The following is a 282,247-nucleotide window of genomic DNA, read 5'->3' on the forward strand; positions in this document are numbered from 1 at the left end:
TAGACAACATCATGAGGATGCAGTGAAGTCGGCAGGGGGCTCAGGAACTGACGGGACCAACGTGTTTCATTAAAGAGAGATCTGTAGGTCAGCCCCACGTTGCACTCTGAGACTACAGTCAATGCCGTGCTAAACGCTTTCATATTCCTTTACTGTCTTCTTTCCTTCTTCCCTAGTTTTCCTTTTCATTATCTGAACTATTCTGCCTTCTCTCACGTTACACCAGAAACTTAACATATTTGCTGATTGACCCACATAAAGCAGACTATAAGGAAGATGGTACATGCGTTTTGTACGTTTTAACAAATACAAATCTGAAAAACGCGCTTTGTATTGGTATCCATCCCCTCTTTACTCTGATACCCTTTGATGTAGCTGTTCTCATAAAGGCAGACAGATCAAGAATAAAGCCGAGGCTGGGTTTATAACAAGATTAGGCTGCAAAAACAATCCTTCAACAGAAAACTGTTCAATCCACCAGCTCAAACGGTAGAAAGAGGATGGAACAACCGAAAAGCTACCAAGACTTGCTCACCATGCTGGAAATTAGAGGCAATGGTAATCCTGGAGTAGTTATAGAGATCCACAGTTCAGGTAGAAGAAGCTAGAACCAAACGTCTCGCTTTAGTGCACTCCACAAGTCAGGTCGTCATGGAGGACTGGAAGGAAGAATCTTTGTTGGACTAATTCAGAATTTGCAACAAGTAATGTATGGAGGAGACATACATTACTTGTATGTATGTCGGCATACATACATACAAGTATGTATGTATGTATGTCGGCATACATACATACAAGTATGTATGACTTGTATGCATACAAGTCTGCATACTTGTATGCATACATACAAGCATACTTGTATGTGTGCTTGTACAAAGCTTCATTTTGCTGTCCGATGACAACAAAATGAAGCCTTTCTTCAGGAGGTAGCCTGGTTAGCAGTGATCGAAAGAGGGGGAGGGAGCAAGCTGTTTCAGGAGAATCCTCGAACAAAACCATTTAAAAGGTACGAAAGACTTTACATCCCAGCAGGTCAAAGCAAAAACAATCATAAAGCCAAAGGTGAAATGAATTGATTTAGATAAAAGCCTGTCGATTTGTGTCGTGAATGGGAAAGACAAAGTGCAGATCTAAACCCAATTAAAAACCTAAAAATTACGATCACATCCCAGTCCCGTTGGACTGAGTCTGAGTTGCTTTGCAAAGAAGCAAATAGGCAAGAATGTCAGTATTTACATCAGTAAAGCTGATAGAGACAACAACCCTGTAATCTTGTTTTTCCACCTCTCAGCTAAGCACTTCTGTCCTGGTCCGTTCCTATAAAGTCACAATTGAATGCATTGAAATTTGTGACACTTCAAAGGCAACAACTAAGCAACAATCATCTGCTCTCATGACTTGTAGTCGTGTGAGGACTTGACGAGTTGCCCAAGGCAGGCTTCATTTTTGTCTGAGTATTTATGGAAGCTGAAAGAGTTTTCAAAAGCGAGCTATGGAGGGCTGCGGATTCTGCAAGCCTTTATTCTCCTTAAAACAAACGATTCCACTAATCAGGCTTTGATTGAACCAATTCGGGAGGCTCAGAGGGTGCGATAATCAGGTCTGTCAAGTGGTTTAGTCGGCGCAGCAATCCAAAACTCAGAAATAAGCAGCAATCCAAAACTCAGAAATAAGACAAATCAGGAGAATCATCGCTTTTGATTTTGACCAATCAGTCGAACGGCGCGCTGAATCAACTGCAGATGAGACACCTGCAGCCAATCAAGGCGGTGGAATAAACTGTATAATTAGAGAGGAGAGAAAGGTCACTTGTTGGGATGGAATGCTAATTGCTTCTGCGGTGACTGCCCAGGAATGGGTGACATAGTTTTGGTTTTTTTGGTTGTTTTTTTTTTTTAAAGCTGCGTGAGACAAAAAGTTTGAACATTTCACAAAAGCTGACGTGATGACATTGTTCAAGAGATGTAACAGCAAAACATCACACAGGTGCTCACAATGTAATATGAACTCTGTAAATAGAGTTATTAGACATTTCAGATTTTAAAGTGAATACATCACCCAGGAAATAATCAAATCTTCACTGAACACTAAACGTTTAATGGATAATTTTATCATGTTACTGCTAAGGGTAAGACATCCGATGGTTTGATACTTTTCAGTATTAAAACGTCAGAATATTTTGTCACAAAGGTTCTGCGGTTGATATAGCAAGCAACTTCATATGACGAAACAACTAAACTTTTCTTAAGAAGCTGAGAGCTCTGGTGGCTTAATGTTCAGTCTCAAACATTAAACCTCTGATTTTGATGAAATAAGAAAAGTAGTAGTCGATTTTAGGATGTTTTATTGACAAAATTAAATTCTCTTTTGAACTAACTGACACCACCAAAAAAGCACTGAGGAACTCTGTGTTTGAAATAGCATCCAAGACAGAAACAGACAACATACAAAGAGTTTCTAAACTCAGACAGAACGTGTTGCTAACGCTTCGCTGTATTATATCCAGGGGTGGAAGCCTTTATTCTCCCCTAAAAGATTTAGAGGGTGTACGCAGTACCTGCAAGAGAGGGGAGCGTCTGTCTGCTGTAAAGAATCAACGGGTTCACTGTGCAGCCGTGAGTTCACCCACTAATCAGCCGTGACTGATTAGTTTTTCCAAGAACAATCTAAAACAAGACAATCGGTTAATAAATAACTTTATATATTGTCATAGTACCCCCAAGAATTTAAAACTACTTTCACCCCTGACTATATCACTGCTCCAAACATTACAAACTAGTGAAATCTTGATATTATTGCACAGATTATATGTCATTTTAAACAGTTTGTGGTTTGTGAAAGTTTCGCACTATTTGTGACAAGTAGGAACGCTTTCTTTTCTCCCCCAAGAATATTGTAAACATCCCATCTCATTCTTGTGAAGTCAATATCATGTATCATCTCGTTTCATGAGTGAGTCAGAAATCCTTGTTGCAGCTTCTTTGGTTTGCCCTTTTGTTGAAATTTACCCGAACCTAATGGAAGTGGAAGTCAGTGTGATGCCTCTGAAGTACTCACAAGCTAGCCAAAGCTAGCCAAAGCTAGCTGGCGAGAATGATGTGCGTAAAAAAAAGAAAACTGAGTTAGAAATAGAACCTGCAGCAATAACCCAAAATCTGTCAAAAAATCCACCAAAAAACTGACTGAGAATTAAAACATGGAAAGTAATGGAAAAAAATATTGTCATTTCATTGAGATGCTTTGGGCTAACGGGTTGAACATGGGAGAAAATTCCCAAACAGATGTAACATTAACATTAGAAGGCTCATTTTTGGTGTTGACCTGTAATTACATCTATTTCATTTCCAGAGATCAACAAAAAACAAATTACACACCGACATGTGAACATTAAAAAAAAGAGAAACATGAGAGGCTTTTATTACCTGACCGTAACTTAAGAGTTGCCGTCTAAGATAAGACACCTATACTAGTGTTTAGCTACTCTTAGGAGAACTTGAGAACTTCCTTAGATAAATTGAAATGCAAAATTAATTTGGTACTTAAATTGCAGAAGCAGAAATGCATAAAAGATGAAAAAAAGCCACTTTCCCTTAATTCACAGTTTATTAAATTCCCAAAGAGAGGTAAGTATCTATAAAACCTCCATCTCTCTCAGGCAGAACCAAGTACTGACATATTCCATTTTAGTGCATAATAGAAATGAAATACAGATTTTTGTGCCTGTGTGTGTGTGTGTGTGTGTGGACACACACACGCACACAGTTTCTTTCAAATGAGTTGTTCACTGGGACAGGCTTGCCAACAGGTTTCTCTGTAACTACACCACTGTTTTGCACAACAAGCGTCTGCCAGAGGCCACATGTATAATTGAACGGTTGGCTTGTCCATTGTCGAGAGAAGAGCTACCACATGACGAACCCATTTACAAATGTTAAATACAGGGTGCTGCTTTTATTCCAGCTCAGTTGATCGATTTCTAATCTACAATACATACATATAGTCCCGACAGTGCTCCATTTGAACACCTAAATTCTTTTATTTTTTCCAAACCCTTGTTTTTTTTTTGTTTTTTTTAAATCTCATAGTCTCTTTCAGCAGTATTATTCAGTGGTATTTACATTTAAAATGATCTTACATACAGTCAAACAACGTATATATTTTTAATCGACATCTTATAAAACAAGTGTTATCTTTGAACTTTGTTCATGATCTGTTGCTGAACATCGTACAGTAGAAAAGTGCATTCCAGCTGAAAACTCAAACTCATTTGCATCATGACCTTTGATGACGACACGACGGCCTACGGCGGGAGTCTCTGTGCTGACGCACCCCTACTGTTTAACTAAGAGGCTTGTGGAAAGTTTTTCATTTAGGCAGTACAAGTGTTCAAAGAAGGAAGTGATCGGCACTGATTACCCCTCCCCCACTTGTTGTGGTCAGAAGTCATGCATACCGAGTCCTCCAGGTGCGTACAGTGAGACCATGTAGGGCGGCTTTAGAGGTACACAGAAAATAGAAAGGAAAACAGAAAACGGCAGACTTCACAGGTGAAACTGTTCTGTAAGTGAATGTCTAACATTCTAAAATGTGAGTTGAATACTTGTACAGTGCTTTGAAAAAGTATTTCTAACCCTTGAACTTTTTCCACATTTTGTCAAATCGCAACCACAAACCTCAGCGATTTTATGGTAAATGATAAAATGATGGCCTGAGTTTTTTGTTTTTTTTTTGCCTACATCATCTTTTGGCATTAAACAGGTGTTGATTTTTCTTTGCAAAACAATCACTTTTGAAAAGCAAAATAGACTTAGGTAATTATTTTAGTGGGACTTAAATGACTTTGTTGTGACGCCACTTGGTTATATTCTGTGTTTTGTCTTTGTCCTGAATGTATCCATTTAAATTTGTACCCTTTTTTTGTTCTTTGTGTTTTTTGTTCTCATGTCTAATTAATTATTTTGCAGGTCAATACTTCTGTTCACGAGTCTGCAATGTTTGTTTCGCCTGAACGAATCGGTAAAGTAAAAAGAAAAACAGACACAGTAGTGCATAGTTGTAAAGCTGAAAGAATGGGGATTTTTCTTTGTTTATTTTATTTCTTTTTACAATTAAAAATCAGAACAATTTGGCTTCAGTTTATTCAACCCCTATAACTGGACACCCCTAAATAAAATCAAGTGGATTGACTTCATAAGCCACATATAGTCGATGTCAAATTTAATATCAGTAGGCTTACACACAAGTAAGCAAACACACACTGTATTAATTAAATAAAACCACTACAGAATTTGCACCATTCCTACTGTTGAACATGGTAGTGGCTGCATCATGCTGTGGAGATGCTTCTCCCAGCAAGCTTGTCAGAGTTAATGGGAGCATGGAAAACATTTTAAATCCTTCCACTTCGTCGGTACGCACTAGTTTGTGTTGCCGTATCTTAAAGTTTTCTTGGGTTACAAGGTTGCCGTGTGACAAAATGTAAAAAATTCAAGAGAGAAAAAAATACTTTTGAAGGTACTGTGGACCACCTTGCTGTAGTACAATCAATGCTTTACTGTATTCAGTCCGTTTTGTTGGGACGTGTCAGCGTGTAAAATCTCTGTAAACATATCAACCCTCGACTACAAAAGGTTGGGGGCGTGAGGCGGGGCGGCGGTGGGAGACAACATCCCTAAACGGCTTAAATTTTTCACAATGTCTGTTTTACTCGTGGGGCTCAGAGGAGGTTTGGAATCTTTTGGCGGGACTTAAATGATTCATCATTTTCATTTGGAATGGAGAAGCAAGCTGAATTATTCACTTTTCTGCCCCGGCAGAAGGAATAAAAAGTAATAGTTCGCTGTACAATCGCTTCACTTGTGAGATCATTTCTGACGCTATACATTCCCGCCATCCCGGTCCCTCTTCGTCCCAGAAACCCTTCCAGCCATTTTGTGTGTTTTTCCACTTTCCGACTCCGTCTGCGCATCGTTCCAAATACCAACAACGTCGCCTGTGCAGCACTACTTCTTTTTCTTCTCTTTAAATTGTCCCTGGGTATTTTGATTTCTACTCCTCATCTCTCTCTTTTTTATCTTTATTTAATTCTTCACACTTAAGCTCACGAAGACTGGTGTGTCTGAATAATGCACTTGTTCCTACATAGCCAGACTTTCTCTCTCACGCAAACACACACACACACACACACACACAAGTAGCATCTTTCTTTCTCCTTGTTTTCCTGCTAATTCTCATTCCATACGTGCAGGCTGAATTAAATCGAGTCTGGGATGTTTGGGTTGTTTTTCTTTGTCCAGAGCGTTTAACAAATTGTTGCTGCCCCGAGCCCATGCAGCCTCCGCATTGTCTCAGTATCTGTGCTCAACCATATCAGAGTTTCAACACTTATTGCTTTAAATTACATCAATCACTCCCTCTCCTGCCCTCACATTCTCCATCCTCCCGTGGCTCATTTTTCTCTGTCTCTTTTTATTACTTTGCCTCTTCATCTTTCTCTCCTTTAACTTCTCTTCACATTATTCTACCTCTAGTTGCCTTTTCATCACCTACCCTTCCTTACTGCCTCCTTTGCCCTCACTGATTTCCCGTTTTTTTTCAGTCTTTCCCTTCATCTCTTGCTTCCTCCACCTCCCTCTTCTCTGTTTTGTCAGACTCTTCCTTCTGCTCTCTCTCTTTTTTGACAACATCTTCAACTTTTTCTTGATCTTCTCTAGCTTTCTCTCTGTTTTTAAAAAGCTGTGCTAGTTTCTGGAACTGAGGGCCCCAGTCTTCGAGCCCCACGCCCCAATCCTCCTTCTCGCCGTCGCTCTCCAGTGAGCTGAGGGACCCGGCTCTGGATCCTGTCCCCTCCAGGCCGTACACCTGCACAGAGTCGTACGGCGGCTGAGACGGGTCGAAAGTGACCTGGGCGAGACGCAGGCGTAGGAACTCACCCACCCTGAGTGCCAAGGAGGGACCGCCGGGCCCCTGTGGCCCTCTCGTTGCCTCCATCCCAGGAACCCAGCTAGGCCCATAGCCCATCACTCCGCCTAGCGTTCCCCTCGGCTGCCCCGGGAACGGTAAAAGCTGGGGGCTCATGTCCCTCCTGCCCAAAACGTACCCCCCTAAACCCATCTGCTCTCGCCAGTCCCCGATAAATCCAGCTGCCTCTGAGAAGACAGACGGCGTTCCGGTCAGCGGGATCCCTCCGTTCTCCCTGTCCTGTCTCGCCACCACAAAGTTGCTTCCCATTTCCAGTCCCCCTCTCCCCAGGCTGCTGGTGTAGTCCCTCTTTCCAGGCACCTCCCCCTGGAGGACAGTGACGTAGTTGCGTCCGCCGACTGATTGTCCATCTCTGGAAGCATTCCCGTTCCCGACTCCTCGACCCCGCTCCCCTACTCCTCCCCCTTCGCTTCCTCCTCCCTCCCCGCTGGGGTCGTGTTCGGGCAGGCCGGGACCGGTGCGCTTCGGGGACGGGCCGGAGCGGGAGGGCCTGCGCCCGGCCATGGGGAGGGTCGCCGAATCGCAAACCCAGCCTCCGACGGCGTGACCCTGACCCATCAAAGAGCCGGAGCGGGTCATAACGAGGCTGTGCTCCCTGGGCAACGTCTCTGACTGCACCTGGGGGAAACATGGGTGAGCATGAGTAATAAAATCAGTTTTGTTATCCAAAATAGGAGGAAATATTTAACAGAAGAGACATTTGAGTGGTGACACAAAGTTCAGATGATGGTTCCTACACAGTTTTTAATAGAAGTCTAAACTTTTCCAGACTCAAACAATCCTCTTTAGCATATTTTCATTTTTAAAGTTTAAACAGAGAAAGTGTTTGGTAGCTATTAGGGATACAAACAATTAATCAATCTACTTTTTGATTGGATTATTAGATTCAAATTAGTTTGAACCAATTAACTAATAACGTCCACTTGGCCCTTCTTTTAGCAATGCCTTCATTCAGTAGAGGGCGCCACTTGTCATACTTAAAATAGAGTCAGCTGATACAGGAATAAAGATGGCGGGGACGTTCCAGAACAGGAAAGAGAAACGCTCCAAAAAGAGTGCGATGTGGGACACAAAATGCACTTTATGCAGTTTTGTTTTGAAATAATTCTCAACCACAAATTATTGATTATTGATTATTACAAGGTTTAATAATGTTTAATAATGTGAAAAAACTACCATTTTCTGTTTAATCAGACAGTATTTAAATACAGCCGACACAAAATATATATCTATATTTTTTAATTCAGTGTATTTTGGAAAATTTTAGCCCTTTATGTTTTATGAAAGACGGCCGGCCATCTTGACTCAAGAAAAATCTCAAAATTTTAAGAAAATGGCTGCTTATCAATAATCATGACGAATCAATTAACTCATTAATCAATAACTTGTATCCCTTGTCGCTATTTCTAAATAGGACTAAAAGAACAGGAAAATAAAAAAATGAAAGAGATGGAAGAACGAAAGAACAACAGAAGCATGAAAGAAAAGAAGGAAGGAGGGAAACATGCAAAAGATGAAGGAGAAATAGAAACTGACTGATAAATTAATGCAAGCAGCTTTCAGATAATAGAACAGGGAATTAAAAAAAAGTAAAAATATGGAAACACATCATTCTCCAAACTCATCCAGAATTGGGGAAAAAAAAGCAGCATTCAGTTTCTACGCACCACAGATTTGGAACAAACTTCCAGAAAACTGGAAAACAGCTGAAACACTGGGTGCCTTTAAATCTCAACTTAAAACTCACCTGTTTAGAGTTGCTTATGGCTAAATTAGGGTTAGAGTGCGGGTTTTGATGTCTTCCATGTTTTTATGTCTTTAATGTTTTTAATTTTTTCTTCTTTCTTTTCGACGTTTTAATGATGTAATGTTTTGTTTTTTTTTTAAATCTCTTTCTCACTGATTATTTCTGTTTTTATTTTAATTATGTAAAGCACTTTGAAATGCCTTGCTGCTGAAATGTGCTATACAAATAAAATTTGATTGATTGATTGATTGATTCTATCCTCTTTCAGAATTTTGCTCCCTGCTTGAGAAAACAATGATAGAAAGGGCCTGACACGATCGAGAGAGAAACTGAACTGCAGTGAAGGGAGTAGAAGAGGAGCCGTACGAAGTCATAGATATTAATTGAGAAGCAGAATGAGCCAACAGTGAAAGGCAGATGAATCGGGAAGTGAAACAGAGATAGAATATTTGAAAATTAAATAAAGCAGCGGAGAGCCTAGCTACGACTTAATAAATAAAAGACGACACAAAAATGTACAATGGGGTATAAATGTGCCGATATATCTGCACCATCAACTTCTCCCGCCAATGTCCTGCTCAGTTCTGCTGATTTACAGACACTAAAACGCTTTAGTGTGGGAGGACTGCAATTATCTACCGTATTATGTTAAATGGAAACTTAACAATTCCTTTATATTTGCTTAATTACTTTCTAACATATTATTTGCTCATACAATAGAATAATTAAGTCACTCATTCAACTTTAATTCCAATTCCGATGCAGCCATCTATCATTAGCCCATGAAATTATTTAAATTTATTTTATGATTTAGCGCAACATCTACCTTTGCTTTTTTTCCTTCCTTCTCATGATGTCTAGCTCACCATCTGTTCACAAATTTCGCTGCTTTTGCAGAGCAGAACGCCAGTTTTCACACCAAATGCTCATGGATGAATGATTTGCACGACGAACATGAAAGGATAATTAGACGGACTGTTTCAGTCCATCCTGCAAATCACAACCAAAATATGTTTCGTAAACAGGGCACTTCCTTTCAACTCTTCAAAAAGTTCATTTATAATCCAAGATTAATTGAATTAACTTCCAAATCACTCCCAACACTTGCAAAAGAATTCACTTCATTCTATTTTTAGCTACATAGGCACAAACTTTAATGTGAGAATGAAAATGGAATGAAAGAGAGTCGATACTTAAAGTCCAGACCCAAATCCAACAAGGGATTAACTGAGTATTTGCAACACATGAACATGCTTTGAGCACATGTGTTGAACCTTATGTGGCCCTCGGGAACAGAGGGCCACATAAATCAAGCTATTCGGCAATAGTTGTATGTTTAAATATTACTTCATTAGTCAATTCAAGTCAGTTTTCGTTTGTATAAGACCAAATTACATTGGTGTGAAAAATTTTTACATTTTAAGAAGTGCTAATCAAACGCAGAGAAAACTATAAAATGTAACAGTTTGTTAATACTTTCAATACTTTCTGCCACTATCTGCCCTTTGAGGACATTCATGCGTAGAAGATGAACCTACAGTCTTTTTTAGGTTTCTCTTTCAGAAATGTACAATATTTAGCTCCATCTTGGGTTGTAGATACTTCTGCAGGGTAATGCTCATTTTCCTAGTGATCCTTTCCGTTTAATCCTTACCCAGTCCAGATCCTGATTGTGATTGCTTTTGTCCTCGTTACTTCCGTCCATGCAGCTGCTTCCCGGTCCCGTCCCGCCTCCTCTCTCCTGGCTGTCGCTGGTCCTCGGAGTCCCTCCGTCCGACGTGCTCACTCCGCTTTGCGGCGCTGTCCCGTCGCGGCTGCCGGTGCGACTGCCCGTTCGGCTCCCTGTGCTGAGGTCCGTGGGCGCTACGTACACCGCCCCCGACTCCATCGGCCCGACCATGGCGCCTTGGTTCTGGATGACCAGGGAGTGGTCCGGCTGGGCTCCGGGAATGCGGTACGCCAGCTCTGCCAGGCTCGGGTCGAAGGCTCCACCTGGTGTACGGCGGAGAACCGGGAGGGTGTGGCTGCTGTAGCAGAGGCGGCCGTAAAGGGGTCCTCCTGGTGCCGAGTAGCCGTGGTCCACACCTGGATTCTGGGGCCAGGCGTAGTTGCGACCTTTGTCTTGACCTTGCTGGGTATAACGCCTGGAAAACAAACAAAATGTTCAAAACTAGATCCTTTTACAGCTAGACAATAAATCCATAAACAATATATATCGTGATAGCGGCGTGATCAATATCAACAGATAATACGTCTGATAGAATATCTAATAATTTTACAGAAGTCTGATCCAGAACCGCACGGCATTCTGGGGGATGTAGGCAGAGGAAAGGCTTTAGCCATTTAACCTCTCATAACCAGCTAAGCAACCAGCTCACTCACTATTGGGTTACCTAGCAACAATTTGTTGAGTATATTGCGCAACAGCAGTTTCAAGTTTTGCCACAATAACTTAAAAATAAAAAAACAACCGCATACAGTGAAAACTGGGCAATAAAACTGGGGAAGTTTTATCCCCAGTTCTCAGTTTGTCTTTACCAGTTTGCCTTTTTGTTTTCAGATATTAAAAACAAAAAGCAATGCAATAATTATAAATTTTGACTGATAATGCTTATATGTTTTTCAGCCAATTCATCCTGCCCTAGATCATTTTTTATGCTTTCTTTTTTAGTAATGTGCTATCTGATTTACACTAAACAGGGATATTTTGATCTTTCAACTGTCCTGCTTGCAAACTACCAATCTGATATAATATAATCTTGTACAAGATCAGCCACTATGAGAGCAAGTGACTTAAAATACAAATGAGCTTGCAAACGTTTGTTCAAATATGCTAATGCTAATATAGGGCAATAAATTAACTGCTTTGCAAAAACAATCAATCATAATTTGGGTAAAAACGCAAAGCGCGGCTTCACATTCACAAAGTTTAATTTAATAACTTCTCAGACGGCCTGCATCAACAACAATAAAACCTAAAATGGAATTGTTGCAGTGATGTTGCACTGTATTGCACTAGATTTTTTTTCTTTCTAAATGTTGTTGTGTCCACGTCTTATGAAGTGTGAAAAAAAAAGAAGCAATTTTCGATAAACTGCAGGCACTCTTTGTACTTGTTTATGGCCTCTCCATATGGGCCGCATGAATTCGGGAACTAATTATTAGTCCAAAGGCAATAACAACGTTTCACAGAAGCATCAAAGTGGGTGCAAACGGCCCTCTGATGTAGCGGGACACAAACGAGCTTTAACAAAAACGGACAGAACAAAGTGGTCTCCCGGGATCGCCGCGCTTGATAGCCTTCTGTTTCGGCATTTTGATCGGGGGATTGATTATGACCCGGGAGCTGCGGCCCGACTGCTTGCTTAAGTGGATCGGTTGAGTCCTGAGTGCGGCGGGAGCCTTTTCTACAGCGGGAGGGACGGACGGGCGCTGAGGAGGTGATGTTTACCTCTTGTGCTCCCCTTTGGCGTGTAATGTGAGACCAGCTTTGAGGTTTTGATGAAACCGAACTCATACGCGCGTTATGTAAACAACCCCTCAGCCTACTTACACATTCCTGCTGTCGAGCGTGCGATAGCCTCGAGAGCGGGAGCTGTGCGGCGCGCTCTGGAGCGCGGCGATATCAAAGGCTGCCGTGTCGGCCTCGCCGCCGCCCTCGTCGTCGTAGGTTATGATGTTCTCGCGCACGTCGTCCTCTTCCAGCGGCGACAGGGAGTCCCTCTTCTGACGGCGCAGCGACAGCGACAGGGCGCTCACTGCTGCGGAGGGGACGGGCGTCGATGATATTCAAGTAGAAAAAGGAAAAGGAAAAAGAGAGAGAGAGAGAATGATGAACAATGGAGGAGAAGGTGCATCATAAGTCACAGGGGAAATAAAGGAAAGCAGGTGGAGGACGGAGTGAGTGAGTGAGATTCATACGGACAAAGAGGTGAAATTCTCAAAGACAAAGAGAACGCAGGAGAGGCCTTAGGTTAGAGGGCCGGTATATCATATCAGCAGACTGCATGCCTCCACTCTGTAATTGACTTTGAGCTCTAACTGGGCAAACGGACACCTTACTCTCTCATGACTCCATGACTCTTGTTCTATATTCTCCAAGCAAGGAGCCGCATTTGACCCTGAGCTGTGGCAATGAGCAAAGCGATGGAAGCTCATTAGCAGGGATACCTGTGGCCACGTTCAACCATTGTGCGTGGTTTCATAATTTACAATGGAATCATAATTACCTTACTAACTGGGGAAAATGTTACTATGCGTGTAACTGTAGGGCAACAACCAGATTGAAGAAAAAAAAAAACTCAACAATGAATAGTTTCAATGTGCTTTGGTGTCAGGGGGGAATAAAAAAAAAACTCTTTCCAAATGGAATGCAAATGCCTTGGCATGAAACTTTAAACTATTTTGAACTTGGATTTAAACTAATTCAGAGCTATTACTGAAACTTATTTTTATATTGAAACTTGTTTAAACAGGCAGTATTGTGTGTTTTCCAGCCATATGCCGTTTTGTAGCGCATAATACCTTCAGTTGTTATAAAAATGCTATATATACATCAAATATGACTGAAAAGAAATTTAATTTCATAATTTAACATCTTGAAATTGGGCCCCTGACTCTTTAAGAAAGGTTTTTTGAAACTCCGCCTTCGGGAAGTCATCACAACATGACTCCTCTATTAACCCTTTAACAAAGTTTTTTTTACCAGTGCTGCACTGAGACGCAGCTTGCATGATGAGCTCAGCTGATGCGCAGTTTCACTAGGTGTTTGCTAATTGTTGCTGGCTAGTCTGATGGAGCTGAGTGTGTGTACGGCTGCTCTGCAATGCAGAAGTTCAAAGGCTTGGAAAGTTCAGCTTTGTCCTCGAAGGCTGCGCTCGGTCCTCCCAGAGGTTTTGCATAGTTGTGTGGTTGCTACGGGAGACTAAAGGATTTCTCACTCCAGGTATGTTTTTGATGAGGGAATTACATTACAATGACGTAAACCTTAAAAAAGTCAATTTTACACAATACTGCCCCTTTAACATATTATAATTATGATCATTTTGTAGAAAAACTGATAAAAGTGATGTGGGGCACATTGGCACCACATCATGTTCTGACTCACCTCCAGTAGAGTGGAGGTGGGTCTGAACATGAGCATCCTGGTAATAAAATATGTCAATCTGTCAGCTGAGGCCAGTTTTCTAATACTTCCATGAATGTGCTGTCAACAGGAAGTAGGCTCCCCCCTGTGCTGCGTCTCCTACTTGCTGCTGAGAAGAGCGAAACTGGGTTATGTGCTCTCCACAAGTCCGCACTGAATATTATCCTAGTCCTGAATATCAGATCATTTCTTCCTTTTTGACTGGTTAGAAAGTAAGTAAAATGTCTCCCACTGATGAGAGAAGTACCATTGGAAAATATCCAATGAAAAGACAAAAATATCTTTTCTACACGGAAGATACAAACACAAATCATCTGTAGATTGAAGCCATAAATAAAACCAGTTTAACAGAAACAAAATATCACACTTTCACAAACACTCCCAAAATCTGAAATCTTTCATGAAAACTAATAAACGCTCTGAAACTCGCTTTTCAACAACTGGCCTAGATTTGGGCACAGAAACGATGTAATATATTAATAGCATACTTGTTCATTTAAAAGCCACGTATAAGGAGAGCGTAACGAGGTTCTGCAGAAATTTGAAATCGAGCCTCATATCCAGTGCAATACTGTGCAGAACTACACAAGCCAAAAACGATGTCGCAAATATTCTGTGTATCTGGTGGAGGTGATATGTGATCAAAACTTAATCACATAATTTATACAACATTTTAAAGAAACTAGCCAATCAAAAATCCTGAGCTCAGTAACTGCTGTCCAAAACTATTTTAATTATCTGTTATCTACAGTGGAGTCAAAAAAGTATTTTCTCCCTGCTAGCCTTGTATTTAATTGTCATTTTCATGAAAACTTTATGTCAAACCAAGATCATTTAGCAATAAAACCATCAGTACGCAGAAACATGGTTTGATTGTCAGAGTCTGCTTCCACGTTCAAGGGAAACAAAGAGGTTGACCGTCTCCTATTGTCCTGTTATAATTTGGAAAATGGTACAAACTAATGAGCTTTATTTCCACTACCGCACCACCAGCAGACACTGAGAAACTTAACAACAAAATCCAAGACCTGGCGTTGGATCTGAGCATGTTTTATGCTCAGATCCCATTTAAGCGGATCCCAAAACTGGCATTAAAAAGACCGTACTCCAATGTTTCTGCTACACAAACAAAATAGCAAATAAAATAGCACACGGCGACCCGTGACGTACCGCTTTAGTGAAATTGAGGCATAACAGTGCGTCTTTGTTACGACTGATTGATCAGTTAACCAGACGTGCTGAATAAATATGAGAATTTTATACGGTTAAAACATTAATTTCTTGTTTTGTTGCAATTGTTTACAATGAGGCAATAGAAGCTTAGGGGAAGGGGCTTAGCAAGGAGAGAACGATAGCATCATTGCGTGTCCACATACGCTTATATCTTCTTGTGGGTGTCATGTAGGCGGCTAAGCTGCTGCATTAAGTTAATCTGCTGCCGCGATATTGTCAGAACTTGCTTTATTTATTTTCTATGGATAAAATCCACTGATCCATGTGCAAAAAATATTATAAACCTCCATGATAATATGCGGGCTCATTTCCACAGCCTACTGCACATATTTTCTCACTAACAGAGAGCTCTCAGAAGTCGTTAATGCAGGCCCAGTTTCTTTTTAATCACCAGACTCGATCCTCATGGAGCCATTGTCAAAGTCTCTGTGAGGACTTTCGGCATTTCGTGTAAGTTCCGGTTTTGTTATATCTTTATCGCACAAAAAACAAACAAAAAAAAAAACACCCTGTTATAGACTGGCACATTCCACAACACAGTTCAGGCGTTTACCTATTGTGGTTCATTCCTCAGCTCCGTCAAAGCCGCCCTCACTCACACCGCGTTACATTAGTGTTGTGATTGAACCGGCCAATCCCAGAATAATAACAACTGCATCAAATGCGGCGTCAGTGGCGATCCAGCTGGCTGAATGGAACCGACAACGATGCTGGCCGCCAGCCAAGGCCTTCTCTGAGACTCAGCATTATGAGGCGGAGCAGTGACATTTGGTTACGCTGCTACAGAAAAAAAAAACAAAAAACGAAACGGAGAACCCAGATAATCACTCGGTAATGCTACGTTAGCGCTGATCTGAGCTGACCTTGCCAAAAGAAATAAGTGGGCTAAACCAGAAAGAAAAGAAGCAAACCAGGCTATTTGAGTGGCTGTGACTCAAAGAAATATTTACACTGCTGCTTTTATTGTTTCCATATGCAGATTAGGCTGCGGTAGCGGTAGTGTAGTGGTAAAAATACAGCACTAAAACACTAATTACTCAGCAGTTTTTATTAGATAAGCATTAAAATGAAAATTATATCTCTTTGCTGTATATATAACAATGAGTACTGGAGTATAATCCTCAATGAGGTTATATAAGAAAAGGTTTTTTTTTTTATTGGGAAATGATTAATGATACTGTTTAGCGTTCAGCACTGCAGCTATTTTAGTTAAAGGGATCTCATATAGAGTGCAGTAATATGCTTAAATCCACAAATACTTTTAATGTGAAAGGACACAAAATCTCTTTTTTATCTCACTGTTGGACTTTAAATTAGTCTTTTTTTCTACTTTGGGTCAATAAGGGTTAGCAACATTTGTATTTGAAAAGTCATACGATTGTTTTTTCTATGTATAACCTTTTTTCATTTTTTAAATGGGATTTTTGTGTCCACATAATTTGGGAATGTCCAGATGGCGTCATAGTTTGAGGCACAGCTGTTGATGTATTTTAAGGAAACAACTCAAACAGATTCCTTGTGTGACATGATGTGTAAATAAAATAAAATAAACAAGCATTTTGGACCTCAACTTTGGCCGATCTCTGTGTTTAACATCTAGAGGTCAAAAAGTGTTGTTTTCATCTGCAGCTGCCAGGGTTATGAAAGAGTCACAGAGAGAGCATCACACTTTCCTGAAGACAGCCATCCAAAAACAGAAATTCAATAATTTTACTGAATCGCACAGCATTCTGGGAAATATAGAAAGAAGAAAGGCTTTAGCTGCTTAACCTCTCATCACCAGCAAAGCAAGGTGAGCGGCATCAACTAACTTGCCTGCTCACGGGTTACCTAGCAACGACCTGTTGCGTAGGTTGTGCAGCAGCAGTTTCAGGTTTCACCACCATGCCTCATAACTGTTGAAAGCAAAAAATTTGGATGAAACAGGAAAGGTCACGTTACCAGTTTGGCAGTATTTCAGATATTGAAAACCAAAAACTAATCATTAATTATCAATATGGACTGATACGAAACCCTTATGTCGTGGTCTGGTTCTCTGCCGTATCGTCCAACTCCAGGAGATCCAAAGAAAGTTTCTGGGATTGAGTGAAAAAGCTGTTCAACTAAAACCTGATTGAGCCTGATGGGACGAATTTCCAGCAAACCGCAGCAAATACACACATTGCAGTTTCCGTCTGATTTAATGTGTATTTTTGGGGTGTGTAGGTATCCGGTTTCAACTGCATATTTTATGCAACAAAATATTTACCCAGTAGTGTAGCAACGCAAGCCAGGATAGCCAGCAGGGCGGCAGTGCTGAGCCCCGGGGAGGGCAGCATGGACTGCTGAGGCAGACACACTGCCTCTCTCTCCCAGTCTGAATCTCCCTCCATCTGCTTGTCCTTCTCCTCGGCGCGGGCTCCCCCCCTCAGGCAGGGGCAGACAGATACAGTGACCGTCCCCGTGCTGGTGAGGCCCGACGTCCCGTCCCTGAGGACGAGTGGGACGTATAGCGTCAAGGTGGAGGATGGGGAGCGGGACAACGGCTGGAGCTGGGACAGCAGCACCAGGCTGGCTGTGGGGCCTGCCGGGGAAAATCAGACAAAAAGGAAGACGTGTTATTAATCAGCGGTTAACTGCCTCTTAGGATTCTCCGTTTTCTGTGCTAAACCATGGCAGGAGGTGGCATTCTGAAAACGGCGACCCAAAATCCCGGCTTTCAACTTCGCAAATCTGTGACTCGTGTCAGTTGCTGATTGATTTATACCTCTTGCAGGAATAAAGCCTTTGAAAATTTCAAACTTTTCTTTAGTTTTTTTTTTTTTTTTTTACATTTTACACAACTTGAGGAATTTAAGTGACAGACTAGCATTGCTTGCAACAAGAATGACTGTTATATAAGATAATGATATGGCACTGCAGCATCAAAATCCCACTTGAAAAGTCATGACAGGTAAAGATGTTTAAGAGATGTGAACATGTCAAAACGCCGAGCTGCATCAATATATCTTAGTTGCCTTTCAATAGAGATGCTCTATTGAAAGGCAACTAAGTAAAAAAAGTACAAAAGACTAAATGTCATGCAGAATGAAACAATCCAAAGCATCAAATTCACAAATATTCTGTTTGATTTCAGCAGGTGCAGCCCAACAGCTCTGCCAGTTTTGTGGACACCAACACAGGCCTATTACTAGATTAGCGAGCCATTAAAGGAACCATTATTCTTGACTTCTGATCCTTAACAAAGCAATATTAATCATCCATCGAGACGGACTGCCACACACATAAATAATGTCTTGTAAACCCACCCATTGTAGCTCTGGGTGTAAAACCTTTGTCCTGCTGGAAGGGAAACCTCTGCATTATCCTCAAGTCCGACACTCCAGCCATCAACTCTGAATTGTTTCACTTTCTCTTGTTCACCATAAAAATCTCAGCTGCTTTGCTGATTAATGTCTGCCTTGCCCAGCCTGTTAGTATTGGTTAGCGGTCACGTCTAGGTTGATTTGAAGTTGTACTCGGTTGGATTTCATTTTGGAGTATCCAAGAAAAGGGGGGTACTATTTAGAAATAGTAACCATGCTTCCAAATTCATTTTTTTTTCTATCGATTTGTCTTCCACTTCACAATGGTGCACCACTTTTTGTTCAGCAACATTAAATTCCAGTGAAATACACTGAAGTTTGTCTGTGGGGGGCAAAAAATAAAATAATGCCAAGGGATATGAAAACCTTTGTAAGAGGCTGAAGTTTCTGAAAGTACAAACGCGACAAAATCTGACATGTTAAAGTGTTGGACAATATCTTGTATGCAAGATATTGAGAATCTTGTATGCGATGTTTTTGCGATTGAAATGTCTCTTCTAACCTCCAACAAATAGATTTGTCTATGTGCATGGAAAATGTTTTTATTTTTTTCAGATATTTCTATATCAAATAACGGAGACTAAAAAAAAACTAAAAAAAAACAGAATGCCGTGAGATAAAAGAAGGCATGGATATTCTTTTATCAACATGAATGTCACTGCAAAGTTCCACCAACATGACAAGGGTGATTATCCTGAATCTTCTCTGTTGATTGAAATCACTGATCAGATCATTCTCTTTGGTAAAGCAAATAATGAGGCACGTTTTTGTGACAAGCTGTCCATATGGGAACAGAACATGATCTTATTGTTCCTCTGTTCTGCTGCTGGATGACACATCAAAGAGGACTTTGAAGCCACACGTCAGTGGATTTATCCTCCTGATCCGTGATCCATCACTGTGTTCTAATCAAGGGACAAAAAGCTGTTCAAAAAAGTTCCGGGCTTTGTATCGCAGAGACCCGGATGTCCCTGCGTGCCACTGACACTTAAATGAAACACGAGTTTAAGCCTTCGAATTTCAGAGATAAAATTGTTGCTGTGTTATATTATCTGGAAGCATGTGAAAAATGGAAGTGATGATTTTAGACTCGTTCCTCTGTGTAGCTAAAATAGACACTTTCATCCAGAGTTGTGAGGGTGCAGTTGGACGCATGAGACAACACACAGACTATGTGTGTTGTCTCTGCCATGCATACAGAACTACAGGCAATGTAGAGAGACCAATTCACCTAAAACCCATGTTTTTGAACGATAGATGGAAGCAGGAGTACCTGCAGAGAATCTAGGTGTGAACCCTGGCCGGGATTCAAACACAGAACCAAGGCAACGCTGCCAGCATCTGCTCCACTGTGCAGCCAAGAAATGTACACTTGTGGATGAAACGGTGTGTTTCTACAGAACAGCTCTTGGATTTTCCTATTTGATTATAAAAGTTAATGTAAATATGGCTGGACGCTTTTATTCAGCTGAAAAATAACACAAACTTCAACCAAGACCAGATTTTTCTTTTCTCTGTTGGACGTCTCACTTTTTACTACATGTGCTACTACAGCCAGAAGCACGGATGTTGTATGTGATCAACCATTTTGAATGGTTGAGACCCATCTATACATGGAGGAAGTGGGACACAGAGTTTTGAAGTCTGACAAAGGAGCAACGCCTAGCCGTTAAGTCCAGTTAACTAATTTCAAAATCCGGCATTAATCATTGCTTTTTTAGAATCTACCTGTGATGCATGTGGCTAGAGTCAGCGTAAAGTCCTGACTGAATGAAAATCATTATAACCTACTTATGTCACGTTAACGAAGAACAGCTGAAAACTTACCGGGTTTATCAACTGCAGTAGCAATTTGGCTCCAACTCCTCCCCTTGTCATTTCGATATTCTTTGCACAAAATGTTGAATAAACATTAATGATACCACATATCATCTCCAATGTCCGCTGGACTTTGTGTTGCGCTGTGTCAGCTGTTTGGGATTCCCCTCGAAATTTCCCTTCAGAAAGCACGGAGGAGAATCCGCGCTTTCTGATTGGCTGCCCGTCACATTCAACAGGCTGCCTTAAGCTCCCAGACGGGGAAAACCCACCACACACTGCAGGATGATCGATTAGATCAGCCAATGATCTAAGATTGTCATAAGGGGAAAATGGGGGCAAAAATGGTGTAGTATGAACTACTGCATTAGGGAGTCGGATGTGCCCGTTTTCTCTATTTAAATCTAGTGATTACTGAGGGGCAATATAGTATACAGACTTCATAATCTGCACTCTTTTGGTTGAATGCAGTATTTATTTCTACTTTGACTTTTTGTTGTTTAGTTTTTATTCAAGTAAGTTTTTTATTAATGGAGACTGAGAATCCATTTTATTTTTGTTTTTGGCTGTTTTGTTTCAGTTCCAGTGTTATGTGTTCTTTTGAAAACAAGGTATATCTACCAGGAATTTGATGCATTAGTCATTTCCATTAAATCAGTGTCAAAAGGTCTTGAAACAATATTATCGTTTATCGCAATAATCTTTTAGACAATTAATCGTCCAGCAAAATTTGTTATCGTGACAGGCCTAAACGTAGCTACCATTTTTAGACTGTCTGGTGATGACTGATAAAGATGGAAGTCTTACCAGTGAAACACACACACGCACGCACGCACGCACGCACGCACGCACGCACGCACGCACGCACGCACGCACGCACGCACGCACGCACACACACAGGGATTGCCACCTACGTTTTGAATCTCACCACCCACTGGAGCATAAACTACATCTACTGCTCATCAGAATCCCACAAGGGCAGAAGCAAAGGACCACAGACGCATTGGGAAGGCACAGATAACTTGTGGATAATTCTATGTTAAGACATACAGAATTCAGATAATCAGTCAAACCACTGCAGGAGATGAGAAAAAAAAGCAAAAGGACATCATCATTCAATATGTGCTGCGGAGTGTCCAAGAACCTAATGGGGTCGACATGGGGTGAGCAAAGAATGAAGTCGAAATGTGAACGTTTTCTGTCACATTGGGGGAACCCAACACACGGGACGTGGTAACAACAACAGCAACAAAAGTTGTATATTTCTCAACTTTCTTGTGTTGCTGGCCTACATGTGAATTTCCCCAGTCGCTTAGCTGTAGGAGGGCAAGTGATCATATTCTCATTATGTTAGTTCAATAGAAAATGAATGGAGAGAGAGTAACGTTGCCTCCCGTGTGTTGAACACTTAAGGATATTTTCCAAGCATCATCTTGGGGTGCAGTTTAAACCCCAGTGTTGGGTTTACAGAGTGTTTACAGAGTGTTCATTGCAAGGCCAAAATCACGAAGCAAAAGGAAGGCAGATGGTTTCTATAGTCCAGAGTTAAAAGGAACATTAAGATCGCTAAACTGGAGAAGCTAAGCAGCAGCTAGGCAAACGCTTAGCGCAACACAGAAGAGCAAGAGACTAAGAAAGGCTAATAGAAAAAGGACTAATTCCTAATGCCTATTGAGATGAACTCAATTAAATTAATCCGTTTGGTCTTTTCACAAGCATTTTACAAAAACAGCAAGTAAATGTGACAGTGCTGGGAAGACGAATGCAAGGGAGAAATAGGACGGCAAACCAGTGGATTAAACTCAGAAGGAAGATGAATAATAAGGCAGAACAAAGGGACCGTCAGAGTTGGTTGACGGATTGATGAAGATTCAGCGACAGAAAATGAGGAGAGAGAGTTTGAGAGAAGCAGACAGATAAAAGTACAAGAAAGAAGGATATCTGAATAAACGGCGATAGGAAAGAGAATGTCTGGGGGGAAAAAGGAAAAACATTTGGGATTTAGGGTCTTACAAAGTGCAGAAAAGCTGTCTGTCTGCCAGAAAGATGGGGGAAGAAAAAAAGAAATAAAGAGAGAGCACCTGGGAGGTAAAGATTAAATACCTACCACCACTGTCTCTGACGCTGAAGTTGAGGGCAACACCGGATTCTGGAGGGATGCTGAAATACACGGTGCTGTCGTTCCCTCCCTCATCTCTATCAATCGCCCGCAACACCTGCACCACCTGAAACAAAGCGATAGAGCGCGGACGAGATTGAGTAAGGGGCGGGAATGAATAAGTGCATGTGCATGTGTGAGAAGAAGGAATACATGGAAGAAGGAATACATGGAAGAAGAAAAAGAAGAAGAAGAAGAAAAAAAAAGCAATGGAAAAACACTTCACAGAGAGTGCTTTTAGCGATGAACCATTAGCTGATGTCGGCAGGAATCATAACAAGCCAATTAGTGTGAAGACACAAGCGAGCAGTGTCTGATACACCAAATAAATAACAGCATCTGATGTGAATCAGCTTTCACAAATACAGTGAAGTGTGGCTTTCAATTTAGGAAGAGCATCTTCACTGGAAATGGTAACAAAATTAATCTAAAAGATATCTCCCGCAGCCCACGCGTGACTGGTAATTTCTTTTTAATGAAAAACTCTGCTTGTCATTATGCAATATGTTTTTTTTTCAGGAATGCGTTTGAGTTCAAGGCGGGAAAAGCAGGACTGAATGGCGCCGGATGCCCTCTGAGTCAGTCAGCGACTCCAGACCTTCAGAGGACTCGCTGCGCCGAGTCCCGCTACGTTGTCGGCTTCTGGTGTGAATATTCAGAGGCGTTTTGTCTAATGACTTGTCAAGCCGAGACGTGAACACGCAACTTTAACGGAGTGAAAGACATCATAATCTTCTTGCGTCGTCTCCCACTCGCTCAAACAACAACATACGCAGACACAAAACAACGAGGATCGCACATAAATCAACGGCGTTGCCACAGAATCACAGATTTAGTGGCGAAATGACAAAGACTCAAGCAGAGCAATAAAAACAGCAGCCAAAACAACAGATGGGCCAAGACACCAAATTATAGTGACGGAGCCAGCGTGGAATACAGAAGATGGAGGAGAGAACATAAAAACAGTGAGAGCAAAAGGCTGGCTTCCGCGGCGAGACTGAGGAGGGAAGACAAGATTTCTATAATTGAGATGGGATCAAATACGGGAAACCGTGATGCGGAAAAACAGACAGGAAGACAAATAAAGCATGAAGGATAGTGGGATGGAGGGAGACAGTCTGGGAGAAGGCTGGAGTTTAATTACACCGGGAATTGCTGCTGCATTTGGATAACAGGCCAAGGAGGACTCACCTTCCTCTACGTACAACTTTGTTTCACCAAACTTTGTGCGCTTTTAGAATTATTTCCGGTTGAAACCAGATACTTATATACGCTAAATAAACTCCCCTAAAGATCATTCAAGCACGTTTTGTTTTAGATCAGTTAGAATCTCCAAAATGCAAGGATGGTTTAGAGTAGTTTTGGGAAATTGATATACTATATAAATTAAATTTTTTGGAAGAAATAACTCTTAAGATGTAATGTTAACATTTTGGGCATCCTTCCACACTGTTCAGTAGTTTTCTGGAGTGTTGGCCAATTCCTCTTGACAGAACGGGTGTAATCGAATCTGGTCTGTTGGCACTTTCCTGACAAACACCTCTTCATCTCTGCCCACAAATTTAAAATGGGATTAAAATCAATGACTATTGCCTCTCCAAAACATTGACCGTCCTGTCCTTAAGCCGCTGTGTAACCATTTCAGCATTACGATTAGGGTCATTGTCCAATGGGAACACATATTTTGCTCAAGGTGAAAATGCCTTGGGCACAAATTAACTTCCTGGCTCTAATGTTTTAAGGTGTGGCCTCATTATTCCCATGTAATGTTCTGTCTTTTTCTGTACAGTCCTTCAATTTGTTTTAGATTTGCAAGATTCCCACTTCAATTCTCCAAATGTAATGATGCACGTCAATACAGCATATTTACATGGTCAAAGACTTCAATTTTAGCTCAATTAGACCAAAATAAAGGTCTTTGTGCCTGCATGGATATGCTAAATGTAATCTGGCTTCTACATCTCTGAGTGACCTATCAGCCCAGGTCAGAGCAGGACTTGTTTCAGTGTAGATTCTGTTCTGAGATGTCAAAGTTTAGCACCAAAGCATGTTAACCCGTCTCCTTCCTGAGCTTTCTAATGGGGTTTGTTACCATTCACAATTTGCAAATTGTATTTTCAAGCATGGATGCAAGCTTAATGCTACCATGTTTTACTTTTAGCCTGCAGGACGACGGGAAAAGTCAGGTTTGGTCATCCTATTTGATCAATTACAGTCGCCTTTTGACCACGTTCATATACACTTGGACATCTTTGTATCCTATTTTTTACTTTTCAACAAGAGTTTCATGTTATTTAGACAGAAAACATTGTCATAGTTTTCACTTAAGAATTTCTTTTCGCTACTCTTGTGTCCTGTCTTGGCATTACAGGCTTTCCATAGAGACAAGATGGTTGCCTACAGTAAATTGGGGCAGATTTACTCGACAAAAGATGTCTGAAGAGCGAATTGCACTTGCTTTCTGCCCTAGTGACTTCCAAAATAAAAATAGGTCTGGGAAAATGTGAGCCCAGGTGAGGAGATGGACAGGGTCAGCAGCGGGTACCTTCTCACTAAGTGTGAGCATCAACATAAAGGGGAAAACACATTTAAATTGCCTTGGAAAGCCGAAATTTGCTGGGTCAACAAAATAATGTGCATGTAATCCAGTTTTGAAACTGACTAATACAGTCTGGGAGAAGGTTGGAGTTTAATTACACCGGGAATAGCTGCTGCATTTAGATACCCAGCCAAGCAGAATTCATTTTCCTCTACATTCAGCGCCGCCGTATCACCAAACCCTATATGCTTCTAAACTTGGCTACAGACGAGCACAGAGCACTTCCACGTTTGATACAAAGCTGTTTTGACATACTTCATGTTCTCTTTTAGGAGAAATTAATAATATTCTAAACATCACAGCGCTTTTATCCAATTCCCTTTTTAATGACTTAATAATGTGTTCACAGACTCCCTGTTTCTGTTGCGCCTTCCTAACTTGCTCTAAATGCAAATGCAGCGTAGTCTTTAGAAAATATTCCTGATATATTCACGGTATAATTCAACCAATTCTTTGAGGCATTTCTGTATTTTGTTTATTTGGCGTCATGCCAGGACTTGCACGCCATGGGGTAAATAAATAGTAGTGTTTCTTTTTTTTGTTGTTTGTTTTTTTTTTATAGTTTTGGTGTTAAACAGATGCTGTCTTCCTTTACTAACAAAAAAAAAAAAACCTAGAGGGAGCAGATATTTCCAAGCTCATGTTAAATCTTCGAAATACAAAAAAGAAAGATGATATACAAATGTATTTACACCAAAAAGGTGATTTGCTTTAAAAATAACCCTGATGAGTTTTCAAAAGGGGAACGCTCAAAACAGCTGTTGCCCTCAGCAGGTTTATAATCAAGTTCAAGTTGTTATTGCTGCGTGATGGACTTTAATGACTTAATAATCACTCATGTGTTGTCCATAGTGTTTAAACAGCAGGCAGTTAAACAGACTTTTCACGCTTGGTGAAATAACTCGGCTCAAAATTCCTGTGGCAGTTTAACAGGTAAGCAAGTTTGCAACCAACTGAGCAGAACTTGCAAATACCCACCGATCTTTAAAGATTATATTTACAATGATTAGACAATGATTTGTGACCCTTCCAATTTGTCATTACAAGCCCGTTTGTCTAGATTAATAAATCAGCCTCCGAACTGCAGCACTTCAAACTATACACAGATTTTAATACTTTAATAATTTTACTATAACAACACTACACGAGGATGTTCAATGAGTTGTGCCAAGTTCTCAGCCTGTTTACATTTCAGTGCTGTAAAGGTCTGACCGCGTGGGTTAACAAAACCACCGGAGAAATTACCTTTAAATTTGAACACATCAAAAGATGATTTCCAAGCCACTGATTCAACTTTGACCGTCATATTGACGTGAATGGTTCAAGGTGATAAACACAATCCTTTAAGATGCAGCAGCAAAAGTAAGATTTCAATAATGCTTCATCTGCATTGAAACCTCATGTTGGCTGGTTACTGGTGTCAAGATGTACCAAGGTTTTAAAAACGTATATTTTCAAAACAATTTAAAAATGTCTTGCTTCAGAGATTTTTTCGGACTGTTTGCGTAAAGTAAAACCAACAACGCCCTCCCCCACTTGTTTCTGCCAACTTTCAGAAAATCTACTTTAAAGAATTTCTTCTTGTCTGTAAGTATAAGAACATTTATAATCATGACTTGCAAACTTTAAGATATGTGTTGTAGATGACATCATTATTACTGCAACATTCAGTGTGTGAGAAGCAACAATTATTCCTCCACTATCTATATGATGCATAGAGATAAAATGGAAGAATAACCCTTGCTTTTCTGTTTTAAATTAAAGTGATTCCATCATGCTGTATCCTTTAAAAACACTTTCATTTTTAAGATACTGTGATATTATGAAACCAGTCATTTTACTTTAGGATATAATATTGTAGGAATGTTGAGATTTTGGTGATTAATAGCCAAATTTTAAATTTCTCTTTATGAACCAAACTTCTTTCCCCTGCACCACATTTCCTGACAGTAAATCTGTTTTTCTCCCTCTACATGTTTATAGCGACGACTTTCTATTGAATGCAGTGTCCATCTGCTGCTGCCCCCAAAGTCAATAATGTGCTTGCAGAGCCATGTATGTAGCCATTAACACCTACAGCGGCAGCAGTCCTGCCATTATGAAAGCATAAATTCTTCTGACATCTTAGTGACAAATTGCAATCTTTAGCAAAGCCGGCAACCTTTAAAAGTTGTTGAGCCGAGAACAGAGCAGAGAAAAAGTACAGAACAGATTTATAAAGTTGTTCCCAAGGTGGGAACATGCAGTACAGCCTGTGACATTTTGAAATATGCTTGTTATGTCATTGAAAATGGGTTTCCAACAGCAACACTGCGACTGTCTTATCTTAAAGCAGTTTTTTAACATCACCAATAGCTTGCTAAAAGGTGAACGTAAAGTTAAATGAGGCGCACGAACGGGTTGTCCCCTTAGTCCTAATGTTTTATTTAGTTATCGCAACCTGCAGCAATGTCCTTTTTGGTGCTGTGAGAGTAATTTTGGTAATTGGAGGGGATCACTCTGAACTAAAAGTTTCACTTTATGCCGATGATGTGATACCTTTTATTTAAAGTCCTATTTCTTTGCTGTCTTCGTCATTACCTATCCAGTCCGATTTTCTTTTTTCAAGTGAACTTTTAGTTTTAAAGGAACAGACACTTGGATTCAAAACAGTCAAAGTGCAGCTCAAGTATCTGGGAACCACAATAACACAAAGTACAAGAGTGTGCGTCATGGCGGATCCTTTTAAATGGTTAAATGTCAAACCGAATAGAGCAGAAAGTAATAATACTTAGACTTCTAAAACATGTTCATGCTGCATAAAAATGAATTTCAGGAATATAGAGTAAAGAGAATTATGCATGATACTTAAATATCTATATTTACTGCAATTCAAGCAGTTATTCATTTTATTACTATGGTGAACATATTGTAATATGTTCTGCAGCCCTAAAGCTGAAGTTACAATGGCGCCCCTTAAACGCAACTTTGATTGGCTGCAATATTCCAGACAAATAATCATTAATTTATATTTATTCTTTATACCTAAATTCTTCTTTGCCTCCACAGATGCTTTAATCTCATTTTACCTTTCCTACAGGAACTGTCTGAGTATTTTAGGAATCCAAAAGAAATGATTGACTGAAACACTAAACAAATAAGTAGTCGCAATCCAAAGAAAATAGAAATCTTCATTCAGGGCTGGTGAAGGACCTGGATTCGGTCCAGGACGTTCCTCTCATGTCCTTCCTGGGTTCTTGTCTTCCTCTGCATATCGATAAACCAGTTATTCCAGCGATCTTACACTTCCTCTAGGAGTGAACTGCGGTTGAAAAACATTTCAATTTCTGCATTTTCTCACTTCACACTCCCTTGGTATCCAACCGCTTATTTCCACCTTCTTTCTCGGATCACATTTACCAGGTTTAGTACGGAGCAGGTGGTGTCCGCTTTAAAAATCTTGTTTTACAAAGCGAGCCAGCCTTCTACAAGCATCTGTTAATGTAGTATTCCCTTCTCAAATCTCTTTTAGAGAAAACTGCTGTTCAGACTTTCCCTTCGATCATTTCCCTCAATGTTTTTAGATGCCCAAGTCACTAACCTACTTGAGAAGTTTTCACGTAAACCCATCAGGCAAAAGTTTAGACTAGATTAATTCTAGTAACTTGTGTAGAGAAACTCAAGCAGGATCCTTCGATCTGCAAGGAATGACTGAAATTTGCCTGTTTTTTTTTAACATGCTGAATAGTGTTACTGACCTAAAACTGATCCTTAATTCTGTAGCTGTTTCCTTAACAGATGTGAGCAATACTTTTGTTGATATTCCCCTCATGTCAAAAAAACACAATTTCACAACTGCTGTGTTTCCATTAAATAAGAAAAAAAAATGAAATCATATGTGAACAAGTTTGTTCCCATGACAGATCATTAAAAAAAAACATGCCACACAACCACTTCCTGTCGTCTTATTTGTCTTTTCCTCCAGTAGTAACATCTAGTTGTTGGTCACATGTCTGCTACTGAGCAGGAAAAAAAGTGTTTCCATTGCAGTTTTGCAAAACACATTTATTTCGATACACTGGAAAAAACCACTACATCCTAGGGCAAAATCTTTTTATTGAAAAAGTGGAGTTTTTTTTAATTATCATGTTTTCATTAAGCAAATTTACTTCCGTATTTCCATTTTGCATAATTATATGGCTAGTGGAAAAGCTGTCACTGGTACAGTGTCAGTAAGATGGACATTTTACTTGTGTAACGCATCTAGTCCATTGCCATATTATTGAGATCATCATATTTTGTTTTGGCCTTTAAAACATTAATTATTCCAAGGTTTCCTGCTGCCCTCAGCTTAGACACACTGGCTCTACCCAGAAGAAAGACCTTAACTTTCTAAAATATAAATTTTGAAATGCATCAAGTAGGCTAACAGCTTTTTCTGTGGATTGTTGTTCCAGATTAAATGGGGTGTTGTTTTTGGTAAAAAAAAAAAAAAAAGTTGCTGATAAAAGGTATTTGAAGTTAACACACAAGAGCCTACCAGGGGACACGAAATCCTCTTCAAGGATTTACTGATCACTGCTTATCTGCCAGCATCTCTTCTTAATTTTGAGTTGTTCTCCAATACGTCCTGAAGCAGAATAAGATCATCACAGAACGAGGCTGCCATGGATACACTCGACTATCGGGATAACATTAATTAAAAGAAGCACAGTGCCCAGTTTCCGCCGTCCAGACATGTATTGGGGAATTGATCAAAAAAAGTTCTCAGCTTTGTCAGATCAGAGAAAAATTTGCTTCCTTTGGAGTTATTCGGCAGAATTTGGGGAAAACTTGCGGCAGGCTGTCTAATGCAGTTCAGAGAGGAATGCTTCTGAGGAGCCACTCGACCCAAAAGACTTGATTGGTGGCTTTTTTTCTCCTTTTGATGGCTGCACTGTGCTTTCATCCACATAAAAAAGTCTGTTGATCGAATTCTCACACGCCATTTAGTTAGTCTGACCCCAACCAGTTCTACTTCATTTCAAGTCGGTTTCTGTGCTGCTATACTTGACATTTTTTGCTTTCTTGGTGCAATCACACATTCGTGATCTTCATGCAGTTCTTCAAACCTGAAGGTTGTGATGCTTTTAAACATCCTGAACTGTCAATGGCATGCTTGTAAGAGATGTTGGTCCTCTACGTTACACAAAATATCATATGTTTACCAGAATATAGAAAGGATCTGCAATCGGGGGTCACTATGAATGATTTCAATACAAACAATAAAAAACATTGAAAAGCACAAGCATACCTACAGTACGCTAAGTGAGAAAATACAACTCATAAAATATGTCACTCATTATAATGAAATAATTTTCATTATTTATGGAATAAAAGGAAATAATAAAAGCTGACCACACCTTATATATTTCTATAGGACTTAACTGATTTAATTTGCATAAAAATAACTTTGCATTGCAGCTCCTGCCTGTTGTTTCGACAAACCCAAAGTCCTCATATACAATATAACTTTACCAGGCGAGGCAAAAACGTAGATTTTTGGCCAAATTGTAGCAATTAGTCAACAAAAAAAAAAACACAACCATGTTAAGCATGGAGGTGGATGAATGATGATTTGGGCATGTTTGTAACCAAATGATGACTTATACATTGTATGTTCAAGGTTTCCCCCAGAAAACTTTCTAAGCCTGGCGGTTGGGCCTGTAGTGTTTATGAGTTAAAAATTGTTTAAAGCTGACAGGAAATTAGAAAATGTCACGTGATTATTGTGTTATTGAAAAATTGGAACATTAATACCTGAACACAAACTATAAAATCTTTAAAAAATGCAAACATTTTAAAAAGACTTAAATAAATAAGCATTGCTTAGCCTGGTGGGGGCACAAGTAAAGCCTGGTTGCCCGCCAGGCTTATAATACACTGCGGGAAATCCTGTATGTTTGGGGATGATTGGCAATGACAACAACAACAATAATAATAATAACACAAACAGGATGTAGTGTAAACTCTAGATTTTGGGCTACGATGCACAGCGATTGAAAAGCAACAAGACAAACAGAACAACAAATAAACAAATATATAGCATCACATTTAGATATGAAAAATGAGTCAACCAACAGACCTTACTCTGAAATTTACAGTTTCCCTTCCTGTTTTACAGGGTTGCATTTTCAGTCTATTTTCATATCTATGCTGATGAGATTTAATTGTCTGTGCAATATTATTTGACTAGTTAGTGGTCTACACAGGTTCTACTTGAACAGTGCTTGACTGCTGAGACCCAGGTAGCTACTTTAGGTCGCAGCCCCCACAAGAACTTGAACAAGATAAATGAGCACACAGAAATTAAACATCCAGACTTTCAGAGCAAGCTAACAGAGCCCTTCAAAATGTGCGGGAAAGGTTATGTGCAACAAAAACACAAAAGAAACAAGGTGAGAAATAAAACTGAGTTTTCTACGAGTAGTCTAAAAATATTTGGACAATATTCTCAGCTTCTAAACTTTCCCTCCCACCAACAATTTAAATCTATTTTAAAGTTAACTTAAGTCCAAACCGACCTGGCCAGCGTTGGACGAGTCGCACAAGGCCGTGGAGTACTGCCTGTCGAGCTCGGGAGCGTTGTCATTGAGATCTAACGTCTCTATTCCGACCACAACTCTGGACACCTGGCTGGGATTGTCTGGGAAAGGCAAAGAACAGAAATAGACATTTTTATGCTGCCAAAGAAAAACATCTATGCATTTGATCTGAGTTTGGAAAATTATATGAACACAAACAAATAGGGAGAAAAAACAACACAGACACACACACAATTGAGTTCAGGTTTGTGCTTCATTAAGTCCGTGCAATTGTCCTCGTAGGAACGATCAAACATTTTAGTCTTTGTCCAAAAAGCCTAAACAATTCTCAGATCCCATTAGCCAGCAGTCATTTGGCTAAAGGAGCCAGGGTACATTTGGTCTCATTTGGCTCATATTGTGGCTCCCAGGATCCCAACTGGATGGTTTTATGGCAGTCGGATTTCTGCGCATCGAGGCGTTCAATTCGCAGCCAACACTCCTCAAAGTGTCGAGTGTGTGCTCATTCCTTTAAGAAAGAGAGACGTAGGGCAGAGAGGAATGTCGAGAGCAGTCGGCGTGCGTGCGCGTCACACAAGGGTACAGTTTAAATGGATTGGCTTTGGCTTTTCCACTCCACAATCACTTGGCTCTACTCGCGCTCAGCCATAAAGTTCCAATGGCAGAGTGTCAAACGAGTAAAGTCGGAATCTCCTCGCCATTCGCCTGTTTTACATTTTAGCCTGCTGTATAAAAAGCTCACAAACATCACGGGAACTCGTTTGTCTGGGCGGCCAACCCGACGCCACGCTTTCTATAAACGCGAGATGAACACATTTTGCATACGCTTCCCGAACGCGGAGGGGAACGTGGGACGCCGGCGACCGTTCCCTGCCACGACCGAGAAAGCTGAAAATGAGCTGCAGCCGCAATGCCACTGGGTGAGCAGGGCTGCCTGTGGCCATGGCAGAGCTCCCACTGTGTTTGTGTCAACACAACCACCAACAGTCTGTTTATTAGATAGAGCTCATTATTCAAGACAGGAGCTCGCTGTGCAGCCGCCTCAGCCGTACCGGCGCTCTCCTGCCACAAGCAGCCCTGAGTAGATTTTAAGCAAAGATTAGCTTCGTCCGGGACAGTACTTGGCAGGAAAGCAACTTTCCTTCATTGCACGCAGTGGGCAGCATTATTTAACAATGCTCTCTCGCTTGTACAGAAATAAAAATTTAAAATGGATTGCGTCGTTTGGGGCTTTAATGAATTGCAGCCAGCCAAAAAAATAAAAAAATGCTGCTGGAACTGAGCCAGGCTTTACCAACAAGCTGGTGTTGATTCTAAGAATACCAAAAGAAATAAAGCAGAAAATATTCTTTCTTCTTTTTTTGTGTCAATGTCTGTTCAATAACCTGTACAGCACGTGCAATCTGAGTCTGGAACCTGACAGCAAAGATGATTGCCATAGAACTACTGAGTGACTAATAAGATGATTCATCTAGCTGTTTTTGTGATCCGCCACACTGTTGGCAGATGAGAAAAAGTTTGGATTTGATAAGGCATAAAAGCGATGTTTGGTTTAGAAGAGGAGCTGTCTTTAACGTCAAAATGAGGTGATATTATCTCACTTCATTGCTCCCATCTTCTCAGCTGAGGCTCTTTTTTTCCCTTTTAGCTAGTTATATTTCACAGAGATAATCTAAAAGCTAACAAGGTGAGGTGAGCTAAAACAGAAACAGTGTTTTATTTGAATTAGCAGCCCCGGTTTTTCCCTGCCAGCTAATGACGATGGTGATGCAGTGCTTGCTGTCAAGACTTTCGCTGCGGTTTGGATCATCCAACAGACGCACATTCCAGTAAAATTACCTGTGGTGAATGAGAAGCAATGTTCATACAACTCGTTCTATTTTTCCACTGCTCTTATTGGATTGGAGCAGTGGTTCTTAACCTTTATTGAGGTATCGAACCCACCAGTTTCATATGCGCATTCACTGAACCCTTCTGTAGTGATAAATAAAATGTGATTTCCCCCCCCCCCAAATTCAAGACATAGGGGTGACTAGACTCTAGTTGGGTCACCTCAAGATCACCAAGTCTTCTTAAAAGGTAGAGTCTCTGAGAACAATTCCTCAAGATATAGTCAGTGTTTTCAGCAAAGTTGAGCTGGCTCAAGGTATTTAAAATCTGCCACAGTTTCAACAGGTTGGTCATCGAGAGAAACTGGAACCACTTTAAGGTCTTGTTTAGGTCATTTAATTAGCTCTACATTCTTAAAAGAATGAAAAACTAATAATAAATAATAAAGACTTTCCAGTATTCTGATTTAGTAATGTAATTATATTAGTTGTGTTACCACCCCCACGCCACTAGAGGCAGTACCAACACCGAAAAGATGCGATAAGGAGCAGATTTAGAAGTACACCGAAAGCTACAGAATCTGGTAAAAACTGTGAGTTTTGCTGAAGTAAATAAAGACACAAGTTCAAATCCATGCTGAGAGAGGAGCTCCTTCAATCAGGGCTCCTCCGCAGCTCTGATTGGCTAAGCAATGTAACGTGATCCTTTGCAGCAAGTGATGGCAAAGCGGGGCGTCATCACAACTTTACACAAGTGTGTCTTTACCTCCGTGGCAGAGGCTCCGTCGAACCCCTGAGACCGACTCATCAAACCCCTGGGGTTCAATCGAACCCAGGTTAAGAACCACTGGGCTGGAGGAATAGCTTCCTTTTTATTCAACCATACAGCCTTTGTGCTTTTTCCTCCTTTTCTACATTGTGTTTTGTGATAAACACAAACCCAGTGATTTAATTGTCAAAGTTCATGTCAGAGAACATCAGAGAACAAACCTACAGAAATTAAGCTAACAGGCCAGGAAAGAACAGCATTAATTAAGAGAGACTCTGGAGGAGCTGCAGAGATTCACAGCTCCGGTGGCAGAATGTATTGACTAGACAGCAGTAGTTGAACGCTTAAATATATTCTTATGGTCATTGGATTATCTTCATAAAGCCATTCTGCATACTGTATGTTCTAGTATAGTTATATTAAAGAAGAAAAATCTAATTTTGAGTTTTAGAACAAAGCCATGCTAACTAGCCTTAGAATTTAGCAGTGCTAAGACCCTCCTCCTGGATCTGATTGGTTGATTCTGACGACACTGTCTTTTTGTTCAGATGACAGTAGGACCACAGGGGGGAAGCAGAGGAGCTCAAATTTTTCACAAATTTGAGCTGTTTCGTATTGTTCTGTTATGACATGGTGACAGTTTTGACAAATATGTAAAAAAAAAAAAAAAAAAAAAAACATATTTAAGCTACATACTGCTGCCTTAATGACAAAACAAAAGGACTAAAAAATACTTTGTATCAACTAGATTATTTTTCTTTTACCTTTTTATTTTAAAATATTTCCCCCGGTCTCCAACAGGAGACAAGATCCACTATGGATCCCTGAGCCAGACCAGTGACACCAAATATATAGCCAGAGCTATATGATAAAAGCTTAGCCATGCGTTAGAACGGCCCAGTCAAAGTCCAAGCCTGACTCTGTAACATGTTCACGGCTCTCTCCGTCCAATGTTACTGAATTGAGCTGTTGGGTAAAGAGAGGAATGAGCAAATATGCTCGTTTCTAAGGCAAGCCACACAAATGCAAGCCGCACTTTTTAGATTTCATTTGAACAAAATGTTGAAACAAACATAGAATTTTCCTTCCACTTCATTGATATGCACAACTCAGTGTTGGTCCACCACAGCAAATCCCAGCGACGTAACATTAAAGTCTGTTTTTAGAACATAAACGAATGTGAAAAGTCTGAAGGGGTGTGAATACTTTTATGCGCAGAAGTTCTTTTTTTAATTAAATTTTGCGTTCTTTATGCGTTTGCATACAGAATGCGAAGCAGCATGCGTGACTTTGCAGCATATTAATGCACTGTTTAGCTTTCAGGAGATTTGTGTGTTGGCACTAGGCGGTACAACGCAAATTACTCGAAAGGCTCTACGCTGGCACTTATTGCTTTCTTAAAACAAATCACTCAAACATCTATTTACAAAATTACCTTTCATGTATGATTGTAAGCTCCACAACATCGACTTCAGATGTCTGCTTTTTTTCTTTTTTTTCTTCTTTGCTGGACTACAACCTGCGGTGTGCCAGACTCTTTTTCTATAACTTGCTTTGACTCCGTAGGTGTTTATCATTCCCATTTTGCAATCACAGTGTGCCAGGAAAGCAATGCTCGTCTTTAATTTGCTGCTTTAATGCGGCGAGTTAGCTCGTATTCCTGTGGGGAAGGGATCTGTTGCAGCGTCGGATAACCAACACCGTATAGATCTACTGATTTTCAGGCACGCTGTAACAAATCGGCCTTGCGGCCAAACAGCATCCCCCTCATGGCTTGATGACTTGAAGGCTAAGCCGCTTAGCAAGCTGCAACTCACAAAGGATACCAAGCTTTTCAGACATTGTACAACGTCGGGTTTTACTTCGCTAAACTTCTTAGTCGTCATTGGATGCAGGTGTCGGATTTTAAAAGAAATAATGGTTTCGGTAGAAGAAATAACCCGGTAAAAAGAAAAAACGCTCTAGTGACGCAGCAATGTGACCTCTGACCTCTCTGGGTGGCGATGACAGTGATGTTGTGCCAGTGCTCCCGCTCGCGGTCCAGCTCCATCGCTGTGGTGATGAGGCCGGTCTCTGGGCTGATACGAAACAGGGCCTCCGGATCCGACTGGGGGTCTATTGAGAATCTGAAGCGGAGAGAGAAAGAGAGGAAAAAGTTATCAGAAGAAAGGTGAGGGAGATGAGGAGGGTTAAAAAAATAAAAAAGTGCCCCAGCAAAAGGAAGGAAGAAAGCAAGCGGAGTTGGCAGCGGGGCGCGCAGTGAAAGAAGCGGCCGGGGCAAGTGTGTGAAGGAGCGATAAGGAGGGCGGCATTCAAATGGCCAAAGAATTAATATGGGGAGATTATCGTGGGAGATTGGGGGTTTTTTTTTAAGTGAAAAGGATTATCAAAAGATCTCCAGCAATATACCAGCTATCATTCTTCCCCACATCTTCACTCCTAGTCTTTTTGCGTTTAATTGGGACATGGTTTTTTGGAGTTGATTTGCTTTTTTTTTTCTATTTCTCTTTACTTCTTTAAACTTCTTAAGTCATGATCTCCCACAAATGAAAGTTAAAGTACAAAACCTTTTCACATAGGTTCACCTGGCTCATGTGATTACCAATCTGTTTTGTGGATGAATGTATTGACTGTTTTCTTTCTTATAGAAAGTACACTAAGTCTGGTGCTTCTGAGAAAGCTACTGTTGTGATTGCCTTTGTGTACTTGTCTCATATTTTTTCTCGAATTTAGTTTTTTTAATTTCTGAGTTTGAAAAGTCAAAAAAGAAATGCTAGAAAAAACTCAGGAGGAGTACATTTCCACCTGTTGACTCAGAAAGTTTCAGATTAATCTAAAACATTTTCTAGAAAAACCACAGAAATTTTACAGTTTTAAAAGTCAAATCTTTTCTCAACTTTTGAAATTCAAATTTCCTATTTTGTTTTAGAAAACGTTCTGAGATTAATCTAAAAATTTCTGATTGTTTTAGTGGAAATGTACTCCTTTTTGAATTATGTTTTTACCATCTAGCCCTAATACGCCATCATAAAATTCCTAGATTAAAGACTGATTTGACTTTTTTTCCCTGAAATGTGTGCATAAAATGTGCCAAACAAAACAAGGTGCCTTGCCTGAAAAGTAAAGTAAAAAGTCAGAATTATTTTTTATTTTCATTGGCACCAATGCTCTTCCATATATTTGACCTAAAAATATTAATTGAGAAAAAAAAAAACTGTCTGGTTTTGTTTCTCAAAAACAAAGCCAAACATCACTAGCATTTTATTTAGACACCTTATGCCTTACCTGATATTATTAGTCAGACCCGTATCGGGGTCCACGGCGCTGACCCGGCCCACGGTGCAGGCTGGGGGGCAGTTCTCAGACACGTCCATGTGGTATTTGGATCGGGAGAACCTCGGGGGCTCATCGGCGTCTAGCACAGCCACTCTGATTGAAGCTCTGTCTTTGAAGGGGCCGCGGCGTAGGAAACGAGGATCCACTATGGGGTTGAGGACCTCCACTGAGAAGGAATAGGAACTCCGGCTCTCATAGTCTACAGGCTGCGGGGGAGAGCAACGGGAAAAAAAAAAAAAAACGTTAGAAAAATGCCCAAATAAAAAGATTTAAGAATATGAGCACTTCTAAAGTATTTTTTTCCTTCTTAGTAGCAAGAAAAGGCGTAAATACCAATGTTTTAAACATCAGATCCAACAGACTGCGCTTTCATTTGAACCAATTCTCACACCAAATTATCCGCGGACGGCTGCTGAATTACGTATCGAAATCCGCGAGACGGCACATAATGAACGGTATCAGAATATCAAGAGAGGGAGACTGGCCACGTCCAGGATCGGCTCGGAACAATTTGGAGGGAAATAATCTCACGGTTACCTTCCATGTTGTGACATTTGGATTTCTAAAGAGGCTTCTTTTGAAGGTTGTTGTGGGCGGGCGGCTGCTCAGATGGTGGTGGGGTTTTTTTGTGTGTGTGTGCGCGTGTGTGTGTGTGAAGTGAGAAAACGCATTCATGAGGCGTCGATGCTACGGCATCGCCAATGAGATTTCTGACGCTCAAAAGTTAAAAAGCCTCTTCAGAACTCAGCCACTGATGTGACTACATGTTTGCTCGTGTCGCTCCAAGTTGATGTTTGGATATTTTTTGACACGCTGAGACTAGAGAACATATAGCTGAGGAAACTCTGCCAAGAAGCTGCGTGTATTTGTGGGAGTTGTGAGATTAGCAGCAATGCACTGAGCAGCCAATCCAGTTTTGTCTCCTTTTTTAGCGTTAGCATTGTTTTCTTCCCACTGCGCTGGCAAAAACTCCTCAATGTGTTGGTGTGAAGTGGTAGGAGAAGCTTCCATATGCATTTGCATTTAGACTCATTTGGTCCGATACCCCTAAATAAATTCACTTGTTAGCAACTCTACCTGTAAGCCCCTCACAGCAAGTCATTAATCAAATTTAAAATTTTAATTAGCTCAATCATTTCCACTCTGATTAGTATTTTTTTAACTACAATTTTACTTACAGCCTCTTCATAATCCATATTAGTTATGGTTTTGGTTGTGAGTGGTTTTTATTGGTTTTTGATTTTGGATATTTAAAATATCTTTCAGTTGCATTAAGTGTTTTTGAACAAAATTAAGTTTAAGAGGGCAAACTTGCATTATTATGCCATTATCAATACATGACCTGAAAGTGGTCTCATAATAACATATTATCATTTATTGCAATCATTTCTGGGGCGATTTATTGTCCAGCGAAATTTGCTATTGTGATGATTTTAGACACCTGTGCTTGGTTTAATCACAAACTTTTATAATATTCTATAACAAAGTTCTTCTGTGAAGTTTTAAGCTTTAACCTATAAGGCCATATTTTTGGGTTTTCAAAATAAGTCACATGTGGAGGAAAACTAAAGCCATACCCCTCGCTGTGCAAAAGCAATTACAACCATAGACAACTTAGAAGTTGCAAAAGATTTTAGAACGGAATTTTACCTACCAGTCAGGTGGCAACGCTAAATGTATAACAGGAAGCACAATGGAATGGCTTAAATCCAACAATGTGACTTCTAGTATTGATCCATCCAGTATTGGCGACGCATTCCAAAGTCCAAGAGCATCTTCAATATTCAGTCACTGATGTGGCTACATACATAGTAGCTTATGTTTGGGTATTTGTAACAGTAGCACAGTGGAACCGCTTATCCACATTTTCCGTTTTGGAGGTGTCAGCCTGTTGTTTGCTTCTGCAGTATTGCCAAAAACTCTGAGAAATGTCGTTGCATTTAAATGGAAAAAATAAAAAAAAGTTACAAAAGTGTTGGCAGGGTTCGTTTCAGAGGTAAAAGTTAAGTTGCACTCTTTGCAGAACTGCAAAGCATCCGCCGCGCCGTACAGATGTAACGTCGGCAGATCATTTCCATAAACATTAGAGCTTCCGATGATGAAAGCGCAAACGAAAGCATCCCATCCCTATTTTTCACAAACAACGCTTCCCTAGTTTAGAAGACAATCTCCATCTCCATGGAGACTCCACCATCACCATGGAGACTTGTACCTGGATATAAGGAGCATTATAAATACCCTTGTATATTTGCATCTATGCAGGTGTAAGAGATTTCATTTGGGATAGAGGCTCGCTCGGGCAGAGAAGTTAGGAAGCCTGTTTTTTTTTTTCTGAGGTCTCTCCGTGTGATTGTGCGCCGCTCTCCTGCCAGCACGGCGGCTCTGAAGCGAAGAGACAGCCTCTGATCTGGTTCGTCGAGATGATTGTTAGCGAGGGAACAGGCACGCACGAGTAATCACACACATCTACTGTCTCCCACCGTCATGCACCTGCTGCTGATTAAATTTCAGAAAAGCAACACATTTTTTTTGTGAGTCTGGTTCGGAATATCTGTTTGAGGGACGAGTGGGTGTACAAGTGCTTCTTCTGAGGCTGCGTCTTTGATTCGTCTCGGTCGGATTGGCTGAAAACAAAAATTAATAAATAAATCATGTTGGATGAATTTTAAATGGGACTTCTGGTGGAATTTCCACTGTCAGCAAAACAGAGAGAGAAAAAAAATCACTCATGTGATCCAGTCAGAAGAATAAGTATTGATATTCTCTCCTTCTGTTCTGTGTTTATTTTTTCCCCCCACATTCTGAGCTGTAAAGAAGTGCAAAAAAAACCATTAAATTATTTGTGGCTTTAGACAGAAATCGGGATTGATTAAAAATTATGCAGAAAAATAAGGGAGGCAATTTGCAGAGCTTCTCCGAGGCAAAAAAACCCCCAAAACAAACAACAACAACAAACAAAAAGAGCTGCCACGGAGGACAGAGAGACAGAGATCATGATGGAGTGGATGTGTGGAAGGAGGGTAGATGGAGGGAAAACGCGCTCTAACGGGGCCCACATTACTAGGAGAACGAGACAATCTGTCTAAGGAGGAGAGGTGTCACTTACACTGTGAGCGCACACTCATCAACCCCCTCCCTCCATCCAGCTCCATCACTCCACCGCCGCTCCGTCACCACCTCACACACTCCATCACCTATTCCCCGATCAACCAACTCTAATCTTTTTTTTTCTCCTTCCCTGTAGACTCTGTGTGTGTGTGTGTGCGTGTGTCAAACCGCAGCGCACACATTCTCCTACCCTCATGGGCCCCAACATGAATCAGTTACCATGCAGACGCTGCAACAGTTATTCTGGTGTGCTATGGGTTTATCCACCACTGGCTCGTGTGAGGTTTACATCCGTCCAACCATGTATGTCTGATTCAATCTCCCAAAGGTTAAACTTTATTGAAACGGCTCATTCTTCGTCTACTCTTTACAGGTGACCTATTATGGTTCCTCGAACAGGTCAGGATAGGTCCAACCAAACATGTTTATTACATTATTTTGCACAAAACCATTCTTGGATAATGAGATTTTAGTCTGGTTCGTTCGGCGTATTTTGAGCTCCGTTTTAGAGCCTCTTGTCACTTTAAAATCAAATGAGCTGCTGCTGGCCACCTCAATTGTGCAACCGTACATATTTGAAAAGCATAAGTGGAGCCTCCTGCACAACCAACAAGAATGCAGCGAGTGGTGTCTGGATGGTAAGTCGAGAACAACACGCTCGTCTTTCCCAGCAGCCGTTGTGCAATGCATACAGCGGTAAATCCAAACGTCCTGAAGCGTCACTTGGGTTGCTAAGTAACAGAAATAACATCCCGCATACCAAGACTTGAGCTCAGTAAAGGTGCTGAATGCAGATGATACAGTTTAACAATCTTTTTTGTTATAATAAGAAAATGTGAAAAGAACACATCATTTTCCTTTAACGCCACAATGATGCAGCACTTTATTATACCAAATTTCTACCAAACACATTGACGGTCAAGGCTGCAAAGAGGCCAAATGTGGGAAAGTTCCAGGAGCTTGAAAACTTTTGCAAGACACTGTATGAGAAGTCCAGATAAGCAGGGGTCTTTCCAGGATTTCGTGCTATAAGAACAAAACACACACATGAAAGCCAAGCCAGATCCGCACCAAAGCATCCCCGAGGCTGCGGGCGGAGAGGTCTCTCTTACAACCTGAAATTGGCAGCAGGAACGCAGACTTCATTAACCCTCAGATCTCCACCTTCACTCAAGGCTAAGGCAGTGATTTAGAGGAATATTAAATTCTTAATATTAATTTAACACCGATGTGGAAGGGGAAGTGCAGAATGAGAAAGCAGGAAGGCATCTATTTACTTAAGAAGGTTAAAAAAAGACGTTTCCACAGAAGGAACCTTTGATGGGAGGAATAAAAAAAATAAAATCAACAAAAACTGACCTTTTCACATTTCTGATCAGTTTCCCAAAGATTTATGCTCAATCTATCTATCTATCTATATCTATATATATATATATACCAACAAGCATTCTCTAACAGCTAACAACCCTTGAGGAAGAAAAAACAGCAGGGATTGTTAAAATTGGAAAACACGACATTCTAACTTCGCTATTCTCGCCTGATTCAACCAGCAGGGGAGCCAGTAAGAGCGCTCCTCAAGCTGCTGCAGCGGAGCTGGTTGGGGCGCAAATGAGCGGAGGGAGCAGTGAAGAATCAGGAAAATAAATACATTATTTCCTCATTATTTTAATACTCACCACCTTTTCACAGCGAAAATGGCGCATGCTCCTCCACAAACGCACGTTTGCAGATGTGATTCCTTGTTTGAAGTGTGTAAAATACGGCACAAAAAGAACAACAAGCTCGGGCGTTTCACAAGACCCATCACTTTAGGCAGGCGACACAAACAGGAGAGTATAAACAGTGACCAAACATCTTACAAAGAAGGAAAATATTTGCTCCAATTCACGTCGAACTCAATTTAACGCTGACTGACAGCTGGTAAAAACAAGAGCTCTCTAGCTGCAGTACTCAGCACACTTTGTTTTTAACAGCAGCACAAGGAAACACTTTCAAAATAAAGACAAATGGAGCCAAATTTAAACAGAGACCAAATTTGTGATCAAATTTTAAATAGTTAGGTGAAGTTTTGAGTCAATGCTGCAGATTAATGGCTCTTCAATTCAAAAATGCAATGTCCCATTCGCTTTAAAAGCAGGAACACAAATCTGGCATAGATGTTCAACATTGGAAACGAAAGAAAAAACTATTTAGATTTGCAAACTGTTGTCCTCAGTGAACATTTCATGCGTTTAGACATCCCTGTGACTGGAAGCTGACTTTGTTGAGATGCACGAGTTTATTGCTGCACCCAGCACTATTTATTATACATATGGCAGCCAGACTAAAGTTTGAGGTAGATCTCAGTAAATCTTATTACAAATGGAGCACAAAAACAAGTTTAAGTGTAGACACGTCTCACAAAAAAAAAAACAAAAAAAAAACTTTCTTTCACAGTACAAGGCTGCTTAGTAATGGGATTTGTAAATCCTATTTCCTCTTTTTCCTCTTTAGGTAAAGATCAAACAAGATGAAAACACTGTAACCCATCCAAAATACGTCTGTGTTACTTCACAAAAACATGATTTTGAACACCTTTCGCTCCAGAAATAGAGGCTCAACAATTGTAATTTAACAATGTGGCTGTATGTTTCACAACTTATTGCCAGAAGAGAGCCGAGACATAAAAACTAATTAAACTAATTATATAGTTAAATACTTATAATAACTGAGTCTATTATATACCACTAATGTTAAGACTGATGTTAATATATCTGCTGTTATGATTTATAAACACTGCAGAGATTTCAAGAAGTGATTGCCGGTTGACTTCTTCTGCTCACCTTCAGCTTTGTCTTTTGGCGGCTGCTCGGTAAGCTCCACCATTCGTTATGGGATTTTGAACAGTTTCAGCGTCTGCAACTGTTGAAAAATCATTAAGACTGACCAGAGAAGCTCAGACCTTCCTGAGTCTGCAGATCTGCCTCTTAGACTGACAACATGCCAAGGAAATGAACAGCGTGTTTTTTAAATGAATCTGAGAACTTGTTTGCTGCAATTCCTGCAATTGCACTGAAACACAAACTGAAACGCGTCTACGTCTGATTTCTGAAGGATCAGAAATCCCACATGGTCGTGTGAGGAAAAGAAGAAGAGGAAACACCCAGCGAGTGGCAGCTGCCAGGATAAAGATGTTTTCCTTGCAAAGTCTCGATGTCAGAGGAGAACGAGCAGATGGTTTACAGATGATAGAGAGTCATCAGTAGCACAAATAAGGACTTGCAACAATGAAGTGTACAGTATAGAATCTCTGAACGCGCGACACTGAGCCTTGAAGCAGATGGGCGACAGCAGCAGAAGACCAAGGCTGGTGCCGGTGCGACGGGAAACGGAGGCTACAATTCACACAAGTTCAACCGAACTGAGCAAAAAAAAAAAAGCCTGGTCTGATGAGTCGCAATGTTAGCTGTGACAATCAGGAGGCAGACATCAAATTTAGCATAAATATCATTATAGCACAGATCTTTTAGCTTTCTCTTAGCCAAGGTTTAGTCATATGAAGGAAACATTGTGAAGTTGGTTATGGCGTTTAAGTCCAGGGGGAATAAATTCAATACTGGCCAAAATAAGACCTACATGAAGGATTTTTGGCTATTATTTCCAGCGGCCTTTGGACGGGCCAGGTTGCTAGTCCATCACATTTTACTTAAAAAAAATAAAAACCTCATTGTTATTTTCATTCAGCTTAGCCACCTGAGTGGAATGGCTTTCAATCACAAAAAAATATTTTAAAAAGTTTGAAATTATAAAACTGTTTCAAACGCAGTCCATCTAATAAATACAATTAGATGAATTTATATTTATCTAGTTGAATCAAGGCTAACTTGATTTTCTTTTTCGGTTCAACTTAACCAAAAAACTTAACATGTTTATTTAAATGCTAAATAACTTTTTGAACGTTTTATTAGTGATGACAAAGTAAACCAGTTATTCTTGTTGAAAGTCCCATTCCCTTTGACAGTAAAATAAAACTCCACCAAAAGAAAGGCAAAAAAAAAAAAAAAGTGACCACTGCAGTGCTGAAATAAATGTCACCGTGGAAGAAAAATACAACCTTAAAGAGACACATTTAAGAGTTCACTTACTTTCTCATCTCGTGATAAACATCCATCCCTTGCCATACAGACATTTAATGCTTTCATTCAAGTGTTTCAATGAAATTAGCCTGATCGCTGAGTGGAAAATTAATTAATAACATTGATAATTAAAAGATTTAACCAGTTCACCGTGCAGTTACAGACAACATTCGCTGATTCCATTTACCCGGAATTAGCTGATTTATACACTTTTAGCAGGAAGATCATTACACTCAGCGGCATTCTTTAATCAAAACAAGCAAGTCTAAGAGCGTATCTTGTCGCCGTTTTGTGAACATTTACAGATAATCATCTACTTAGGCAGAAGAGCCTCCAACAGATTGACATTGAGGAAACATAATTGGCCAGTGGCCCTCGTGCGAGCGCAGACAGCTTACCATCTCCTCAAACTGCCCTCGTGTTTTCACGCCCACGCGCTCCACAAGTGTGACCTTCCCGCGTCCTGTGGTGTCGTGCTCCAACAGTCCCGTTTTTGAAATTCTAATTTCTATTCAATTTCCCTTTCAGATTCGCCTCACAGTAAGCAGAAATTAATTAGCTAGCCCGCATGCTAGACTGGCAGAACATAATACGGCTCTCCTGGAAGAGGCCCGCTCACGGCCACGCGCGAATTTCCACCGCGTGTTTGTGTGCGCGCGCATATGGCACGAACAGTTTTAACGTGCATAACTACAAGGTGGGATCTCAAATTAGCAAGGTGATGACTTTCTCTACCTCTACTACACCTGAGTGAAAAAAATTAAAGGAGTAAAGATTTCGCTCGAATGTAAATGAAGATGAAATTTGCATATCCTTCCCCTTCGCCTCCTCGTGTGTGTTCATCATCGCGGTGTGCTTTTTACAGGTTTGTGTGAGTGCTGCGCCCTGCCGTCCTTGGCAGCTAGTCCTCTCTCTCTCTCTCTCTCTCTCTCTCTTTCTCTCTTTCCTGCATTCTAAATCAAGATCATACATCACATTTGTCTGATGACAAACACAGCTTTGGACTTTTCTGCCAACAAGCCCAGCTGCAGAGTTGAGAGAACAAAGAGCCTGCTAAATCTCCCTTTTGACTCTGTCTGCCATCTTCCCTTCCCCTCTGTCACTTGTCTCCTGCCTTCTGTCACCGTCTTGCTCCACCCATCAAGCTTCCTTTTATTTCTTTAAACCTACGGGCAAGACATCGGTTTGACCCTCTGTTCTTTTATTTCTAATTTTCTCCATCTCTCTATTTTTTCCCCTCTGAGGAGATTAACACAATCTCTCCTCGGTGTGAGAAAACAAACACAGATAATCCCGAGCGCGCTGCTGGCGTGTGACCGGGGATTAGCCAGCCGTTTTAAGTGAGAGCATATGGAAATAATAACGGCGAACCGACGCGCGCATCATCCAGTTTGTCCCCCGCCGCTCCCCGTCTCTCAGGTATGAAGAATGAAAGGCACACAAAACAGCGCGAGCTTTACACACCCCAGAGAGCCCACCTGAAAAGTGAAACCTGCTGGTGAATCGGGATACAGACATATTTCGTATTTCACACGTTAATGCTGCTATTGTGATGGCGTCTATAGTGATCCCACTTTGTAATACGACATGCTATTAGGAGCGGTGTACATGTGTAATGAGGTGTTTAAAAAAAAAATCACAGCTTTATTCCACAGTTGCCTCTTTTTTTGCACAAATCGTTAACAGTTTGCTGTGACAGAGATTAGAAATGCAGCTGCAAACGTTTAACAACCCATCTGTGGCGGGAAATCCCACCCCTCCCCCCAAGATACCCACCTCTGTTAGACTAACTGAGCCACAATGGATTCATCTCAGTGAAGTGAAACTTGTCACCTGCAGGCGCCTGTTAAAGGGATAGTTCACATTTTCTCGTGTGAAGAAGGCACGTCTGAAAACACGCCAACGGTCCTGGAGAGACGCCCTGGCTTAGACGTCTCCCTGTTCCATCAAAGCAAATTAGTGACTGAACTACCATTTCAATGTGTCATCAGGTTCTGCAGAAGTGTAACGAATCATTCATTTGGATCACGTGTGTGGAACCAGACCAACACACCGCAAATACACCAATTCATACCATTTCACCAAGTATTTTTGGTTTAGTGTCTAGTGCAAGTATCTCAGTAAACTTGAAGTAAGACAAAACACTTTTCAGCAAGTTAGCAACTTGTAAGTAGTACTGCTTTTAAAAAAGTACTAGCTCCATTGGCAGAGGATATTTAGCTTATGACAAGATATTAAATAATCTGCCAGTGGAATCTGCAAGTCATAAATTGTATTCATATCTTTGAAAAACAACAGATGAATTCACACCAGGAAATGTCTGTATGCTTGGTCCAGACCTAAAGCATTTACCTGACCATTTATTTCATCTGGAGCAATTAGCGTTCACATTTTTTTGTTTGTTTTTTGTTTTTAAACCAGACTGCAATTTGTAAACAAAAGCCATGCAAAAACAATTGTTGCTCCCATTCGACCGGAATGATGGGAGACGGGACAAAAGTAAAGACCTTGGGAAAAATTTTGGAAGTCCTGCTTTCTGCATGTGTGTTTGGAAATGTGTGCTGTTATTAAAACTGCAGTATAATCTTGAATATCAAGAGCAGCTCACACAATGCAGATTTAGCGATGTGGTATTAATTTGAAACGCAGGAAACAGCAGCAGCAGCAGCGTTAGAGATATTGAAAGGCTGATTTTTGCATAATTCTAAGGTGGTTTTAATACCCCCAAAAAAGTGAAACTGCTCCCTTTTCCTTCATAAGTAAAATGGAAATATCTTTAAGTCTAAATAATGTATGGTTAGTGCTGAGACCAATGGAGACATCTACTAGTTTAAAAAGACCAGTTAAAAAGAACAATGAAAAAAAAAAAAATCTTCAGTTCACTGGGTGGTTTATTTACACAGAAGCCAATAATTATTTAAGAAATTGTACTTTTATTGCTCTTCCTGTGGGAAACATAGAAGGTAAATAACGTGTAATCTCGTAGACAAACATGATTGACATCACTAAGGCCATCCTCTTTGCTCTGATTGGTTGTTTCTGGCAGAGTGAAGCAATTCTGCAGATGGGAGGAAATAGATTAGCTCCATATTATCTGTCTCACATCATTCTGCGAGTACAGAGTGATGGTTTTAACAAATAATGTAAATTATGTTTTTTTTGTTGTTTTTTTTTTACAAAATGCACCTACTGTAGCTTTAAGGCTCCCATCGCTTTCTCCTTTTGACCAACAGGAGACAGCGGTGCCGAGTAATGTTTAAAAAAAAACACCAACTAAAAACCATTATGCTAATTCTGCAGATAATTTGTGTTTTTCTTCTCATTACGAATCATTTATAAGAGGTAAACAAAGAAATGTAAACAAATGTAAAAGTGGAAACAAACTCCAACTATGCTACTCGTGAAGACGGACAGACACTGGCCGTCTGTGAGCGCGGACCCGGACTGAGTCAGACCCTCAGACAAGCCGAGCGCTCGGCCTGACTTGGCCTCCAGACAGGACGCAGGACGAGGCGAGGCAGCCGGGGAGAGATGCCGCGTTAGCGTGTTTACGCGCATGTATGCCTGCCGCGTCTCTCGCTCGCCTTTTTCTGTATTCGTCTGACATGTGAGGAGCTCAGACAGGGAGAGAACAGAATGCAAAGAGGCAGCAGCTGATGATGACAGGGCTGGGAGAGAGGTAATGGCAGGGGTGGAGGTTGGAGGGGGAGAAGAAAAGTGGGAGAATTCCTTTTTTTTTATTTCCAGGTGCTGACGGGAAATAAGCAGAGATAAGCAGGAGGTGGCCCCCTCACCTCCAAACTTGCAGGGTGTTAATGACCCAGTTTTCATTGCAAGTCACTACCCCGGTTTCGCCCGTGCCCCTCTTTGTGATGCACCCCTCCCTTTTTGTCTGTCTTCCGTTTCTCCAAATTTTTCTCAGCCTTCTCTCCATTTTGTCATCAAACACTCTCTTCTCTCTTGCAGTCTTCTTTTAACTCTCTCCCAAATCCTTGCTTCCTCTCTTCCTCTACTCTGCTACTTCCTAATCTGCTGTTAACCCTCCTGCAGCTCCCACCCACCTCCCATCTGACACGACGTTCTGAGGCAAAGGCGAACGCCGCTTTCCTGCTCTCCCTTTAGTTCTCCACCGCCGTTCCCCCGCAGTTTAAACACGGTGAGCCGCGAGGTCAAGTGTGCGTTATCGATGTGGGCTTCTGTATTTTTCTGCGGCTTCGGCTCGCATGTGTAGGTGAACGTCCACGCACCCAACCCAACCGCGGCCTCCGTGCACGAGAGAGCGCTTCTCGCAGACGAGCGGCCGGAGAGATTCGGCCCACAGCAGCGATGCGGAGGTCAGGTCCAGCGCGCTCTGGTATCACAAGTCGTTCTGCGCCGAAGCCCCTTCCCACCCTGAAGGCACAACAACGGATTTTTCGATGATTTAAATTTTTCCCCGCGCGAGAGCCGTCTTTTCTCGAAAATACCAGCACAAGGGCATGTGAGTCATAACAACATTCCCTGAACATGCACATAATATGCCTGGTTAAAATCCAAAATGTCCATTTGTTTTTTCCCTTCTTTCCTTTTTGGGTTTAATGAAGTCAAACCGACGGTAGCTTAGCACCAATTTAACACCTTGTTTACTTTAATTGTATTAAAGTTATGAACTGCTTCACATTCCTTTTAGTAAAGTGTGAATTCCCTTAAAGGATTAACTCGCTTTTCATGAATCCTCGGCTGTTTGTTTCTTAATTGTACAGATATCAACCACTTTTATTCGCTCACAAGGGCTTGAAATAAGAGGCGGGAGCTGGTGGAACAGCTGGAAAAAGCCTCCACGAGGAACAAAGGCGGCCATTTTAGTTTTATTCTAAATGAACCACCAAGGGCTCTGTGATTTAGATTTTCTTACTTTTCTATCAAACATGGCAGCAACATGGCAGCAGCCTGATCCAACTTAATTTCCCGACCTTTTGTCGTGTTTTGGCAGACGGATAAAACCGATAAAAAAATTAAGGCAAACGCTTCATAAACTTTTCTTGCATTTCGTCACGTCACCATCACCAACTTCAAACGTCTTTTCCTATTTAGTGCAAGAGGTAGTGCTCAGCTAGTGCACTGAGGTCAGCGGAGTGATTCGGACAGGAGCTAAAGCCTGATGCATTAACGGGTCTGTTGGGACTTCCACCTGATTCATTACAAATGCAAAAAGAACACAACATTGAGATAGAGGTCGGGACGGCAACGATGACAAAGTGATGAGCCGCTATCGCTTCTGTTGTGGAAGAATATCATCTTTCCTACTGAGACCGAGGTTCTCGATGAACAGTACCGCCTGTTCGGCCGCAGATGAAATGTAACCCATCCTGAAGGACCCTCATGAGTGTTGCCGTCTGTTATTTGTCGTTTATGCGACGCTGTTTGGGATCTGTGTAACATCTGTACGAGCTGAAACTTTAAAATATATTCAATTAAAATAATGTTTTTAAAAGAACAAAAACAAAAAAACACGACAAGACTTAAAAAGGATGTTCACCTACTCTCTCCCTCCAATCTGACCGAACAATTTCACAATTGGGTCTTATTATGAATTCATGCCGCACTTTTCAGATTTTAATTTGCGAAACGAATAAAAAAAAAGGAAAGCGCGTCTCATTTCTTTTCACTTTGAAGTTGCGCAAAGTTGGTGCCCTTCGTTTTTAAGTCGTTTTAAAGTTACCCGTTCGTTGCCCATTGTTTGGCACGCAAAAAGCTGTTTAAAACTTGGGTGCTTTTAATTTTTTCATGCGTTCACGACTGTGCGCTTGTGTTCGTCAGTGGTAAAATCCTAATTTGAGGTTGCAACGTGACAAAATGGGGAAAAAACAAGTTGGAAAAGCAGGAATATTTTTGCAGGTTCCTGTCTTGGCGTTGTGGGCGGGATTCGCTCGCTGCCAGTTGTTCACCGTACGTCCAATTTACCCCCTCGCCTGTTGTACGCCATCGATTCCCCTGGTAAACACCTCCTTTGCTTTCTCCGTCTTATCTTGTCATATTTTTGCCCCAATGTCCTCCTCTCTCACTGTAAGATATTCTCTCTGTGTTAAACTCATCCCAACTCTGGTTTTTTTTTCCCATTTTAGCCTGCTTGCCTAGCTGTCTATCCCTTCCTCTTTTCCTCCCCGCACTTCTCACTCTCTGGCTGTGCTTATTTTTCTGTGCAAGGCTGTCACTGATTTCACTGCTCTTGCTGTCTGTGCATCTCTCTCCCTGTCTATTTGCACATCTCTCTCTCTCTCTCTCTAGTTCCCTCTGCCTCTTATTCCCTTGTTATAGTGTACTCTCTCCTGTCACTGCCTTGCAGGACCTCATTTAAACACGCTCCCCTCACTGCTGCCATCTCTTCATCCCCAAGTCTCTTTCTCCCTCATCATTCCGGGGTCCTTACCTTCCATTTCGTTCCTCTTGCGTCTTACACCCCCCCGCCCCCCACCCTCCTCTGCCGGCTTCCTCTGCTCAACTTGCTTATCTTCAAAGAGGTTTCCACAGGGTCTGGAGTCCCTGTTCTACATATCACCCTGCAGGTCTGGATTGTTGTAACGTGACACCCTGTTGAATTCACACCCGCGCCCTTCATCTACATGCATCAGATGCATCTCAACAGGCTTACAAGCAACAAATCAGAGGAAGGATCGTGTAAAATGTCGACTGTCGATATTTTTAGATTCGCCTCTAAAAGCGGCAGTGTTCAGCGCTCAACAGATTTCTTTTATTTTTTTGCTTTAAATGTTTCAGAGGCAAACTAATTTTAATATCAAAGCTACGAGAGAGGATTAGGGTCACCGACGAACGAAAGGATTCCGACTTTAATCTCGGAATCCTGATTTCTGAGACTGAAGTCAGAATTTTGAGAAAGTGTGAGATTAAAAAAATCTGACTTCACAAGTTAGTGGAAAAAAAGTCAGAATTCTCAGATGAAATTCCAAATTCTGGCATTGAAAAAAGAATTTGGAGGAAAAAAGGTCAGAATTAAATTATTATTTTTCTGTACAAAGCAAACCTATGATAAAAAAAAAGAAAAGAAAGAAAAAATAATTGAAGAAACGTTTTCAAATTCAGTTAGGGCAAAAAATTATTTTCAAACCACTCTGATTTACTCTAAAAAAATAAATAAATAAAAATTAAACCCTAAACCCAATGGCTCACTGTGCTGGCTGTGCCGGTAAGGGTTTGTGAAAACTAAAACGTATGATCTAAAAGAAGATGGCTGTTTTGAAACATGACCATGGAGTGCAGGTTCAAAGCTCTGGAGATGCACAGGATTTGTTCAACGACATTCTTGGTTGATAAACTTCCCAGATTTTATTTTAGGGCTGGACAAAACAGCTGAAAAATAAAATCTCTTGGTGGTTATGTTTGTACCCAAATTCAATTCTAGCCCAATTTTTTTCCCTCATTTTTCTTTTTATAAAATGACAAATGATGGATATGTTAAAAAAAAGAAAAAAACAACAAAACTTTCATTTCAATCACCCCTTCTGGCAATCGACCTGAACTCAGAGCTCAGCCAAGCTGTAAAACAAGACAGTCGGCCCTGGACAGACTGGCATCACTCTGATTTATGGAAGCCCAAAGAGTGCATTAGTGAAGTAGAGAAAAAAAAAATCCAGATTTTTAAAATATTAAATCCTCATGAACAGCAGCAGATTGACTTATTAGCCAGCCCTACTTCATTCTTTTGTTGCTGTCAGGGTGAAAACATTTAGCATTGCTCTGCTTAGACATAAAATCAAATCCTCCCAAGGAAGAGTTGAGATTTCACAGAGTGGAAAAGTTAAATACACCTCTAAAGGATCCTTGAGCTGTCTAAACAGTTTACTCAGTTTACCATCGAGTTCTGTAAACTTTCCTTCACATGTACAGAGCTTTTGGTGTAATATTCATACATTTTGCCCTGAGTACAAAAACACAAACCTTCATAAATGATATTTGTGATTCTGAGGCAGACCAACCCAAGGAAGGGCGTGAAATTCAAGAGCGAGAAATAATCCGTGCTCTTCGAATTTTCCGTGGGGAGCAGAGAGGAGCTCAGTTTTTTCACATAATATCTGACTTGTGTTATATTGTCACGAAATAGGGATAGTTGTAACAAATATGTAAAAAACAAAACAAAACGTTTTTGTAAGTTACCTACTGCAGTTGGAAGCTAAATATATTTTACGAAGAAGAATGAATGGCTTAAATTTCAGAACTTAGATGTGAAAATCCTGTAAAAATAATAAAAAAAGCAAAACTTGTAGCTTTAATTACAGCAAAACGTTCTTCCATAAAGTCTCGACTCAGGGGGCCGAATACAACCCCACCCTGTTTTTAATTTGGAAGCACACAAATGAGAAAAATCTTTTTCTCCCGCCTCAAAAAATCACAAGTTACTTTTGTGTTGCTGAACGAAGTCAAACCTGAACATTTTTTGCAAGGGGAACCGAGACAGACCGCATTGTTGGGTCCGGGGCCCGTTCCACAGCCATGCAACACGCCTGCCTCAATAATAGAGCACTTAGCACATGCTGAGCGGCGATGTCATGTGCGCGGATCTGACGCCCCGCGGATCAGACACACTTCTGACATCATTAAAAATGAATTCTGTGTGTTTTCGCCGAAGCTCCGGGGAGGCTTCTGAAGAGCTCATTTAACATGAAAGTGTCACGTCTCAGACCGGCTTCCCACAACAGCCTCTCCTCCGCCGGGAGCGCGCGCGTGTCCGATCGGGAACCGGTCGCGAGAGCGAGGGCGCGTCGTTTTCATAGGAGCGTGATTATTGGATGCGGCTTTGAAACCGTAAGTGATCCGGCGTTACGCTATGGGGATCTATTAGGCAGCTGTGTGCCGAATGGGAATGCAAAAAAGCCTCAGCAATCCACGCAAACAGTCAAAACACACCTCAGCGGTGGTCAAAACACTTTTTCAGTAATTTGCACTCTGCTTCAAAAAAAAAAAAAAAAAAGCGGAGGGAGGCATTTGCATTTAGATGCGCGGCGCTTTAATTGATTTCCGTACAGATGTTTCATTGTGTTTGCTGTAAACAGATGGGAATATTGATTAAGGAAAAAAAGGGAGTGTGGTTTATTGCGAGTGAATCAAGCAAGAAATTGAGCTTGTTGTTGTCAGAAAGCCATCAAAAGGCTCCCTATCCGACGGGAGAGGGATGCAGAGAAAAGGTGGGATGAATACAGATTAGTTGGTTTCAAAAACAGGAAGAAAAAAAAGAAAAAGAAAGAAAGAAAGCTGAGTGACGAGGCTGCTAATTGATGAACTGTGTAAAACCTTACAGGCTTACAGTGGTTTCTGTTTATTTCCAGGTAATTCTACTTTAATGGGCTTAGACAACATGTTGTTAGCTATGCTTTGACTCTAAACAGCTTTCCTCTAAAGACCTTCCCACGTTACCTGTGTCATCCCCTCATCATCTGTTCCCCGTCTGCCTATGCTCTCCAAAACCTCTCCTGTACAGCTGGGGGATGTTTTTTTTTATCTCTCTTTCCCAAACACACAATCAATGTTTTCCTTCTCTTTTTTTTTTGGTAACTGCACCTGCATCCTCTGTCCTCCTCCTCTCACCTTGTTGAGGGTGATGACCGCCTCCTGGCTCACGGCCGTGATGTTGAAGGTCTCCCCCGTCTCGCCCTCCAGGATGGTGTACTCCAGCTTGGCGTTCTCGCCGAGGTCGGCGTCGGTCGCGGAGATGCGCCCGATCTCGGCGCCGGGGATGGCGAGCTCGGAAACGGAGAAGGACCACATGCCTGGGAGCAGACGCACGGAGACACGCGTTAGCGCCACCCGTTAAATAAATATGGAATTGTCCCATATATGATACGGAAAGGTTGCCCATGTTGAGCAATCTTGAATTCTTGTCTGTTCTTTTATTTTTGTCTTGAGGTCTTAAGCATTGGTGATTGGGTAAAATGTTTTTGTAGTTGAAACCTTGAAGCCTTCCCTGACCATTTTAACTACATTACTTTTCTTTTTATACACAAATTTGTATGCAAATATAGCAACAGTCACTAAAAAAATTTGCCATTTCCCAGTTTGTGACATATAAAAGTAACAAAATTTATTCTTCAATGTTTAGTTGAAAAAAAATTGTTTAGAAGAAAAAGGTAAAAAATAAAAACATCCTTCTGATCTTCTGATGAAATAAAATGACATTATTTTCTTGGTACAACAGTCACATCGGTTATAGTTAATCTAATTAACCTGAAATTAACTGAAACTGTCCTATTGGGAGTTTTTATCATCATTTGCTTCCTGGCATCCTAAAGCTTGAAGAGAGGTTACAAAAATATCACAGTGATCGTTATTGAACAAAGGTATCAGTCAGGAGCTAGATGCAAAACAAGAGGTAAGCACTGTGAGTGTTTTCAGATTTAGGGTCTGCGAAACTGACTGGGACTGTGAAATTACACGGTGTAGCCGTCAGATGTATTCCTGCCCTCACCTATGTGCTGTTGCCTAGCAACTGTGATGGTGAAAACATTGAATAATTTTTTTTTTTTAATCCAAACTTGTGGAGGGGAAGTGAAATTGAATCCAACCAAACATACACAACGCTGCACCTTACCAAAAGCGCATCATACCTACAGTGAAACACGGTGGTGGCAGCACTATGATCTGGGGTTGTGTATATGGAAGCAGTGCAACACTTGAGGCAAAACCCATTTTGACAGTGCTTTATTATTATTATTCAGCTTTCATTACTACCATCAGTCAATCCCACATTACGTATGCACGCGGTGACATCCATCGCCGCTGAATTCAGCAATAATTAGTTTGCTCATTAAATTTTTTTCTTTTCGTTCAAATGCTTCCCTATTACTAATCCAGCACTTTGCACATTAAGCATGAACTGCTTAACCACCAATCCCATGTCGCTTGGCGCCTGGTGGCAGTCTCCCCAAAGGGCCCGGCCCTTGTAGCCTCCCGTCATTTCCACAACGGTGTCCAAGTCGCGTCACGTCATTAGCGCTTGACACAATTCATTTGTCAGCTAAATGCGTCGCTACGTCCTCGGATCGACTCCCCACACCTGTGCCGAGCTAATAGTTACAACATTTCGTTCAGATAAGGCCAGCTGTTCATTTAAATCAGCGCAGCGGATGAAGGCAGCAGGCTTGAGCGCTAGCCGCTAGGATATTATTAAAAGGCGGAAAACTCGCTGCAAAAATAACTAAATTAAAGGAGGCTGGGGTTTGGAAGACAAGAAAGAGGTGACTGAGTGAAAGAACAAACTGCAGCGAAGGGAGATTCTCCGTCTACCTTCCATTTAAGCTTGATGAACTGAGCCACCTACTCATTACAATCATCTGCTTCTTAGTCCCAGAGTTGTCCATTTCTTCCTCCTGCTTAACAAGCATTCATTAAGATAACAGGGGTCTTTCCTGTTCGCTGCCATTATGTTAAAACATGCATTTTTTTTTTCTTTTCCAGCGGTGTTCACATTAAAGCAGAACTTCATGAATCCATCTGCTGGCTTTGCAGTTTACATCTGATTTGTGATGAAAATACAAGGTACAAGGGAACTTTTTAGGCTTTAAAACGACACACTCCCACACTACTGAATTCACACATTATCCAGACATCTCATTTCATCTTAACACACACACACACACACACGCGCGCAGAGAGAGAGAGAGAGCTGCCACGGGCAAGAACACGGTCTGTGGAAAACGTAGAAATCGAGGAAACGGGTTCGGCACGCACACATCGAACATCGGCTGTTATCTCCCTCAGCTAACGCTAAAGGAACCAGATCAGACTTGTAAACACCACAGAGAACAACGTCTCAACAAACACGTCGGGGCTGACAGGATGAAAGACAGATAGCGCTTCGACGAGGCCGTATCAGCGCCAGCAGGCAGCCAGGTGAATTCTGCAAACGTGACAACATCGTGGCAGAACAAAGAGGGACGCAGAGTCGGTTTGCCGATCAGAGTTTCGGTTCAGATGTGGAAGCGTCTATTGGCAGCGAGAGTCCTTCCCCTTAAGACGCTCGCTGAGGTCCAATCTGTGGAGGCTGGCTTATGAATAGTTATTATTATCAAAAGCCAGTTTCTCATTCTGTTACAGAATATGACATTGCAGGCGTTAAAGAAACTAAACATTTTTGTTTCTTTCAAACTTTTTTTTTTTCCTGGTGTCACAAATGCATCTCTATGATAGATTTTGTGGACAGTTTTCCATGCATGAATATTTAGATGAAATATCAAAGTCTTTCTCCATTTATCTACTGCTGAGGCAATTATTTTTTCTATATGCATGTTTATGAAGTGTGATAGGGTGCTTTACATCTTTGCTGCGAACATTTCTGTGCTGCTACATTTCATGAATTCCCAGGGAACGATGGAGCATTTTTCAATCTCTTTCACCGTCTGTGGTCGGGTCAGAAAACGCAACACTCCTCCGATGTGTTCTGGGTCTGTCAGGTCTTCTCCTAGTTGAACTTACTAACAAAAGTAGTAAGCAGTAACCACTACTTACTACTAGTTACAGCGGTTGCTGCTGACTAAGTAGTAACCACCGAAGCTAGCTGAGTTTTCATCAGTCATAAAAAAACAAAACTGCAAAAAATAATTGATTTCTAAAGTTTTTGGGCGGTGTTTTTTTTTTTCTGCCATATCGAAATTGATGTATTAACTGCAACGGAAACACTTTTAGTCACGTGATCAACAATCCAATGTTACCATTGGTGAAAACAACAAAGTCACTTCATCTGCAAAAAGCAGCGTTGTGACATTTTCTTTAGTTTCCTTTTTATTAATGTTCAACCAATCAAATTCAAACTAAAAAGCATAAATTTGTGGGGTTAAACTGAAAAGCCACTCCCATCTCAGCAGATTTCGCCAACAAAGCAATTCAAAGCGTCTCGCGTGAAATGAAATATTTGAGCTCTCACTCTCCGATGTCCCCTCTAGAGTTTGAGGATAGAGAGTAATTCTACACGGGCTCATAAATTGGACTACGCAATAATGTCTATGTCTAATGTTTGGGTTTGAAGACGTTATGATCTTCACCACCTCGGTTTTTTTTTTTTTTCAAAAGCAGCCGTGACAAGACGAGGACAACATGCGCGCTCACGCAAGAGCTCGACATCCACGACCTGAAAGCGTTCGCCACCTAATTAGTATCACTCTAAATATTGTCGTAAATTAATGAATATGAGCACGGTGCTCATTATCGGAAAGGGGATAAACTTGTTTTTTCTTTTGAATATAATGCAGAGTTGGCTTTATTTTTCAAGAAAAAAAAAAACAAGAGGGATTTGTTTCTTATTGCTAATATGTCTAAGTGATTCTGCTCGCTAGAACCAAATCATTTCCTCCACACACATTTTGAGCAGCAACTGTGACAGCAGCAATAAACCCATTGTTGGCCTTTAAGCTCCCAGGGACTGTGAGTCGGCCCTATAACTGCCTTTCAGCCAACTCTTTAGGCCACTTCTTTCCCTGATTTTCTTTTTTTTATTTTATTTTTCTTTCAGACTTTCTGCAATTTTCTCAACGTGCTCCAGTAGATGCAGTCAAGGACTCCTTCCCACTCTTTAAGCTCCTATGTTAAACGTGTCAGTGGCCTTCAATACGCTTGCATCAAACAGCTACTTTAAAGAAAAAGGGAAAAATAAAGATGACTGATTTAAGTGAATGTGGAGCTATACGATTTTCTTTTCAAAAACTCAGAAGAAAAAAAACCCCAGAAAGTAATCAACTATATTTATATACAGCTCTGGAAAAATTGAAAAAAAAAAAAAATCAGTTTTTTTCTGATTTTACTTTTATGTTTATGTTTGAGTAAAATGAACGTTGTTCTTTTATTCTATGAAGTACCGACAACATGTCTCTGAAAGTCCAAGCAACAATTTAGTATTTATTTGCAGAAAATGAGAAATAATGAAAAAGACGCAGCATTTCAGACTTTAAAAAAAATGCATTCATATTCATTTAGAAACAACAATACTAATGTTTTAACTCAGGAAGAGTTCAGAAATCAATATTTGGTGGAATAACCATGAGGTTTTCAATGGGGTTCTTAATTTTTTTCAATTTAACATATATGTCAACTTATTTAAATGATAAACTTGTGTTCACTCTCTAAGTAATTTGAATTATTCTTGGCCCAAATAGTAACTAAAATGAATAAAAATGCACCTAATGTACATAGAGAAATCAGCCACTTTATAACAGGCAATTTTATTTAACTTTCGCTGTACAACATTGATTTTGTGGTTGCTCTTTAAGTACACACCGCTCAGTGAAGATAAAGGAAACCTCATAATTTGAGCTTCACTCACCATAACAGGAAGTTAACATTTGCTGGAGGCGTGAATCAGATGTTCACATTGTAAACAGTCCAATAAAAATCTTTCATAGCTGCCCCACAGCTGCTTGCTCAGGATTGTTATAGCAAAACAACAAATGGTTGGATTTGGAAGCGATTTGGTGGAGATGAAGAAGAGGAACTGGTTTTGTGGCGTGAAAAAGTATTTGCCCCCTTACAGACTTATTCTGTTTTAATCCATCCATCCATCCATCCAGCCAGCCAGCCAGCCAGCCAGCCAGCCAGCCAGCAGGACAACAACCGTACACGCACAAAGATTTTCACCACCATATAGTAAATACAAATGTTTTGGAGAGGCATAATAAAAGTCTGAGATTAAATCTGAACAGATGTGAAGTTCTGAACGTCAACCGGCTGATCATGGTGGAAAACCATTTATTGTTGTTAAAATGTCCATGAGGAAACAAACTACCAGCTGTCACACTCAATAAATTAAATCATTCTGTCTAACATCAAAATTTTCGATGACAAAAAAAAATGGCTACAAATAAATGTTAGTATCAGTTGTGTTTATGAGTATCCACCTCTTCACTCCCTACAATTCACAAAAACAGAGCATGTGTGGGAACGCTCGCACTGCGCTGCGAAATACAACCCACCTTCATGACACCAACCCAAAATGGTGGCGCCTGTTAATCTCTATAAAGTGACAGAAGCGCTGCATGAGGAATCCTCACCTGTGTTTGGAGACATCCAGTCAGTGTTTGCCTGACCGTTACAGGGCTTCCTAAAATATTCATACCTCTAGAAATTATTTATAGTTTGTATTCCACTGAGATTTCATGAGATTCACCAACAGAAAGCAGTTCATACTCACAATGGGATATGAAAAAAATAAGACTCTAAAAAGCCTGACGCACATTTGCATCCAGCGCCTCTAAATGGACGCTTTGTAAAACCAACGACAGCTGCAGCTCTCCTCCAGTTTCTTTTTTTCTCCACATGTGGGGACTGGACATATTTGATCAGTTTTCTTTGCAAAATAACCCAGGCTTCATCGCACTGGATGGGTACCTCTGTGCACTTTTCAAGTCATGCCACAGACTCTCAATTAGATTTTTGTCTGGAGCTTCCCAACACGAATGTGAATCGTTAAGCAAGTGGAGGCTCTTATGTTTTTCTTCCAACAGTAGCTTTCCTCTTGCCACTCTTGTATAAATAAACTCTGTCTGTGGAGAGAATGACTAATAGTTTTTTATTCCAAATCAGACCATTCTTTGCACGCCTGCGAGTCGGGCAGACTGGGTTTGATTTGGGACCAAAATGGCAACAGTTGTTACATTTCCAGCTGGTGCAGATTGCTTTCACGCCGCATTGTGTCGAATGACCCAAAATAATTGAAAAACCCGTTCGCCCCTTCGCCTGTGGTGGCGCTGCATCGAGAATCACTGAAGGAAATGACACAAAAACCTCAGGAGAAGAAACTGAGCGCAACTTGCTTCTTCTCAAAATGCAAAACAAAAATGGAGTGGCTTGAAATTTCAGCGGTTGCAGGATTTCTCTTTTGCCATTTGTAACCACGAACCATTTCTCCATCTAGCGTGTTTGACTTGTGTGTTTGTTTTGGTTGCATTTACCCAGAATACCCTGCCCCTTAGTCCGCTTCCTGCTTTTGGGCGACTGTGGCTCTGCGGGTAGAGTAGTCGTCTTGCGATCGGAAGGTTGTAGGTTCGATTCCAGCTTCCTCCTGCCACGTGTCGATGTGCCCCTGGGCAAGGCACTTAACCCTAAATTGCTTACCGAGCTGCGTATCGGTGTATAAATGTGTGAGCGTTTGTGAGTGCGAATGGGTGAATGTGACTCTAGTGTAAAGCGCTTTGAGTGGTCAAAAATGATCGGATAAAGCGCTATATAAGTTCAGTCCATTTACCATTTACCATTTGAAGGGGTCTCCGGTCCGCTTAGCGCTCACATCGTAGGTTTTTAAACGGACCAGAGTTCGCCTTTTTTGTGCCCAATTGCACCTCAAGAAACTAACCCGACTTTCCAGGCAAACACTGGATTTTGATTGAAGCGGATGAAACGAGGCGGATCAGGATGCACCCCGACTGTTTTTGACAGAGTTACTGAAGGATGTCACCTGGTGTAATTTCGGACTTTGTTGTGCTTTGGCAGGTTAACCCAGGCCATAGCAGTACATTACAAAGCATATGAAAGCAGTCAGAGAGCACGCCGTTTTGGGGAGAATTTATTTAACCGCCGACAAAGTTTGTCAATGCCCACATGGCCGTGCGGGGCTCGGCTCGCTGAAAAGGGACAGAAAGTGCCAATAACTCAATGCTAAATGCCAGTTTATGTGGTGTGATTACCAAGCCCACCATCTGGGACTGACATCACACCAGAAGGCTGTAACGAAGGCAGTTTGAACATAAACGTGCCTGTTGCTAGTGAGGAAGCAAATTAACAAAGTTATTCACAAATCAGAGAGCGCGGTTCTTATTGATCTGGAGAGGACTGCGTGGCAAAGTAGGACACAACATGCTCTGGAGTTATTTGATGTTTTGTTTTTTTTCCAAGCACACACACACACGCACACACACACCAAGACGGAGAACATTTCCAGCCTTGTTCTGTCTAATGCACACTTGTCACACTTGGGGAGCGCTCAGGAGAATAGCGGCAAAGGGGGTGTGATGATGGTAAAGTAGGCTAGCCATAGTCATTATCAGCTTTCTGTTCACACTGGAGAGCAGCTGGCAACAAAACCCATACATCATTTCCACCTGTGATGGACTGGGAGGCAGAGGAGGACGGGGGAGAGATCCAGTGGGGGAAACGGGCAGAGAGGTTAGAGGAGGAAAAAAGTGAGTGGTACGCCGCGAACAAATCAAAGCAGCTCAAAAAGCAGCCGAGCTTGGCCTGTGATAAAAATCACACCTCGGGTTTAAAATAGCGCGCGGACCACCTGTCTTCTGCTTTTGTTCACACGGCTGAGGCCATTAGAGAGAGCTGCGAGAAGCAGCATGGACATGTCAGCCTCGCTCATAATATCTCACTAATGTAGCTGATTCGGCTATTACTGTCCCACGGAAAGGACGGGGCGCTCCTGTGCTGCGGATGGGCCCCGTCTTAGCAGCAAAAGGCACTTTCTCTTCGTGTCACTGTCTCAACTCCCCCCCCATGACTGCTGCACACCGCAGGGTTGCTGAAAGGGTGTAGCAGCATAAAACACTCGATCGACTCTGTAATTCTCAATATGTCACTCTCTCTGACTAAGTTGTGTGCAGAAGGCCTTCATTATGGCATCAGGCTGAATTCAAACGGTCCTTTCTACCACAGATTGTGCCGCTATGTTCTCAGAAACAAGCATCATTCATCAACAGAAGCTGTTTATTTTGAAATCCGAATACGCGTCAAAAGATTTCTAAAAGCGAAGGCTCTTTTCTGCCAGCCGAACAGGCGCGTCAAAATGCTCACGTTTCAAAAAGCTGTTTTCAAGGTTTGAAAAACCCTCGATTACCATAGAGCGTGATAATCTGACCGCAATTTTCTTATAGAGGGCAATCTAACATTTGAACTGGGAAACCATTTGAAATGTCTATTCGCTAATAGTTAGAACTTTTAGTTGGGTGTTCAGTATAACTTTGAATGCGTTCTTGTCTGTTTCGTCTTTGAATGAATGCCGTGTTTGGTAGCGTTGACTTAAGTTTCTGCTTCTGTGCATAAAGATGTTATTCTGTGTTTTGGAACTGAAAACTGAAAAGCGAAACACATTCTTTCAAATTCGTTTTGGGCCCCATCGACACTCACAAAGGAGATTGGTGAGCTCTTAATGAAGACGCAGACGGTGATGAACAGACAAAACTGAAGAACCAAGAAGCCAACCAGCCTTTACTCAGGATTGTCAACTTGGTTAAGATCTTCTATCAGTAGCAACCTTTTTTTTCCCACCATATAATCTGTAAAGTTCTGACAGGTTTCAATTTGTTTCGCTTTGGTACCAGAAGTTACACAAGCTGCCTGTCAAGATAACTGTCATCAGCTGTTGGGTGACGTTCGTATTTCCCCCCCTTTCTGTCTCATTACTTGCAAATAAAGGCCACTGGAGCTAAAAATAAATAAATAAATAAATACTTTAATAGACTGTTTACTATTCGGTTTCGAAATTCGAGTAAAAATCCTCCAAAACATTCAAGAGGAAAGGAGCCAGGAAAGGAGCCACCAGTCAGTTAGTCCCGAGAGTCAAACCTTCCCAGCTGGGCAACAACTTAACAGAGATATTCACCGTCTGCAAATTCATCTGCTTCGTCCAAAATTGGCTTCCAGTGACAAAAAGAGTCTGATTTTATAACCAAACCAAAAAAAAAAAAAAAAATCCTCTAATCAGATTCATAGCGGGGGTGCAAAAGCTAATTTTCCTTACAGTTAGATCAGATACTTACGACTCCAAACCCCTCAAAGCAGAAACCATTGAATATATTACCAATAATGTAGCGATTGGTTCCAAAAGTGACAAGTTCCAATTTGTTCATTAAATTTCAACTAATCTATCAATACTGGGTTTCTCAATATACATATTATTAGTTTATGCAGTTAGATCTATCCAAAATGAAGGCAAAGACTTTACTCCATCAGACTGTTTTTGTTGTTTTGATAGATTTGAGACGATCAAATCATAAGCAGCATTCAGTAGCCTTATACATTGCTGCAAGGGACTGGGAGTTTTTGCAGGTGACTTGATTTAGAGCCACGCTGGCGGCAGCAGCATAAGCTGTAAACGAAGCAGAATGACAGGTGGTGGGTGTTAATTGGAGCGGCTGCAGTTTAATGCAGGTTTAAAAGTGCAGAAAAAGACCTAAAATTGACAAATTGCCAGATAAAGGCGGTGTGATCTGACTGAAGGATTGGGGAAGGGGTTATCGGGGAGGCAGAGGAGTGTGGGGGGTGGGTGTCATAAAATTCCTAATAAATGTAAAATGAAAGCCATTGTGTGAGAGAGAGATGTGAAGAAAAGAACAGACAGGATGAGAAACCGCACATTTTGAAGACGAGGGTGGACAAGAGACTCTGCTGTAAAAGCACTTGTAGATGAGAGGCGGAGGGGGTTAAGTGGAAATGTATATATAAAAAAGAAGAAGAGGAGAACGCGCACTGCCACATCTTATCTGAGGCAGAGGAGGCATGCTTCTTGTGATGCCGCTGGTGGCTGAAGGCTGCGAGTTAGAGAAGTCATTAAAAAAAACGTCTAGCTGGCTAAAGCGCATGCAGTGGTTTTGAAAATAGCTTGAATAAAATTTGCATCCGTTTTGGTGAAAGGGGGGGTGGAGGGCTGGAGGAGTCCACCGCAGAGGCATTTATACCCAAGAGGGTTTAAGGAAAAAGGCCAGCGAGACGAAGGGGATGATCAAGACGAGCGCACTGTGATTTAGGCATCACCGAGACAGACCGATGAAGGAGGGATAGAGGGATGAAAAGAGTCCTGCAACTGCCATCTAAAGAGGTTTTTCTTTTTTTCTCCATCCTTCTAAAGGCGCAGTGGGGGTGGAATTAAGCTGAATGCTGTGAAAGTGTAAGTGATGCCTTCTATCTCAGTACTCATGGGGTTAATAAGAAAATAGAGAGGATTTTATTCTTCCCCGGCTCCGGGGCAAGCCTTGCGGAGCGCCGCACGCTGCTGCTGCTGCTTAACTTGCCGTGTACAGAGGTAGGCCATTAGCCATTACCAAGCTCAGTTCACACGCCTTGTGGAGTAGGAGTAAAAATGTGAGGTGTGCCCGAGTGCGTGCGCGTTCGATAATCCATTACCGTGTGAATGAGCGCCCTGAAGCACACAGGCGTGGGCGCACCCAGGTGCCAACGCGGGAGCCAATCTAGTGTCTTTTTGTTGCCTGCAGCCGACTTTAACGGTCCTACAAGAAGTGCCGGCGGCGAAAGAGACGAAGAATTAAAAAAAAAACAAAACATTCCTGATCATAAGATCTTCAGAGGAAGTGTTTTGTTTTTCAATTCTTCATCAATTTTGGAGCTGTGAAGGATGTAAGGCGGTGAAAATGACCCATGCTTGTTTAGATGTTACACGTTTAGTTATTTTTAAACAGTATGTGTGCATTACAAATATTTCAATATTCACTCCTAGCTAACTTCCTCTTAGAATCAACGGGTTGTACATCGGTTTATTTTTCAGTTGTATTGCCTGTTTAGTAAAAATCAGTTCCTTGTCCTACGGTTCCCTCCGTACAGAGGGGCTAGCCTCGCAGCTGCTGAGAAAAGATTGCCTGCGTTGAAGTTTGAGACTTTGATGCTACAAAGCTTACCAGAAATTGCCTGCGCCGTGAACAGCCATCTTCCGCTGAGGATCAGAAAATGCTAATCTGAATGAGGCGGCCGTTATCGTTTATTCGGTATTCGGAAGAGCGACCAACACAGACTGAACGGCTTCTATCAATCCCTCCGCTGTCATTGCTAAAAACACAACTTCTCCTTCTGTTCGCCGATTGGCCCAGCTGAAATTCCACCGAAGGAATCAAAGTGAATAGGAGAAATCCCAGACTATGCTGGGAAGTGAGATTTGAATCAAGCAGAACTGCATAGGAAGCCTGCAGACAGGCTAATTGCCTTTTAGCATCTTAAAAACATCCGTAAAAGTTCCAACTGTCTGATCCATGCTGTGTTTTTTCTTTACTTCAGAAAAGACTTGAAAGAATAAATATTCTCCATCAATGTTCAAATCAATCCATGAATTTGAATAAAAAGATAATGTCATTTTTTCTGTTTTTACTAGCTTACTTAAATTGAATTTCCCTCTTGTCGCTGGGGTAGAAAATTCCAGCGTGTCAAATCCTCTCAGCAATGTTAAAATGATCTGTTCATAATTATCTGCTGGGTCCCTTCACACCTGCTGGAGACAGAATTAAGACGTTAAACATCAGCCAGACTTCAGATGATCTTTTGAAAAGCTCTTCTGGGGAGTATTAAGAAGCAGTGAACTCCCCAATATAGATTGAGGAAGTTCCCAGAGGGTTCTGATCATCCACAGCAATTAAGAACCTGAAACTGGGCTGTCCCCGTTTTTTTTCCATCAGCCATGGCCATCTTTACGATAATAGCAAACCTATTTCAAAATGCGTTGCTGAATCCAGATCCAAATTGGCCAAATAATGTTTCGAGGGCAACATGTGTGGTGGAAACCGTACAGGATGAGCAGAGGAAAGCTTCTTTGAAAAATGAAAAATAGCAGAGAAAAGCCTGTAAGATGAGCGCCAAGAGCTTAGCTGAGTCATCATTACCTTCATGCTGAGGTCGACTTTCCAAATAAACCAGAGATCCAGCTAGAACAGGCCAACTAGGTCACAGAGAGAGTAACCAGGGCCTCCCCCAGTGGAAAGGTGCTCTTAAATAATTATAGGACAACATGCCTTAATCAGACTTCCCAGTGATTTTAAGTATCATTACTAATCAGTAGTAAATTACTTTACATTTGGTTCGACGAGAGGTTCTTTTGTGTGCTTGAGGCATGTCTATGCCAATTCAAAACGGATAAAAATGCACTTTAAATCCGTTCTTACTGGATTTAACAGATGAGTCAAGCCTTCTCAAATCAGAAAGTCTGTTTTTCATAATCTGCAATTCATTTTTCTGGTTTGGGGTCGATCATCTTAAAGAATAGCTAAACCCCAAATCAACATTTTTTGTTTTTTGCTTTTGAACTTTCTAAATAGGTTCTTAAGGGTGCACTCTTTGAATTTTAGAGCAAACGTTGACATTTTTGAGTTAAATGTTTTTGGTTCTGCAGTATTTTGCCTGAAAGCCATGATGATGTGATGTCTGCAGTGCTTTAGATCTGGTTTGGTGTCCTTCGTGACCTCTTGGATGAGTCAACGTGATCTTGGAGTATTTTTGGTAAGCAGTGTTTTCTCCGTCTGTGGCTAAAGGCTCTTTATGAAGTTGGCTGGAGTCTCAAATCTCCCGAAACGGCTTTGTAGATCCTCCAACTATCGTTTTCGTCTGTTCTTGAATAAGTCGTTACTTTTTGAGTAGAGTTGTCACGCAGGTTCTTTTTAAGTGATTTCCTAATTCTACAGGTTAATCAGACCTTGGTGTGGCTACTGAAACTGAACCATAAAAATGTGGCTAATGCTGTTAACAATGGGGCATTTATATTTTTTCATAGGATACCTTTCTTTCCCCTTAGGTTAACTTTGTCTGATATTCAAATTTATTTGGTGATCAGAAGCATTTACAGGATACGTAGGTTTTAAAAAGGCCTCATTTTACGCATCACTAATATGAATATATATATACACTCCTGATCAAAATCTTAAGACCAGTCAAAAAATTGCAAGAATTTGCATTTTGCACTACTGGATCTTAAGAAGGTTCTAAGTAGAGCTTCACAATGTTAAAGGAAAAAATCAGTGCAAGACACAAGAACTTTTGAGCGGGGAATTAATTGAAAACTGCATTTACACTCAAACATGATTTTTTCAGCTGATCAAAAGTTTAAGACCATAGTCTTTAAAACCCAAAAGCTGTGCAAAAATCTGGATTCCATGTCATTTTCTGTCAAGTCTTTACACTGTCCAGACCTCCTGATGGCAAATGCAAAAAAGCTCACTGACTTTGAACGTGGTAGGATTGTTGAGCTGCATAAGCAAGGCCTCTCACAACGTGCCATCGCTGCTGAGGTTGGACGCAGTAAGACAGTCATTTTGCATTTTTCAAATGATCCTGAGGGTTATGGAACAAAAAAGTCAAGTGGTAGACCCAAAAAAATTTCACCAGTTCTGAGCCGCAGGATCCAATTGGCTGTCCGTCAAGACACGGGACGATCCTCTTCCCAAATTAAGGCCATTACTGGTGCTGACTGTAGCCAAATAACCATCAGACGGCATCTGTGAGAGAAGGGTTTCAGAAACAAAAAACGTCTTCAAAGGCCATGTCTTCTTCAACGCCACAAAATTGCCCGTTTGGACTTTACAAGGGTGCACCAAACATGGGACATTGAAAGGTGGAAGAAAGTTGTCTTCTGTGATGAGAAAAAATTTAACCTTGATGGTCCTGATGGCTTCCAACATTACTGGCATGACAAGGAGATCCCACCTGAGATGTTTTCTACACGGCACAGTGGTGGGGGCGCCATCATGATTTGGGGTGCGTTTTCCTTCAATGGAACAATGGAGCTTCAGGTTGTGCAGGGGCGTCAAACAGCAGCTGGCTATGTGGAGATGTTGCGGCGGGCATCCCTCATGACTGAGGGCCCTCGTCTGTGTGGTAATGACTGGGTTTTTCAACAGGACAATGCTGCAGTTCACAACTCCTGACAAAGGAGTTCTTCCAAGAGAAAAACATCACTCTTTTGGACCATCCTGCATGTTCTCCGGATCTAAACCCAATTGAGAACATTTGGGGATGGATGGCAAGGGAAGTTTACATAAATGGACATCAGTTCCAGACAGTGGATGCTCTTCGTGAAGCCATCTTCAACGCTTGGAGCAACGTTCCCACTAGCCTCCTGGAAACACTGGCATCAAGCCTAAACGATTGTTTGAAGTCATCAACAAGAATGGTGGAGCTACTTATTACTCAGTCCTTTTTTTGACACTTTGATTTCTGTTTTGGGGGGTTTGGGGTTTTTTTGAGCTATGGTCTTAAACTTTTGATCAGCTGATCAGAAAGACATCCAATGTATTATTAGTTAAAAATAAATTCACATTGATCTGATGTCTGTAAAGCCCGTCATTATTTTCAAGTGATCTCAGGCAACTATACCTTACAATTACGAATCTGTAGGTACTTCAGTGTTTTAATGTCCAGTGGTCTTCGTTTTCATGATTAAAGCAAGAAGACAAACGTTCCAAAAGGTTTCCTCTCCGCAGAGTGATGCGCGTGTGCGCCTACGTTGCACTTAAAAAAAGTGACATCCAACTTGAGGTTTTCATTAAAGGTGTATACTGCCTAGTCATTTCGAACATATTACGGCTGCAAAAGATGAAAAGATGATAAATGTCGACCCCCAGCCCACTGTCAGTACGCGGCAGCTAAAAGGCTCTACACTGTCTGACTTTAAAGCGCTCCGATAAAAACAATAACGCGACGCCGCGGCAAGCTAGCAGGCAAGCTGTGGCTGAATGATTGACTGATGTGGGAGAGGGAAAAAAAAGTAAGAGTTTGCAACGGGGTAAAAACCAGCCGGAGTCGTGGCCAACATCTGCCTCCACCTGCGAGGCAGAGAGACGAGAAGAGCCGCAGAAACGAACAACAAGCACTAAAGATTAGGAGGGGAGGGGTGGGAGAAAAGTGAAGAAGAGGCAAAGAGAGACTGAAAGTGAGTAAAAAAGGACTTTAGAAGAAGGAAAAGACAGAAAAAGAGAGGGGGAGGGAAAAGGGAGAGAGAGTGAGAAGTGACCAAGAGCTATGTTGTTTCCAGCAGTGATTTTACTGTCTACTGAAGCGGAAAGCACTGAACTTTAGATGAAATATTAATTCAGAGCAAGAGAAACAGAGGGATGGAGAAAATAAATGGATAAAAAGCGTGCTAGCATTAGGCACCTCCATTTTAATTAGTTTCTCCTTTCATTTCCATTTCCTCCGTCTCCTATTTGGGTTCTGCACATGTAAAACTTAATTAGGGAATACCAATTACTGGAAATTATTGCCTGTTACCTAATTGTTTGGGTTATCACAGTAATCATTATTACTCTCTTGTACCTCAACCAAGCATTAACACTAGATGAAATAAGTCAGGATTTTTTTTTTTTTTTTTTGAAAATCAAAAGACTTAGTTTGGCTTTTTTTTTTTTTTTTTCCTTCCTCCTGCAATTTGTCGGTTCAGAATCAGCAGTCGGGATTAATTAACACGGAGCGACTTTCGGGCCCGGAGGGCGGACGGCGCGCGGACACGGATACACATAAATGAGAACGATGGCTTTCAAACGAAAACAGCAATTTGTCAGTTTTGAGAGAGGAACCAGAATCAGATTTCTACATCGCTTGAGCTAAATACACACACAAAAAAAAACACGCTTGTTTGGGCAAAGTGATTTACAGTCAATGCATGCAGAGGCCTCAGAGAGACAAACAGTAGATATTTACCAACAATCGGAAGATCTGTGAGCCACACTGAAGAGATGGTGAGAAGTTTATGCACAGGCATGAATATTTTAATTTGGGGATTATAACGAGATTTGAACTGGCCTTTTTTTCCCCCCTCCCAAGTTGGAATGATTATAGAGCAAACGCTTATGCAGAAACTTTGCACTTTTTATAAGAATCAACAAAATCCTGGTTTAGTTCTTGTTGGATAGAGCTGGAATAGCTACTTTTATTAGTTGCTTTCATGGCACAGATCCTGCTTTTAGGTTTATTCTACAGATTCCCGGCAGCGTTGAAGCCTTTCTAAAAGCGTCATCTTAGCCTACTTCATCTGTTCAGAAGTCAGTTTTGATGCGCGTTTGCATTTTCACCAAGCTGTTTTCAAGTTTTCAACCATCTGAGCCCAAAGCTCAAAGAAAAAAGGAAATCAAACCAATAAAATGAAATATTAGTGAAAAGTTAAATTACTTCAGTAACTCCCACTCACTAAGCGAGAAATATCATGTAGTTATTTATCACAACACACAAATTATGTTTCCAAACATTCATATCTATTAATTACTATAAATTTCCACTTATGGTGAAACCCATAAAAACCATTTACATTAGAAAGGTGGGCCTAATGGGAGGTATATTCAATATCTTGTTAAAGTTTGCAATTTCATCATGAGAAAGAATACTCTAATATTTATTGAATATGATGACCTTTTTTTTTTAACACCAAATAATCAACCAGACAGTTAAACCTCAAGTAAACTGGACAATGATCCCAAACATGAATCAAAACCGGTTTGAGGACGGACAAGGCCGAGCTGCTTTCGAAAGTGTCCAAACTTCAAACCATATTGGACATCTGTGGTGCAGATGTCTGCAAACATTTAATCAAGCAGAGAAAAGTTAATGAAAGTTAATGAAGTTTTAATGCCAGAAAGCTAAACAAACAAACAAACAAAAAAAACAGTTAAATGAGTTCTAACATTTATATAACCTGCATGAGATGATGAAAACGTTGCAGGTCTGGCTAAATAAAGTGCTCATCACACTCATTTGTGTTTACTTGAACGTCCTAAAGAGACGATCCGACGCATGTGCGCTTCTTTTAGAGCCAGATCTGACTTAGCTGGCTGACCTTTCTTTATTGTTTCATAAGGTCGATATTAGAGCCAAATCTGGCTCTCACTGTGCACGACTAGGCAGCCGGTGATCCTCTTACATGCCCTTTCGAATGATTTATTTCTGTTATGTCACACTGGGTGGTGTGCGTTTTTTGCTTCGCCATGACTTTCTGAACAAGAACATAGGAAAAATAAAAAAAATTTAAAAAAAATATTTCACATCATGTCCTGTCTGAGCCGCTCGCAGTCTTTTCTTTTAGCAAAAAAACAGCGTCCAGGGGTAGCGTCGCCCGGCTGCCTTTTGCGTTGTCATAAACTTGCAGAGTCAACACTTTTCGCTGATGTTCAGCAAAGTGACTTTCTGCAGATGCGCCGTCTATTGAGTCTCGGTGAAATTGCGAAGTGTCGCTCATCCCGCCGCCTCCGTCTGTGTGTGTGCAAACCCAGCAGCTCCGCGCAGGACATGCAGGTGGAGGAGGAAAACGTAAAAAAACAACAATAATGCAGTCGATGTAATCTTACACAAACTAATTTAGGTGTTTATAATTGGAAATTATAACAACTAAGAATACGGGGTTTTACAGATTGCGAAATAAAGTACACTTGATTCGCTTCGATACAGACGAATATATTTCCCAAACAGCTTGCACGGAGCAGACTGAAGAAGCCGTTTAGTGTTTTTCATGCAAAGCACTTTACTCTGCATCCGAGCGCCGCAGCAGAATGAGCCTGGTGAGAATTGAACTCATAATTGCAAGTGCAGTCGTTACAACGTGCGAAACCACGCGGGAGCCTCTGTACATTTCTGAAAAACAACAACGGTGCAGGTGCTCCGCTTCGGCAAAATTACCAGAAAGGAGAGAGAAAAAAAAAAAACAACTTTCAGAAAGTATGAAGCAAGACATTTTCATTTGAAACTCAGAGCGAGGATGTGTTTTTGTTTTCTCCCCCCCCCCCACCCCACCAATTTGAGTCAGCAGAGCGAATTGTCCGGTGCTGTGAAAACAGCCTTGCACATTCAGGACAAACCTCATGAATTCCTCCTTTCCTCTTCCAATTATTATAAAAGACTTCTTTATAGCCACATGAAACAAACAACCGACTCCTGTCAAACTGTATAAGATTTAAGCCACTGGAAGCTACAGACACCATGGAGTCCCTGCAGGAGCCATCTTGGCTTCACATCCATCTTCCTGCATCCCCTCTGTGCTTGTTTTACACTCTGACAAAATGATCTTCCATTGATTTTAAAAAAATGCCCATTTTATGATTAAATGAATGTGTAAAGCTGTAAAATGTACTTAATCTTCACTCTGTTAGGTACCAGAAAGTTGTTCAACTGCTTGTCCACACAAACGTCTATCCTACAGAGTTCATGCTGGTGATGAGGTGGTGGTTTTAGGGAATATTTTCTAGGCACTGATGGACGCCTTAATGCCAATAGCTGCATTGTAGGTTGTGGTGTTTTATTCCCAGCCGTACGCATTTGAAAAGACCGTGATTCCAGCTGGTCCATTGAAGGCAAAGAGGTTCCTCTACTCCAACGGCCTCCACAATCACCAGAGGTCCATTCGACAAAGAAGGTGATGGAATGGAAAGTTCCCATCGCGAATGTGGCAACCAAAAGATGCCATCATGTTGACCAGCACCAAAATCCAGGAGGAATGTTTCTGAAATCTTGTTCAATATATACTTGGCGTGAAAAGTGAGGAGATTTCTGTTTTGTCAATTCATTTGATCTTGGGAAATTGCTTCTTGGCAGTAAATCCCGCACCACTGAAAATCTTGACTTTTCCACAAAAATACATCGGTGAGTTGAGCAGCAAAAGTTGAGCTTGTGGTTTGCGGTATTGGAAAGCTTGAAGATGCCAAAACAATTTTGGTGGAGGCAGTGGGACGGCATCTCCCTTAGTGGGAAAAACAAAGGTTTCCCTCGTTTGAGGCGTTCTGAAGGCAAGCTGATATCATCTCTCTCAGGGATTCAGCTGTCCGTCAAAAGCATTAGAAATGTGCGCAAATCTTTGTTGTTATTCTGCTAATGTTGACGAAACACAATTTTGTAACTTAGGTCTTTCCACTAAATTAGAAATCAAACTAAAATCACACATGAATAAGTCCATCATTGAGGATTATGGCAGCGACTGATGTAAACAGCTACCTGAAATATATTCATAATTCAGCCATGGTGCCAGCGCTCATCTATCAGCCGTCAGAGGAGACGTCAGCACCTTATTCAGGCTCTGGAGCGACAAGAATCTTATGCTTTGGAGCAGCTGCGGCATTTTCGGGAAATTGTAGTCGGCTAATTTTAAAGAAGAGCAATGGATTCAACACATTCAAATTGGACACAACTTTTTTGGTGGAGTCAGATGCACATCATCCAAAAACAAAAAAAAACACAAAACAAAACACAAACCATTGCCGTCCTACAATGTCCTGTCGTCTTATTTGTGGTTTGTTGCCATAAGTAACATCTGATCATTGATCACGTGAATCGTGAGATGCAAAAAAAAAGTGTGTCCATTGCAGTTTTGAAAAATACATCCATTTCTATATGCCTGTAAAAAGAAAAAAACCCTCATCCTAGCTCAAAGAACGTTATCAAGAGAGTTTTTTTTGTTTTTTGGGGGGGAGGGGGGGGCGTTTTTAATGCCAGTTAGTTGTGTACAGTTTTCCCATGTGACACAGAGACCGTTGTTTGTTTTCTTTAATCAGATGAACAGTTAATGTAAGTGAATAAGTCCAATCCAACAAGCTAGTAGCATTTTAAGAGGCTCTACCGACAAACTCAACTCTTGTAGTCGAGCCATACATTTTCCTTACAAATGTAATGTAAGGACCTTTCCAATGGTCCAAGATTTATTATGAATGAATATTGTTGCTTTATATAAATAATTGACTTACTTTTTGTAGTTAATGTCACAAAGAACTAAAGCGGCTAAACTAGCAAAATGCCTGCTCGGTATTAGCAATTTGTAAAGTGGGATTTTTTTTCCCCCCCTTTAGTGAATAAATGTAGTCGTTTTTCTGCTCCTGCAATAAAATATGATTTTCTTTGGGGTTTTTTAAGGTTTGCGCACACATTCACTAGGAGCGCCAATAAGCGTTGAAGACTCTGTACAACAAACAAGCGCGAGGTCGAGCTGATTCATATGGAGGTTTACCCACTGCTGTTTTTCTGACAGAGTTTCTGAGGTGGATGGAGCTACTTAGAATACCTCGAGGGAGATGACGTCTTGGCCCATTTCCTGCTGCGGTTTGAAGAGCCCAAGAAAACACTGAGTCAAAAAATGTGGTGAGGACGGGAGGTGGAAGAAAGAGAGAAAAAAAGGGAAACCTGTAGGAGGAGGCTTCAGGGATCCTCAGAGGGTTAGGTGTGCATCGCATACAGTATGCTCAGCCATGTGGAGATCAGTGTTCCTCCTCAGTAACATCAAATAAAAGATTTTCAGAGACTTTCAAAGAGTTCTCCTGTCCGTCCGAGTTTCTCCCCGCGAACCCGAATGGAGAGGTGTGAGTTTGAGGGAGGATTTCTCGGTGCATGCCAGAGGAGAGGGGGGCTAACTGGAGTAGAAAACACGAAAAGAAAGAAATAAATAGACACACAATGATGAGAGACAGCTCGCAATGGCTCACCACACCCTGTTGAGGATGTGCCGCTCACAGTCCAGCGACTCCATTTATCAAGCTCGATAGAGACAAAGGCGGCGCCAGAGAGGAGCGGGAGAAGGAGGTAAACAGAGGCTGAGAGGTGAAAGGTAACGTTGCAAAACAATGGCAGAAGGATTGAGTCTTTGGGGACGACGGCAAGTGGAGAGGAGAGGAGAGGAGAGGAGAGGAGAGGAGAGGAGAGGAGAGGAGAGGAGAGGAGAGGAGAGGAGAGGAGAGGAGAGGAGAGGAGAGGAGAGGAGAGGAGAGGAGAGGAGAGGAGAGGAGAGGAGAGGAGAGGAGAGGAGAGGAGAGGAGAGGAGAGGAGAGGAGAGGAGAGGAGAGGACGATCACGGAGGGGAAAAGGGAAAGCGGAGAAAGGCTTAGATGTTGCCGGGAAGCTTCCCATTAACATGGAAATCGCTTTCTCCGGCGCTCCATGGCTCACTGATGGCTTGGCGGAAGGAAGGGGGAGAAAAAAAAAAAAGAATGGCTTTAGCTCCAATTATTCTACGTGAGTGGGCACACTGCCAGGTCAGATGAAAAAGTAATGAAAAATAAATAAATAAATGAATAATAGCGAAGGCAGTCTCGCCGTGATTCCTGAACACTCTCAGCCAGCGGACGACCCGAGGAGAAAGAGCGACTGATGAATCCAATTTCCACCAAAGCCACGGTTGAAACAACCAAAAAACGAAGAAAGGAGGCGACGAAAACGGTTCCGTCTTGGAACCTCTTTATGAAGTTTAGAATTCGCCACTTTTCCTGCGTTGTCACACAAGAAGTTGCAATTGTAAATGGACCATTTCCAGTCATTTTGGCCACTCAAAGCACTTTACACAAGAGCCACAGTCACCCGTTAGCACTCACAAATACACTTGAAGTTCTAGGATCGCAGCTGGAATTGAACCTACAACCTTCCGAATACAAGACGACTACTCTACCCACTGAGCCACAGTCCTCCCACAAATTGGGGATCATTTAAAGGGGCAGTGTTATGTGTTTTCTAGTCACACAGTACCATTTTGGAGCAAGACATTAGGTTACTATTAGAGGTGTGCCGATCGATCGGTCACCGATCATAATCGGCCGATTTCCGTGAAAAAGTGTATGATCGGTGATCGCCGATCATGGTCTCTTGTTTCCGATCACACAAACTGATCACCTGCATCTCATTTCCCAGCCTGCCTGTGCAGCTGGTCTCCTCTTTCCTTCACTCTGCGCAAACGCGCAGCAACAAATCCTAAGCGATGTGGAACTATAACGCACTGAGTGACTGGGGAAGTTTGCGTGTTGTGGCGGAAAATTGAAGCACGTCAAAATGCATCAACACGACGAATCTAATATGGCATAAAAACAATGTCATACTTGACGGAGTTTGGCTACATCGAGGCTCACTGCAGTAAAAAAGACATATGGAGGATCAGATAGCAGGTAAAGCAGCGCACAGCTACAAACACTCACCCGGATTAGCATGACAGTCAGAAAGCTAAACAAATAACCCGCAAAATTATTTAAGTCATCGAGCTGCGATGTAAGACACTGGTTCTGCTCTCGGTGTTGAACCGCTGCTACGCGCTACAGGAAGTAATATTTCACAGACGGAGCGTCGCTTCTGCCCCACCTGGTAGTGACTCTCACACCAAACCTCTGCTTAAAGCTGCAGCATCTAACCTAAAAAAAACATTTTACATACGTATTAAAACTTTCGCTGTCCTAACATGAGACAGATAATCTCTGAAAAAGTAATCGATCTCCTCCCTGCTGTGCATAATTACTCCGCTCAGTCAGAAACAGCCACTCAGAACTAGCAGTAATCAGCTAGCCGCCATGCTATCAGGAAATTTTCATTCAGTAACTCAGGATTGTTTATTGTAATGGATCCTGTATTTGCCTTTGAATGTTAAGTTTTATACTTGAATTTTTTTGGCAATGTTGAGAGGTTTTATTTTGGCTCTTTGCATTATTTAGCCTCTTCAGAGCCTTCATATGTTTTCAGTCTGTTAAAGATATTAGCGATAGCAGTACAATTTGCGCAATGCCTGTTTTGTTTAATTTTCTTCTTGGAAAAAGTTATTAAAAACAAGTTTTTGTCTAAATTAAGGTGAATTCATGGTTCCTTTTTCCACATAATGTAACCAGTAGTGTTTATGATTAAAAATAAATAAAAAAATAATTATGTGCTCGGTATCGGTGATCGGCCCTCATGGGTGATCGGAATCAGTATCGGCAGGAAAAAACCTGATCGGCACATCTCTAGTTACTATATTTATCAAATATGATTTAAAAGAAGTTTGACTTCATAATTTAACGCCTTCAAGTTGAGACTGTTTCTGAAACTCTGCCTTCAAAAAGTCGTCACACCATCACTCCGCTATTCACCCTTTAGCAGTTTTTACCAGCGTTGTGCTGAGAAGCCGCTAATTTACTGAGCTCAGCAGATTCGCACTTCCACCAGGTGTTTGCTAATTGCAGCTGGCTAGTCTGAAGGAGCTGAGCGGAGGAGTCGCGGTTAAGAGGTAAACTCAGAAGCTCCGAGGAGGAGCTTTGACCTCGAAGGCAGTGCTAGATCCACCCAGGCATTTTGCTCAGATGAATTGTTGCTATGGGAGATTCAGGGATTTCTCAAACATGCAGGAATAACATCACAACATAATGTAAAGATAGAAAAACAGTCGATTTTACATAATGCCGCCCTCGTAAGGCAGGATTCTCAGCTTGCAGATCTTCTGGAAACCTTGCGTTGCTATGACGATTAGCGGACGGGGAATCTCAGCTCACAGGCGGCTTTTGGCTGCACTGGATTGCAGCAGAAAAGCTCATCAGGGGCGAAGCTCTTCCCTCAAAGGAGCTGAGAATTTGATGGGGCTCTCATGTTAGCCTCATTTGTTGCACATTTACAGCATATGTAGCGAGTGCAATAGAGGAACGATAACAGCTCCGACCCACAGGGGCTGACTGATCCTGCTTGTTCTTTAATGCTGGACACGAGACGCAGCGCAGTTAGCGGGGCCGCTGCAGCTTTCATACCCACGCTGGGTGAAAGCCTAAAGGAAGCCATCCAAGCAGAGCTCTGAACTGTGCCACCACTGACTGCAGGGCACTAATGCGATGGCAGGCCTAATTGTGCGTAGTGATGCGAGGGAGCCATTTCAGCCCCGGTGCTGTCTGGAGTTGGCTGCAAATCCAGCATCCTGCATACACTCATGCAGAATCGGAGCGTTCGAATTTTCCAACCAACTCTTAAGACATACGTACTCAGCAGCATGTGTAAGTAATCGCTTGTACTCCAGCCTTATGCCGGTTTTCCAGCGCATATTTGGCAGCGCGCGTGCAAACAAACAGAATCACATCTGCCCGCCCCGCGCCGTCTAAACACAGAAAATTTGCTTCATTCCGTTTCCCAGCACGCCATCAGCGCCGCATCAGCTCTGCATGAGATGAAGTGATTTTTAGTTAGCCTGATTATTCGTGTTGCCGAAAAGCCATTTGCTTTTTTTTTTCTCAACTCCTCTCCTCTCCCCACCTCCACGTCCGATCCCTCCGTTCTGTCATCTCTCTCCCTCCATCCTTCACGCTTTGGTGAACCTACCCCCTGGGACTCGCTTTCATGCATTCTAAAGAGTTTATCACGCCGGTCCAAACAACGGGAGACGCGGGGGCCGTGTGGGTGGCGACCGTTGGACGGGGACGGCCAGACGTGGGCAGCCGGGTTGGCCAGCTCCCGCGTACCCCCCCAGCCCAGACTCCAACGGAGCCCATTATGAGTCCACAAATGCACATTAGTCATGGCATTTAACTAAATTCATTATCGATGCCCTATTGAAGAGGACACAAGCTATTTTCGATATGTATTTGATGGGGCTGAGTGTGATTGGAATGCTAAAGAGAAGCATGTTGGCTCATGCCAGAAGCTGTGGCATCATCCACCGCCTCTGTTAACAAGAGAGAGCAAATTTACACTACAGCATTTCTGTTCCACTAACATTTTATAAAGCTGCTGTCTGCACTGTGTGTCACTTGTCGTGTGTTAGTGTGTGGAAAAGGACACTCAGTGTGAGGGGATCATTTCTTTTTGGGGGCATCAAGTCAAATCTCAGAGGTTTCTGTCTGTGTATTAGCATAAAGCATGTTAAGCTAGCTGTGCTGTACTGTGTCGTGACAGGGTGTGCTACATTTTCCATAAGTCTTGTTGTAATTACTCAGTTACTTATTTTTTGTTAAGTGATCAACTAATCTTCCGGAGATCTTTGGTTAAAGACCACAAACTGTTTCTACCGCTAGCGCTAAGCTAACATGTTTGTTTTGGTTTTATCTATCCAGAATGTTATGAAGTCGATTACGTTTATTTATTATAGTGATATTAATCCACAGGTTTACGTAAAACCATGGCATAGACATTATTAAAACATAGTGCCAACTTGGATATATCGCTCATATTTTTACTTCTTCGAAGATGCCATAATAAGACGCTGATATTATTCAGTGGAACTGTTTGCACAGGTAGTGAGCCTGTAATTGGCCTGAACGTCAACCCTTACTGAATCATTTTCTTGTTTTTACTAAAGAAACAACTACCTGAGGTTTGTCTCTCTTTTGAGTTGGAGCCATCCTGCTCGTCCCACAGCATCATTTAGAAATACAAAACCTTTAATCTACGTTTCATCAGATCATACAACAGATGGGGAGAAGAGGGAAAGAATCCAAAGTCAAGAGATATAACACCCCTACATGTTTCCCATTCTCTAAAAATCAGACCCATTACAGTAGACAATATTGTTAATCTTTTACTGGGAATCAAATGGACCTGTCCAGGGTGACCCCGTCTCTCGCCCGGAACGTTAGCTGGAGATAGGCATCAGCAACCCTCCCAACCCAACTAAGGGGCAAGGGTGTAAAGAGGATGGATGGATGGATGGATGGATGGATGGATGGATGGATGGATGGATGGATGGATGGATGGATGGATGGATGGATGGATGGATGGATGGATGGATGGATGGATGGATGGATGGATGGATGGATGGATGGATGGATGGATGGATGGATGGATATCAAACGTACAATCTCAGGTTCAAAGTTGTGCGTTTTGCACATATGTGCGCCCACAAATGTACCTATTAAAAAAATGTAGTAAGATCAGCTCGGCCAGTTGAGCAGAAGTACAAGGCAACAGGTTGGGGAGGGGCAGCTCTGGATTAGTCTATGCTCCATTAAGCACAGTCACTTTTTTCTTTAATAATAATCCAAAGGATTTAATACCATCACAACTGTATGAGGGAATGTTTTTGTTTATTTGGAAATCTTAACTTTTGATAACCAGACAATTTCTAAGGCCCAGTATTATATATATAAAAAAAGTATAACCGCCGATTGCTTTCGGTTGGACTTGACGATGACTACACTAGTTTGTGGGACTGTGAAAGCGAATGGCCTAACGAGGGATTTGTCAGCACAGCCAATTTCTGCCAGGCTGAGTAAAAGTGATTGTAGCACTGCGGGTGTTTTAAACAGGAACAGATGGGAGAGGCTGCGACGAGGGACACCGGGATTCACCGAGTGTGAAGACGACTAGACTGAGCGCGCTCCCGTCTCCTCACCTCTGACTGATTGCGCGAAGCTGTGCGTGCCTGTGCGACGCTGTTCCTTAGCACAGGTAACAGAGATCACAGGGCGGACTTCCACGGACGCAGGGCAAAAACCGAGGTTATGTCATTCTTCGTGTACACTGCCGGCTCTTCCTCTCATCCCGCTGTATTGTCTTTTGCTTTTGTTTTTTTTTTGCTTTACGTCTCATTCCTGCTTAAAGACATAATTCTTTCTTCATTCCCTCTCTACTTCATCCGTTTCATTCACTCCCTCCACTCGTTTGTCTCCCTGTCTCTCCGTGGCTTCCCTTACATCCCCGGAGCCATTCCTCTCCCACTCCCTCATTGTCTTACTTCCTTAACAACTTCATCACGTCCATTTTTATTGCGACTCCATCTTTCTCTCTTTTAGAAAAAAGAATGTTCCTACTCAAACATAAACATGCGTTGATGCGCCTTCCTCGTTCTCCTCCTCCTCGATGAATTTCTCATCCCATTCACACTCTCTCCGTTACAACCTCTCTGTCTCTCTCCAGGGGAATGAATTAGTAATATTTATGATGAAGCCCACTCTGAGCTACTCTCTCGGTCGCTCCCTCACGCCGTGTCTCATTTCCCCGGTGCATAAAATGACACTGATCTTATCGGCGCTACCTATGTAGTCATCTGTCAGCCCATCTATCATTCCTTCCATCAAACCGGTGCTGGGAGTGATGGCTCCCTCAGTGTTTTATGTGACACCGCTGGCGAACCAAGGTTGTTTGGGAGCCACATAAAAAAAAAATAAAAACGCCAAGCGGCACCTGCGCTTCTGTCTGCGGACTTGTCACCGAGCAGAGTTGTGGCTTTTCAAACGGTTCTTTCACACAGAAAGTTTTTCAAGCACAAGTTATGAGTCTCTGGGAACATCTGGGAGTTTTTGTGTGTGTGCATGCGTGCGTGTGTGTGTGGAAAAAAGGCTGCAGCGAGCATCACCAGTCACTGAATCAAAGTTTTGCCCTTTGGGAGCCTGCAGATTTATTGGATAGGGTAGAGCAGGTGGACTGATCTCCAGGGTTTCTGGCACTTCATGACACATGGTGGCATTTCAAGTTAGAAAGAATAAAGTGGTTGTGATTTGTTTCGTTAAAAGCAAGTTTTGCCCTTGATGGTTTGATGAAAAACTCTGGAGGTGGGAGTACTTGTGTTTTTGTAGTTATTTAATTTTTCAACAGTGCTTGTACTTCAAGGGTTCTCGCAAGATAAAAAGCGAGAAGCCCTGAAGTGTGCAGTGATCAATGTGCAGTGATGTGCACATTTAGCTAGTCTAGAGGTTAAACAGGTAAGGCTTTTTCAACTAACTCACTCACTCTTTGGTTACCTAGCAATTATTATCAATGTGCAGTGGCTAAGCAAAGATGTTTCATGATAAAAAAAAACCCAAACTCAACTGTAAGGTTTTTATAAATAAAGGTTTCACAAATCAAAAACTGTGATTCAAAGAGTTTGTAAGCAGATTAGAACCGTCCTGTCCGTGTGTTTAACTAGTCCATTTGTTGCCATTTTCATATTTTTTTAAAAGGTAGCCATGAAACCAAATGAGCAAATAGCAAGTCATTCTTTTTGTGTTTTCACAAATGAAATAAACTTGATAATAAAAACAGTCGGTCCAAAATCCAGCTCCAGCTGAGTTTAATCCAGCTTGTTAAAGTATACAAACTTTAACATACATGTGATACATATACATGTGATCGATGTCAATAGATAATACAGATGATATAATTTAAGAATTTCACTGAACTTTGATCCAGAATCGCACAGCATTCTGGGGGATGTAGGCAAAAGCCTTAGCTGTTTACCCTGCCAGTTACCTGGCTAGTAAGCTAGCTGAACTAACTAAGCTAGTTCAGCACAGCATTCTGGGGGATGTAGGCAAACACACACCTCATTGAATCTGAGCTCAACTGAGAGGTTAAACTTAGGAGTTTAACCTCCTAAGTTAGCTAGCTGAGAGGTTAAACTCCTAAGTTTAACCTCTCAGCTAGCTAAGTAAACTACCTAAACTAAGCTAGTTCAGCTTGAGCTAACTCAACTAGTTAGCTAAGCTAGCCATTTAGCTAGTCTAGAGGTTAAACAGGAAAGGCTTTTTCAACTAACTCACTCACTCTTTGGTTACCTAGCAATTATTATCAATGTGCAGTGATATAAAACTCTTGCATCGTGTTACATTTTTCAGTCCTCTTGTCCAGGTTCAACTTCAAAATAAAAGTCTCACACAATCACAGTGGAGGTTCTAGTATGAATGGACGTCTGTCTTCTTCTGAAGCCTATTCTACCAACACACAGAGGGCTTTTACTATGCAACTTATCTTGCATTTAATAATTATCTGTATAATTATCTCATTCATGTTACTTCTAGTGAGCGTACAAACGGGAGATCTAGAAATATAGAAAGGAAGATGTCGAGAATTATAGAGAGTGACGTGTAAAAAGACAGCAAATATCTACATTTCAGCAATATTTTTGAAGTTTAATCATCCCTTTATTTCACAAAAAAAGTTTCATAAATGTATCTGTACATCAAAGAATAATCAAGTGCAGTACAGATTACTTTAAAAAAATGTTAAATTGACATTTAAATCAGTTGTGCGTTGGAAGCTGCCAATCAGATTGAAGCTTCAGTTTGTTTGGTTTTTACGGCCATTTCTCGTTACTCCGACTGCAGGCGCCATAAACTGAATGGACAAATGATCAATAGAAATCTGTTCTGGGTGCAACTAAAACAAACGTTTTGTGAAGTGTTGGTGCTTATAAGGTCAAGCTGACCCGGGTGGCAGGTCACATTATAAGACAGCTAATGAGACACACCACATATTACAGACCCACAAATATTATCTGGTGTAAAAAAAAAAATTACCGCAACGCGTATCGGAACAACAGCATCTGCCCGACTTCCACTACTTTAGCTGAAACACCAAGAATAACTTACAGCTTCACAAAAAGCTCCATGGGGACTTAAAATTGTATCTTAAGTCCCCAGTGTGGGACTTAAGATACAATTTTCTTCATTGCAAATTGTATCTTAAGTCTTTGTGAGAATAGGAGGTTGCGTAAATAAGTTACCAGTAACGTCTTCCTTGAATATTCTCCCATTTTAATCACTTCTCCTCCGACACGGATTCTTGTTCTGGTGGAAGATCTGTGCTGTGATTTAGAGTCAGAGTAAGAACATATGGTGAGTGGTTGAAAAATCTCCGAAATGGAAACAGACTTTTCTTCACAAAATAAATCACTTCTTCCATGGCCAAGAACTACATCCAAAGTAACACTTGAGGGAAAACCAAACGATAAGATCGCTGAAAAATTTGAGACCTTCGTCTGGGATTATTTGTCAGTCTATAAAACTGGACACACACCAGTCACACAGAGACATCTTACACCATATATTGGCTTTTCATACGTAGGATGAAGGAGGATTATATTGTTTAAGTGTGTAAACATAGAATTGTGCAAAACTATTTATTCAGCCCTCATTTCTTAATAGCTTGCTTCCAGAAGAAAGGACTTCTCATAATCTGACTCTGGGTCTTTTGCAAAATATTTTCTTCAAGCTCTCTCGGTTCTTTTTACAGCTTAAATTCATTCTCTCGGTTATTATTTTTGCTGTCGTTTGCTTGCTACGGCACTTAACCTATAAATCATTCATGTGCAAATTTATCTAAAATCAGGTACTGAATTGGTTTGTGCAGCAATTTATAAAAACAAACAGCTTAGCACAGAACCACCCATTTATAAGGGGATCTTCAAGCTCTTTGCTCTTAGCAACGTCATAAAAAAGAAACACATCTGATGTGATTTTCCCTAGTAAGAGTCACACACAAAAACAAAAAACAAAGCCAAGGACGGTTCAACGGGCTTCACAACGTACTTTCGCTGCAACACGGCAATTTCCCTAGAGGGTTGTGAGATTTTAATGCATCTTGGGAAAGTGTGAATTGAGTCCTGAAAAAAGAAAAAAAGAGAGAACTGTGCAGCTGAAGGTCATGTTGGGAAGTATTAGGCGTGTAAGGAAATAACCATCTCTGGTAGATAAGTGTCTGAAAGTCAAAACGGTATCAAGACGAAATTTGGGAAATGCCAATGGGAAAGTAGACGTATTTTGTACACAACCGATGCTGCAGTAAATCATAAAATAGATAAAACAGAGAAGGTTTCTTGTTTTCCTGGTCGTGTGCGAATTTGCACAAATACAGCTGCGCACAAATTCAAGTCCAGACAAGAAAACCTTGATATGCAAATCTGTGGTTGGAGGAAGAGGAGGTTTCAGGTGAAAAAAAAGTGAAAATCAAAGATTTCAGGTATTTAAAATGGCCCAGTCAAAGTTCAGGTCAATATCTCATTTAGAATTTGTGGCACACAAAATAAAATACGTTTCATATAAATAACACTACTGTCTCATTATTACAACACTGAAGTACTCAAGCAAGAAACTACAATAAAAAAGGTGAAGCACGTTTTGACTCTTTATGCTTTATGAATCTGGGGGACACACTCACACAAACGCACACAAAAAATAAGTACAAACATTTAAAACATGTTTGTACTGTTTGACGCAGTACAAACATGTTTTAAATGCTGAAAACATAAGCATGCCACACTTTTCAGAGTGTAACTGTAACAGGTTGGCCTCAGCCATTGTCTAATTATGCTTCAGATTGGTAGATTGGGAGAAAGAAGTTCATTGCACTGCATTTTTGTGAAGTTGTATCTTGAGAATAACAACTAAACTTAAAGGTTTCATTTTATTATTTCTTTTAAAGTTTTAGATCTGGGTAAGGATATTTCTTGTGCAGAGAACTGCAGCAAGAGAAAGAAACTGAAGCAATGATACTGGCAGAAATTGCTGCTGGTATCTGAACAACCTGAACAGGCTGTTCAGATACAACAGCGGCTCCTTTATGCCATTTAAAAAAAAAAAGATCCCCAAAGGAGTGTGTGTTTAAATTGTCATGTTTGCCAACGAAGCACCTGGAAATATCCAACATTCATTCAAAAAAAATAAAAAATAAAAAAAATCAGCCGCAATCTGCATGGTAGCCTATTTTTTCTTTGCTACGCTTCTTCCTCCGGGCTTAGAGAAATCCCCTAACAACGTTTAAAACTGTGCACACAACAAATTCACTTAGTACCTAAAATCATATCTTGAACAGAGAAGAAAAATAAAATTCTAGGGTGAAGAGCAAATAAGCAGGAGAGGACGGTTTCCTTTTCCTTTCCTCCCCCCTGCTGTGCAGCCAATACCTGTTTTGCACAGTATGATGTAATCCTCTCTTTCTGCTAAATGCCACGCGGAATAAGCAGCGCTGACCTTGGGAGACAACAGGGGCCGGATTTCAGGGCATCTTTTTAAAAGCCCGCCGGCGAAATCGAGTGAAGCGGCGGGGTGGCCGGCTTTGATGGCCACCCCGCCGCGGATTGGGCGCAGAGTGCGAGGCAACGCCCGATCCGCACGCAGAACAACACGGGAACACGTGGGACGTTAACACACTCGCACACAAACACACACAAAAAATAAAATCCGGGCACAGAGATTCAATGAGGTGTGCGTTTGCTGAGCAACTGAGGAAACGGTGTGGAGAATCTGGGGGACCGGGAGGCTTTAGAGGAGCCACCGTCACTCAGACAGAACAAAATAAGTTTGTTTTTTTTCTCGTCGAAGAAAGCCCTCTGGGTCCTCGAAGCAGCTCAGTCCAAAACGCCATATTTGATGGAGAATCAAGTCGACCAACAAAGCCGCCGCCCCAGGACATCATTAGTTCAATTTTTGGCATTGAAGCCTGCGTTGGACAACAAACCTTTATCATAAGCCGGTCCGGCTCCTGAGAGTTCTGTTTCTGCCTGTACCTGCGGTCTTCATGGCAACGGTGAGTGTTTGTCTCCCGCTGTACCTGGCAGGTAGCTGGACTGTGAGTCGTATCCTGTATGAAATCTTAATGTGGCAGAGTTTCCACACAGCAAGAGCAGCGCGGATTATTAAAACAAGAGCGCGAGCGCCGTGAGCGCGACATGTGCTATGTACACATGTTGTATCGTAAGATGCGGAATGAAACGTAATATTTTTATTTCCTCCTACTTTCTCGTGGACTAAAGGTTAATATTAAAAACATGCTAACAATAGAATGCGTATCTTTTCATTTGTGCGTCTTTGAAAGGATGGAATCACACGTCTTAAATTAATAAAATAAGCAGAAACACTTTTCCACCTGCAGTGGTGACAGCGGAAAGAATCTCTGCAAAAACTCAAAATCTAACCGGGTATTTTTAGTCTGGTTTCTACAGTAAATATCTTAGTGCACTTGAAATAAGATTAAACTAACTTGCAAGCAACTTTTCAGCAAAATATAGAAACCTGTTTAAGTAATAATTCCTTAATGCTGATGATGGTGATCTTGTTCCTTTTGCGGATTGTAAAAAGATTCTTTCCCATGTTGTAAATTAAATAATCTGCCCATGGAACCAAAATGAAGGGATTATTGACTCTATGCAAGTTCCTATATTGCACTAAAAAGTTACACATAAGTTTTTTTGTCTTATTTCAATTGCTGTGCTACTTGCACTAGAGACTAGACCAAGAAATACCTGGTAGTATTCTGTGTTTGTGCAGCGAACGCCCTCTTCAGATATTGAGTTGAATGTATCGAACCAGAAAGATTCGGCTTTACCAAAATGTGACGTCAACGTACAGAATAGATAAAATGCTGTCATGATTTACTAAGCAAACATCGAGTTTTATTACTTGTCATTTATTACCTTAAGTATTTCATCAAACTTTTTTGTGGCTTTTCTTTTAAATTATTCTATTAAAATCTAGGTCAGAATTTAGATGAAGCTCATAGGTGTTACCTACCCATGTAATACTTGAATAAAATATTTACATGATTTAAAAAAAAATAAAAAATTGTGTGAATCGTTTTCAAAATAAAGTGCAATAACCAGATCATTTGTGACCAAATCAAAGCACAAGTGTATTTATTGTGCAGCTGAGAAAGTACACTCAAGAAAAAGAGAAAGTTTCATGAGAGAATCCGAATTTAAAGCACCGATCTCATCATGGAAGCATAAATCCGATACTGACTTGGTATCGATATTATCGATAGATCCAGCCCGCCTCTACTGCAAAGAACCCAGATCCTGCAGCTGCAAAGAAAGCCCAGATCAAATGCTGACTAAGACCCAAGGCATTTTTTGCAGCACTGCCTGGCTGACCTTAGGGAGAATTTGCGAGGATGTCCACTCTTGGGAAGATTGCCATCTGTCTTAAACGTTTCCCCCTTGCCAATAATCTTTGTCACTGCAGAATGATAGACTTCAAATTGTTTGGAAATGGCTTTATGACCCCAGATTGATTTCTCAGCAACAGTTCATTCTGAACGTCTAAATCCTGAGCTGATGATCAAATAATCGAGGATATTTGATTTACAAGCCCAAGGCTGCTACTTCCTCTTTCATGGCAATGCGTGCATGACTGCTCTAATAAAGATGCTTTCGACTAATAAATGGAATAAAGGAATAGCAAATATGAATGCAGCCTCGAGCTACGAGAGAGGAAACACAATGGAAAGCTAAAGTTAAAAATATATTGTCACTAACAGCTCTGAATGGATTTAACACCTACAGCTGTATCTTAATGATTATATTGGATTACATTTTGTATTTATTTATTTTTTTACATATTTGTTAAAACTGTCACTATGTTGTGACAGTGTGAAATGAGAGATAATTTGTGGGAAAAAAAATCTGAGCTCCTTTGCCTTTTCCCAGTGCTAACTGGACCAATTAAAACCAGGAAGTGAGTCTTAGCGCTGTCAATCACCCTCCAAGTGGCGCTACTCAACTCCCCCCTTGCTCTGTCCTACGCTGCAGCTCTGCACAGCCTGTTGTGAATGCTAGGCTAGTTAGCATAGCCACCGGTAACGGCGAATAAATAGTTCTCTTGTAACAGTAAGTTGTTTCTCCACCATTTGCACATTTAGCAGCAAGTACATGATGATGACTGACAGCGCTGAGGCCCTAAAACTCTTACTCACAACAATACATCAGATATGTAAATGGTGAATGATCTGTACCTGTTTAGAGTTTTTGTCAAGTCCCAAGAATCCAAAAGCAGTCCAAAGACACTCCCTTGGATTTGTAACTTTTTAGTTTCCTTTGCTTTTGCCTATTTATATCTTCCTCTAAAATATCAACATATATAAAAATAATTGTGTATGTGTTTTATTTCCTTATATATTTTATCTTCAAACAATGCAAAGGAACAGGCTGATAAATCCAAGTCTTGGATGCAGCAGGCTAAAAAACAAACAAACACAACAACAGGAGTGCAAATGCGTAGGCGAGGTTTTGCACACAAGTCTGTAGAAAGCCGTACACACGCACAACCACACACACACACACACACACGCAGAACGAACCCTGCCAAGGCCCTCATCAGGAACCGTCTTCCTTTAAGGAAACTTTAACCCCAGGGTACTTTATCATGATTGTCATTGTCGGTTTGCGTTAGCTTTAATTCTTCTTCCTGGAACTTGTCTTCAAATCTGAGCACGCCAACATGACATGCTTAGCCAGTGTATATTTAAAAAAAAACACCTTAATGAAAAATTTAAAGCCACTCAGATCATGATTTTGAACATTAAGGCGCAACTTTTAGGCAATTTACTTCCCAATCAGTCTGCTCTACAGAGCGTCTTTTAGGGATAAGGTTTAATCAACGATCTGCCTGTTCAACACGTGAAAAGAAGAAGAGAGCATTGATTTCTTTTTCTTCCCACTTTCTTTCTTTTTAATAATTGGATTGCGACGTAGAAGAAATCACACGATAGCACCGTTAATAGAAAAGCAATTAGGCCAGCGCATGTCAAGGCTCTGTCAGAAAATGTGATGCAATCTGACAGACCAGCTGCAGATGGAAATAGTAGCTGATCTATGATAGCAGAGGCGAGTTAAATCTATGCTTGAATGTTTGATGAGATGCTTTCCTGCCCTGCAGGAGTTTCCTCTGCCGGGCTGCAGCTGTGAAAATCCTGACAAGACCTGTGGGTCAGAAAGGTTCTGGAAAAAAAAAAACAAGAAGAAAACCTCCTCCATCTCCTACTGCACAGAGAAAACAGCCCTCCGTGTTTGTTTTCTCCTTGAATTTTCTGATAACAGGAATAACAGAGTTAGCAGGGGCATAACAAAGTAAGCCGCTTCCGCAAGTTCACTGGGTGACTGACAGCTGGGCTCGGCTCCGTTTGTTCTAATGAGACGCAGGCCCAACTAGTTCGGTTCTGTGGACCGTGATGAATTATTCCCACGTAGCGCACAAACAGAATGCATGAGAGTTGGCGAATTGGAGGAGGTACAACAATTACTGCCCATATGCACACCCCCATCCCCCACCCCCTGCTGGGAGCGCGCGTCCAGCAGGCCGGGCGTTCCCATATGTCCAAGCTGCTCTGTCTGTCTGGCCGTTTCTGGAAAGCGCACGAGGCGCAGCGAGTTACTCACTCTGGGTGAAACGGGGAGGGTTGTCATTGACGTCCGTGAGCTTCACAGTGACGGTGGTGGTCCCGGATAATCCGCCCAGGTGGCCCCCCATGTCTTTGGCCTGGAGGACCACGAGGTACTGGTCCTGGGTCTCCCTGTCCATATCAGGGACCGCTGTGCGTAAAATCCCTGTAAAAAAATAAAAATAAAAAAAAATTAAAAATCAGGTTCAAGATAAATTTTTATAACAAGTTGGAAAAACAAAACAGTAAAAGGTCAAGACTTATACCTGAAAGACTAAAAGCTTTTTATTCTCTGTTCAACATTTATAAGTGATTACCTTTTGGTTTAAAATTGTTTTTTTGTTTTTTTTTAAAGGGCACAGACTGGTGATTTTTTTTTTGTTTCTTTTTACAAATGTTCCTTTATAAATGTGTTCAGGTCAAGAAGTAAAAAATTTAAAAATACAGAAAAAAATGAGCACATAGCAGTAGACAACATATAAAAGTTGCCAAAGATGACAAAAACTGTTAAAACTATCTTAAAGCTGTTACTTTATTCAACCTCTATTGTCTACAGTGAGTTTTGAGACAACATACTTGGCCCTGAAGAGTCACATCATGTAAGGGAAGTTAAAATACGAACATAGAATCACATTCCTGACACTCTCCTTCATTCGGCTCAGACACAGAGGAAAAAAAGAAACTGTCTAAGCAAAACCCTTCGTGGTCTTCCTTGAGCCATCTATACTTTCTCATGTCTCTTGCGTTGACGATTTATTCATAGACGCATGTTTCATCATTTTACCAAAATTGTGCCGCATAGCCATTAAACATTTCCTTTTTACTCTTGCATGAAGAAAACAGTCCATATACAGTGGAGCCCCATGAATAAGGCAAAACACTGGCTAGCAAATAGCTACAACCCATGAATAACTAAGATCCTCCCTAAAAATATTTGCTAAAATATCTTCTTTCGGGGGTTCAAACACCATAATATGCATTAATGTACACAGTGGAAACCATGCAGAACCACAGAAGAAAATATTTGCAGTCTTTCTTAAATAAGACTGTTGGGGGTTCAGCCAATCGGCACCAATGGAAACGAATGGCGCTTCTGGACTGACCATTTTGCAAATGTCAGGCAGCACTGCGCCTCAGTATTTCCCCATCCCGAGCCTCATGTTCTTTCAGATAGTTTAGTCCAGGAGTCCCCCAACTTTTTCCTGTGAGGGCCACATAACTTTTCCCTTCTCTGCTGGGGGCCGGAGTCAGTTTGTAACAGAAAAAGTGTGACAATTGTAGGAGTGCCTAAATGTAAAAATGTATTGTTTTCCAGAAAGCACAACCAAATAACATTCTCTGGGTTCTTCACAGAACAAAAGTCAGGAAATAAATAATAACACTATTAATGAAATAAATAATAACCAAATAACCCTCTCTGGGTTCTTCACAGAACAAAAGTCAGGAAATAAATAATAACACTATTAATGAAATAAATAATAACCAAATAACCCTCTCTGGGTTCTTCACAGAAAAAATCCAGGAAGGATTATAGTCTGTATTTTCCAAACTATGAGCCGCACCGGACTATAAGCCACAACCCCAAAGTTTTTTGTTTTTTTTAAAACCAGTAAACATACACATATAAGCCGCAGATATCCCTGCCGCTCCAGGTTTTCCACAACGATGCAGCAGCAGCAGAGGGGGGCGGACACCCAAAATTTGATTCATAACAGGTCAATTGAATATCACATTTGTTACGGTTGAAAAAGAAAAAGTTGCTAAGATTAGATTTAACTGAACTGATTACGGTAGTTTCCGAACTGTAACAGTAAAAGTGCAGATTCTTTGTGTCTGCTACTAGCATGTGCTAAATGAAAATGGGCTCCTTCTTCTTCTGCTGCTGCTTCTTCTTCTTTACATTTCAACAGCAGCTTGCATCCATTATTGTTGCACTACTGCCATCTACTGGATCCTAATATCTATACCTCAAATTCTCATAATGATCCCAGTATTGTTTAAAAAAAAGAAGAAAAATCTTATTTTCCCCCCTCAGTGCTATTTAACTGATAAACAACATTCTCAAATTTCAATTCCCTATTAAAACCTAATTCCGTTTTAATGGGCGCTTTCTTCTTTTATTTTCAATTTTGACTTCCAATGATTCACTTCCTGCTAAATAGCCCCCTGGTGGTTGAAGAAAAATCCACATATAAGCGGCTTATAGTCGAGAAAATATGGTATATGAAAAAAAATCTGAATGCTCTCTGGTATTGTTCAGGGGGCCGGACCAAATGTGGAGGCGGGCCGGATCCGGCCCGCGGGCCGTAGTTTGGGGACCACTGGTTTAGACGAATGCTGAATGAAGAAGTCTGAGAAAAAGCAGACTCTGTCAAATATTGCAAATGTAAACGAGCCAGTTTCATTCTGATCTTCGCTCCCATTTCATGAGAAAGACGCAACTACAAATGCTTTTTAGTTGTTGTTATCAAAAAGTGATTTTAAAATAGTACGCCTACTGTGAAAAACTTTTTTTTTTTTGTGATTCATAATTTCAATATGAAAGGGTTCCATGGCTCTAAAATGGAAATATATTTCCCATCCAAGACAAATCCTTCATCTATAGTGAGACTTCACTCGACCTCATTTGCATCGCTTCATACTGAATATGTTGTAAACATACTGGAAGTGTTTTTACACCTTTCTGTGCCACAACTTTATCACTTTGTCAGACAGAATCCCGGGCTAATTACCACGCTAATGATTAAAAATCACTCATTTACTTTTTTCCGTGGATCAGCGGCGTGCCGTTAAAATTACCATTACCAGATGTTGTGATCAGGCCTGATGGATTAAAGCAACGCAGTGGCGACCGGGCTCCTGTAAGCTACTTACACATTCTCATCTTGGAGCACGCAAACGCAGCTGGTTTGAGCCGCGCCGCGCATGAAACGTTGGAGAGAAAACTCTAACAGACAGCTCGACCTTTTATTAATGACTTATTAACATTTATAACGGCACATTTGACGGCCCATTATGAGCCGAGAGTGTCATGGCCCCTTTGTTTAAGACTTCATTAAGGCTCCGTTTACACGTGTTAGTAACTCATTAATAAAATGTTGTGCGTTTGTTTGATTGTCACGCCGAGTAGCCTCCAGCTACAAATGCCAATAATGTTTTCTAAAGGCGTCGAGTCCAGATGCTGTGCAGCTTGTTATTTTAGGAACGTTATGAACTGCTCTGCTGATTTGACATGTTGTAAAATTATTAGATACGTCGCTATTTGTTTGCTTGTAATTATTTTTACATCTATCTCTAGTTTCGGCTTCATATTCCAGTCTGGATTCCAGTTCTCATCGCCATGGGAATATAAATTATATTGATTTGAGAATTTTTTTTTTTTTTAACTATTCAGTAACACTTTATTTGAAGGGGTGTGCATAAGACTGACATGACACTGTCAAAAACATGACATAACATCTGTCATGAACATAAAGTCTTTATGAATGTTTATGACAGTTGTCATGAAGTGTCATTCGGTAAATAATGACACTTTTAATGCAAAGTTGCTCTAAAAGTTGCATTGAAAGTTCATTAAAAATGGCAACTTTTTATTAAATTATCATAATTTACAAAATCATGCAAAGTTGGCACTTTTAATGGACTTTTAATGCAACTTTTAGAGCAACTTTGCATTAGAAGTGTCATTATTTACTGAATGACACTCCATGACAACAGTCAGGAAGTGTCAGTTGTCATGAAGGGACACAGATCATTACTTCAGTGTTTTTCCAACTGGATGTCTGAGCACTTTTTCTTGGAAGAATGAGATCGCTTTAAAATAATTGGTTTCATGGGATGGAAACGGCTTTGAAGCATTAGTCCATAAATTTTAAATAGGGTTAAGGTCAAGACTTTGGGGAAACTCATCAGGAAGCTTAATTTAGCTCTCCCAAAATCTGTTTTGATGTGTGCTTTGCGTCGTTGTCGTGTCGGAAAACCCAATTTTAATGACCTGACCTTCACGGTTCTGTTGGAATGGAGAGAAATCGATCAGGAACCACCGAGGTTCAAAATGGCGGAAACACCAGCGTCGCTGGCTGCACCATCTTCAAGCTGGACTGAAATTCATAGCCGCCTGCATCGACGCGCATAACGCCAACATAATTGGAGACTGGCTTAATGTTCGGATGTGTCAACTCTCCCGTTTTGGCCAGGAAACTACCATATTTTACCGTATCAGTATTAAAGCCTGTCAAAATTCAGTTTTGAGATTAGAAGAGGGAGAAGATATAGAAGGAATTAAAACCCAATTCTAATGTTTAACTCTCTGTTGTAAAAGAAATATAAATAACCTCCACTCCAAAACAATTAGCAGCTTAAAGAAACCGTTAAAAGCACATTCATGTCTGTTGTGTGTGGATATAAAAGTTGTCATGAGCCCAAACGTAAGTCAGCAGCTTCGCGAAAGTGTTCATAACCGAATCCATTAGTTACAGCTAATAAAACCCCTGTGTGTAAGTACCTCATTAGAGAGAGGTACCACTACCAGATAACGCAGTTAAGACTCGGAGAGAGCAGGACAGTCATTTTGTTTGGGCACTTAATTCATGCAATCACAACCGGCCGCTGAGCCGAGCCGTAAAACCGTCAGCGTTCCTTCGTTGTTATCTGATCATTACAAAAGGTAATAGAGTCATAAAGTACTTCCACGGTAATTAGACTGCTTTTATCCTGTTTGATGGATAAAGTTCCACTTAGGGATTCCCTTTGGGTATTTTTTTTTTTTTTGATGATGCTCTTCTGAAACCTTTGGCACCGTGTCAGAAAAAGCACCGTCATCAGTGCTGGAGGCACTTCTTCCTGACACGCTGACAGCTTTCCTGACATTTTGGAGACCCTCTGTTTCAATTTGACAGCAACGATATAAGACTTCATGTCTTGATGTCTTGTTGACGGCGGCTCGCAGGAACACGAGTTCGGACACACGGACACAAACACGCTTCCGGTGAAAAGCTTAGATTCAAGCGCCAGACGTTCTGGCCTTTCAGTGGTTTGTTAATGAGTTTCCAGGGTGAGCTGATTGTAAAACAAAAATTAGAATTAGCCTATTCTAAAAAAAAAAAAAAAGAGAGAATGGATTTTCTTTAATCCACGTAGTAAAACAGGCCCCTCCTCTGGAGTGTAAACTCTTTGTAGCGATCAAAAAGCTTCTGGCATAATACTGGCTGAATATTTCACCCATTTTCTTGAGTGGATCGGTCTCCTGGCAACACTTGGGTTTTTTAAGTGCAGGCTACCAATCTTCAACAGGGTTCAGCCCCTGGGGGTTTGGAAAGACCATTACAGAGGCTGAATGTTATCTCGTTTTAAGCACTAAAACATTGACTTGTCTCCAATTTTCAACCCGTCTTAAGTGTTCATTTGAGGGAAAATAAGGATGTAAAGGACACACTCAGGTGGCGTTTGACGTCTATCTGCGAAAATGAACTTAGCGGTGTCTGAGCAAGGAGTTATTGTTTTCAGCAGGTAGCTTCTCAGGGACGTTGGTGTGTCCAGCGGTACAGTGGAGACGGCTGGACGTCCTCTCTTGTTTTTCAAACATGTTTTGGCTCACATTGACGACACTTCTTCAGCTATCATGGGTTCAGAGTTCATGACCTTTGTAGCTGGAAAGCCCAGCCAAGGTCTTATTCACATTTTTAGCATTTGCTTACTTGAGTAGAAATGTGTTGAAGAAGTGCCGCTCTTCCCAGTGTGCAATTTTTTGGTTCTCCATCAGTGATCCAAAACACAGAGAAAAAGTGGATTTTGAATTGACAAACCAAGGTCTTAAAACTGGCCTTTCTAAAGCCCTGACTCACACTTATAAAAAAAATAAAAAATTGTGTACACCAATTATTTGAAATACCTGTCCAAACTACCAATTCTGATCAAATATTGAGCCAGAATCATTCTGACTGCGACTAAAGGAATGGCGATCAAGGTGACAATGTCAAAGTTAGAAAAGAAGAAGTGCGTGTACATTTAATCTGGGTGGATTAGAGAAAATCTACAATAAATTCATATTTGTGAAACTAACCATTTCACCCTGAAAACAGAAGAGCTCAAATGATCCATTAAAAAACCAAAATGAACGACATTTGCTCAGATGCAGAAAAATGTTTATGCAAACATTTTCCTGCCTCTCAAAGCAGATATAAGAAAAAAAAGTTCATATGGAAGAAAAAAAAAAAAAATCAGTCCATGACAAAAGCTTGACATGCTGACAGAGAGCAGATCCTCATCGTGTTGCTCGCCAAAGACGCATCGTTCGACATCGATCACCTCCTCTCCGCAAATGACCTCATTCTGCCGCACGTTTTGCACATGGCTTCTCGCTGCTCGTGTGACCCGGCCGCTCCAGGTAAGTCACATTCAACGCGGGTTCCTTGCTGAATGCCAACAAACGGATATGTGAACAAACAGGAAAGCGTCCAAGTTCATGATCTGAAAGCAGAACCGCATAGAGACGGCGGGGGGATGAAAACGGCAGCTAAAAACGGGGAGGAAGACGGCAGACGTGTTTGGAATAATCCGGAATGCGCCCGGCGACACACGGTCACGGCTAACGCGCGCTGTGTGGCTTTGGGCTTAAACTCTGCATTAGCATTTCAAAAAGAGCCGCAACTCCCATATGTCAAGGCAATCAATTAAAACATGTTGCTAAACAAAACAAAGAAAAAACTGCCCACCTGCGATCCAAGAGGCTAAACTAAAACACACATTACAAATAGACAATAAAAAGATAAAGAAATAAACATCAGATGTATTTCACTGTGAACTAAATCCTGAGTGCTTCCATGCGCGCTGTCTGTCTGTCAAAGCGGCATCTGAAGCGCCGGGCTAAACTTCGTCTTGGAGACGCCTGAGCTACGACTCCACTTGGGAGATATCGAGCTCAAAAGCAAACAAAGATAAATAAATAGAGAACGAACGCACCCGGCACAGAACCATAAAACTTCTTGCCCTTAGGTGACACGCGTGCCCTTAGGTGACACGGCAGACAGATCCTTTGTCTCTTTTGCAATCCGCTCTGCATTACATTACACAAATCGTTCCTGAAGTCTGTCATAAACATGTCACTTTTCTTGTGCCTCATCATGCAGGAATAACATTAGACTGTAGCTGTTTTCTTTTTGGTTCTGTAGAGTTTAGGCACTTCATTAAAACATTTAGGCATTTCACAGAAGTAGTAGCAAAAGGAGAGAGTGTGTGTTTAGGGTGGAGGTGTCGTGGCTTTTATTAATATACCTGCAGGGGCTAAATATGAGGAAACCTGAGCTCAAATGCCGATGAAATCTCTTAAAATGCATCTACAGTGCAATTAGTGTCTCTGCTCTGATGCAGTTTGCTAATATAAATAGCATCTGCTGAAACCTGGGGTTACAAAAAAGCACTAGATGTGATGCTGGCTTTACAAAAAAAAGACAATAATTTATCAAGCCATAGTGTAATAGATTTAAACAGGACTGGAAAACAGGAAAACGGGGAAAGTTGTGCTGCTTCTGAGAGTCAATTTCACAGCTACTACCTTAGGCCTGGACAATAAATCAATATCGCGATAGACGTGTGATCAATATTAACAGATGCAGAAGTTTCAAGAATTTTACTGAACTCGGATGCAGAACCACACAGAATTCTGGGGGATATAGGCAGAGGAAAGGCCCCAGCTGAGCAAGGTGAGTGGCACTGACTGACTCACTCATGTTTTGGTTACCTAGCAACAACCTGTTGAGTAAGTTGCACAGCAGCAGTTTCAGGTTTCTCCACCGAACCTTGAAAACTGGGAGTGAAAACTGTGGATGAAACGCCACCAGCTGGTCAGCATTTCATATGTTCACAACAAAAAACTAATCAATAATTATCAACATCGACTGATGTGAACAGCTTATGGTGTGAGCTTTAATAATACTTGTTACTTCAGAGCCTTAACATTTAAGATATAAAACCCTAAAAATGTTGTTTCTGCTAAAATGCAGGTGACAGAGAGGCTAAACATCTACGAATCTAACAATGACAGAAACGCTGCCGTGTAAAATGTAGACATATTTAACTTTTCTCAAAATGTCTGCAAGATTTACAAGAGCATAAAGTTGTTGATTGGGTAGGATCCAAACATTTTAAATGGAACTGCATCTGGATCTTTGTGGTTGCATGAGGGGAAATTCACAACCTTCCAGTTTCCATGTAGTCTAGAAAGAAATGCTCTTCATGATCTGAATACTGATCGCATAAGTCTATAAACTGATTCAACTGATTGTTATATTTGAAAAAAAAAAATTCTATTACGCCAAATATTGCTATTTGACAAAATGACAATAGATTGCACTTAAACTGTTACAACGCATGCCATTTTTTAAAATTGTGCTCAATCATGAAAAAAGTAAAGACACTTTACTCAATCCCTTTATTCCCCTCGTTCTCTCTTGTCACGTTTGCCATTAAAGAGCTGCATCCTTGTGCAAAAAAAAAAAATCTGCTGGATTTGTTGGCGTCTGCATGCATTTTGTTGCAATTTGCTCTGCTACTCTCAAGCAGAGATGGAGGGAATAGCACGCGCAACACAGCTGTGAAAAAGGGGCGAGATTTCACCACCTAACGTTCCCTCCGTGTGTTTGAACGAGCGCAGGAGGGAGACGACAAGTAGGGAAGACGGATGAGCGAGTGTGACGGGGGAACGGCGGAACGCAGGGGCGGGAAACGCATTAGACACAAAGTATAAGAAAGAAACCCAACCGTGTTTGAACGCTTCCACACACACACACAAAACAGCGTTCACGTGCGCGCGGGTCCTCCAGGCCCCATCTATCCACACAGATATATCCTCAGAGCTGCATCTGTGCTCTGATCATCAGTCAAGACTGAATTCACTTGTTTGCTCCTCAGCAACTTGGGCATGTTTGATTTTCCGCAGAGCGTGGAGGGGTGTTTGCTTTCCGACATCTGTCCATCCTTTCAGCTTTTCTCTGCACCACCTGTGTGCGTGTACACGTATGTGTGTGTGTGTGTGTGTGTGTGTGCGTGTGTGTGTGTGTGTGCGCGTGTGCGTGTGTGTGTGCGCGCTCACCTGTCTGGGGATCGACGGAGAAGTACTGCTGGCCCTGCACCAGTGTGTACACGAGCTTGGCGCTGTTCCCGTACGTCGGGTCATCAGCATCTGTCGCTGTCACCTGGATTATGGACGTGCCTGCAGGGGAGGACAGGCGAGGCGAGGAGGGACAGAGGAGAGGGGGGGGGAAGGAAAAAGATAAATAAGTGAAGGAGGAGGATAAGAATCAAGAGACCCAAACTACAAACTGCACTTTAGGAGCGTGCGAAGCTTCGCGTGAGGACAACCTCCGGTCTTCTCCCCGCTCCGTTTTTCAATCTCTTTCCAACACCAGTGTGACAAATAGTTCATTTGCCCCGCCACACACATCCCCGTCGTCGCCCTCCTCGCTCCTGCCAGTCACCTACCTCCTCTCCCCCCTCACTCCCTCCATTCTCTCTGTCTCACTTCATTTCTCTTCATCTCCGTCTCCAATTCCCTCTTGCTCCCTCTCTCAATCAGACCGTCTGTCTCTTCAACAGGCCTCCCTCTCGTTCCCCTCCTTAAATCTTCTTTTCCATGGATCAGGGAGTGTCAATTTGGCAAGATATCTTCTTCTTATTTATTTTTTCTTCTTTTTTTTTTTTTAAATTATAAGCAAAAATAAGAATATATGAATATATGAATGACAGTAACCGAAGCCCATTTGTTGCACATTTGTGTAGGTGTGTGTAGAAGAAAAACGGAGGGGCGACCAGAATGAGTGTTTTTCAGGGAAAATTCGAGTCGAGGTGGAAGGAGGACGGTGGCAGCTGCTGGTTTATTTGTGATCAATACCCAGAGAGAGTCACAGCGGAAACAATCAGGAGTGTTTTTCTACTGGTTAAATGTGTGGAAAGTGGAATTGGAACTACATGATCCCTCGCTCCTGAACCAATTCGCAGTTGGTTTGTCCATATTTATCCTCTTTGACCATCAGATCTGATGCCTACGGCGCATTTTTAAGGAGGGCCGTTTAAATTTTTTGCCGAGCGGTGGTCACTTTTCCTTTCCCGATGCGAGTGTTAGCAATATGAATTTACATTAAACACTTCAGTATAAAAGCTTCAATTTCTGATTCGGTTTTTCCAGTGAGTTTGAGTCACCACAATATATGTCATGCTAAATTGACAGCCTTTCTCCACATAAAGAGCTTTTTTTTTTATCCTAGGCTCGATTATGCAAATTATTTAAAAGTAGCTTTGCCACTGAAGTCGCTTGAATCCTGAGCGGGCGACACTGAAAAGGCAAAGTGTCTTTTAGCTTGAAGAGATCCTCAGATGAAGCTGAATAAATCGAGATGGGCATCTATTTCTACCAGTGAGGAGTTTAGAGTGAAAGCCGCTTGTTTTCAGTCCTTCAGATGATCGTATGAGGAAGCACAAAACATAAACAGTTTTATTTGAAGGACAGACAGACTAAAGTCTCTGTTTAAACAAAAGTGAAGTGAATTAGCTTAAGAAAACCTTGAGTATCGGCGTCATCATTACATGCAGGAGGCATGCTGACAACTCCGGCGATTAACGTGAAACAAAACAAGCGTGAGCTAAAGTAAACCTGGCCATTATGTATTACAATACCGACGCATATTTTCATTCATAATGACGATGGAGATTCAATATTCCTAAGATTTCAATAAACATCGTCTGAAGTGATCAGAAAGCAGGTCGAACCGCCACGCCGTCGAAGCCGCTTCAAACATTCAGCTCAGGTGAATAAATCTTCAGTCCAGGTAGAGCGTCTGCATACTAGCATGAGATTAGAGCTGCAGTATCAAACTATATTTTTTAACATATTTGTTAAAACTGTCACTATGTCATGACAGTATGGTATCAGACGGATAATCTGGGAAAAACAAAAATCTCCCACTGCTTTCTAGAAACAGCCAATCAGAGCCAGAAGAAGGGGCTTAGTGCTGTCAATCTCCCGCCATGTGGCGCTACTAATCCCCCGTCTCCTTCTTGCTCTCTGCTACGCTGCAGCTAGCGTAGCCCGTCATGAAAGCTCAAGCTAGTTAGCATGGCCACCAATGACGGTGGACTAGTGGTTTCCCTGTAACTTTAAGTGATTTTTCAGCCATTAGTACATTTAGCAGCGAGTACATGAGATTGCCTGACAGCGGAAAGACACTCCTGGCTCTGATTGGCTGTTTTTAGCTAGGCGACAACAGTAGCTCCAGCTAATAGTAGTTCTCTGAGCTATTGTGTCAATCTCATCTGTCTCATATTACACTGACATGACATGTTGACAGTTTAAAAAAAAAATTTTTTCATAAAAGTTACATACTGAAACTTTAATACTGATAAATTGCCGTAACATTTACATAACGTTTCAGTAGCACTGCGGCTAATGTCCAATATTTCAGTTCTCATTGATTTCTGTGGCAGCCTGAGTTAGATATAGACCAACTTATGCCACAGCTGAAGAAAGATAAGACAGACATTGTTTTACGTGAAACTCTATATCTCTGATGTCTCTAGTTGACGGTGGACTACTAAATGTTAGAAGAATCATTGCCCTAATGTGGAATAAAATGGGCCCACCAATAACAAGCATGTCAGTGAAGAAAATATATTCTTTGACTTTGTTGGGAAAGCTAACTTTTATTGACAAAGGAAAAGCAGAGGAGTTTGAAAATGTATGATGATCTTTGTTGGACCTTTTGAGACACAGCAATGCATAATTTAATGGAAATCACTGGGTTGCACCTTTTCTTTTTTTTTTTCTTTTACCCGTTTTGTCTTGGGTGTGAGAGGGGTTTCTTTCTTTTCTCGGTCTTGTTTTGTTTAGTAAGGTTCAAAATGCTGAAAAAAATAAATAAATCATATTCTACACTATCTTTTTAAGCTAACAAATCATGGAATGTGCTACAGTTTGACAGAGGTGTTAAATTAAAAAGAGATCCAGATAACTTAAGGACATCACCGTAATTAACAGACACTACTGAAGATTATTTCAGTGGCTGTGAAGAAAAACAACCCAGATTTAATTTGAACCCAAAGTCATAATGTGTCTGAACAACCTTTAAAAATGTGTGTGTAATATGCTAAGCAGCACATTAAAGATTCAGTAATAATTGGGTTTAGCACCAATTAATACTCTGATTTTCATGTATTGAGATTACATATTGACTGATGTTCAAAGTAGCCATCTCGTCTTGTTCTCTCGGGTGTTGTGGTTAGCGCGAGCTGCTAGCAGTAGCCATGATGCATTTTTGATTGTCTAACATTCCAGTCAGGCACCGTCAAGCTAAATATCCTTTGAGACTCCTGCTTGCCAGAGTCAAAGAGTGACAGAGAAAGGAAAACTGACCCCATCTTAAAATATTTGAACAATCTGAATGTGATTCAACTCCATTTACTTTTGAAAAAAAAAAGCATTAAAAGTTGTATTTTATGTCACGACTTCTAGACTAGTTTTTGCTCACAGAGCACAAAGCGTGCCTTTGTTTCTTGTTATATTTCAGACATTTTTCATGTAGAAGTCATCAGCAGATCAGCAAGTAGACATAAATGTCTCTGACAGCAGACCAAAAAAAAAATCAATCTTTGGGCTCAGACTGTACGATGATGCTGGTTGACGCAACAAGTACAAAGCAGAGGCAAAAACTGATTGGTATGCATCCCGTCGACGGCGCTTCACAGCCAGTCGCACTTCACGAGGATCAAATATCCACGCCGCCACTCATCTGCCTGTTCTTACTTTAAGACGTCGGTCCTCCGAGGACAAAGACTTGGAATCTAGGAATCTGTAGTTTCTGTGTATGAGAATCCAAGGGACTTTATTGTCAAGGTTAAACTTTAGATGTGAGTCGTTCTCCCAGAATGCAGATACACATCTGGAGGGATGTTTACAACCAGTCGGGTGAAACCAACACAAAGCCCTCGAACAGGCGAGCAGGAGGAACTGGCTCCGTTCCAGAGCAGCTTTCCACGCATGCATTGTCGCATCAGACGTCCTCGCCTCCACCTCCACGCGTCTCCTCCTCCATGAAAACCTCATGTAACGAGGCTTTGATGGGATCCTCAGCGCAGCGCTATCTCCTCAGTCACGCTCGGCGGAAAGTGCTTTGGTAAATATTGAATCGGCGAGTAAATACTGAATCCATGATTGACTGAACAACTCAATCTGAAGACTTGAGCTTCGGCGAGGAGCGGAAGCTCATAAGGCAGCTGATAGGATTACTAAATACCGCTCGCCTGCATCGTCTCCCCGGACTCTGCCCCGGCAGCCTGCAGGCGGGGGTGGAGGGTCATTACTCTAATCTCAATTAAGCAATTCTGCACAAGACGAAACTTGGAAGCAGAAAAAAAACCAAAACACCTTTCAGTGGCAGATGGCGAAGACCCTATGCCAGCTTTTCTCAACTTCTCTAAACTAAATACTTTAGGGGGGGAATTATGTAGAATAATGGCTGTTTTTGTAGCTAATTCAAAAGTTTTCCTAAAAGCGATTCTGCCAGGCGAGAGTGGAGCCCGTTTCAGGGGCCCGAGCACAGTTTAAATGAAGATGAGGGTACTTTTGGGACATGCAGGCCTCTTCGTACAATCAACTCGATCTGCAAGCGTGATCTGAAATACAATCTCAGATAGTGATTGTCCTACTAAATTCAGACTGCTATGAGGGTACAAAAATCCACCCGCTCTGCCGTCAGCTCTGATTTCATTTCTGTTGCAAGAGTTGCTATCGGATTGTACAGGATTTCTTTTTTTTACGTAGAGTATTAGATTGACAATCCCGTCACTATGTGCCAATCACCATGACGGGCATCCTGCTGCCGTCTTCAGGTGAAAATACCGATGTGAATGAGTCTGGAAGCCGTGATCGGTTCTTCCTTAAATAGTCTCTCTCGTTCATGTTTATCAACATTCAAATAATGAGTTCTGTTTTGAATAATTGTTTCTGTCTGACCCAACAAGATTAGTTTATTATCTCAGATTCATTAATATTGTGTTTGTTCGTTATTAGTAAGAATTTCATCTCTGCGTCACCATCAAGCCTCAGCTACGTCATCGGTTTATATCAAGATCACCTCACTAAATACTACATCTTTTCACATTTGTATAAGTAATCTTTTTCTAAATATGTAATTTAAAAAGTCAACAAAATTATTTTTGAAATGTCCCAGTATCGCATTAATTCTATTAAAATTAGAAGTATACATTTGTATAGATAGAAAACTAGCATAAACAACATTTGTTAGTTTCTCATCTTTGACGGAATCAAACAGGAAGTGCTTTAATTTTTTGTTAGTTTAGTTTTTTCAGAGCCTGTTTAACACACATACTGAAATTGTTCACTTTTTTCTTCTAGAGTAAACATGTTTCAAGGTACATCCTGAATAACAGAATAAAGAGTAAAATGTGTTGAGTGACAGAGAAAATAAAGTGCCTTTACAATGACAGATCACAATGATGTTCACTCAACAGTGAGAAAATAAGATGATAAATAAAGTGCATGTTGTTCTAAAAGCCCAAGCAGAATTCAGCTTAAAGAGAAATCAGTGTGGTCATAATTCTGAACTATTACGACACCAGAGCTGGACTACAATTCTAGGTGAAGTTTAAAGTATTAGTTTTTTGCGATTTAAGTGCTACTAGAGCGTGATGTGCCCACTGAAACTGGATTTATGATTGGGAATATCGGAGGTGTCCAAGAAACTTCTAGCTTAGCATCCAACATGGCTGCCTGCCACCACATTTCATATCAATACCTATGTGCTGCTTTGGGCCACATACAATACACTAGTTAAAAGATTACAGAAGGGCACTTTCTTGTCCAATCTGTGCAAGTCCCTGGCTGCCTTGCATATTAAATGTAGCTGAAATATCTACTCATCATTATCAGCTTTGACAGTTTGTATCTCAGTGGTAGATCTTGCACTGTAACATTTTTCTTTTGTGTTTTTAATGCATGAAATAGTGAGAAACTTACAATTATTAGATTTTATAGCCAACAGTAGTTACACCACAGCTTTTAGCGTAGTCTATCAGAAGTGTTAGTCGACTCTCGACGTCCTTCACAGCTCTGATGCTTAAGACGGAGGATCAGCAGACTCTGGACAACGCATCTGCTGGCCACAGAAGTGAACAATGTGTGTTGAATTTGAACGGATTTACGGGAATCAATGTGCCTTTCGAATGCCAACAATAATGAACCAATCCCGTTTCTTCTGAAGAACTGACCCCCTTCGGCCTCAATGTGCTTAAAGCAGCATCCGCTTTATTAAAGTGGTCGACATGCGAGAGTCGGAGCAGGGAAACAATTGGGCGTGACCAATTAATTCTTGCAAAATTTTAAGCTTGTAGGGCGACCCGGTCCAGACGCTGCAGCAGAACGCCGGGATCATTAGGAGTCGGAAGACGTTATTTGTAGCTGGAAGTTTAATGGTTTCAATTACTCATGGCCACATCGGTTCCTCGGCACGTTTCGAAAGAGGACGTCAGCGTCTAAACGAGCGCGGAGGACAATTAAAGCGCCGTCCCAAAGCGGCAGCAGAGAGCATGCCGCGCAAACATGAACGGAAAGGAACCCCATCAGGCACTTCCTTTTGCTTTTAAAGTTTCACAAGTTATTTTTCTGATTAAAAGTGATTAAATTATTCGTACGGAGTGGTATACCTTTACTGTTTTTGCACGTGGACACAGCAGAAATAAGAGATAGTCTCCAAAGATTACATAACAAGGGACGCTCCCCATGAAATCAATTGCTATATTAATATCATCACCCACGTCGTTTGACCTGTGCATAATCACAAGCTGTACATATTTCAAATTAGTCACTGTAGGTACAGCGTGTGGACTCTGTACCGTAATGAGACGACGACGGGCGCCATGCATCCTAAAAGCAGCTTTGGCGGCAACGGCGTTAGCAATCAGATGTTAATCTGACTCGCTGCAGATTCTGTCGGCATTGTATTTAAATTGGATTGTCGTTTGCATTTTATTCCACATCGCTGGATATGTCTGTATGTCTGAGCATATCCAGCCATAAGACTTTTCCCCCCTGCCTGGCAGCGGCAGGTGGTGAACACAGAAACAAAAAAATAAGAAAAAAAATAAACCACCATCTGACCTCTTAGCTGACGGCGTATTTATTTAGCCACTCTTTATACACTTGGAAGAGTATTTTGTATTCTTATCAACTTTTACTAGATACACGTGTCAACTTTTGCATGTTTTCAACACGAAGATGAGCGAATCAGAAACCTAACGTCGGGTTGGGTCAACCAAAGAACGGCATCAGAATTTAATTCAGGTCAGGACTTTTGACCAGGCCGCTCCTGGTTTTGTTTTTTCCCCAAAGTCATTGAGAAGTAAACTCTGTTCTGGATTGTCGTTCTGCTGAAGCGCATTTCAGCTGGAGGTCACAAACGGACAGTGGGGCGTTCGCCTTCAGGACGTTTTTTGGGAGAGAGCACAATTCATGATTCCATTTTCCCCACTACAAGTCTGCCTCCGGTTCCCGAGGCAGAGAAACAGCCACGGGCTATCACACTATCACTGCCATATTTTACACAATATTATCATTTTCTGAAATGCTGTCAGTTTTTGCTAGAGCTAATGGGGCACACACCTCCCCAACAGTATAATTTATCTCATTAGTTCTCAGAGTATTTCACCCAAAAATCTCGGGGACCATCGAGATGTCTTCTGGCGAAACTGAGACAAGCCTTTACGTTTCTCCAGTGGTTTTTATTTTTCGGGTCATATTCACCTCGTCTCTTACGGCGGAATGTTCGTAAACGATGACTTTAACCGAGGCAAAGTGAGAGCAGCGGTTCGTTGTCCTTGGATGAGTCGTCGTTACGCTTTGGGATCGTTTTGGTCGTCCACTCCTGGGAAGGTTCACTGCTGTTTCTCCAAATGTTTTCATCATTTGGACTTGATGACTCTCACCGTGGTTTTCGCTGGAGTCCCACAGCTTTTTAACATTTCTCAGACTAATAGATCACAAATAATTAGTATCTATGTCATTTTTGAACGTCCGTGGTGACGTCTGACTCTTCTGGTCTACTCTGCTTTGTCAAACAGGTCCTTTTTTAAAGTGATTTTGTTTTTTTTTGTCTTTTTCTTTTAAAGTGAGAACAGGCCTGAGTGTGGCTAAAGGAACTGAACTCAGCTGTGAAAAGATGTGACACACCAGTTACTTTATGGATTCAGGTTGGGTTTAATGTCTTTGTCTGATATTTAAATTTGTTTGATTTGAAACATAGGAGTGTGAAAAACCTGAAAAAAAAAAAGTTAAATGGCAAAACAGGCTAATTTGTTCTTTCACCGACGTATATTTCTTGCAGCGACTGTTTAGAAAATTGTTAGGGTAAAGTGAAACAAGTGAAAAGTTTTTTTTTTTCCTTCTTCTGTTGGACAATTGCTGCTTGTGTGCTGCTTTCAGTTCCTGGCAGCTTTAAAAGCTTTTCTGAAGACGTGCGGCGGCGATCCAATCTGCACAGAACAGGCAGGGATATATTTTAACACCTGCCAGTCTAACATGAGTAAATGTTTGCAGATTACTTTTCAGAGCCTAAAAAGAAGAAACGCGAGCCTAAAGCAGATGTTGATTCGGTTGGCTCGGAGATCGATCTCTGTTTTTTTAGCGTTTTATTCTAAAATCCAACAACGTGCAATCACATGTACAGAGGAAGAAGACGTAGCCAGTTGTGAATTTAATACAATCTGAAATGTAAAAAAAAACAATCTTTATTTTTTTCACTTTTCTGTCACATCTACATGTTTTGTTTTTTCTAGACAAAGGTAAGCTTAGTAAATACAAAATGAAGGCTTCAAACGATGAAACCAACACTGTCCTGGCCTGATTGCTGCTTGTTAGGGATAAATAACTATAGTTATGACTATTAACAACTAATTAATGATTTAATAAGAGGGTAGGGATGTTTTCCTATAACACCAAACTGATTTGGATAAACTTTTTCATTTTCCCCCCTGCGGTTTGTAATTACTCAGTCCATTTTTGACAGATTTTAAAATTTGGTTGATGACCTAAAACACTAAAGTGTGACAAAATCCTAAGACAGAACAACATTTGTAATTTTATTCTAAAAAGAAAATATCTTTCTTTACTATACTGCAACATCAGAAATCTATTCTCAGTTGTGGTTAGGCTTTATTACCTCACAATCTAATGTTTTTCAGTCGTATTTGAGTAAAAAGTATCACTCCTGTTTCCTCATCATCTGTCCCTTAATGCTGGATCTGAGCCTAGACCACTTTTCAGAAATAAGAGGATCAGCAATAGGGAAGTTGAGCAAAAATAGGTAAGAAAAAAATCCTGCTGACTTTGTTTTAGTTTAGCAAAAAAAGAAGAAACTAACTATTTTAACTTTTGTCATGCATAATAAAATGTACGTCTTCGTTTTGGATTTGAAAATGATTATATTTTACAGGAATGCACCAATCAACTGACCAGAGATCAGATTCATCCAGTTTAGTTTTCTGGATGAATGTTTTTTTTTTTTTTTTTTTTTTACACAACAAACGCCAACATACCAAAAACCAAGAACTTCCGAACTTCCGTTTTTCATTCTGCATCGACATCAACCGAAATTATACTCTTTCATGCGCGTTTTTTCAAAGCTTCATGAAAAAAATATTAGATAAAATTTAGTACATATGCTTTCATGTATAAATGATCTCTTAATCACCCGCAGTCAGATTCAGAACCGCTACCTCCATCAAAGAACCCGCAGAACATTTTTTTCTCTCTCTTTGATCCAAGGTTTCATTATTGAAATCAACAGGTCAGACCTGAAAACTGGTAGCAGCTAACAAGCGAATTGGTTTCTATCCGGTGCAAAAAGTACGTTTGAGATGTGCGAAAAAAAATTTTAATAAGTACAAAATGTAAGCTGCTTGAAAGGTCCTTTGAAACCAGATGCAGAATTTAAACTCCTGGTTTTTATGTCAGGTTGTCTCAGTTGTCTCTCTTTTGCCATTTTGAACATCACTGGGATGTAAGTGCGTGTAGAAAATGTTTCGTATTGCAAAAGGAATCCTTGTAGGCATCAATGTTGTGGCATTGCTTCATTGCATATAACAGATGTGAAACTGCACCTGTCAAAACGTCATTTAAAAAGACATTCACGTATACCGTCTGGTGTTGCAAACAATGGTTAATGCCCCCTCATCTTTAAGTGATTCTAATAATAGGTCTTTTTATTACAGTTAACCTAATACAGGCTTTTAAAGACCCAACGCCGAGTTCATTATTGATTTATTTTACTGCCGGTAAGAGCCACTTTGTGCTTTTTGTCTTTTTTGCCATATTTTACAGGGTTTTTCGGGGGGTGGGGGGCTTTCTGCCACAGAGGACATCTTCGTGCTTCGTGGAGGCTAAAAGGGTTTCGAACAAAATGTCGTCAGACAACTCAGCCCCCTCTCAGACAGAAATAATAAAACATACTGTCTCGCTGCGCTCAAGTGGAACATCCATCACTTTGGCGCTCGACAGCAGTCACTGGCCGGTGCTTTATTTTGATTAAACAGTAAACTAATAAAATGCTACAGCCTTATTTAGTATACAGAATGTAACTTCAATAGCCTGCAGTGTCAGGTTAAGTTCTTATCCCTGTCACTGAGATTATTTATCATTTTGTTTTTTGCTTCCAGTGCTCAGGCGCGGCGGTAAAAATGGTATTTGAGATAAAAAATTAAAAAAAAAAAGATTCCAGGAAAACAACCTGTCTGCTGGTTGAACATTTCACCATTTGTAGCAAGATGTTCAAGTTAATGACTTTTAACTCTACTTCTTTACCGAGTACATTCGTATCAGGGGTAATTCTGTCACAGTCGTGCAATCGGAGGGTTGTGGGTTCGATTCCCGCCACACGGCCAGGGGCAAAGCGCTCCCACCCCCAAGCTGCCTCCCAATCTGCATGTTGGTGAGTAAATGTGACTATAGTGAGGAGCGATCTGAGCGGTCATTATGGCTTTGAAAAGCACTACACAAATTTGCATTTAAAATTGGATTGAACACTAGCCGTTTAAAAATTTCAAGTATTAATCACATTGCCTGTCAAAGGAATAAGTACAATGATCTTTCTTTCCTGTAAAATCTAATAATTCACTGTGCTCCAGATGGATTCATGCTTAACGAATGCTTTGTTTAGAAGCGTAGTTTTATGTCGTGACAGACGGTCTTGTGACACAAAGATGACGGGATATTTTTTTTCGACAAAGTTTGTCTCAGAGTCATCCGGCAGCTTTTCATGCCTAGATATGAAGTAGTTCCGGAGTTGCCCTGTTATGTCCAACCAACCCATTTTTATTTTTTTTGTTATTTCACACTCAGGCATCTTTACAATCTGAAATGCCTGATGATTTTTCCAAACTGACCTCAATTTGGATGGTCGTGTCCCATTTGTTATATCAACATTTTGTGCTGGAAGTAAGATAAGAGTTAAAAGTCAGGAGATATCAAAAATTGAACAGACAATCATGTTTTCTTATAAATATTTAAATGTACATTGTGACCATTACATTGACACATGGCTGGTAACATTTAAGCGGAGTGGCAAAACAGTGTGGAGTCGATATTGTTCCCAAAACTTGTTTATTTTTAAGAAATAACTAAAAGTTTTGGTCAATAACATGTTGACATGGAAACCACTGAACTATAAGCTGTATAGTTAATGTCTCAAGGTTTACTTTTAGAACCAGTAGGGACTTAGGAGCCAATATTAAAGTGTGTATCTTTATTTGCTGTGTAACACTGAAACTCCTGGTGGAGTGCCTCGGGAAACAAGGCGTCCTCTTTATAATTGTTCTGTTAAAGCTTTTTTGGAGCATATTAGGGCAACAAAACATAAAAACACTAAAGTTCTTGTACTGGTTTTGGTTTTAGCTTACACTGACTTACAGTTATTATTTACATGAATCATGCTTGGACTTAATACTAATAGTTTTGAGACTGAAACATCATTAAAAAAAACTCTGTATAAAAAGACAAGAGTTTGTAGTTACTGTGATATTATATGTTTCTCTTGGTTGACCTCGGCTTCCTGTTTGGTGTCTAAACCTTAATGAAATATCTTTCTCCTTCGGTGAGGTAAGACAGACCAAATAACTGACTTTTTAAAAAAGGCTCTGATCAATGTGCTGCAAAGAATAACTTTGGCCTCAACTGAATGAATACATTTTTCTTATGTTATTTAAACGCCTCTCCATGCTGCCTTACAGACATTTTTACATTAAATTGTCAGAAGAATAACAGTTTGCAGCTCCGGTTTACAAAGAAGTGAGATTTTTAAGTTTTTGCTCACCTTTTTGTATACAATAAGTAGTTTTTGATGTTGCTATGGCCTCAAATCCAAATAAAGGAGTTCACTAGTTCGTTTGGCAGCATCTGTACTATACCATAAAAACATCAAGCACACATGTAATGTATCAGCTAGCAGAGCCAAGAGCTCATACTCACCTCCTCTACTATATCCACTGTTGTGGGTCATTGTTTTTTGTCCTTGTAGCTAAAGCTACGACTAGCTTCAGCTAAGTGATGCTATGTCTCCTTTGCTTGTTGTTTGTGGCATTATTTAAAGCTTTGTTCGCTGTGAAATGTTTGACTAACAGATGTCTGCCCTCTTCGCCTCAGGTTAACAATTAGCAAACTTTGACGACAACAGTGCCAGCAAGGCGAAAACATTTTGTGACTCATCGTCTTTCCCGATCTCAAAGCGTTTGTTGACTTGAACACATTTGTAGAGTACTTACTGTGGACTGAATATGTATATATTTATATTCAATACCATATAATAGACAATGCATTACCTTATTTTTGAAAAGTAACATTTTCAATTGCGACTTCAGTGAAAATTTCATCATCCTCTCCTTGTTTATGCCAACTAATGCCATGTGCATACAAGGTGGTGTGGAGATTTGAAAAGGAGCTGTAAACAGAGCATCTGTTCTTTGCGGTGGAAAGCTAAAAAGATACCAATTGTTTCTACGATCAAAATCTCTTCAATAAAAGCATAAAATGTAGCAATGTAGCACATTTTATGCTTACTTCCAAAGACAGGCTGATGAAACAAATTACACTCGTTTTCCCCATGATTGATTTTTTTAGTACGTTCCTTTAACAAACAAATATTCACACAGAACCCATCTCTCCCCCATTTCAATACCTATATTTGCCATCTCAGGCACCATGGCGCTGTAGGGGCCTTCATCAAAGATGGGAGGGTTGTCATTGATGTCCTGCACCCGAATTATGAACTGTGACGACGGCTCCAGGGGACGTTCGGTCTGCCTGTCGGTGGCCGTGGCGATGAGACGGTACTCATCCTTCTCTTCCCGGTCCAGGGGCTTGGTGACATGAATGTTACCCGTTTTCTCGTCGATCACGAACACCGAGCCCGCCCCCTCACCTCGCAGGATATACTTGGTGCGGCCATCATTCCTGTCCATGTCGGTGTGGAGCTAGGTGAGAAGAGGCGAGAGGGAGCAGGGGGGGAGGCAAAGAGGAGAACAGGAATTAGTGGGAATTGAAAATGCAAGGTAGTGAGAGGTGGGGTAAGATAACAATACAATGGGTGGGAAAGAAAGACAAGAGTAAACACCAGTTAAAAATTAAGATTGTTTTTCTCCAGACAGTCAGGCAGTGAAGACAAAACAAGCAGATTATCCTCCGCATGCCTCCAGGATATAATGAATTTAAGCAGAAGCAGAGAAAAGAAAAGCAGACAATACCTCGCTCTCCCTAACAATGTTTCTTTTTTATTTTATGCCTTCCTGCAGTCGTTATTTGGTGCTTCAATGTTTCTATTTCTGCCGTACTCGGTGAGCAGCTGTGGACCTGGATCTCCTTAATCTTAAAAATATCCAGTACACAAACTCTGCTGCTCACACTCTGAGCCCTTCTTCGGCTCCCAGCAAGAGTGGACAGAAAAACTGTTTGTTCACAAGCGGGGTGCCGGCGATTTAATGAAAGCGTCATATCAAAAGAATAACGAACAGTAGGCCAATCAATTATTCCCTAATAGGCGTCTATGAGTGAGACGGGAGGAGCGCGTGGCGGTGGCGCGTTTGGTATCGATCGCAGCCCCCCGTGTCGTGTTTTATTGGATCAGCGCCTTGCGGGACGGCAAAGCGACCGGCATCCTCTCACGCGGGGAGAGGTAACATCGGCGAAGGCTCCACGCCATTCTTGGTCCCACAACGAGGGAGACGAGTCAGCGGGACACGGCGAGCCGCATCCAGATTCAATCTCATTACCCTCCCCCCCTGTCCCGCGCTCTGACGTGGATGGAATAGCAACTGTGACCAAAAAAGATAAATAAATAGAAAGAAAGCGGTAAATTAGCCTCCACTCTCAAGTAAGTGTGACACTGTGACTTCAGATGCAGAGGAGACGCGGGGAGAGGCAGCTGGGCTACGGGGAAGGGGGTTTAGCTGGGGGAAAGCATTGTTGCGTGGCAACAGCTAAGCACATTTTCTAAATGAAATGAGAATGGATACTGTGAATGCGAATGTTCATTTACTTTGAGGACTACCATTTTTCACAGGGGGTGTTGTGGCGGGATGACTCGGCTATGCCAGCGTCTTGGGGTGCAGACAATGAGCACGGATGTTGGCAAGGTTATTTGTACCAAAGCAGAGACTTCAGGTCCAGAATTTTAAGTGAAAGTTAAATCGCTTGATATGTAATGAACATCTTGTTTATGTCAAATACTTAAAGCCATAATTAGCCTGCTCGTTGACATTTGATAGGGGAATGTGGGCTGAACAAAATGGATACTGGCTGATAGTTTTTTTTAAACATTTTCCCTCATCCTGAGAAGTCTGCTAGAGATCATGACAGACCGATGCCTGACTGCCATTATTTGGAAATTGTTTGATCGGAAACTAGAACTTTGTGTGAATACGGCCTTCGTAGGTAGCACTGTGCACAACACTCTTCAATGCAGAAGTTGCCACTACAGGACAAAGACTCAAAAAAGAGAAAAGTTCAAAGGTCAAAAGATAACAGGAAGTATTACCACTTTCTCTGTTCTATCTTTTTGAAGTAGAGGTTAGCATAGGACAGGCTAAACTAGTAAATATTGGTAAAAATAAGTTAAAGAGAGGTTCTATGGACTTTGCAGAGAATACACACAGAGATTTTCATTAGTCGTGCTAATCATGCTAAGCACTAATAAGATGTGAAAAGCAGTTTAAAACCTCAGTTTCATAATTACATTTTTGTTCAGTAAATAAATAAATCAATATTATGTATATAACACATTTCAGCAAGAAGGTCGTTCAAAGTGCTTTACATCATAAAGCACAAAATTGAAAAGTTATAAAATCATCATTCACCAATCGAGAAGCCGGCAACAAATATTATGTCAAGTGCCGTCATCAAAACCCTCAGTATATGTTATATATTTTGGTCAATGTGCCAGTGATGGGTCACAAACAAATCTAAACATGTGGAGGTTTTCAGCCTTGATTTAAAGGCACTTAGTGTTTCAGCTGTTTTACAGTTTTCTGGAAGTTTGTTCCGGATTTGTGGTGCATAGAAGCTGAACGCTGCTTCATTGTTGTCACTGTTCTGTCCAACATCGATGGGATGCTTCCTCCCATAGGAGGTCCCCCACTTTTCAGTGATGACAATTCTAGGGGCCCTGACCAACAGGGGGCCCTCAACAATTTAATAATTTTTTGTTCATAGAAAAAAAAAATTAGGGCCCTGTCAATTACAAAATTAATCATATTGTATTTTCAACGATTGTTTTTAGTAGTAAAAACATAATGTTCCCACTCCCTGATCAAAAAACACACATCCATATTTGCCTTGAACCCCCATATCTGCTTTAAATGGTTCGTTCCTGCTTGGAGCACTTCAGAGTGACGTCAGTGGAAGAGAACGATTGTGGCAGTTACTATGCTGCTAAGAATAGTTAGAAAATCAGGTTTTCAAAAAAAGAGAGAGAGGGAGAGAGAGAGAGAAAGGCAAGAGTGTTAATTTATAACCCAGTTTTTCTCCAAGAGAGGTGGGTAGACTGAGATTATCAACCATTTAGCATAGTTAGCTTAGCTACAAACTACTTTTTGCCTCCTTTTCGCTGGCATTTAATGAATTAAGGAAAAGAATTACCAACATATTCATGTTTAACTTGTCCCTTGTATCTTTTATCACTTAACAGATGAGTCAGTCTGCAGCAGCTCTAACCCACGTGCCTCCTGACCCGTCCTCTCCTGAGTGAAATTAAAGCTGCAGTATGTCACTTTTATATCAATATTTTTCCCACATATTTGTTAAAACTGTCATTATGTTGTGACAGTATGGTGTGAGAGGTAATCTGTAAAAAATCCATTTCCTCTGCTTTCTCCCAGTGCTGGAAACAACCAGTCAGTGGCAGGAGAGTTTTAGTGCTTGTCAATCACAATCTCATGTGATGCTGCTCATCCTTCCTCCCCCTTGATTTGTGCCGTGCTGCAGCTAGCATAGCACAGAGCTGTGCAGATTCAAACTGTGAATGATCAGTTTAGTTAGCATAGCTACCAATGACGGCAGATAAACGGTTTCTTGCAATGATAAATTGTTTCTCCACCATAAGCACATTTAGAAGTGAGTGAATGAGGCTAATTCACAGTGCTAAGATCGTCCTACTAGTTCTGATTGGTTGTTTTGGTCAGAACGGTGCATTACTTTAACCAGTAATAGTAATTCAGCAAGGAGATGGAGGAGATTGATTGTTTTCACAGATTATCTGTCTCATCTGTCACAACATGGTGACAGCTTTAACAAATATGGAGAAAACATTTTTTATTATAGTTATGTACTGCAGCCTGAATAAAATGCAACTACATAGCATTTTTAGAAGTCTGGATTGCTTTATGTGTAGTTGCACGTTGCTTTATACTGTTGTTCATGGGGAGAGACATTTCAGTATCTAAAACTAATAGAACAAATTAAACTACCTACTTGCCTACTGGATGTGGACTGTTGGATGTTAAATTCATGAGCAGTAAATATTGTGCTAGTTATCAGTATTGGACCAAAGAAAATAAGGCAGATGCAAGCCTTTAAAATTGTGACGCTTTTTATGGGTCAAATAGACTAAAAAAAACTGTAACAGCAGTTGCGCGGGGGGAGGGGGGGCCCAATCAAAGTTTTTGTCATGGGGCCCATGATTCCTGGCGGCGCCCCTGACAACAGATGATATGGTAATATAACCAAACAATAGCCAAAGATTTTGAGAGTTTTCTACAAAACAAACACAAACAGACAATAGCTGGAACAATCCTGTTGTTCTCCGCTTCTTGTTTCCGTTTTGCTGATGGTGGGTTCTCACAAAAACAACTAGCAGCCGGCGGCTTTGTACTTTTCCAGCACAGAGCACGTAGAAAACATTAATGAGAAGCTTGCCTCCAAGGTGATTTGGCCTAAAAGAAATATTTCCAACAGAAAACAAAGTAAAGTTTTGGACTGTCACCCCAGCAGCTCTGTTATTTGGTTTCCCGTACCCGTCGGACACTTCAACAACTTGGTGAAACAAAATAAAAGGCTGCAACAGACTTCCATAAACACTCCAACCTCTCAACTGTGGACAAAAGTATGCAAGATCAATTTTCTGGAAATGGTTTCTGAAAGACAAATTCCCCAACTGCTGAATTATTGCTTTCGTGTGCACGAGGGCCATCAGCAGGTGGCGCTGGACGGCAAAATGGTTTTATTGTCGGCGCGAGGAAAGGGCCCCTGATGGAAACTATTCACATGAAATTAATTCGGAAAAGTATCTACACTGAGCTGAACTTTCCCACAATTTTTCATGTCTCAACTGCACACTTCACTGCAATTTATTGCATTGCATTGTATTGATTTTATGCAACAGATGAACACGGAGTGGTGCAAAATTGCTTAGCAAGTAAAGTTATCAAGATACATAGATTTTTTTATGCTCACATTTTTCCCTTATTAGTGTCCGCTTGTCTTTTTATTACTTTGATTGTATTATTTTTTGTTCTAAAGGAAGCACTGAGCCATGTTGAGAGCACACGTCTCGACTTGTCACAGCAGGGAAAAATCACAGGGGTATCGCATCGCATTAAATATGCTCTGTTCCTACATCCCACTGAGTTCCAGCAGCAGGAAAGTTTGCCTGAACGTACTGTATCAGTGTTGTGAAAATAAAGGAGGTACAAAAAGAAAAAAGAAACTATAATTAATGTCATTATTTACACCTTTGGTGCCCTGCTGTGCTCTGCCAAAAGTGTCTAATAAGTTAAGAAGGATAGTTGCCCTTCAGGCTCTGGTTCTACTCGGGTTTTTTCTTTGTGTCAATAGTGAGAATACTGCTGTTAATATATATTTTTTCCCTTTTTTCTAAAAAAAAAAACAGCATTGTATTAGGTTTCACCTTTTTTTTTAAATATAAATTGGTGCTATATTAATAAAGCAGAATTGAGCTGAACTGAATTGATTTTTCATGCCCATCAGGGACCTGGTTGCAGACTATCCATCTGCTGTTGAGCCCACACCAAACAACAAAGACAAGACTTAATATTTTTACAGTAATAAAGCAGATGAATTGTCTCTCCATGTGCATTTGTTTTTATGGGAAGTACCTGGTTCAATACGCCAGCCCCTAACTGAGCGAGAGCTGCAATCGTTCAGGACAGAAATGAGGCCTATGCCTCATTTTCGCTCTACTTCAAAATCGCAAAGCAAAACTGCACCAGAGAGGCCAAGAAAATACAACGAAACGCTGATCAAACCTCATCTGCTACGTTATGTAGCACCGCCGTTTATCTACATGTTAACATACGTAGAACCTTGGTGCATTTAAGCATCTAGAGGTGGTGAAGACTCCTAGCTGAAGTTTAAACCAAACATCAGAATGTCAGTGAACGATGGACTCACTCTGATGTCATGGATACAGCTGGTTACTGCCTGGATCAATAACCAATCGTTCAGATATACTTGTTTGGTCGGGAACAAAAGCATACTTTATTATATTTTTTTGTTGTGGTTTGCTTTCATATTGTTTTTTTTTTACCATCATTTGTATATAAAGTCGCCCGGGTGACGATCCAACTTGACTCCCGTTCAACAGAAATGACGGCGGAGCCCAGACCCGCGAGGAAAACAAACGTGGAAAACCTGCGTGTTGCATTTCTGCAGTACACATTGGTGCTGTTATGAATAACAGCACAACGATTTAAAATGTCAAGAGCAGCTCATTCTATGTAAGCTTTTTCAAATTTTAGAACGGCGTCGGCAAATGCGTGCTCCAGACTGAGTGAGACAAGATGCTCTGCGCTTTCTGACCCACAACATGCTGCCAGCAGCGTTGCCAAGCAGAAAACAGAGAATCGGGTGCAATGTCAGTGCAATAAGTGCATGCAGTAGTAGCGTTAGCAACACTTGAGGGCTCATTTTTACCATAATGCCCAGTAACCGTGGCTTGTGCAGTTCAAACAGACACATATTTCTTGTAAGTTTGGATCGAAGTCGGTCTGTATTCACACCAAATGAGAACTACACCAGAGTTTGTCTGGAAGTGGACTGAGAACATCTCAAAAGAAGAGAGAGCGGGAGAGAGAGTTCTGGTCTGGTTGTTTGATACGTCAGTGTTTTCAGAAAGATGCTGCATATCATCTACAAGTCTGTGGTAATGAGTCCAATCCTTTTAGACATCATCTGTTGGAATAAGCTCAACAGGAGGATGAAGAAGGTTGGTTCTGTTTGGGGCTGATGATTGCACAAAAATGAATGCTTCATAAAATAAAGAACATAAAAGAAAAAAAAAAGTATGAGGATCCTCTTCACTAGACTGTGTTTTCAGTCGGAGGCTTTAGATTTGCTGTAATACTGACCGCTATAGGAGGTCATCACGATCTATAATCACTTTTTGAAGAAGAAACTTAGACAGTTTGAGTTACAGCATTTATTCTCCTGTTGTGACTGAAGTGAGGCTTTCACAAACTGCTGATCTACTGGAATTTTCAAGCACGACCATCTTGGGTTTACTAAGAAACATGTCAAAAAAGGAAAAAAAAAAAAATAATCTGACAACTGCATTTGTGTGGACATTAAAAAAAAAAAGCCTGATGATGTCAGAGGTCAACGGAGAATGGGCAGGCTGGTTCATGAAGATAAAAAGGCAGCAGCAGCTTAAATAAGCGCTTATTACGAGGAATGTGACAAGATCTCAGCGTGATATTTCACATCATAGTGAAGAAGCACCACTACTTTCCTGTCAGCATGTGACTTTATCTAGTGGAAGGGATTATTATGAGATGTGAAAGAGAGTGATTGTTGCTTGAAACTCTGCTGGATCTACACTTAACACTCCTGTGTTCAAGTTAGAAACGGAGGAGCTGCTGCTACGAAAGCCTCCGACAAGCTGAAAAATAATCGTGGGCAGCAGTTTTGGACCAAACAATTCAAATGAATTAACATCGAGGGCTATTTCACTGGTTTTTAATGAAAGATTTCTTGAGTCTTTTTATACCAACAAAGGCTTTTTAAAAAAAAAAAAGTATGTCACTGCCAAGCCGGGTCGAGTTATCTCAAATTGGAAGTTGGGTTCACTGTACTCCTCCATTGGGCTTTACAGTCACAGGATTTCAATGTAATAAAGCTACGTCAGATTGTGGTGAAACGGGAGATCCTCGTCACGGAGATCCTGCCGACAAACCAGTAACCGGCCAACGCCGTCTTGTCAACGTGGAGCAAAGTCCTCAAGGGGCTAAAGCATCTCTCCAACGCAAAGGGAAACCTAGCTCAGTATAAGAAATAAGTACCTAATAAATTGGTCGGTGATTGTAGTCAACAGTTCCTGTCTGAGAAACAGACTCATTTTATCATCATTTACTGTTTTTTCCTTTACAAGTCGTTTCATCGGGTCCATCACCGTTACCCACTTGGTGTGCATGACGGTTTCCGTGTTGCTCTTTTCAAAGATGCTCTACGTTTTTGACTCAGACTAATCTAAAGTAATGGGTTCCTCTTGTCTTCAGAGGAGGCCATCTGGGGGCAATTGGCCAAAACATCCGGTCGGTCAGGACCACCACAGGAGCCCGGGTTCTCTTCCTCCTTAACGAAGAGCCATTAACAATCAAAGTCTTAACGGCCCTGCGGCTTAACGAGGAGACTTAACGAGCTTCCTAATGAAGCCCCGGCCATCATTACCTCGCTGAGTGGTGGCAGTGCTGATTGAAAGCACAGCTAAGAGTCATTCTGGAGCAAAATAATTATTAAAAAAAAAGGCTCAACCTAAGTAAAAAAAACAAATCCATTTAAGGTTGACCTCTCACCCGTATCTCTGCCTCCAAGATAAATAGGAAATTATATCAAGGGGAGAGAAAAAAAAAAAAGAAAAAGTCATAATGGCTACGGATATTTTACGGTCCTCAGAAGTGGAATCTTTCAGAGAGCTTACCTTTGAGAGAGCAAAAGTAACAAAACTGTATTTCATTAAACAACACCGGCCATCACCATATTTCACGTCCTCTCAGTGAGAAATATGCCAGATCTCATAAATCCCGCGTTTCATATCCCCCACCTCTTGATATACTATCAAATACATCAAGAGCCAAACAGTGTGAAACCACTGGACACAAAAGCCAAATTTAGTGACGTGTCACCTCCGCTCAGAGAATGATTTAAACCTGATAAGCTGTTTCCATTTTCTCCAACGCCATTGTGAATGCGACACCCGGTCTCTCTCTCCCCAGAACCCTAAATCTCCTCAATTATTTATATTATCATAAGGTAATATGCTTATACTCATAAACTCGATTTCACATTTTTGTAATAACCATAAATCACAAAGTGAGGAGGAAAAATACTCTCTGCCAACCTCTAAATTACCTAAATAACTAATATCCCGTACACACAATTTCACATTTATGCCGCACAATAAATCATAAAAACACCAAGAAAATGTGTTTTCTTTTTTTCTCCCACAGATGTGCATTAACCTAATGAATGTGGATGTTTTCCCCACAAACTCGGCATGTTTGCGTGCATTAGTGTGTGTGTGTGTGTGTGGATGCTGTTATTGTACAGACGAGGTTACACAAGAAGGAGGAGTAACTGTGTGGAAAATCATCTGGCAGCCCATCTGAAATGCCAACGGGCAAATAGCAGCGACGCGGGGCACCGCTGAGCCCCGTGATTGGCAGCGGGGTTCATATTCCCCGAACGCATCGGGGAAAGTTTACCAGGGCAAGCAGGCAGGTGTGAAAATATCTCGACCATCTCGTAATCTCCCTCAGCAAGCCTCAGAGGAGAGGAAGGCCTTTTCATCTTATCTTCCCCTTTTTGGCGAGTTCAAAAGAGCCGGAAGCCTGCGGGACAGCCACGACCGAATCGTGGCAGACCGCAAAGCTGGGCGAGGAGAGACTCGGCCAGGACCCATCAAGCGGCGTAATCGATTTAGAGCGGGGTTCCTCCCCCCCAATTCAGAAACACGACCGGAGAAAGCCGACCGTTTAGGGAAAACGGCAGAAAATTTTATTTGGGACAGGGCCCAAAATGACTTCCGACAGCCAATTGGAAATGAAACCATGCCCCGTGGCCCGTTTACCTTCTTCCATCCTATCAAATAGTTTTTTGGGTTTTTTTGCTTGAGGCTGTGTGTAAATTTTCCATGTCCACATTTGAGTCAAAGTGAGCCTTATCGCTGCTGGAAATTTTAGCAAGAGACTTGACAGGTGAGTGTATCTGTGTGGGCGGCGGTGTGCGCGGGGGCCGTGTGTAACTTTCAAGAAAGCAGTGTAATGACTCTGATTCTTCTTCTTCTGGCTTGGCAAAAGCTCAGCTTGGCACAGTTATAGCCCAGAGTGGACAAGCAGCCAACGTGTGACTAAGAACTTGTGTGTGTGTGTGTGTGTGTGTGTGTGTGTGTGTGTGTGTGTGTGTGCGTGCGTGCGTGCGTGCGTGCGTGCGTGCGTGCGCGCGCGTGTGTCTGTGTGTGTGTCTCTGAGCGCCAACAGCAACTGACCTACAGATGAGCAAGCTGACCTACAGAGAGTTCAGAGCCAAGAAGTTGGGATATCAGCCACTGAAGCTCAGGCTTAGATGGACAACTATACCGTCTAAGAGTACAGTTGTGAAGAGACGCCATCAAAATGTACCAATTACCTTTCAAATTCATCACGATTTCATTGAAATATGTGGGAAATATGCAACGTTCTTTGGAAGAAGCTGAACTCGTTGCACAAGAGTGGAATCAAGAGTATAAGTGGATAGAAGACATGCATTTTGATTTTTCTTTAACATTCTTTTGGTAAGAGAGCTAAAGAGTTCAAAAAAGAATTTGCTTCGCTGTACTGGAAATAGCGTATGGCATAGGTGTCAAACTCAAGGCCCAGGGGCCATATCTGGCCCACCATAGCTTTTTACGTGGGCCTCTGGACTCCAGATATCAATGCCAACTTTAAGGACTCCAGATAAGTCCTTAAAGTTTTTCTGAAATCTGAAAAATTCACACAAAATCAACAAATTTCCATATTTTTCCCTGAATTTACTGCAAATTTTCTCAAAATTGATCAAAAACATTGAATCCATAACTGATACGTCAAGTGATAAAGAGTCACATTTAACATTAGCGCAAATATTGTAAAAAAAATCCTTACAAACATTACTTAATATTCACCACAAAATCTGTAATTTTCACTCCGAAATACACTAAAACAATCCCAAAACCCTGAAGGAACAGCTATTTATTGATATTTTAACAGTTTAATTGGCTTTATCAATAGATTCTGGCAGATTCGGCCCTTTAAGAACATTCCGATTTTTGACTCGGCCCAAAATGAAAATGAGTTTGACACCACTGGTGCATGGCAATCAAAACCAATGCCAACATGGACAATCTGGCCCTTCAGGGAACTTCACTACGAAAGAAGACTCCAAGAAGTCTCCAGAAACCCTTTAATCAGCCCACAGGATTCACAACAGGCAGACTGTGTGCACACTTAGAAGGACACTGAAGCTGCAAAAAACCTTTATGTCAGAATAAAATTTGCCAGTGGACAACAAAGACAAATATCAGAACTTCTGCAATATTGTTCGTCAGACAGTTGATTCTGGCACCAGAATAAAGGACATTTTTGTCATAAACTAAATATAATATCTCACAACTGAAGGTGATGAGAACCTTCTTCAGTCTGACTTCATAGACTCTTAAACACCTACAAGAGGTTTCTCACTAAAACTATTTCAGGTTGGGTGTCATTTTTACTTCAGTTAGATAAACAATTGTTCATTTAGTCATTTATTCTAAACACTTAACCCTTTCATGCATGAATTATAATCCTTTGTGCCAGGATTTTTTTCCAAATGTTTTTGATTTTCTTAAGGCATAAAAGAAACGGTAGAAAAAAACATTTTGTATTTTTTTTTTCTTTTTTTAGATCAATTGCAATTTTCTCCAAATACAAAGTTGTTATTTGACAAATACATCAGTAGTATTGTTCTTTAGGGGTTATCTGATGTCGCAATATTTTTTTTTACCTGCAAGAGTCGTCTACAGTAGCAGGAGGGACCGGGTCGGTTGAAATGCTTTTTTGTCTGTCGGCCATATTGGATTTAACAAAAATAATTTCTTGCATTTGCAGCTGATGGCCAGTAGTTGATAGTGTATTTTATGATGCATTAGTGTCCACTTCAGTGGTCTGTGTGCATTTATAACATAAAAAATCCACAAGAAGCACAAGAAAATGGCTTTTAGACAGCTGTCCACTGTGGTGACCACTATACATGAAAGGGTTAAAAACAGGGTAAAATGTTTGTTGTTTAAGCGCCGCTTAGTCATTTACTTTTGAGAACACTTAATATCTAATGGGCTGTTCTCATTCTGCTACAAATGACTGTACATATTTCCGCCGAGTGATGAGTCCGTGCCGTATATATTAACAGTAGCATGAATATGCAGATATTTCCATCTGTGATTACAGATGAAGCTGATACAGCTAAGCAAGACTGGAACGACTTTTTAAATCGTCCACTTTGTGAGAAAATTAATTTACCGTCAAAAGCTACAATTATCTTTTCCATATCAAACGGATTTTGAATCTTCAGCATCATTTTTGTACTTTTTTTTTTAAGTCTTTCCATTGGCATACTGCTGCTGCAGAGTTTTCTTTCATGCAGTGCTTACTTCCAGACTATAAATGTGTGTAAATCTAGAAATTCAGCACTATTGTCTTAATGAATAGATTACTGTCACGTTTAGCACAACTTTTGAAGAGATGGTCATTTGTTAAATGTAGCTCCACTACAATATGAGAGCAGTAAAATATTTAAAGCTAGTTGTCCAATCCACTCTGCTCAGCTGCTCAGGTTTTAAAATTCAAACACCGTTTCCTGGTTTGTTGGGTTTTATGTTTAATACAGGTAATAAATGCATTTTTTTATGCTTATTTCTAGTGAATTTCACACAATATGTTTACACTAAGAGCATCTATACAGTAACTCTCACTTCTTTACCTAATACTTCCTGAATCATTTTATGGAAAAACAAGCAGCTTCATTTTATTTGCAAGATTTCAGATTTAGTTGAACAGTTCAAACAAAACAGAATCAGTCAAATCAAATGTTAAATAACCAGAATAAAGCAAACAAAAAAAGATCGACGCAAGAGTTGGTGAAACTTACTTCAAAATCAAGTCATTATTTAAACATTAATCTATCAAATAAAGAAACAGAACAAAACCTGGCAACCTTGTGGTGAAATGTGAACATCTTGAAGTTTGAGTGAAATATATCAACACCACAATACATGGACTTCTGAAGTCCACCTACTGAACCTCCTTCAGTCATTATGAGAAACGACTACAACCATAACAAAATATTCTCACCCAGTTGTGACACAAACACACACAGGTTTTCACACTTTAACCCAAGTGCCCCGCTCTCCTCTTTAATCACCGTGGTTACACACACAAAAAACACTTTTCCAATCAGACATCAAGTAGAAACAGAACAGAGAACCTGTCTATCAGACTATCAGGGCCACTCATTACTACAGAGGGAAGGCAGATTTTCAAACTCCGTCTCAAATTTTAATCAAACTCTGTTTCGGAGTAAATGTGGGTTGTGGGGAAAGATTTCCACTCGTCGCCACAGAGAACCCTGACGTCCCGCTTCCTGTCCGTTTGTTTTAGCGCTTTTTAAATTCTTTATGAGGCGCAGCAGTTAACTGCTTTACTGTCGATCCAGCATCGATTTGGCATTGATATTTTGGAAAGCTAAGACACCGTCTGTAATTCAGTTGTGGTGCAGACATGTTGACCCATTCTTCTTTGATCCAATTCAGGAAGTCTCTGGAGGGCAATGGATGTAGCCTTCCTATCAACACACACACACAACTCCCCCCCCCCACACACACACACACACACTCACTAAACGTCTCCGTGTTGCACTCAAGCACTTCCTCTTGCTCACACACTTGCTAAAAGAGCATTCATTATTCATTATTATTAGACTTTTCCTTTAGTGCCATGAGATGTTCAATGCATCTTGCCACTGTTCTCTTCCTCCACAATACATTATTCAAAACTAAATTTTGCTTTTAGCCTCAGAGTATGCAAATCTCCCTTTTGATTATCATAATCAGCTGATGTATGAGGAGCAGTGTGTGTGTGTGTGTGTGTGTGTTCTGTTGCTTCAGAGCGCCAGTCGAGCATCGTTTACTTTGTGTCCGTATTTTTAGCCGAGAGAGACAGGCTTGAGAAAAGGCCACTGGAGGCCTGACTTGGTGTGCATTTAAAGGGCAACTCGCCCACATGTGCGGTGCCCTGCGAGACACCGCTGAGGGGAATATTTTGTCGCTGGGACATGGGAGTCAGAATGTCTGCGTGGAAAATGATGGAAAAAATGTGCTGCGATGAGAGAAAGTTTTAAGATGCAATGCAAAAACCTAAAAAAACAAAAAAAATGGTGTTGAATGTAAACAGATTTTTATCTTGACTGGTCCTGACTGGTTGGTCAGAAACTCAAAAATGGGGTCTCACAGGTCTCACAAAGGGTAAAAGAACCCATTTAAAACATATTTAAATATATTTAAAGTAGTGGTTTTATGCATTTTCCAGGAATATAGACTCATTTTATACCACAGTCAAGTAACTTTAGCTTAAGTAGTTAGAAAAATGCTGCATATAATCAACTAACTTTGTAATTCCACACCTTGAAATTGGGCCACTGTCTCTTTAAGAAGCTCCTACTCTAACACTTCGCGTTAAGTACGTCATCACAGCGATGTTTCTCATTGTGCTGTTTGCTCCTATGGAGCGTTGGACGGAAGTAGTTCATCTGATAAGCTCAGCAGTCTCTCAGCTCCACCTGGTGTTTGCTCATTGCTGCTACCGCTAGTCTGAAGGGGTTCAGTGAGGAAACTGAGGAGGAGTGTTGGACACTACAGCTCCAAAAGGGGAGCTGCATGGAAATAGGGGGCACTTTGTGGGAGCAAGCGCTTATTCACCACAGAATGACAGAACGAAATAACATTACAGCATGATATAAAGCTCAAAAAAGTTAATTCGACTTTATACTGGCAGTTTAAAATGAAACTGGTTTATTTACAGACATATTAGCTATTATAACAGAGAGCAAAACTTTGGCATTTGCTAGTCATTTTACTTCAACCTTACTTTTAGGGCACAAAAAGAAACAGCTTGGTATAGGAAGTCAGGCCATATATAATTTATATTATGCAGTTAATTTCAGGTAATTAAGCTCAGCCAACTGTATTGATTCACTTCTAGGTAAAAAAAAAAATGCTGAATTTGGAAATCTTGGCAACTGTTTTGAACCTTCAGGCCCCGGCTCACACCCTGGCGCTAACATGCAACCCTGAATGGGGGTCAGATTGTGTCCACACATTGCTAAATAGAGGTGCAAACACACACACAAAAACACACACACAATTTGGACAACACAGGTGGTCTTGAATAATTGTGTCTGAATTACTCTGGGAATCTGAATGCTGTCTGTCCTTGGTAACATTAAATAACAACCGACTGACATGACTCTGTTCATGCTGCAGAGTTACCTGTTGTCTCAGTATGGCAAAGAAAAACAAAAAACGTATTGGTATCAAAATCAGCTGCGTTCTCAGGTGAGGCGATTAAACCGACATCAGGAGCACGGCGGCTATAGGACTTGTTTTCTGATGGAAGTCTAACTTGTCGGAATCCCATTCAATAAAAACAAACATTCACTCGCACGGAGGGAGTTTATTGACCACCGGCTCTCAGCTATGCAGTTTGATCGTTTTTGGCGCTGATTGAAACCTGCCGCTTTCATTGCACTTTAAAAATGTATTGACATGTGGAAGGTGCATCTGCAGAGCACGGTGTGCACAAACCAACAATCAAAACATCCCTCTTACTGTTTTAAGGGTTAAATTCTCACAATGCTGATGCAGAGCGGCTTAAAGCTCCACATTATTTATTTTTCACTTCCTCTCTCTCTGTTAAGCTACACAGACATACTCACAAGGACTTTGTACCTGAAATAACAAATGCGGACGAATCTTTGGCATGTTGAAGACTGAATAACTGGAGCTCTAGTGGCTGAATGTACTGGTGATGTCACAGAATCGTCAGCAGATCGGATTGTTGCTCCGCTGACAGTCCACTGTGTGAAGTGTAATGTGGTTTTAAAGTTTTATGTATGCTATAAAAGTGTTCAAGTTTTTAAGGCAGGTTTAGCAGCCATGGCCTTGGATGTTAGAGTTCGGTAAAAACTGTTAAATTTTGTTATAACTAAGTAAATTGTTGTTTTTTTTCTTATGAAGCTTCTGCCCAAATTCAATCTGGAAGGCTCTTTAGCCTCACCTGCCTCATCAATCAGCACCTCCCTCTCTTCACCCTGGACCCATCAGCGTTGGATCAAGCCTCGCTTCAGCCAATCATTGTTCGAGCTCCAGTTGAAAAGGACCTCCTGGCCACGGCCTCCTCCGCATACCGCTGTGATCAACCCACCTCCGCCCCATCTCCACCTTCTGCTCCTGGCTCTCAGGCCACATCCTTCTTCGACCGCCGCCACCAGTACAGGCCCCGGGCGGATTACATTCCTATGCAGCATCAGGAATATTTAACGATCTTATCGAAGTTCCAGCTCGACATCCCCGGCCGGAGCCTGACCGGCAACGGACTTTAATGTTTGTCATTAAACTTTCTTTAATCGCTTTCTTTCTCTGTCCGAGTCTCTCCAGATTGAATTGGAAATTAAACAAGTTTTGTATCATGTTATAATGTTATTTGCTCACCAAAAGTATGCCTGGAGTGTGGTTTTGATTCTTTCATACATATTTCAGTAATCCCTGAATCTCCCATGGCAACCCATTCAGGGAGACTGAAGCTCCTCGTCTGGAGCTCATCTCCACTTTGCTCCTCCAGACTAGCGGCGGCAGCAGTTAGAAAAACGCCTGGTGCAACTGTGAGTCTGCTACGCTGAACCTCACAGTCGCTCCTTAGAACGGTTGCAAACAGCAACACAGAAAGGCGTTGCTGTGACAACGTATCGGAAAGAGTTGGAGCTTCTTAAAGAGACAGAACCCCAATTTCAACGAGTCAAACTACAAAGTCAGATTTATTTCAAGTTACATTTGATTTGCTGCATTTTTGCAACGACTGATGCAAAGTCGTTGCAAAAATGCCACGACTTTGCACCGCACTGATGCGTGGTTACTTAATTGCACTAAAAATAAATAATTGGCACTTTGGGCCAAGAAAATACATATTACCGCCCCTTTAGAGCAGAACACACACCCTGGTCATTTCAGAGTGTTAACCTGCCTGACTTTACGTGTCATAAATTCCTGCTCCTCCCTGACTGCTGCTCCCTCCTCTGCTCCCGTATTCCCTCTCTTCCCTCTTCAGCCCTGTCACCTCCTCCCACCCGGCACCACCTTTTGACCGGGCTGTTCTCCTCTCCTCTGGCCTTCTGCTCTTCACATCGGATTATTGCCACGCTCTGCAGACAAGCCCTCGCCGTGTAGCCCTGTAGCATCTGCATTGGGGCCTTTTTCTCTCCCCACACTGTTTTCAATGCTCACACCAGCTGTGGCACATTTATAATTAACTTTAAGCTAAAAGGGTTTTATTAGTATCACCCACCCTATTTATATTTGAAGTGGTGCAAAAAAAAACAAAAAAAACCCTCAGTTGCATTTTTTCAGGTCACTTCAGCAGCACAAGAAATATGTTAAAAGGTAAGATATCTAAAGCCGTTACAGATAGCTATGACTTTTATAATGGACGCTCATTGGTGATTTCTCAGCAAAGTTTTAGGGGAGGACACACACATCACTCAGAGAAAATTCCTTTATCAGATTTATTTATTTTCTTGACCAGCAGTGCTGTTACTGAAGGCCGTCTCCACACAGGATGACACAGCAGATAAATGCCAACCTAATTACATCTTGTTTGTGCCACATCAACCTTTCTTTTCCTTGTGAACTGGCAATCGAATGAGACGCCTGAAACATCTTAAAACATTAAGAGCACGTCAGGCTATTTGTGCCTCTTTGGCGAGACAGCTAGTTATCAACGGACGAGAAAATCAGCCAGCTTTCTCGGTTCGCTCATTTGTAAGTTGGCTAGTGTTTCTTTTAATGATGCTCAGCTACAAAATACAAAACCAATAAATTTACACTTGATTAATGACGCCGTGTTTCTGACTGACTTCATAGAGCAACGGGTGGTCAAGTCCACGTAAATTTTATAAATGATTTTTTTTTTAAACATATTTGTACAGTGTGAAAAAGATAATCTGTTAAAGAAAAAAAAAAGTCAAGCTCTTCTACCTCCTCCCTGTGGTCCTACTGCCATCTGCAGAAAAACACCGCTCAGTCAGAAACAACCAATCAGAACCTGGAGGAGGGTCTTAGTGCTGTCAATCACACTCTGTCAACAACCCCGGCTGTCTGCTACGCTACAGCTAGTCCCCCCACAGCAGAGGCTGCCATTAATGCTCAGACTACCGAGGATGGCGGATTAACAATTTCCCTCTGTCATTAGCAGTGCATACACAAGTGTGACTGACAGCGCCAAGACCCTCCTCCTGGCTTATATACTTTATATACAGTTGAGAAGTCAATTCTACCTCAACTTAAGGAAATATCTGCTAATTACTGAATTTGAACAAAATAATAAGAAATTTTTTTTATGAACTACAACAGGAGCGGTTTTATCAACTGTATGTTCATGTTATGCAATACAAATAAAACGTTCTATCTTTCTACACAGTACGTAAATATCTGGTTTTGACTGTAAAACCAATACTGTTTAATTCCTGCATAATAACTGTATGCAGGTACAAACCTCGACAACATACTTAAATCAATAACTCCTTTAACCTCGACTGTGCCCTCTCGTCGCCTCCCAGGCCCTCTGCCCTCGTCCTGGTCGGAGACGGAGACGGAGCGGACGGGAAAGCTCCCCCGACTCACAGCCTCCTTCGGGGCCACGGGGAGAAGTGGAGCACACGGTCCTGGCCCAAGCATAAATATTAGCTGAAGGTCACGGTCACAGAGCTCACACAGGGCTATGCATAATCACCAACCAAGTCTCCAGCTTAGTCTCCTTACTTCACGCGGCCCCTCTGTCGCATTACTGCCCACTGACTAAACACTTCAGCTGCAGCGCGCTCCCCCAAACCACTGACACAGCTAACCTTGAAGGGTTAAAAGCCCGAGGCGACGAACCGCTTCCGACACCAATTTGGGCTTCGTGTTGCGTTATGACACCACCTCGTTAACGTCTCGCAGGCTCTAGCCTACATTTCCAGGGTTATCCGCGAATCCGTTTCTATGTTGGGCTTAAACGGGCGCAGCTGTATTCCGAGCAGCATTGTCGGAGATGAAAAACTGCCATTGTAATATCCAACGGGTAAAAAAAAAAAAAAAAAAAAAAAGATGCTTTAAATTCAGACGCCTGCCTCGCAGATTTGTTCGACATTATCCCGAGATGAAACGCGGGCTGGTAAGAAAGGAGGGAGATAAAGGAGCGAAAAGGCATGTTATGTCTCCGCTGAATTTAATCTCTAATAGACTCTACGGTTGCCCCCCTTTTATTCCTCCTACTTTACCCACGCAGCCTTGTTCCTTAAGTCAGCCGGCCTATTACTCCCTCTACGTGATTCTGCACCCACTCAGCACAGAGGCACATTTAAACCCCGTGGAGGCTTGCAGTAAAATGGTATTTAACTGCTTACTCGATTCTTTCGCTCCCTTTCCTATTGGATTCTGCTCTCGCTTTACGCTGCGCAAACTCTTAAAGCCTCGGCATCGATGCCTCGGATTCCCCGTAAGATCTCTTCAAAAACTCTTCCTCCTGGCGGTTTTTTGACAACTAGTCTCGAGCCTCGAGGTCAGTGGCAGAAGACTCAGATTGCTTCTGTTGTGAGAAAAGTTCCTCCCTGCTTCCCGTCTGTCGGAGTGTTTATTTGCTACGTTCTCCGATTTTTTTCTCTCCATATTTTATCACCATACCAGCACAAACCTTAAAGTATTTCATTGGAGTTTCATGGCGTAGACCAGCAGAATACTGTGTGTAATTGTAAAGGGAAATGAAAATTACACATTGCATTCAACATTTACTGCAAATTAAGAAATGTGTTTGCAATGCATTTGAAGGCCTCAGGTTGATTAGACCACACTGTTCAATGTCAGATTTATCCACTTGTAATATTTTAAAGGCAACTAATTTGGCCAGAGTGCTTCCCGATTCAAACAAACAATGATATAAATACCAGAATCAAACATTTTGAACTGCTGATTTAATGATTCTGTGATCAGATCACTGCAGGAGTGTGTCATTCCACAAATTTGAGGCAGCCACAGCGAAAGCTTGACCCAATCTGTGTTTCACTCCTGATCTCATCATGCCTGTGTTTAACAAGAGACTAGAGGGGTTGGTGAAAGTTGTTGGGAAGGTGCATAGAGCAAAAACCAGCACAATCCTGAAAGAAAACAGCAAAAGATTTGAGACTCTGAACATCCAGCTGGAGCTACAATGTGATGGTTTACATGTGTTTGGATGGTCCATTCCTACATGCAATGAAGAACACGCGACTAAATTTGAAAAACGGGTAGCTGGGAGATGCTAAGATTTGAGATTTCCTTCTTTTGCAAGCAAGACAAAAACTTTGAGGCGTGTTTCAAAAGCGGAGGATAAAGGACTTGGGACTTTTCACTGCAGCCAGAGGTGTTTTTACAAATGATCGTCTCAGAGGGACAGAAACAAATGTGCGAAACGCTCTTCAGTTTTGTATGTGCATAAAAATAAGAAAAACTGCGTAATATTGTTTAATCTTCTGCAATACTATTTGTTGGTCTATCAGAAAAAAATCCCAATAAAATACATTTAAGTTTGCAGCTGTAAGCAGTCCAAACGTGTGGGTGATTAAAAGGTATTAACGAGCGGTAGAACTCAAATAAAATGTTTAATTGAGTACATTTCAGGGTCTGTAATTAGTTAATCTATTCGAAGACTATATATCAATAAAATAGGCAATAGGTTCAAAAAGCTTTTATGCTGCTAAATTATTGAATAAGTAGATATATGAGGTAAACAAAGATATTTTAGGTTTAGGTATTTCCTGTAATAGACAACAACAGTCTTTCCCAGAGGGCCATCAGATTATTTTTGAAGAAACCCACTGGGGGGCTTATTTTAACCCCCAGTGGGCCAAAAGAAGCAGATTTGTTGTCCATCGTTATTGTTTTGGGACTGTGCATCAGATTTACGGGTGTACCAGAAACACAGTTCAAAGGTTCCGGCTTTTTTGTATAGAAAAAAAAATAAATACGATTAACTGCATTAACAAAAAATACATATTAAAATTATGTTACTAATCAAAATTAACACATTAACCCCACTATTAATGCTTTTGAAAAATACTGTAGGTCACTCCTTTACTCTATTTTATTTAACCCTGCTCTTATTTTTTTCTTTTACCTAATTTCACCCCAGCATCCCTCCATTGTCCAGTGTAGTAATGTCTCTCTTCCACCTTGTTACCCACACACACACACATACACACGCGCCGCCCCACAGCCCTCCTTCTCTCCTTCCCTCCCTCCCCTCTGCGTTGAAGTCACTCTCTAATTGCTGTCTCACCCCTGCTATGCTTGGACCCAGAGGCTAAATGATTTCTACAGGGAGAATGGAAGCACATGAAAACAGAGATATTTGCAGAGCGACTTGCCTTTTTTATTATTATTGATGAGCTGCTTGTCAGGAGGTGTGTGTGTTTAAAGTCAGTTTGGCCCTCCTATTGGCACCATCATACAGGGTTTTCTCTCTCCCCCCCCCTCATTCTTTGTCTGTGCAGCTCTCGCTTTCCTGCAGTTTCGTAAGCCACCCTTTTATCCGAGGTGGTTTTTTTATACTTTGAAGCCATATTTACAAGGTTTTGATGTTTTTTGATGCCCTTTTTAGTTTTGACGCTGTGCGGTATTTATGTATTTTCGGTGTGTCATTTGAACTTGCAGCTGTTTGTATGGTTAGCGCAGCTTCCAGTCACGTTATTGGAAAGCAGAAGTTTGCAGCTGGAAATTGTTTGACTTCAGCACAGGCGATAATAAAAATGGTAAATTTATTTATTTTTTTGTCTGGGTCAAAGGATCAATAGGATTTATGAAACATTTCTATATTCATTAGCAGCAAAACGTAGTTAAACTGGTAACATCAAAGCACTGGTTGACCCTGCTAAACAAAAAGTGTCCTCATTAAGTAGATGCAGGTGAAGAATCGCTGTGTGAGCTGCTTTGTGTTAGATCTGCTGAAGATGAAGGGAATTTAAACAAAAACAACGAAAAAGCCTGATAACTAAAGAAGATATTGTACTATTATTGTAAATAGTACACAAGTGTATCTTTTCAAAACAAATTCCCCAAAGAACAATCAAAATATCCAATGAGGGGAGGATAGATTTTTTTTAATATAATGCAATTGCAATTTTACTTTTGATAGAAGTGTTCTACAAAGAATCGAGTAAAATATATTTTCTAAAAAATTGGCTCAACAACTCCAAATTATTGAATTCAGATGTTGCAATCTTTCCCAATGAAATCCTGTACAAATCCATGCAGACCGTTTGTGAAAGAATTGGTCACTCTCAGGAACTCAGAGCACATGGCCTTCAGATTAACTCAGGAGAGGAAAGAGATCCATGGACTGGGTTTTCAGGACTCTGAGCACCAAATACAAGTCAAGGAATCAGAGTAAAGCACTGCTGGACTCTACTGTGGCGCGGTGGAGACATATTGGACAGAGTACAGAACCCTGCCTGTCTGGGTTTTTTAGCAATGCCAGAAGAATGGTACTTGCCCAACTCCATTACGTTACGACAGTTGTGATGCGTAACCATGGGAACAAGGTATTGTCTTTAATACTTGTGACCCCAAATACCAGCAGAGTTGAAAAGGAGGATTCACAGAAACGGAAGAGCAGAGAGAGGAGGACGTTCAAACCGTCCATCAATCCATAATCGATCAAACTCCCAGTCAAAAACGTTGATCAATCCGTAGTTCGTTTGTCTAGAAAGTCCACTTATTTTGAGAAGGTGTGAATGTCCAATCCGACTCTGATGCGGACCCAAGACTGGAGACCGCTCCAAAAGGAGGAAGTGGATTGTAGCGCAAGGCATTCTGGGTAAATAAAACCTAAATAAGTGTGTGAATCTAACACTAGCAAGAGAAATGGCTCGTGGTCTATTACCAAAACAAAAGAGAAAGCCTAAAACCGCTTTGAATCGAATGCCAATAAGTTGTGTTTGTGTCTTCTTCTGAGGCTTTTGTGTCATTTCCTTCAGTAGTTCTTGGTGCAGCGCCACCACAGGTGAGGAAGATGTTTGGATGATATCAGTTACGACAGCATTGAATTTACCTTTTGGCGCAAACAGTATTGTTGAGTTTCATTGAGTTGAAATCTCTGTGAGCTCTTATATCTCAATGAACACATTCTTCACCAGGTGTGGACACAAGGGCCAGTCAATGTCCATCCAGCTGTTCAAGTATATATGCAGAAATAAAATACATCATTTTTAAAATAATACTGTCACTTCAAACTATATAGTGTGACGACTGTTATTCAGTATATTGTACACTTCTACATAACTGTTCTATGACTACGGATTGGGTATCAAAAGAGCATCTACCAAAGTCTCAACCCTTTAACAGGACTGGTGGCAATCCACCTCTCTCAGCCCAGTTTCATCCCTTGGTTAAAGAAGAATTTCTCAAAGGAAAACCACAAATAATTTAGGTCTTTCAACATCCACAGTTAGCTGTTTTATAAAAATATCCAGGGAGTCGGGGGAAATCTCAGCGTGTAAAGGGTAACAGTGAAAGCTTCTGTTTGATGCATGCGACCTTCCAGCCCTCAGGAGGAAATACATGAGAGACCACGGCACAGTGAACAATATATCCACATGGGTCTGAGGGATTGCTACAGAACACGTTGCCCTGCTGCATTCAGAAATGTTACTGTAGCACACAGAAAGCCACATAGAGCAAAAACAGATTGGGTTAGGATGGGGTTTTCCTCCCCCCCCCGCAAGTATCCCAATTTGACTGTGTAAAGTTTTTTCAAATAATTTATGTTTCCAGCACTGACAATGTTTTTTTTTTTTTTGTCTAATTGCAGTCTAATACTCAAGATAAGCAATTTCAGTTTGAAAAAGAGGACAACGGTGTCAGAATCTCTTGGCAGTTTGTTCACTAAATTTCAGCCGGGGGAAGCATTTTGTTTAAATCTTAGCACACACCGTTTCTGTCGAGTACGATTTGGTAGCGACAGCTAAACCTGAGGCTGTAAAGAGAGGCATGAATGCAAGTATGCAGCTATAGTCGATACATGCCAGCCATAAACGTCTGTGCCTGCACAGACGTAGCACGAGAAACCAACAGAAACAGCAGCTGCGTGATGCGCCTAAACGTCGTCGCCCACCCACTGCAGGAAGGGCTTCAACGAGACAACACATTTTACCTTCCTGTGACACTCTCCTCCTGCGTCTCACTAATGATTTTCTGCGAGTGTTTTCACAATGCCACATGTTGTGCAGATCGCACCCAGAGGGGTTGAGGCGCTGAGGAACAAGAGTTATCAATAACACGTTGGGCAGTAAGTGGGTTATTTGTTCTTCTGCATAGATCCTGAGACAGGAGTAAGACGTGCATTTTGTAGGACAGATATTTGCATACTGTAAACGTTAAGTATAAATAACTAGTGTTCGACTAAAGCAGACTAAACGGGGCTGATGTGAATGCACCCTAAAGTTACACATGTTTGAGGGTATATTTGGCATTAAGTGGCTTGTCTGTAAAGCAGCTGACTGTGGGCTGGCTCCCAGTCCAGATAGCCCAACAAATGAAACTGCTACAATTAGCTTGTTATGCTCTTACTATATAAAGTGATAGCATAACACTATGCTATTACTTTTAACATAAAGTCCATCCCACGATGGCAAAAAAAGATAGATTAGTTAATCAAAAAACACTAACGAATAGAAATGGAAATATTTTTTAATAATTTAAGGTTTCATAAGTCACTACACTGATGCTCGACATGATGCATCACAGCAATTTGCAAACACTTCTGCGTAGAATAGCTACCGACTAAAACACTGCCGATGTTGGTTGTTTATTAGAAAATATTAAGGTTGTATTCACTTGACACAAGTTTCAAGTATTTCTACACATCAGCCCGCGCTTGTTTTGAGATATAGTTACTATTATGCCACCACATTACACAATGTGTTATGAATATGCATTGTGATGTTAATGATATGCTAATTACAAAAATAGCCCAAGTCTGTTTCCTGTTGCGTTGCCACCACATTTGCACATTTGCTAGCACTGCTATGTAGCTCATGCACCGAAGCTGCTTTTAAGGTGACACAGGCCAAGATGGAGTCGCCTCACTGAGAAACGGTTACATGTCACGTTTCATCCCCACATGCGCTGCTGGGGAGTTTGCATTTCAAGAGAAGAGTAACGGGAGAAGAAAAGCTAATCAGAAAGGCTTTTTTTCTTTTAATCCCTGCTCTGCTGAGGCGCCTTTTCTTCTCAAAAAATTTTTGTTGCTTTCACACAGCCTCTGCAATCACTTGAAACCCCATTACAGGCCATGTGACAGCATCAATTAAATTCACAATTATCATGGGGCAGTGACACTCCAGCATGAGAGCGTATCGCAGCGCAGCATCGTTTGTGTGTGTGCGTGCGTGTGTATTGGGTGTGATCTGTGTGTTTGTGCGTGTGCAGGCGAGAGATAAAGAGTGAACGTCGATGGGGGAAAAACTCAGATATTTTAATGCTAAAAGGTTTCTCACTTTTTTTTTTTTTCTTTTAGTGACTTGAGATCCTGAACAAGTCGTTTACAAAAAAGACTCAAATCTCAAAGAGATAAAAAAATAAAAAAAATTCAAGGGCTCCTTTTTCGGTTTTCTTTATTGACTGGTTCTTTTTAGATCTACTCTTTTTCTCTCTATTTGTTTAAAAGAAAAAAAGAAGGGGAAAAAAAAACATTCACAGCTACTGGAAATTCAACCGCCTGCTTTTCCCCGTATTTGACCCCATAATTCATTATCAGTTTAACAAAAAGATTATTTGTCTCCCACTGACATCACCAGATAAGAGCCTTGGCTCTTGTTTCCAGCTTTAGTGGAGATTTATTCAGACTGGAAAAACAAACAATGAGGCTGATTAAGACACGCAACAGAATGGTGGCGATAAAAGAAAAAAAAAGAAAATATGAACACTGTCCTTGCTCCGTATCCAAGACCAGACAGCCGAGTTCAGGTGAAAAATGCATCACGACTCTCAGGCGACCGCGTTTGCCGCTGACTGAACTGGTTTGGATCCGGGCTGTATCTGGCCAGATGGCGGCATTCTGGCCTGCGTGGTGCAGCTGGGATCAGAACGCCGTCGCTGTAACTCTCTCCATTAAAGCACAGTCAAGGCTCCAACGGTGAAAGGGGAAAAAAAAAAAAGAAATAAACACTAGAGAATGTTTACATTGATTTCTCTACCTATAGAGTCTACACTACAGCAGAGCTGAAGATTAAAAATTCATAAGCGTATTAAGGTCTATAAGAGCATTATTCATGTGTGCTGTCACTGCGCGCTATGGCGAGGTACTAATCGGACACATCTCTAAGCGAGGGCACGCACGAAAACACATAGTCACAGCGGAGGTCTGGGAACTCTCCCAAGTGTCGATGCCGTCGCTCGCACATGTGTGTGGCCTGGCGCGGTTCCCTCCTTCAGTACCCTACAATGTGCTGGCACCGATACCTGCTTGACACAGCAGATTGGCACTAATGGCTTTACACACAATGCCATCTGTAAGCTGGACTGCTGGCTCCAACGTCTTCTCCGAGCCCCACTACATCACTGCATTCTGCTCAGGCTACACAGTTTTGCGTTTGGCTGCTGAAACGAGGCAGAGCGGTACGCGACGTTGGGGCTCCTGAGGACGAAACGAGGTGGGAACACGGCAACGCTCCTGGGAAAACTTGAAGTTGTTTTGTTCTCGCAAATAGAGCGAAGGCTTCCGAAGTCAAAAACTACTTAGGAAGTCATCTTTAATGAATGTAAAACGTACCAATCCAGGGTTAGCGACTATATAAGTGGTAGTTTATAGGCTTTATTCTTATTTTAAAGCAGGTTTTACTGGCTGAAAAAGAGTAAAAATGCTCCCGCTCTTTGTTTGTGCAGACAGAATAAGGAATTGATTAATCTTATAGGACAATGTCATTTTATAGCAACTCTGTTACCTTCAGTTGTTGTAAAAATTCTATATTAAATATGACTTAAGACATTCAACTGCACAAAATTAGCGCCTAGAAATTGGGTCACTAAAAATTCAGCCCTTTTATGAAATTCCGCCATCAGGAAGTCATCACAACATCGCTCCTCTTTTGACCTTTTAACAAGGTTTTTACCAGTGCTTCAATGAGACATAACTGGTATAATGAGCTCAACTGATGCACAAATCCACCAGGCGTTTGCTAATTGCTGTTGGCTAGTCTGAAGGAGCTGAGCGGGTCGCCGGGGAGGAGCGCTCTGTGAGGCAGAAGCTCGGCGGTTTGGAAACAGCTTGGGGGACAACAACCGGCTACATTTACTGACAACTTTTATCAGCCACCATTTTGGATACTCAGTATGACGTGACAGGCAATATATAAGGTATTTGAAAGCACTTTGAGAGTAGCATTACCTGAGTAACAGCAAACTGTCGTTAAAAAAATTGTAGTTTGGCTAGTCACAAAACAAAATTTCTATTCCACAGTTTATAATAAATTGGATGTTTATTTGATCAAGGTAAAATAGTTCCTTCATTGTGCTATGTGCCTGAAAAATACAAAACACGTCCTTCAAGACAATAGCAGTGTTGGTCGTTCCAGCCAGAAGTCTTTATTTAATCGGTTTAACTCAACAAATGCTTCCTGTTTCAATTCAAAATAAGAGTCTCAAACACAGATACAGGGTGTCAAGCTTACACCTCAGGTCTTCATACGAAGGACTCATAATAATGAAAAACTTAGACTTATTCCAACAGGCGAGTAGGAAAAACTTCAGTTTGACCAAAAAAATATTTTGTCGAGATCGAGTTAGCACGAGATTTCTTCACACCCCCAGCTCAGACCTTTATCAGTCAAGGCGCAAAAGAAGCCAATTTGAATGTTAGCTAAACAGCAGGGAGGCTGGATAATTCAGGTCGCATCCATATGTGGGCAAGAGGGAACCAGGACCTAAAAATACGAAGGCAATTTGTGCCTTTTTGTCTACGAAAGTGCGAGACGCGTCCCACTGTGCTGGAAAGCTCATAAACAGCAGCTCAACTTAAAGTACTAACACTTACACAAACACACTTCTCGCTCTCTGTGGCTTTCTGCAGCCCGCAGCAGTCACACAGGGATCATTACTATTCATTTGCTGAGCAAACTGGCCACACAGGCTTATAAATTAGCTCATCTACCGCAGCTGGGTTCAGGAGACAGTTGGTGCATGCCTGGGACTGGGAGGCCAGCCATTACAGTGCCCGGCTTTTGAGACACCTTCTGTCCAGTCGACGTGACCTCCCTGAAGCTCGTAATTCTTTGGAAAGAGGAGAGAATGTGTGGCGGCGTGGAGCCGGGTGGTGAGACAAGCGCGGTCAATGAGTGTAATAAATTGCAGAGCCGCAGGACCACGGCCCAGCGCGCGTCGAGCAAAGGAAGAGCGCGGCAGGAGAATGCCGTCAAACAGAGGAGCGTAAATCAATCTGAATAAAACATCATAAGCAGGACCTTGCAGACCGACAGGGAGAGAGAGCCGACAGGTCCGACCTACAGGAGCATGAGGCAACACTCTGACTTCTCTGCCTCGGAGAGAGGATCAATGGTGGAAGATGGGGAGAAACAAAAAAACCAACCTATTAATTCAGCTGGACATGTCAATTCCCATTGGTGTGTGCAGATTGGTGTTGATCATGTCTCCCCTCTTGGGCAGAAGAAATCTGGGGCTTTTGCTGAGCCTCAGTGGATCATTGATTCATCGAACATTTTACGACTACCTGGAAGGCGCCGCGTCGCAGCCGAGGAATGTAAATCAATTCCAATTGCAGGGTTATGGCGACGCGCACACACACACACTCGCGCACACACACGCACACACAAAAAACTTGAAGCGTGACTCTGGGATTATATTACACTAATCACCTTTGGTGTAGTGCAACGTTGATGATCACCTGAGGTTAAATAAGCTACGTGAAATACTCGAGTGAATGGAAATTTCATAAAATATTCAGAAAATTGTTCACAGAATCTGAGCAATAAAAGATGAATAAAGCTTTTTTTTTTTTTTTTTTGGTTTTTGCTTCAGCATATTTTCAGGTCTTGCATATTTACTAATTACAAAGAGCCTTGGGTCCAGCAGCAAACTGTGCTGGAGGGATCCAGGTCAGAGGCACGGGCAGGGAAGCTGGTCAGAGTTAATGCAAAGATGGTAAAGTGCAGTCCCAAAGGATAAACCTGGTAGAGGCTGTAAATGCTTGGGGAGGAGGTTTGTCCTCCATTTGGACAACCCTTATCTATAGAGTAGCAATTGATTGATTGATTGATTGATTGATTGATTGATTGATTGATTGATTGATTGAAGCCTATTCATGTGTTAGAATACATAGTCAAAGTCCAGAATTAAATTAGCAGAGCCTTGGTGCTGTAGTAGGTAACTTGTATGACAAAATTATATTTTTTCAGATTTGTTAAAACTGTCACTTTCAGGAGAGTAAAATATGAGACAGATAATCCCCCCACTCTCTCTAGGCCAGTTAGCATATGTATGCTAACTAGCATATGCATGGCTAATTGGCATACATATTCTAACTAGCCAATGATGGCAGATTAACAGTTTTTCAGTAACGCCAAGTTGTTTCTCCTCCATTAGCACAGTGGCAGTATGTACACAAGTGTGATTGACAGCACTAAGACCCACCTCCCGGTTCTGATTGGTTTATTCTGACTGCAGATGGCAGTGGAGCCATAGAAAGGAGGCAGAGGAGCTCAGTTCTTTTCATAATTAATCTGTCTCATGTTATACTGTCACAATATCATGAAAGTTTTTATAAAAACAACATACTGCACCTTTAATTAGAAATAGAAAACTCAGGAAGAGCTGCAGAGATTCACCTTTCAGATGGGAAAATGTGTCGAAAGCAGCGCTGTTATTTCCTCCCCAAGCGTTTACAGCCTCTGCAGTGGACGTTCTGCATGTTTGGCAGGACAAAAGCCATGTAAGGGTCACGATAAATATATCCTACATGCAAATGCTGCATGTGTCAGGAAGACTAACGCCGCACATCACCCTAAACACACTATCCATTCAGAGAAAGATTGTGTTGCCGTGGGGATTCTCTTCTCCAGCAGGGACAGGGAGGCTGGTAGGAGCTGCTAGGAAGATGGATGAAGCAAAGTACAGGGCAATCCCAGATGAAAATCTTATTTCACACATTTTCTTTTTTTGTGAAAACGTTCAAAGTCAGAAAAGTCAGCAGTTTGTCTTTTTTCCTTTTTTACTTACCCGTCCAATGAGCACAGGTTCTGGGCCGGCGTATTCTTCAATCACAAAGAACTGGTTCCAGATCCAGCTCCTCCTGCTGCGAGAGCGTGACCGCCTCCCCTCCAAAGGCCGCTGCGCCCCCCGCTCCGCGTCCGACTCCGACGCCTCTTCGAACACGAGGCCATTTCCATTTACCGGGTCAGCGGCTTGGACTTCGGCTTCTTTTGCGCTGCGGCTCCACTTGGGAGCGGGCTGGAGCCTCAGGACATGGCTGCTGTTGACAAGTTTGTGGTCTTCATCTGTGAGGAACTTCGCCGTGCCGGGATCGGTTCTAGCGGTGCGAGCCGACTCCGTTAATGGGTCTCTGCGGGAATCTGCTGCTCTGCTCCCTTCTCTTGCTCCCAGGGGCTGCATCGTCAGCACAGACGGAGGAGAATTGTTTGTTTCTGGGAGAACATACACAGGGAGACGCTTCGTCGATGCAAACGGCGGCTCCGTTTGGCTGATTATCGCCTCTTTCTCGGGGCCGAGGCCGGCCGCACTGTGAGGTGTCGACAGGGAACGAGCAAGGTGTTTGCTCTTGTTATCACCGCCGTCGGGGCTCGGTGCTCCCAAGCTGTCTTGCCCTTTGCTTAAAGCCGGCTTGGCGTCGCTCGGCAGATTAATATGAGTAGCAGCGTTCTGGCGGGGATAGAGATCTGGACTGGTAACCGTGCTCGCATATGGAAATGCGGTCTGATTATCGAATCCAGCATGAGGCTGAATGGCAGCCATATCTTGTCTCTGCTCCTTCTGAGTCTCTAATTGCTCGTGATTAACGTCAATCAAGTCTCTCTTCCTGCTCCGGCTGCCCTTGCTTGGAAAGCCGAGGCCGGGAACTTTCTGCATTTGGGAGTTGACAATCCTGACTAAGTTCTCTTTCGACAGCAGCTTAAGCACGCCGTAACTCCCGGTGAGGTTGAGCTTTCTGCTTGAATCGACGCTGAACCCTTTCCCGGGCATACCTGTGGTGTGGGCGCTTAAATCGGGCCTGCTCCTGGACCTGGAGCCGGATTTGGCCCTGGTTTTATTGGAATGCATTTCCGCCTTGTGATGGACGAAGGATTTCTCCGACCGCATCGTGTTGGAAGTCTCTGCGCTTCTCGTGCCGTTTTTAACTTTCCTCGCCTCCAGGTTTGACGCCTTGCTGCTGGACAACACAGCCGCCATCCCGTCGTTTCTACTGACGGAGTCGACCTCGCGCTTGGGCTTGATGGATTGCCTCTCTTTGTTGCTCAAAACCATTTTGGCGTGAGGGAACCTGGAGTCGCTCAGCTGCTCGCGACTTATCAGGTTCCTCAAAGTGACCATGGGCATCGCGTTTGAATCCTCGCCGTCGTCCCATTGGTCTGCAGGTTTGCTCTCCCCTCGCCTCGCTATGTGTGACCCGGCCGCCCCTCTCCTGCGTACCACCTTGCTCACCGAGGCTCCTCCCAAAAAAACCTCCCAAAGGGACAAGAATACCAACAGGAGAAGATTCCTTGAAATCATCTTGTCTTGTTGTTCTATTGCTCACGGGGGATGGAATAAGGCAGCTCTTGTTTTCTGACCGTCTTCATTCTCTTCTGTTTTCACCTCATCCCCCCCTCCCCTCGCTCTCCCTTCCTTTGCCCTTCACGCCGAGCTGGAGGGCAGGTGTCAATCACTTCTTCCTCTTTCGTCAATGTGGTCCGATATCACCGTCTATCTCACAAAGCCTCCGCGAGCTGTTGTTCTTCTCTCTCCCCGTCTCCTCCCTCGTGAAGCGTCTCATTCAGGTTCCCGCGGAGACTCGAACACCCTGGGAGAAAAGATAAAGATAATTAAGTCAAAACTTTAATCATTGCGCTGCGTTAATTAAAAATGGAGCCACGCAGACAGGTAGGACGATTCACAGGCAGGCCGGGGAGACCTTTCGACACGGCGACAATCGCGTTTCTGCCAGCACAATGGGGATTTTAAACTCTGAACATGTTTCTATTTATACCCTCATAATGGTACACATTTTATTTCTTTTTTTGGGGAGGTCAAGTTTTATCATCACACCGTTACGCTTTCAGTGCGTTGTAGAAGCACCAGTAGAAGCCATGAGGACGGTAATAATCAGAAATGCTGCCAAGAGGTTCAGGGCGACTCTGGAGGAGCACCTGACATCCATAGCTCAGGTGGGATAATCCGTTTCAAGGACAGCAGATGCATTCGGAAAGTTAATGGAAGAGGGGACAGAAGGAAATGATTGTTGTAAGAAGCCTAAATACGTCCTGGTTTAAAATTTATAAAAAGAGGAGACAATATAAAACCTGTGGATAAAGTTGAGACCGAAGCTCAACTTATTTTATAGCGTTATGTCATCAAATTCAGCATCTATATGGTGAAACTTGATGGTGGCAGCATCATGCTAAAAAGACACTTTTCTTTAGAAGGGATAGAGAAACTGGTCAGAGTTGATTGGACGATGGATGGGGTTAAGATACAGGACAACGCTGGACATACAAAACAGAAAGACAAATCTATAACTCAATTATTTAGTTTAAAGGATATCTTGTGCTAGAATGTCCCAGCTAATATAGAACTAAAGAAATTTGAAGGAAAACTTGAAAATTAAGCTTCACAGATGATCTAAATTCATTTATGTTGCCGAGAAGAACAGGCAGAAATTTCAGTATGTAGACGTACAACTTTACAGGAAAAGGTTTTTCTGCCGAGAACAGACTTAAAGTAGCTCATTATAAACCACGCTACGTTGTTTAAATTCATAGTATTTAAAGGCCATGTATAACTTCTCTTCAAAACACATAACGGGAGAAGACGATGCAGACTTTTCCACAAAAAAAATAAATAAATAAAAATAAGAGGCAAGCTTGGACAAGAGAAAACCATCTTTCATAACACTTTTGATTTCTGATTAACCAGTTGGTCGGACACAAATCCTGTCAGTTAAACATCGATTCAGACGAAGCCCTTCACGTAGCTGTACTTTGTTGTATTAAGGGGCCTGGAGCGAGTCAAAAGGTCAAAAGGTTTCCGGATCTCGTTCATCACGTTGCTGCTTTCGGGGTCTCACCCCCGCTCCAGACGCACACGCGAGAATCAAAATGTCAGATATCCATCTGTGTGCACGTCTCCCAACATGACCAGACACTCCTCAGTGAGGTTTCAATAATGCCTGCCTCCACATCTGACAAGCCAATATAGTTGCTGTTTGCCAGATCGCATTAACATAACAAGCTTTTCTTGCTGCCACGTGTGCGGAGACAGACTGGGATTCGCAATGCCAGAAAACTTGGAATTCGGCGTCGCAGATTTCGCAAAAACACTTCCATGATATCGCGGAGCTCGCAGGAGATTCGGCACGATTGGAACGAATACACACAGACACACACACATACATATGTACAAAAATAACCCAAACCATTAGCCTGCATGGCTCTTGAGTAAAGACAGTAAATATAAAATGACAGTCGTCTTCACTAGGACTGCACAGTTTCAGAACGATGTTTCACTGCGACGCTATTTCTGAAAATGTGATGACTGCATTTATGATTAACTCTCATTTTGAGGAAACTTTTCTTTCCGTCCCGTTACGCAACGGCCCCACGACTCACTGCAAGCCACAGATGGAGCAGGAACTCTTAAAATGTTACATTTCAGGAAATACTGCAAACGATGCATCACAATTGCAACACTTCACACTTCACAACTGTGATTGCAGTTTGACTCGACATCACCTGCACCTCTTGTCGTCTCGTTATCTCTGCGTGCAATGTCACAGTTATGAAGAACTGACTGGATATTTGTATTTGCAATGTGTAGGAAGCTACAAGCCTTACAGCGTCTCAGGAATATCTGAGTGTGTGTGATTTTATTTCAAGGCACTCCTTTACTTTTCAAAAGCAAATATCCAAATTTTGACTCCTGAAATCAAGGGAAAGGTTCAGTAGCCTTCTTTTAATTAACTGATCATCAGTGTGAAGCAACACCAGTGGCGTTTCCGTTGATTATATAATTGCACAATTTCACATTTCGAAACACAGCAACTTAGAAAAAGAGAAAAATTGTTTTTGATAAGTTTTGGCTCTTGGATGATGCTGTTTTTTTTCTTTTCTTCTTTTTGGCATCTCATTAAACTGACCTGCACACCATCTCGTTATATTTAAATGGTTTTGAATCTGCTACGTTTTTGAACTGGTACACCTTGATTCTGGCCACTGAGTCAGTGTCTATTTGCGTGCAGTGACTCACCGTCGCTGCGTCGGCGTACTTTTTCTGAAGACAAATCTTTCCAGTTGTGGACAACGAGCCCGAACACACACCAATGATGGAACCATAAAAAGGAATAAAAACCCAACAAAAACCCATTCATTTCCCCAGTTCATTCATCCATATCTCATTCCTTTTCTCCTGTTGTCTTTGCACATCCGTCCCAGACGGCCACTCAGACTAAACGGGGGGCTTCACATAAAATCTGATAATGTGGCAGTTGCCGTGTGGAGGTGTGGACACTTTTATAATCGTGCTTTAGCACCGGGAAACAATCAATAACTAGCCTTTTATTGGGCTCTGATTTAAAGCTTAGTCTTGCAACTCTTCCACCTGAGTCGTGTGTGTATGTTTGAGGAGGAAAGGGCCGTGATCGAATGCCGCATCTTCAAACCTCCAGCGAAAACCGCAGATTAGTCTGACTTCACGAGCAAAAGGTCAAAACGGTGACTGATAAATCTGCGCTGTGAAATCTTTGATCGGACACCTTTTCCTCCAGCAGACGAACCCGTTTTAATGCGGATCCATTTGCTGCGGAGCAAACCGGACACGACGCAAACTGTTTTAAAGTCAGAAAGTCGACGATTTCACGTTCTCGACGCTCGAGCTGGCGCTGGCTTGTAAATCTGAATTCATTGTTTGTGTAGTTTGTAAAACCCGGGTGTTATGGATTACGCGGTGCCAGTTTCACTTTATCCGGCTGTGTGACACTTGCTCTCCCGTCTTTGCTGCAGACAGACCCTGTCAGCACGTTCGCTGGGGCGAGACTGAAGTCGGAAGGTTCCTCCTGGAATACTTTTTCATCCTTTTCTGTTTTCTCCTCAGCCTCGTTGCTTACAGCCTCCTGCTCTTTCCACCTCCTCGCCAAAAATGTTTTACTCCCCTTGAATGTTTTTACACATTTTTGTTACTTTGCAATCATAAATTCTTATGTGTTTTATTGAGATTTTCTGGGCTACAACTAAAGTTATTGATTATTCAGTCAATTAAACTGCTGATTAATCAATTAATCTAATAAAATAACTGGCACACAAGTAGTTTGTTTTCATCTTAAATACAAAATGTACACATTTCTAAACAGTTTTGGCATTATTTCTGCTCTGAATGTGTTCTTTTAGCAATAAGCCTTTTTCTCCAGGCTGTATACTTCAATTAACAATTAATAGATTACTAAATCAGTAGTAAAAGCCCAAAAGCAGTCAATTAATACAAGGATGAAACTCCTTCAATGCAAGTGGTTGATGAGAACTTGCATAACTCCAGTCAAACTGAACCGCTGGGCACCTAACATCCCAGATATCTGCTGTAAATGTTTGGTTGGAAAGGGTACTCTTTTTCACTGTGAGTGTCCAAAATTACAGCAATATTGGAACTTAGTTACGCAAACTTTGTCAAAGATCGTTGGAGTGAATGTACCTGCTGAGGCCAAAATGTGTGTTTTAGGTCTTTATCCAGAGAACTGTGTTTTTAATTCCAGACAGTTAAAATTGATTGACTTTGGACTCTTGCAGGCCAGGAGACTAATATCTCTAATATCTCTGACTTATATTGTCAGGGGAAAGGAAGCGAAATTTGAAGAAACATGGTCACCGTTGACCGAGTTTCTGAAACACTACAAAGGACATTAAGAGAACTGTGCAGAAATTGCTGAGTTTTTTTTTGTTTTTCATTTTATTTTATTTATTTTATTATTATTATTATTATTATTATTATTATTGTTTATTTGTGTTTGGTTGCTTTGGGGACTAAGTTATTTAATATGAATCTGTATTAAGTGTATCACTGTCACTTGTTTTTCTTTTATGTTATAAAATTCAAGAAATATAATGTAAAAAAAAAAATCAGTTGACAATTATTTCAATAATCCACTTATGGTGATTAACCCAATTAATAGTTTCCGATTTTATATTCCTGACAACATCAAAGTAGGCCCAGTTTGTAAAGTGGAAAAAGAAACATTCGTGTTCAATTCTGCTTCCGCAGTTACAAAAAAATAAAAGATTATGGCATAACTATACAGACAAGGCCGTCGATCCACACTGACAGCAGGAAGATCATTAATAGGAGAAGCACATAAGAGGCCCTCAGGGACTCCGGATCACAGAAAAACCAAAGGGTATTGCACATTGGCACCATCACACTCTGATGAAACGTACAAATTCATTCTGTTCCGTTTAACAACCCACACTTTCCAAACTTGTTCAAGTCAGGAGGAATAAAGCTCTTCATAAAACCTCATACAGACCTAAAGTCCAGCAATCTGCTCTGCTCTGTCGACTCTTGACAAAAACACGCCCGGTGTGTGTTGAAGGACCCAAAGTCGCTCCAGCAGTGAAAGGGAATCTGGTTAAGAGTAAAAGCAACAACGGATAAACCTAAACACAGGGCTATGACGGAAGAAAACCTGTTAGATGATCGAAGCTCTCAGTGCAGTCTGATTGAGCTTTGGCTGGACAAAAAGTTTAGTCTCTAGACGTGCAAAGCTGGCAGAGACATTCCCTAAAAATACTTGGAATTGTATGCAAAAAATAAATGGTTCAGATATTGGTTTTAGTCCAACAAAGTTTTCTTCTTCTTTTTAACTAGTAAGCAAAAAAATAAATATTAGAAATTATTGATTAGATTTTAATTCCAGGATCCTTCATCTCCCAGGATTCAACCTGGTCTTTGCCGAGGAGAAACGAAAAAAAAAAAAAAATCAACCTGCTACATTTCAGCGCAACATCTTCAGACAGTTTCCGTCTTCTGGAGAGGAAAGGTAAAACGAAGAGAGTCTGAATCAGCTTTCAACGTGTTATAACATTTCAGACCATAAATCGGACGAAATAAGGCAGGAAGCTTTCTACGCCCCCGCAGGTGTTGGGCTGCGGGCAGCTCAGACCTGTGACCAAGATCCAACCGGCAGTCCGGATAGCAGGAGCAACACGAGAACGGACGCATTTCTCCGTCACTGACTCACAGAAACGGCAGCCCTGGGACCGCTTCCCAACAAAACCTGGTTGCTAAATACTGAAATGGACTTTATAAATCAGCACATGCCTGACACACAGGGGGAGAAAATCTCACCGAGTTTTAAACTTTAAGCCACAAAGACACCAATATTGTTTCATAAGCTGCTAGATGAGTGGTTTATATCCAAGGGGCACGTATTCATCCGACAGAAAATTGCATTCCTTCTGTGTGATGGGAATTTTTTTTTTTTTTTCCCCCTGTACTGGGTGAAAATGACGTGGCGACCTTATTTTCCCCAGTTTGCCAGCCTATTTTACAACATAATCAGGTGTCTGTGTTTCCATCTGCTTACCGATGCAGATGGAAATGGGAGGATTGGTGCGAGAAGCAGAGTGAACCCCTGGAGAGGTCTCCTGTCTATCGCAGGGCAACACCAAAACCCATTTTTTTTCCTTCAGATTTTGAAAGTTTGAAAATCCCTTAAAAACCGTGCGTCCATTCCTTTTGCATTTTACACCGATGCGCTTTTTGTGGTGGCTTCTCCATTTACCACATAAAACGCCGTGAACTACACTGGAGTTTCTCACTGTGAAAATGCGAAAAGGCGGCCCGAAGGCTTTTGCAAGGCAAAACTCTTGGTGAAAGAAAAAAAAAAAAAACACCCCTCCCCCTCCTCTTCTGCGCCCACCTCTCCCACTCACCACCTGTTTCTTCTATCTTTGTAAATATCCCTCGATCCACCCCTCTCCTTACTCTTGCTCTTGTTTAGCTTTCTGTCCTCGTCGCTGCTCAATGCCGTCCTCTCTTCTTCCCTCTCATCCGTGTCAATCACTAGCCTGTCACCACGTCCCTCACCCTCTGTGCACTCGGCCCTCAATCAATTGGCCAGTCCTCTACCCTTCCCTTCCCTTCCCCGGTCTTGCAGCATTGGAAGTGACAGGTGTCTCGTTGGCAACCATCTTGTCGACAGGCGACAGGACTGTAATTGTCCGTATAAATCGAGTCACCGAGCGGTAAAATGTAGGATACGACTTCGGAGTTGCGGAAGAGACTCACAGAAAGCCCCGCCGTGGAGATTTTAGAGAATGCGTTATATACAAATGTGAGGTTGGGACTAGATAAACGTTGTCTCCAATGTACAGCAAGAGTGGGCAATCAGGAAAACTCAGTGTCCAGAGTCCTTTGTTTCCCTCTCTCTCCCTCCCAGAGGAACCTATCAGCTGGGAGTTTGATGACCAGGCAATCATTTCCACGGGCATCTTGTTAACAAACCCCGGGCAGGTGGTCAGACGCAGGGCTGAATATTAACACGGAGGGGGTGGGGGGCGCCCCCGGCGTCTGCACTGAACAAATTTCAAACATCTCTGCGTGGGAGGTACTGACAGTGTGAACCTTTCTTTGAAGCACAAAAATAAAGAAAAGCAGAAAAAAATATCTTATTTTCTTCAGTCCTCTTGATCTTCTGCACCAGTTTTTGGGAGCAACACCGTTCAGAACGGCGGAGACATCTGTGATGCACGGTTTCACACTGAGCTGGGCACCTTTAACGTAGAGCGGTGGTTAGACTCGGCGCATCAGGCCGCACAGCGTAAGTGAGCATAATTGTGTTGTCGCAGTACGAAGCAATGGGCAGGTCATATTTTTTCATTAGAGTTTTATAATATAACTCGATGGAACTGCCGTTCGTGTCCTTATGGAAACAGGATGGGGGCAGAGAGTCCGCACTTGGCTTTACTAAGGTATAATGATTTTCCTAAGAGTAAATAAGGCTTATGGGGTGATGCGGTGGGCAATGATTGCTTTTGAAAATATGCTGTTCAAGTTTTTTTTTTCTGAAAGTACAACCACCAACGCACACTTTAGTCCAACTAAATTGCATTGTAATGTAAACATAGAGTGAACAGTAACATCTTCCTTTTTCAATACTGAGGTTTCCGGTAGATGGGCACAATATCATCTGGTTCTTTGTATAAACTCCCGTTACACTGTTTTTGGACATAAACCAAAACCAAGTGGCAGTGTGTTCATTAAAATGAGTCATCTTTTGTGTGTCCACATGAGTCTTTTTATAAAGTCATCCTCTTTGGGAGGTCGGGTGTTATAGTACACACAACCTGTACACTGTTCTAGAGCCATTTGTTTCCGATGCTGCTGACCGGTTCCGTGCCACTGTATTGGAAACCGGATGTTGTGTTAGTTCAAAAGTCAAAAACATGAAACACCTAGTTCATTCATAAATTTGCAGAATGTGTGTCATTTTTAATGCACCCCCGGTTCTGAATAACACAAGTATGTTGGAATCAAAGGTGTGTAATTCACAGTATTCAGCTGCGTCAGGACCGGTGATGCTGCTTTTTCTGTGACATTGCCAACTTGTTGATGTATTTCTTCATACTTAAGGACCGACTGACTGTCTACAAATAAAATTGAAATGCTCTGATCTGAACAGGTCAAATAAGTTTAGGTAAATTAACAGCAGCTACAGCCTCACATTCACTCTTAGTTTCAAGCATTCAGCATACTGAGGCGAGCAAATCTTTATGAGTACAGACAGCAAAAGCATGATATGAGAATATTGGGTCACCAATGTAATCTGAGACACAGATGAGAGGCATTTGTGTCTAGGCTGTTTAGATTTTCCTCAAAAAAGGCCATCATGCAGTAGTCCCTTTGTTTTTTGTCTTATTGTCATTCTGAAATATATTGTTTTATGCTTTCTTCAGATATGGTTTTTGCTGATTTTTACCTATGCTGCCATGTTTTCCTTTGAGAAATGAGCCTTCTCCTCTCAAACCAACCCTAATTTTGTCACTGTGTTTACTGTAATTTCTTAAGTACTGCACAGTGTGGTCTTGCAGAAATTTGCTGCACTGCTCATTTATAGGAAAACTGGAAACCGTGCTGACTGCACTCAACTTGTAAATAATCTTTCCCACTCTGGAATAATAAACGCCAAAGTTTCTTCCAATTTCTTCAAGAGCTTTTCACAGGGTTGTCGATGAGTGTGTTTAATTCACTAAATAATGAGCAATAAGATGCGTTGCAGTTCTTCTTCTGAGGTTTTATTTGCTTAATTTTAGGCTGTGGCGGGAGCCAGAACACTCTTTATTATGTCCCGATATGTGAAAACTTATAATTGAAAGAGGGTGCATCGTATGTCTCAGTGAATTGATAAATTGGGGCAATGAATAACTTAATTATTTTCCCCTTACTTCTGCCGTGCCTCCTAAAACTCATCAGCTCAGAGGCTTTGGTTCGTTAGTATTGGAAGCAGATCCTCACCATCGATTGTGAGCCGTCAACAACTTAACGAGACCGAAAATTTTAATCACGATTCATCTTTTTTGCTTTGGTGTCTAAACTGCCTCTCCTTAAATAGCCAATCCATTAATCACGCAAACGCCCCATCACACAGCGTACCTGTGAGCATCTGTCCTCAAAGATTCACATATATGACTATGGACTTCATGCCCCATAGAAAAATATATTCACCATGAAGCCAAATGTATTTATTGCCACATTCATCCATAAAAAAATAACTGGAATCATAAAGGCTTGTTCATCTGTTTTCCAAAAAACACACACACGGACACACACACACCCACACACGCACACACTAAGTCAATGGCACCAAAAACCAGAGCATACACAGAATAGCCATTTAAATGTGAATTGGTAGGAGGCGTAAAGAAATCTCAGGGGATCGACTCTGTGGATGCAGGAAAAGTCAAAGAAAGGGGAAAAAAAAGAAAAGGCAGCCCTCCCTCACACCAGTGGAAAAGAAAAAGCATCAATCCCAAAAGAATTATGTATGGAAGAACAAAGACGAGCTCCAGAAGAGAGGCAGCAAAGAAGAAAAGACCAAGAGGAAGCATCTATGTTTCTTGGGTGTATCAGTATGTGCATCAGTGGAGGATGGCAGCTACCGAGGTGGGGGCGAGGGGGAGTGAGAGGAAGATTTTGTGGGGTGGGGAATCGGTGGTCTTATGAAGACCGACCGGGCCGTTTTAAGTGCAGAGCTCCGTGAAGCAGCTCCAGTCCCGCTCTGAACCATGGCAGGTAAAATGCGGACCTGTCATTGTCAGGGGGAGAGAAGCGGCCGTGGCACAGAGTTTTCGTCTGTAAACATATAAAACGCCTTTGTTGGCCGGCGACCTCTGTCAACCACCTCAGCCCCACAGAGATATTGACAGCAGGCCCCAATCTCTCCTGGTAAACCAGGCAGCCTGGACACTGGACTCCCCACTGGGTGTGTGGAAACAAGAGGAGTGTTGGGGGGGGCAGAGGAAGATAGCGGGATGAATTTACGTTTTGCATGTCGACGGCTCAACGTTTCAGTCCACTTAAAGGTGGCCGCTTGCCTGTTGGTGAGATTAAGACTAAAAATACTCAGTGTGACAACGGAGGGAGGGGCTTTGGATTTGCCTGGCTTGCAGATACATCAGAGGGTTACAATAACCAGACAAATTCATGGCTTGGAGAATATCACCCAATATCACCTCTGTTAACTAAAACAAAAACAAAAAAAGTGAATTTAGAATGGAAAACACGGTCAAGCTAAGGATTCAACTTCTCTTTCTTACCTTGACGCTACACACAAACATGTCAAGTTACGTCTCTTCTGTTCTGAAAACTAACTTTGCTAAAGTAAACTAACCAGATACAGAAATCTGACAGGTTGATTAGTATTTATGTGCAGGTTAGTGTTACTTTTTCCTTTGATTAGAAGGAAGGTATGATCAGAGCTTAAATTAAGATGATGTAGCAGAACCTGTTGACTGAGTGGATGGCATGCTCTCAGGACAATGAATGGAAGATGCTGTTGGCTGGTTTTCAGTCTGAAAATTAAAATGTGACGTTCTAGTGAATTGTCAACAAGTTTCCCCAATATGTCTCCACTGTCGATCATCAATATTTGAACAGTACAGAAGATGGACGCAAAAGCTTAGCACGTCAGTCAGATGAGCGGTCTCAGCGGCTTCCCTTTAAAGACCGGCTATGTCCTCTCTGTTTAAATCTGACTTTGATTCATTCTGTTTTGTGTGTTTATTTTGTTTGTTGAAGCACTTTCTGACTCTTATCTTCAAAGTTTTACTTACTTAAAATTGTCTCGACATACTTTTAGGTGTGTGTTTATGAGAATTTATCACTATTTTTTTCAGAAGCACATTTGTGAGGTCAGACACTAATGTTGGACAATGTTGCCTTGCTCATAGTCACCACTCCAATAAAACTCAGAGGTGTTGGGTTGAGGTTGGGAGTCTGCAGGCCAGTCAAGTTCCTCATCGCCAAACTCGCATATCTGCGTCCATAAGCACCTAGCTCTGTGGGGTGGAGCAGTTGTATTGGATTAGCAACATCTTCAAACATTCCCAAAAAAGTTGCCATTTTGAAATCCTCAAACAGCTTCCTTTCACTAGAACAAACGTGCAGCTGCTTAAAAAAAAGAAAGATCAACATGGTTAATCCACCCAACACCAAACTTTATATTTGATGCAATCAAACAAGTTAAATTCCCCCAACAAATATCAATATCAAACTAATCTGGTGGTTGAGAAATGATCCCAGTTCTTCCAGAGAACACATTTTCACTCGGTGATGTAAGCTTTGGATGCAGCTGCTCGGCTGTGAAAACCCGATCCATCGTCATCAAGCTAATCAAGAGAGTACATGAAATTAGGAGGTCTGCTACTGCTGACTCCAGAGAATGAATTAATCTGTATTTAATCTTATGTGGCCTAGTTAATGCCATTTCCCAAATCCCTTCCAAAGTGTCATAATATCACAAAACAACAGCGCAAAGTGGAATATTTAATACCTAAGGAATTTACCACAAGTTGGTACATACAGCCTAGGTGTTGAAGTTTTACACCTGTGGCCATGGAAGTGACTGAAACACCTACATTTAATGATTCTCTGTGTCCAGCAGTCAGAACGGTTCACTGGACGATTTAGATACAAGTACTAAAAGGTAAAGATGCCGGTCATAGAGACTATAGATCCATTTTCAGTTCAGTTTTGCTCCCCATTAAAAGGTAATCAGCAGCCTCGTTTCTCCTGCCGCATTCCGGAGAATATAGAGCAGCAAGAGTAAAAAGGGACAGCAGCTGGTGACATGCAGGGAATGGGAATATGACAGAAAGTGCAGAAATAACTGAGGCAATGTACAGGCAATGTCACAAGTTGTCAAAACTGAACGGCTCTATTCTATGTGAATGCCACGTTTTTTCTCCCCCCTTTCTTTAAATATCTGGACCTCATTTTCTTTTCTTTACTTTCTTTTCTTGTAGGAACAATATTTGCTCCTGCACAGGTCAGGTGTGCTGCCGTCGCACAAACGCCTCCTCAGCTAGTGACAAATAAACATAAAATTGTTATTATACTTTGCAAAAGAAATCATTTTAGAGTTTATTAACCCTACTGAGACGACTTGCCGTAGGGTTACGTGTGTGAAATCACAAAGTGGAGGTGGAACGTGACGGGCGATGTGGATTCTGGTTGCTTTGTTGGATTGATTTTACAGTCGTAATCCACACAAAATTAACGCAAAACTTTAAAGCAAAATGTAATTGCTTTAACACAGAAATCCATCAATTGGTTCTCATTATTTGAGACAAAACTGTTACTAAATTTATAATAATCAGTTGCTGAATTCAGAATTGGTCTCCAAATTAACATGCTTATTGCACAAAGTCATAGTTTCCGTCTCGTGAATGTTCACGTTCTCCAAACAGCAGCACTTTTGTTGCTCTGAGCTGCTGAGAAGCGCTCCTTTGTCACCGTTTTCTCTGCCATATTATTAAAATGACTCTCGACAACAGAAACTTTTTCATTGATTTGAGCTCAGAGCTGCTGAGAGACGCATTATGCTTTCATCCTGGAAATCGCTAACAGCCGCATAAACATCTTTAAGGTTCGACTAAGAAACGCTTTTAAATTAATCGTTTTCCGAGCAATTACAGATGCAAATGTATATTTAAAAATATCATATTGAACTAATTTAGATCTGGAAAAGAGTTTATTTTTACAGATAAAATAATGAAATGAAACTTATAAATATGCCCCCCCAACCTCCTATAAATGCTCATATTTCCAGGCTTCCTATCCCACTTTCCGACGAACCAGATACTGATGCGTCTTGCAGCACAAAACACACAAAAAAAAAGTTTCGACCTGACGATTCAGTCGAGTTTCGCGTCTACTGAGGAGTTTTTCATGATCTCTGACTCCATCACGCTCAGCGTTGTATTGCTTTCTTCACAAAGAGGGAAAGAAAGTACTGTTGCTAAAAAGCTGGGAACGCTCCGTGAAAACACTTTTCTCTGAGATCACAAAAAAAAAACACTTTTAAAGATGCAAATTGGTGCCAAACAACAAATGAAAGGAAAAAAAATGTCTTTATTTCCCCTCTGTGCCGGGAAGGGAATAAGCTAGAAAGATTAGGGGAGTGTCGAGGTCAGATACGGCTTCAGCTCTGATGAGAAAAATAATACAAATCTGACAAAAGAATGAAGTTTTAGTCATTTAGCTGAAAATTACTTGAAAATCTAAATAGCCACAGATCTTCAACAGCTTTTAGTCGGCTGTATCCAAGACCGACCTCACAACCGAAACACTGAAATTTAACAATACTTTAATAGAAAACATGGTCCTTTAAAGAAGTAGTTCGGACTTTTTTAGGTTTCTGTTAAAAGGTTGTAAGCAGTTTGCATCTTACCTACCGCAGATTTCACTCTTGGTGTCTTTATTAAGCATAAATCCAAACCAGTCTGACCTAAAGGCTGAAGCTAAAGCCTCAACTTCTGAGAATCATCATCACAGTTCACGCAGATGCCAGATTATAATCTTTTCAAGGAAGTAAAAGTCCAGTCTTTGAGTCAATGTCCTGCAACATTTGACTGAATCAAATGACTGAATTACTCCCAATATACTAACGTTTCTACAGAAAACCCTCCTAAAGATCCAACTATGTGATTTAAGTGTGTGAAAGTTGAAGGATATAGCGACGCTCAAGGACTGGAGTTCGACAGCCGCGCTTGAAGCCGTTGTTGCTTTGTATTACATGGTTATTTATAAAGAAGCCGAATGATTGTTTTCCAAGAAAAACCAAGGGTGAGTGCAGTGTGTCATCTTCCTTTGTGAAGCTTGCTGGGAGCAGAACAAAACCTCTTCAGTCAGAAACAGAAACGGTCTGAAAGAAAACGCGTAAAAGCAAATTCTCCTGGCTACTGCTTCCGTTTCCACCACGAGACACAAACGGTGAGAAGCGCCGTAAAGATCAAATAAATCTCGACAGCAGGAGATCCAGGGAATCGCAGAGCCAGGAGACGAGCCAGCAGGTCACAACGTGGACAACAGTTGTCGTGGCCCGTATTTTACTGATCTGGCGCGGGTTCAAGTGGCCCTCGATCCGATCCGTCTGCTCGAAAGGCAAAGAGGTGAAAACCAACCAGCAGTGGCAGAACCAACCCACTGAAGACCCCAGAATTTTGCTCCCAGTTTAATACTTTTGGAAGCTATTAATGTTGCATTCAATAAAAACAAAAAAAGGGCAGATATTCACACGGCATCAAATATGAATTTGCACCTGCCGCTGCAGCCTCCTTCAGGTCGAACGATCCCGGTCGCGTCTTCATCGCACGGCAGCGGTGGAGGATTATCATTGTGCGACTGAACTTTAACAACATCTGACATCTCTCCACCTTCGGGCCCTCGCGCCGCTTCACCGCTGAGAAGCCGAAGGAGCTGATCAGCTCCAATGATCTTCATGCACAAAGGTCAGGGGATGTTTATACATCAGGCGGGCCCGTCCGCCTCGGAGCCAGCCGCTCTTCTCAAGGTTGGTGCTCAGCCGGAATCGTGAGTCATCAGCTGCCAGAGCAGTTGCCGGAATTACACCTGATGCCCATCAAGACTGTCTCTCTTCCTCTTCCGCCTGGCCGCGTGCGCAACATCAAAAAACCTATCTGATCCCCTCAACGCGCTGACTGACATTTCAGCACAAGTCCTCCAGAATAGCAGATGGACCTCGTCTCCCTCAAGTTGTGCGCGCGCGTGTGTGTGAATAAAGGCAGAATATCTCTTACATGCTGAAGGAGAAACTTTATAAGACAGCAGAACTCAAGAGTTCTCCCACATGTCATCCAGTTGAGCCACAAATCTCCCCAGGTCAGCCCGAGTGAGTAACTCTTTATGAGAAGGAAAAGGGGGCGGGGCTTTATCATCTGGGATATAACTCAGCTCTGCCGCTCTGCTGTTTACCTTTCAAGGGCGTTCCTTTCAAGAGTCGGCCGGGCCGGACGAGCGTCGTTTCGGAAATGAATGAACACACCGTGTCCAAGGTTGCCTGTGATAATGCGACACGGCAGGGAGGAGATGGTGCATTTCAAAAGCATCATCAAGGCCACCGGCCAATAAAGAGAGCGACTGAAGGAAATCGATATTCCGCTTTACCCCGCCCGATTCTCTCTCTCTCTCCCTCTCTCTCTCTCTCTCTCTTTTGGTAAATTATTTTTTTTTAGATATCTTATTTTTCTGTCATCTCCCACCGAGACGAGGTCAGAGTGACGCCAGGACAGATCCAGCAGGCGGACTGTTAATTAGGTTCTTGCAGGATTAGTACGCCGGCACTGTGCACCGGGATTCTCTGCTCTGAATGCATCCTCCATGCAGCATTCACAGAATCATGACTACTTGACGTATTTTATAGGAGCCAAGCGATGAGTGCGACTCAAGGTCTTTAAGTGTGGATGTCAATTTAAAACCAAAGAACCGCATGATATAAAAATTTTAAAAATGAAATTCCTACAAAACTGAGCACTTATTTGATCAGATTTATGATGTAACGGGTTCACAAAGAGAGTCAGTCCACTGGGATTCCATATTTATTGTCTTCTTTTTTACTAGTCAATTCATTTCTGTTAATAAACCTCTTATGTGGGTTTGCGCCCACATAGGCATGTGTAAAGATGCTTTAAACCGATAAGTTGAATGGTTACAATTATTTTTGTAATCGATTATTCTGATCAATTGTATAAAAAATGGGCATACTCTACAGATTTCTTTTTTATTTAACCACCTAAGCATTTGATGTAATATTTAAAATACATTAAAATATACCACAAATAATTCAGTTTCCTTTTTAAGTCAACATTTTATCGCCTGAAATGCAGCGGCAGAGCATTCCTTTTAGTGCAGGCTTGATTATTTGTAGCATCTGCAGCTGAGAAAAATACTTTGAAACGTCAACATCATGTGAAAAGCTCAGCCTATCAATACAGAGAAGGCCGATCTATTAATTGCTTTTTTGGATTAGAATCTCAACCAGGTGAAACTAACCAATGCCACTTGAGGATTTCTGGGTGGAAAATATTTACAAAGTATTTTTCATCTTAAAAGCTAAATCTTTTTTGAACAGTTATGGCTTAAATGCTGCTCTGAGCATGTTTTTCTTTTAGCAAACTGCCTTTTTTTGAACTTGTATACCCCAGGTAATGATTAATCGATTTCTAAATGGGTTGACGATCATTTTAATGAATCGATTAATCACCCATAATCCGATTAATTGTTTCAGCCCTAGTTTTGCCCAAGGTCAGGATTCATAAGAGTCAGATTATTAAAGATTATTATCAAGCTTGTATAGATGCATTGGGCAGGACAAATCCCACATCTTTTAGTGCAGGACATCGTCTTTCCTCCATGGTTTACACACAAGATTTTGAAAGAAAAAAAAAAAGAAATCCAACCCTGGTAAACACACTTTGAGATTACAAAAGGGCACTGAAACCGTGTCATAAAAAGCAGAAAGACATAAAGAACAACCATGTAAGTCACAGACTTGACTGGAACCTTTATCAGCTGTGACCCGGTGCTACAGAGAGACGTTACAAGACATAAACCTGCCCGAAGCCGCAAAGGAAGTTGTAAAAAAGAAAGATGACAAAAGCGCAGGAATCGGAACTATATTTCACTTCATCAACAGCTAAGACGCTGCCCGCCTTGCATAAATGGTGAGGCTGCTTTTTATGCAGCGCTTTATCTGAATCATCTGTCCTGGGGATGCTGTCGTGTCCCGCTTCTTTGTAATTCACACCTTTGCTTTGCCTTGCTGGCCGAACCCGACAGGAAACTCATGCCGTCTAGCTACACAGTCCCCCGGCCTTATTAAGGTATAAATACATATACATCTGCGTGTATGGATATGTATGTGTAGCTCCTTCCTTTCTTTTTGTGACTTTCATGCTGCCGTGCTCCTCTCCTGCGCCGTTACAGGCGGTTTATTGTTGTTATTCTAATAATGACGTTGCCCGACTCTCAAACTCATCTCGCCTTTGTCTCTGTGTATTTGGGTCAGTCTGCCAGTCTGTTTGTTTTCCCGCGGCCCGGGGAGACGGAGCAGATTGCGACGCGTTTAAGTCGCCGTCTCCGGCAGGTCGCGGCGCACGCGGCCACCTCAGCTCATGATACGATGAAGGACGTGAAAATTAAAAGCCGAGCGCCTCGTGCGTGTTTGCGCGGCGACGCGTCAGCGTTGCGGCACGGATCTTCTTTTCAGCGAGGATGATCAAGAGTTCATGTGGCAACATCTGCCGAGCAGCACATGGGTCAGCGTGTTGCGATTTTTTCCCCAACCTTCCGGCAATGTCGGCGACGGTTTTGTTTTTGTTTTTGTTCAAAGGAAACACTTGAAAGCTGAGGAACAATTTCCAAAGCTCTGTTTGCCCTTTCGAGGCGTGTGCAGCGAGAAATCTAAAGTTTGTCAAATTGTTTTCAGGGTGATTTTGTTTGGGGGGGGTTCTCTCCTTTTGTCTTGCTTCGTGTGGAACATTTTCAAAATGTATGTCGTTTTGGATGTTCGACCTTCACCGCAGCGCTGGGGGTTTGCATTCAGAGGGGTAAAAAAAAAAGACAAAACGCAGACATGAGCGGACTCCACCGTAACTCCTGGAATCAAAAGAAAATTATGTTTTGAGTTTCTTTCCACCAGAATATGAAGCCACAGAGATCCTGGGAACCCAAATTGCTCCTTTACTCCAGTCTTGTAGGAACTGAAGGTAGCAGCACAGCGGCTTGCCAAAGTTTTAACTTTTCTTTTTCTTTTTTATGGTTTGTAATGTTACCGCTCCGAGCTTTAGTGTACTTTGTTGAGATTTAATGTGATAGATCAAATCAAAGTAGCACACAACTGTGAAGTGGGAAGGTAATAATACTTAAGTTTTATGGTTTGCAATTCTCTACCAGCTTGGCGTAGCAAAATATTCCTTTTTCTTTCAAAATAACCCAAACTGAGACGGAGAGTTTCTGTGAAAAGCTACACATTTTTTTTTTTTTCTAGACTTGCCAGAGTATCCATTGGATTTACATCTGGACTTTGACTGGGCCATTCTAACACATGAATATGCTTAGATCTAAACTGGATTTACATTTAAATATTTAATGAATAAGTGATCTCTAAAGTTAAGTATTTATGCTGCATTTAAATTATGTGGTTTGTCCTTTACAGTGTTGGTCAAGTTACTTGGAAACTTTAATTAGTAACTAATTACTTCCCCTAGAAAGCAATGGTTATTTTACTGATTATTTCCAAAAGTAATCACCTTAGTTTACTTTAAAAAAAAAAGAAAGAAAAGATGCACAATGTGAATATAGTATAAAGCAATATTATATCTTCCAGCCTAATTCTGTTCTTTCTGCATATTCCGTCATATAAAATGTGATCAAATGAAAGCGGCTCTTTTTAAAACTTTCGTTTCGCTCTTCATCCACATTGTGTCACCAAAAGTTTAATGAAATGCGACAGTCTCTGAAGATTTTTGAAGTATTTTGTCTCCACACTCCACCATATACTATTCCAACACACACACACACAAAAAAAACTTTATTTTTGTGTTTTCACGTCTTCATTCAAATAAACGTGAAAGTGAGCGAGAAGATGGAGCAATTTAAATCAGTCTCTCCTGAACGTAGTAACATTCATACATTCATACTAGACACAGCATGGTGCTGCTGCGCTCTCCTCACCTGCCTGTTACCATGACAACGGACGCTTGCAAACAAAATCACGGCTTAGTAACAGAGGAAGTAACGGTAATATAATCAAATTGTTTTGCAAATGTAATCCATTATTTTACTTGTTAATTGGAAAAAAAGTTATCAAATTACAGTAACGCATTACTGCCCATCACTGCTAATTTGTTAAAAAAATGATTTTCTGACAACAGTCTCACTTTGCCTCCACTTTGTAGGTCTGCTGCATAAAAAAAAGAGAAAAAACCTGCAGCAGTAATGCGACAGAATGTGAAAAGTGTTGAAGGAGTATCAATAGCCACTGTGTTGCGATGAAGATCTCACTGGAAGGATCCGCCTCCCACCTCATCTGCCCTTTGCTTTTGTCTCTAATGTGGAGCCGGGATTGCACGGGCCCCTGCCCTCAGAAAAGCCTGTGTGTCTCTCATAAAAATCACATCTATGGCCGTGGAGGAGCTTACACTGTAATCCTGCATGACAGATTGAGTCTGCCACTGCAGCACTCTCCCCTCTCGTTTTCCCCACATATTTTTCTTTTTTTTCCCCCCTTTCCTCTCCATTTCGGCAGAAACTTCTGTGGCAGCAGGCGCGTGCTCCGGCATGCAGACACGTACATTTGTCAGACAAAGCATAATATAGCTACTCGGCGACGGCGCACACCGGCATACTGCGCGCTCGCATGGTTTTTCGCACCTTTTTTTTTTACATTAGTTTCGTCACCCCCTTCAACCTGAAAATGCAACAAAAAGGCCCCAGAGCTGCGTCTGCTAAAATATTTTCGGGACAGTCTAAGGGGAGAATAAATAGTTGTCGGTGTCGGGGAATAGAAAATAGGTTTCCCCTTTCCTTTCTTTTCCCTCCCCCCTTTCTTTTCCAAAGTGAAAAAGAACATAATGTAAAAGATACCGTCACTAAGACTTGCGCAGCATTAGAGAGTGAATCCCAGTGGGGAGTCTCGGGGAAAGCGAGAGCTGGAAAAAGTAGAAAGATGACCTGGATTTACTTTTTTTTTTTTTTTGTATCTACACTCCCGTGGCAAGGATTACTGCACACCGGCAAAAACGGCGTCCGCTTTACGGGACATTTCGACGCTCCTGGAGCCCGATTTGCACACATACCTTCTTATCTACTCGTTCGCCTATCACTCTCCATCTCAGACTCTGTCTGCTCCCTCCTTATCATTCACTCTTTAAGTCATTTTGCCCCCCCCATCCCCACAATCTGCTTCACAATCTCACCCTCTCAGTCACCATTTCATTGTCTCTCCTTGAGTATTAGCCATTCAGAGATCTGTCTGTGACACGTGGTCGAAGTTATCACCCAAACTCCATCGCTGCCTCACTCTATCTCTCTAATCTTCCCTAATCTCCCATCCCAGAGTGAAGTGAGAATTAGTTTCTCACTCTCTCTCATCAATCTCTCGCACCTCCCCTTCTTCCACTTTCTTCTAGCGTCCTCCTTCTCCTCGTCGCTCTTCCCTGCCCTCCCTTCCCGCCTCTCGGGTGGATCATCTTCACCAGCTGCTTTCCTAATCCTCCTTGCTCAGTTTGTCTCCCCCTCTCTGCTCACCCCTTTCACCCCCCACCCTCTCGCCCCACCTCATCTTCTGCTTCATGTCATCAGCAGAGCTGCAGAGGCAGAGGTCATATCTGCTCAGCCCTCCATCACCTTCATCCTTCCATTTCCACCTTACTGCCTCGGACGTGTTTTTCCCTCGCTCTCCCTTCGAAAAGGCTGTCGGGACGTCCGCATTCGGCCGTGTCGGTTAACCCTGAGCGCTGTCCTCACCCGCTCCCGGTGCAGCGCTCGCAGGAGAGAGAGAGAAGGTGATGTCGACGCCAATTATCGCACAGGTGAGAATGCCATCAGGAGGAAACGAGCACCGGAAGACAGTTGGACATAGTGACTGTGGACAGAATCTGTAAAATAGGGACGCACCGATCAAATTTTTTTCCCCCCACTTCCGATCCCGTTATCTGAGATTCGGCATCAGCCGATACCGATTCGATGCAAAGAAACACCCCGAGTTGACTTAAATGAACTGAATTACAAGCTTATTTGATAACTCTGCACTGGTACACCAGTAGCTTCACAAGCTTAGTCAAACATGTACAAACAACACAACTTTCATTTGTTCAGTGAAATTTAGGAGCAGAACAGTCAAAGTAAAATAAAGAAACAGAAAACAATAGGTTGATTTAACTCGTAAAAATAAAGTGCAACAAACCTCCTTTCAAGTGGTTCAGAAAGTGCATTGAGGCATTTAAATATAATAGAAATCGAATAATACAGCATGACGCCACTCAGAGCATAAAGCATAGAATGAGACTGAATATATCGGTCCTTATGATTGAGCACATTGTCACCAATACCCAATCTAAATAACTTTTCAACATCGGGACCGATACAGATATCAACATCGGATCGGTGCGTCTATTTTTTTTTAAATGGTTGAATTTCCTCATAACAAACACCCTCATCTTTGAGTACATTCCTATATTACAGAAGAAATGCTTTCAAGAAAACGATCAACCATACGACCTTTGGTAGCTCAAGGTTGATATGTTTACCCATCAACTCTTTAACACAACAGTACTATTTATAATTACCATTACAAGAACTTGTGACTGAAGAGTTTTCTATGACTTCTTGATGTCACTTGGTCAAGTCTGAGGTTAGCATGACCTGAAGCAACACAGAATACAGAAATATCTACTGATTGTTATCGAAGATGTCACTAGTTTTTCCTCTGACAGTGAGATTCCACCTCTCCATCCTGCTCACTGCGCGGTGGAAGATAAATCGTTTGTCCAGTCCTGGCCAGCGGCTGAAGGAAATGGGCTCTGTGTGCGTTTACACCTCCAGCATAAAAGAAAGTTATGGGTTCGTGATTTAAAATTCCCAGAAACTCTGGTCTACTTGAAAAAATAAATAAATAAAAAAATGTGTCAATTAATTTCCTTCTAAAGTGATTAAAACTAATAAAAATTGTGCCCACAGGGATTTTCTTGAAAATAATTATTTCCACACTGAATAAATGTGCTCACATCTAATATAATTTTTTTCTTCCTCCCAAAAAATCTGCTGATTTACTAAAATGTACATTTATGTTGAGACCTTTCACACTTTCTACGAGACACATTTCTGTACCCAATGAAAAGCAGCCTGTGGAGTTATGAATGGAGTCATGCGAAACGCTCCGTCCTGCTCAGCAGAAAAGTGCGGGCCTTATTTATCTACGCCGTTGCGTTTGACCAGGACAGCTTTTCTTTCTGCAGTGTGATGGGTTTTGCCAGGTGCTCTGGATCGCACCCAGACTGCCCTGCAACTCTTTAGAGCGCAGGAAGCACTTATCACAACCATCAAAACACACATAACCATGTGGAGTACAGCACCGCAGAGAGGAATTAATAAACTGAAAGGTTAAAGGCCAGCAATAGAAACAGTCCCCTTCAGCAAATCATTTCAGAGATCCAGCTTTATTTATTTCCTCCACACACACACACGCACACGCACACACACACACACACCCACACCCACTTCTGAAAATGGAATACTGTGAACCCGTGTTAGTCTGAAATACATATGCTTCTCTCGTTCTCCACCATGCAAACGTTGTATGACTCAAAGCACCACGAGCGAGAAAAAAAAAAAAAAAAAAAAGAAAGGAAAAAAACATTCATTTAATCAAAAACACACCTGATGTTATTTTCAACTTCAAATCCCCAGTGGAACGTTTTAGTTGAAAGCAGCGGCTGAGCCTGGGAGAAGCGCAGCAACAGATGTAATATGTGAAGAGAAACACAGAGGTATGTAATTAGGTGGCGTTTTAAAAAATCTAAATACCCGTGTTGCTTTTGTTCCACTTTCAAGTTACAACATTAAAAGTAGGTTTTGATTCCCCCGTTTAATTAAGGTGCATAATGTTGATAATAAGTAAACCCAATAAGATCCTAAGTATCAATTCCAGGTTTCTATTAAGGCTTTTTTTAAATGGCAGCTATCAGGATTCCTGACTGGTCTTGAGTCCATATACTAGTTGTTGTAGTTGGTTGTATGTCATCCCCCAGCAAGATGCAGTCCCACTTGTTTCACACTAAAAGCTGCGGTACGCAACTTTAATAATAAGAAAAATTTATTTAACATATTTCCTAAAACTATCACTGTGTCGTGACAGAATGGTAGTGTAAAAAACAAACAAACAAAAAAACCGCCTAGCTTTTCTGCTCCCAATGCTAGCTAGAGAAATGCACCACTATATCAGAAACAATAAATCATAGCCAGAAGGAGGAACTTAGCGCTGTCGATCAAGCTTGTGTATGCGCTGCTCACACTGTCCCCCGTACTCAGGTTAGAGAGCACAGCCAATGATGATGATGGATGAACTGTTTTCCTGTAACTTTAAGTTATTTCTCCACCATTAGCACATTGAGAAACACGTACACAAGCCTGATTGACAGACCCTGCTCCTGGTTCTGATTGGTTGACCAGGAGTATTACATTTCTGTATATTGCTACAGTAGCACTGGTAAGAGGTAGAGAATATACCATTTTTTACAGATTATCTGTCTCATACTGTCATGATGGCGACAATTTTAAAAAATAAGCAAAAGTCTGTGCCGTAAACAACCATTCTCCACTGCAAATGCGCTGGCTGTTGATGTTAATTTGATATTTGAAAGTGAGGTCAACACAGACTGAATGGCTTCGTTCACTTCCTCCCCCACCATTGGTAGAAGGCAGACTGCATTTCTAAGACAGAGCAGAAAATCACCGTCATTGTGCACAAGTTCTCCTTCTGCTCGTTAATGAGAGAAAGCCCAGACAGAGCAGCGAAGAGAGATGAGAATCTAGGCAACGGTCAGGCTAAGTTTTGTAGGCTTGGCTCACAAGGCTGCAGCATACTTAGTGCAAATTTTGTTGGTCTAATAAACCTTTGGTTTAGCTAGGATTTAAAATGCTTTTCCTCGTTTACAAGTCTGTTCACTGGGGAGGTGAGGCTATTGGCGGTTCCAGCTTCCTGTCTGTGTCAGGTGACCTGCTCTGCGCCCAGATATCCTCAGCTGTAACAGGAGCAGCCGAAACACTACCCATTAAACATTTTGTAAGAAAAAGAAATGTAACAAGTTATTAACAAGGCGCATCAAAACAGAGAGTAAATATTACAGCTGGCATGAATAAAAACAGACCAGCCTTTAAAGCTACTACGTATTCCTACATATTCATGGTGATAATTTTAGTGAAGTACTAGAAAACGCCTAAGACGACGACTAGTATCGAGACGTCTTTAAATGAAATACTTGTTTTATGAATGCGCCAACTGTTGGGTTGACTCTCCAGCACTGCAGGAGTTTAACTCGTATAACAAGTCTGCCGGGTTCAATAGCTAGCAGAGATCAACCCTCTGTCAAGGTGAACGACCTTCCCAGCAGTTTAAAAGAAAAGAATCTGGACCCAAAATTGGATGCATTTTATATTTGCCCCTGAAGAGCCTCTCTGCTCCAGAAGGTGTTATGAAACTCTGCTCTGTAGTCTTTTTTTTGTTTGTTTTTTTGCCAAAGCTTGATGGGAAAACAGACAAATGGGCGACAGACAATACAACAGAAGAGCTGAATGTAGCTGAGCCAAGTGGTCAAAGCAGCTCTAAACACTTTCTTTTTTAATTTCATTAAACTTACATATTGTACATTAGCCAGCGTGTCACAGCAGAGTGCACCTATTTACATTTCAGAGTCCCAGCGGAAGGCGAGGAACAAATGAATATTAATTCCGCCACGTCTCATTATCATGGAGGCATAATCATGATGAATGCTACCTTGCTCGGAGTGAGCCTTCAGGTTCATGAAAACAAAAAGCAGCGGTTCAGGCCGGAAACGCCGAGCGTCGAGAGCAGAAAATAACACCTGCTTCGCAGTTTTGACATTTACACCGAGAGTGCCGCGCTGAACCGTGAGTTTTTTTGTTTTTTTCCTGGCGAGACTCAGATGCCACAGAAATACGAGTGCCCCTGCGAGAGCACTCACAATGATAATGTCAGCACACACTGATGTTTGGCAGGCATGTCCGTAGCGCAATTAGAACAATAAAAGAAAATAAAAGTGGACCTTCTTGACCTCGGAAAAATGTTCAACCCGCTGAAAAATGTTAAGAGTCGCAATGACTGATCCTGAATGGTTCGCAACATCTGGTTAACGGTGTGAATAAAAAGAATGTTTAAAAAGCCTCAAGCCTAATTCATCTTTTATTGAGGCAGCATAATCTCGCGCTGAAAATTGCAGGAAAAAAACCTCAACCTTTGATTTCAGCTAATTAATTCAACAATCACTTGTGGCACAGTTATTGGTACCGCTAACAACCAGTTTTAAATAATTGTAATCTAATTAGTTATCATTAGCGTTCCGTTTTCATGGGGCATAAATATAACATGACACGGAGGCCCAATTGTCTCCCACTGCCCCCAGCCAGTAGGTTAGGTGAGCACACATGTTGACGTTGCAAATGTGCACACTCAGCAACTCAATTCTTATTGTAACCCATATAATAAAATTAAACTGCTGATGTACTCTGATGTGTATTTCATCTGGATATCTGCATGTCTATATGTAAATGTCAAAGTTAGTGTTGGTGTCTGGGGTAATACCATCATGACCACAGTGAGTTCTCTCGAGTTAAATAGGCCTATAACTCTTTAGGTCTGGGGAAACAGGGAGTGTCTACAGCCGCTATTAGAACTGCAGTTTTTATGGCTGTAAAATGCAGACGGGCCTCCTCAGCTACTGCCAGAGTCTGATGTCTTGTCTTGAAGTCTGGGATGAATAAATGAAGTCGGGTCTCTCCAGATTAGCAAGACCTTATCAGTCTTGCTAATCAGATCATTAGCAAGACTGAAGAACATGACCTCACTGAGGAGGTAACTCAGCCATTTGATTGAGGCGTGTTGAACCAGGGACACATCTGGAAGTTGCAGGATGGCAATTTGAGGATCCCTGGTGAATTTTATTCAGGAGAGCATTTCCACGGCCAGCTGAATCACCTGCTTGTCCCAAGCAGTGACGTTTTTCCAATCCCCAATTATTGAACTGTGTTGTGGGATACCAGTGGCTCCACTCCAACGGTATCATACCACAGTCCAATGGACTCCCAACTGGATTGGGCCATTGAATGGTGCAGTACAGGTCGGTTGTATGGGTTTATTTTATAGGGGAAACAGATCAAATAGAGTGCCAAACCGCACCGATGCAAAATGAAGATAAAATCTGCATGTTGTTGGCAAGGACTCTGGTGTTTCTCTTTCCTAGAAGGACGGCTCTCCAACGAAAGCCGGTCTCCTTGCTATGTCCACCAACATGCCGTGTCAGAGGAGAAACTCAAGTGAGACTCCTAACAAACTCCCATCGTAACGAGACTGCAGTGTCCGTAGATGTAGTTTATCCAAAGAAATAGATAATGTACATGTTTATGTACAACATGTACATAAAAACTAAAAGTACTGACAGGTTAGGCAGTGAGTGACCGCACCTTGGTGGCTATGCAGGGTCGACCAAATTTCACTCTGAAATAACTGCAGCTGAGAGTGAACTCTTGACCTCACCAAGGGTTTAACCATCAAACCTGTGCAACTTATCGTTGGGTGTGATGCCAGAAAGGGGAACATTTTTGTTCACATAAATATAAACGTGGAGTTTCCTCAACTCTACTGAGACCGTTTGTGTTGGTCAGATGTGACAACTATTAACCCCTTCACAAAGTAAAGGATAATATGTGGAGTAGCAACTCATGCCAAACTTAAATATGGTGGACGATTTGGGCTGCTGTGGGTCTCTCTCTTAAAAAGAAAAGGACACAGGGAGCCTTGCTCCAGAGAATCACATCGCAACCTCTCCAAAATACTTGAACTTTACACATAATAAAACTTTTACGGCCTCAACCAATAAATTGGAAATAGCTCATCATTGGGCGTCGTCAGCAGAGACATATCTTGTCAAACACAAAATCAGTTTTCTTTCATGTCAATGTCAGTTTGAGAGAGAAGATGGGATCCATCCAGGAATGGTTTGTGCAGTTATAGAGGACGCAGAACCCTGTCCAGTGAGTCACCAGACATTTTCTACTTCAAGCAATCGGTTTTCACTGTTGATTTAAATCAAATTAAAAGGTCTGACTTCTCAAAACTTGTCAGAGAGAGGTTGTGCCTATGCCAGCAAATTTCCGCCCATCTGAATGAGGACTCCAGGATGTGTGTGAATGCGTCGCTCCGAACAAAGCAGAAGCTTCACTGCCGGCGTGCCTCGTGCACAACATGTGCAAAAAGGTTTAAGCCGTAGCCAAGCATGCTACTCACTCTGTTTGTTTAACAAATACATAACGGTAATAATCTCCTCACAATACTATTACATGTCCCTCTTCTTCAGATAAATATTACAAATCCTGTTTGTGCTCCAAAATGTCCCCGGAGACCTTAATGCTTCATGCTACACAAGTCACAAGACAAAATGCATCTCCAAAGCACTCAGTCTGTTGTGTGAGGAACATGCTTAATGTGCAACTGAAGAGCAACCTTAAGCAAAGCCCGAGAACACATGAAAACAGGAGACGCTATGAGTCACACGAAGGCAACGAAAAGACATTAATGCGGGGAGTGAGGGAGAGTAAAGGAGTAGAGGGGAAAAAAATAAGATTAGTGAGAGTGAGGTAAACAGATAAGGAGAGAGCCCACGTGATGAGAGGCAACAAAGTTAAAAAGGTAGAGGGATCAGGGAGTAGAGTGGCGTATGGTAATCCCCGCTCCTCCTTGAAATGGGGCAAACGAGATGAGCTAAGGATAGAGTGGAAGACGGAGGAGAGATGAGAATCACACGGGGCTAAAAACTGATAAGGGCTGATTCAGGGAGTAGATGAACGCAGGGCCAGGTTATTGTCTTAATCAGGGGTGGATTTGTGGGGCTGCATGCCGCTTATTAATACAGCGTGGCTCGAGGAGCCGCGGTAATTCGGCTAAGTGTTTTTGAGGGGGGAGACGCGGATGGCTTCGGCAGCTGGAGCAAGAGAAGGAGCTGGGTGTAAGTCATTAGCATGCATGCAACAAAGCATGAGAAATCACATTAATAGCGGGGAATGCTAATGACAGTGATTGGCGTAATCACGGCAACACTGGAGGAAGGGGTGAGACAACAGGAGGTCAGACATTTCCCTAGTTGGTATTCCGCCCGCGTTGTTCTGCCACTGTTGATGTGACTCCTTTAAAAAAGAAAAAACAGCACTTTGTCTCACATTTTCACGCCTGTTGATTGAAGTTAGCCTGCCAAATCATTAATCCTGGAGACTGGCAAAATGTTGTGTTCTTAGATTCTAATTTTACCCTCTCCGTCTATTCGTGAAGTCAACTGACAGCATCATGACTCAGTGTCCCACATCACGCCTGCGTCTCAGCCCCCCAACAACTTTGCCTTTCGTCAAAGTGAGTACCGGACTACAAACGGGCTTATCCGGCGTGTCCATGCGAGTGGGCGTGAACGCCGTGCACGGCCGTGAGCCAGAAAGATAAACAAAACTTAAGTTGCGTTCCCGAAAGGTACGGAAGAGCTTTATCCTCAATCGAGGCAATTAACCTGCGTAGATCTGCTGGGGTCTCCAGCTGTGGACCAGACCGAGCCGAACATCGTAACCCGCCGAAGTGGTGGAGGGCATCTGTTCGACAAATCAGCAGAGCTACAGTATGTAATCATGTTTCACACCACGCTAATCACTTCAGCCTAATTTATCACTGCTATGAAAACAATCTCGGGCGCCGTTGAGGGAGACCAGCTGAGGACAAGCGGAGATGGCGAGACGGGCGGAGGAGGGAAGAGAAGGAGGAACAAGGGAGAGACGGAGAAACGCTACAATATTCCTCCTTAAAACTGAGTCATGTGGCTTTCCCTGATTAAGTGTGCTGTTATTATAAGCCCAGGATATGGAGGTAAATTCTTTAAGCTTGACATTCCCAAGGGTTACCTCAACCCCTCGCTACACTGTTATCCTTGGCACACAATTAAGATAAAGGCTCAAATATTCAGTTGAAAAATGCAACATTTCTTCAAGAAGCCGACCCATCATCATCAGGCTTCGCTGATTCCTCGTGTCCAATTTACCAACTCTGCTAGAGAAAAATATGCTTTTTCAAGCAAGTTAATGAGCAAAAGAGAATGTCAACTGTTCCCAAGTAAAGACAAAAAAAAATCGAATTTCACAAATGTTTTTAGAGGTTTTTTGTTTTTACTTGTTGCCAATACACTAACAAAAAGATGTTCCATAACATCTTGACTATATAGACACCAAACATAACAATAAGAATCATTTTGAGACCGACACTTGCATTACAGCAGGTAGGTATTTTATGTTTTGCATGATTTTCATTCTGTTTTATTTCAGAATGAAAATCATACAAAAATATGCTGATTATCAGTAAAACACAGTGTAATGTATCATAACAGTCGAAGCTATTTCCCATTAAAAATATAAATAACTCAAATGTATTTGCAAGTGTAGCTTCTTTGCTGCCTCCTTGGTTCATAAGGACTGAAGCCATTTTCTTAAACCAACTAAAACATTTGGGAAGCACCAACCCATAGCTAAGAACAAATGTATTTGTCTGAAACTGTTATTTTGACATAACAAAAGTAGTTTGTGAGTTGAATATGTATTTGCAAAGAATTGACCACTTTCAAAGAGTTTCTGTACTGAAATGTTTTGGGTATCTGGCCAAAACTGGTTAATTATTAGCCGCTAACGACTGTGTGTTTTCATTTTCGACTTCAATTTATCGAGTATATTTTATCTAATTCTGCCTTTTTTCATCTCTAATGACGTTAATCTTGAGAGGAACTTTTTTTGTCAGCTTTGTTGTTCCCAATTGTCCTATATAAATGGAACTGGCATTTCCTAAAGTTGCCGTCCATTTTGGAGTCTCCCTCAGCGCTAAGCTAAAGGGGCAGTTTTCCAATGAGCCTGGGAAACATTTGATTATACGCAACTCAAAATCTAAAATGCCTAAACTGATCACACCTGAACTGGATATTTCTACACTGCAGAGTCATTTTCATTAAATTTGTGATTTATGTATTCTTTTTATAAACAAACGTAAAAGGAAAACCTCCTGTGTGTTTTTTTGGAAACACCCTAGAGTGTAAGAGATATGAAACAAAACACTTTATACAAACTTTTCAAACACAGATTGTTTGATGCAACTATATGTTTCTATAGAACATCGATTGTGGTTTCTGAGACCCCTCTCCCCAAAATTGGTTCATCTCAATGATGTTGTTGGAAAATCTGCCAGAATCTTGCCTCATCTTGTTTTGCGAGTTTTATTTCTTTCCAAACAGCAAACACAACCAAAGGAAGTTTGATTTGTCTAAAGCTCACTTAAGTCAATCTTGAAAATCCGATCAAGTGACTGAGCCTCTCCATCGACCCCCCCATCCTCTCAAAACTCCGCGCTGCTCTCCTCCTCCTTCTTTAGCTCGTCTTAACCCGGGCCTCATTTTCACCGTTTTGAAAGGCGGGGGCTCTCGAAATCCCTAATCCGCCTTCTTATAGCAACACCCGAAACGAGTCAGACATCAACACCACACAAGGGTGAGTGGCAGAAACACGGCGAGCTGCAGAACGGAGGAGACAGAAGATGATGGGCAGGGGATTGTGTGCCGATTGAACCCAGTCTGTTGGTCGCATCAAATTCTTCTTTAATTAAAAGTCTAAATCCTCCTCACTTTAAAGCCCCCTACTTTATAATTAACACTCTGATCTTACCCTCCTCCCCCCCCATCCCACAACCCTCTCCATCACAGCTACACACATTACCAAAAAAAAAAGAAAAACAATTAAAACTTTTGCAATTTTTTTTATTTTACTTTAAAATCCATTAATTAAAAATCACCAATGAACAATGGTGCAATATCGAGGCAGATCCCCCACTTTCCTCATCAGCCGCTGGTTAATTGATCCTAATGGCAATGTTTACCGAAGGGACGCTGGAGAAAACATTATCATTTTACCTCACGTAATTGCAGCCCTTAAAGAGGGACGGCCGAAAGGGAGTTGGGATATTTGAGATCACAGGGAAAGCGGATTTCTCAGGCTCCTCTGTGGTTTTGACTCAAGGGAGTTTGTATCTCTTTAGAGTTTTTAGAAAAGGTTAGAAGATCTGGCTGACTTAAAACAGTTCGGTTGGGAGAATTAAGAGACGCCGGCCTCCAAGAACAGGAGGGAGGGAATGCTGTATTTTTCCTGTGGTCAGATATCAGTGCAGTGCAGCCAACAATACCCTTTTTTTTTTTCTTTTTTTTTTCTTCCTCTCCACCCAGATCCAGGTCATCCATCAAAACTCCATTACCCAAAATCCATCATAACAGCTCCCCAACAGCAGAGACCGAATGCTTTTATTTTTCAGAGGACCATAAATACACTCACAACTTCCTCCGTATATTAACTTTCTTTCGGCCCTCTCTCTGAAAACAATTTCGACTTTTATTTCCTCCCGACTTGGTCTCCCCGCCGCTCTCACCTTGGGTCGGGAGACGACTAATGAAAGGCCGCTCTCGGAGGAGTCCGGCTCAGACTTATCACGGTGTCTCTCTCTCTCTCTCTCTCTCTCTCCCTCTGCCATTTCGACGTGAAGCCGGCTATAAAAAATTCAAGGCAGCTGCTTCCGTCGCCACCCAGGAGCAAACCTCAGACACCTCAGGAGCAGAGCCACGCACCTGTCTGTCTTTTCACCCACTCTGGACTTGTTTTCCCCCTTTTTTTTTTTCCATCCCATTTCTTATTCTTCTGTCCTTTTCCATCTTTCTTTTCCATGAGAAATCCGATACCTTCAGCTTTACGTCTTAGCCATTTACTACCTTTACTCCGTTAAGCTAGCGTGAATTGACCTTGGTTATTAATATATTCTCTTTCCCACGAAGAAATGGAAACAAGAGGAGATGCAAACATTGATTTTCCTCCGCAGTTATCCTGTTCCTTTCTTTCTCAGTGATGCTTTTGTTTTTTTGTTTTTTTTGGTTTTTTTTATTATTTTTATTTTGAAGCGGCAGAAATGGAGAGAAAGGGCATTGGGCAAATCATCCCGTCTTATTATGAGTGATGATGTCGTTAGCGTGATCCCGGACCAGTCTCGCCGCTGTAGTTAGCATGTTTGCGGCGCGCTTTGACAATTTGATTAGCAGCTTTGTACGTGCAGCTGTTGCACTGCTTAATCAAGGCTGTCAATAACAGGAGGGCACAGAATGACTGCCTTTTTTATTATTATTATTACTGTGAGTCAATGTCTGAAAGCAACTAAACAAATGTCACGAGGAAGAAAATCGTGGCTACAGAGATGCAGATTTACTTCAGCAAACTTATCCAGGAAACATGCACGACTTCCCCTGACGGATATGTTAAGTTGCCTTTCTCTTCCTCGCCGCTTGTAAAAACAAGCAAAGCACAACAGGCCTTTGGCATAAAAATGTGCCCTGCTGATAGATCTTCCCGCTTTCCTGCTTCACCAACACATAATCTAAATTACATGAACGTCTTACTGAGCCATCTGTGAGCCAAGATCTTTTTTTTTTTTTTTGCCTTTTTCAATATACTAGGGATCAACGGAGTTTCGCAGAATCTCTCGCGCCTGTTTGTTTCTTTTTTTTTCCTCCTCTCGACCCAGACCACTCTTCAATGTAGACCACTCTTTGAAGTGAATATATTTAAGACTAGCCCGCGGTTTGATGTGTGAATTACTCAGAGTGGAGGCTCAGGTATTAGAAAGGGAAAAAAATAATGCATAAAATCAGTTTTCATTTGGTGCATTTGGAACAATCGGAGTTAATTTGCATGACTGAAGTAAATTTGCATAAATATCAGTTTTTTGTTGCTGTTTGACAATCTCATGGGATGATGCTTTTTGGGCCTCAATAAAGAAAACTGGGAAAGTCCACTTTAAAAAACAACAACCGGTTATTGTGATGTTCGGCTTGTTTTACAGTTATGCATCTGCTTAAGATGTTTGTCGACTTCCAGTTTTATTTTGCCCGCCAATCTCGTCTTGTTGCACTTCCTGAGTTTCCCAGCCAGTGATTCCTCCTCCTCTGTTTGGACCTGTTTCCTTGTCTTCCTGTTCACATTTGTCCTCCACATCAAATGTATCTAGTGATTCTGATTGTGTGTAATTTTGGACTTGCCTCCGATTGGAGTGCCTCTTCTTGGATTGCATGTGTGTTTAATGACCTTTGACTCTTCGCAATTGTGTTGAGTCAACTGCAACAAAACAATTTAAGCAGACTCATTACACGCGTGGTTCTAATTAGCAGCAACCGTGACAGAATGACATTTCTTCCTCCAGTTTTAAAGAAACAAACACAGGCTGCTGGAAACTTTGACTGCACAAGAATTCTCAAGCGACGTAGCCGTAAAACCTATCTAGCAATCCAGAACAGGAGCATCTACTTTAAATACTTCACTCGACCCAGAACAGGAATTAGAACAAACTTAAAATCCAGAGAAACTACTCATTATTTTAGCTCAACATTTAGGACCATCTATTTTATAGAATCAAACATGGAGAAGCAATATCCAGTTTTTTCAGATCAAAAATCCAGAGAAACGCCTACTGGTTTATACATTATTATTCTTATTAAACATGGGGAACCAATATGTAGCTCTATACTTTCAATTTTCTCTTGCTTTTCTTTTATTTTGTTTGTGTTTTCTCTAACTCATTGCAAAGCACTTGAATTACCTTGTTGCTGAAAATGTACTATGCAAGTAAAATTACCTCAACTCAAAATATGCAATGTCTTGAGCTGAGTCGACATAACTCTATTATGAGTTCATTTATGCTGCACACCCCAAAAATTTGTTAGCATAGCGGTGAGTTAGCATTAGGGCTGAACTACAGATTGGAAATAAATAAACACTGACAAAGGTTTAGGAACTGAAAGAACAACATTCAGTCACTCCTTTGAATCGAGTGCCATTTCAAAACTAATACTAGCATGTTGCTAGCATTAGCAGTGTTTGGGCAGCTAGGCTAGTCCTGCCCAAACAGATAGCTTGGCTAATTAACAAGCTAATCTCAGTTTGTTGTACTCCTGTTTCTCTATCAGACCTCCAAAAATGATGTTATTCTTTACAATAAATATTTGAAAACGACTAACAATTTTTTTTCTATACATAAATTCACTCTAGAGCAGCCATACAAAGATGTTTTATGGAAAAGCAATTACATCGTTTTGTCATTTCGTGTATTCTTGTTTGAGTACTGGGAAGCCGTGGCATTCTTTTCCAAGTTGATCATCCTGTGACAATTGCATACCAATTCAACGCGTCAGCTCCCGTCACTATCCTCTGCAGGGAGCTCTTATCTGCCACTTTGCAGCTGGAATCGTGTGAGACGTAAACAGACTCAATGTGACAAAAGGAGAAAATGGGATTTTGATACTTTCTATTGTAATGTTCAGTAATATTTTAGGTATTACATTGTTTTGTGTCAAAATGCAGCCTCACCTAATATGTACGTAATTAAACTACTAGATCAGATAGTGTTAGTTATGGCAGGATTTGCTGAAACTCCAGAAAACATACAAAATGTACTCACCCTGAGCAGATTAAAGAAAATTTGTCAGTCACAGAAGTCTTTCAGGTTTTCCTTTTCATTTGAATAAATCAGTCCATTAAAATATGTTAATATTTCCTCTTTGCCAATATAACATTTTTTATGTGCTTCCTGGCTCTTTCTAAAAAGCCCCTTCTGTCTTATAAGCCTCATTTTTTCCCTTCCTTCCCACTCTTACACTACCATGTCAATTATTTATTCATCACCGCACTCAATATAAAAAAGTCCTTATTGTCCACACTTTTCCCACATGCCTTGTCATGTCTCTTTCCAGAATCCTCTCTGGGCCACACTTTCCACTTCACCGAATGTTCCTCTTCTATTCTCTTCCTGCAGCTCGTTTCCTCTCTGCCGCTCTCTTCTATTCCCTCACTTACTGTAATATTTTTTTTCTTCTTTTGCCCCCCCCCCTAACAGCCCTCCTTCCCCCGGCATCATATTTCTGCCTCTCTACTTCGCCATCAATCCCTCCCCATGTCCCATCTTTGTTTTATTTCTTAACACTCTCACCCACCTCCCGCTCGTAAGTCTGGCTGCCACGGGCCTTTTTCATTCAATTAAACCCGGAGTGCTGCCGTTATTGTTGCGCCTAATAACGAAGGGGCCCCTACGTCTCGCTCGCCGTCACGGACACGGTTATCAATAGGCGGCATAGCTCATCTCTATTGCTGCCAATCCCCGTTCTTTATTACGGTCATCCGAGAGGAAAGGAGAGGGCACGCGCTCGTCGAAACACGATCAGAAATCTATGAGGACGGGCGGAGGCTGGGCGAGCGCGTTTGTGTACACGTGGAGAGAGCATGAGGGAAGTAGGGGAGGGATGGATGGATGGATGGATGGATGGATGGATGGATGGATGGATGGATGGATGGATGGATGGATGGATGGATGGATGGATGGATGGATGGATGGATGGATGGATGGATGGAGAGCCTCAGGAGAAAAGGGTGAGAGGAAGAAACCGGATGACACTGGAAGGCAATGACAAAATACAAAAAAATTGTGTGTCTCCAAGTGTCTATGCGTGTGTTTGTGAATGCAGGGTGGGAAAGCTTTTGGCTGGTTGGAAGGTGTATGCGTGAGTGTGAGCGTGTGGGTGACAAAAAGAGACAAAGCTGGAGGGAGTGATGAGATTATTATATGTGCGTGAATGTGAGGCATGCATATACGGAGTCTGCATGTGTGGGTTGATTTATTTGTGTGTGTGTCTTTGCGGTGGCAGGCAGGGAGAGATGCTGAGCGTGTACTCAGAGACTGAAGGCCCCCGGAGGCTGTTGTTGCATTCTGAATCCGGGACACACACTGACACGAATGTAATTGGTGGAAACTAGCTCAGATTGTGTATCCGTGGAAATGGAGACACGGTGGACCTCTCTTTCTCAGACTCTCGGGCCGTGTCTGTCTCTTTTACTCTCCATCCCACCCTCCCCTCACTCCCCTCCTCTTCCATCCACTTTCCTTTCTTTTCTCCTGTTGATTGAACTCTACGGATCACCGAACACACTCGTGTGCAAATCGCTTTCCCTTTCGAACAATTAGACAACTTCTCTCCGTCCTTCTTCGCGACCATTCTTCCTTTAAGGTTGGTCTCACGTCTCCCTTAATGTTAAATGTTGATCGTTGTATCTTCCGTTTAGCGATAGAAAGACCATCAAGAGCACAAATGTCACAGAACGACTGAGATTTTCTTTTCCCAATTCCACAGCGTGCATAATTAGCTTTAAAAAGTAACACCCATTTCTTCTGTGATTTGGTCTTTCACCTTTACAGAGGCTAAATTTCCATTAGTGTTCAGGATAGCCTGAGGCTGTCAGCTTCTCTGTGCTGACACAGAAAGTCGGTTTGACACTACAGAGTACACTGTCTAACACAGTCCATAATGGGGGAAATTTGAGGAACTGTTATCCTTGACAAGGAGACAAGGTGTCCAAGATCGGGATTTATTTCAGCCCAGCTAAGACATTTGAGAACAGGCTTTCATTGATACAAAGTCGGAGCCTGATATATAATTAAAATAAATAATGTATATAAAAGCAAAGGAACAAACTGTATTGAATCAGTTTTAAACGATCTGCATCCGTTTTTGCAGCGCTCGATTCTCTCACCAGAAACGTTCCTGTCACTGCCATCTTGTCCGATCCATTTTACTCTGCAGCAACAGGTGCGTCGTCCCAGTTTGATTGCATTTTTACAGAAAATCATTAAAATGGTGCCCCGGCTTGAGTTTTACTTGGTTAAGAAACTTTAAATACGTTCTGGCATCATGTGCGCTGGAACACCGATAGATTTATCCCTCGTTTCTCGGGATGTTTCTGACATGTTAAGCTCAAATAACCAGAATATCGTGAAAAAGTTCAATGTTTTGTCACTCGTTTCTGAAAGTGAAGCTCATTACACAGAGTGGAATATGCCAAGTCGTTATTTCTTATAACTCTGATGAGTATGAAAACCTATCATTTGTGTCCCTGACATTTGCAATATTGTGAAAAAGTGAAATACTGGAAACTTGAGGTGTGACTCCCTAGTTAGCTAGTTAACTCAAAACTCAGATGTCTCCTGAGCCTCTAGATGGTCTCTCAGTCTGGATCAATAGGCCACACAACCATGATGAAGATCGCTGACTAGACAGACGTCCAAAAGACAGTCGTTGACAGTCTTCGCGAGGCAGGGAAGCCAAACAACCTCGTTGCTAAAGCTGGTTCCTCAGAGTGCTGTGTTCAAGCATACAAAAGTTGAGTGGAAGAGGAAAGTCTGGTAGGAAATGGTGCACCACCAACAGGGGGAAACCACAGCCTCGAGGGGATAGCCAGGCAAAATTCATTCAGGCTGGAGCTGGAATCGGTGCATCATCAGCCACTCTACACAGACGAACACACATCCTGCTAAACTGAACCAGAGACAACATCAGAAACTTCATCCTTTCTTCTTTTGACAGGGTTTTTTTTTTTGAGATGCTGATTTTCTTTTTCCGAGCAGAACTTGGCGCCTGTCCAAACTGACTAAGATACCAACAGCTGGTTTGGTAACCATGGCGTTACGGTGCTTGGTTGGACCTCAAACTTTCTAACCTGACCTTGTTTAGACCGATCGCCTCCACGCCGCATTGATGTATCAATGCGACCAACAAAGTATTGAGTGCATAAAAATGAGCATTTCTCAGAAGCCTGATATTTCCTACAAGATATTCTGTTTACTCCCAATCTTATGTAATATTCTAATCTTCTGAGACACTGAATTTTATGGGGGTTTTTCCATTATTATTTTCTGTAAACCACAATCAGGAACATCATAAGAAATAAAGGCAATAAATATGTCACCACCTGCAATGATTTTTGCATAATTTAAATTTTTCTTTCAGAAATAACTTTTAAAACTTTTTCATAGTATTGTGTTGTTTTCAGAATAGCTTCAGGCTAACTCTGGAGCTCCATGCAGAGCTGCTTTAGCTCAACATCGACATGTTTTATGTTTCGTTGAGTCTTCAACTTAAATTTCAAAGTAGCTCCAGTTAATGGCATGTGGAGGAAAGCGGCAGTAAAAGTTGTTGCTCTGCTTTATAAACTCAGTGAACGTTGTTATAAAGGTTGAAAATACGAGATCAGCATTTTTGAAAGAGGCTGCCCTGTGGCTTTTTGTCGGATAAAAATCCCCGACAGCAGACCAAAGATAAGTCGTGTTTTGACAGGGCATACAAAACCGATCACTTAAAAAAGAAATATATATATATATCCGGGATCAGATCGGGACATCCGTACATGTGGAACCTAAAGTTTGAGGCGACAGAAATTATGGAATAAAGACAGAAACCTAAAAGCCTCTTCAGTAGAACTTCTAATCAACAACTGAGCAGGTAAAGTTTGGAGTCATGCAGGTGTTTGGATGGGAAAATGAACCCAAAAACAACATCAGTGTTGTTTGGTCAATTGCTAAATTGAACCAGATAAGCATTTGCTTAGGCCAGGCCTTGTAGTCTTGTAATGTGCATAAACAGACAGGTCTGGAAAACAACTCCAAGTTACTCTGTAGAACCTAAAGAACTGGATGATTTTAATTTTACTGAATATTTTGGTATTCATGTCTACGACATCAGTGTATGTAAACTTCTGACTGCCTGTATATCCTCCTACACTTACAAGTTAAAAACACTTCCTCCAAATTCAGGTCATTTTCTCAAGTCAAAATTTTGGAAAAGGAAAAGAAATAGAAAAATGAATCAAAAGTAGAAATGCCTGCAGAAAAGTCATGATCCTGACCTTAAAAATGAGAAGGTTATTTCTGCCGCTCCCTGTCAGATTCAATGTTGTAATAAAATCTCGCAGAAAAAAAAAAAAAAAAGAAAGATTAAGCCTCCAGTTAGGTCTGTTGCATCAAATGTCAGCAAGCGAGATCATCACGGAAAAGTCCAGATTAAATCTTACATCTGTGCTTATTTTCTTTCCACATCGCCTCACTTGTGTCCAAATCCTTTAGGAGAAGAATGAAATCTCTGCGCAATTGTGACAAACACGGCAACGGTTTTTGACTGTTGGCTCGTTTTTGACTGTAGTTTTCCAAAGATGAACACAAGTAAGAACAATGTTGGCTCCAGCCATCAGTAATAAAACACAGAGGTGGGGTTTTTTTTCCCCTCTGTCTCCCTGCCTGTCACTCATGATAAATAGCAACGAGCTGTGCTGAACTCAGACAATCTCACAGGATCAAAACTTTAAATATCTCCCCCCCCCCCCCACACTAGTTTCTTTTTTAACAGCTTGGCTGAATTGAAGGAGCAGCAGTGCAAGGGTTAATCCCAACGCGTCGACTGTGCGCTGTTGCTTCTACATTCAATTACCTCTGGTTAATGCGCCCGTTCAACCTTCGCTGTCAAAGCGGGAGAAGAGCCAATTCCCTCTTAATTCAGTCGGAGGCAGTGCGTCTTTAGAGGAGAGAGCCAGGTGGAAGACGCTCACCGTATTGCCGGGACCGGTGAGGCACCGGAAAATTATTTGGTTTCGTAAACATGTTACGCACAGCGGATTCCCGCTGATTGGTGTCAGGCTGATTGATGAAGTGGGAGGCCGAGTTAATACGGGCAGCCAAAGGAGCGAGCGCCGTGAAGTGCACAGGTTGCGTAAAGGCTTGCGGCGTGAAGGGACGTGTGCGCCTTTTTGGGAGAGGGGTGAGCACTCGGGTGACCGAAGGCCTCCGTTTTCAGTGGCGCCTAAAGACATTTGTATTCAAGCCCAAACGACTTTTAGAATAAGCCTCGGATGTGTCACTGAAACATAATCAAACACATAACTCCATATTTCCCCACCACTCCATCCAGGAGGAAAGTTATTAGTCCCCATCTAAGCTGGAGTGAGAAAGTGAGTTACACATGGACTGTTAACTACACAGTGTAAAAAAAAAAGTGTGCATATCCCTTGAATTTTTACACCTTTTGTGGCTTTATAGCCACAGTTTCATGTTTCTTATTGAGATTTGATGTGATACATCAACAGAAATTTGTAAATTTGTGTATAATTATAAAGTGGAATGTTTTCCACTTTGCAATTTGCTCAGAGATTTAACTGCAGCATTCATTTGTATTCTTTCAGAGTATCTCTCCATCAGCTTTGCACATTTACAGACTTTTTTTCCCTTTTTCCCCCCCGTTTCATTTTTGCAAAACAGCCCAAGCTCAGTTTTATTGGATGGAGAGCGTCTTGCCTCAGATTTTCAATTGGATTACTTCCTCGCTTTGACAAGGTCATAATAACACATAAATACGCTTTGATCTAAACCAGGGCTTCTCAACCTGTGGGGGCGTGGCTTACTTAAGGCTTACTTTCAACACCTGACTCCTCTGTCACTTCTTCACAGAAGCCTGTTCTGTGGATTCCCTAGTGACAGTTGCCGTGTCGGTATGTATTTTTCTCCATCCTGAGACGTGCATCTTTGCAGTCACTGAACAGTGATTTCATTACCTGGCCTGTTATGCCTGGTTCAAACGGCAAGGTTTTTAATGGCCATTATGTTCCTGCTTCTGACAATCTTTAAAATAATCTAAAGAGATATTTTAGATCGTAACGTCTGTGGTGTGGTGATCTGGTCCACTTGGAAGGATGTTGGGACTTGTACTTGTAACTTTTATGGTGTCTCCTGAGGACAGTCGGCAACATTCTGTTGAATGTGTCAGAAAGCGAGGTGACGGAAACACGGAGGAGAGTTCAAAATACAAAAACACAACACAGTTGCTGTGGTGGACCAGAAAGACGTTGGAGACGCCTTTGAATTGTTAAATATAGTCCAGAAACTAGCACTGATGCATCCTCTCAGTCCGCCACGTTGGTCTGCGCTGAACTCGCATTTGGCCTCGAGAGGGTTTGCAAGATTTTCCGCGTGAGATTTAAATGTTGGTGAATGAGATCGGATGGTGTGTGGTGTGTTGTTCCTCGACACCACACGGAGTACGACAAAACCTGTTAAAGTTTTTTCTTCCCCGTTAGGTTTTGACGAGTTTAAAATCTTGCCAAGTGAGTCAGGCATTAGTTGGACACCCATGTCTATTGTTTGCGATATCTCCAATGCTCTGTTGCCGGATTCTGGTCCCCAATGAGAACCGTAACAAACCGTACAAAGCGTAACGCACTGTTATTTTTAACCTGACATAACTTTACTTTAAGGTTAAGTTAAACAGAATAGAAATGCACTCCCAACTTTCTGAAGTGTACCATTTTTATTTGAGAGCCCTGCGTCACATGCCATCGACTTCAATATTATGCAATATTATTTGTGTTGGTCTGTAACATAAAAGCTCACTGGACTTTGTTGTTGTAACATGAAAATGTGGGGAAGTTCAGAGCATCTGTGCCAGGCACTGCAATTTCCCACCGCTCTGCCAAGGACAAAAGATATTGTTCCCGATCTGAGCTGAAGCAAACCTGTTATAAATGCACAATTTGATATACGCGGCATCCCAGAAATAAAGTGCAAGTATAAAAGCGAAAGAATCTCTGCGACGCTTCTGTTTATTTCCGAAGCTCTTTTTTGGTTGTTTATGTTGTTAGACATAAGAACTCAAATCTCTTTCAGCCGAGAAGAGCTGCTGCCTGCCAGGAAGAGTAGCAGGCTGTCTGCAGTGTGACCCGTCAATAGATTCTGATATTACTTGGCACAGTCTGATCACAACACAGCTTCTGACCTTTTATGGTTTATCCCCGGCAGCTTTTCGCTAAGTGTGTATGCTCTTCTTTTTTTTCTTCTTCTTCTCATAATATTTGCAGTTTCGTATATCCCCGACCGCAAATGTCCGCTGGCGGCCCATCGGCAGCTTCAGCAGAGCATCGCTCTCTCACTTTCAGCGCAGATTATTCCGTTCACAAAAAATTAAAAATAAATAACTCGTCTTGTTCCCATTCAAAACTCATGAGGCAGTTATACATCAAACGACGTCGGCGGCTTATAGAGCTGATTGCGCATTGCGGCTCCCGAGTTACAGTGCGTCGCAGCGGCAGTGCCGTTAATTGGAAAAGTGTCTTCCATTCGAGGGCATGATTAAAATATGGTGCTCTGTGGTCTCGCGATAAGGACTCGGGGAGATGGGAGAGATATGGGACGAGCGCACCAGGAGGAAGCTGGAAGAGAAGAGGAGAGGCCCGGAGGCCCCCGGCACGCTGGGTCGCAATCCAGTGCCTGTGGGGGGTCAGCGGCAGGAGGCAAAGCATCATCTGGCTGCGTGAACGCGGACTAAAAGCCTGCGCTTTATCTCTCTGGGCCTGCGAGGAACGAGACAAAAAAGGCAGCTTCACAAAGCCGCTAATCCGGCCTCTGAAAGTCCAGGACAAAGAGTCCTTGTGGCGATGGTTTGCTTTTAGATTCGACTCCGAGTTACATGGATGACATTTCCAACTGCAGAGGACCAAATGTTCTGACACAGTAATAAGTCCGACTCACAGCAGCACGGATGTATATAAAAAGAAAATCCCGGTATCCCTTTGAGATCTCTCCTCCGCACTGCTGTTCGCTTGCCGATGAATATTCATGCCGTTCGCACTTCACCGTGACCTGATCTCGGCTTGGCCGCTTGTGTTGCTGGAGATGCTTCACGTGTAAAATGTGAGGAGAAAGTTGCAGACTTTGGGGCATTGCGTTTCTTTTGGGGACGCATGTGTGTAGGAGGGCGGGTTGGGTTGGGTTGGATTTGAAGGGGCGGAGGAGTTCCTCCATTTCTTGTCCTTGATTCCATGGTTTGGTTGTGTGACAGGCCCTGCGGTGCATGAAGATGGTGTGGAAACAGGCTTGGCTGACTGCTTTGGCTCCACTCCCTTTTCCATCCCAGCCGGGAGCTTGTGCTTCCCACCCCCCTCTCTCTCTCTCCCTATGGTCTCTCACACATTGCACCTCAAGGTGGGCTTTACCCCTGAATAATTATCCATCTATACTCCACAGCTCCTGGCTCCCCAGAAGTCGAACCGGCTGAACACGGCGGCCGCTGCCAAGGCTTGCTTTGGGGGAGGAAGGCAGCCGATCTGGGTTTGAGGTCCTTCCCCGGGAGGCTCGGCAAGGGCCGAAAACAGAGCCAGTTAGCATGGATGGATCGCCCGTAACCACGGGGTTGGTTAGAGACACAGACGAGACACAGCCAGACTCACCCCGCCTGTCCCCGCATCTCTGCCTCAACAGAAACAGCTGTACGCCTCGACACCCGTTGTGAAAATAAAAATGGATTCTATTTTCACAGCCACTCTGTTCGGAAGCAGTGAGGCGAACAGAAGAGGTAGAGTAATTATAGGAGCTGGGATGTGCACATGAATGCAAACAAATGTTTTAGCGGGGAAAATGCTTGTAGCAAGAAGAAATAACGCTGGCAGGATGAAAAGGGGAGCTTCTTCGCCGATAAGTTACTTTGGGGATTTTGTTTTCGTTTTAACCACAATTGCTTCTCCGCGCGGGTTAACGCGATTTTACTTTTCCGCGGCTCCAAATTTAATCAGAATATTTTCAGCTTTCTTCTCTTTCTTCTTTTGTTTTGCCATTTCTTCACCCAGCTCCTTCAGTTCATCCTTACACACAGCTGCTCATGTTTAGCTCAGTCTCACCTGTTTCTACTCCAATATACACCCCGACAAGCTGGTTTAGGCAATGGGGTCTTTTTTTGCAAGTTTGCTTTGCAATAAATCACTTTTAATGGGACCCTGCCTGCCTCCTCCATGCACTTGAGTCCTTTGACAGCAATTTTTAGCATCTCTTGAGATGACGGCGGCTAAAAGCAGCACAAAATCACAACACAAACATGAAAATTACTCAATTTTTCCAAAAAACAAATAGGTGTGTTTAGCCAAATCACAAGCAAATTCATCAGTGAAAAACATTTACAGCCAGATGGTTGAGTGTTGATAACATCTAAAAGTTGTTCAAACTCACTCATTTAAATGAGCTCCTTCAGATTCGGGTGATTTTTGGAGCTTATTCCCAAGACAGAATATTTTAATGCTTTGCCCCGCGAGCGCAGTACGAGCCCCTGGCACAGTTAACAAAACCAGGCTACGTGAACAAACACACTCAATTCCTGTGCATCAAAACTGGAGGGATGCGGGACGTAAAGGGTAGGAATAATTTAGTAAATTAGGATGATATGCTAACACTTTGATCTTCGCACAGACAAACTAGATCATCAGTGCCTACTTGTCACCCAACCGGAGCGCCAAATGTCTTCTCTGCCAATGGAACGATAAACCACATTCATTTTTTAAACACCAGATAAAGGTTGCCTTCAGTTTTTCTGTGGATATATTAGTATTATGAGGTGACATTTGTTTTTAGAGCCTTTGCCCGCTCCGTTCACCTCAACTTCCGTGTCCCTTGGTGAACCTTGACGCCCCGTGTCCGCCAGACATCGATCCTAGACCCTGAACCTCAGCCAAAAAGCTATCAACCGCTTACAGTGTCACTTTCAGAGGGAAATGGATTGCCACGGTGGGAGGTGAAAGATGAGAGAGACAGAAGAGAGTGGTAGGGGGTAAAATATCTGTGGACAAACGGCCGACGTAATCAAATCACCCTCATCGGAAGCTCATCAGTCATTGCTTAGCAGCTCACTCTGAGGGTTATTAGTGCGGTGGGGTGTGTGTGTGTGTGTGTGTGTGTGTGTGTGTGTGTGTGTGTGTGTGTGCGTGTGCGTGTGTGTGCATTTGATCGCATTAGCAAACCTGTCCTGTTCGGAGCAGCGTGTTTTAATTTTGGCCAGCTAAGTGGAAGAGTTCAGGAAAAAGACAGAGAGTTGGTTTCCCAGAGAGCCGAGCTTGATTAATGTTGTCAGGTGAAACTCTGGTTGCTGCCTGAAAATTGTATCGACTTCTAAACAGCTGATGCTTAACGTCTATCGTTTATCTTTTATTAAAAGTTTATATTTTAAAGAAATGTATTTCCTGCTAGGTTCTCTTACACAAACTGTTGGAGAACTTTTTTTTATTATTATTTTGTTTGCTAGATCTAAAGTCTGTGCAGGAATTTAAAAGCTCTTGTGAGCCCCCTGCTGGCCTGGAGTCTCTTTACAACTTCTGGCAAATTAGCATTGAGAAAGAAATCTTATGATAGGCATAAATTTTACAGCATTGTTTTGTTTTTTGGATTGCATACACAGAATGCGTACAGAATTGAATAATGCCCTACCCCCACCTGTTACTACATGCTGTCCGTCAGCTGGCTAAAAGCAGATTACTGCACTGGAAATATTGGAACGGGATAATAATATCTGACACAGTGAAAATTTTCAAACAACAATTAACTTCAACAAGTGTTTAATCTCTATATTTGATCAAAACAAAAAAATTGAATGTTATAAACAACTGTAATGTTTGTAAATGCACAACAATATAATTTACTATATATATTTCATATTGATACCATTATATTTAAGCATCATTAGAAATGGCTGCAGCTTTTTAAAACAAACCATTTCGATCCAGTTGCACAATTTGTCTTAAATATTTGTAATAATATTGTGATGTCATCTCATACTGGCTCACGCCCACTTAGCATTAATTTCTACTTTTGACATGTTAACGTATCACTTAGCCCAAAAGTATATGGACATACAGAGTTTCCTGTTGTTTCCTGCACAACAGGAAACAAGAGTTTCTTCTATCAAACCCTGGCTAAAATTAGAGTTATTTATGCAAAAACAAAATGTATTTCCGTTTCATTTTCCTGGTGACTTGAATAAGTAAATATATTCAGCTGGCCTTGACAGTGGTATTCCTAAAGATGCTCTACTTTAAACATGATTTCCACTTACCGGCTTCTTTCGAGGCTTTTAACATCATATAAAAATAAAATCGAATTTTTGAATATGCAAAATAAATAAATAAATAAATAAAAAATGGGGGAGATTTGGCATTTTCAGCATAACTCAGTCTAAAAAGAGGGCTTGTTTTATATACACATGGTCAGGAATACAAGAGCTGCTTTAAAAGAAGCACATTCTGTTGTTTCATCCCCCGCTGCGTCTCCTTCTTCCTCCACTTCTTTGAGAAAAAAGCCTGCAGCAATCCTAGGGGTAAAAAGTTACTTTAGCGAGCAGATACCCAAACGCAATTAAGCAAAGAATGGATTTTTCTTCATCTTGTTCTCCCGTTCACATATAAAGCAATTCAGCGGTAAAAATCTGAACCTAGAAAGCGCAAAGTGGAAGATTAGAAGTCTTCGGAGTCTCTTCAGCTCCTTCCAGGTGCATGTGGGCGCTTGACAGCAAATGTTAAAAACCCCTTTCCACTTCTTTTTATCCCCTGACAAGCTTTAGAGAGCATGTACTGACACCTAGGTGCTTTTAGAGCTCCAAGCCAGACCTTTCAGAATAAATTATACAAGCCGACTTTGGATGTAGCACGTAATCTACAGAACAATGTGTTGTGGTCAGCTTTTATACTCGTTTTGCTGTTTTGTTGTGAAACTTTGTGAAACTGAAATAAAATGTGCCCTCCCCAAAAAACGAGCTTCCACATTTGGTGACATCACAGAAGGCATGAGGTAAACTGGTGGGTTATTTTGAGAGTTTTCATTTAGAAAACATGTGATTTGCATGTTTTGCAAACATGAATATTCTTCTAAAATTAATACTCTAGTAGTCGAGTAGTACGGAAAAATCCAGTTTTTTTTCATGCCCAATGCCAACAATCATACTCATGCGCACACTCATATCCTGTAAGCAATCATTGCAGGAAATTGTCCTTGTATAAAAACTCTCCTCATTTTTAGCTTTCCTCCTAAAAATGAGTCCTCAGTATGTCGCTCGCATACTGCTGTTATAATTCTTGTAAGTTGCGAGAATCTCCAGTAGAATAACCTAAAGCTCTGTGTTTGTCCGGCACGCTCATCGATAATCCAGAGTGTTTTGTCTGTGTTCTTCTGAAACCGTTTATTGGACACCAAATCAAATCGAAGGCATACGAGCCCCTCATAGATATTGTGAGCTGGAAACACTGAAGTCAAAAAACTGATGATTCCGTTTTTATTTTCTTTTTTCTTTTTTTTTTTTCTTTTAAAGGAAATATGTGCCATCTGCGCACAAAGACGCTCCGATCTGTTGTTGTTCTTTCTTTGGTGTGGATTATTGCAGATCTTACTTGGAAGTCTGACTGACTCACAGCTGTTCCTACCGTTTCTGTTAGAGGACTAGGGACATCACATCTGCGTCATGCTTTAATGGTTAAAATTTATTGTCTCCGTGGGTGGTGCCATTTTCAAGAACCAGAAACGCATCCATCTGCAAGGTTGCTGCCGACATTACGCCACTGAGCTAAGATAACCTGTGGGGTTTTTGCTTCTCTGTTTGACCAAGAATCAAGCCTGAGATGTTCAGGGTCTTTGTCCTCTGATTTTTCTGTCTTCATCGCCCATCTTCGTCCATCGCAAACAAAACCATGTTGTGCTACCCTCCCCATGCGATACACTTGACCCTGCATGATAGTCATGATAATTGGTATGCCGTTCTGAGCAACAAAAAAGCGTCAAGGCAGACGTTTTGTGCTGAGGACTTCATCAAAATGAAATTGAATGTTTCCTCCAGGAGGGATGAGTGAAGTGGATTACCGAGACAAACTTCAGGGAATCACTCAGCCCTCTTTTGTCTGATGTCTACATATTTGAGATCTAAATGTTCCAACAACCAAAAGGAAACCTGAACCACCACATCATGTTAAAATTGACTATTCCATCAGGTTATCTTTCTTTAATAAGGTGAATTGTCTGAGGATGATAGATTATGCCTAAACAGACAAAAATCAAAACACAGAGCACACTATGCCACTAAGAAGAAAACTCTACTCCAAACTTACTCTGCCATCTTATTCACATGTTTACTTTGAACTTTGGAAATGGTGTGACAGAAAAAAGGAAGCGGTTTCAAACTCGTGCCAAACCATCAGACTGGGGCCACGACCATGAAGAGTCGTGTAAATATATGATGTAGCATAAGGCTCAATAAAAAAATAAATAAAAAAAATAAATAAATAAATAAAAGGACAAGCTATTCTACTAACGAGCCCGTCTTGAAAATCTTCTTTCAATTTGGAGAAATATTAAAAATAAAATGAACTCGACCTTCTAGGGGGGCCCTGGGGATGCAGTTTCCACTAATATACTGGCAGGGAAAACACCATCATTTGAGTCATTAAAGGAATAATTTCAGCTCTGGTGAAAATCCAAACTTCTTTATCCAGCTGTGCTTTTGATGTTTTGACTGTACATTTGCCAAGGAAAATGTACATAAAGCTCTTGCATATTAAAAAATCATTTAAAAAAACAGACTTACACTTTGTGAGGCACATGTACAGCTGTGAAAGTTAGTTTGTAGCTCTAATCTTCCAACTTTTGACGTCAATGTTAAAAAAACAGAATGATTCAATAATTTCTACTGTTATGAAGCCAAATGTTTTGTTCACTTTAACGCTGCTCTTTATATAGCATACATATATAAAACAAAGCTTCATTTGTATTTCAAAGCAGAAAAGAAACGTTGTCTTTAGATCTTGGTTAAACCAAATCTGAATAGGAGTGAGTCAGTAAATGTGGTATTTTCTAAGTTTTAGAGCGATTGTGTCATAAACTTCATCCCGATGTGAATAATGAATCGGACCTCATCGTGTAATGAGAGGCTGCGCGGTGAGATTTCAACTAATGTTGCCATGCCGATATGCTGGAAGTTATAATAAGGGCAGCGCATTAGGAAGCAATTCAGCTGAGTTGTATCAAAAGGTGGAATTGTGGCGCTGTAGTGAAAAGAAAAGACCCTCCAGCCATAGAAAACAGTAAATGACCTGACAAACACCCACACTGCACACACTCACTCCAACTGAACTCGATGAACACGCAACGTTATGCATCCTCAGAGGTACAACAGCGACCCGGAGACCTGACAAGGCAACCCAAAGAGCTCCAGTGAATTGAGGAAGCAGGGAAGAGAGGATGAATGAAGGGGGGAAATATTCAAGTGGGGAGGGGCGGGAAAACTTTGAATGCGATAAAATAGGAATTGGAGGCAGAAGACGAGGAGGTGGTGTGGGAAGAGAGAGGCGGAATAACAGGAGAGGAGAAAAAGCGAACGGAAAGGTGGAAGCAAGTGTGGGAGGAGTGGGAAAAGACATGAAGACAGAGTGTAAAAACGGAGGAGAGGCTGCATGTGCAAGGCTCTAAAGTGAGCGAGGGCCCGGGAGAAGAAAGAGGGATGTGTTCTGCATGCGGCCCAGATGAGAGCGAGGGAGACAGGGAGATAAACTGTCAAAAGGAGCCGGGGAATCCGGTGCGACAGAGAGCGAGCACGGATGCATTTAGATGTAGCCCTGCATGCGAGGAAGGAGGAGAGGAGGTGTTGGGTGGCTGGGGGGTGGGGGGGGGGGAACCGAGCGCGGCCGAAATATCCGGGTGAGAGCCTGGGAGAGGGAGAGCGGGATGGTGGCTGGTGATTCGTCGATGCTATCTGCACACGGGTGGATGTGTGTGACACAATCTCAAATTGGAAATCGCTGTTTCAATCTCGCCTCACTCCGCGGCTACCCGCTCCGCCGATAACAAGAGCGGCCTAATTCTATTAAAAATATCCCATGAGTGCAGCGGCGGTGGCTGAGGAGGAAACGTCGAGGGGAAAGGACGACGGAGGGAGCCGTACGATAGGAAGGTCAGGAAACGGAGGCCGAATGTAAGAGGGAGAAGCGAAAGAGCAGCTAACAAGGAAAAGAAAGAAACAAACAAAAAAAAAAGTTAGCCCTGAAGTGACTGTGCAGGAAGAAAGTTTGGCTTGACTTCTGCTGTATCTCTGTACCCCATCTGCCCATCTTTTCTCCCAACCTCTCCATCTCAGCAAATCAGCCCTCTTCATCTATCTAACCACCCATCTGCCTATTTATCGCCGTACCCATCTGCCAGCTCTTATCGCCCTCCACAGGTTACTGTTCTCATTTAGGACAGCCTCCTCTCCACCACCCCCTACTGCTTCTCCACTGTCTTTTATCAAGCCTTCCACTCCATCTCCCACCACTCTTCTCAATCATTTTTGACTCTTCACATCCATTTAGCCGGCTCGCTTTCCTGCACAAAGCAAGCCAACCTCGAAGCTCGACAGCCCCTCTCTGTTTCATCTCGCTCTTCGAACGCCTCGGCCAAGTGGAAGACTCTGAACGTCACTTTGTTTTCCACGTTTGACTACAGATGGAACCGTGAAGGTGACGGTGAACACCGGCAAAACAATCTGATTCCCTTTAATTAATACGTGCCTTCAATGGAAGAGACTCAGAAACAGTTTTTCTCACATCAAATCAGACCAAATGTTTCCCCGTTTCAAGTCAACAACATGGTAAAACAATAAGGGAGCTACAGTAATGATTGCCAAGTCTTTAAAGAATGAGGAGAAGCCCTAATAACGTCTCGCTTAATGACTACTGGAGATGGGAAGCAGTTGAATCAACAGATTTCAAAAAAATAAAATAATATCATCTTATAAAATAGATTTTTTTTTTTTTTAAGGCTTGATATTGATCCATGATGGCAGGAGTTTAAAAGGTTCAAGAAATGGGTCAAGACATGATATATCAAGGTTTTAAAAAGCTTTATCACACCATCGCAGCAGTTTAAAAACCCTTTATATGGCTTCTCTCTCTGAAGCCACATAAAGTGTCAGCGTGCTCATGATTTAACACTGCTGGTCAGTTGCCTGAAAGAAGGCTGCTGCACTTTCGAGCAATAAAGACAAATTCAACTGTTGCTGTAAATACCCAATATAAAATATTTACAAAAGCACAGACAATCATGTGAGGAAGCATAAACTGAAGAAGAGCCACCTGTCACTCGCATTAGGACGCCATTACTTCAAAAACCACAGTTATCAAGCAAAAAGTAGCATAACTGTGGATGGTAAGTAAGCTAGCTACTTAAAGGTAGCCTACTTAAAAAAGAGTAACTAGCCTTTGTAAAGTAGCTAGCCTACTTAGGGAGCTAACCTACTTACAAAGGTGGTAGCTAGCCTACATACAGAGAGTAGCTAGCTTTTAAAAGGTAGCTAGCCTGCTTACAAAGGCTAGTTACATTTATAAGCTAATATTGTTCTCTAAAGAGCAAAAAGGCAAACGTTATAACAAATTCAGAACTTAAAATTCCTAGAAAATGTATTCCACACTTTAGTTGAAGTTTATACATAAATAAAAGATTATCAGAATAATACAACCTTTTTGTTTGTGTTCTTTTGGATAAAAGGCTTCATGTAAATTATTCTCATTCAAACTTTTTTTTTTTTGAAAATTCTGATACAGTAAAACCATATCGTTTTTACGTAAGGTTAGACGAAACATGCCAGCCTATGTCTTATAGGGAAGGTCATGACCCTTTGCTCCCCTCACCATTTCATGCCCCCACTTCTTTCTTAGAACATTATGGTCTTGGTCAATAAGCCAAATATGATTGACAAGTTTTATTGGACTGAACTAGAATCATTAAGATCCAGCAAATATTCAATCCAAGCAGCTATATTTGTGATTACAGATTTGCATACACTGATAGTGCAGCGTTTTGCTGTAATTCCATTTATTGTGCGGCACTGACATTTACTGATTGAGAAAAATGTAATCTCAAAATAATTTCAGAGGCTACAAGTGCATGTTGTGAGACAGATAACAGTTTTCAGAAAGAAAAAAAAAAGGTTTTTAGGGAATGAATCACTGACGGAGGTAAATCAAATATCAGACTTCAGGCATCTCATTCATTCGCGATATCACAGTTTTCTTGCAAAATCCCACTCGCTCTGCCTCTAACTTGGTTCTTGACAGATTGTTTGGTTCACTTTATGGGTATGTTGTCAGGAGTTGATAGAAAACCGTCATGGTTATCAGAGACAGAACTGGGGGAGGCTGAGATAAAGGCGAGTGTTTGTCAAACTCCCCAAAAAAAAAAAAAAAAGATGCTGGGAATCCTCACTGGTAGACGACGCCACAACGTGCAGCATCCTATTTTCTTTGCGTTGCAAATCTGAACATTTATCCAGCTGTGTGGCAGATAATCCCGTTCACTCCACTTGCTAAAACTAAAACGGGGGAATCTAGCCGTATCTGGTTCTTGCTGGGCCTCGATGTCGAGCAATGAAATCGAGGCTCAGCTGTTCGCAGCAGCTTGGCCAGCTGAGACCGACGATGCGAGCGAAGACAAAAGGAGAAAATTCAACAATCGGTCCGGGAACTTCTCCAAGGCGAAATCCTTTCGTCTTGCTCAAAGCGTCATGCGAAGCAGCATAACAAAGCTGAGGGAGATGGAGCTGGAAGACCGTGGGTGGCTTTTGTGCATGAAGTTGATCTACAGTAAAAAAAAAAATGTTTTAAAGTAAACTGCTATGACTTCAGCAGGCAGGCAATGGAGTGCCAGACTAATGAACTAATCAGACAGTCATTAGTTACTATCAGCTGAAGTCCGGGCCAGACATTTTTTTTTCCTTCTCCTTCCTTTGCTCCTTCACAGCCAGAGAGAAGGGGAGCACGTAGGGAGCAGAATGCTCACTCAGCTGTGAAAGAGACTGCGTGTGTGTGTGTGTGTGTGTGTGCGCGCGCGCTGACCCTGCTGCTTGTGCCGCTTCGCGCTGAAACACACAAACCGGTGTGCGCATCGGCGGTGCGTGCTTACAGCCATTAAACGCTGCAGCTTCTACTGATGATCGCCTGTCATAGCAATAAACTCGGCCTGAAACTGTGAACGCAAAAAACGAGGAGAGAGGGAAGAGGGGGCAGAGGGAGAAGAAGGGTAGAGACGAGTGGTGGGGGGCGTCCTGTGGTGGGTGGGAGGGACAGACGGTGGGGTGGGTTGGTGAGTGGGGGAACGAATTAGACAGTTGGGAGACAGTCAAAGCTGAGAGATAATACGCTTGGATTAGCAAAGAGAGAGCCGAAGAGTCCGAGATGAAGTGGTGGAGATACGGAGAAGGGCAGTTGTGTAATCTTGGGCTTTAAGATGAGTCGGCTACCGCTGAGGTCAGTGGAGGAGCTCTAAATTACAGCGGATGAATAGATGTGGGGGGGATTGTGGAGAAGTAGGTAGCCTTACGACGAGGCTAACGATGACAGAGATAAAGATGTGTGCGAACAAGGGATTAAGACAATTACTGTTTATGTATCTGTATGGCGGCTCAGATCTAATCCCTCACTCAAATAGACCTTGGATTAGGTCAAGCAGAGAAAACAACAAGGGAGACCCATCGGGAGACATGAAATAAAAAAAAAACTGATTAAAAATGAGCAGATGATCGGTCTCGGCTCTGAATCTAAAAATAAGTTTCAGCGTCGCAGATGAAACATCATTAATGATCTGTGTTCAGGTAGAAAGAAAAGGAATTTATAAAATACCAACAATACCCGAATGGTCAGGTTTGTGGGGGGACATTCGGACCTCAGACAGAAGGATAAACATGTTCTCTGAGACAGGGTCTTAATTGATTAGCTGGTGGCTACCAAGTAATCTTACATATTCTTACCTCATAGTCCATAGATTTTTCCCAGGTGGCTTTGCTTCATCCTATTTTTCTGTTCAATCAGTCTGGAACAAGCTATAAAAACAGAAGATAAGAGGAGTTGGTTAGATAAAACCCCAGAATCCAGTGTAAAGACTGAACCAAAAAGTGAAGAAATGCTAAACTTGTGATGCAAGCAAGTGTATTAAACTATGATTATTTGATGTGGTTGTGAAAAAATGTAACTTTTATTAAAAATATATGGGGTTTTTTAGACATTTGTTAGAACTGCCGCTGTCATGACAGTATAAAATGAGGCACGTAATCTGTGAGAAAACCAGCTCCCTGCAGTCTTACTGCCATATGCACAAAAAATGCACCACTCGGTCAGAAACAACCTATCAGTGCCAGGAGGAGGAGCTTAGTGCTGCCAGTCACCCTCATGCATTCTCATCTAACTCCGTCCTCCTTTCTCTCTGCTGTGCTACACATAGTTCCCTAAAACGGCGTCTGCCATAAATGCTCAGGCTAGTTAGCATAGCCACCGATAACAGCAGTGGATCAACAGTTTTCCTGCGCCTGTAAGTCGTTTCTCTGCCATTAGCATACTGAGCAGCATATACACAAGCATGATTGATAATGCTAGCACTTTATTTTTACGAACATGGATGATAACATGTTCTGTCATTGTGGTCTTTCTTACCGAAATAACACAAGTACAGTCATGTTGATATTCCTATAAAACGCAGAAAAACCTTTAGATAACTTTGTTTTGACTTTCGGTGCAAATGGAAAATATCTATCATGCTCTTTTAAAATGCAATTTGTGTTTACCAGACTCCTTACTGATTGCTTTTGTTGATGGGAACATAACGGACAATGTAATTTTATTTCATGTGTGTATCAAACTTCAGGCTGTTGCAGGTTCCATTTTATTGGATCAATGATCTATTAATATTAAATCACAGGTAAACAGAACGTACGACTGCTTTGGCTTCTTCTTGCTTGTGAATTCATTTCTCCCGCTTTCAGAGCTCCTACATGCTGAGAGAACTTAACTGTTGACCAAGTCTGAAAACTGTCCTTTCATGGCTCACTTCCCAAGTTGATACGCATTTGCATACATATTTGTAACGATTTCTCCACTGTTTATGCTTGGTCCGGTGAGCCAATGACACAGCTGGAAGCCAGGTGCTACAAGGTTCTCAGTAATTTTATTTTTCAGTTGCTGTTTCTGATCGATCCTTAAGTTGAATAACTGATTTAAGGGCAGTTGGGTTTTAACTTATATATCCCAATAAATACATAATAAAAATTCAATTGGATGTGTTGGGCTGTAATTACAAACACAGTTCTCAGAACTCAAATAATATAATTAACCAGCATTCTACAAACCCCTACAGCTCAGAGAGAACAAATTAAAAAATAGACAGAGAGCAGACACTTAACTAGGCTTTATACTCTGACCAATAATGGCTGCTTTATCCGGGGCTCTCAAAATCAATCAATATACTAATAACAAAGTACAGTTCAAAATAGAGTCGGTTGTAGCTGCATATGAGTGCACTTGGTAGTGTGAGCCAGGAGGGCCATCTTTCACAGCAGACTGATTTTAAAGTACTAAATGTGTTTTTCTCTTTCAGCTAATCTTTATGATACAATAAAAAAATAGCCCTGATGCTTTTACTGTATCTGTTAATAAACAACAGGCCCCAAAGCAAAAAAAAACAAACAAAACACTTCAAAACTAAATGATAAATAAAACTTGGTAGATCAACAAAATTATATTCACAGCCTATAGCATGAGTTGCACTCGGTAAGCTTGAAAACATGAAATAATCTTTTGAAAACTGACTCCCAAACCAAACCAGTTACAATGGGAGAAATGATCAGATATTCTAGTGTGGGACAAAATTAAGTGCCATCTCACAAAAGCAACATAATATAGTTTCCCTATTCTCATCTACACATAAAGTCAACGGAAAACATATGAAGAACAGCAAGTTTCATTTTCTGGTGTGCAACCTTTCTACTGCAGCCCTGGGCAAGTGCCCATAGAGCCCATTTCAAACATTGGGACTGCTTGTGCAAGTGAGTCTAGATAAAATGGCAGACAGTAGACCAACAGCAGGTATCAGCAGAGGCTGTGATAATGGTCTTTTAAAAAATAAATAAATAAATAAATAAATGCCTCTTGATTGGGATTCAACATCAAAACAGAACCTACCTAGAAAATCCACTGTGTTACTTAAAAAAATCTCCATTTTGTTCTCCAGCACTAATCACTTCATGATGCTTAATGCATGAATTAGGTAGTTTAAATAATCATGAAATAACTCAAGATAATTCCACTACACGTTTCCCAGAAATGTCTTCTTTTTTTTTTTTTTTTTGTGAGAACCAACCAAAAATAACCATGTTTATTTCCTTTCTGCTGTGACGGAGCCGCATGGTGAAACGTCACCATCTGTTAGCCCTCAAGCGGTCTTGAAAACTGAGCAAAGACAAACATAGATCCTATAAAAGCCTTGTGAAATGACTGACACATCAGTGTTTTATCAGACTTTCTAGGTGCGCTCGAGTCATCTGCGCCATTAGCCCAACAGTGAGGTAAAAGTGAAACTGCGTGGACTCAACAGGTCGAGTTCACTTAACACACGATGTGTTTATCTGCTTCGATAAAGAGCTCAAAAAGAGCCGACAGAAGGAGAAGGAGCAACACAAAACAAGACTGCAGCTGGACGTCTTGAGTTCATTGATATAAAGATGGAGGTCTGTGTTAGTGAAACTATGAGTCCCACATGTTTTGATTAAATCCAGGATTCTGCAGATGCAAAATGATTTCAATAATCTTCAATGAAGCAGTTGGGGGGGGAAAAAACTGCAATTAAAATACGAATGCATATAGACACTTTTGATCATTACAGGGAGTTTATTGCTGCAGAATGTAAATGAATCCTCATAACTCATCAAAAAATAATCTAACCTTGAAAATAATCTAACTAAACTGCAGCATTTACATTAGTCTTGATGTGATTTATTTTTAATATTCAGTTTTAAACCATTGTTAGAAACTTCATTACGGCTTCCTTCCTAAATGTGCTTTGCACAAAGAGGAAGATGTCTAGCATTTAGATAAAAAAACTATATAATTGAGTCTATTATTTCACCTTCTAAAACTTGCTTTCTGCCTATTTAATTTGTCACTTTGTAGGGTCATCTGATAACACTACAAAGGGAACTCTCTCAAACCTTATTTTATTCCCATGCCTCATCATTGCAGTTATTCTAGAACTTTAGACCAAAGTGTGAAAATACATGTTTCTCTTTCGATATGATCAAAAATTCTGTATTACTTCTGTGTCACCACTGTTTAAAGATTGTGAAACAGAGAGCTCCTGCAATTGATTAATACCCAACGCTAACGTGAGTGAGCTTGCCAAGTGTTAGCCTCTCTTCTTGCCACAAAATCAAAGGGGTGAGCTGGAAGACCTGAGCCAATGTGATAGTCGCTGTGATGAATTACCCACTGCCTGCCACAAAATGTGACAATAAGGGCTCAAGTGACTGCTAAAGTAAGACTGGGTTTCTTATCGCCACTTTAACCCCCGTCTGTACGCTTACTGCGGGGATGTGCCGCACAACACATAGTAAAACAATTTAAGGCGCAAGGAACATAAGTATAACAGTAGTTCGCCTGAACGTGTAGCAATTAGACAAATTTAATAGTATTTGCCAAGTTTGAGTTTTATTATGTATTTGGTCGAAACCTACAAGGTGAATCTCCATCCCAGTCTAAAATCTTTTAGAGCTACTAAATGTTTTTTTGTTTTTTTTTACTGGATTACTAAAACTCTTCCCTTGTCATATGTTAAGTGTTTTCCACCACTGAAAATGTTGAAAGTGCCATAAAGTATATACATTCATATCAATATTTTGGTGGTACCTGAGCAGACTTTAAGCAGAATATCTTAAAATATTTCTTTAACCAATTCTTCTTCTCCTTCACTTTAAATGGACAACAATGTCTAACAAAGTTCACAGTTGTCCCAAACTCGTTCCATTTTCAAATAAAAGATTGCACAGTGCTGTACGAGATGTTTAAACCTCAGGATGTCATTTTCTTTAACTTAATCTGCCTAAATTTCTTCAACTTCTAGCCTTCTTTGGTTTGTACGATGCGATTTGTTTTGAATCTTCTCAAATCAACAAACACCTGGATGAATAATACTATTAAATTAAACTTTGGTGAGCTGCACTTACTAATTAAATTAAACCTGAAGGCACTTAGGTGTGCTGGACTTTATTAGGGAATTATGCACTGCAAAAACTCAAAACTGTATCAAGTATTTTTGGTGTAGTTTCTAGCACAAATATCTTTGTAAGATATAGAAGACTGTCTCAAATATTTTTCTAATACTGATAAAAAAAAAAGTGGTATTTCCAATGACAGATTATTTCACTTATGACATGAGAAAATGTCTTGTTATAAGTGAAATAATCTGCCAGTGAAATTAGTATGTTGAGTGTACCAAGACATTCACACAAGAAATTACACCAATAATACTTGGTAAGATTTTGTGTTTTTGTAGTGTACTATAGGTGAATGCAAGCTTAGATTTTTATTTTTCAAAACATTTATAAACTGTGTATCCTTATCTGGCAGACCAACTTTGTGTTCGTCTGTCCAATAAAGTTCTTACAAAATATCTTAAAATGAGTGGTTCTAATGTGAGAAAACAAAAAAAAAGTTGAGTGTTGTGAATACTTCTGCAAGGCAATCTGACTTCTGAGTTGGACTGAATTACGTTTTAAATAATTGGATGTAAATTATGTTCCTTTTTCTAATGAACACTTGACCTCGAAGAGTTGAGATGCAAGCATTCGTAATGGAGTTGATCTTGCGGGGGCAACTCCACACCTGTTCCCTTTGTCTCTATGTTGCAGAGAAAGAAAACCAATCAATAAGTCCAATCAATGGCTTCAAAGGTGTAGCCTAAGCTCTCCTCTATTCTCTGTTGGCCGTCATTCACCGCAGGCTGGCCAGACACATCTTGTTCCAGCAGGAGACAGCTATTCACTTAGTGACGTTCAACTGTCTGCCGAAAGCAAAGCCCTCCGTTACGAGGGATTTTGACAAGAGGCTGTGTTGTGTTGTGCGCATGGATCTGAGCGCTCAATGGATTTGGAGGGGCAGGTGGAGGGGGGAAGAAAAGACGGTGGAGGCGAAGACGGGGAAGGCGTGGTGACGGAGGTGACTCTGTAGAGGAGCCACGCTGCAAGAACAGACGATTGCAAAGGCAGCACTCAGGAAATCATCAAACAGCAGTTGGTTAAGGGTCTCTCTTGTTCCGCAGCGAGCAAAGGGACCCAGATGATGTGACACCAGGCTGAGCCGATGAATGCGACTTTTGGCTCCGGTTATAGATAGTCCCATTTTGTTCAACACGGGCCGCCTTTCTTCCACTGGCAGCAAGCTGAATGGGGGGCTTGGCATTTGAAAAGAAGCCGAGAGATTTGCTGGCGGATTAATCCTTTCATTAGGGGAAAGTGAGACGCTAATTGCGGCAACAGCTGCATCTCTCATGTTTACACGGCTGACAGTTTAAGCGCCCGTCCCTTTGAACGGAAAAAGGCAATTATCAATAAAAGCGGGGCAATCTCGCTATGATGAACTGAGCTCAAATTAGGCCTCCCTTTTTTCAATCCAGTGACGACCGTTATAGGAACGCAAACATCCCCATTGGCTAGCAGCACGTGGTTTTGAGGGGCATTGTCGACCCGACAAAGACCAAACACTTGAGCTTCTGTGAGAAAGAGCTGCAAGGGAGACGGATCAAAGATGTTTAGCTGGCAAAGAGAGGATGCAGGGATGAAGCCGGGTGAAAAGGGGCTTGTACAGACTGCAAGGGAATAAGAATTGGTTGTGTTGACACATAACAGAGCAGAGTTTGCCAGAAAACCAGAAGTTGAATTACATGGATAACTGAGAAACTTAGTCGAAGCAGTTGTCTATATCCTGGAGCATGACTGTAGGACACAGACAAATATCAAGAGAAGCCAGCCAACGGGGTTCCAAAGAACAGGAAATTCAAACAGAAGAGAAAGTTGTTGAGGAAGTGGGTCAGGTACAGAGGTTGAGAAGCAAAAACAGGACGAATGAGGAAAGGGGTAAAAGGGATTAAAAGAGTAGGAAGAGATAGATGGAGGATGAGTAAAGTAGGGGGAACTGCATGAGTATGAGGAACAAAAACAGTAGCCTAGCAAGGCAGGCAGGGTAACATTCACTGTTTGAGCCGATCAATTTCCCGTCCCCTCAATAATTGATGTGACGAGCAGGGTGGGCTGTTATCTGTCAGGCTTGAGCAACCGAAATACAATTCCCACTGGGAGCCCACCTCACGTACACACACACACGCACACACACACACACACACACACACACACACCCCACACACACACGCATGTGTATACATACCCACTCCTGTGCACAAGCACAAAACACTCCAGACTTCAGCACACTACACACACCAGCAGCACAACCTAGCAGCTAACCTTGAGACGCGCGTTGGCTAAAGAAACAGAGAAATGAAATTCAACAGAAAATGGAAATTGTTTGGGCTCAATGTCGCTCTTACTGTCAACTTCATGGTCATACTGCATTTTTGCCACTGACGCTTTCATTCATCAACTGAGGGGCTTTTTGGCCATTTTGCATGCAAAGGCGTCAGGCAGGTCTTTTCTCACGTCCTTGTGTTGCGTCCTTTTAATCTCACACCCTCCATCTTCCGCCGGACTCACAAATCATGTCACACATGCACATTTCAGAGTACACTCTGCACTGCAGACTGCACTTTTGACCCGTTGCCTGTAGAGACACGCACGTATGTATGCAGAGATAGTCAGAAGAATCCACTGATGTGCATGAGTCTCATATTAATTTGGGAACTTTGCATATGTTCTTAAACCCTTATTATTTACCAAGAGTGAACGGATGATAGTGCTGAATTAAATTGACTGGTTTACTGGCTCAGACATGATTCTTAGGCAGATTTTGGGATTTTCAATGGAGTCGAGGTCAGGGCCTTTCCAGAAGTCTAATGTTCGCAGTACAAAGTGTTCGGGAATCACTGTCTTGTTGAAGAACCCGATTAAGTCAAAGTTTAAACACGCTGACCCAAACGGCTAATGGGAGGCGTGAGAAAACTCATTAGGATGCCCAGGAACAAACCTAGGAACCACTAAGGCTTAAGCCTAGCAAAATCTGGAAGCAGCTGGAACAACAATGTCACCGTCAGTAGATGGAAGTTAAGTTACGAGTCCCCATTGAGATGCAGATTTCAATGGGGTTTACCTGGTTAAATAAAGGAAATAAAAAAATAAAAATAAAAAAAGTAGTTTTTTTTTTTCACAGATTAAAGTTTAATGTTAAATTGTGCAGAGGAGGTGCCAATCAACATAGCAGCACCTGCTCCAAAATTGGCACCTTCAAGCTTAAATAAAACTGGCCCACATGAATAAGTCAAATGACTTGCAGGAAACTTGCATCGTCACCCAAAAGAAAAGTTGAGCCATTTCATCACACAAGCCAAAGAACATTGTCCTGACTGAAAAGCCTGGTGGTAGCAACATCAAGCTAAGGAGCTCTTTCATCAACACTGCAGAAAAAGGAAGAAAAACTAAAAATGGACCGTCTTGACTTTTTTCAACTTCACCTCAAATGAACAGTTAAGTAGTCGAAATGGCACATTAGTGCACTCTTAGTAGGACAAGAATCCCACCTGCACATCAAAACTGGTTGAGGAAGGAATGGAAGAGGCCAACATCAAATCTCTGGGATCTCAACCTTACTGAACATTTATCAGTTTTGCAGTTCAGGGTAGGAGAAGTTGGGTCTTCAGGGGTTCAGGGACACCACGTTATGGCAAAGCTCAGTAGCTGATTCCACTAGCGTGGATTGACGCATGAAAAGAGTCCGTCTCCATTGTGATGTAGGCCAGTGTTTTTCAACCCTGGTCCTCAAGGCACACTGCCCTGCATGTTTTAGGTATTTCCTTGCTTCAACACACATGATTTCAATTGATGGTTGATTAACAAGCTTTTTCTGAACTGCAATCTGCATCTGAATGGGGTGTGTTAAAGCAGGGAAACATCTAAAACATGCAGGGCAGTGTGCCTTGAGGACCAGGGTTGGGAAACACTAATGTAGGCACCTCTTTGACGTTACACCATTGACATTATGCCATTTTTGATTTGAAGATTGATCACAAATCCAATAAGAATTACGTAAGAGGCTTGAAGATGGCTACCAAAAACATGTGCCTTCTGCACAACTTACTAAAAGACTTATCTACAGATAAATTAATAATTTTGCTCCTGTTTGTTTTTCAGAAATCATTGAACCTGTAATCTCTTATCAGTCCATCAAAAATGAACGATATAGCAAAAAACTAAAGACACTCCTGGCACAGATGGGTGTGTGTAAACTTCTGAGCTGCTCTGTCTATATAAAGACACAGAGTGGCTTCAGGCAAGGTAGCAGTTATCAGGAGCATTAGGCAGACATGTGGAAGGAACCTCCGCCTGACGGAGCACAACAGAAACAAGCTCCTGCTCAGCCCAAATCTATCAGGACCTCCTCATGTCACTTTACCCAGATGTGTCACACCACAACACCCACACACTCCCCACGCCTCGGCTCCGACGCCAGCTGTACCTCCTGCGATAACACAAAAAGAGCGAGGAGCCTCACTCGCAGACATCTGATTGACTCCATATGTACGGATCAGAGAAATATCCGATCATCACTCGCCTTTCCTCCTGGTGTCTGCTGACATTTACCGTATTCCGTGTCACGGTGTGTTTGGTGCAGGTGCGTAGAGAGGGACTGTGACAAAAGTGGAGCAGAATACATTAGTGTATCGTTGTTGCTGAGAAAACACCGGAAAGGAAAAACCTCAGAGAAGAGGCCCGACACCCTCACAAGCACTAAAGACGAGGCGAGCTGAAATAGTTTGTCACAATCAAATGTTGTGGGGGAAGAGAAGGGGTATCCGTTGTATCAGGCCAAGGAACTCTAATTAGGAATTTGGAGGCATTTCAGCCGGCCAACCAAGAAAAAAAAAAAAAAAAACGTTTCAGACTGAAAGGCTTTAAAACATAAATAGCCTTAAAATTTATGAGTCACATAGTGGGAGTCAGCTGAACATCGGCAAGCGCAGTCATCGTCACGGCATGTGTCCAGAGAAGAGAAAAACTTGGGTATAAAAAAAAACATAACAAATCCAAAACACTCAATCCACAGAAAAGAAGATCTGCAAGGACATGATAGCATGTAATTGTCATGTTTGGGTAAATCTGTTTTATTTACTCCTGGATAAGAACGAAGGGGCCCCCACACAGAAAAAGGAACAGTCTCCCTGCAGTGTTGTAGTTGAATTTATGTCTGGTGACAGCTTTTAAATTATGTGCCATTCATGGCGGTAAACAGAGAGGAGCCAGGGGAATGCTGAGTGATGTGAGAGAAAAGCTGTAATTGCTTCTAAAAGAAGGAGCAAGATGAGACAAAAAAATATTCTATTTCTTCCATTGACAGAGGCAAGTCGAGGAATAATTTCGGGCACAAATCTTTTTTGGTTTCGACTGTTTTCAGTTTTGGTAGCTTGTAAAAGAGATGAAGACCTGGACTGGAAATGACCAACTAAAGACAGAGGTAAGAGTTTAGCCCCAACATCAGAAGAGATTTAAAAGAGAATGAGTGATTGCTTTAAATCATACAAATCCAAATTAATTTTACTCATTACGCTGCATTCAGCCTCCCTCTATTCTGTTACACATAAATAAGTATCACTACAACCTTCAGTTTACTACATGTAATCCACAAAGTGTGTAATTTAATCTCAGAATAAATGCAGCAGACCAGTCTGGGATAACACTGTGAAGTGGCTTAAAGAAAGTTTAGGTTACTATGCAACCTAAGATATACTTTTTTTGATGGTTCGGCTTTAAAGGAGAATCAAACTGCAGACGGTGACTGCATTCGGGTCTACTCACCTAGTAGATAAATCTTTTAGGTGGGAAGATTTATCAACAAAAACCCAAAACAAAACTGGCAAACGTGACTAGCATGAACCAAAAAACGACTGACAGCGACGATTAACGACAACAAGACTCCAGCAACTAAACAGCAGAGAGACAGGGACTCAAATAGCACAACAGGCGGATGACAAGCATGACAGAGACGAGGGAGACACAGGTGAAAAACGTGAGCATGATTAACCGAAACAAGAGCAAAGCTAGAACCCGACAGACTTCACAATAATACACAAATATGGGAAACGGGAAACTTGGGGTGTAAACTGAACTAAAACCAATAAAGCCTGACAGGAAAATAATCAAAGCTTGGAACCAAACCAAGACAAGAACTGGATAAATGAAGAGCACAATAACCAAGACCAGAAAGTAAGCTATGGAGTACGGCTGGACGAAGAACAGCAACGTAAAGACAAGACATGGAAAGCAGAAACAGTGGCCGATCGATCGGCCACTGATCATAATCGGCCGATTTCCGTGAAAAAGTGTATGATCGGTGATCGCCAATCCGGTCTCTTGTTTCCGATCACACAAACCGATCACCTGCATCTCATTTCGCAGCCTGCCTGTGCAGCTGGTCTCCTCTTTCCTTCACACTGCGCAAACGCGCAGCAACAAATCCTAAGCGATGTGGAACTATAACGCACTGAGTGAATAGGGAAGTTTGCATGTTGCGGCGGAAAATTGAAGCACGTGGGGTGAAGCACGTCAAAATGCATCAACACCACGAATCTAATATGGCATAAAAACAATGGCATACTTGACGGAGTTTGGCTACATCGAGGCTCACTGCAGTAAAAAAGACATATGGAGGATCAGATAGCAGGTAAAGCAGCGCACAGCTACAAACACTCACCCGGATTAGCATGACAGTCAGAAAGCTAAACAAATAACCCGCAAAATTATTTAAGTCTTCAAGTTGCGATGTAAGACGCTGGTTCTGCTCTCGCTGTTGAACCGCTGCTACGCGCTACAGGTAGTAATATTTCACAGACGGAGCGTCGCTTCTGCTCCACCTGGTAGTGACTCTCACACCAAACCTCTGCTTAAAGCTGCAGTATCTAACTTAAAAAAATAAATTTTTATTAAACTTTCATATTAAAACTTTTGCTGTCCTAACAGCAAAAGTTAATCTCTGAAAAAATAATCGATCTCCTCCCTGTTCTACATAATTACTCCACTCAGTCAGAAACAGCCAATCAGGACTAGCAGTAATCAGCTATCCGCCATGCTATCAGGAAGTTTTTATTCAGTAACTCTGGATTGTTTATTGTAATGGATCCTGTATTTGCCTTTGAATGTTAAGTTTTATACTTGAATTTTGTGGCAATGTTGAGAGGTTTTATTTTGACTCTTTGCATTATTTAGCCTCTTCAGCGCCTTCATATATCATCAGTCTGTTAAAGATAGTATTACCGATATCAGTACAATTTCCACAATGCCTGTTTTGTTTTTTTTCATGGAAAAGGTATTAAAAACAAGTTTTTGTCTAAATTAAGGTGAATTCATGGTTCCTTTTTCCACATAATGTAACCGGTAGTGCTTATGATTAAAAAAATAATAATTATGTGATTGGTATCGGTGATCGGCCCTCATTGGTGATCGGAATCGGCAGGAAAAAACCTGATCGGCACATCTCTAGAAACAAGTATTCAAATGTAAATTAGGCAAGAATAAAAAATAATCCCAGATTATCAGCAAATAACCTTTAGATATAATACACGAAGGACAACAGGAGAACTGTGAAAACTAACCTAACAGACAGGACTAAAAAAAGTAACAACTACAAACACAAAACACTAGAAGATGAGAAAATAAAACCCATAACAAAACCATAAAACACCCAGATGTTGTGACAGAGATAAGGAGCAGCAGCCTCACATACAGAAAATAGATCATGAACTCAACATAAAGAAAAACACAAACTGATAAACATGTAACTCCCTTTCACTGAGCCTCTGTTTGAATGGTTGAATATCCTGAGGTTTGAACATGTCATTGACACCTTTTGAGTCCATCATTTCAAAATACAGAGTTTGGCACATTTCCAAACTGACCAAAGATCCGGCTGTCCACTTAAAAAGTCATTTTCAAAAGAAAGTAATGAGAAGACCTGTTTGTAGTTTATCACAAGTTTATCACAAGGCGTGGCCAAATGGCAGAAACTTTACATCATGCTCAGCATACCATCTCCAGCATCATGAAATACGTTTGTCGGTGTTGGGGGAAGATGGATACAGCCGAGTACAGCGTTAAGAAAACCAGCTAGAGGCTGCAAAAGACTTGAGACTGGTATGGAGGTTAGCATGCTTGGATCGAGGCATGTTGATGTGTTTGAACGGACCAGTTAAAGTCAAAAATTAGATCCAGTTAAGAATCTTTGCCAAGACTCGACCGTTTTTGTTCAAAGAGAGTCTTAAGCTGTTTTGTGCAGAGATGGTAGAAGCCTGAGCGGTAATCACAGTGAAAGGCGGTTCTACAAACTATTCACCCATTGGGGTGGGGCGTTGGGGTAGGGGCTTAATAATACAAGTGCATGCCACACTTCTCAGATTTTTTGTGTGGAATACATTATTCCCCCATCACTTTACTAATTATGGGCTTTTTTCATGTATAACATACAATCCCAATAACATATAAGAACAAAAGTTAAAGGAGTATGAATATATTTCTAAGGGGTTTTATTTTGATTCAGTGTTAAAGTTTTAACACCATAAAATATCTAACCTATCCTTCCAAAGCCAAATGTTCAAGAGACTTTACCAACACATATTTAACATGTTTTTACGTCTGTTTCTCTCAGCTGGCGTGAGATTGACAGCTTGTTTGGAATATTTCCCTCAGTAATCATGCCAGGATCGACTGCAAACTGGGAATATTTTGAGATGTTAAATGATTGGAGCTCGTTATTGACTGGCAATACGTCCACGTGTCGCCAGTCATCACCTCTCGATAATGACAGCCGGAAGCAGAAACCAGCCGTCCAGGATATTCAGACGCAACAAAGGCAAGTGTAACACTCGTTTCCGTAATCCTGGACAAAAAGACACTTACAGATTTGAAATACCAAATTCTTCCCACAAATCAGAGAGTGGCTTTATTAAACTACGTCGGCGTGCTCCACTTCCATTTTTTGCGATCAACATTTCTCGGGCTCTTAAAAATAGTCTTGCACCATGTGTAAAAATAGTTTAAATCAGAGAACAGATACAATAAGCCTGGTGGAGGAGGTGGGGGGTAAAGTAGTATGATAATAAAAGTATCAAGGCATTTCTAGGGCAGGACAGACGAGGAAAAGAGCTTCCCGGGAACCGAGCTCGGTTCCCAAGTGAGCAGCTCACACGTGGAAAAGACGGGAAAAATATTTTTTTAAAAAGCCTTGTCGACTGAGAAGAGACGAATGACAGGACTCTTCAAAACAAAAACAAACGCCCTTTTAGCCTACGACGCGTGACACGCAGCAGAGCGGATTCTCCATCCGTCGAGTTCGGAGCGTGGCTGCGGCTCCCGAGCGCCGTGGACTCCCTGCCATGTAGGCCAGGGCCAAAACAAATGTGATGTCGAAGCAATAATAAACGAGCTTTGTGTCTGAGTGCGACCGCGATAATTAGTCTCAAGACGTTGTGTTGGTAGAGAGGGGGCTCGTAAAATATAGAGGCCTTCTGGCGTGCGCTCAAGAACAAATCTGTATTCTAGGAGCGTGGGCTGCTACACTAATGTTCTACATGGTCCAAATCTGGCAGAGGCGCAGGCAGAAAACTTTGTTTGGAGGAAAGATGTTGACGGCTCCAGGCGGGGAAGATTACCGAGTCAGCGTACGCCACATAGAGAGGCACACGCAGTCACGCCTAACACTCCACTCTGAGATAGGACAGAAGAAGAAGAAGGAAAAAAAAAAACGTCCCTTTTGTTGACTCGATTGCCAATTTCGTCCGAGAAAACCACACGCGCCGCGACTCGAGGTTTTCCGACAAAATTGGGGTCGAAGCTGAACGGCGGAACAACCTCGGGGTCAGGTGAAGATGATAATGACGTTTATAAAGTGCAAATCCACAACATGAGATTCACCCCCCAACCCCCTCACTTCTGTATCTCCACCTGTCGAACGAACTTCTATCACGACTGAACTCGAAAAGGGCCGCTCTGCAATTTTCACGCGGGGGGAGCCGTGTTGCATTGTTGTGCGGCGGAGCGGAGGAGAGATTGGGGGTGGAGGGCAGGCGGAGAGACGTATACATAAACTGCTGTGCCATTTACAGCCAGATGCATACAAGAGACGCACTCCTGCGGGCTAATGCGATGAATTATAAGATTATCGTCCCGCTCCCACGACGCCAGCAGGTGGATGCAGTGACATTTTGACAGCATTAATCGCCTCCATCTGAGGCTCTTCTGTTTGCTCGGGGAAGCGGAGAAATCTCCAGCGGCTGAAGGCCCCCGCTGCAAAACACTGATGCAAAAATAAAAAGAAATAAAAATAAAAATAAAAAGGTGTCGCTGCCCATTGGGTGGGCCAAAAGCAGCCTGGTGGGCTGCTCGCTCAAATTGTCACACAGTGTGGATTCACAGCTTCAACTTTTCTCCCATGACAACCCCTTTTTAGAGGAAAGGCAAACACGTATTAGTCATCTCCAGAGGGGGGAGTGGTAAATAAAAGAGAAAATGAGACATTTTGTATTTCTTTTGTACCTTTTTGCTTCACTTCTTATCTCTGCCGTGGTTGTATTTTATTCCCAGACCATTAATTATGCAGGAAAAGAAATGCTCTTTGAGAATAACAAAAAAAAAAAAAAAACAATGCATCGCAATCAGAGCATAGACATCAAGGAAAAATATCTCATGTTTAATCAAAGTGGGGTTTTTTTCAGCCAAACACTGAAGAATCTAAAATAATCATGGGGGGGGGGGGGGAATTGATTACACATTAGAAGCTGAACCTATTGATGTTAATCTTGTTTTGATGACATTAAATAACCTCACAAATTCAAGTTGGTGTTTATATAAAAGAGATTTGCAGAATTGTGTGTTTTCCATGCATACAGATCTATTTTATAGCTCTTTCAAGTAGCTATGTTACTTTCAGTAGTTTTAAAAATGCTGTATAACATTAAATATGACTTAAAAGTAGTTTGACTAAATCATTTAGCGCCTTGTAATTGGGCTTCTGTCCCTTTAAGAAAAACTGCTGTTTCTGAAACTCCGCCTTCAGGAAGTCATCACGTAGCTCCTCTATTAACCCTTTAAGAATGTTTTTAGCAGCGTTTCACCAAAGTGACTCCTATAATGAGCGTCTCCAAAAAAATTTTGGACAGCTGAATGGTTGCCATGGAAAATGAAAGGATTTCTCCAACATACGTGAAACAATCAAAGCAACACTTCAGGTATGATGCAAAGCTGAAAAAGGTAAATATTACATAATAGGGTCCCTTTAAAAAGGTACAACAGCACAAAATTCTCAGATTTTATAAATATATGCTCACAGAAGCAAAAAAAATAGTCTGCAAAACTCAGCTGTCCAAGGTACCAGCTGTCATCCAGGAAAAGACGAAAACAAGTACCTGTGGAAGACGTTTTGAGATTTCCTACCAATGATTCCTGTATGAATGTCTGGCCTGACTCCAGCTGCATAAAAAGGGAAAGAATCTCCACCAGAAGTACCTCCGACCAAGAACACAGTCGAATGTTGTGCAGAACAAGTATGTACACCCAAAAGTGACTCCAGTTTGAACTCTTATTCACTCCAGTTTTCAATTTCAATCAACGTGACAGCTCATTCTCTCTCTCTTTTCTTTGGAAGTCAAATTTCCCAGTCCAACAACAAACGGCAGCCATTATTCTGTAGCTTAGCATTAGAAACGGAGGAAAAGGGTCCAAGACCACTGAATGCAAACGTTAAAAAAAAAACAACAAAAAAAACACATCGTCTCTGGATTAAATTGTTAGCAGTAGTTAGGAGAAAAACAAACAGCAAATCGCAGGCTTTGCAGCCATGTGAATCAGAGTACAACCACGGCGCACAGAGCACAGAGCCCAAAACCGACGCTGCTGACCCCTAACTGCTGCTGCTGCAAACCCAATTACTATTCAATTCAGAGCTCAGCACTGCTCCCCCCCCAGGACAGGGTATCGATGATTCATTTTGTGTTTTATCAAAGAAACAGGAGTGTCATTAAAAAGAGATCAGTCAGCCACCAGGCATGAGGAGTCTGCCTCTAATTGGCCATTCATCAAAAGGCCTTTTCAAGTAGATCGCAGTCCTGAAATATCACGCATGACAACTGAACTACACTGCATTAATTACGCCGCTGACGAACCTCCTGCTCTGTGGCTCGCCCCCTGTGATTGTAGGCTAGCCTGGAAAATGCAGCCAGTCAGCAGAATGCAAACTCTTAATCCCACCTCCCACGTGACAAAGTAGCTACATTAAACAATTTAAATAAAACAAACGTGTTATTTATCAGTGTAATTTGACATCATGAGCCTGAACAAACTGTACTTTGCTTCTGTATTTTTAGCTTGAAAAAAAAAAAATCCTCCCTGAGGTGCTGCCATTTTATCTGCTCAATATCATCAGTCAGGCTTTTGAAAAGATGCTTTCAACCATTTCACTTCACAGCAGGTCCAGCATGTTTTCACACTGACAGAGCACTCGGTTTGAAACTACATCATAGCAACTGTCTCTCTGTTGTCTTTGTTCAACTTAGCAGCCATCAGGACACACACAAACACACAGAAGAGGCGTTTTTTTTTCTCTTTTTTTTTCTGAGCTGCGTCTCTTTCCTCCCACCACGTGCGGGGAATTCTCCCCTTTCATCCATTTCCTGATGCACTCTAACTAGACAGTTTTCGGTCACGTCCCAGAATTATGCGCGATAGCTCTCTGGCTTCTAACGTGGGCTCGCAGAGGACGCGAACAGCTGCGCATCCGCCGACAATTCATCCATCTCCGAGCCCGCTCATTTTCTGGCTCGAGCATCGAGTTGATATCCTTTTTTTTCCCGAGCTGCTAGATCAGCCGAGGTCTGGTTCGTCGCTAAGCAGTCGCCCGGAGGCCAAGAAACACAGAAGCGTCCGCTGTTGGTGTGGCTGCAGAGCCACTTCGGGGGTTAAAGTGTGCGTGAAAAGAGAGGCGCTAGCCCAGCTGTGCACGAGCACCAGCGCGCTCGCGCGGCTTTTGAGGTCGCGTCTCCTGCAGGCGCCAAGACTGCTGAGGGAAGGATTCTTCTGAGAGAGACCCAGATTGTGTTTGATGTGCGGGTAATGATTCAGGTGAGGCAACACCTTCTCCACATCCAAGTCTACGTGGAAGCCTCAAACTGTGGTGTAGAGCTCAACAACAACAAAAAAACAATAAATAAAAAAAAAGAGAAGCAGAAATCGAGTGCATTAGAGGGCATGAAAAATGCAGCACTGAAAGTCTTGTATGTGCAGATTGTTCCTGAACTAGGCTGTCTGTGTATCCGCTGCCCCAACATCAAAAAGAAGCAGCCATTTTGACTTGTTTCAAAAGCAGAGCCCACTGGGAGTCAAGCCCATGCCCTTGCACTCCGAGACACCTCAGCATAGCGGCAACACACAGAGCCTCTCTGCCATCAGTTTATCGTTTTCTGACAGTAAGTAAGAATGTAATATGTCTGTAAGTCCCCAACACACAGAGGAACAGACATATGTCTGCACAGAGCATGCTGAACCCGGTGTCCTGAAGGACCAGCTATTAAACACAGGAATAAGCCAATTATCTTCATGGAGAAGGGAAATTTGCAATAGGATTTAGTAAATTCCTGCAGGACTCCTGTGTCGGGGGTGGCAGCTTATGCTGTAGGTGTTCTTCCATCAAGGATCCCCCACCACAACTACAGAGGCACATCTGTGGCTGAACTGAAACTCACTGCACATCATCAGCCACCTGAGCAAATACCCAAGCACTCACTCTCGCCTCAAACAGGAAAAAGGGACTCAATAAAACACAAAAGTAGAGAAAGAAATGAGGTGGGAAAGGCTGAGATGACCCTTCAGCGTCTCCGGACAGGTAGGTTGCTACATGCCATCCAATTAAATACGACATTCGTTTTGACGTAATTATTTCATGATTTAAAAAAAAGTGGACAACTTTTTTTTTTTCTCTAAACATACTGTAGGGTCAGGTTGGTTTTAATAATTTTTTGTTTTTTTCTCCTCTGACCAAATCGAATTATTTGAAATCCACAGATTTTACTCAGATTAGCAGGTCACCGAGTAGTTGTTGCAAAATAAAACTGAGTGTTTTTTTTATTTACTTTGGGCTGCCAGTGCCAGCACCATGGCACTACTACCAGTGTGTGAAAGCTGCTGCTTTGATCCAAACCCAATTGTTCAGAATATTAGCTAATTTTATGAATATGAAAGAAATGTAATTCCTTAGCACCGGTTACAGTCAGAGGCACCTTTTTGTTGCGCAGCATATGAAAGTCTTTCTAAATTGTAACCCATAATAAAATTATTACAGTTAGCTCCACTTGCTGCCTTCAATTTCACATGCGCTCAAGAGCAGAAAAACACACACACACACACGCACACACACACACAAACACACAAAGGGAGCTGTAAAGCTGAAAACTGCTTTGTGGCTTCTGATCCATTTTAGATTTGTCTGTTCGGTGTTACTATACCAGAGTCCACAAGCCGAACTCCTAATTGAAGCTCACTTGATTTCTGTGTGGTTCAGTGAGATTTGACCCTCCTCATGGGTTCCAGCCTCATTATCCCTCACCATGGAAGTAATACGAGCCGGGCAGCGTGACGGATATTCCTGTTCTTTCATCTGTTTCCAACTTGAACACCTTTGTCCTCCCACCACAATGACTCATGATTTATAGAAACGCTGGAAGCTGTGGTTTGACATATTCAAAGGCAAATCTTGGTAAAGTTTATGCTATAAACGTCTGCAAATTATACTACCGTTTTATTTGCTGCTAATGTAGGGAAACTGGAATTAGACATATTTATTAGGATTCAAATCTGTGAGGATTAGATAAGAGGGTAAATTCATCCATTGTTCAGTGGGTTTAAAATAGAAATAATCACCCTCCATTCCAAAATTGTAACTCTTTCAGCCAACAGTGATAAAAGCATGTAAAGGCAGGGCAGACCTGAAGGTCTTGGTTTTATAGTAGAAAATCTTAAAATACAGCAATCAGATTTTTGTTTCATTAGCCTATTATAGGTCTTTATTGTAGCTCGTTATTTTTGACTTTATTGAGTATGGCTTCAGTCAGAGCAACTTCAGAGAAATTTAGAAGAAAGAGTTTGGCTTGTTTTTCAGTTCTCAGCCCTCTGATCTTGCTCCACATTTAATTACAAAAAGAGAGGGTAAGTTAGATGTGATCATTTAGGATGAATTTCAATGCCAAGTGTGAACATGCACCCAATCAACCGAAGTTCAAGTGCCAAACCAGTGACAGTGCTGAATCAGCTCTATTTTTCCAACACATGTTCCTTTTTTTTATGCAAAGAAGGGGTAATGGGTTAGTGTGCAATTTGGCGCCAGAATCCATAAAAGTGGCTAGCCTCAGCACCGGCTCTTTGCTCAACCAGAAAATGAAACACAGCAGTCTAACTATTGCGAGTGCCAAGTTTAAAACTCTAGTTAGACATCCTCTCAATGTGCCTCATTTAAGACAACCTGTTAAGACGCCGGACTTTAAAGACTCAATATCTGTTCACCGTAATAAGATATCAGTTTTATTACCGCCTGTTATAAAATTTAATATGAGTCGATGCCACACATTGTGCTACGGTTTATGAAGACTACAAACTCGACTTCTAGCCCTTTTTGCGTCAAAGTTCTGTGATCAACATGCAAGCATGAATGGCCCAATTTGGGTCTTTTTGTCCTTTCCTTTTATAGGAGGAAATCATTAAAGGTCTGTCGTTGCGTCAGCTTTACAGATCACTCGGGTCTTCTTGTTCTTCTCGGAGTCAGGACCAAACGTGGAGAAGCAGCGCTCGGCTTTTATGCTCCTTTAATCTGGCATGAGCTTCCAGAAAACTGCAAAAATTATTAAATACTGGGTTCCTTTAAATCGAGGCTAAAAGGCTAAAAACCCGTTTGCTTAGAGTTGCCTTTGATTAATATCAAGAACACCTTTAATTTCTATCTGGATTGCAACTTTTTATTACTTTGCTACTGCAATGTAATGCTTTTTTTTTTTTTTGCTTACTGTTATGTTTGCATCATGCATCATGTTTGAATTACCATATTGACGAAACATACCATTAAATAAACTTGACTTGCTGAGAACATTGGAAATGTGTGCTTTCAGAACAAGAATTGTGGAATCAAAGGGAAGCAGCTTGCAGTTTTCCCAGGGCTAAGCTCCCTTACTCGGAAAAACACATGCAAGTCACAAAACGAAACTTTAATGCGAAAGGGCTTCTGACTCCGTTTATGAACACCTTTGGGGCATTTCGCATCAGCATTTGCTGATCACATCTCAATTGTAGCTTTGCTGATAATTCCTGATCAAATATCAGAAATGTTGGTCATCATAGTTGCCTTCATAAGCTACCTTTACAAATTAAAATGGAGACCCTCAGACATCTGAGGAATACTCACAGTAATGATGTGATTTGTCTTATACAGAAATTTTGAACACAACAGAAGGAGGAACAAACCTTCACAAAGAAGTGTTTTCGGGAACTTAGACTTGGGATGAAGGCAGTTCTCCATCTGTGGAAAGCCTGATCAGTTCCTGAGTTTGTCTTATAGAACAACAAAGAACATGCTTTGGCATCAGTTCTGGTTTTTACCCTCAAACTACGGCGTTGGACGAATCTTGTAGCTGAATAACAAGGTCTGTTCATAGTTCTGTAGCCTATTGCCATGGGAACGGGTCATGGTAATGGTATTGTGTGAAAAAAGTTAACTTAAGAAAACTAAAACAAAAAGGACAACCCTAAAGTGTATTTAATTACAAATTACAGACAGACATTCGTTTATTGCAGACAAACTTGCCTTGTTATCGTGAGACAAGCTGTCCTGTCAGCAATAGTGGAGTGTTGCCTGAAAAGGTAACATCGTCCATTTCTCAATATTACAGAGAAAAGTAATCACTAAACAGCCAAACACACACTGTCATCCACATACATACATACATACACTCTCCTGTGTCTGGACGCCAGTCGGTTAGTGACAAACCATTTGCGTCTCTCGAAAGATATTTTGCATCTACAACAAAAAATATTGTGTCACTTTTCACATAAAGAACAAACTTTCTTGAAACTTTCTATCCAAAGCAGTAATCCTCTTTTAGCTCACCGCTCTAAAGCTCCAGCCGGCGGTGGCAAAACCAAGAACATACACATCTACACACACAGTCACCCCTTGCGTTTGTTCTCGTTCTGTCAATGTCTGCCTCGCTTGCCCTCTCTCATTCTCATTTCTACACAGTGGGGTATAAATGTTAATACGTAGAACATCCATGTACACGCAAATGCCAAGCCACCCAGCCTGGGGCAGCCTCCTGTTTTTCTGTATTTTGTCTCCAGTGGAGCGAGATGCTGTGCAATTTATTTTTTCTCACTGGAATCCTACTTTATTCCGCCCATCCTGACAGCCATCCACCAAAGAGCTGGGACTTGTTTTCAGCAATCTAGTTCAGAGATCTAGCTCAACCAGGCAGTAATACAGACCCCTGCAGTTAGTAGGAGGGAGGGAAAAAAATGGATCTTTGCATTTTCAGTCCTGGTGAATCGGGAATAAAACTAGAGGAATAGCATAGAACGAAGCCTGTATGAAAGCTTTCAATTGAATATGTGCATGAAAATGTGCCGGCCACACACACTGCCACATGCACGCACGTAAACAACGCTCTTGGTCTGTGACAATCAGACCGTGACATCGTCTGAAACACTATCCCGCAGGCTTCCACAGAGGGGAAAAAAAAAAGAGCACTGTGCCGCCCGCCAGACAGAACCATTTTCTCTAAATGACCCTCTCCCACCTCCTCCCTCAGCGCCAGGGAGATGGTGGCCTTGTGCTTCAACATAGCAATGTAAAGGCTGAGGGTCAGTGTGTCCTGCCCTAAATTTCAACTGGGTATGCTGAAGGCAGAGCTCAACATTCAAGAAATATTTGGGAGTGGAGGGAAGAGCGAGGTGGAGGAGGGGGGCATGAAGGATGTTCAGGCTAATTCCAACACTTCTCCTCAGAGAATCTTGCTGCGAAACTGCTGGCAAATTTCCCCTTCTTGAAAAGTCTGCATCAGCAATCATCCACCTTCCCTTCCTTTAATGTGCGATCACCATCAAAGGGCACTGAGAGGAAGGGATAGTACATCACCCCCACACACACACGCATACACACGCGCACACACACACGCACACACACTCATCTATATGGTGTATAAAAGGAGCATCACGTGTGGGTGAGAAATGGTTCATCAGTCACTTGCCTTGAGTAGGTAATTTGAGCTGATATAGCTGAGATCCAGCTCTCAGCAAAGTCAGTGCAGAGTCACAGGCCTTATTACTCCCCCTTCCAAAGTCCAACTCCAGAGGAAGAGAAGCTCTGCACGCCTCAGTCTGTTTTCCTCATCCCTGGAAAGCACACAGAGGCAAGCACAAGGGGGATTGAAGCAATGCTAGATTGCAGAAGCGCCATGTTTCCTTCACCGTTAGAGAGACTTGGAAAGGGAATTGAGCCACCGCATCATCTCTGTGCATGAGGACCCAGGGGAATGTTCATGTGTTGAGCAATAAGCAGTCATTTCCTTGTTCTCCACACAGATCCCTGGGAGCCTATGTTGTCTGATTCATTTCACTGAATTGTCAGCTAATGAATGGTACGCTGCTGTTGACTGCCACACACGCACACACACACACGCATACACGAGCATTGCCACAAAAGAGAAAAGCCCCCAAGGGTGAGCATCACGGGGGTTCTCTCATTCTCATTAGGAGGGAATAAAAAGGAAATAGGGAACTCACTGATAATTTGCCGTGTTCCCTTTGTGGATGTGCATGGCGTTACATCTGGCTCAATAAAACAGAGATCACCATGCTGGCCTACATATGCAGTCGGACTGTGATCACATCAAGAAAGCAAGGACAGCCAACGTAGGCTCTGCAACAGTGTTAGTTATTCGCCACTCCAGCAAGGAAACACTAGTTACCTTAGAGGTAACAACCTGGTGTGAAAGTCCATAGAAGAAATTATGAAATAATAAAACAAAGCAGATTTCAAATCTTGTTTCCCTATCAGTCTTTACCCTCTTTAGCAAACGATTGAAATAGACTCTAGTTGAGTCTATTTCAAACTCAATGAGAGTTTGTAATATTAGTAATATTGCAGACATTACCAGTGTGGTGAGCCCACACCAGTAATGTCTGTCCTTATCATGCAACAAAATATTTCTATGAAGTAATCTGCGATTAATTTATCTTTACTGAAAAACAAGGTGAGAGCTTTATCAGCCAGCTTGCTGGAAGTGTGCAGTAACAGATAGGGCAGGGGCCGCACTACCCTGCCCCAAACTTTAAACAACCAGAAGAAACTCTGGCCACTCCAACACTTCCCCTAGCATCTTAATAAAATGACTATCAACTGTATGAATGGCATGATGGGACTCTTTAATGGCTCTCGTACTAAAGATCTTGTCAAAAAGTCGAACCATCAGTTTCATCATGAAGACAAGCTCTTATTATCTGATTTTGATGTTACTCCTCACCCATCAGGTAGCCCATTTCCCACACGCAAGAGCTTTCAACAATGGAATTGGGTAACAGTGGCAGTAACAAGCGAAGGTGTGCAGTTTAACTCAGTGGGGTTCACAAACTGCTGCACATAAGTGTGTCAGACAACTATTCACATTGATGGAGCATGATGGCTCAACGGTTTGTTTTTTTAGTGTCAGCGCTACTCTTGGGTAACTTCCAGTGATTCGTTCCATCTTGGTTCACTTTGCTGCCAATGTGTGTTGGGTTCTGCTGGCCATATAAACCATCTGTCATTGGTACGTCACTATCAACCCGCAAAACAAGAAGGCTAACCAACTGCTATGAGGCCGTGACGACGTTGTTTGTCGCCTCAGAGGCAAACAAGTGGATAGGGTAAGAGTTGACTTCAATAGCATTTCCGGAAAATCCAGAGATGCAACAGGAACCTTGTGAAAGATGTCTGATGCTATAAAAAATAAAAAAGAATAAAAATCACATTCCCTTTCATAAAGTATGTCCATTCTTGGCATATTCTTTTATCCGATTCTATCATCGTCCTTTCAAAACCTGACTATCTTCAGATCGACAGTACCTATGCCAAGTCTGTCTTTCTCATGCTACAACAGCAACACCTTTCCTTCCAGTTTGTAATTTCTGCAGTTTCATCATCAGTCAGAGACTCCGTGTAACCCATTTCCACATCTACCTGCTTTTCCTCTTCTTTGCTCATTTTTCTTTCTCTTTATCTCTTTAACCTTACCCTTGTCCACCTTTCATCCAGTCCTCTTCCCTTTATCACACCATCCCTTTCATACTTCAATGCCTTTTTTTTTTTATCGTCTCATCCTGGCTTGGCATCACCCCTTTTGCTTTCCATCTCCCATTTGGGTAAAAAAAGCTATTCATTGAATGCTAACATGCAGACTGGCATAAACCAAAGCAGAAAAGCAGCACGCTTCGCTCTTTTGATTTCCTACCAATTGAGTTCCCGCAACGCCCCTGCTGGTCAGGGGGAAAGATGATAGACAAGTGCTAATGCAATCAAAGAAACTGATACGCAGAGATCATCATGTTCAGAAGCAAATTGTGGACTTGTACACGTAAACAAATGTAATTGCGGTTTTCACCCAGGGATGTTTGCTACATGAGCTTTCCACATACATAAGCACTTCTCACACCGAACAGAGCCATTATGCTCGCTTAAGGCCCATCATAAGCGTGTACGCGAGTGTGTGTGTGGGAGCCATTCATGTATAACATTAGTCCTAATGTGTTCAACAAGGGGCTATAAGAGCAAAGATGTTTCACTGGAGAATTGACCTCAGCTGCAGAGATGACTGTTTCAAATGCTCGCTGTGCTCCCGACAACATCCAGAATTTATATATAGATACGGCAGACCCACTTTTCTTGCTCTTACAAAAATATAGCTGGTACACAGCAGGCTGTAATAATCGATATAACCTGAGAAGGCAGGTCATAAATCCAAGCAAATGTATTTCCCAGGAGGGGCAGTGGATGTTTAAGGTCTCTCACACACACACACATTATTACATTTGTGCACAGGGAAAAAAAGAATAATAAAAAAAAACAAAAAAAAAACAGGTGATATCTGCAAAGGCACGAGCACATTGCCAGCACAAGTGGTTACGAAGCCAAAGACTTATTATCACCAACTTATGAGGTTGTTGTGTAATGAATGGAAGCAATTAGCAGGGGCGCCTCAAGAAAACTGTGTAAGAGGGTGGCTGGGTGGAACGGGGCTGGGATAATCTTGTGAAGACACACTAAGACCAACCACCAACGCAGAAAGTCAGGAGCTTTAATAGAAATGGTGATATGAAGGAATGTAACATTTAGGACCAATGCAACACCATCCTAGCATTCTGGTGAGCTCCTGTTGTCAACTACGAGCCTAACGAGGCCGATTTGATGCGTCAAGTCCCAATCAAAGGTCAAAACCCCCTATTATGTTGCAACAACACTAGTCCTTTATAAGATCCTCAAACATATGAGGCTGTGACATAAAAGCTTGTCCCTTAAACCTATGCATACAAAAAAAATATATGCATATAGGAAAGTCTGGCTAAGGGTGGTCATTGCAACTACCAGTGACTCCAGAGGCTTGTTGTGCATAATAAATGGATGCACGGTGGTATAAAAAGAAAATATATTTATGTAAATTAATAAATTTTGCAAATCCAGAAAGTTTGGTCTTTGTTCTTTTAAATTCATGCATAAAACATAGAAATAATAGAATAAATTACATAACAGATACTACTACCACAGATGCATCATCTCTGGCTCATATGATTCCCTTGATGGCTCTCTTAGTGATGTGAAGTGGTGTAACCGGCACCCCACTCCTGCCCCCCATGTCCCCCCCCCACGCCCCCACCTCGTCGGTACCGCCACTGGCAATTAAGCACCTCGCAGCCTCTTTGGGGACACGCTGGACCGCAGACAGATTTGCGCATAAGCGGACGGTAACATGTTTGCGCCCCGGACTGTCTGCGCCTGTCAGGAACGCGTAAAAAAAGAAAAGGGAGAAGAATAAAAAATATATATGGCGCAAGTCCAGTTTGCGAGAGAGAGAGAGAGAGAGATAGAAAGGGGGGGGGGGGGGTGTAGCATGTGTGTGTGTGTGTGTCATTTCCTTCACCTTGCGGTCGAGGGAAACACCTGAACGGAGCACAAATCAGGTGGAAACGACGAACGGATCAACGTGATCAATCAGAGGATCGATCACTATCTGGTGTGTGTTTTCTAATCAAGGCGGTTAAAGTCCCCCATGTTAAAGCGCGTGCTGCTGCGCGTTAGGGGACAGGTTCAGTCTTGGAGCAAGGACTTCCAAACGGGGCTCCTGCCTATCAATCATCATCCATCGCAGAATTATATTACACTTTAATTCGATTGTTAGTTTGTTTGTTGTTGTTTTCTCTCTCTCTCCCTCTTCGTAGCAATAAAAGCAGGCGGCAGGCACGTCCGAGCCTCGCAAAAATGCGCACGGAGTTGTTCCATTAACGCTTCCGTTTCCCTAAAATTATATCCACGGATCCACGTAGCATCATTTTTGAAAGACTCGTTCGACCCAAAATTAGTAATAATTTAAACGTGATTTCAAAAAAAAAAAAAAAAAAAGTGTCAAGCAGGGATGCCGAAGAGCAGACGGGGAGAGACAGGCGATTCCCAAATACCCGAGCGACGATGGTGATGATGAGAGAAACTGGGTCTCATCTCCACTCAGCCTGACCGAGGTGAAAATATGAAGAAGACATGTTCATCATGGTTTAAATAAAAAAAAAAAGGAGGTAAAAATACCTTCAGGTGTCGGATCTCGGTTTGATTATCTTAAGTTTCCTCTTCGGCTGCTGTGCTGTCCGTCAGTCGGTCACAAAACTGAGTCGGAGAAGGACGACCGCCGTCATCGTCGGCTCTCTCTCCTCTCTGTTCCCTCTCTCTCTCTCTCGCTCTCTCTCGCTCTGACTCCAGCTCAGCTTTACCAATAATAACGGGACTCCGAAAAAGAAGAAGAAAAAAAAAGTCTCCCAGCCCTTCTCTGTTTTCCCCCTTTGCTGAGCGCCTGCCTCTGCTTCGCTCAGTTTTGTCTCCTGGTTCTCTGTCGGACTCTCCATCTCATCATCGCCCTCTCGGAAGTGATTAACACGTGCGCCCTATTATGTTCATTATGACTCATTACCACACGCGGTACCGTCCGTGACCATCGTGATGATCAATAGGATCATCTTTCAAACATCAGCGCAGCTTCTGAGGCATCCATTAGGCCATTTTTCTGTGAAAAATCTTAGTTCCACCCCCATTTAATTTAAGTATTTTTAAACCATAATTAGTCCTTTTATTAGAAACTTTTATGGCTCCATCAGCTTTCCAGTCAAGTCCTAACCTTTATAATATTACAAATATATATTATCACACCTCGCAGAAACTTTTTCACATTGTCATTTTACAACTTTTATGTGTTTTTTTTTTTAAGCGAGAGTGGGAGGAATGCTTTTCAACAAAATCCTTCACCTCAGTAAATACTTTGAGTGACCTTCGCTGCCAAGTCTTCAAGACAAATTTGCGTTTGCTCTTTTTTGTAAAGCTTCATGTTCTGTTAAATCCAGTCGAATTGTCAATCTTAGGTATTTTCTGGCACATAGTTACTGGTTTGTGTTATAAAATGGCACTAGGTCACCTTCAGTTATAAAACTGCTGCATCAAATATGATTTAAAAGAAATTTGACTTTCCAGTCTGATGCTTTGAAATGGGCCTCTGTCTCTTTAAGAAGCTCTTGGTCCATCCTGATTCGCAGAGACCCACGTTTATAATTCCCCCTTTTATTTTGATATTCCACTTATCGACAAGCTAATTTTTATTTTAGCTAAATGTTTAGTTACGAGCTAAATATTTAGCTAGCAACCTAAATATTTAGTTAGCAAGCCAGCTACATAGCTTGCCAACTTCGAAGTTAAAATGCTTAGTTTGGAGCCAAATATTTAAGCTAGCAAAATACATTTTTAAATTGGAGCTAAATATTTAGATTGTAAAGTAAATAGAGTGACAAACTAAACATTAAATTCACAAGCTAAACATTCTGTTTGAACATGAAGTATTTGTGTCATTGTAGAAGAACATGATTTAATCTAATGTAGGTCTTAGTCCTCGACACAGCAGTCGCAGGTTCGATTCCCAGCTTGGTGACCTTTGCCCTTGTCTTCCCTCTCTCTCAATGCCCACTTTCCTGTCTGAGCACTTTCGCATAAAGGCCACTAGAGTAAAACAAACAAACAAACAAAATAAACCCCTTAAAAATGAAAAATCTGAGCAGCTTCTCTGCCACAGATGAGGAAAAGCATCCCCACAGCATCATGCTGCCACCAGTTCTCACTGTGCCTACTGGAAACAACATCAGAACAAAGTCTGTAGATGTGTCCGTCTCCTACACATTTTTGATTAAAATATGTTCTTCATTGCAGTTACTCGTATGGGATAGTGTCAAGACTTTCTTTGAACAACAGCTTTCTTCTGCAACGGCCAGAATCGATGCAGGTTTGACTTTGTTCCAAACTGCATCAGGTCACAGATGGCGGACTGGACACAATTTTGAGATATCCAAAGACAGGAAGATGGGTTGACATCCTAACCCTGATTTAAACTTCTCCAGCACGTTCTCCCCGGCCTGCCTGTCTGCTGGCGTGTTCCTCTGTGTTCGTTTGTTTACCAATGTTCTCCAACAAACCTCTGACGCCTTCACAGAACGGCTGGATGCTTTGTTTGTTGGCTTCAGAAATACACAACTCTTCTCTTTTTTCTTTTTTTTTTGTGAAAACATTTTGAATGCCATAATTTCTTCTTCCACTTTACAATTTTGAACATTTAGGTCTGTCACATAATATCCCAGTGAAGTATAGTGAAGTCGTGGGTTTCATCAGATTTCTTTCTTCTTTTATTAAAAAGTGAAAAAAAGTACAAGTAAGTCAGCATGTCCCTTCCTGGTCTCTAGTAGTAGAATTTGCAGTGCCGTCATATTTATGCTCCCATTCTTCCAAGCTTTCCACATGAGCACATTTGAGCTGCAAAGCATCCATTAGTCCTTGTTTAAACTTAATTTAGAAATGCAGCATAAACACACAAGTCGATAGCCTTTGCTTCCCGTACGCTTACTTATTCGGCGAACGTCTGATAAAGTACGTGGCAATATAAAGCATAAGACTTGATTCTCAGAGCGCTACAGGAGCGCTCGCTGTTCTGACAAAAGGGATTTACAAGGGGTACTTACACTCAGCTTGCACATAGTTTGCATTGTGCATTAATTTGATTTTGTGCAATTTAGCTAATGGCAAAACAGATGAACAGCCCCGCGGCGCAGCTGCGATACTAACTAATACATTTTCACATTTGGTGTAAAGCTTTTAGAAAGAGTTCGCTGTCAAAGGCGGTTGTAATACTTTTAAAGTGTCTCGTAAATTTATCGGTGCTAGAGAGCAAGTTATTACCGCTCGCCCTTAATACTCTTGATTCTGACCTTTCCCTGCCGTTTCAGGAAATGCGAGATTAGAGACGACGTATGACACATAATCACTTTTTATTGCTCGAGAGCGCTTGTTTGGGGAGGGGTAGAGTGGATCTGTGGAAGAAAAAGTTTTGATATTACACAATCCTCTCGCTTTGTTTTGGGGCTGCCTACGTCTCAAAATGTCTCATTCAGTGAGACGTTCGGATCTGAAAGGCGCCATTACATCACTGACTCGGCTCGGAGCCTTTAACTCAAAATGATGGCGCTTTCAGCAGGACGTCAAAACGCTTCCTCCAGGCTTGGGCTTTCCTAACGAGCAAGTTCTCATTACTTCATTTTTTTTTCCATTAAATTTGACAAAAAATTTAGCTGTTAAAAAAAAGAAATCTCTTCACTAGAGATCCAATCCACCTCAGATGGATTGTATCATTTAATTCCCTCGTTCATTAATACACGTTGGTGAAAAGTTCACGAAAGACATATTCATGAATTTCTTGTAATCCCCTTGACCTGATCAAGGTTGCAGAGTGACGGGGACAAACCCGCTCAGAACCAGAACTCCTAGCAACAACAAGCAATTAAGCTAACATTGAGGGAAACATTGAGACACAGAACTGCACAGCCAAGGTTCAAATCAACCCAATTAAAACTTCATGGAAAAAAAGGTCATCCATCCCAAAGACACCTCATGACCACCAAAATCTTTTTTTATTCTTTATATATATATATATATATATATATATATACACAACTGTGTTAGATCAGCCATGTTTCGGCAACCTAAAGATGTCTCAATATGATTTATGACCCGAAAGAGTTTCTCCATTTTTTTTTTTTCAAATGAAAAACAAATCTAGGAGAACAATTAAAAACAAAGAGCTGTCCCTGCTGTCATGCATGCACATGCTCTTAACCTTGTACATTGTTGGAAGACCCAATTAAAATTTTAGCCTTCATCCTTCCTGTGTGAACATCTAACAAAACTCAGGTGTTCACCTGTAGCGGCTCCTCCCACCACAAATTGCACTAGCATAGCTTGTTTTGGCTAACAGTGGGTGAAATTGCACTATGCAGAAGTTTAAGTCATTCTATTTAGGCATACTTTCTAGTGGGTGAACACTTTCGTTAATATTTGTCTGGTTTACTTACACTGGTCTTGTTTCTGTTTTGTTTTTTTCTGTGAGGTTCTGCAAAAAACAGAGTTGCTGAAGTCAGGAAAATACAACTTTTACAAAGGACTGAAGAGTGGGAACTATATTTGTCAAAGTTGACCTTATTTAGCCACTTTAATATTATTTGGCGAATAAGTTCAGTTTAGTCATATTTGCTTTATTTGTTCTACATGTGTTTTTGCTAATTTTGTACTTTTTGTTCCTTTGTTATGTTGTACCTCCCTCATGTTTAGTTTACTCCACCACCAATTTAAGCAACTTTTCTTCTTTGGTCAGTTTTGCGTTTTGTTGACGTCACTTGAGTTGGGCCAAATCCATGCTATATAAAATTTGATTTATTTTACATTGGAGTTTGACCTTCTTTTGAAGTCATTTTTTTTAACCTTTGTCTTCATTCATGTTTTGTCCCTTCCACCTTTCTTTCAACAGAACTGTAGCGAGCTTATTTTTTATTCAACAAAAGAAAGGCCTCACTGGAATGAAAGTCAAATTTTGGAATGGCTTAGAGTCAGCAGATAAATTTGACAGAACATCAGTGGGGTCACCTAAAGACCATATTAGAGAAAGTCAGAGATTTTATATAAGTTTTCAAAAGTCAAGACGTGGGATGGTAATCGCCTTCAACAAAAGATTGAAACTGAATCAAATGAGCTTCAACAACGGTTTAGCTTAAAGGATATAAGCACCTATGTATCATGGACGTGTCATGCTAAAGGTGGAAAGAGTTAAAATCTTTATGTTTTTTTTCCCCCACCATGAAAACATCTCAACACTTACACAAGAGCCGCTGTACACAGTATTCCATAAATTATACCCATCCATCCATCGTCTTCTGCCGAATCAAAAGGTCGGGTTGCGGGGGCAGCAGGGATTTCAGCTACAGCTCTTACTTTCAATCACTAAAAAGCTAGGAAAAACTAAATACTGGATCAACTGCAAAGCTCGGGGGTTTATGGAGTCTGCATGAAGCAGAGGAGACTTGATGTGTTCAGAAAAAGAAGGGTCAGAGCCAACTCTGTCCGCAGCAGAAATAGAGATGAAGAGCATAAATGAAAACATAGAAAAGTAGTTCTCGCTCTGGTTTCTGGAAAAGTGAGCACTAACACACCCTGCTCTCTCAAAGAATAAAATATTTGTTAAGGGTTTCTGAGAATAAAGGTCTCTGGATCTCAGAAAGTACGAGGCCTTCTGGGTTTTGTTTGTGGCCCCAGAACCTGCTGCTTATCAGCAGGCATGTAAAGGCTGATCTGAAAGGATCAGGTCTTAACATGTGCATTTTGTGTTGCTGTGGTAACAACTTTGAGCTTGGCTATGTGGCAAGTTGAGACTTCAAACTGAACCACAGACAATGTATTTTACTGTAATTTTTATGTGGCACGTCGATGCAGATAAGTACGTCTTTCTAAAAGGAAATTGAAAACTAACATCTGAATTCTCATGATAGATCCAGTTTTGGTCAGATGAGGTCGCAGCTGGACTGTCTGGACTTCCTGTCTCCACTTAACCATGAACATACAATCCCCACAGTGAAACAAGGTGGTGGCACAATCATGCTTTTCTCGTCAGAAATAATGATAAAAATAGATGGAGGTAAATTCAGATCAATACTGTAACAGAGGCAGGAAAAGACATGAGCGTGGAGTGGACGTTTACTGTCCAGCAGGAGCACCTAGAACAAACTGCACCGATTGCAGTTTTCTGGCCAATCGCCAATCACCAATCTTTTAAAAAGCCTAACTTACCAATTCTGTTTTTGGCTGGTACCAGTTTGCTGTCTGAAATGTTGCTCAGTATATCAAGAAAGTTGCTGAATTGGCAACAATGGGGCGACTATCATGAACTGTAAATGTGCAGACATGACCTGGTCGGCCGGTTTGTCAGTCAAACCTCTCTCATGGGTGAAAAGAAAACCACAGTGGTTGATTTTTAGACCTTTGCTGAGGTTGGTAAGATCGGTGGATAAGATCAGCCTCACATGTAAAAATCAGCCGATCACTGATCTCCCAAAATTAAGGAAGTCGGCACCGATAAATCGGTGCACCTCTAATGTTCATGTGTTAAAAACGGCCCAGTCAAAGCCCCGATCTAAGGCAAGACTTTGAACTAATGGAGGACTATCTATAACAACAAAACTAAGAATAAAAAAGCTGTATTTCTGTTTGTGGCATAACAAAATGGAGAAACATTCATGAGGTACACAAACTTTTCCAATGCACTATGGGTAAAAAATTCTAATAATCGCAATTTCTAAGTATTCAGCTTGCTGGCAATTTTAATTGGATCCTATTTTATGTCGTACTTGGCTGCCTGGTCCTCACAGAGTTATGCTATTAGCAACCTTTTGTTAAGACTGCTAAGGAATAAATCCATAGTGCGAACCTTACTGCTGCATTCATCACAACGTTACTGCTAATCTGAACGCAATAAATTTCAGGGAATCCTTTTAATTACAAACATCGAAAGCGCCGAAAGGTATCAGGGGACGCGTTTCGCTGTCGACAAATTTAAAATACAGCCTCAGTTTGGGTACAAAGAACAAACAAGGAGCGCAACACAAATATCCGCCGAGATCATTTCGAGTCCGTCCCCGTTTCTTATCCTGAGCAAATATTTTTACCCTCATTATCACACCAAAGTAGTCGCCAGCTGACAATCAAGTGATAACATTTCTATATTTATGTTAATCAGACCATCTGTATCGCAGTCACGGTTTTATTTCAAAGGGCCATTACCTCCTTCCTTATCACCACAGAACAAATTAAACCTTGTCGTCTTCACACACGCACACACCCCCGCACGCACACACTCTTGTGAGCGCACACGTTTCGTCGGTCATTACGTGTGCCGTAAACCCCCGTATCTCCAGTCGACTCGGTACTTGTAGATTGACTCCAGCGGAAGCTCTTTGAAGAACGGAGGAGGCAGAGAAGAGAAGTATGTGTGACCATCAGAAAAGTATAAAAAAAAAAAGAAAAAAAAAAAGAGATGGAGAGAGAGAAGGACTGCTCTGGCTGTGTTGTAAGACCAGAAAATAACGGGGCCGGCCAGACGACAGAGCATGAAAGGGCTGATTTATCCACCGGAGAGAGACTGTGTGAGTGTTTGTCAAAAGAGCGAGAAAGACATGAATGTGCTTGTCCCCCCCCCCCCATTTTTTTTTTTTTTTGTTTTTTTTTTTTTTGGGGGGGGGGGTGTCTCTATTATTGAAGAAAAAAAATGAAGTGGGAGACTATTACATTGGATTAAAAATATACATTTGTGCTCGTTTCTGTGGGTTTTGAATGCATCCAATTCTTCCCCATTCAGGCCAAGGAACACATCTGCCTGGATTTTCTGCAGCTTGGAGAGCCAGTTTTGCCATACATGTGTTTGGCAGGCGCTCTGATTTGGATGAGCCACAGAAGCTGACTGAATATATTGTTTCCAGAATCAAAAAAAAGAAAAAAAGAAAAAGAAAACAACCTGCACAACAAAATGCCAGTGGGTGTACTTCATCTGGAATTCAGACGCAACAATTTCAGCTTGCAAGTCAAAATAAATCTCAGCTGAAGAGGATTTTTTATTGTTGTTTTTTTTTTATGAAAGACATGAAGTGCTCTAACCGTGTTACTTCTGCTTACTTGAAGCCAACCTTTTTATTTTCTTCATAAACATTTTTAAGATTTTTTTTTTTTTGCTAAAAACGAGCAGATTAGTAAGTGTTTACAGATCAATTTTACCTCAAAATGCTGAATAAATCAACGCCCACATTGAGCACAACGGCAGCTACTGGTAAAATGAGAAGCAAACTGAGCGTTAGCAGAACTCTGAGCCAAAACTAAATGTTTTGTGTCACATCCTGATGTCAGGACCGTCGACAAATTGCGATTATTCACTGTGACCATGAGAGAAGAGGCGATTTTAGCATTGCTGGTGCTCCAGACGAGCCCCTCCTTCTGTTTTTGTGTGAACTGGACCGATTCAGATATTTTAGAGTTTTCAATACACTCAATGCTGATGGCATTTTCTTGCTTACTCTCATAAAACGAGCGAAGCGGTTTTCCAGCTTTTAGACAGACACACATGGATGTTGAGCTGTTATGGTTTCCGTTTTATTCTTTTGGTAGTTGGCCACAAAACAATGAATTAACGTCTAAATTGCATTTATTCATCTTTGACCCAGCTTAGATAGCATCTCCGTCTGTCCATTGATCCAGGTCCCTTCATTATCACTCATCATTCTCTGGACCGGCTGACGGCGTAGGCAGCATAGGGAAATGCCAAGGGTGCCACCAGACCAGGGGCGCCATAAAACCATTCAAGAAAAGTGTAACTATTCTCTTTAAAACTTATAGGTAATAGGTAAAGGTAATTTCATTTATATAGCACATTTTCAGCAACAAGGCAACACAAAGTGCTTTACAGGATTTAAAAGGAAATACAAACAAAACAAACCAAAAGAAAGAGCAAAAGAAGAAAAAGCTAATAATGCTAATCCAAAGTAAATAAACTAGATAATAGTATAATTTTGTAATGTTAAAGATTGTACATCAATTCAACTGAATAGCAAAGAATATTAAACACAACATCTAACAATAATAATAATGATAATTCGCTCCTTCATCCATCTCCCCTCACTGCCCCATTGCTGCTCACTGACAGTCGCACACTGGGGGGGATGAGTGGAGAGAGTCTGGTAATGTAAGTGACTTCAGAAAGCATTATGTCAAAATATTTCACATTGTCCGGTGCCCAAAAAAGAAAGAGGGAAAATGTGCCAGAGTCAGAGAGGAGTGTGATAGAATTGCATGTGTAGTTTTAATCTGTTGTTGTAGAAGCTAGGCTAACCTAGCCAGCCAAACACAAAGCTAATCAATATATCGCCTAGCTAGTTCTAACATCGGTTAGTTTCTCTGGTTGCTTATTTCTACGTTGCTCAGTTGCATTTTGCTGCATTTTTTCCTCCATCTGTATCTGGTCGCAGTTTTATTTTGTTAGCCTAGTTGTTGTGGGTGCGGCGGTGCTAAAAGTTAAATTGCATATCAACAGTTTTTCTTGATTGTTTTCATGCAGCTGTCAACTCTAAACCCCACATTTTCAGAATAGTTAAACACACACAGGCCTAAACAATGGCATTCATGGTTAAAGAGACATTTACTTCGCAAAAGTCTTTAACGTGCCAAATCGTTTAAGATGTGAAACAAAAGTAAATATTACCTTCAAATAACACGTTTTGCAAACAAGCACCGATGTCATTGAAGCCTATTACATCGCTTTCATGCCATTTGTTGATATTTCAAGGCTGTCGAAAAATTTCCTTCTGGAAAAATTTTTTAAATAAAATAAAATACATAGGACCCAGAATCAGAAATTCTTTCATGCAAATTTCATGACATTTTTCAAACTGTGGCTGAAAAGTGAAATATACATATATATTACAGAAAACACTGCAAATGTAAATGAAAGATGAAAGATACCAGAGAATAAGAAATCTATTGCAGCAAAAAGAAATATCCAATATTCGCTCATTCTCACCTGCCTTGGTCCTCCTCCATCCATGCCGATAAAGTGCAACACGGACATTTTGCCAATAGAAGAATTGTGTGAAGGAGTGTTAGACAATTATTCTAATAGTTAGGAACAGGCGATTTCTGTTTGGTTAACGTAGCTGAAACAATGGAGCTTGGACTGATGGCATCTGAGTGAACCGCTTTGCAAAATGGAGAGGAAAACAGCACAATATTTTACACAAACAACTCAACATGTACAAAAATGTAAGTTTTGTGAAAGTGTACAGTAATCCACACGCATGCAAACTTTTGACCTGCTGTCAAAATGCGCAGCAAGCCGTTTCAGTCAAGCAATAATATACAACAAAATATATTCTGCTTTTAATTTCTTTTTGGAAGGTGAATCGTCTGCCATCAAAAGGCGCCTTTAATAAAAAATTTTTTATTAGTTGTAGCGATTTGAAACAGGCTCTAGCGAGGGTCACTGCCGTGGTTATTCAGACACATGGAAGGAGCGGTCCGGGTACGAATACTAATTTGTGTATCCATTTAGTGACAGAGACAGAGTGGCTTGGAAAGCAGGTGCAGCTGCGTCCAATTCACCGCAAATACAGATTTATAGCAGCAGTGCATGAGGCGACACGTCTACACACAGATTTACACATCTGAATTTCTCCCTACCTTAAACTTCTTCCGCACATGATTCTACGGAAGAGGATTAGGGCCACTTGGAAAAAAAAAAAAGGACTTTTCATAATTACGACTAATCTCAGAAATCTTGACTTTTCGTATAATTCTGACTTTAATCTTCTGAGAAAAAAGTCGGACTTCTAAGATTTAAGTCAGAATGTCCTTTTTTTTAAAATCCTCTTTCATTTGACGTCACTAGTAAAAATACTTTTTAGTTCGTAGACAATGTGTTTTAGTTGTTTGTTTTTTATTATTATTAAAAAGAAAATCAAAGTGTTGTGTGCAGTCATAAAGACACATTGAATTGATTGGGGGGAGCTACAAAATAAATGTCGCCCACAAACACCAGAGAGGCTAGGGCCGGCCCTGATCACGCTCAGTCATTTTGAAATCCAATCTAGAATGTTTGTCATTACTAAAGTAATAAAATATCAGCGTCCGGGAAAATTATTTAGCCATTTTAATTCCAAATCACATCCTATTAAGCAAGCAGGCGCGTTAACATTTCTGTGGCGTAATATGGCATTTATTTCTCCTTCAGATGATTAATGCTAAGCTTCTCTTTAACCCAGTGGCATCAGCTGTGAAAATCAAACAGACCTTCACCTTCTCTGACATTCAAGCGCACATGGGATCTTGATTTATCAGCTGCACATTAAATTTGATGACAGCTTCCGCACACCTTCCTTAACCGTTGACTGTGTCTCATGTCGGCTGTGCCTGGAAGCTGCCAGCTCGAGCCTGTTTTTGAAGGCCACCGTCTTCAGTCTGAGGAATGGAAAGACGGGATGGGGTGGAGGGGAAATACCTGGGTTTGATCCCAGTATGTCTCCCAGTCATCCACCAGTGTACGGGTTCCCTTTGGGAACAAACGGACAGGAACACTGCGGAGCTTGTCGCGCGTACGTGGAAAATCTTGCAGAGTGACAGGGGGAACCGACGCAAAGCGTTCCCGTCACAATGAGGACGCGCGGCTTTGCCACGGAGACGGACATGAGTGAAGGCGGGCGGATTGACAGTCGGCGTGAGGATAACAGACGGACGGACAGATGCATATAGGTATTCCAGAGGAACTGGCCAGGTATGGCGTCTAATAAATAGCACGCTACGCAGACAGTCACGGACAGCTGCCGCACGGCATAGTCTGAATCGAATGGAGACAGATGCCAATCTCTCGGCTGGAAAGATGCTTCCGCTCTGTAGACACACATAAAAAACAGAAGAAGTAGTCTCTCTCTCTCACACACACACACACACACACACTGTGCTCTGCTTGTCCTCCTCCTCTCTCCACCTGTCTGCTCCTTGCTGTCAGAGAGCCAGACAGGTGGTGATGTTTGTTCCCTCAGGCTCTGTCACCACCCTCCCCTCCATCCCGCTCCTTTCCCCTTTTCCCTTTTTTTCTGAGTGGCATTTAAGTGCCGACGCCCTCAAAATAAAGCCGGCGGACAGCAGGCGCGAGGAACGACTGTATGAGGCGCGAGTCTGTTTTGGTGGCAAGTGTCCAAGGTGAGGATGTGACCGGGGGTGGGGGGCTTTGTGCCAGATTGCGAGGCCCGAACGATTGTTTGAATGCTAATGGCTGTAAATGAATGCGTTGTTATTTAGCTTTCCTATCCCCCTTTATTTCCTCTCTGTCATTCAACCGTTTTATTTCAGCCTCTGAACGGCTGACAGCCGGGGAGAGACAGATATGGGCCGAGGACGGAAAAGGCAGAGGAGGCGCTTTTGTTTAAATAAATAAATAATTTTTTAAAAGCCATGCGTCCAGATTCGTAAAAACCTACTGGAAATACAAGCAAACAGAAAAAAGTGTTAGCATGTGGGATATGCAGAACTGGTGGGAAGTTTACATGCGTTCATCAGGCTCATCCAGGCCTCTTTCAGAGCCATTTGTTGTCAGTAACCAATATACAAATTAAATTATGATCACGAGTTTTATTTTATTATAAAGCCTCCCTTATTTCCATGAATAGGTTCCATAAATACCTCCGCTCTAATATTTGGATCACAGTCCTCTATCGAGTCACACGTTAGCCTCAGTTTTTAGCCTCCGACATCATTTCTGCCTGAATATCGAAACGAAAGCTAATTTAAAAATGACTTTCCTGACAGAGTTCTGGCTTCGAAGCATATCAGCAGGACTGTGGAGATCATTTCTGACGCTTATTGTTTACTTCTTTCGCCGTTCCAAAAAGTCGTTTTGAGGAAGGTTAGGGATCGTTATCCTGTTGGAACGTCCACCTGTTCCTGTTCAGATGTTGATTTAAAGCGAAGTTTCCCCTTTCTTCATTAATGCAGCTACTTTACATCCTACTTGCTAGGATGTGAAATTAATGAAGAGACAATAACAAGTCATCACCAGGTGACTAACTAAAACTTCAGATTGTTGGTGTTTGATTGCATCAATAGAGATAATGATGATGTATGTTGGTTTTCTGAGGATAAAATTATGAGTTGGCTGTATAGTATGTTTTTGGGGGGTTTTTTATTTGGCTTTTGTTGCTTTTGTCTGTGAAGCTTTGGCAGACTGAGTTGAAGGTTGAGTTTAAAGATGTCATGATATTTCCATGGAGCTCGTGATTTATATACGGCCGGTTTGCTTTGTACATTTTGTATGCGGAGTGCCTTAAAAGCTTAACAGAGCCAGTGGTGCACGACTCTTAATGAACTCAATCAAAATCAGTCACACACTGACAATTAGAGAAACCGCTAACGGTCATGCTTTTGGGACTGTGGGAGGAAGATGGAGAACTTGGAGAGAACCGAAGCAAACTCCACGCAGAAAAACGACCAGGCCAGGATTTGAACCAAGGACATTCTTGGTGCACGGCAGCGGCGCTGCCACATCATATCTTCCAGAGCTGCAGAGCTAAAACCTTCCACCAAGTTTTAGATTTGCAGCTGGTGATGTCCTGCTATTTCCAGTCGAGTAATTGTGTTTGTTTTTTCCTCACGGAGCTAAAAATTCACATGCCAGAAAATATTGTTTTCGAATGCATGAAAATATACAATTGTGCTTAGTAGAGCTGACATAATCTCTCACAGGAGACAATAGCCATTCCACCCAGCGACAGCAATAGCATTATAGATTCAGGAAAGCGAGATAATGTTGCTTCTATATATATATATATTCTTCTATGTGAAACAGTCTGTGTGCAAGACACCGAGATTTCCAGTGATAGGTTGAGCCAACAATGCAAAACATTTTCAGTTTTATAAAGAAAAAGAAAGTATGTGTGTTATTTTGCAGAAAGGCTGGCAACGATCACGTCAGGACATTTTTGATTTCCAACAACAGCGCATTTTCTGAGAGCTGTCTTTTCTGCCTCCGACTGCCAGTGCTGCTTGGCAGAGCATCAGGTAAATTGTTGAGGGAAGTGCAAGTTTCATATTCATATAGTGTATCCTAATGACTGGGCCATTTGCAAGATTGTGTACAAAGGCAGGCCTTGCAATAACGAGCCGAGAGTGGAGTTAATGTCTATTTGTCCACTTCCAGTCTTAAAGGGGTGCTAGCTGCTAGCTCTTAAAGGGGCCGCCCGCCGTTGTGTTTTTGTAAGATTCTGCCCCTTCTCTTCGGCGTTTCATACAGCGCTCTATGCGCTTGTAAAATGTTTCAGAAAGCCTCGAATCTGTATCAAAGACAGCCATTGAGACTGGATCCAGGTGAAGATCCAGAGTTTAATGTTCACTATAAAAAAAGTAGTTTTTCTAATAATCTTGTTGCAGAAGGAAAGTTGAAACTTCTTGTGTGACCAGTTTTGCTTCCACTAACAATAATCCACCCACGGAGCCAACAGCTGGTACGTAGAACTTCAACTTTTTTACCAAACTTCTGATGAAAAGGTTTTGCTTTGGGGGGATGTCATTGTTTTATGCTAATTTGCGTATGTGTAGGCTACTGCAGAGAAACACACTTAACAAAACACCAACGTAAAACCTTAAAGCAAGTAGTGTGCCAACAGAGCAATCATTCAGCGCCCTGCAAAAGTACTCGGAACCATTTGAATTTCACATTCATACAAACGTGATGCCTAATTGCAAAGAGGGGTGAAAATTATACAGTTTTTAACTTTTCTTTGCCAAAAAAAAAAAAAATCTGTAAAGTGTGAAATGCTTGATTGGATCGTACAAATTATGTTTTCAGAAAGTGCAACACTGGATCATTTCTATCTATTAATGGGGCAGTATTTAATATTTTCCAGGCATATTGCCATTTTATAGCACAATCAAGTAACTGCATTACCTTCAGTGATTATGAATGCTATATATCAAATATAACAAGAATTTTTACTTCCTGAAATTGTGCCTCTTGTAGCCTTACAAACACCTGCTCTTTCTGAAACTCTGAAGCATCGCTCCTCTATTAATCCTTTAACGTTTTTACCAGCGTTTCACTGGAAAGTAGCTCAAAAACACGTGTTTACTAAATGCTGCTGGCTAGCCTGAAGGAGCTGAGTGAAGTAGTGGTGAGGGAGGGAGCTGCTCTGTGAGGCGGAAGCTGGGAAACTGTAGGTCCACCCATATGTTTTGCACAGCTGGTTCCCAACATGCATGAAAGAATCAAAGCAACACTCCAGGTATGTGTTTGATGAGGGAACAACATTATAACACGATGTAAAGCCTCAAAAAAGTCGATTTTACACAAGGCTGCCGCTTTAAGACTCAACTAAAACTACAAGAAGAGGCAATATATCAGGTCTTATCTTCTGCAACTGCGCACATATACGTCTCCCTTTTTGCAGTTTACAGTGAAGCGGTTCTATTGATGGCAAAATCCAAAAATGTTGTAATTAGATGTAAGTCTTTGACACCATGTGGGAGCCTGTGGGAAGATAAATGCACCCTATATTTCCTTACATGTAGGCGGGCCAATTAACGTGCAACATGATGAGAAAGTTTTCCACCATATCATGATAATGCCTCCCAATTATAGCCTATAAGCTCCAACCTGTACTGAATTATAGTACTCATCAAATAAAAGTGTCATTACACTCCACACACACACACACACACACACAGCAGCAGACACATAGCAAGTCAGCGGCGGCATTAATTAAACGTACGCGGCTGCAGTTTTAACTTTAACGTGGATGTTAAAGCGAGGCGGCCAATGCATTCCATTTAGAATAACGTGACGAATATTACCCATGTCAGCGAGCATATTAAATATCGGAGAGCGCTCTGGAGAACTAATCGGTTCGTGTGTCCAGATGTTCGCTGGCTTCGAGCTGGAAAGCTGCTAAATGACCAAACAAAAGCCAAGTACCAGCAGAGGACCGAGCGTCGGCGGCAACAATACAGATGGATCCACACGCGCACCCCCCAAAAAAAGCAAAAAAAAAAAGCAAAGTGGTGACAAGAACACGGAGAAATGCTACATCTACATGTCAAGATATTTTTTTATTCTGCAGCTGTTTAATTTTGAGATTTTTTTAATGGAGATTTGTATCCAGGGATAATTTGATATGTTTGTTAGTTGAAAAACATCTCCAAATGCAAGAACTATTAAATTATTATTTTTTATTATTATTTAATTTTTTTTAAATTTTGATTTTGTTTTTGTAGTAATGTGACAGAAAGGGGGCTTGATTAGTTTGGGGGGGAAAACAATGTAATTCGAGAGAAGTGTCTTTTTATTCCCCTATGATTTCAGAAAGTACAGGATTGGCAGTTATGCCTAAGACATTTATAATCTTTATGTGGCCTGAAAATAAAATTTGTTAGACGCTCCTGATTTAGATGCTCTGCAATTTCAGCCAAAATGCAAAAAAAAAAAAAAAAAAAAAAAAAAAGGTTTTATACACAGTTCTGCTCAGCTGCTGGGTCACCTGTCCTGCTTCGTCCAGCAGCTCCAGGCCAGTTGCTGCGCATCTGTCCAGATAGTTACTCCAAGCTTTCAAACCAACTCAAGACAAACTTTAGACCTCCAGGAACACCGCTACCCAAACACTGGCTAAAGTTTACTTTCTCTAAGAGCCTAAAAGCCCGAGGAGACACGCTCACATATTTGATAGATGCCGAACGGTGGGCCATAATCTTTCTAGTTTCAGGCGCTTAACCTTCTTACTTGTAAAAAATGTGTTGTACAGTTAGAAGATAACAACTTTCGCTATAAAATATTAAATCAAAGACCACACCGTGAGCCGAAAGTGTTGAGAAAAAATTTTAGATTTAATGCTACAACTGGAGGAGTTTCACATAAAATCTAGTCTTTTCAGTTTTATTTTCCTTTACTCGTAGTGTTGCCAACAGTGATGCAGTCGGGATTAATCTCTATTCGCGCTCTTCCCGTCTCTCTCACTCTGCCCTGACAGGTCTCACTCTTAATAAGGAAAGTGCTTGTGCCATCGCATTTTCTCCTGTCTGGGATTTGTCATTCTAAGCACACTGGTAGTTTTGAGTGCCTACTTCTTCTGATGGACAGGTTTCCTCACAAATATATTTTTTCGTATTTGTCAGTGGACGACAGATAAAGACACATCATCATTATCTGACACTCAAGCAGCTGGTGCTTTTTTTTCTCACACATTTTAACTCAATAGTTAAAGCCGTTGTACCAACCAAACCACACCCACACTTCAATTAAGAGTTGTTTTGTACATATGTAGACCCAGTGAATACATTTGAATATTATTGAAAAGTCAATTTATTTATTAAAAAGTATATCTATATAAAAGTAAAAAAAAAATAAATTCCCTTCTCACCCTCCGCGGGTGGTCTGTTTCATCCTCTGAGCTCGGGTCCTCTACCAGAGGCCTGGGAGCTTGAGGGTTCTGCGCAGTATCTTGGCTGTGCCTAGAACTGCACATTTCTGGACTGAGATGTCTGATGTTGTTCCTGGGATCTGTTTGAGCCACTGCTCCAGTTTGGGGGTGACTGCCCCGAGGGCCCCGATGACCACAGGCACCACTGTGGTCTTCACCTTCCAGGTCTTTTCCAGTTCCTCCCTGAGGCCCTGGTACTTCTCCAATTTCTCATGCTCCTTTTTCCTGATGTTGTAGTCACTTGGTATTGCTACATCCACCACAACGGCTTTCCTCTGTTCTTTATCCACCACCACAATGTCCGGTTGGTTCGCCATTACCATCTTGTCTGTCTGGATCTGGAAGTCCCACAGGATCTTAGCTCGGTCATTCTCCACCACTTTTGGGGGTGTTCCCCACTTTGATCTCGGGGCTTCCAGTCCATATTCTGCACAGATGTTCCTGTACACTATGCCCGCCACTTGGTTATGTCGTTCCATGTATGCTTTCCCTGCCAGCATCTTGCACCCTGCTATTATGTGCTGGACTGTCTCAGGGGCCTCCTTGCACAACCTACACCTTGGGTCTTCTCTGGTGTGGTAGATCTGAGCCTCTATTGCTCTGGTGTTTAGGGCCTGTTCCTGGGCGGCCAGGATGAGAGCCTCTGTGCTGTCCTTGAGTCCAGCTTTCTCCAGCCATTGGTAGGTTTTCCTGACATCAGCCACCTCAGTTATTTGTCGGTGGTACATCCCATGTAGGGGCTTGTCCTCCCATGATGGTACTTCCAGCACCTTGTCTTCTGTTCCCCATTGCCTGAGACATTCGCTGAGCACATCGTCCGTTGAGGCTTTGTCCTTGATGTATTTATGGATCTTGGATGTTTCATCCTGGACAGTGGCTCTCACACTCACTAGTCCTCTGCCTCCTTCCTTACGGCTCGTGTACAGTCTCAGGGTGCTGGATTTGGGGTGGAACCCTCCATGCATGGTTAGTAGCTTCCTAGTCTTAACATCCGTGGCCTTCATCTCTTCCATTGGCCAGCTAATTATTCCGGCAGGGTATCTGATTACTGGTAAGGCATAGCTGTTTATTGCACGGATCTTGTTCTTGCCATTGAGCTGGCTTCTCAGGACTTGCCTTATTCGTTGGAGTATATATATATATATATATATATATATATATATATATATATATATATTTATGCCAAAGTAAATTCACGGCAAGAGAGACTTGTGGCGGCTTTCGGATGAAATCCAGACTAATCCGGTTTAAACTGGTTTTTCTTATCGTTGCATTACTGCCCCCTTATGGCCAACAGAGGTATTGGTATGCTAATTCGCAAAACTAAATTTTGTTGCGTTCATACAAAACAAAATGACTTCTTTAGGTTAACATGTGACAAAATCATGTTATCTTTACTAGAATTAATAAATTAAACACAACAGACACATTTTTAATGTGTTAACTTGAAGTGAAACATTAACATATTGTCAACAACTGCCACTTTTCACTTTTTTGAGGGTATTTTGTCACTGGCATGTTGATTTAACTGCACACAAAAGGGACATTTGAAAACTTATTATTATATATTTGTTAATTATGATGATTTTTTAAGTTAATAAAAAAAAAACATGCTGCCACAGCAAGAATTCATCATTGTGAACTTAACCTGGTGAGTTTGATCATCTCATCAGTATGAAGAAAAACTCACATTTGAACTCTCATTGCTAATGCACTGATTAGCTAGTTTCCAGTCTGCTAAAATACCATTATTTGTAACATCCAGTCTAAGCAGAATTTGACAAAACTGCTTTCCATACATTTGTCCTTTGTGCATGAATTGATCTCCATAACATACCTTAGGTTTATGACCGTTGTAAATTAAGCAACTTTTTAAAGACTGCTTTGGTGGAACAGTTATTGTTTTGGGTAAAAGTGTTGGTGTTTGTCTAATATTTTCATCTTTTCCGTTCTTGCATTTATATATAAAGTTGCGTTCGCCTTGGCTGCATCCCTGTTGTTGTCCGTTGTTTTGCTCAATAACGACGCGCGTTCTTTTAGAAACCGCCTCTCATTCTGAATTTTGCCTTTTCCCCATTAACTAATGATGACAAAGATGTTTAACGCTTCATGCGAATAGTTTTTGAAATACAAACTGCACACCATCAAAGAATCTGTGAATATATTGAAATTTAACGTTAACGTTGGAGAAATCTTTTAGAAAAGTGTATTTCAGGGATTTCTTTCAGATCTGATGTGAGGAACAAAAAGTGAGGAGGTTGGAAGTGCGAAACAACATGTATGATTTAATCGATAGGCTGGAGAAAATTATGCAAAAGTGCAATACATTGTTCATAGCAGCCTCGTTCTTGTCTCAAAGTGGTTTTCCATACAATTTCTGCTCTGATTATTGGAGAATGTAGCCCAGATGTTTCACCAGACTAAATATTTACTTTAGGGTTTCCTTGAAGGGGACTTATTTTGCTTCCTTGAACAAGTTAGCGTAGGCCTGTAGGCTATACAAAATGATTTAGCTACAATTTTTTCACAAAATCATTCTTGAATAATGAGGTTTCACCTGCTGAGTTCTGGCTAGATTGATATTTCAGAATGAGCTGTTTTCAGGCTCCATCACTTCAAATCCAAGTAAGCTGCTGCTGCTGCTGCCCGCACCCCCTACGCTCAAATCGGTGTTTACACTCGCACTTAACACACATGAAAATGGCTACAAACAGATGCACAATTGTACATTGTGCATCTGTTTGCACAATGTACAGACAGATGCAGAAGAAGTAGAACTTCCAGCTCAACCAACAACAATGCAGTAAGTGGTTTGTAGATGGTAAGTTGACAGCAAAACATTTGTCTTTTCCAGCAGCCATTGCACAGCAAATACAGCGGTAAAACCAGCTGACCAAACATGTTCGACCTCCACTTTTTGGAGCAAACACTGATTTTACTTCCACAAAGTCAGCGTTTGCGGAAGTAAACATGGATGGTGATGGTGAAGTGCAGCCTGAGTAGACATTTGAAAATAAAAAAAATTGACATCACATTGGTGTTTTTAATATTTAGCCAATCCAACGTTTAAGATGCACTTGAATGCACCATAAAAGTGCAGCTGGAGGGAAATCCCCTCTGCCACGAGAGCACCGTTGTGTTGCTGCATGTCATTTGATATGAAAGGTTTGGGACACTGGTTGAATGCTGCAGGCAGCTGGATTTGAACTGTATCTGATTTGTCTGCAGCACCACTGACATTTGCATTCACCACGATGTTGTTTCAGATTAGTGATTCAGTAAGGTGCAGAGCCAGCTACATACCTTATTGCTGTTGATGGTTGCGTACTGTGACATAAGGCTTTGGTTTGGTCCAGCCTTTTCTTCTGCACTGCAGCTGCATGTGAAACCCCAAATAGAGTTGAGAAATAGCTTGAAGTCCTTTCTGTTTTCTGTTGTCACTTTTCAAAACTTGTGTAGCAGAAGGCTGCGTTGTGCACTATAAAACAACCATTTGTTTGACACATGCCTACTGAACGGATATCCTCAAACGTTCTCGGGTGTACATCATCAAAACTGCTGGCGGTGGCAGCTTTCGTTGACAGCTATCGGGACATTATTCTAATTTTTAGACGCCTAGAAACACAGGCGGGGGTTTCTTTTCACGTTTTCGCCTAAAACAAAGAAGAAACAAGAAGTCATCTGAGAACACACATCCACCGTCTGAGACGAGCTACAGAACTTTGCACAAAGCGAGGCACGTCGTGTGCACCCTCAGGTCGTATTTACTGATGCGTCAGAAGGTTGCGGTGATCGACATTGGTTTTCCGAGATGATCCCCAGCTTCTGTGAGACTATCGATTACTATGACACGATGGTTTGTCATGTAGTGGCACCTAAGAGCTTAAAGGGCGCATCTAATACTGGTACCACTGTCATTGGCCTTTTATGTATTGAAATTTCCCCAGAGTCCTTGAAGCTTTTTTACAAGATCAAACAGAAGAGATGTTTTTTTTTTTCTTTTCATTTTTAGTTCACATGTGAATGCAATTACATTGGTCAATAATTCTGTGATGTTGCGCTTTGTAAAAAAACAAAAAACCTTCAGTGAATGTTCATATGATGCACAATTCTGACATCCTCGTTTGCCACCAACTAAATTATTAATACATTACTTTTACTTTCTTAAAATGATCTTGGTTGTAAGAATCACGTTTCTTAGAATGAGTTTTGGCCTTTTCGTCTAATTTCATGCCTCAGTATCTAAATTGGACGTCAGTCCAGACTTTGACTAGGCTAGTCCATAACCTTAACTTCAGAGGTTAAGCATTCAGAGGTGGACCTGCTGATTAGTGTGCCTTCCTTGGATCATTGTCCAGAGGGGTGATAAGTTAGCCATCTTTAAGCTGTGAATTGACAGCTGGTCAGAACTGCCATTGTTGCACAAAGTTACAAGTTCTCCAGTTGTTGATGCAGCTCCAGACACTTTGAACTCTGGGCACTTCGTTCTTTTTATGACTTGATCTATTCATTCAGAGAGCTCTATTCTTGTTTCGTCAGACTACAGAATACTTTCGAAAAATCAAGAAAAAAGTCCAAGACTTTTGCAAACTGTGAGATGGGCCCTTGCGTTCTTTTTTTAGCCAGAGGTTTTCTCCGTTTTTGTCCAATCCTCCAGGATGAGTCATTGTTGCGTTCTTAAAGTCATTTTGGGAAGGACATTACAGCTAATGGCTCTCAGTGCGGTTTCCTGGAGTCCTAAAGTCTCGTTCTTAGACGGGCTCGGTTAAAGTGATTTCTCTTGCTCTTCAGGTCTGACGGTAAGTAGTCCTAGCTGTGGTTAGCGAAACTGAATGTGGTGCAAGGTGCTGTGGCTCCCTCCCCAACAAAGTTATTAATAAATCTATTTGTTTTTCTTTATTCATTCAGGTTGATTGATATACGGCCAGAAAAATTAGAAGTCCAACAGCAGAGTAAAAGCAGGGGGAAATCTTTTCTTAAATAGAAAAATACTTTACATATTAAACCTGTATGTAATGCAATTTTATAAACATACATATTTAAATAAATCAAAGAGCGATGGTTTTCTTTCATAAAAAGATAGTGATTGTGTTGCAACATTCTTTGTATGTTGAGAAATTTAACAGAACTTACATCGCGGTGAATGCTGTTGGTTTGTTTTTATGAGTACTATTTTTGTTGCAGCTTTAGGATTTAGCTCAAGATATTCACCACAGCACCAGGATGTGGGTTTTGGACAAAACAAATGGACAAAAAAAGGAGCTGCCAGCACCACTACTAGATCCAGATGCAGTCGGAGATGGAAAATGGCCGAAAAGCAAAATACAAAAGGCTCCTGGCTGGAGGACGTACACGCTTGCATGCGTCTTTATGGCTGGTACAAAATCCAGCCTGCTTCCGTACAGGATAGATTTTGTACAAAAAGAAGTATTGGATGGACAAAGCAGCAGCACTTTGGTTCTTTCATGTGTGAAAGAATCTTTCAGCACACCGCTGTTAATGTTAATCCTTATCTCTTTCCAGAACAGCGAGTGTGAGAGAGGCCACTGCTGACTTACAGAACGTGTGTCAGACTCGAGGCCCGTGGGTCAGATCCGGCCCGTCAGAAGATTTCATGCAGCCCTCGAGACTCTGGTAATGAAACCTTCACAATAGTGACGTGCTTCAACATTATTTTATCAATGAAAACAGTTTATCCGTATTCTGCCAAATTAGACGAAGGGGAACAGAAGCTTAATATTTAATTTCAAGAAGTTCTCAAATGAAAAAAAAAGTTTGTTCGTGATAGTTTTGTGACACAATCGGCCGTCTAAAGATGTTATTGATCTAGATGTGGCTTGTAATAAAAAATTTGTTTGACCCCTAATTTAAAGACTTTAAATGCGTTTTGTTTTGTTTTTTTGTTCCCAACATTAGTCAACTATGATTGCTACTTCTACAACTAATAGTCTAGAATTGGGACAATAAATAGTTATTTTCAGCTTAGCTAATTACAAAGAAATTCAATTTTTTTTCTTTAAACAAATTTAGAACAACTCCTCAAAGCACCATGAGCAAAAGCACTTCAGAGTTTCAAACCAAACGTTGGATCTTTGAGCATCGTCAGCGTGATAATAAAATCAGGAAACATATTCCTGTGTGAATGTGGCTGGAATACTTTAAAAGCTTGAAGAGTACAGGCTCAATGTCAAGCATCTGATGGACAGAAGATTATTGTTTGTTTTGTTTGTTTTTTACTCTAGGAGCCTTTCTTAAAGATGCGTTGTGTCCTTGGGATTTATATTAGAATAGGTGAAACAGAAGAGGTTCAATATAGAGCGAAAAGTAAAAAAAATACAAATAAAAACATAGAGGTGGCTCCAACAATCCTGCATTTGGGACGAGCATTTTTATCAACCAACACGACGAGAGCAAAGTGAGCGATAATCATCTACCACCCAAGCAAAGCACAAAATAAAAATTAAGACAAATAATATGCTGTGGAGTTTTACCCCACTCAGCACGCAGGGAGACCTGAGCTTTGGTTACGTCCAGGCCGGCAGTGATAAATTGTGCATTATCAACAATAATTAAGAGCGCTGGCTTCCTTCGTACAGCAACAGAAGTGAGCACTGTGAGAGGGAATGCGAAGCCCCGTCGTCGCCGAATCTTTGTCGCTTCAACGCATCAAGTCATTTTCCGTCATGTTCAGTTTCCCTTTCATTAGACCCGGTTTTGTTTCTGCTCTGCTCCGGCTGACATAGTGTAATTTACAGGTGAAGCCAGGCTTTCTGCCATCCGCAGTAAATTGGTCTCTATTCCACAACATCAAGGCTTTTGGAAGCTGACGATTTCTTTGATCCTTTCAGCCTGACAGGAAATGTTCTGGTATTCCATTTTGCGTCCTTCCTTTTCATGCTTCCCTCTTCACTTCTTGTCCCGTCTATCGTTCTCTGAGCCATCTGCCTGCCTTATTTTTATTCCCCCCCCCCTCCTCCCCTCAATCTGTCAGTTACATTTTCTTTATTGCTTGTTTTTTTTTATCCACTTCTTTCATCTTTGTACTCTCTCTGTCTGCGCAGCTTTCATTAACCGCTCCATACAATGTCGAGCCTTTTTATGCGTCTTAGTAAACACTAAGATCTCTGTGTACTTTCTCACTTAAAATATGTGAGCATCTCAGCCCCGCAAACGATTTTCTAAATATAAATAAGAAGTGTAAAGAAACGCACAAATCTGTTTCCACAGATGGTCGGCGCTTTTGAACATGCATGTGTAAAATGAGGCGAAATCAGCCAGACCTCGGAAATTGGGATAAAGGATCAAATTCGCTGTTCGTTCGTTCACTGATCAGGAACGAGAAACCTGGTCGGACTTACGCAGGGTTGCATATTTTACTATTCCTTTACTTTGCACTTGGTTCACTTACTAATGCTAAATTAATTTTGTACATTTCAAACACAGAAAATCATGTTTGATTCTTATCGCTTACAGATTATTTAAAAAAAAAAAAAAAAGAAAATTGGGGGCACTGTGAAAAACACAGTATTTCTAAACTCATGGTGTCAAACCTTAATAAGTTCATTAACTCAAGGTTTCCTGAGCCTCTAAGTGCTCTCTCAAGTATGAGCACATTTCTGTAACACATTTTGTGCTTACGTGTATTTAAAAAGTGACTTTTCTGTACGTGGTAATTACAAGTCCGGAAAAGAAAAGAAACGGCTGTTGCCCAAACTTTTCTGGCAGGTAAATCCTATGCAGGAGCTGTTTTATATTCTGTTTACTTTTGCATCCGGCACCAGTCGAATATTTGGACTCACCAGTGTGTGCGTTCAGTTTGTTTTACGGTTGTCGTGACAGTTTTCTACATGCTAAAAATATCCATATCTACAGGTCTATGAGCTCTTGACGGTGTCCCCACCAGCTTCTTGGCTTTAAAACCTGGAAGGCTTTTAGAGTACAGAGCGCTGGGGATCGCATTAACATACACCCAACATGTCAATGAATAAATTACATTACACTTTAACAACAACAACAACAAAAAAAAACAGCACTAATTTCATAAAACGGGAATTTGCTACAAAAATTAAGAATTTAGCTACTTGTTTTTCCTATTTCACACATGGTCAAAATTACTTATAGGTACAAATATACACGTCAATCAAAAATTGGATTATATCAGTGACACTATTGTTTTTTTTACTAGTGCCCCTTTAAGATTATTTCACTTACTGATCAATATTAAGAAATTATTGGCTTGAAACAAGCTTGTTGAAACGTCACTTGTGTTAGTTTGATCTCATTTCAAGTACTGAGATATTTGCAAAGTCTTAGAAGACAAAATGCTTTGCAGGATTGTTTCTCCAGTGCTCATGCATTCAGTTCTTCTCCAGATCACATCAAGTTGTATTAAGTGTTTTCTTTCCACCCTGACAAAATAGTTCAAATTACTAACTAGAACTGTGGTTAATTAAATCCCCACAGATGAAAACCATTTGAAAGCTACTGTTCTTCCACATTATTGTGATTGTAAAGTTCAGAACGATCTGACGCCGTTCTACAAAAACAGCGATGACATTTGTCCTCACCAAGCTACAGAAGATATCCAAACACTGCTCAGTAACATCAAACTCTGCTGAAATTGGGTTACTGCTTTGTAGCATTTGGGATCGTTTGTCTGATATCATCATTTATTATGCTCTTAGAAAGTTCTCATCTTTCACCAGCAGGGAAAAAAAGGCAAACAACTCGCCCGATTTAACGCCATGTATTGTTGAATTCAGCCGACTGCACTAAAACTACTCATAACTTACCAACTTGTACAAAATTTTATTCATGTTTAGCAATGTTACCAAGCCACACAAAACAATACCTAACCGATAAAGATATTCTAACTCGAGGCGCAACAGTAATTTATGAGACGACAACAGTTATTAACCCGACAAGGTAGCGACATATTGTCCGATCCTGATGGCTGCGTCTCAATACGTCAAACATGCTGCAGGTTCAGTAACTTCTGGTAACAACAAACGCCTAATTCATCTTCATGACGAACGCGAAGAGTGCCGTAAACAACCTCCTTAGCAAGGAGCCTCGTTAAACTAAAGCAAATACAGTTCCCGGTCTTATTAATAACCGCCTGACTGCTTTAACGCTCGAAAGGAAAGACGGTCTGGATTTCGCTCTCATTACGCGGCGTTATGTGGGCGACTTCTTAACATCTGCGGTTTTGTTTTGCAGCCAGACTCTGGTGGTCGTAAGTAAATAATGCATACAGAGGGAAGCTTCAGTCTCTCAGGTATGAATACACGTCCTGCGCTTTGGTGAGCGTTTCTGGCTGGAGTACAGGCGGATGGATGCGAGGCTGGCACGCAGCGAGCGATATGCCCACGGAGGTGAAGAGCAACGCTGCCAGATGCAACAGTGTGCCTCTTTGATGTGGTTTTAATTGTTTTTGGACAGCATACAGAGAGGATTTAATGGCGTTTGACAGCAAACAAAAGAGCTGCAAATAGGACTGATGGTTTTGAACTGGAGGAAATAGGGAGGGTATAAAGTATTATCACAAAATAAAAAAAAAAAGTGATGAGTTTGCTGTAAATCATTGGGAAAAGAAAAATAAATCAACAGTATGTGTTGAAAAAGTGTCTCGTCTGGACTTGAAGCTCCGCTCACACCGTTTTTTTATTGTTCCATTTTTGAATACATTTGATGTGGGTTTTAACAAAAGAAATAAAATCCATTCCTGTCATATAGATGTACTGAATGTTCAATTGTGACTAATCGTGTACGTTTTTTTTAATCAGGGTTAATAATCTGTATTTTTACTTTAGCGATGTGTATTTTACATATTTTACTCAATTACAATTGAAGTCGTCTGTTACCGAGTCAAAAATTTGAAATAAAATATTGTTATAAGTGCTAAAAAGCGGGCATCTTGAAACGTATTACCTATAATTACTGCCTGTTGCCAGAGGGAATGCAGGGCATTCTGGGTAATTTAGCTAATACCTATTTGAACATGGGTGGCTTGTTCATGGAGCAACTGGTCGGTAAGTCGAGAAAAACAAAGAAATTGCCATCTTTTCTTTCATGCCTAGTGCCACAATTTTGCAGTGTTGTGGTATGGAGTTGCGCCCTGCAGAGGCAGTGTAAATTCGCTCCTTGACTATAAAGGGTGCACAATTACCGAGGCGGGGCGGAGACGCAAGCAGTGAAAATTGAGGAACAGTGAGGACTTTTGATTTTTGAGAAATTTGCCCTGCCTCTGTTATTTTCCACTCAACATAACGCCCTGCTGTCTGAAGACCCGCCCTGTACGGCCGACAGAGGCCACAGTCCGCGTCGCCCCAGACCTACTTCCTGTTTTGATTTTTTTTTTAAAATATCAACATTCAGACACAGCGATACACATTGCCTACAGGTTCGTAAGGGCAAGCCCTGTGTGATTTCATTATGAAAATCAAGCAATTAACCCTGAACAGTTACATGACTGCATTGAGTGTCAATGCGGGTGATGTAAAGGTGCATCGCTGACAGACTTTGTCACCTTGGAGATGAAGAAAAAAATGTTTCAGAATTTATTTAACTAAAGTTTTCACAAAGGGCAGACAGTCGTATTTGAGGATTTTCCAGGATTTGGTTTGAATGGGAAAAAACGTAAGGTTTTTTTTTTTTGTTTCCCCTGCATTTTTTTCCCCATCCAGATGGCAGCACAGATGCTACTGTCTGGACAACTAAAGCATCTATGTCCGCCGTCTGACTGAAAAGGTGAAGAAACAAGGGTCAGACCCGTTCCATTCTAGCCCGTCTCATAGGCTGTGGGAAACGTTTGAGTTAGCCCCGCGGGGTAAAGACGAGGATCGGGGCTCAAACAATCCAGATGTTTTTCCATGGCCTGGTGGTTTTGGTAGCCTTGTAAACTGCATTACATTGTAACAAAAATCGCACTTGAAAATGTAAAAACACTTGAACCACATTATGTAATAATCAATGGGATGCATTTGGCAATACTTTCTGCCGCATGAGTAATAATGTTACTACGTCTTGCACCAATTATTATAAAATGGGGAGGTAGCTCCACTTTAGAAATGAAAATGTAATAATGTTCGTCTTAATCTATTTCCAGCAATCATCTTGTAGATACCCTACCCATTTAAATTGAAACTTTAGTCAATAAATGGTCAACTTTTGGTCATTAAGCTGTCATTCCACACTCAAAGCCAGAACCCTCTGTATTAATCTATATGATGTTCAAGGCAAACAGATTCAAGCAATGAAATAGATTTCATTGCTTTTTGCATCAATTACAACATAATGTATTTTTAGAGATGTCATTACATTTCAAAACTCATTTTTATCACACATTGTGGCGTTACAAGCCTGGTTGGATGATGCATTTCAGGAGCACCTGAAAACTGCAATTCAAAAGCCACACTGCTGCCTAGCTGCTGGAAAGCATGTTGGCGGAGGAAACCAGCGCTGAGTAATTCCTCGCCATCAAAGCTGATGTGACCGTCGACATTTCAACTCAGACGCGGCTTGTGCCATTGTCCTATCGGTGCGCGAAATGCGGCGCAAAAACGTGTGCAGCAAAATTCCATGGGAATTTAAACTCCAGTGCACACCAATGTAATTTGACAAGCAGTGAGTTTTGTTCTGGTTTTGTTTTTTTCAGACTTGAGTGGCACAGGCAGTTTTAGCAGGTCAAAAACACCAGCATTCAAAGTAAGACGGCTACAAGAAGGTTGCTAAGAGTTTCAATTGAAAGACAGAAGTTTAGCAGCAGCGGCTACCGACACCATGTCAAACCAAGATGACCTCGTAGTGTTTTGAAAACCGTCAGGATATCAGAATCTTTTGACGGTGCCACAGCGAGGGCGGCTTTGTCTTGCTTTGTAAGAGTGATGAGTTACAGTATTTTCTGCAGCCGTTTCACAAAAATCATGCCTGATGTTGACATGCTGTACTGGCTGCTGAAGGACATTGATGCGCTCTTCATTAAGGTGCCCTCCAGAGCTTCACAAGCTGTGTGGAGGCAATAAGGTAATATTGGATTATATTGCTCAGCCCTTTCTAGGTCAAAGCTGCCCTAGTTAAATGAATACATGCAGTAAAGCTGTTTTAATGCTGATAAAATGAAGCAAAGGACATTAATATGGCAAGGTATTTTGATCTACGAAACGTCAGACCTGCAAGACCAGGTCTGAGAGAGAGCATAGCCACATGTTTCCAGCTGAGGCTCTAAATGCTACAATGAAGGCATATCCAGTGTCAAACAAGTCTATGCTCAAGGCAGGAATGTCCCTTATTTGCGAGGATCCTGAATTCAAGGTGTTCTGTGAATTCACTTTAGGCTCGCCAGAGATCCGACTTCCAGGAGACCACAACTCCGTCAAACACCGCCACGCCGATGACAACAGCTGAAGCTGAGAGGTTTTTCTGCACTTTAAAAAGATTGAAGACGTTCCTGCGAAATGCATGGGGGTCAGGTTCAATGGCAATGCTTTCAGTGGGGAGAAAGTCAGGAATCTATATAGCTATAATGAGAAGGTCATTGATCACTTTGCTGCTCTGAAAGGGCGATGGGCAAGATTCCAATAAAAGTGAGATACTTTAACTTCCACGTCGCTCATTAACCGCATGTTGTAAGATGATTGTCAAGATGAATCCGTTGTTCACGTCCATGTAAATATGTTACTTTACAATGTAGAAGAGAAAAATTAGTCACTACTTTTTCCCTTGTTATGTCGTGCAATCTTAAGTTTTATACAGTTAAGGATAGGAAGTGTGAACGGCTCAAACCACAAACTGTTTATGAAAAATAAAGATTTGGTTAAGAAAACATTTAATTTATTTCACTGTTGATTCTTGGTTACTGTATTTTTCAAGTCAGATGCTGTATTGAGGCCATACCTTTGCATCTACTACACTAATTTGTTTTTATAAAAATGCCTGTTAGTTAAAGTTACACTTGACCTTCAAAGTGATTAGAAAAAGCCAAACCTTTGTGTGATTTTTATTTTTGTAAAGTATCCCGGAAATGAATGTAATCTAATAAAATGCAACGCTGCATGTGTGCGGAGGTAACCGAATGTTTTCAACAGCCTGCCAGAGTAACTCAACTGGATTGTCTGCCGCCACCTGAGCCTCAGTCGAACAGCCCTGCTGCGCGCAAGCATTCCCACACAAACCGAGCACGCATACCCTCGCTCCATTCACACACTCATTTTTAATATATTTTGCATCCCCAAACACACATACACACATCTCTTCAACCCTCTCTCCAGTGCACACTCCCCTCTTCTTTTCATCTCCCTTACTTTTGCTCCATCCACCAGATGGCTGACCCATCTGCTCCCTCTCCCTTTCCCCTCACTCTCCACCTCTGTCGCTCTCTCTCTCCCTCTCCTCTTCCCCCTTCTCATCCTCCCCCACCTCGCCGTGCTTCATGCTGTGGAGATCCAAGTTCTGTACGCCCAGGACCCTCAGCTCCCTCTGACGCAGTGTGCACTCACATGGGTGACTAGCTTCCCTCTTGCAATCATTGCATGTGTTTGCGGGCATCTGGCTTGCTTCCTTGCCACGCGTGTATGTGTGTGTGCGTGTGTTTTCGTGCGCCCACGTTTTGAAGTCATCTCTGATGACGGTTCTTCTTTCAAACTTATGGTTGCTTGTGTATGCGCGTGTGTGTGTGTGTTTAATAGAGTGCACATCTGCTTAGGTAGCCAAAACATGTCTGTTTGTGTGTCTATATGCGGCACATCCACCATCTGTTACAGTGCATCTGCATTCGGACGGAGTTTGTTTGATTAGAGACTAAACAGTGGTTCGCCTCAGTGCAAATTGTGCATGTGATATTAGTCACCTTTAGTTTATCTCTGCATACGTCTTAACCACTGAGTAAAGGATTAAAGTAAGTAGAAGATGTTCCAATACGGCTTGAAAGCAAACGTTTATTTTCTCTGATGCAAAATCAAAGGAGTTTACCAAAAGGTTCCCCATTTAGCCCCAATTTCTCCTCATGATCCAATCCGGGATCTTCGTTGCTGATGTGTGCAACTATTTCGATACAGTGCAAACCCCTAAAGAGTCTTGTTGCTGATTCAAGCAGAGGAAAAGGGGACATTGCCAGAGGAGCACTTGAAGATGCAATTCCTAAATAAGCTAAAAGGGCTGCCTTTTTTTTTTTTTTTCTTGTGCTGGTGGCATGTCAGAGTGGAAACCACTTTAAGAGCAGCATCTGTATCACTGCAAATTTGCCAAAGGGTCGTCAAGGCTCCAGCTCGAGAACAGAGCTAAATTCACTTAACGTGTTTTGACTCAAGTTTCTTGTTGGCAGCGCCCGGCCTTTTGTAGGTGCTCTTTAAAAATTGATGAAAGCATTCAATTTGTGGTTCAAATATCCCCCAACTTTGTCACAAAAAAAATTACACATACATCACTGATTAGCACTGAAATCATTTTTAAAATTCTTAACATACGGGGGCTGCAACAAAACACCATTCTAAACTTTTTTGTGAAAAGTAAATTGATTAACCAGCTTAATTAGAAAACAAAATTTCCAGTAAGAAATTTCCGAAGGGAGTGTTCAAAAAAAAAAAAAAAAAAAAGGTCTGCCGCGCGCTTAGCGGATGAGGGGTTTTCCGCTTCGCTTCGCCGTGCACACAGGCACATTCAGAAATTATAAAGCAAAATCCATCTCACGTCTAGGCGGTGCAGTTGTTCCAAGTCGTCACGGTAAAGGGTTTAAACCTGGGACCGTGTTATATTCCAAAAACGGCGTTGAAGATTCCGCTCGTTGCCGTTGAAAAGCTCCGAAGTCCGCGCCTGGCCTAGCTCGGTTCGTTCCCACAAGGTATGGCGGCGGACGTCCACTATACTGTAAAGTACTTCTTCCACGTTTCAAATATTAGCTGGTAGAAGATACTGCATTCTGAGGTCCAAGAGAAATTGTTCGGGCGCCATTTGTAACGCTTCAGGTTGTGTTTAAGGGAGGAAAGGAGGCGGTAGACTCGACTGGACGGTTAGAAACTCACAACTTCACTGGTACTGAGAATTCCACAGTGTTGTCCTTTAATAAAACGCTCTTCACCAACCTTACAAGCCCGGTTGAACGACTGCTACACATTTACACATGAAATAAGCAGAGTTCAAAGCAACCCGTAACGTCACCAGCGTAAGAGAGTTATATGTCCGTCTTAGTCCAGGTATTGTAACAATTTGTAACGACTGTTACAGTATCCAACTGTAGCAGGTTTCTCAGACGTTCTCTAAAAAGAAACAGCGACGCATACATGACGTCATCTGAGATACTAGAATGTCTTAAAGAGATACCACACAATTACGACTGTTACAGCGCCCTCTGGCGCAATTGGCTCACTTGCAATCACCCTGCCAGCAGGTGCAGCCTCCACCTTCCTCCTGCCACATTCGGTTCCTCATAAAAAAATGTATTGATGAGGAAAACACTGTTGAGCAGATTTAATGGGAAACCGGGTTATTGTGTTTTGCACATTGTAAAGCTTATATCAGTGTGATGGCTGCAGTTACAGCCACACAAATGTGGTAACATTCACTTTCACCGCACGCAACGAGTTCACACTCACTACAAATGGGTTCACCTCACTTATATTTGGGTTTCTTTAAGTCTAGGATTCAATTTACAGAATAACTGGTTTTGTTTAGAAGGCAACACATTGCATTGTATTCTAGAATAAGTGCGCACATTTTAGTCTACATTGTTGTGTTTTGCTTGATTTAACCTTTGTTTGTTTTTGAGTTTCCTTAGTGCTGGCTGCTCCAATCCTTGAGGAGAGCAGAGAGGTGGAGATGGGGTGGAGCAAGCCAGCTGAGACTGCAAATTGGTTCATACCACTACTCATCATCTAGAGGGGGGGGGGATGGGATTTTTCTGTTAGTTTCAGTTAGGTTTTTGTGTATTTTCCCCTTGGTGTGTTGTATGTGGCCTGATCAGCCAGTATTTAAGTTCCCCCTTTTTGTCTGTTTGTTAGGTGTGTTTGTTTGAGTTATGAGTTGATGTCTGTTACTTTGACCTCTTTTATGGGCCCAATTTTTGTCATTTTTTCTGTTATTTACCCAAGTGTTGTTTGGGTTAAATAAAAAACAATTATTTTTGACTTAAAACTGGTGCCTGGCTGTTCCTTTACTGCTCGGTCCATCACAATCAGTTACAGCCACATTTGCTGAAGCTTGTCTAAATTGTTGGAAAAAGTTACATTTGTATTAATATGAATTAGTTTATTTGGAAATGTTTTGATGGGTTGAAACGTTTCCTTTACTAGGAAGTGTGAATCACTTCAGAGCTTTTCCTGGTTACCATAGCAACTATTACACTTCTACCTAACTGATGATGTCACTAGGAACCCAGGCTTTGTGTCATAGATTCTATGACATCAGCTCTGAACCCTTTGAATATCTTGTTACGTGTGTTCTAAAGCCAGATGTGCAGAACTCAACGAATTTAGAGAATTGCAATTTTTCACATAGAGACTGAAACGCAAGATGGATTCACGTCGATTCCCCAAGAGGCATGACACCCCTATGCCTATGAAGAGAAAGATTACATTTGACCCAAACCCATGTGATCTTATATTCAACAAAAGTGTAAAATTTCAAGATGAGGACAGCACTTTAAGGAACTCAACTTTAAAGATGCCTAAAATTAAAGATTTCCATCCTACCCCCACACCACAACGTAAAGTTGATATTCAGGAGAATTCCGCCACAAGTGATTCCGACATTAACAATAGCTCAGGTTTCCTTATATGTTTGGAAGACGGAATTGATGCTCAGACACGCATTGACCTAGATAAATTTCGAAGAGCACATGAGTTGAAAGAAAGACACCAAGCTGCACTTCGTAAATTACAGGAAAAGGAACCAAGACCAACAAATGCTTGTGCACGGGATGTGCAAAACTGGAGAGACAAGCGGGAGAAAACTCCATCAAAAACGTTGCTGCAGATTGACAGACATGGGCAAAAACCTCTCAACTTGACCCCAGATGTGGACAAGTTCAGAGATGACAAGTTGAGAGCTTGTCCACAGCTCACTGTCCTTTCTAATGAGGATTCTGGAAAGGACAAACAGTTTAAAAAGTCTTCGTCATGTAAAAAAGAACAAAAACTCAACAAGCAGGTTAGTGAAAAGGCAAAGGAACAATTTGTAAGGCCAAGGAAAACAAACAAGATAGTTAGTGAAGGCAAACGGTCAGAATATGTACATGACGAGAGGGAGAAAAATGGTCCCGAACAGGTAAAATTTCGAGAGAAATGTAAAAAGATGGCCTATGATAATTTAGAGGATATAAAGAGACAAGAATATCTCAAAGAAGCTTTCAAGGAGAAAAACATTAATGAAGAAATGACTAAGCAGGAGTTTGCCCAAAAGTTACTTGAAAAACAGGAGAAAAAAAATAAAGTTAAGATGCAAAAGTATTTGACTGATGCATGGGATGGTCAAGTTGAATATAAACGGCATAAGCAGATTGAAATGGACAAGATTGTAAATCAAGGGCAAGAAAGAGGTGTTCAGTATAAATCTGGCTTTCTAGGCTATGAGAGTGACTGCAACATTCCTGATAAGGACAGAAGTCGTGAAATACGTAAAAAAATAGTGTACAACCAACTGTCACTTATAAAGAAGGAAGAAGCTGAAAAACGGGCTTTTATGGAGGATAAATTACTGAAAGAAAAGACACAACGGGAAACTGCAGAGCAAAAGCGTGAAAAACTGGAGAAAGAGAAAAAAGCGACAGCTATGAAGTCTCTGACAAATTATTGGAATTCCCAGATACAACTTAAACAGCAAGAGAAAAAGGAACGTTGCGAGATTGAAAGGAAAAACATGCGGACCTTGATGGAACTGGACAGAGTGTGTGGAGGTAAAAATAATAAGATAAGCCACCAGACTCTGCCAGGGAGAAGTACCTCCAAGAACTGTACAAGAAGATCGGTGTGTTCCGCTGACAAACATGACGAAGCAAATACCAGACCTATACTGAGTCGTCAGAAAGTTAGCAATACCAAGCCCGTCACACTTCCATTACACAAATCCACCACTGTGCACTTTGCTGAGGATGGCCAACAGCATAATAAAAGAGTAAGCTTCCCATCCATTTCCAGTCCCTAATAAATGTCCGTTTCTCAGCTGGCCAAGGAATGTGATGGGAATCCCCCGGAGGAGCTGACCCAAGTGCCTCCCTACTTAGGCTGCTGCCCCCATGACCTGAAGAAAATGGATGGATGAATGGATAGATAGATGGATGGATAGGTTTTCTCTGGGTCCTCCAGTTTCCCTACAAAAATGACAAATAGGTTTTCTCTGGGTCCTCCAGTTTCCCTGCAAAAAATATAGGTTTTCTCTGGGTCCTCCAGTTTCCCTACAAAAAACATAGGTTTTCTCTGGGTCCTCCAGTTTCCCTACAAAAAACATAGGTTTTCTCTGGGTCCTCCAGTTTCCCTACAAAAATGACAAATAGGTTTTCTCTGGGTCCTCCAGTTTCCCTGCAAAAAATATAGGTTTTCTCTGGGTCCTCCAGTTTCCCTACAAAAATGACAAATAGGTTTTCTCTTGGTGCTCCTGTTTCCCTACAAAAATGACAAATAGGTTTTCTCTGGGTGCTCCAGTTTCCCTACAAAAATGACAAAAAGCTTTTCTCTTGGTGCTCCTGTTTCCCTACAACAAATATAGGTTTTTTCTGGGTCCTCCAGTTTCCCTACAAAAAATATAGGTTTTCTCTGGGTGCTCCAGTTTCCCTACAAAAACGATAGATAGGTTTTCTCCAGTGTCTCTTAAAACACAAGTGACAGACACTGTTATTTGCTCTGTTAGTAAAATCAACTAATATTGTTTTGAACAAATGTTTTCTCTTGGTGCTCCAGTTTCTCTACGAATACAAATAACAGACAGATATTGTCTGTAATTTTGTCTATTAGTGAAATAATTCTACTTTAAACATAAGTTAATTAAACATCCATCTGTAGAGTGCCTCTACAAACTTGATGGATGGGTGGATGGTTCTCCAAACCACTCTTTGCTTCTCTCTTCTGACTGTCTGTGAAGACGACAGCTTTCACTTATCGTTTACATAACATCTTTGTAAGAATGTGCGACGATCTGTTTTCTGCCTAGTTATTTTTGAGGTTTTTCCGTGTTTTAGTTCCGTTTCCCCTGTGAGTCTCTGTCTTCCCTGTTGATTGCGCCCAGCTGTCTCCAGTTCCCTGATTAGCTTCCATCAATCCATCCATCCATTTTCTTCCCCTTATCCAGGGTCGGGTCGTGGGGGCAGCAGCTTCAGAAGGGAGGCCCAGACTTCCCTCTCCCCAGCTACTTCTTCCAGCTCCTCCGGGGGAATGCCAAGGCGTTCCCAGGCCAGCCGAGAGACATAGTCCCTCCAGCGTGTCCATGTCTTTCTGATTAGCTTCCCTGTGTATTTAACCCCACCTGTTGTCTCTGTCCTTCGTCGGGTCCTCGTCATTTGTTCATCGTTCGTCTGTCCGTTTCCAGTGCCGCATGTCTTTCTGAGTTTGTTCCTGATTCTTTATTAAATACATCATTTCCTCATTACTACCTGGGTTTACCGGCGTCTTCCTCACCTACAACCACGCAGATCATGGCAGAATGTCCCTATTAGCTAAGACAGATATATGGGTAGGGCCGTGCAGAGACCACTAAAGGGGCAGGTGCTCAACAACAAAAAAGGGCACATCTAACCGCATTCTAGGACAGAATATTAACAAGACCTCTCAGGTTTCAGAGTTTAATAAACAATGATAAATTACAAAATTGTGAGATATACACAATTATATCTAAAGGAAATCTCTATATAAAGCATATAACTAAGCATATGTAAGATATAAGTAATTTCTTTCTGCAGGTCTATTTTGTTATAGGAAAGTATTGCCATATTCAAACCCGCAATTTAGCAAGATATGAAAATCAGAGCTGGTGGTCTAGCTCTGACTTACATATTTTGTCTTTACAGAATTACACTATTAAAAATATAAACAAGGGCCCAATGCAACCTTTTAGTGGACAGTAATCTATAAAAAAGAACTGCTTGTTTGCTGCAGTGGAGATGAAGCCAGTCCATTCAGGAAAGCAGAGCTGCATCAAATTAAGGTGGAACTGCAGAAAAAAGAAAAAAACAAAAGCAAAAATTGAATTGTTAATGCATGCCTCCATGAGAAAATTCTACTGAGTTTTGCTTAAAAAAAACTTTTTCAGACATTTAAATCACACATTTGTCTCATGAAGTGATTTTTTTGTTGCAAAACAAACTTATTTGTGCATGTCAGAAATCTTTTCTTGATATTCTAAGTTTTTGTTTGACTCAAAGTTTTGCTTGTGATTCTCACATGACGTCGTGGGCAGGGCCTAAAATCACAACAAAAGATTTCTGATGTATGCAAATAAAAGTTTATGTTTGGCAAATAACTTTTTAAGTTCACAAGACAAAAATTTGTTATTTAATTTTAAAAATAAAGTTTTTTTTTAAACAAAACGACTTGTTTTAAAAAAGAAATCATTACAATTCCAAAAGTTTTTATTACAATTTTATTTTACTTAACTGAGGTTAATTTTTTTTTCCCATTAGGAAAAAAAATTTAACTGCATACTCTGCGAACCAGACCCTAAACTTAAAGTCTGGGTTGAGTTGGCCATTGCTGTCCTTATATCATTTTGTGATGGATCTGCATTGGGATCTTTACATTCATGTTGGAACACAAAGGGACATCCCCAAGCTGTTTGTGCAAAATTGGGAACATGAAATTGTTCAAATGTCTTGGTATACTGAGGCATTAAGGATTTCCTTCACTTAAATTAAGGGTTTGAGCCCACACTTCTGATGAAGAGCACCACAATTATCTCAAATCCTCTACCTCCGTTAGACAGGTACTGTTCTCATGGACAATCCCAAATCCAGATTCATCCATTATGTTGCTCAGTAATGAACCTATTCAGTGAAGCTCTCTGTGCATTAACCTCGAAATAATCTGACAACCACATAAAGTTTGGTGGTCTGTAGTCATCGACTCTGTAGAACTTTGAAGACCTTTGCACACTTACCCAGCTCAGCTTTCATTGACCCCACTTCTTGATTTAACTGACCTGACAATTTGTTTCTAAGTTTCTGTAGTTCCCAATTGCTTTCACTTCGTTATGACCCCACTATTTCAGCTACTGGTGGAATATTTGGTTGCAAGATCATTCCACAACTGGACTCAAGGCTGGATGTCACACGTTTGTGGACATGGAAGTGACACCTGAGTTCAATGATTTAGAGGGGTGAATAAAAAGCAAAAAAATATTCAACACCTCCACCAGACTTCAACAAACGTATTAAATTGAAACGCAGTAAAACTCCAGTAGCGAAAAAAAAAGAACAAAAAACAACGTAGAAGTAATTGGAACGTTACTTTCTAACTAATCATAACTTCCATGGTAATATTCCATAAAAACTGTTCAGCATGAGGTACGTGTGTAATGATGCAGAGGTGCTGAAATTTTTACATTAAATACAATCGCAACGCTACCAGATTTAGTACATTCATTAAACATGACCTGTTGACTAAAAACTAAAACATTGGCTTAGTGGGCACTGTACACAAAAATGCAGCTCTTTATGCTAGTACTTTAAACATTCAAGCCAACAGGCTGTGAGATTTAATCTTTTATGCTAAAACTCATTGGGATACATAAAATCAACTACTGAAAAGTCACAGTAGAGTTAAAGAAAGGTTTTCTGTATGACATTCTTACAGAAAACCAGTTCTACAGAAAAAGTGGCACAGGGCTGCACAGTGGCGAAGTTGGTAGAGCTGTTGCCTTGCAGCAAGAAGATTCTGGGTTCTGGGTGCATGGAGTTTGCATGATCTCCCTGTGCATGTGTGGTTTTCATCCGGCTTCCTCCCACAGTCCAAAAACATGACTCTCAGGTTAATTGGTTTCTCTAAATTCTCCCTTGGTGTGAGTGTGTGCGCATGGTTGTGTGTCCTGTCCGTCTTTCTGTGTTGCCCTGTCCAGGCCTCTCGCCCGGAACGTTAGCTGGAGATAGACACCAGCAACCCTCCCGACCCCATTAAGGGACAAGGGTGTAAGAAAATGGATGGATGGATTACAATTACTAATTATTCACATGTTGTATTCAATAATTTACACATGAACATGAAAGGTACAACACAACATGTCAAAGAACATTACTAATAAATTGGAAATACTTAAACTACCCACTTGTTCAATGGAACTTGGTTGAACAAGCTCATCACCTGCTTGACCATCAGTTGTTTCTGATGAAAGGTTTTTGGTATTAGGCTGTATTTGTGGGAGAAAAACATACAAAACCACATGAGAAAAGCATGAAGACTGTTGATGGAGTCTTCAGTGGAGAGTCGAAACTTGTGCAGGTCACTTGGAAGAGAGCGTCAGGAATAAATAATTCTGTTTTCCTCTACCTCTCTCAGCTCTTTGCATGCTCGTACATACATACACATAGGTGGTTTTCACACACCCATGTGCTCGTCGACCCTCGTCGGGTCAATCAGTGTTGCTTCCTAAGTGGACAGTTTGATTTCACAGAAGTTTGATTTACTTGGAGTTATATTGTGTTGTTTAAGTGTTCCTTTTATTTTTTTGAGCAGTGTATAAAAACATTTTAAAACAAAGAAATATAAGATTTGTCACTGAATCCACCTACCGATCAGGCCAAGCTCTTCTCACTCGCACCCAGTGGTGGAGAAAGTACTTAAAAAATTTACTTAAGTAAAAGTACAAATACACAGTCAAAAATGTACTTAAGTAAAAGTCAAAGTACCACATTAACATTTTACTTAAGTAAAAGTAAAAAAGTCCTGGCTTTTAAAAATACTTAAGTATTAAAAGTAAAAGTACTCGCTGAATGCATTACCTAATCGCTAATATCATTAAGTGTGCCGATCGTATTTAATTTTAATACATCAGTAATGTGCCATTTTAATTAACACTACCACAGATTAAACATGTTCTTATTGTGTTTATTCTCTGTAACAGTTTAGACTTTGATATGTGATTCTATGAATCATAATTTCAGGGATGGAAACATTTTGTCTCCTGTCCTAACATAGCATGAACTTCATTAGTCACATTTATTTAGAAAGAAATCTAACTGAAAGGGGATGTAAAGAAGGTGCGGGCGGGGTGGAGGACATGCAACCAAGGAGCCATGTAGCAGAGTTGTAGTCAAGACCACCGAACCCGAGACCAAGACCAGCGCCCCGCGCTAAATGACACAATAACATTAAGTTTACCTATCAAAATTGGTTTTCAGATTGATCTGAAAGATCCACATTCCCATAAAAACACCTAGATATTAAATACTTAGAGCTGAAATATATTTAACCAGTATCAATTAAAACTCACTTCATTCTGTTTTGCTTTCGTCGCTGTGCTACAATCCGCAGATGTCTCCTGCTATCCCTAGAAAAATAACGCCCTGGGCGGTTGCCCATATTGCATATGTCAGAAACCACAACTGAAAAATCGCAATTAACAGTAAATAACGTTCAACTATGAACACTGTCCAACGGCGCAACAAGTAACTAAGCAGAATGAGCACCGTGACTGTTTTCATCCTCCCTCCCACTGCGATGTTTGCCACCATGACAGGAGACGAAATCAATCAATGAGCAATGAGCATGCTCTGTGTTCATACGTTCAACTTTTACTTATTCAGCGATTAAATGAATGTCTATATATATATATATATATATATATATATATATATATATATATATATAGCTACCGCAGTGTACACAAGAACAAAGAACGGCTCTCAGTGAGGCTTCAGTCCTTAGGACTTAGTAAAGATCCGTCCAGAAGAATCGGATCGTTCCTGAATGTCATATCACTATATTGCAGACTTTGGTCACAGCGTTGTCCCATATGACACCTCAGTCAACACCTCCACACAATAATTCAGCGCATGAGTGACAACTTTTTTTCATCAGATGCAACATGTGTCTCAGTACAGCTAACTTTGCTAGCACAGATCTTACCTTTCTTTAAGCTTTCCTTCCAAGTGACGCTAAAAGTTGGACGAAGTCCCCACCGTCTGTGAAAGCGAAGCGCTGCTGATTTTACATGTCGCCATATCAATTTATGCAGCGCTATTATATTATAGACAAACATCTCCTCCCGCTCAGAGGAAACCACTGCGCATGTCTGGAGCTCCGCGTGCGAGTAAAGGGGGAGCCGATGGGTGACAACAGACACTAAGTCACGTTATTGCTCGGATTTTACGCCGCCACCTTAAGTCCCTGAACTTCACATTTTAACGGAAGAAAAGAGCAACGAGACTTGGATGTAACGAGTAACGCGACAGTTTTGTAGAAATGTAGTGAAGTAGAAAGTACAGATACTTACTGTAAAATGTAGTGGAGTAAAAGTAGAAAGTCCCCATTATTAAATCTACTTAAGTAAAGTACAGATACACGAAAACTGTACTTAAGTACAGTAACGAAGTACTTGTACTTCGTTACTTACCACCACTGCGCACCCAAATGGGAACGCTCACAAATGTCGGCACTTGTTGCAGGAACCACTCCACTCACGATCAACGTGGAGGTAAATACGCTCATACGTTTCTGCTGATAAAAGGCTCGATATAACTACAATGTACAAGCAGTTATAAATACGCAGGCAGCTGTCTGTTACTACCCAATAGTAAGTCCCGCCTACTCCTCACAACTCTTCGGACTCACTACTGCCCAGTTCTCTGTCTAACAGGTCCGGAAAATCCCCATAACTTGGGTCTTACCCTAGCGAAAGTTTATGGAAGATTATCCATTTAAACTGGGGTCGAAAAGGACTCGTCTAGCTCTGACTACCTTCGATCCAGAAGTTACAACCCTTTTCAGTTGAGAAGCAATCAGCTGAGTAGCCCTCACAGCTGCATAACCCCTACAACCACTCCTGTTAACGGTAGCTCCTCTCCTAAAATAACGGCACTTGTTAACGGCTAGATTAAGTTTAGTGACTTAAAATAATGACCCTGGGACTTAAATCTAACACTCACCAGAGGAAAACACAAAGCCACCCTATCTCTAAAATCATGTATGTAAACTTTACCATATTTAGGAGAACCAGCAATAATTAGGACTGACACATTTAAACTCACTGTTCACAATCCTTATTGGAATTTTAGAATATAGTTTTATTAAGGGTTAGGGTTAGGGTTAGCTTTAGCAGGGGCATTTAACAGGCAGGTTAATTTCCCAAAAGTTATAAAATAGGTAATCATATAACAAATAAAAATCATTCACAATCTATCCTTGTTCTTATCCCTAACCTGTGTCACTAAGTTCACTGAGCGAGGCTTTGGGGGAGGCAGGTCAACTCATACCCGATGGTTCTTGTTCTCTGCAGCTGTAATCTTCAGATGTCCTTTGTCCAGCCGGAGCAAAGTCCTCTTTACTGAAGAGAAGCGGAGAGAAGACTCACGCTGTCCTTTGAACGTGCAGACTCTTTGTCTTTGTAGGACCTCCGTCTCTTTTCCAAGTCGGCCGCTACTGGGTTGAGAGCGTTGGGTAGAGGCAGAGGAGTCGGTCGGATCTGGGACCGGAGTTGGTGGCCGGTGGAACTTGTCCCTTCTCGACAGCGTGAAGTCTTTGAGCTTTTTTCCCTCGGTCCCGGGTGTGGTCCTCCGCTGGTCTTTAGCCTGCTTCCCTTGTTGACTCCTCTTCTGCGCCGGGGACGAAGAACGCTATTTTTCCCTCGAACACCAGTATTTATGTCCTCTACCCCAGGGCGGTTTGCAAGGTAGGACTATGTCTCCTTGGAGCCTGCCCACTGCATTAGTCATTACCTGATGTCATGCAAGGCAGGGCCGCCTGTGGAAAGTCCCGGACTTTCCTAACGCTCATGACTTACTGGACATCCGTTTCCAATTCTGCCCCACCCTTGCATCTCGCTCACTCATTTGATGACTCATGCTTCGGTTCCTCGCCTTCCGCTCAGTGAGGAGTATTCTTTTCTTTTCCCTTACCTCAGTATCTGTGATTCTTAATAATACATGATGATTTTATATAATCATGTTGTTTGTTTGTTGACTCAAAAGTACAACCTTCAGTCTTTCATAATGTAATAAGATCAACTGATTAAGAGTACAGAGTATACATTATTATAACATTCACTTGATTAAAAGTGCAGAATACATGTTTCGATCATACATTACAGACATCTCTTCATTGGCATGTGTATTATCACTTTATAATCACTTATTACTTATAATCATATGCAGGGTATACTGTTACACTTATAATCATTATTAAATCATAATGCAGGGTATACTGTTATTTCTCTGGCTTTTAATCCGTTTTCTGCGTGCGCCTGGAAAGATCTCACATACTCATACCAGATTTCATGACACAGCCAACCTCACCTGAACTCGACATACAGACAGCTCAACACGGAAGCGCGGCGCGCGACGTGTCAACAGCAAACAAGTATCCGTCTGCAGTTCACCTCAGCTTTTATACTGAGTGCCCTGTGGCGCAATTGGCTCACTTGCAATCACCCTGCCAGCAGGTGCAGCCTCCACCTTCCTCCTGCCACATTCTACCCCCCCTTTTTGTGTCGTCGCCCTGACGACTCAATTCCATGGTCTAAATAGGACAAAAATAGAATTGGCTGTAGGATCAGGAGAGTTTACAGCCTGTGGAGCTTCACCTGCGGGTCTGGGAAGATGGTTAATGTTAGAATGCTGGCCTGCAGTAGTCCTTGCTGACCGCCGCAAAACTGGTTCACTTTTAGCCCTAGAAGGACCAGGTGAATGGCTGGAAGATGCTACTCCCCCCCATGAGTAGCAATGCCTGATGGACCTGGCAGGTGAGGTTGTGGATCCCCTGACTGAAAAGGTTGGTTAGCCTGCACCATTGTTGGTCCTCACCTGACATCTCAGCCTCAGATTGATGATCATCCAGTGGTGAGCTGGGACCAATGGCCCCTTCTCCAGACTCTTCTGCCACCGCCTTTAACAGTATGCGATTGACATTTCTGATTTTAGCTAGATCAGTTACAGGTGCTATAGTATACAGCGAACCTCCTTCGCTAGGCCCTCTGAGGACTTTATACTTTACTGGCCCATATAGGTCATGGATCTTATGACGCCCTCGTGGGGTGAAATCCCTTAACCACACTAGCTGACCAACCTTCACGGGAGCATGTTGAGCTCGTTGGTCATTGTGATTCTTGCGGCGCTCCGCTGCAACCCTTAACCTTCCACGAGCACCCTCAAAAGCTACTTGAAGGCGGGCCTGATGCCCCTGGATCCAATCATGGACACTTCCAGCCACAGGTTCTTGAACTCTTCCTAAAAGAAAGTCAACCGGCAGCCGAGGTTCCTGTCCGAACATCAAGAAAAAGGGTGATTCACCGGTTGACTGATGGGGTGTAGTGTAGTAAGCATATAGAACATGTGGCAAACATGAGCTCCAGTCTCTTTTACGAGAGGGAGGCAATGTTCGTAATAGGTCATGAAGGGTTCGGTTAAACCGTTCACATTGACCATTACCGGCTGGATGATATGGTGTGGTGCGTGATCTTTCAACGCCATACAACTGGCACAACTGTTGAATGAGCAGACCTTCAAAGCTACGCCCCTGATCCGAATGTATTCGGACAGGTATGCCAAACTTTAAAAACCACTCCCTCACCAAGACCTGGGCTACAGTTGAAGCACGCTGGTCTCGGGTGGGAAAAGCAAGGGTGTATTTACTAAACATATCAGTCATGACCAGCACATTCTCAAGTCCATTGCTTGTGGGTTCCAACAGTGTGAAATCAATAGCCAACACTTCATTAGGTTGGGAGGCTAGCAAATGTCCCATAAATGTACAGACTTGTGGCTGAGACCGCTTTGCTACTTGGCATTTCTCACAGGTCTGATACCAGCGTGCCACCTCTGCAGCCATACCTGGCCAGTAACAGCGTTGACGTAGGAGCTCCAATGTTCGCTCTGCCCCTTGGTGGCCATGCTCCTGGTGAACTTTTTTCAATGTTTCTTCCCTCAAAGATGTTGGCAACACCAACTGTAAGATTAACTCACCACCAGCAGGTTTATACACTTGCCGGTACAAAACGCCACCCTCCTCAACTAGCTTGTCCCATTGTCTGAGTAGCATCAGAACCTGCTGGGATACCTGCTGACGCTCGTCTGCAGTTGGGCGCTGTTTCCGCCACCGGAAAACCAAGAACTCCTGGATGGTTGGGTCAGCCTGCTGGAAAACACCAATTTCAGAGATGGTATGGTTAGGCAAGGCCATAACAGCGTCTTGAGTAACCTCCCTTTTCTTCCCCTGAAAAACTTCTCTCAAGGGCTCAGGAAGGGATGTAACAGTAACCATAATGTCCAAATCTTGTACACCAACAAGATGCTGTCTTGATAAGGCATCAGCATTCTTGTTGGCTCTGCCAGAACGATATTTGATGTCAAAGTCAAATAATGCCAGCTGGGCAGCCCAACGCTGCTCTGTTGCTCCCAAATTGGCCGAAGCCAAATGACTCAATGGATTATTGTCCGTAAAGACAACACATTTATGGCCCAAAAGGTAATCCTGAAATTTTTCAGTCATAGCCCATTTAAGTGCTAAAAACTCCAATTTTATGGAGCTATAATTCAGCATGTTGCGTTCTGTAGGTCTTAAACTACGGCTTGCATAAGCTATGGGCTTGACCTTGCCTTCTTGCTCTTGTGAGAGCACCGCCCCCAAACCACCATAACTTGCATCTACCTCCAAAATGAAGGGAAGTGAAAAATCTGCATAACCCAATACTGGTGCAGTGGTCAATTTGGACTGTAGTTTCTCCTGACCCCACATCTCAAAATGTTGAGTAAAAAAGCTCTCAGTAACTGTAGACACCATAGAACCAGTGTCTACCAAACAAGGAACTTTGACTCCACCCATGCTCACAGCCAAGTGTGGACACGATGACACCAGATTAGTACCTTCCTGAAAAACCCCACCCCTAGAGCCGACAACTACCCCACCCGAATTGTGGCTCAGCGACTCAGTGGGAAATAGTTTTCCGCCGCCTGAGGTGATTTCTCAGAGGCCCGTACCGGAACCCGAACCCCATCACAACCCCTAGCAAAATGGCCAGCTTTCTGGCAGCGCCTACAGATAATGGAGTCTCGAGAACGGCCCTGCTGGCTGGGTTTTTGCAAGCGAGCCATACTCTGGGTAAGTTGATCAAGCTGCGACTGCTGTTGCTGCAACATGTTCCTCAGTTGGTTCAGTTCAGAGGTGTGTGAACTAATCGCCCCTTGGGGGCAGCTTTGAATGCCATACTGCGAACCAAATGCTAGAGGGGCAGAAGATTTTAAACTGAGTACACTACTCGGTCGCACCTCACGTTCCCAGCGAAGTGCCTCTGCCCTAACCTCAAGCAAGGTGGATGTTGGCTTCCCGCGCACAAACTGCTTTAACTCACGACAAAGAGCCCCATCACTCACATGCTTGACAAATTGATCATGCAGCAATGACTCTGCATTTTGAAAATCTCTAGGAGCACGGGATTTTACAGCCTCAGTAAGACTCATAAGACTCATTAGAGCCAGCGAAAACTCCTGCAGTGTTTCACCATCCTGCTGACGGCAAGAGAAAAATGCTTCCTGTAGTGCCACATAGGATTCATAACACCCATACAATTCTTTTAAGATGGCCATAATTTTGGTGGGATCTTCATGCTCCGTGGTAGGTCGAAACTTTATTTCATCGCGTGCCTCTCCCTCTAAGTGATCAAATAAAAAGAAGGCCTGATCAGCTGTGGACAAATGACGTACCCTCATGCAGGCCTGTACTTCCTCAAGCCACTTAGTTAACCCAATGCCTCCCTTCCCTCTAAACATGGGACATTTTCTATCACATAGCACAAAAATAAACCTCTCCGTTGTAGAAGGGCTTGCATCAGAATGTGACGCGGCTGTAGATTGTGCAGCGCTAGGTCCAGGCCTGGCTGCCGCCTGTTCTTGGCGTAACTTCTCATATTCAGCTCTCAACTGAACAATTAAGCTTTTCAGGTCCTGCATTTCTGCCTCCATAATTGAACCCTGGTACGTAAAAAGGTGATACAATTATGCCAGACTCAGGAGAGGGAGGAGAAAAAAAAAATAAAAGTTACAATTTCACCACTTAACCAGCTGCTGCTTTGCCTAAAAATAAAACAGATTCTTACAAAAAAAAGTAAAACACTTGAAAAACAGTCTCTGCTTAAATTTGCAAAAATATCCTGCCAACGCCAAATGTGGCATTCAGTGGTTTTGACCATATAATTAGTTTGTTGCCAACAACGCCACCCGGGGTTATCACCCAGGAATTAATAGAAGGACGCAGGTCCGGTTTTGCAATCAGCAAGAGACAGGTTTCAAGTCAATAATTTATTATCTCAAAGAATAAAAATACCTGTACATAAAAAAAGAAAATACACAAAATAAATCCAACTAGGCTTACCGGTGGGTACAACCAGGTCCTGGATGGTAGGCTCCAAATCAAAGAAATCAAAACAAACACCTGTGAAGTCACTCACTCTTTGAAATGCCCTCCACCCCTTTGTGTAAAGCACTGCACAATCACACCAAAAAGGGACGCCACCTCCAGGTTCGAGCGCACCACCGGCGGTCCTCTAAGGAAAATTAAAATAAAACAAATTGTTAAAATAGAGGCAGTAAAAGAGGTATAAAAATATGTGTAAATAAAAATAATAAAAGTCCTTGTGCTTGACAAACACTGCAAAACAAGCAATCAGCCCGAAACGGAGCGCGCAGCCGCTCCTTGTGCTGGTCTTCGGTGGGGGGTGGGCGTGTCCCACACGCCGGTTTCTCTTGGCCGCTAAGTAAGCGGTTACTCAGTCCGGGCAAAGCAGCAGCGTTTTGTGTGGTGATCAGTTGAGATTCCTAAATATAAAAACATTTTAAAACAAAGAAATAAATATAAGATTTGTCACTGAATCCACCTACCGATCAGGCCAAGCTCTTCTCACTCGCACCCAAATGGGAACGCTCACAAATGTCGGCACTTGTTGCAGGAACCACTCTGTAGTGTTGTGGAAAGAAGACACGTTCTTGAACAACTGTGCATTTATTCAACGCAGCACATCAAGTACAACTAACCGAACGAGCACATGCCATTCCTTCTCTAACATTCTCTCGCTTACTCTTCCCACGTTTCTCACCCACACCTGCCAGCGGCTTCACCTAGTGGCATTGAGTAGTATTACACAACACAACATATCCTCCCTTGTTAAGGTTTTAACTTCTTCTAAAGTATACGTGAACAGAATTTGCAGAGTACAAACTATTATCCAAATGCATTTGAAATTATCTGCATATTTGTAGCAACAGAAATATAAAACAAATGTACATAACCCTTTTCATTTTAACTAGATTTTCTCTCAATATTTCTGTAATAAAACAAACTAACCCATGTTAGTAACCAGTAGCTGTAATAACATTTTTATCAATCCTTCTATAACTTTATGAAACAGTTATGTTCCTACGTAACTTTTAAGACATAACAAAGTCTCTGTGCCAACCGGGTTTGTATTTTGCACGTGGGAGCTTCCTATTAGGAAGTGAATCAGGCTGGGCCTTTTCCAGTTCTGTCATAGTAAAGTCTTGTTCAGAAACTGGAGTGTACCGTGCAAGGTGGAATGCGTTCCAATTCCTTCCGTCACTCAGCATGAAGGTGTGTTTTTACCTTTAATCTTTTTGGTGGTTGCAGGAGGGGTAAACTTAGGGTGACCTTTTGGAACGTGTAATGGATTCCGTATCCTCACCCTCTCTCCTATCTGGAATGAAGGTACTCTTGCACCGCGCTTGGCATCAGCGTAGCGTTTCATTTTGGTTTGCCGTTTCAGAACTTCATGTTGTGCCCTGTCGTGCAGTGGAGATGTAGGAGGCAAAGGGAGTACGTCCAGTTTAGTACGCATTTTCCTCCCAAAGAGAAGTTCGTACGGAGAGGTGGATGTAGTTGCATGAGGTGTTGCACGGTATACTTGAAGCCATTCTGAGACAGTGTCTTTCCACGATGTAGACTGTTGGATTGCAGTTTGAATGCAGGTGTGGAGAGCACGATGAAACCTTTCAACGGCACCATTGGCAGCAGGGTAGTAGACAGATGTTCGGTTGTGAGATATTCCTCTATTCTGGAGGAATGATGAGAAGGCACCAGATGTAAACTGAGTGCCATTGTCTGTAACGATGGTCTCAGGGTTGCCATGACGACTGAAAACTGTTTATAAGAACTGAATAACATCGTTCGTAGTGACAGTATGTGAGAAAGCAAGTTCAGGCCATTTAGAATAATAATCAGTCAATGTAATGGCAAATCTGCAAGAAGGAATAGCTGTGTCAAATGGACCTACAATGTCAAGTCCAAGTTTTTTCCAAGGCCCATCTGGCAGTGGTACAGGCTGAAGAGGAGCAGTGCGTGTTTGGGCAGTTTTATCATTTGACTGGCATATGACACGTGACTTTATGGCATACTGAACTTGTGAGTCCATTTTTGGCCACCAATAGAGGTCTCTCAATCGCTGTTTTGTGCGCACGATTCCTTGATGACTTTCATGTGCAAGTGTAATCAGAGTATGTCTGACAGAAAGTGGTGCGATGAGTCTCGTACCTCTGAGGATGTAGTTACCATAAGTGGAAAGTTCATTTCTGATCTTGTAGTATGGAGTAAGTGTATCACTGACTGATTTAATGGAGGCAGGCCAGCCTTTTTCCATTTGTGCATGCAAATCTGTCAGTTCAGGGCAGGAGAAGCAAGCTGAATCAAAGTCAGTAACAGGAAGAGCAGACAAAGTAGCAGAAATCTGAGCAACCATTTCTGGATCCACGTCTGGTACAGGTTCTGACGTTGCAAGCAAAGGCAGGCGTGACAAGCAATCTGCTGTGTAGTTTTGAGAACCAGGTCGGTAAACGACATCATAATCAAAACATAGCAGGCGAGCTGACCATCGTGCAATGCGCAATCCAGCTCGATTCATTCCTTTAGTGCTCAGAAGTGTGGTCAGAGCTTAGTGGTCTGTTCGAAGGGTAAAGCGTCGACCCCACAAATATGTTCTCCATTTCTCTGTAGCCCACACACATGCAAGTGCTTCTTCGTCATCAGTAGAGTACTTTTGTTCAGTTGCAGACAGTGTGCGAGAAGCGAAGGCCAGAGGCTTCTCTGTTCCGTCAGGCTGAACTTGGGCAAAGACAGCTCCTAGTCCATAATCACTGGCATCAGTAGATATAACAATAGGTAGAGAAGGGTTAAACAATGCAAGAGCAGGGCTGTTCACCAGAAGCTGCTTAATTTCTTCAAAGCTTGTCTGTGCTTCTGCAGTCCATACATAGTTACTTGTCGCACTTCCACAAGAACGCATAGGTGCCACTATTGTTGCAAAATTGGGCAAGAACTTGGAGTACCAAGATACCAACCCAAGGAAGGATCTCAATGCAGCAGCATCAGTGGGTGGAGGTGCTTTTAGAACAGCGTCAATGTGTTCTTTGTCTGGGAGAATGCCATCTGCAGTTATGACATGACCCAAAAAACGTAAAGATGTCTTTCTGAAATGACATTTGTTTTCATTTAGCTCAAGACCAGCAGTTTTGAGCTTTTGAAGGACAGCATACAGGTTGCTGTCGTGCTCAGCGGGAGTTTTACCATAGATGATAAGGTCATCCAGGTAATTCTGGACACCTGGAAGATCTTTTAGAATCTCAACCATCATCTTTTGAAATGCTGAGGGAGCAGAGGCAAGGCCATAAGGAACTCTGCAAAATCTGAAAAGACCTTCATGTGTGATAAATGCAGTTAAATCTCTGCTATCTTCATGCAAGGGTAGCTGGTAGTATGCATTGGCTAGATCGATTGTAGAAAACAGTGTTGCACCTTGTAAACTGACAAACAACTCATCCACATGTGGTAGGGGATAGCAGTCTGTAATAACAGCTCTGTTTGGTTCACGGAGGTCTGCACACAATCGTATTCCTCCTGTTTTGCGATCTGTTACTACAATTGGTGAAACCCATGGTGATGATCAATGCGTTCAATGACTCCAGCTTTCAGGAGGCGATTCAGTTCGGCTGAAACTGGAGCTCTCACTGCAAAGGGAAGGTGTCGAAGCTTTTGTCGTACCGGTTTAACTGTAGGATCCAGTCTCACTTTATGAACAAATGATTTCACACAGCCTATATCAGCAGCAGCAGCAGAGGCAAGTGATGCATCTGTTGTCATCACGGGAGCAGCAGGAGCAGTGCATGGTGGCAAAACAGCGTTTCCAGTGATTCAAATGTGTAGTGCTTCCATCAAGTCTCGGCCAAGAAGAGGAGTTCCCTGTTTTACTACAAAAAGAGTAGCTGGTGTAGTAATAGTTCCTCTACTTGCTTCAACTTGTAGACATCCTAGAACAGGAATTTTTTTCTTAGTATAAGTAACTAAGCGAAGGTCAGGGGGACGTAGCGGTGTTTCACTGAAATATTCTTTGTAGGTTTGCTGCAGCAGTATGGAAACTGCAGAGCCTGTATCAACAGTGAGTCGAAGAGTCTTGGTAGGTGAAGTTGTGGTGCTTAATTCAATGTCACACTGTAAGGTTTTTGATGCATGCAAAGTGTCTCAAGTACAGTACACTCAGATTTGGTAGCTGCACTTCACGGACCTGTCTTGTCTTAGATGAGCAGCAGACATGGGCAAAGTGACCAACTTTTTGGCAGAGGTTACATGTAGCTTTAGCAACTGGGCATTGGCGGAAGTTAGCCAGGTGTTTGTTTGAACCACACCTAAAACAACTTTTAGCAGAAGCCGATGCAGCAGAAGGTGCCTTGGTAGGTCGAAGAACAGAATTGTTATTCTTTGTAGCCGAGTATGAACGAGACTGTATGGCTTGGACATGGCCGTCGCTATTAGCTGTCAACGCTTTAGCTTGGAAAGCTGCCGATTCCATTTGTGCTGCAAGAGTAACAGCTTTATCTAGAGTCAAATCAGGTTCAAGTAGGAGTCTCTCTCTTATTCTGGAGTTAAAGACGTGTTCGACTAACTGATCACGGATCATTTCTTCGGTCTTATCATCAAAGTCACATTTAGAAGCAAGGTCACGTAGAGCAGTCACGTACTGCTCAACAGTCTCATGTGGTGATTGTGTTCGCCTTCTGAAAGCATGCCTTTCTACAACAATGTTGACTTTCGGTGTAAAGTGTTTTTCTAGAGCAGCAACAGCAGAAGGAAACGTGTCACCTGTGTTCGTTAATGAGTAGAATGTTCGTTGTCCTTCGGCTCCTAAGCAGTGTAATAAAGTCGCTCTTTTCCGGGCGTCAGGCCAAGCATTCCCTGTTGCATTAATCACGAGCAAGTAATTGTTGAACATACGCATCCACATGTTGAATGGTAGAGCAGGTTCTCCTGGGCACGGCAAAAACAACGGCGGCGGGTGGACATTAGCAGCCATGCTAATTCACCAGGTAGAAAAAAACTTCAGCAGGTAGAAAAACTTCAGAAGAAAAAACACACACACACACGCAGGATCTCTCGTCGCCAATTTGTAGTGTTGTGGAAAGAAGACACGTTGTTGAACAACTGTGCATTTATTCAACGCAGCACATCAAGTACAACTAACCGAACGAGCACATGCCATTCTTTCTCTAACGTTCTCTCGCTTACTCTTCCTACGTTTCTCACCCACACCTGCCAGCGGCTCCACCTAGTGGCATGGAGTAGTATTACACAACACAACACACTCCACTCACGATCAAACGTGGTGGTAAATACGCTCATACGTTTCTGCTGATAAAAGGCTCTATATAACTACAATGTACAAGCAGTTATAAATACGCAGGCAGCCAACCTCACCTGAACTCGGCATACAGACAGCTCAACACGGAAGCGCGACGTGTCAACAGCAAACAACAAGTATCCGTCTGCAGCTCACCTCAGCTTTTATACTGAGCGCTGTAACGCTTCAGGTTGTGTTTAAGGGAGGTTTAACTGGCTCTTTAGCTCTGGCTAAAGAGCCAGTATTGTGATTTCCAGCCACATGGAATAGTTTCATAGCACAATCAAGTAACATGTTACCTTCAGTTATTGAAAAAAAACTACATTGACTTGAAATTGGGCCTCTGTCTCTCTAAAAAAAAAAAACAACAACTCCAGCTCTTTCTAAAACTGCCTTCATAAAGTCATCACAACATGGCTCCTCCCTTTAACAAAGTGTTTACCAGCACTGCACTGCGAAGTAGCTAATGAGCTCAATAGATGAGCAGCTTCACCAGGTGTTTGCCAATTGCTGCTAGCTAGTCTGAAGGAGATGAGTGGTGGAGTGGCGAGGGAGGGGAGCTCTCTGAGGTGGAAGTTCAGAAGCTGCATCCTCGAAGGCAGCGCTCTGTCCCCCCTAAGAATTTTGCACCGCTCAATGGTTGCCATGGGAGATTAAAAAGGATTTCTCCAACAAGCATCATCATTAACATAATGTAAAGCTCAAAAAAGTGAGTTTCATGCAGTACTGGCCCTTTAAGATTTCACCAATGTGAGACTTGTACAAAAACGGATTGGCGTGAGGAATACTTGCATGTAATTGTGAGTTTGCCATTAACCAGAGTGAGTAACAGTGGAACGGCCATGTTGCTGCATGCGAACAGAGCTGAGCAGGTGACTCCCTATCAGCCATCGGTGGCTTTGTCAGATCAGGATCATTACCTCATCTAGCACCAATACTCCATGTAATCAGAGTTAATCTCCCTAGAAGTACTGTTACGCATAGATGGAAATACACTGTTCTGGAGAGATCTACTGCACTGACTACATGTTCTAATTGTTCAAATGAAATGAAATATTCACAGGAACTGAATTGAAAAATGAACTTCGACCGCAACCAGTGCAAAACTCTTTCCCAGGAGCTGTTGACTAATTTCATTGTCTTCTATTTTGTTGATGAAATGAGTTAAAAATAAATAAAGAAATAATCATACCTGGAATTACTTTTACTTTTCTTTTTTATGTATCTTGACCGGATTAATTAACAGCTGTTTGAGGGGAGACTGGGGTCATTATGAGTTTTGAGGAGTGTTTTGGTATCGGCTGTTTTACCACAGTGGCATCACGGTGTAGCTGATCTTTAAAGATTTGATAAATATATAGTCAATATTTTTTCTTTCTCCATTTTCTCTCCATTTCAAATCCATTATTCCATCATTTATTCATGCTGGGATTGGCCCTTCTACTTTTAAAGGAGCAACTAAGTCCAGAGTGGTGCTCAGTTTTCTGTTGAAATCATTAAAATCTCAAGTTGTAGGAGAGATGCATGACGTACTATTTAAAGCATGACTGAAACTCTTAGTCCTTGAACATAGCTCACTCTCTCTTATGGTGGGTAAAATGACTGTGACTAAAAAATTCACATGACTGATCAGAGACCCCGACACGTATGACTGATAACATGTGCTATGAGTAAGTCCAGTGCGTGGCCTCAGAAACATGCTGGGTGGAATACAGTCAGTGTGAATAAATTGACTTGTAATGGCAAACCAGCTCAGTCTAACTATGATCTAAATATTGCAAACTTGTTTTACATAATGGTTTTAACCTTGACTTATGACTGAACAAGGCTTACTTCAACCCTTGAAGCTGGGATTGCATTTTATATCCTTAAAATATGATGGGGAAATGCAAATAAACAATGATTGACACTAGTTAAGTTACACAAAAAAAAAGTTATTAGGCTTATTAAAGTGGAATATTGTGAATCACCCAATAAACCTTTTACTCAGAGAAATACTTTCAAATTTAAAGACACAGTACATATAAAAATACCTGAAATAATATATAAAGCATTGAGCAAAAGTCTTCCTTCTGGAATTCAGAAATTAGAGTCTAAATGTAATTCACGAGGGTTGTAGTAAAACATAATTGCGTTTTAGTTATCGGCGTTAAACTGTGGAATGACTTGAATGATGATTTGTGCTTTTTTTTTTCAGACATCTGTATCGGAAGTGGAAAAAAAACAGATCAGTGCATCCGTAGAAGACTGCCGAGTCTACGAATAGGGTAGGCAAGTACATGTCTTCCTACTCTTTTGGTAAATTACTGCCGCGTAAAAGTATTTTTATTTGTATTCTTTTTTTGTAATTTTGTAAAGTTAATCCGAATCCAATCTGAAAGTTAATCGTAATCTGGAATCAGGTCTGCAGGTGGGGAAAATGTTTCTAAGGCAGCACCTAAAGGATATGCCTTTAAGGGTTTCCTCGTCGGCTACAGCCGCTCTCCCAAAGTTCACGGTTTAGATCCATCTGGCGGTTGTGATTAAGCCACCAGCTCAGCCACTCTCTGCGTTGCAGGTAGCTAAAAATGAGTGTGGCCAAAATGTCAGCAGCAATCTCATGCCATACAGCGAAAGCGAGAACACAAATATATAATATATATATACATATATATATATATATATATATATATATATATATATATATATATATAAAACAAACACTGTTGGAGAAGCCCGTCGGAGAACCGAGACGGATGCTAGCAAAGCGCGCTGCAGGGTGTCGGCGTGTGGCTTTCTTATGCCTTCCAAACACATTTAGCAAATGTATGGGGCTTGTTCCAACCCAGTTCTATGTTGCTGCTGCTGCTCCTTCTCAAATATTCCTGTGAGAATAAGTAGTGAGAAAGGATGGTTCTACTATCTTGACTCGAGGGTTTTGTAGTAGCTCTACCTGCTCGTGCTGCTCCGAGTCACCGTGACCTTGTCTTCACCGATAGATACTGCTCTCCTGATGGACGTTTGACTGGCAGGCGGGTACGTGGAGGCCTTACACAAACACAGAAGAGACGCATAAACATGCCCAAACACAGATTCTCTGCTGCCACGGAGAACACACAAGCACACACACACGACAAAAAGCCCGGGACTCAGGCGCAAATGCGTACAATGGCACAAGCCTGAGTGGGGGACTGATTACTTCAGACGCATGTGGCGAGAGTCAACAAGAAGACTAGAAAATGACAAGAGGGACGGAGAAGCGATCTGAGAAGGCTGCTGGGCGGTCACACAGATGCAGCACAGATGGGCAAATGACAGGCAGACTGACTAATGTTTGCTATGGAAGCCCCTGCTGCTTTGCCCCGATATGAATATTTAGGCACAGGCGCCGGCAAGGGTTGAAAATGAAAAACAAACCCAATTTTGACATTTACCAAAAAAAAAAGAAAAAAAAAAAGAAAAGAAAAGAACTCCATCACACACACCAAATAACCTTCAGCGACACCGCGCATGTTTGCTTTAGATGTGAGGGAAGTGATACGTGATTTGGAGATGGAAGAGTTATGTCACAAACGGAATCACAACCGTTTGATGGATAAAAGTGGGGAGGGGGAGAAGAGAGACTGCGGTGAAGAGCCACCCTCTCAGATCTCCTGCTTATTTAAATATTGAATAAAAAGGGGAGGAAAACGATGTGAACTGGAAGAGCGCTCGTGCTGCGTGCATTTGTGCGGAGTAAGCATGGCTTTCAGGCGATTTATTTAGGTGCGTCTGCTTTGGTATCGGGGACACACCTGGAAGTAGAGGAGTGGAGCCTCTGAGACTCCAGGTGTGGTAAGATGAGGCAAAAACCATAAATAAGGGGACAGAGGGAGGTGAGGGGGTAAGTGCAAAAAAGCAAGCGGGTCAAAAGTTAGTCTGGGCTTTAATAAACTTGGGGCATGCAACTTATTTAAAACAATCAGTTTTTTTTACACATTTGTTAAAACTGTCACTAGGTAATGACAGTATAGTATGACAAAAAACTCTGTGAATGATTGACAGCGATAAGACCCTCCCCCTTGCTCTGATTGGTTGTTTTGAACCAGGAGCAGTGCGTTTCTTCAGACAGTCGCTCTGGGAGAAGATGGAGGAGCTCGAGCTTTTCACAGATTACCTGTCTCATCCTATAGCTCAAGGACATAGTGACAGTTTTAAGAAATATAAAAAAAAAATTTAATTTTTTTTAATAAAAGTTACCGAGCCTTAACAAGGCCTCTCTGCAGTCGTCCAGAGGCAAAGAATAGTGGTGGAATACAGTTGTACACTTTTTCCTGTACGACGTATTGAAGACCACACATCGCTTTCCTTTATTTGAGTTCTGCCATCAGATAAAAAAAAATATGTATAAATCCTCGTAAGGTGCCGTAGTCCCGCATTCTCGCCGTAGTAACTGGGCCACTTTATCTCGAGTGGAAGCGCGTTACAACCTGTGCCGCGTGCCCCCGACGGGCCAGATGAAACAACTTGGAAACAAAACAATGACCGCGATGCTGTCCACTTGGATGGCAGCGGCATGCACAGATGCCTCTCTGCACAAACATTCACACAACATTGACTAGATGCAAACAAATTAGACCACAGGCGAAGACAAGTGAGCAGAATGTGTCCCACATGCTAATAAGCATCGTTCTACAAAGCCCCCCCTACGGTTACCACCAACACCTCTTTTTTTTTTTTTACATGCCGCCTGGGGTCTTTGAGTTATGTGGCTTCAAACGGCGGTCCGGACCTCCGCCCCTCTCCCCTCGTCGGCTGCTTTAACCCTTCATTAATCCTTCATGGGGAGTTCTTAACCCCTCTCCGGCTGCTCCTGCTGAGCACTGCGGTATCTCTCGTCCTGAAATTCCCTGCATGGGCCTTCAGAAGCAATTAGGCGAGATGAAAGCCTGCGCCAGAGTGAGGCCGTGAGCTCCCCGGCAGAGAGGAGAGGAGAGATGATCAAGACTCAGGTGAGAAGAAGAAGTGCATGCAAACAAGTTTCACTCGCAAAGCTGTTTGCATGTGGAGAGAGGATCGCAAATGTTTACCTCATAATTTGCTCACAAAGAACAAGAGCTATCCTTAAGAACTGGACAGGAGATCCAGCAATAAGCAGAAGCTTTATGTGAATAAACAGACCCTAAATGAAAAGATAGCCACAGATAATGGGGTCAGCCTTGTAAAAATGGATTTACGAAGAGAAAAGAGGCACAGGCTACAAAAAGGAGTGTTGCCACGCTCCGAGGTGAGAACAACGCCTTAATGTTTTATGGTCTGGGACAGCCGCAGCACGTCTGACTGTGGAGAATACACCATATAAATATACCTGAACAGTTTTACAAGGTTGTCTTGAGGAACAACAATACACAGCAGAAGCAGTGCGCAGCGGTAAATATCCGCAACAAGCATTGGCCCTGGAAAACCTTCCCAAAGCAATAACAAGCCGCACAAGTGAATAGTCAGATGAAGGGTGTTGTACTTACAAGCTCTAAAGGGATTACAGGCAAAGGCAAAGCTTGCTCTGATATGTTTTCACATAAGGGACAAAAAGAAACCAAAAAAACGGAGGGAATAAAATAACATAGCTGACTTGAAAGAAGCAG

The 282,247-nt window shown here is 41.6% G+C and overlaps 1 protein-coding gene and 1 long non-coding RNA gene across 5 annotated transcripts; both read right to left on the reverse strand.

The window, feature by feature from the left end:
- Window positions 1-3,931: 3,931 nt before the first annotated feature.
- On the reverse strand, window positions 3,932-224,494 carry cdh24b (cadherin 24, type 2b). 4 transcript variants are annotated; one of them, XM_081598309.1, is made up of 17 exons: window positions 224,035-224,494; window positions 219,452-219,596; window positions 196,953-197,024; window positions 166,057-166,118; window positions 142,123-143,920; window positions 112,234-112,528; window positions 99,096-99,215; window positions 90,006-90,173; window positions 54,326-54,507; window positions 37,473-37,729; window positions 36,177-36,313; window positions 31,569-31,690; window positions 22,377-22,494; window positions 17,356-17,670; window positions 12,282-12,489; window positions 10,383-10,872; window positions 3,932-7,599 (listed from the first exon to the last, which is right to left on the reverse strand). In XM_081598309.1, the coding sequence occupies exons 5-17, from the start codon at window positions 143,629-143,631 to the stop codon at window positions 6,595-6,597; spliced, it is 4,926 nt and encodes a 1,641-aa protein (XP_081454435.1). In that variant the 5' UTR covers window positions 143,632-143,920; window positions 166,057-166,118; window positions 196,953-197,024; window positions 219,452-219,596; window positions 224,035-224,494; the 3' UTR covers window positions 3,932-6,594. The 4 variants fall into 4 exon arrangements, with proteins under 4 accessions (XP_081454435.1, XP_017165511.1, XP_081454434.1 ...); XM_017310022.2 differs by lacking the exon at window positions 219,452-219,596; XM_081598308.1 differs by lacking the exon at window positions 166,057-166,118.
- Window positions 224,495-271,254: 46,760 nt separating this feature from the next.
- On the reverse strand, window positions 271,255-276,756 carry LOC145548085 (uncharacterized). The gene is made up of 2 exons (XR_014084376.1): window positions 271,849-276,756; window positions 271,255-271,785 (listed from the first exon to the last, which is right to left on the reverse strand). It is a non-coding gene; the product is annotated as an uncharacterized LOC145548085 (long non-coding RNA).
- Window positions 276,757-282,247: the final 5,491 nt, after the last annotated feature.

Source organism: Poecilia reticulata, chromosome 17 (assembly GCF_904066995.2).
Source record: "Poecilia reticulata chromosome 17, P_reticulata-male-v2, whole genome shotgun sequence".
Taxonomy (NCBI): Eukaryota; Metazoa; Chordata; class Actinopteri; order Cyprinodontiformes; family Poeciliidae; genus Poecilia; species Poecilia reticulata.

Coding starts and splice junctions, on each gene's coding strand:
- cdh24b (XM_008432992.3), bottom strand. CDS start 143,631: ATGATTTCAAGGAATCTTCTCCTGTTGGTATTCTTGTCCCTTTGGGAG. Junction 112,529..142,122: donor AACCTGTGCTCATTGGACGG/GTAAGTAAAAAA, acceptor CTTCTCACCTAG/CTCCACACCGACATGGACAG. Junction 10,873..12,281: donor ACGCTCGACAGCAGGAATGT/GTAAGTAGGCTG, acceptor TTTGTTTTCCAG/GCGTTATACCCAGCAAGGTC.